This window comes from Centropristis striata, chromosome 5 (genome assembly GCF_030273125.1).
Source record: "Centropristis striata isolate RG_2023a ecotype Rhode Island chromosome 5, C.striata_1.0, whole genome shotgun sequence".
Lineage (NCBI taxonomy): Eukaryota > Metazoa > Chordata > Actinopteri > Perciformes > Serranidae > Centropristis > Centropristis striata.
In genome coordinates, this window is record NC_081521.1 from 13819737 (window position 1) to 14108094 (window position 288358).

At 38.2% G+C, this 288358-nt stretch overlaps 5 protein-coding genes and 4 non-coding genes across 15 annotated transcripts; 1 reads left to right on the forward strand and 8 right to left on the reverse strand.

Moving 5' to 3' along the window:
- Positions 1–2453: 2453 nt before the first annotated feature.
- On the reverse strand, positions 2454–177608 carry prkcz (protein kinase C, zeta). Of its 2 annotated transcripts, XM_059333243.1 has the most exons (18): positions 177307–177608; positions 162690–162811; positions 161369–161458; positions 160744–160794; positions 96829–96914; positions 80000–80131; positions 73312–73402; positions 69432–69487; positions 68946–69140; positions 53288–53385; positions 49001–49087; positions 43519–43654; positions 43255–43342; positions 41940–42059; positions 33178–33257; positions 31150–31239; positions 17349–17464; positions 2454–3089 (listed from the first exon to the last, which is right to left on the reverse strand). In XM_059333243.1, the coding sequence occupies exons 1-18, from the start codon at positions 177381–177383 to the stop codon at positions 3002–3004; spliced, it is 1803 nt and encodes a 600-aa protein (XP_059189226.1). In that variant the 5' UTR covers positions 177384–177608; the 3' UTR covers positions 2454–3001. The 2 variants fall into 2 exon arrangements, with proteins under 2 accessions (XP_059189226.1, XP_059189227.1); XM_059333244.1 differs by lacking the exons at positions 160744–160794; positions 161369–161458; positions 162690–162811; positions 177307–177608 and adding an exon at positions 114388–114439.
- Positions 177609–180925: 3317 nt separating this feature from the next.
- On the reverse strand, positions 180926–185993 carry LOC131971345 (tumor necrosis factor receptor superfamily member 5-like). Its single transcript, XM_059332756.1, has 9 exons — positions 185865–185993; positions 184098–184191; positions 183089–183214; positions 182616–182771; positions 181917–182004; positions 181632–181831; positions 181498–181526; positions 181325–181373; positions 180926–181226 (listed from the first exon to the last, which is right to left on the reverse strand). Exons 1-9 carry the CDS (start codon positions 185901–185903, stop codon positions 181219–181221), a joined length of 789 nt encoding a protein of 262 aa, XP_059188739.1. The 5' UTR covers positions 185904–185993; the 3' UTR covers positions 180926–181218.
- A 5623-nt stretch (positions 185994–191616) lies between these two features.
- Positions 191617–236780, reverse strand: LOC131971344 (tumor necrosis factor receptor superfamily member 14-like). Of its 5 annotated transcripts, none has more exons than XM_059332750.1 (11): positions 236206–236696; positions 230411–230570; positions 227029–227138; positions 223678–223803; positions 222891–223046; positions 220481–220568; positions 220208–220395; positions 220070–220098; positions 219897–219945; positions 219731–219805; positions 218087–219622 (listed from the first exon to the last, which is right to left on the reverse strand). In XM_059332750.1, the coding sequence occupies exons 2-10, from the start codon at positions 230464–230466 to the stop codon at positions 219768–219770; spliced, it is 840 nt and encodes a 279-aa protein (XP_059188733.1). In that variant the 5' UTR covers positions 230467–230570; positions 236206–236696; the 3' UTR covers positions 218087–219622; positions 219731–219767. The 5 variants fall into 5 exon arrangements, with proteins under 5 accessions (XP_059188736.1, XP_059188738.1, XP_059188737.1 ...); XM_059332751.1 differs by having other exon boundaries at positions 218087–219626; XM_059332753.1 differs by lacking the exons at positions 218087–219622; positions 219731–219805; positions 219897–219945; positions 220070–220098; positions 220208–220395 and adding exons at positions 191617–191919; positions 192019–192067; positions 192192–192217; positions 192327–192529 and having other exon boundaries at positions 236206–236780.
- trnag-ucc (transfer RNA glycine (anticodon UCC)) lies at positions 234030–234100 on the forward strand. The gene has a single exon. It is a non-coding gene; the product is annotated as a tRNA-Gly (tRNA).
- Positions 236781–249475: 12695 nt separating the features above from the next.
- dnase1l1 (deoxyribonuclease I-like 1) lies at positions 249476–259634 on the reverse strand. The gene is made up of 9 exons (XM_059334096.1): positions 259431–259634; positions 254748–254906; positions 254036–254124; positions 253820–253909; positions 253618–253730; positions 253393–253505; positions 251991–252148; positions 249858–249954; positions 249476–249731 (listed from the first exon to the last, which is right to left on the reverse strand). Exons 2-9 carry the CDS (start codon positions 254895–254897, stop codon positions 249603–249605), a joined length of 939 nt encoding a protein of 312 aa, XP_059190079.1. The 5' UTR covers positions 254898–254906; positions 259431–259634; the 3' UTR covers positions 249476–249602.
- Positions 259635–264726: 5092 nt separating this feature from the next.
- Positions 264727–270860, reverse strand: rpl10 (ribosomal protein L10). 2 transcript variants are annotated; one of them, XM_059333850.1, is made up of 7 exons: positions 270841–270860; positions 270686–270717; positions 269168–269226; positions 267545–267652; positions 266041–266179; positions 265285–265447; positions 264727–264941 (listed from the first exon to the last, which is right to left on the reverse strand). In XM_059333850.1, exons 2-7 carry the CDS (start codon positions 270706–270708, stop codon positions 264786–264788), a joined length of 648 nt encoding a protein of 215 aa, XP_059189833.1. In that variant the 5' UTR covers positions 270709–270717; positions 270841–270860; the 3' UTR covers positions 264727–264785. The 2 variants fall into 2 exon arrangements, with proteins under 2 accessions (XP_059189833.1, XP_059189832.1); XM_059333849.1 differs by lacking the exon at positions 270841–270860 and having other exon boundaries at positions 270686–270808.
- On the reverse strand, positions 265035–265167 carry LOC131972420 (small nucleolar RNA SNORA70). The gene has a single exon (XR_009394478.1). It is a non-coding gene; the product is annotated as a small nucleolar RNA SNORA70 (small nucleolar RNA).
- LOC131972419 (small nucleolar RNA SNORA70) lies at positions 266681–266813 on the reverse strand. Its single transcript, XR_009394477.1, has one exon. It is a non-coding gene; the product is annotated as a small nucleolar RNA SNORA70 (small nucleolar RNA).
- Positions 267934–268066, reverse strand: LOC131972418 (small nucleolar RNA SNORA70). The gene has a single exon (XR_009394476.1). It is a non-coding gene; the product is annotated as a small nucleolar RNA SNORA70 (small nucleolar RNA).
- Positions 270861–288358: the final 17498 nt, after the last annotated feature.

A 288358-nucleotide genomic window follows, 5' to 3' on the forward strand; every position in this document is an offset into this window, starting at 1 on the left:
ATTTCTAATTGGGTTTTATTCACAATCAAGTCCGGCCTAGAGGTTAGAGAACCAGCTTGTAACCGGAGGGTCGCCGGTTTGAATGTGGGACTAATAAAGGAATCTTAATCTTATCATAATCTTCCAATTTCTTTGAGTTATTATATTAGGTTTAAGGTATTAAGTCTTTAAATATGCCTCAAAATGACAAATGCCCACCACAACTCAGTTACATGGTTGGAGGACTACGTGGAACACCTACTTCAATTTGAAGTGAAGAAAATACCAAACAAATGTTTGAAGTACCAGCATTAAAGTAAGCAGAGAAGCTTTGCTGTCCTCTCCATGTGATGGAACAATGTAAAGAAGAAAGAACGACTCAAGTGAAATTTAGAGGGATTCCTGTCTGCATATCTGTCAGTTACATGTCCTGTCTGTGCTTTTAAGACAAAATAATCTTGATGCTATTAATAATCAACACCCCCCTGACAAAAGGCTGCCGGTCCTTTGCTGGTACACTCCAGTCAGTGAGTTTCCAGTGGCCCTCTGTGGCCCTCTGTGGCCCTCTGTGGCCCTCAGTGGCCCTCTGTGGCCCTCAGTGGCCCTCTGTGGCCCTGACGGCTCAGCTGTCCATCACACCACTACACAACAGCTCTGAGCATTTCTAATGGAGCTCTAAAGACCTTCTTTTATAATTAAAACACTATTAAGAATACCTTTAAACAGGATGTTGGACTGCAAAAAGCAGCGCTTAGTTTAGTAATTCCATTGGAGTTTTATAACCGAAGGAACTGCCGCTGTGACTGCACCATGTAAAGCCAGCCCTGGTGCAGAGACGGAAATGCACAATGAGCTCAAGATGGAAATGGAGACACATTTCCACAAGACAGCACACCCAACCGGTCACATGATATTTTCGCCCGGCTGCAGATGGTCACGCAGTGGCAGCTGGTGTAGAAGACTCTGAGCTCGGCCAGCAAGCCTGCACACATTATGCACTGCTTAGTTATTCAGCTGACGTCTTGATATAACGTGTTTCTAAAAGCTGCCAGACTGTGATTGGCAGCAAGTAAACACCTTTATACTGCACTACAAAGACTAACTACAGTAACTATGCAGAGAGTTAAACTGAGGAAAACTGCTTTAATGTTTTTTCTTTATTGTTTTACTATTTATTCTGTTTGTTTTGAGACATGTATATGGTGAAACCAAAGAGGAATTTCCACTCAGTGGATAATAAAGTTTTCGTATCGTAAAGTTTTTTAACGTTTTTTAACTGGCCAGCCAAATGGGTTATATGTAGGTAAGTGATATGACACTTATTTCTACATGTATTGATGATGTCATTTTTATGCTAAAAAATCATGACGATTTATTTGACCTTTGACCCCAAAAATGTAGTTACTGCACTCTGGTTTTGCTGTAAAAGGTTCTAATAGTAATGATAAACAGAGTGCAGTAACTACAATGTTGTTGTCTTCTTTCAGCTTTTATATTTTGTTTTCAATGAATGAACATTTTCAAATTGATTTTGTTATCAGTGTATTTAAAAAATGTGTGTATTTTAAACTTAATATTATAAAGTAAAGGTATATTTTAGTCTTAATATAATTTAATCTCACTTTTTTACTTAATGATTATCTAGATAATAATTTACCTATTCCCTAAATTTTGAGCTGGATTTTGTCTTTACTGCCATTTTTATGTCATTATTTCTCTGAATTAAAGCAAAATTGAAATCTAAAACTTTGTCACAAGATAAAACAGACATCAAAGGAATTTTAGTTATAGCTCAATTTTGACAAAAAGTGTAGTTACTGCAGTTAGGCTTGGTAGGGCAGTGTCTGGGTGTCATTGCAGATACAGGACTGTAAGGGTGCTGTGACATTTCTAAATGCACATTTGGAAAACGTCTAAACATCAAGCTTCTCTTGTGAACCTATAGACCAGTCATCTGTTCCACACTGATTATTTAATTTGATTAATTAAAAATAAAAAAGATTCAGTCGTGTGTCAGGACTGAAGCTGGCTACTGTGCTCCAAAAATATTGATTCCACTAAAAATTTGAATGGTCTGGCCCAACCCTGTTAGAGTGCTGCTGTGGTTTCAGCCGCTCTGTACCGACTGAAGCCAGGATGGGTGAAGAAATATTCATTAAGAGATAAGTGCAATCAGAGACATGGTAATTAATACGATCTTTGAGGCACTTCTTAAATAAAAAGTTGTCTCCCAGTAAGCACCCCACCCCCCGCTGTTGGTGAAAATCCTAACAGATAACAAACTGAAATGTCTGTGGTTACGATGAAAATGTGCCACTTGCATCAATAAAAAGGCATCGTCAATTCTGGATTCACTACCTACATTATAATACACAATAAATTCTTTTTTTTCCTTTGTCATTGTACATTCTTGTTTTGTGTGAGGCGTCGCGACCCCCCCCCCCCCCCCCCCGCCGCCCCCCCTCCCCATAAGATAGAAAAAACTGAACGAAAAAAAAAAAGTGCATGTAAAATTTCAAGTTCTTCATCAGAACTGTCATATTAATCCAGGGATGTGAGACGGGCTGAGATGTGTTCATGATGGCAGGCACACGATGAAACAACTCTCTGTTGAAAAAAGACAAAGCGGGCCGTGCTCTGACATGAGGATGGACATTCAGAGAGGAGAAAAGGAATGAAGCGGAAGGAGAAAAAGAAAAGAAAAGGGGAAGACAACATAACGTCAGGGAATGTTCTTGAAGTCCAGTGTCTTTGTTTTCCTCGCAGATCCCAAGAAAAGAAGAGTTTGGTATTCTAACAAAACAATCTGAATGGTCCAGGAGGGAAACATTTCCGTTCTCCAGTTTGCTTTGCCTCGTGGACAAGGTCCAGAGAGTGAGTTCATCCTCCCTGTTGTCCTTTACTCTTCCTCCTACTCCTCCTCCTCCTCCTCGCCTCTCAGAGTTGGCTTGCGAGTGTTTTTTGGCTGAGACGCCAGCTTGGACAGACAGTAGGTGGGCGAAGGAGGAAGCCGGTCTCCCCTTCATACAGACTCTTCTGTGGATAGCAGCAGGGGGTTGATGTATTCAAATCCCTCAAATTCTGACTGGTCTATTCTCTTGATGACGTCCCTGGGGAGAGGGTGACAGAAAGAAGAATTAGAGGTGTTGTTTTATCACAATATCATCCACAGCAAACCTGGATCAAGTTCTGAACAAAAGTGCTTTGACAGCACGGACACAAAGAGTCTCCCGACTGCTTAACTCCATGTTTTTGAATCCAACTGGCACAGCTAGTGAGTGATGAGCCTCTTGGTACAGATCTCACTGTCTCATCCCTGAGCCACGACTTCATCACTAGTTCTGAGTGAGTTTGGAATGTTTAACCTTCTTATGAACTCATTTTTTTGTTTGTTTTCATAGTCTGAATGACTGTGGTCAACACAATGTTTTTCTGATCTTTTCTTTACGTTTGATCACACATTTCACAAGTTCAGACATGCGGCACCCCGAGCTAGTACTGATCATACAAACCCAATTTTAGATTTTCTTACAACTCATTCAGCTGATTACCGATACCGATATTTTTTCCCACACAACTAATACCCACAATCAGGGCAAATTTGGCCAATTTCCCAGTTGACATAATAAGTAAAGATAACCTGTGTTCACTGGGAACATGTGAAAAGTGCAACTGTACAGCAACTAAACCCAAATCGAATAAAACTACATGTACCTTACAGACTGCTGCTTAAATTCAAATTTAACGTGAAACAGGAGCCCAATATGTGACGACTCAATCTGCGATGTGCAAACAAAATCACAAAAAGTACAAAAAATATAAGCTTCAGTCTCTAATCAGAACATAAATAAATAGGTAAGCTCAGACTACACTGCACAATTCTATGAGCTACAAACAAGGTGCAACAGAGACGTGATATGCACCACATTATATAATCACTTTATTATATCGGCGGATATCGGCGTGTTGGCCAATATCAGCCGATACCATGCCAATAATATCGTGCATCCCTAGTTTATGTAAAATGTAGACAGATTCATTCATTTCCAGACTGCATTACCTTGCCTTCACTCATTTATACATTAAGGGCATTTTTCCAACAGATTACAACTAAATATAAGATTCCCAAAAGTCTTTTTACATTTTTTTTTTAGATAGATTAGATTAGATTACATACCCGTAGTTTTGTAAAGAATATTAGCCCCCATTTTCCCTCCCAACCAGCGACCCCATCTATTGATATTCTATTATTACCACCCAGATATCCAGTCCTCTCTCTCTCAGAAGTAGCCAACTGTCAACTATCAAAGCACAGAACAGGACCTAGGTGAAGATCTCAGTCAGGACCTCTGGGAGGATATTTGGACTTCAATCCTCATTTTATAGTCAAGGTTCGTACACTTTTTGAGTGGTCAAATTCAAGCACTTTTCAAGGACTTTCAAGGTCCATTTTCAAGCTTTTCCAGGACCTTACAACAGTTGTAAGTTGCATGTTTTAGATGAGTACTTACATGCTAAAAGGGGTAATTTCACTCAACCATACCAACAGCGATGGTTTTACACTTTTAACAACCAAAAGTACAGTTTGCTAATCTCAATATTCAATTTATTATTTTTTTCATTGAACATGTGATTATCTATAGTCAGATTGCACGAGAAATACAGAAAGAATTTCAAGCACTTTATCCAAAATCCAAGCACTTTTCAAACCTTGAAATGCAACATTAAAATTCAGTCATTTTCAAGTTTTTCAAGCACCCGTACGAACCCTGTATATGTGCTAAAAATGGCCTGATCCAGTGTAAGATAACACACCGGACTCACTGGACAAAACTTTCTAAAACATATCCTCATGTAAACAAGCTCCCACTTCTCTCATTCATATGTTTATGGCCTTCTCTCCAGAATTACTGGTCTTTGGATTAACGGCAAAGGTCAAAGCAGACTTTGTAGCCTTCCTGACGTTACTGGAGAGACGATTCATTCTACTTTGTTGGAAGTCACCTTTTCCTCCCTCATACGAGTCCTGGAACAGAGACGCTCTTCATTTTAGTAGGCTAGAAAAGATTAAGAAACACACTACACGGTTCCTAGGAACATTTCAGTACCCCAGTGAAGCCGACTGCCCTTTTTTCAAATCCAAATGCATTACCAAAGACTTGTTCCACTGCCATTCCCAATTTCATATTGCTCCTATGATTTCTTCATTAATAGGACTGTAGCACTACTAAAGTCACCCTCGTTTGGTAATCCATGGTCAAGATAGTTGTGAGTGTTTACATTTTATACAATTACACATTGTTGTGAGAAAATATTATAAAACAAAGTATGCATTTAATCCAATAGTGTGTGTGTTAATAAGACAAAAAGCAGCAATGATCATTCTTGACTTGTGTTGAGCCAAATGAGAGCTTTAACCTGAGATAAGGAGCGATCACTTTGATGAGCTGACTAAAGACGGAAGTGATGTCAGAGTAAAGTAAGGTCAAATCTTGATATGTGTTGAAAGACTTGTCTCTCTGTCTTTCTCTCTCTGTGACTCATCTGTTTTTTTTTTGTTTTCTTGTGATCCTTTATACAAAGTTTAGCTATGTGTGTATCTGTGATTTGTGATTTTGGGCTATGTAAATAAAATTTACTTGACTTGACTATGCTGATTTCCTATTTTGTGCGGAAATAACCACATTTGTAAGGAAAACTGTCATAAAAAAAATTGCTAATAAAAAGAAAAATATAAAAATGAAGAAAAGAGATTAAAAAAAGAAAAAGTAAAACTGTTTTTTAGGACAGAAGTTGGCAGCAATGACAGTCAGTCTGCTTTTAGGAAATAAGACTGATGTTGGGCTTACTGTTCTTCCATTTAACATTTGATAAAAAAATCAGACTTTTTGTTGGCACTCGCTCCTGCTTTTCTGCAAAGTCTACAACCTGAAAAGCCCCTGGTTGCTCAATAGGTTTCCTGATATTTTCTCTCAGAATAAATTGTTAAAAGCCTGTAAAATGGCACCTCTTCTGTCATGATGATGTCAAGTGAAACAGAAAGAACATGGTGGAGAATAATCAGTGGAGGAACTCGAACTGCTTCTTTGTTTCTGCTTCCATTAACAACGGCATAATTGCAGGTAAATGGAGCGGAACCCCATAACTAGTGGGCTCAGAGTGGCTGGGTAAAAATAAATGTACTCCCTTAGCAACACTGCTGGCTGTTCTCCTGCAGCAACAGGCTGTTTACTCGTGTGTGTGTGTGTGTGTGTGTGTGTGTGTGTGTGTGTGTGTGTGTGGTGATGGTGAAAGCGGCTGAGAGGCTTTCTCCCTTCAGACGCTGGGCAGGCAGCTTTGAAGTTAAAACAATAGGTGTGTTCACTGGCCTGTCCCCTGGTGTACCAGGTGGGTAGGGGTCTCCCTCAAGAGTGGAACAGGTTGCAGATCCCACCCACATAGAGTACAAGTGAATGAAATGCTTATTTCTTTCAGTTTGCAGACCAGAATACTGATGAAGCAACTCGTTTTTTCTCCATCTAATCTCATGTAAAGTCCTCTCACTGTAGGAGTGGGTCAACCGCCAATACAGAAATTTGATTTAGAAAATGGTCTTTTTCTATTTTGGAGTTTCTGAGGGAACAGTGAGACAGAGAGAAAAACCACAATGCGGGACACACAAAAAGAGAAAGGAGAGGGTTTGGGAGTTGACCAAAACAAACAGTGTGTTCAACCAATGTAAATGTTGCCTTTTTTCCAGGCTTGGATGAATTGAAAGCATTACCAGATGCAGAATGAAGAGGAGAGAACGAGAAAGGGACAGCAGAGAGGAGGGAGTCAAAGACGCATTCACATATCCAGACAGCACTTTATCTGTTTTTTTAAAACAAATAGTACCATTTTGTACCAGTATTAAATCAACTTCCTAATACCTGAACAGCTATTGGCAATCTAAAAAATGATTGTAACCATCGGATACCTGTGAATACTTCTGTGTGACTAATGACGACTTTGTTGCTGAAAGTTTCCTACTCCCACAGTGAGAGTTTTCATTTGTGCTCAGACTGAATATGATGTGTTTTTTTCTATTGTTGTTTTCATTTATGCTACCTCAGTATTTTATTCTATTGTATTTTATTTAATACTGGACTGCTGTGACAACCGAATTTCCCTTCAGGGATGAATAAAGTAATCTAATAAAGTAATCTATCTAAATTTTAAGTTGATGATAAGCTGTGAGTGGACACATTGAAGTGAGGTAAAGTGAAGATGCTTAAAACATTTACACAGGAAAAATAATTGTATGACTAACAATTGTATTAATGGTGCATTAGCTTTTTAGCTTTTTGTGGTTAATACAAACTGACTGCACAAATACTCAAGCAGTGAAGTTTGTACTGAACAAAATTTGCTTTGTGCTCAATCAGCATCATTCATCACATCATGCCATTACCGTCTGGAATTCAGTGACGTACTGCTACACTACACCAGGCAACAGGAGTACTTTCAGTGAGACTATCAGGAGGACTGCTACACAGTTTTTTGGTGGGCAAGAAAAATGAATGTGGAGCCACCAGTGTGGGGGGAAACTATCAAAAAATTAGTAAAAGAAAGAAAGTATCATGTTACTTAGATTACTTTAGATTTGTTTTAATGAGGAAAGTAATGCATTAGTTTTGCTATTCAAGTTATCTGTTATTTAAATGGTTTTGAATATCCATAATTCTGTTACCATCATTTCCTATTTTTTATTGCACCATGAAACACACTTACATTGTTTTTATTGCAGTTAAATTGCAAAACAGAAATAAAAAATACAACCCTGTTAAATTACATGTTTACTTGTGATCAAACATGAGTTGTAAAGGGTATATTGTGTCTGTCATAATGTGATTAGCTTGCACAGTTGCAGATTACTGGTCTGCAGTGGTGGTAGTCAGTACATTTAGAGGTAGATGAGGTCTACAGTTGCTGTACGCCCTCTGGACATTAAAACGTGAGGAATCACAAAAGGGATTTTATTTTTTTATTGATTTTTACCAAGATGAGACACATGGCGGAGTTAAGTCTGAAAGAAAACTAAAACTGCACCAATATGGAAACATTTTGGTTCTGAAGCTGTTAGAAACACTAACTCGCCCATAAACACTAAAGACGAATAAGCAAACCAGCTTAAAACTGTATTACTGCCACCAAATGGACTGGAGTCTCATTGGCTCTCTCAGTCCCATTATGTTCCACTCAAGAGCGGCTGCTGAGTATGACACCTGGTGGTAAAATTCAGTATAGCGGTCTGATCCGGTGTTTGGCTTAGTATTGAACCAGTTTTAATATTTTTACATTGGCCCAACCCTAGTAGCTTGTCAATATATGCATGTAATCTGAAATGGTGAGTACAACATAACGCATCATTTTGAGGGGCGGAAGTTTGTTACATTGAACATTTTTCAATTCTAACTGTCACCTCACTAATTTCAAAACATCTCACCAAAGAACTGCAGTTGAAAATTAGCCGGCTGGCTAACACTGGTACAGAAATGTTGATTAATGTGTGTTCTGTAAATAAAAACAGTGTAGGGCCTCACTCCTTAGGTGTAAAGGCAATGCATAATTTACATCAACATCAAACCAGATCTTTAGAGCCTGTACATTGACAGAAGCTGGAGTCTACAGAGAAACTTCTGCTTAATGAGATAAGATGAGATTCAACTTTTTTGTCATTGAACAGAGTAACAAGTACTAGGACAACGAAATGAACCATCATCCCGTCCAAACGTATACAACACACACAAACAATAAGACAGAGTGAACAGGACAGGAAGACAGGGAGGAAGAGAGAGAAATACAGCGTGAGGAGAGGAAAGGAGGAAAAAAAAGGAAAACCAACCTCAGCACATAAGCATAATACACTTTACAACATGAAAAGACTTATGATATGCCACAGGGGAGGGGCCATTTGTGGCGCTGTTCACAGACACGCCTGTCTCGTTGGGGGTACGAAGCTCTGGAGGCGTGGGTTGGGGGGTGGATGGGGGGGTGTATGCGTATCTGTATATGTGGAAGTTCGAGTGTGTAAGCCTGAGACCCGCCTTTGTCCAACACCTAATATGACTGATGTTAATACTGGAAAAGAAAGACATTAGGTAAGAAAGAATATGACTTAAGACTCAAACTACAGTAGGCCTGAAAACAGCCACTATGGACCTAGGCTACAGAAAAAGAAAGGACTCTCTGGGACCTGGCTCAGGCTGCCATTTTCTAAGACAGGGTGCTGGCATAGAGAAACTAAAGCCTCCTCCACCCCCCCTCACCATGCTGGCAAAGGCCCCCAGCAAATCTGGCTTCTAATGTCGCAATGTAAATCTCTAACATGGAGGGTTTACCCTTCTCTCTCCCTGCATGGTTCTCACTTCTCTTTCTTCTCGTGCCAAGCCCATCACGAGTGGGAGAGAGGGGAGACCGGAGAGCTTTTTGCATCACCCCCTCCTAGAGCAGGAGTGGGCGACATCAGCCCCTCTCCTTGGTAACAGAGGGAAGAGAAGGGGTGGGGAGATAAAGTGCGAGATGCAGGGAGGAGGCATGCGTCTTCTTTTGATGTGCCGTGGTGTTTGATGCCAGGTTGATATCTCCACTACTGAACTGGCAGTGTGCTCTCCACCCTGCTCTCCCACTCCTCTCCCTCCTCCTCTCACTCTACCACTCCAACCTCCACCACAATTGCCTCCCTAAAAAAGTCTGTCACGGGCTCCCATCGTCAAAAGCTGTCACAAATGAGCTGGGATGAGCTTCAGAGCTGTCTCGTTGCACACCCTTAATGAGCTACGAGGTTCACCCACTCTGGAGCTGGTTTGAAGTTCAGCAGCGAGTGAATAAAGGTGTATGGCGCCTTCAAACCGAGGGAGAGCCCTTAGCTACCCAAAGACATCTGTCATGGGTACACAGCATGATGGGCATTTAATAAGCCTCCAATTAACACAGGGAGCTCTTGTTGCTCTGTGCCCTGTCATTCCACTATAATGTAGTTATTGCTGTTTATGTTCAAAAGTCCCAAGATTCACAAGCAGGAAAAAGCCACAATAGTGTCTATGCAGTACAACCTTTATAATATGGTGATGATAATACCAATCACATCATTTATTTTGGAGATACAATCCTAATTCTGCTTCATCTTACATCGTCAAGTCAAGAATGATAGGAGGTGTAGACCATTGTCACACAACAGAAACCGTATTTCCTCAATTTAAAGCTGGGCCCCTATTAATGACCGGCCTCATTTAGTAACCGGGTGTAAAAACAATTTTTAGTAAATAAAAGCCGGCCTCTTTTATAAGCCGGGTGTCTTACCGGTGATATGTCAAAGTCTGTTCCACGTCGATATGTGCCCCCCTTACCTTAACCTGCACCAACCTGACCCCTGACCCCAACCAGTCCTCCTTTAAGTTGTTAACATGAGCCCAAGTTTACCTTAACCCCAAACAGTTCTCTCTACAAGGCCTAACCTTAAACTTAAATCCTAACTCCAACCGTGGAGGTGATGCTACGGAGAACACCATTCAGGAAACATCATTTGACGGTAACAGATTTCAACACAACACCTGTATTTTGAAGTTTGGCCACACGAGTTAGTACTGTAGGTAAATATGGTTGTTTCTCCTGCTGTACTAGTCATTCTCTGTAAAGTCCAGTCGTTTACACACGTTCTTCTGGGCTTTTTAGTAGTTTAGACATTTTAAATCCTGCTTCAAATGAACATTCAGCGTGCTGTTCATTGTTTGTTTACATCCGAGTACTTCCAATATGGCCGTCATCCGGGTAACTGGCTACAATGCGTTGTGTAAAACACTCTAAAAAGTGCCGGTCAGAGCTGCTCTGATTTTCTTTTTCTAATAAAAGCCTCCTTTAAATAATAGCCTGCACCTATTATTAGCCGGGTCCCAAACTGATTTTTTTATGTTACAATAAGGTGTCAGTGCCAGAATTACGGTGCAAAAACAAGATCTATTGTTCTCCTATGGAGAGAACAAAGTCAATGTTGTTAAATGTTGCAGCATCTTCACGTGCTGCCTGGATATTAAGGCTTCATTCTGCCTCAAACTAAGTGCCAAACAGTGTCTTAACCGCCCTTTTTGATATCAAAAGGTTCATCAATTTTTTTATATTTACAGCCTTTATGCAGTGACTGATCAGGTGAGTTAAAGTGCGGACGTTCTCCAAATGTTACTCTTTTTGTGTATGATCAAGTGCAACACTGAAAGCCTTCAGGGAAAGACAAAATTATAGTTTCCTCCTTATCCCCAGCTGCACGATTCAATGTGTTGAAACTAAAAGTCAAAAGGCACACAGCTGTTAGCCAGAGATCAGGGAGGTAGTGTTCTGGAGCCAAACCAGTGTGGACATCATGTCATTTGACTTTTAGTGTGTTAGTTTCAAGCATATTGGTTCCTTCACTCAAAGGCCTTGGGATTATCCATGTGTCGTATAAAAGATTAATGCCACAATTATCATGGCCAAAAATACCACGGTAAATGGTATGATCACATCTTACACCAATACATCCAATGCTTGGGAATATAAGCACATCCTGTAGCCCATATTTTTCTTCAGTTTTACATTTTTAAGGATGCACCACTGTGAATTTAGGATCCTTTTTAAAGTCTTAGTACAGGTTCATAGCAAGGTTATCATAGTTAACGAAAATTGATGAAATAACTAAAATTCAAATTGAAAAAACATTTTCATTAACTGAAGTAAAAAACAACAACAAGAGCTTTTTTAAAAAACAATAACTAACTGAAACTGTATTTTATGGTTACAAACCTAACTAAAACTAACCAGAATTATAGTGAAAATGTCCTTCGTTTTCGTCTTTGGCAACTTTTTTCATACATAATCCAGTGTTTCTATTAGAGAGAGGATTCTGTTAGTGAACCTGCAGGAACACATGGTAAATATGTTTACTGAGACTCCAACCAAAACTCAAAACACCAGGAACTGTAAGAGTTAATAACCTTATTGGGGCTAACATGGATAAACCAAAGGAAATAAAAGCAAAATTTATCATGACCTCTTTCAATCTCTCACCCAACACATAGCCCATTACAAAAAACTAAAACTAACACTAAAACTAATAAAAACTGAACTAAAACTTGCAAACTCACTCTAAAAACTGAATTTGAAAACAAAAATTCACAACGAAATTGAAAGTAAGACTAATAAAACATCCAAAAATATTTATAACCTTGGTTCATACTGTCATACTGCGATAGCTCTGAAAAACACGCCCAGAGGCTGTGAGGCGGACTAGTGAGAGGGTCCGGAGTGATGACGTTTAATATCCTGATATCTCTTCTCTCATTTAGCTACTTGTTAGCAACCGCCTTTGAAGGACACGTAAAAATAAGTCATTTTACTTCATTTTTGAATGGGTGGGGTCGAGGGAATGAATATATTTAACTCAACATTTATGTTTTTGTTGGTCAATGAAAAGGAATATTTCCAATTCCCACGCTTAACTTCCCATGGGAAGTTTCTGGAAATTTATCAGAAAAATTGTTCCAGCCCTTTGCAATCCTAAGCAGCAACCTAGTGAACTGTGACCTGCCATCACTGGATCAAAGGTTCATATAGTTTTACTGTACTTGTTGTAAAAAAACATTTTTTTAAAGTAAATTCACCTCAAATTACACAATCATTTCTTGTATTAGACATTTCATTTAAAAAAATTTGAAAAAATTTTGTTCAGGTAACCCTGACTGTGATTTTACTGTGCAGCCTTTGAGGATTGTAAAGGGAAAGTCAGCTCAAGAGGCTTTCTTAATGTCCTCATATTTCAACTGTCATTTAACAAAAGCATGCGTTGGTTATATAAATCTTTCAAAGGATTCCTGTACAGAATGACCCTGAATATATCTATGATAGATATCATGTCATTTTACTTTTCAGTCTTATTTACAGAGAAATGTTTGTATGACAGTTCAACGTGATTATTTGATGATGTTTTAACTCTTGATCTTCCTTTTATATAAACAGTGCAATAAAATAACTTCAACTTTTATTATCCAATTAAATTAAAAAGACAAGCGACTTTTGTATAAGGACGAGTGAAAGATAAATCTACATGTTATAAAGTTAAGGGTGAGTCCTGAGGCGTGTGGTGTATTTAATTACAGTTCAGCTACTGCTTTTGATCAGCGTGGCTGTCGAGAAATGGTTAAAAACCAGACCAATAAAAGCTTTGTAGGAAAAAAATATGATTGTTGGAGCCCGAAAAATCAATCCAGCATGGATTTAAATGAAGATGTTGTCTAACATAAGCCTGGTAATATCTATCGGCAGGGCCTGCCAAAGCCTTATGGAATAGTGACGGCAGGAGGAAAACAGGCCATGCTTGTGTTTTCCTGCTCTGTGTCTGTTGCTGTGCCAGATCTCTGCAGCCTTTTCTCCCCAAAGTTAAATCTTAAACAAGCACTCCTGTCAGATCCTGAAGGCCTAATGTTGGCATTAATCAAAACAATGTCCTGATGGATAAAGACGTCAATGTTGGGAACTCGCAGGGGGGGATGTTTTTCTTTATTGGATGCAGAAGTCTACTGGAACAACACACACCCACTGGAAATAAATGTGAAATCTTTTTCAACCTCTATCTGACCGTGACAGGTTCTACTGAGCACTTTAGTAGCTGTACATCTTCACAGCTGGACTCATTCACACCAACAATTACAACCCTGGTGGCCTTTGTCCAACAACTTGGCTTCACTATGAAGCTCTATTTTAATTAAGTGTGACACCTTTCAAAAGGGAAACACAAAACTGTATTTGCAAGGTAGAACATAGAATAAATACAGCAGACAGTATATCACAAACAGACGTCTGAGATTGAATCAATCATCCTTTTTATAATTTTTGTTATATTTCCAGTGGGAGTTACTTTTTGTTCCCTACTGACAGTGTTATATGATTGTGGCGTGGCATTAGATCATTCAATGTCAACAGCTCTTGCAGTTGTATTAACACTATTGTGTTCATTTGTCTTAGTGGGGGGCCGACATTGTTGATCTGTGAGCTCAGCACTCAGCACATTACCACATGTGATTTGAATAATGGGCTAACGTCTTAAGGCTACAGTGAGTTCTGACTGTTCACCACAACAACCATGACACGAAGACAGCTGACACTAGCTAGTTCTCTCCTCTCTATACCATGGGACGAACACAGCACTGAATGTTTGATAACATGAATGAATAGCATGCTAGGCTAAACTTTCTGAGTGGAATATTAATGTGGAAGTGCCCTAAAACTGGTGACTCCACTGGTTCGGAAAAAAAAACCCCCATCTGATTGTATAGAAGTCTATGCAAAAATTACCCGTTTTCTCATTTGATTTATTAACTCAGTAAACATTCATATGACAAGTTTATGGTCTTAATTGCTAGTTCCCGGCTGGCAGCAACCTCCGTGTCTGAGCAGAGAGGCAAACCAGGAAGTGCCTTAAGCTGCATCCTACCAAAAAATTCCAGCAGGGGGTGCAGACGGATGCAGAAGTATTTGGGTCCATTCATTTCAATACAAAATGAGAAAACTTCTCACTCGATTTATTAACTCAGAATTTTTTCTTAGGACAACACTATGGTCTCAATCGCTAGTAAAAAAAATCAATTTGATGTTAATAGTGTAAAAAAAAAAGGTCCCATTTAGAAGAAAATAGAAGATTAAGAATCATATGATTTGGGGCATGGCTACCTTTGATTGACAGGTCACTGACAAGGCTAGCGTCATCAGGAGAGAAGCAGAACAATGTGTATCCATGGCAACGTGTCAATAAAGTTATATACACATAACAAAAGGAAATATACCGGTTTGGTCTCATAACTTTGACCCTTTCACTGTATTTTCACTTAATGACAGTTTATTTGAACATTTTGTTCAGTAAAAATGTCTTGTTCAGCGTTTGGTTGGACTAACAGACACTCCAAGGAGTCGCTGCTCAGTTTTCTGAGGTAAGTAACGTACATTTTGATTTTGTTTTTTGCTAGCCAAAACTAACATCCCAGTTAATGCTCCAGCTAATGCTAACATGAATTAGCAGCAGCTTCTCTCAGTCAGGTTGAGGTGTAGAGAGGCTGTAGTCAGTGATCAGATCCCTCTCCTCCTCCACAGTCCAGATATGGTCTGCTCCCCGTATCGGAAACAAGATGGCGACACAAGATGGCAACGAGTGTAACGCTGAACTCGAGGCTTCCAACGGGCCACAAACCAATGGGTGACGTCACAAAGACGACATCCATTATTTATATACCGTCTGTGGGTCTGACTTATAGTGAAATAGATATAAAGCAGGCTATGCTTTAAAATTGTCCTGATCTGTTCTGTGCATGTACTGGTTCACCATGTTGTTGGTGACGTAGACCAAGATGGTAACAGCTAAAATACCAAACTCGAGGCTTGAAAACCTGAGTCCACAATCCAATAGGTGACATCACGGTAACTATGTGCACTATTTAGATACAGTCTATGTGGAATACAAAGTTAACAGCATGATGCTTTTCAAAGATGTTGGTAGGTATAAAGGCACAGACATCAGCCCACCATAGAAGTAAATAGTGTGTCTCCTAACAACTCTGGTTTTTGAATCGACACTCAAGCAATGTCATGTAGTGGCAAAGACACGATTTCCACACATAAAAAAATAATAATTTGAATGTAAAACATGTCAGTAATAACCAACTATGCAAATGGCTGTAGTCTAATTAAGGTTTCTTCTCCTTACACAAAAGTGAGCCTCATTAAAAGCTGAAAAGGCGTCATGTTAAATGTGTGATGCTTTTCACATTTTCCAGCTACTTACTGATTTGACATTTCACTTCACCATCAGCATCACAGAGACTTAAAACCTGCTTGACTGAGGTATTGAGGTAATAATGTATTTCTGTCAAAGTTATCATAATGTAGTGACTTGAAAAGTCATATCTATCTATAAAGCAAGAAGCTTCTGTGTTTGTGTGTCTAGGGCATATCTCTCTGACCGTTAGTCTGACTGACCTCAGATTTCGTATGCGGCTTGCGCATATTTTTCAAAATATCATTATTTACGTAGGACGTGTTGCGGCATTGCACTGTTTCCGATCGGACGCCTTTTAAGGGAGCTCCGCCCCCTTTTAGGGGAACTCCGCCCAATTGTGTGATAGGCCTACACCTGGTCAGTAACACAATTCACTCTGGATTTACACCCTGACTCATCTCATCTGGAAGTCTATTTAGCCTACCTATCTTTAGGAGATTTAAAGTGCGCTACAAGGTTCGATTTTCCAATAATTTTCAAATATTTTCCAGCGTATATCAATGTTCAATGTGTATGTGCTGGATGGTGTGGTACCTTATGAAAAGTAAGTGTTTTATGGAGTGTGGCATGTAATGTACGAATACATACTTCAATGTTCAAGGTTTGTACACTTTAGCAGTGGTCAAATTCAAACCTTTTTCAAGGACTTTTAGGTCCATTTTCAAGCTTTTCCAGTATCTTACACTTGTTGTAAATTGCATGTTTTAGATGAGTACTTACACACTAAAAGGGGAATATTTCACTGAACCATACCAACAGCGATGGTATTACACTTTTAGGAGGAACAATCTTCCTTTCAGATAGGCTACTCATTATTTTTTTACATTGGACATGTGATTATCTATAGTCTATAGATGGATATAGTCAGATTGCAAGAGAAATACAGTAAGAATTCCAAGCATTTACAAGCACTTTATCCAAAATCCAAGCACTTTTTAAACCTTGAAAATACAACATTTAAATTCAAGCATTTTCAAGGATTTCAAGCACCCGTACGAACCCTGAATGTTCAACGTGTATGTGCTGGATGATGTGCATACCTTATGAAAAGTAAGGGTCTTCATGTAATGTGCAAATTCTGTTATTCGCGATTAGCATGCTAAGCAGAGATTTAGCTTTATTCACTTCTTATGTTGCATTACTATGTAATTCAGGGATGACATTCATGTTGCTTAGTGTAATGCCCATAATCATTTGATATGAGATGCTTACATGCAGTATAGTATATCAGCTTCGGGGTTCATGTTAATGTACTTTTAGTGCAACATACTGCGTAATGTGCTATCTCACCATTAGCATGCTAAGTGGAGATTTAAGCCCTTTCTTCTGCATCAGTTTGATCCATTAAAAACAGTAAAAACAAAACTTTATTAACTGACAGCTAAGCATTATACGGACGGAAAGATCCTTCCTACAGGCACTGCACTAGTAACAAATAAAAAACAACCATGATGACAGCAAATACTTTTTACATGACAGACACATATTTGAAAAGTCCTCCAAATGATTCACATAAGTTAAACATTAACAGAGTTGGAGAGGTAGTACTTACTCATCATCTGGTGTTAGCTGCACTGGTTCATTAGTAAACTGCGTGTCAAAGTTTTCGAGGCCGTAGTCATCAGTGATTTGAGGTTTGAAGGGCGGCGTCATCTCTTTCTTATCCAGCTGAGGAAAAACAAACACATAAATTGTTTTCCTCAATAATGTTGAGTCGAAACCATGGGGAAAAAACACCCAAAGTTCATGACATACATCATATTGTGTAACATTTCTACAATTGCAGGCCATTGATTTGCTGTCTGGAGAAGTGCACATTTCCTGTTTTGATCAAAATAGCACAAAACAGAAGCATAACTCCAATGATCATGACCTAAATGATATGAAGCGTCATTTAAGGGGGTAGATTCAATGTGTCAAAACCATCAAACCTCTTTATCTCACACAAAGAAGTATTTGCAACTTTGCTTTGTCAAACTAAAGGTCATATAAGCTGTACCTCCTTTACAGCCCAGCGAACCCTCTTACCTTACATCATGTTTGGAATATAGGTTTGAAAGTTCATGTCAGACCAAAAAGACCAAAACCAACAAGGTATTGACCCTCCCCCTCCCTGTTAATGCTACACATGTCAAGCTTTTTATTCTAGCAGTACATGTATACCGTAACAACTTCGGGTCACAGGGGGCTGGATAATTCTAGCTGTCATTGGGTGAGAGGCGGGGTACACCCTGGACAGGTCTCCAGACTATCACAGGGCTGACACATAGAGACAGACAATCGTTCACTCTCTCATTCACTCATACGACAATTTAGAGACCCCAATTCAATCCAACCCAACATGGAGAGAACATGCACACTCTCCTGTTGCGAGACGAGTGCCAATCATTACACCACAGCGCTCCCGTTTCTACTCAGATTTCATTATTTTTGAATGATGGTTCTGTGGTTTTGAGACAGCCTGTCCTCCTGTCAAAAAGTCAATATAGGTTGTGTGTACAGGCAGCGAAAAACGAGTTATATTTACAAACTTCACCGTCATCTTGCTGACGTAATAGTGATTGACAGCCAAGCAAAGTTTGTGAGGTTGGGATGGTGGATGGGTCAAACAAGCCATTGATTTTCACCCGAAAGAGTGGGGTTTGCGTCCTGTGTGAAAACAAAAGTGAACCATTTTTAACGTAAGTTCCATCAATCATGTTTTTGAACGTAACTTTTCTCCATAAATTGCGGCAATCACGTGACCCTTGTAACTACTTAATTATCGCAATTTACGTTCATTTATTTACTGTTTAAACTTGCCTTACCAGAAGTTTTTTGCCCTAAACCTAGATCAGTGGTTTTGCAACATAAATCCACAGAAACCACAGAAATATGATGATATCATACTAAAAGGTGCAGGCTAAAGCTATAGGTTACTTTGTTCTAACATAACCCTGCTTGTATGTTTACTATAGAAAAGCTACTTTGGGAAGCAATAGAAGTTAGATGTTTAAACACATTCTGATATGATGTAACATACAGTTCAGGTGCTTGTTTTCAGCAGAGCTTCTGCTCTCCTCAACACGCACAGTTGTTAATAGTTAAAGAGTGGGGAACCAACAGAGGAACTGATTTTACTGTTGGAGTTCCCTGAATGAAACATGTCTAGCAGAGAACAGCAGGTCAATGAATTATACTAATTACACTTGTTAGTAGGGGTTAGCACTTTCACAGCAAAAGGGTTGCAGGTTCGAATCTGGCTCGGAGGTAAGCATCACACCCTGCTGCTGCTGCTAATTCAAAGTAAAGAACATGGAAATTCCCAGGGAGCCAACTGCTCACTGACACTAACCACCTTTCAGTACTGATGCTCTTTGGCCTTGAAGGTAACGCTAAGCTACTATCAAAGGCGGTAAGCTAGCTAGCCAGGCATGCTAATGTGATCAATTTATGTCGCAAACAATTACAGTTTATTCCATTCTCTAAAATCATTAGGGTTGGGCTGTGTGATGATGTCATCATCCAGTCATCAACTGCTTAGTGCAACATTATGATTTAAAAGCCTCATCCCCGATCCACACGTGCTGGTGGTGATATTTATTAAGTGCTTAAAAAGTAACAATTCTGATATATTTAATGGAGCAGAGACTGATTTTGCAGATATAACTGAAGGTGCATACTATGGCTGTGACATCAATGAAACTAAAGTAGAAGAGAATTTGTTCAAATTAATAAAAGCATTTAAGAACACACTTATTTTTACAGTCTATGCAATGCGCTCACTTCTTGAAATACAATGCATCAGTCTGACTAGAGCCCCATAGACACATTTCAGCATGTTGATAAACAAAAGTTTGACAGGTCTGCTGTGTCTAGACATGAAGGCTATGTCCAGTATCATCTACGAGCCACGCTGTTGCACTGGTTGACATGTCTCTTCATTACCATCAGTGTTTTTTACATGTGGATTCATTCTGTTATAGTAGCCATGTGTCTGTGGCCCGGCATTCAGGGAAAAAAATGCTGTATTAAGTTACTGCCAATGCAAACCGAACATTACTGCAGAAGCTTCACACTACAAGCATTTACCTGGTGAAGCACCTGTTGGCTTCTATTAAATCACAGGAAATCACTTTGTTTGTCAGTGAGCTTGACACTGATTGTGCTTGATCAATGGTAATTTTCAGCAATTTTTGCATGCGGATCTCTTTAATATATTGCAGCAATATTACGTCTTCAGCAGGAACCAGTGGCTGCTTGAGAGGTCAAACACACACTCTCTGAAAGAAAAATCTGTGATTGTAAACTGTACGGGGTTTGACATGACTATATTCCAGTGAAAAGACCATGTTGAATGTTAAATGTTTAGCTTGATGTTTTCTTTATTTTTCATAACTGACTCAGGTATAGTATATATGGTACATCAGGCAGTTTTGAACACTGTGGCTCTTTTCCATATGCTCAGATCTGCTACAGTAAAAAACAGGCACCTTGTTGGTAGATATCTAAGTAGAGCTGAAGACAGGACTGTAAAAGGGAGAGAAAAACAACAGAATGGAGAGGGTTGAGGCAGCAGAGTAATTGTGGACGAGTGATTCAGCCAGTAGAATTTTTGTCTGGTTTGTTTCCATGGTTTCACATCGGTCCCTCATCCTGTTAAAATGTGCACTGAGGACATTTTCTGAGAACACAATGGAGGCACATCACAGGTGCACAGGTTTAGTCCCATGTTTTATTTTTTTCCTCAATCTAAGAATATACACATATTTAAAAAATCTGGCATGAAGTTGGCTATGGGGAAGCTTTAAATAGAGATAAATCAATATGGATTCTAAAGGCTGATATTTAGCTTTCAGTCGTTTCATTTGAATGTCAGGAAGTAAATTGAGTTGTAATCGAATAACAGTATGTGTGCATTCTGAAATTCTCCCAAAATGACTCATTCCAGTGAAACAACTTTAAGGGCACCACTTACTACTTAATGGTGAGTGAGAGGTGAGATACTTCCCCTTCTAATGTGTGTGTGTACTCCAGCCTGTCCACAAATAGGATGTTTGTGTGTCCACATGTTAAATCTATTGTCTTTCTCTAAGCAAGCTTCTCAGTACCGTATAACCTGGTCTCATCAGTGTGCACTGCAAAAACCAACTGACAAAAAATAAGAAATAATTAACTAGAATCAAGCAAATACATGCTCGAAGCAAGTACAATGATCTGCCAGTGCAGTAAGTAATTTTTTCTTTGTAAGAATTATTTAAATAAGTAAAAAAATATCTAGGCACTGGAAAAAACAACAATGTCTTGAAATAAATCCAAATATACTTATTTTGAGCAATTGTGGCTTGAATAGCCCGACTGTAGTAACATAAAAATAAGCCAACAATACTTGAAACTAGCACGTTTTGGTGGTAGAAAATGCTATTAAAATAGCATTCAAACTACATGCAACTAAAACTCTCAATTGGAACCGATATTTTAGCTAAAAACTCATCATGTTCAACAGGTGAATAGCTTGAAAAACATGAAAAAGCTCATAATGTCAATCCTAAAAACAAGTCTTTAAACAATAAGATAATTAAATAAGCACATAATACTAATAATTAACTAACCAACCACATAAAGCTATGGTCAGTAGGTAAATTATACTCAAACAATATAATTAAGATACTATAACTACATATAAGAACACAACTTTACATTTTCAAATTCAAGCAATGCATACGGCAAAATCCAACTTTGCGTGCAACACTATTTCAGTGACAAAATCTGTCCACAGACAGACAGACAGACAGACAGACAGACAGACAGACAGACAGACAGACAGACACCTGTACTCAAAACTACTTCTGTGGTAGTTCCTGCTTCAGTATGTGTCTCCATACCATTTTGCCCTAATGAGGCACACAGACTCACAAGCTGAAAACAATACCAGCCACACACTGTTGCAGCCAGTAGAATTTCACGGTGCAAACATAAAAAACTGTAAAAAATTGGGTCATCTTGTGGTAATTTCACAAAGCACTTTGCAATTAAAGTAATATTTTTATTACTGATTTTAAGATGGGATAATATACTGACAGACAGACTAATGATAAAAGGTAAAATCCCACCGGGTAATGGAGGGAGCTGAGCTGCTCAGATGGCCTAATATGAAATGTCTGTGCAGGAAGTGCTGCGCTTTATTGGCAGAAAAACAGCAAACTGTAAGCCACTGAAATGAATTGATGAATGAAAACAGTATTCTATTAGAGAGAAAGAAAGCGCATGACGACATGTCTGTTGCACTGAGGGGGTTGGGCCTGTGGAAATGTATGAATGCTGAATGTATCAAGACAACAGGTAAACATGGAAGAAGTGCTGACGCTGCATTTACGGCTAATTACAACAGGAGGGGAAGAGGAAGCCAACACCAAACGTACTAAACATCAACTAACCATAGTGATGGCACATCAGGAAGTCATTGTGGAAATCTCTGATAAATAACCTGTTTGCTTGTTTAGGTGTGAATACTGATGGCAAATCTATTAAACTAGTTCCTATAGAGCTCCTGGTCCTCCTGCTGTTTTTTGCTGCAGTTTGGGTGCTTCATTAGTGTTATTGGTTCAAAGTGCTTCGTGGGAACAGCTTCAAACAAACCACCAATACAAAACAACTCACTTTCTTTCTTTCTTTCTTTCTTTCTGCCTCTTGCTATTGCTCCCTCACCATCAAATTTGCCTATCTTCCCCCAATCTCTCTCTCTCTTTGCTCATTTCTTCTTCTTTTAAAAAAAAAACATTATTTCTTTTTCGCTTTTTCAGCGCCTACCTACACTCCTCTGTCAGTTTCTCCCCCTCACATCCTGTCTCCATCTCTCTCCATTTGTCTGTGTCTTACTCATTGTCAAATTCTTTCATCTTTTCACATCCGTCTCCTCCTACTTTCCCCAGTCCCTCTGATGTGTTGTTGGGCAGGCTGAAGCTCTGTGTGGTGGTAATGAAGCACACTGAAGGCCAGGAACGAGCCCGGCACCTTCCCACTCACACATATACATACATACACACACATGCGCACACACGTCGATACACACACACACACACACGGAAAGTGCCCCTGAGGCCAGAGGGGCACATGAAAGAGGTAACTGAGCACCAGGGATATACAGGCGATCTATGGTTTCTCAGATCACAGCACCTGTCAGAATGTTTGGGTATGTGAGTGTGTGTGTGTGTGTGTGTGTGTGTGTGTGTGTGTGTGTGTGTGTGTGAGTGTGAGTGTGAATTCCAGTTGCATCGATGCTTTCAGGACAGGAATGGACAATGTGACAATCAGACTGATCGGAGGCAGATGTTAATGTGACTGCAGACTTACCACAGTCAACAGATGTGAAGCCATGCGTCACACACACACACACACACACACACACACACACACTGCATTACAGAATCACACACTCTGAGTGGAGCTCTTCGTCTGTCCACCCTCGTCGCAGCACTGTAGAAGCACATCTCCATAAAGGAGATTAATATCAGAGAGGCTCTAAGTGCCTTCACTTCAAAATATCAGCATCTAGTACAGGTCTGCTGTGAGACAGTGAACGTCGCACAAAGAAACATGCTGATGTTTATGTACGTGGCTCACTTCAATAGACAAAGGGACATTTTGATCTACAAACCAAATCATTTAATATAAAAGCAGGCCATCAGATTAGATAGAACGTTTTTCCTCGGATGTTTGAATTTTTTGTACCTGGTGTTGGTACCGGGGATTCTGGGTAAGGACAACAGCCCTGGGACACCACTTCAAGCCTACTATGGCTGTGACTCTTTCTAGGAATTCCATTTCATTAACAGAGCTGTTTTAGTTGAGGACTGAACTCCTATCCCAAGTCCCAAAAAAATATCTGAGAATTTATGGACAGCCCAGTCGTCAGCCAAAAATGTTGGCATTGGACGTTTTTTGCCAACCACGCAGATGTAGATCTGCAATGTATTTGACAGCTGTTGCTGGAAGTTATGTGGAGTAAACATTATTTATACCTAACCTTAAACTAGTGATTTTGATGCCTAACCGTAACCAAATTCTTTTTAGTTTTTCAGTGTTTAAAACTGTAGCAGGTTGTGTATGGACCCAATGTAGCACACAGGATACCAGGAACGGTTGGTAACGACTTTTAACGTTAGTTTGATACAGTCCAGTGCAGGCGAAATGCACAATGAACAGGTTGAATGCAACAGCAAAGTCTCTCAGTCAAGTCTCTGCTTATACAGCAGGCTAAATAACTCCAAGTCAGGGACATAAGGCTGGTAAGTTTACCGGGAGTCAGATGAGACAGGTAGATCAGAGGCAGGCAGGGTCTGCAACAGGAAATCAGTCTGAGGTAAAGCGTTGGAAAGTCTAGCATTGAATAGCAAATAACAATCTGCCATTGAGTGTTTGAGAGGCAGGAGTCTTTAGGTGGCTTGCTTAGTGATCAGAGGCAGCTGAGTGGGCAGGTGAGTGGAGTTTTGCTGATGAGGTGGAAGTGGCTGGCTGGTACAGTGGAAAATTACTGGGAGAGTGAGAACTGCTGGGATGAGTAGGAGGGTGTGGAGCTGAACTGTGACAAAAACAGCAGCCGTCACATGTGTCGACAATCTGTTGAGGTCGTCATGTGTTTGCAGCATGGTTTAAGCAATTGTAGTGATGTGTCACAAAGAGAATGGGTTGCATCGGTCCACTGTTCATATATTCAACATCTTTTTTTTGGTTAAAATGCAGATATTTATCCGTGGTTTATAGAATCACAGGAACTGCTGTATTCACCTCTGGTGTATGTTATCTGGCGATATGGTATCAACTGAAGAATTGCTGCAACAACTTATGAGACATAATAGCCTTCATATCATAATGTTCTAAACCCTTATACACTGTATTTTTTTTAAATTAATTAATATTACAGATTAATGACAAGTTGACACACAGTGCTAAGATGCATCTCAAATTAATCTTCAGGTTCTAGCTTTCAGATGATGTACACCACTTTTATGTCTACAGTTTACCTGCTATCATCCCCTAAAGACCCCCTCTCCCCCACACCCAACTCTCTTTGAAAGGGGACGAAACTTTAAGGGGTAATACCTATTTTGTGCTGGAAATGATCATGCAACTGACTATTGCATCTTCTCGTATTCCTGCCTCACTCAGAAGCAAGTTTCCCTGCTAGAACAGGTTCAGCACTTTGCTGCCAGGCTTTTAATGGGCCTGAACAAGAGATACATTCCACCTGTCCACGCAGCTTTACACTAGCTTCCTCCACATTTTAAAATCAATTTAAAACTGTTATTAGTCACTATTAAAGCACACTTTGGACTGGGCCTGGAGTACATAATGGATCTCTGAACATCCTAAGAGCTTGGACATCATCTATACAGCTATTCCTCTTGTCTCTGACAGCCATGATGGAGCTAGGACATGATGCAGCTATGTCCGGTAAACATTAGGGCTTAGACTATGTACTGTAAGTAAGTAAAGCTGCAAAGCCCAAACCAGTCACGTGACACTACTTACCGATTACATTGAACCATATTGAGAGGTAAACCAGGCAGCAAACACTATCGAAGCTATTTTGACCCAAAACTCATGATATTGGCTGTACTAAAAACCAGTTGTGTTTTAAAAATTTTGTTTTTTCTTATGTTAATATGGAACAAAACAGCAAGTTAAAGTAAACTATGCACTGGTTCAAAGGTAAGACAAAGATGCATTCACAACATCCTACATGTGATCTCAGTGTCAATGAAAAACTCACAATAATGAAATCCAGTTGTACCCTCTTCCAAATTATACATTTCTCCTCAATGCTTATCAACGATGACAGTTCTCTGGCAGCGAAGAACTGTGGATTTGGCGAGGGCATAAAAGAGGACGGCAGGTAAATGATATTCAAATGTGTCATCTCTTCAGAGAGAAAACTCAGCGCTCCCTCAGGAACTGTCTGATGAATATTAATATGTGGTAACAACAGTAGCGGCGTGCCAGGCCTGTCAGGTCTGGAGACAGGTTTCTAGTTTGAGGGCAGAGAGCGTCGCTTCTCCTCCTCTCACAGCTTTGTCAACTTGTTTTCCCTGTGTGCTACATGGGAGCTTTGTCGCTGGGCTCAGGATTCCTCTCTGCTTTGATATCTTTCCCCAGTTTGCCTTTGGTGTGTACTTCACAGGCACTGTGGCAGCACTCATTAACACACTCTTGACAATTGTTTTCTTCCTCTTTCATTCCACTGTAGTACCTGCCACCCCACCTAATTGTCCCATGAGGGACATGGCAACAATGAGGATAGAGAAACAGGCCTAATTCATCTTTAATTAGCATTTGCGCTAATGTCTAATGAAGTAGCATATTAATAGTGCTTTCATAGAGTCATTGCAAACCGGAAACAAGTGCACTTGCAGCGATGTAGAACTCAGATATTAAAAGCTCCATTTTGGATGATTTTTTAACAGATTAAAATACGAGCACGGCTGTAAATGACCATATTTTTAACCCTTTATAGGGCACTCCTGGAAATTGAAAATGTCAACCCTGAAGTGTTATTGGAGGATATTACAAGACTTTTTGCAAAATGTTTCATTTTTATATTACAAATCGAGGTCAATTGAGTCATTATTATTATTATATTTATTATAGTCTCTTTCCCACAGCAACCCTAAATAGACAATAACACATCATCTGCATCCATCACCACTTTATCTTTTACCTTTAAACTATTTATTATATTTTTAGACTACTTATTACATATGTCTGAATGTCTTTTTTAAAGCACCTTATATATGAGAAGCACACATAAATTTAGTTGTATACTTTTTTAATACAATGACAATAAAGAAAAGCTTGAATCTTGTTGATTTACTGATTGGTCAGATGACACAGTGTCACTATGTGTGATGTAGAAATCCATGTGGTTCTATGAGGAGACCTGTTATAGATGTTAAGTCAAGTAAAAAAATAAAAAATAAAAGAATGTCCGCTTAAGTTACCAAATATGGTTCTTTGCCTGATAAAGGGTTAATATTGATGTTTGTCTATACAATGATAAAAACGAAAAGAGCATTTACATATATTTAACATTGATTTATGATAATTACCCAATAAATTGAATAAAGTCTTGAGAAGATATACACTTTCTCTGTTAAGAATAAATCACATTCTCACAATCATTCCATGGAAAGATGTAAAAAAAATATTTTATTCCAACTTTATGGGCAACTGTGTATATGAGGCTACCTGTTCTGCTTCATTTGTGGGCAAGTTTCACTTATAGAAATATTACTTAGGAGTAAAAAGACTATAATTCACATCACAGGGACTACAGTCCTGTCAGAAATCAGAAGACTAAAAAGGCTATGATGCCCCTATACCACAGTCATTCATTTGCCTTCATTTATTAAGAATTGGGAGTTGTGGGCAGTGGATATTTAGGGGGGGATAGCAGGTCAACAGTAGATGCCACATAGAAGATTCATCTGAGATGCAGCTCAGCACTGTGTGTCAAGTTGTTCTGGTCATAATTCTCTAATAAAAAAATGACATAATTCAAAAATAACAATTAAACTAATTAAAGTGTACAAGGCTTGAAACAATTATTTATGGCTTTCTGCAATTTTGGAATTGATACCATTTGTTCAACATATATGCTGCTGAATTAGGCCAATTCTTAAATATCAAGAATGGATAAAAATGGTCAAAACCCTCCAATAATTAATAATACACCAATACTTTTGGAACACTGTAGAAAAATTCATGCTGTGATTTTGGTTTCAACATTTAAGATTTAAGTATTTTTGCGATTGCATGGCGAGCACTTCTGTTGTGTAAACTGCTGAGAACCCCCCCTTATACATCCCTACATCCATCTATCCTCTGAATGCTCTAGGTCTCTAGTTTGTTGTTGTAAAGTTTCATGAGCGTGATATCAGGGCTTCCAGTTTCATGTGATATCAGTGCTCTTCATATAGCCTAAAAATTCTGCCAGCTACAGCCTCTGAAAGGTTAATAAAACAACAAAAAACAAAGTCAGAACTAATAGTAATACCAGACTTATATTAAAATATACTAGACAAAAGCTGCTTAACTGTTTCTGCTGTTTTGTTAATTCTGGCAGAAGTTTAATGCTAAAACCCATTCAACAAACTGGTCGAACTATGAGACATTTACAAGCAACTACTAAAATGTATAACTTCATGGCAAAATATGTCAAAAACATCAATAAATTGTTGAGCCTACATGCAAACCACACTGATAATGCATTTTTATGATTATATTAACACTACAAAATCATTCTGATTAAGGCATTATGGGTCTTTGGCCCTCCATGTGTACATGAATACTATACTGCCCTATACAAAGTCTAACTGCAGTAACTATGCAAGGGGTAAAACTGAGAATAACTGATTTAAAGTTTTTTTACTAGCCAGACAAACAAGTTATAGGTTGGTTAGTGATATGACATGTCTTCTACATGTATTGATGATGTCATTTTTATGCTCAAAAATCATGACGATTTATTTGACCTTTGACCCCAAAAATGTAGTTACTGCACTTTGGTTTTGCTGTAAAAAGTTCTAATAGTAATGCAGAAACAGAGTGCAGTAACTATAATGTTGTTGTCTTCTTTCAGCTTTTATATTTTGTTTCCAGTGAATAAACATTTTCAAATTGATTTTGTTAGAAGTGTATTTAAAATGGTTTAACAGCTCTATGTATGTGTATTTTAGACTTAATATCAAAAAGTAATGTTATATTTTAGTCTTAAAGTAATTTTATCTCACTTTTTTTCCCATTTAATCACTATCTAGATAATAATTTCCCTATCAAATAAACTTATAATTTCTACTATTCTTGTCTCCACTATTCAACACAATGAAGAAATACAAGGCTGCACTGCTTTTGTTTCATGATTAAATTCGTATATATATATCCAAAGCAGAACGTGTTAAGGGAAATTACTGCGGTCTGATTTGGTTTTGAGTTAGATTTTGTAGTTACTGCAATTTTTATAGAATTATTTCTCTGAAATAAAGCAAAACTGAAATCCAAAACTTTGTCACAAGATAAAACAGACATCAAGGAGTTCATTTTTCGGTCCTGAAAAAAAATGTAGTTACTGCAGTTAAGCTTTGTAGCGCAGTGTAGCCATGGAACCCTCCTGACTTTAGCTCACCAAAGAAGAGAAAATTCTACACCAGCCAATATTGGTGAATGTGTCGAGTGTTCTTAATTCAGCCGTGTGTGCCATTTAAGAGCAAATCTCTCTTGTTTTCACTGGCCATTACCAATTTATCACACCACAATGCCCTACACAGCCCTACACTGCTAAAACCCTACTGCTGGAATACAGATGTAGACGTCCTTAATATTGTATGACTTCTATCTATGTTTCAAATTATTTTTGTGCATCAGAGCTACGCCAACAATCACACAACTGCAACCTCAACACACACACACACACACACACACACACACACACACACACACATGCAGTGCTAATGTTTCAGTTGGTGGTGTGTGCATGCTCGTGTGATTAAGAATTCACTTTTATTTGAGGGGGAAGGCTTCTCACTGTACAGAGCTGCACTAGTCTACGCACAATGTCTATTACTATATCATCCATTTTTTAACACACACACACACACACACACACACACACACACACTCAGATGTTCAGAATAAATAGAGGGATGCTCTCTGTGTTATTTGAGCTCTTGATATACAGTTTACAGTAGATCTATACTATGAAGTTTGACAAAGGCAAATGACAATATGAAATGACAGCTGTGCCCTGTTTCAGAGCTGATTGGCATTAAATGTAGGCGTGCAGTGTTTATTCTGTGTTTGTTGTTACATTAGTTGTGACAAACCCCAGATCAGCTGTCAGCAGCTGTCTGTCAGGAAGCAACACACACCGTGATCTCACCAATGAACTATACTCTAAGTGGAATATGTATCATCTTCCACCTCATAGCTTCTCTGTTTGAAATGAGTGACAATATTATAGAAGTCACAGCCCCATTCTTTTCTTTGTTTCCATTTAGGGCATTATTGTTTTATTCCTTGTCTATAAGTTTGATGCATTCCACTTAGTTCCATTTCCCTTCACACAGAAACCCCCCCCCCCCAAAAAAACAAATGCGTCACCAAAAGCCAAAACAACAACAAAATATATAGCACACAATTCCCGATCATTCCCTAAGCTTTCATGTATCTTTTGGCCATACTACTCGTTGCTACGCACTAAAACGAGGTCGGCAAAAGTCTGTCAGAAGATGAGGAATAAGAATAAGTATGACATTCACACCATTAGTTCATTTGTCACAGTATTGTTATTGGTAGTGTATGTGTAGCTGAAGGCGCATAGTAGACCATCTACTATAGTCGTGTTTCCATCAGCGAATTTAAATGCGCATTTTGAAGAGAAAAAGATGAAACACCAAAATTCGATGAAACTTTCAACAGTTTTTACGCTCGCATGAGGTGATTTTTTTATTTTATTAAATAGTTAATGCTCTAAATTGCAAAAGATTATTGCAAATAAGTTCTGATGTAGTGAACTTTGAACTGATGACTGATCAGCTGTTTCCACTCCGCCGTAAAACCCAAAAGACAAAGAAGAAGAAGAAGAAGCTGATTCCGCTGTCTTTGTCTGCTGGTGCCTCCCTACACTGGCACATTACACTGCCATCTTCTGACCCAAGTATGTTTACGCAGCTTTGTTTATTCGCTCTAAACCAGTTGATGGAAACGTCCCAAATTTGCATTTTCTTTAAATTTTCAAATTGTGTTTCAAATTCGCTTTGACCTTAATGGAAACACGGCTTCTGTCATCTATCTATAAAAGCAAGAAGCATCTGTGTGTGTGTGTGTGTGTCTAGTTCATATCTCTCTGACCGTTAGTCAGACTGACCTCAGATTTCATATGTGGCTTGCGCATGACACGAAGGTGTGCATCCTCAATTTTGAAGATTTTTGAATTAATTTTTCAAAATATCATTATTTACGTAGGACGTGTTGCAGCATTGCACTGGTTTTTTTTGATTGGACGCCTTTTAGGGGAGCTCCGCCCATTTTAGTGGCGCTCCGCCTCATTGTGTGATAGGCCTACACCTGGTCAGTAACACAATTCACTCTGGATTTCCACCCTGACTCATCTCATCTGGAAGTCTATTTAGCCTACCTATCTTTAGGAGTTTTAAAGTGGCTACAAGGTTCGATTTTACCAATAATATTCAAATAGTTTCCAGCGAATATCAATGTTCAATGTGTATGTGCTGGATGGTGTGGTACCTTATAAAAAGTACAGGGAAATACTGTACTTTGTCTGAAAAAAACTGTGTTAATTGTGTTCTCTCTGCTCTTACCTGGTCCCAGTCTATACTGCGGAAAAAAGTGTGTGACTTGATATCTGTGAAGCCCGTCTGGACCTGGCAACCCAGCCGCTCCTTGGGATCCTGTTGGGAACAAGACAGCTGGTCAGGAACATAAACAGGAGCAACTGTATTTCATGCAATGTGAGATTATTCCTTATAATTTAGCATCTACATGTGGACAATGCAGGCGTTCTGGCGGGCTGATTCTACTTTATGTGGACACTAATAAAGTCCAGGGGGAACTAGTTCAAACATAGTATTTGTCGTAATAATGTTGGCCACGCATGTTTTTTTATCATGCCCTGCATGTGTATGTGCACATATAACCCCCCTGTAACTGCTCAGCTTGGACTGTGCTCTTTTCATTACAACAATTATGGTGATGACTTACAGAGGTAAAGTGCATGTGAAAGGCTGTTTGCATGAACAGAAGCAGCCTCATGCGTCACAGCTGCTCTAATGACACACATGCAAAACCTTGTTGCAAAAAACATGAAACCAGGGGCGAAATGCATAAACACTGCTGCAAATTTACACAGAGAAAAATGATGTTTGTGTAAAGTCTGCAGTCATGCATTTAAAAAGATGAATATCTTTCACTAGTGCTTTCATGTCTTTCTTTACCACATGTTGCTTTTTCTGCTTTACAAAATGTGCATTTTCATAATTTAAATGTTTCATATAACTGTCTTGCCCAGAGGAAGAAGATGCATGAATGTAGCGCTTTTATTCAGTGTTTTAGTTTGATCAGTTCCTTGCTGCTTTTGATCTCTTTCTGGGATTTGTTGACAATAAGACAAAAAAAGAGAATCCTCTCAATTATCAATAAACGCAGAATTCTGAGAATGAAGTCAGAACTCAAATATTTTTTCTAGGGCCCGGACTCGATTAAAAAAATTTATCTATCTAATTAATTAGAGGCTTTGTAATTAATTAATCGAAATTAATCGCATTTTAATATACGCATATAAATATTTGACCTGAGAACAGTGAGAAGTCATTTTTTTTCACATGGATTTTTAGTATACCATTGAATAATGACTGAATGCATAAGATTAAGCAACAAAAATATTGTTTATTTTTGTTCAAGTCCAACAGACCAGTGCAATTTTTGCCATTAAGTGTAGCAATAGCATATTTAGAAATATAGTACATTTCATAAATTCAGGTAGCCTATAGGTAGGTAGACCTTCTGTAAACTAGAATACTTTTTTAAGTAAAACACAATCCACGCTAGCTACCACACTAGCCGCTAGCTGCTATATGTTTAGCATTGAGGTGATACTTGAGGCTGGATGTGCTGCGGTGATATGGGAATTCCTTGTTGCATAGCAACACAACCATGCTCTTATCGACGCTTCCATTCGTTGGTTTTTAGTAACTAAATGTCCCATCATCCACGGGGCCAACCAAAGCGTCTCATCAGCTTCTTCCTTCATGTTCACTGTGGTTTGTTGTTGTCTGAACTCATCAACGCTAGTTGGTGCTCCAGTATAATCGGTCCGCCTGAAACTCATCCAGTGAGAAACGTTCCGCGGTGCAAAAATAAGTGCGATTAAAATGCGTCAATTTTTTTAACGCTTTCATTTTTGTGTAATTAATTAATCTTAATTAACGAGTTAAAGTCCCGGCCCTAATTTTTTCACGTGTGGCCCTAATCCTCTTCGGTAGTTTTAATACACCAAATAGATTATCTGTTCTTTTTTAACCTGATGATAAACCTAAATAATGAAAAGTACTCTATGAATAAAGAGTTTTGTTGTTGTTATTATTATTATTATAAGTAGCAGTAGTAGTAGTAGTAGTATAACCATCTTACTATGAAAATGAAGGCATCATTAAAATTTCACGCCAGTGTACTGCAGGGAGAACAATATAGAGTGAGGCAGGGTGAGCCAGATAAAGAGGCCTTCCCTGGCTGTCCATCACACAGAGCCAGATCTTGGCCATGATCCCACACATGGTGCTTTGACTGAGCAGCAGTGTGCACAGACTGAGAGAGCGAGGGCTGATTCTCACCTTGTTTAGAAAGCCCTTGAGCACGCTGGCAGCTTTCACTGACAGAGACCTTGGGATGCGAATGGGCTTTTCAAGAATAACTGTTGGCAAAAAGAGAAGGACAGCAACAAAAAGAGAGAGAGAGAGAGGGAGAGAGAAGGAAAAGGACAATCGTGAGTAGGGAGGAGGATGATTCACAGTCCAACCTGCCTGTGGGTGACCATGTCTGCTGAGTGGGAGTCAAAGGAAGGGAGGAGATACAGAGGACACTGTTCTGTTCTTTCTCTCACTTTTGATGGTCTACGCAGCCTTGAGACTCCCACAGCTTAACAATGTCATACTAAAGAGAACCCTCTGAAAACTGTTTTTTGTTGTTGTTGTTGGGGTTTTTATTTATTTTATTTATTTTTACCTCAAAACCTAAATAGAAAGATGTAGTACTGCCTCAAATATAACTGCTTCACGCTGCGGTGACCAGACTTTTTTTCGCATCCAATCACAGCTCAAGGTTATGAGATCAGTGTGTGTTTTCAAACAGACGTGGTCAAAATCTAATGTTTCAGAGGAAGAGAAGTGGTTGCTGTCTTTGGCACACAGACAACAGAACAGACATATAGCTGTAGTATAGATGAAACACATCATTTGTAATAAATCCACTCTCTTGGGATGAGAAAATAGGATTTGTCAGTTCAGCTGCTAAACAAATTATCACGTGTTCTTTAAATCCAGTAACAGTGCAGTAATTGCACCAATGTTTTACCCATTCAGAAAGCAATTATATTACAAACACATGCCAAAAAATACTGTAATGGTGGAATTCTAACACTGTTAACTGTTAACTTAATGTAAGTGATGCATTAAAATACATTAAATCATGAATATGTTTGTTATATATAAACAAAATGTAAAAGTTTTGAAAATAAAGTATCGCTACAAAAAAGTTTCCTGAGTTGTATATTCTGTGTACATAATCTATAGAGTACATTTTAATCTAATTGTATCGTTAGAAAACCAAATCATAACATAACAGTCACAATAAATCTAAACAGTAATTCATTTCCAACTTTCCCCATTTCCCTTCTGGTGACATTCAAACCTCCCGTCTATTCCAATGGACAGGTTTTATTCCTGAGTAAAAGCTTTAAACCTTATAATACATGCTACAATGACATGTATAAGTATAATCACATCTCATGTTTACTTCAAACACTGAATAAAAATACATTATGTACTTTAACAATATTAATAATAGTTTACAGTGTGTCTTGTACTGAATAAGGGGGCCTGGCTCTATTGCCGTCCACTTTAGATGATGTGGAACCAGGCGGCAACTCCAGGTCTGAGCAGGGAGCCAAACCAGGAAGTGCCTTAAGCTGCATTCTACCAAAGCTTCCAGCAGGGGGCGCTAAGTTTGGCTGCAAAAACATTTAGTTTGATTAATTTCAATGCAAAATGAGAAAACTTCTCACTTGATTTATTACCTCATCATTTTTTTTACAATAACACTATGGTCTCAATCACTAGTAAAAAATCTTCTTCAAGACAATTTGATGTCAATAGTTCTAATAATGGCCCATTTAGAAGAAAATAGAAGATAAAGAATCATGATTTGGGGCGTGGCTACCTTTGAATGACAGGTCACTAACAAGGCGAGCCATCATCAGGAGAGAAGCAGAACAATGCGTATCCACGGCAACGTGTCAATAAAGTTATATATAATGTTATATAGATATAAAAAAGGACGTTTAGCGGTTTGGTCTCATAACTTTGACCCTTTGACTGTATTTTCACTTAATGACAGTTTATTTGAACGTTTTGTTCAGTAAAAATGTCTTGTTCAGCGTTTGGTTGGACTAACAGACACTCCAAGGAGTCGCTGTTCAGTTTTCTGAGGTAAGTAACCAACATTTTGTTTTTGTTTTTTGCTAGCCAAAACTAACATCCCAGTTAATGCTCCAGTTAATGCGAACATGAATTAGCAGCAGCTTCTCTCAGTCAGGTTGAGGTGTAGAGAGGCTGTAGTCAGTGATCAGATCCCTCTCCTCCTCCACAGTCCAGATATGGTCTGCTCCCCGTATCGGAAACAAGATGGCGATGAGTGTAACAATAAACGTGATGCTTCCAACTGGCCACAAACCAATGGGTGACGTCACGGTCACTACGTCCATAATTTATATTCAGTCTATGTGTGGAACACTTATAGTTGAATACATTTGTGGGTTTGGTTGGAGTCAGATGACAGTAACCATAGACCTCGATATCCTAGAAGAGCTACATCTATATCATTATCTTTTTAATTGGGTCATGTCACATGAAATTGGACAAGGTACAGTTTGAGTGAAATACAGTGCAATCAGCTCCTTCAAACAAGCACAAGCCTCCTCATTGTGCTCATGAGTGACTCATACTCATCAAGACAGGGAAATCATTGTCATCATGTACAGTACAGTACAACTAATATTTGTAAAAGCATAAACATGAAAAAAGCAGAATTCTCATAATTCTTCTTGTTTTATTTCATTGTGCTCCCTCACTTCTGAAATAAAACCTGAACCCTGCTTGGGCCCTTTCTAGTGTAAGTTTTCTTTTTATCTGGTTAAAAATATGAGTAGCACGATACATTGCAGATATAACACTTAAAAACAGAAAAGAAAAGAAAAGAAAAGCGTGGTCATGTTCAACAATTTCCTCTCTGGTACTCTACATCTTCACAGTCCAATAAATATTAGAAACTGATAAAAGAAAAAAAAAAAAGAAATAGTGAGATAAGAAGGCAGACTGTGATTCAGCTAATATACTGGTGTTACTTTTTGGCCAGTTTTAGTTTCTGACTGATATACAGATATACTTTTTTCATCAGACTTCGACATATTGTTTGAAAGCTCTTAAGGCCCTTAAACCATTTTAAACTATATTTCAGTCTCAAATTGTTTCATAGATGTTTTAACATAAATACCACCTCGTGGCTGGTTCCCTGGCTGGATCAAATGTTTGCCAGCTGTCTGTCTGTCTAAAGCTCTGGGCTTTGCATGTGAAGCACTGATAGCCAAAGCAAGACCTGGCACAGAGTCTAGCTAGGTGGCATATGGCTGGGTGGCTCCTATAGTGAAAGGGTTGGTTTCCGTTGGCAAGAATTCATCTCGGAACCTGCTGCTCTACCAGTAAGACCGCCAGGAGGATGGTACTGGTGGCAGATGCTAGCCATGGTGCCACGCAATGCTTATGACAGCCACAGCAGAGACATAATGCGTCACACGAGGCCACTGTGGTATGGAGGAATTTCTGTTATAGAAGAGTGTGTGGGAGGCTGAGTGAGAGAGGGAGGGAGGAGGAGGTACAGGGGCGTGCTATGTAAGGGGACCATATGGCTCCAGGAACACAAATGCAAATAGGACAGATATTATAGAGGTTCCTCTACCCCAAGGGTGTGATCACACCCACAGTTTGCTTTCTTTGGTCCAAGTTGACTTTGTTGCAATTTTGTATTTATGTTGTGTAGCTCGGCACTGCAGTATTACTCACTGATCAGGAAATACCTCCTTATTGGGCTGAGTTCTGGTACTTTAACTGGCCATCCCACTCAATTTAAGATTTGAGATTGGTGACTGTACTGTGCCAGTGATCAAAAATGTTGGAGCCATTGCATAAAAGCATTGGAGGTAATTTGCAACAGTCCATTGCAAAGCTTATTTCTTGTATGGTTTTCTAAAGACTACACATGAGTGCCTCGGTAGGCAGCTTGGAAACCCACAAAAGAAAAGATTCAACTTGAAATACCTACTAATGAAAAAGAAAAACCACCGATGTGCCCACATGACCCTCATTCATGTTTGCTTGCATTCAGTCTGGAGGAATAGTATGTTCCAGGTACATGCGCACAGGTGTCATAGTGTCCTATAGTGGACTGAGGACTGAAGCTCTTTCTGAGCCTCTCATGCTGGCCTAGGGCTCCACCTCAACAAGGAGAAAAGAGTGTATAGTCTGGGTGGTTGAGAGCCTTAATGATTCTGCTAGACTTATTCCTGCAATGCTAGGTGTTAACCCTCTGAAATCTTTGGCTATTATGTGTGTTAAAAAAAATCTGTTAAAGCAGGGGTGTCAAACTCTGGCCCGCAGGCCAAATTTGGCCCGCAGTGTAATGTTATTTGGTCCGTGAGGCAATACCAAATTATTATCTTATTATTGTACTATAAAAGCTGACCCGCCGGTATTATACGGCGCATTTACAGCTAATACTACAAATCCCACAATGCCCTGCTGTTGTTTTGGCACGTCAATCAGGACAGGACCCAGAAACGCTCCTCTGTGACAGTCGTCATAGCAACCTCAAGCTAGAGCTGTCTCCGAGCTACCCCTTCCCAAAAATGGCGAAAAGAAAGGCAGAATTTATTAACCTGTTGAAAAAGTTTATTTTGATATTTAAATCAGAAGGATGCAAATAGAAAAGAGGCATACGATTTATTTTTTATTGAATAAATTGATGACATTGATGTGTTTTTTATTTGAAATTTGATTTTGCATGTCTGCACTATTTAGTTATATATTGTATGTTTATAAGCGCTGCTGGTTCCATATTTAATGTTAAAGCAAAACATGTTTGGTATATATTAAAAGGTTTATTTGTTCAATGTTAGCCCGCGATTTTATTCAAGTTTTAAATTTTGGCCCATTGTGTATTTGAGTTTGACACCCCTGTGTTAAAGCATGCCATGTTGGTATCAGTTTTTTCAGCGTTACCTCACCTATATGTCCTAATAATTAATGTTTAACTTTGACTTATTTGATCAAAATTTTGAACCCAAAAGAAATAAAGGAAAACATAAAATCTGATCTTGAAAATTATGATTCACACACAGAAATGTACATGTTGCAAATATGAAGACAGGTTGCCAGTATTACATATAACAGGTAAAATGAGGATAATATCTATTTCAATATTTTTATACTACATATATTTGACATTATCTCCGGTTTTACTTGGCCGAATATCATCATCAAAAAAAAATCTGGCATGGAGTTTCAAGCCAGAACTTTAGAGGGAAGCTGATGTAGAGGCTCTATGTTGCTTTATTTTTATGTCTTCACGTCAAGAAGAAGTAATGTGCAGGTGGTTTCATGGACTCTAGAGGGTTAATATGAAGGCAGAATAGCACACCACCTATTGTATATTCAGCCTAGAGAACCCTTTCTTTCAGGGCCTTCCAGTACTTTTGGGTGCAGCGCCCAGGTCAGGCCCTCATCAAGACCTGGTCTCATATTTGTATTGGGGTATAGTTGAAATCTTACACTGTATGTAAAGTTGGATGCCCGGCAGCTCAACAAAAAGTGAAGCCCAAACATCCAGATCGCCCCCTGGTGGCTGGCTGCAGTATATGTCATAGATTCTCTCCCTTCCATGGAAGTGGATGGTTTGATACACATATAATACATTTTCCCAAGGAGAGTTTCTGTCACTTGAGGTAGTTCTTATCATGCTGAGCCCAACATTTTCATTTAAAGCTCCCTGTCTCATTCCTGATAATTGTGCTACTATAATGCATAAAATTTGCATGGGACTGGGACTGGTGGTTCTATTAACAGATATTTCTGCAGATAGAGCTCCATGATCACTGTGGGGCTGTGTCCTGCTGCAGACACTCTACTGTCATTTTATTATTACTGCTACTATGACTATTACCATTAGTCCACTTACTACTATTATTACTATTACTACCACTGCCATTTGACTTTAACTACCAGCACATTTACCTCCATTAGTCACAGACTTCATTGTGGGGTTAGTGCTATTACTGTTGTCATTGTTCATCTTGTTATTCTGTGTCTCCCCCCCAACCCTCCCATCTATCCTCCCTCCCTCTCCCCTCTCCACTTTCCCTCCTCTGTTGCTCTCCCTGAGGTTTCTTCTTTTTTCCTGTTAAAAGGGTTTTTTGAGGAGTTTCTCCTTGTCTGCTGTGAGGGTCTAAGGACAGAGGGAGTTGTACCCTGTACAGCCTGTAAAGTCCTTTGAGGTAAATCTGGGCTATATAAATTAAATGAAATTGAATTGAATAGTCTTTTTAAACTAGTTGAGTGGGTGCTTATTAAAAAAACTGACTCACACATTACTAATAGGGGGGAAAGTATCCTAAGGAAAGACCTGGTGAGCTATAAGTGGTATAGTCAAGGTACATACACTTTTTCAGTGGTCAAATTTAAGCACTTTTCAAGGACTTTCAAGGTCCATTTTCAAGCTTTTCCAGGACCTTACAACCATTGTAAGTTGCATGTTTTACATGAGTACTTGCATGCTAAAAGGGGTAATTTCACTCAACCATACCAACAGCGATGGTATTACACTTTTAACAACCAAAAGTGCAGTTCGTTAATCTCAATATTCAATTTATAATTTTTTTCATTGAACATGTTATTATCTATATTTAGATTGCACGAGAAATACAGTAAGAAGTTCAAGCATTTTCAAGCACTTTATCCAAAATCCAAGCACTTTTCAAACCTTGAAAATACAACATTAAAATTTAAGCATTTTCAAGGATTTCAAGCATCCGTATGAACCCTGTATAGTAATTTATATCCAAAATAAATACGTATAAGAAGTTTAAAAGTAAACAACAATATCAGCGTCCATCAAGATGTTTCACTGTGGACATAGCCATATGCCAATCCAGAGACTCTGCCCAGCCCCCTCATTGTGGTTATTTGGCACAACTGTTTCACACATGCACCCTAAATCTCATCTGTAATGGCAGATTCTCCACAGTTGATGAGGGGTAGGGAAGAATGCAGCATGTGCATTACATGAGATATTAACCCTTGTGTCACCCACAGATTCACTCATTTAACACATTAAGAAAACCAGCTTATTTTTGGCCACCATGCCTTTCTGAACTCCACCAATGGGAGTTTCAGCAGCCCCAGGGTGGAATTTTCTCATCATATAATGAAGCATGTAATCTGTCTGCTACATTTGAAACCCACAAATCACGTAAGGTGATAAGGTTTATGAACAAAAAAGTATGAGTATATGTGTCAACACATCAGGCTTTCATGTTCATACCACTAATATCACTAATGTAAATACAACAATACGTTTAAAACGAAAAAAAAAAGCCAAAAGATGTCACAGACTAAAATAAAACAAGAGTGGGTTTAGAGACTACAGCAAACTAACACTAATTAACATTTGAGAGAAATAAAATTAGCCCTGTTTCTGAGATCCCTCCGTTTTAATGAAGCATACCAAAATCATCTAAGCCTGGATTTACACAGACATAAATCCTTTACAGCCCAGAGCTGATTGTTATTCCATTACATGGAATCTGTTTTCCCCACTCTCACAATATCAGTTATGCGTCACAAAGGGTTAAATTAACATGTTTTTGTTTGATTGGCACCAAGCAGCCTATCATGTGCTCTCAATATTCATATTTGATTTCCCACTATTCCTCTATAGTCCTAATCCCTTCAACCATAGAAGCTGGGTACATCCCTGCTGATGGAACGGGGACAGATATAGTCGACTATCAATAGAGGATAAAAGAAATACTGTCAGTGTGACTTTCTTTAATAAAAAGCACTCTTATTTAAGGTAAAATTTCCTCTAAATATTTATTTAGCTAATGACTATCCTGAGAACAGCGGTCACGGAAAACTTCCATAGTTCACAATTCCAATTTTAATTTGATTTTCTTCTTCTTGTCTCTTGTGGTTGGTGGATCCACTACTGATCCTCAGTGAAATGTCTCCACTGGGGATGTAACAATAATAGACTGTTAATCCACAGTACATATATGTTACGATAATATGTGAAGATTTAAATCGACAAAATGAAAAATGAAGTCTTTTTTTAAAACAGCGGATGGTGCTTGTTCCAAGTGATACGTCACTCACTTCAGCAACTGTATCAACGCAAAAAAACAACAACCTGGCAACCGCAGGATGCTCCGTGCTGTTTAACAGTGGAAGCATTGCTTGTAATTCCTCCAGACTCAATGCATTCCCCAGTTCTCCATCTCCCTAGACACTGGTGCTATGGAAACTCCTCTTGCAGTGTGTCTCTTACAGGTATAAGGTTTAGATTTATTAGGTTTATTTATTTGCACAGCAAAAATGACATAAAATGACAAAGATAAGTGCAGGGAGAGGCAGAAAACCCAGATGGGATTATTTAAAGCCTCCACCTAAAATTCATAGTTATAAGAAAGTGATAAACCGATAACAGAAAAAAAACATATGTATAACAACAACAATAAGTTATAATGACAATAACAAAATACAAAAATATGAACATGATATAAAAGTGTATTTGTGTGTGAATTTGAATTTTAAAACAGCAGTTAAATGGGCTTTTAGACATCTTTTGACTTTTGACCAGATGGGAAAAGGTATTCCATAATTTGGTGCCCCTAAATTTAACAGTAAATTGACCTCATCATGTCAGAAATCTTGGAGGATGAAGATCTAAAGATTGATGCGTTGGATAAGAGTGAACCTGAGAATTAAATTTAAAATAAGTTAGCTTTTCTACGTTAACTTAAAGTGCTCTGGAAAGTTTTCATGATATGAATATACCTTATAAAAAAACACATATTTGAGAGATATTGATGTCATGAACAGTAAGTATCTGAAGTTTCTGAAAAAGAAGTACAGATGAGTCATGGGACTCAGATTGGGTTGCCATCTTAACAAAACGCTTCTGAAGAACCTAAATTTAATAAGCCTAATAAGCCTAATAAGCCTAATAAGCCTTAATAAACCAGATGTACTGATAAATTCCTATGGCTCACCTTGAAAGAGGTACTCCTCTGTGTTCATGTCAGGATTGTCAGTGATAATGTCGAATGGGGACCTCCCAGCCATCATCTCAAACATCAGCACGCCCAGAGCCCACCAGTCCACACTGAAGCCTAGGAGGACACAGAGCAATGAGACAAGTTATTCCTTTAAACATATGTGTGTGATGAAAAGACTCAAAGTGCTTCTATCTTACCAGTATAAATCACAAACTAATGCTACCTACACATCAGAAGACTTTGAAAAGATTTGAAAAAGAATCCCGGAAAACTATCAGCTCACACCTGCTCACATCTAAAGACAAGAGTTTAGAGTTTTACTATTTGCAAGACTACAACTAGATTCTTTTAGCTTTTTTTACTACCATGCAATTTTTCCCCATCATGCTCTTAGTAAAAACTTCCAAAATGGAGGAGAAGCAGCTTTTGGCTCCAGCTGCTCTAATGTGTGCAGTGGTTTGTGTTGAAAAAAAAAAAAAGAAAAGAGGAGAAGACGCCACAAAATGCCCCTCACAAAGCTGAAAAAGGGTTTCTGTTTTTCTGACATGAAAAGTTGACTATTTTACAGTAAAAAAAGATATAAGGAAGAATAATGGAAAGGAAAATTTAGAAATGAATTAATTTATGTCCTATTTAATTATAATTTGTTTAATTGAATACTTATATTTATCAGCTCTATCAACTTTCATTTAGTTAATCATGCATTAATTTTTACTTATTTATCTATACTTTTTTTATATATATATATATATATTTTAACTGGGTCTCCATACTGTTCTCTTTACTAAAAAACAGCGCCCCCAATTATCTCGCTTGTGGCTGTAAATGTATGACATCACTATATTTTTTATTTAGCACTGAGCTTATCATAATCAATTTTTTGCAATCATATCAAACGTTGATCAAAAAATTGATTATGATATCCAAACCCAAGACTAGGAAAAGACTGATATGAAACAGAGCAGATTACTACCTTAAACTTAACGATGGAGATGTCGGAGCGCTGTGACTCCAGTAAAACTCCTAGATTTACTAAAGACTTTCAGTTTTTAGTCTGGGACTGGGGAAATCTTTCGGTGTAAGCACGGCATTAGTCTGGTTTGGTCAGCGAAAAAGTTTCTCTTTGTACACGCTCTTCCACTTGGGCTACAGACATTGCCTGGTGCAGTTTAGGTGGTATGGTGCATGATCTTACTCCATATTTCATTGCCTTTTCATTCAATTTTTAAAAAATCCACCAGCTATAAAAAACAAAACAAAAACCAATGTGTTGGGAACTGATCCAGCCCAGTGTGACTCCTCTACTCACCGTAGTCCTCTCCTCTGAGGATCTCAGGTGCTATGTAGTTGGGTGTTCCACAGAAGGTACTAGTGGTGTCACCTGGTCTGATGCCCTCCTGACGGGGTTGCAGTGATAACAGATAGGGGGGATGATGAACAAGAACATGAGTGGTGGAGAAAAAAAACAAAGACAGAAGCCCTGTTAGTACTTCCAGTCAATACAGATCAACTGCATTATTAATAACGCTACGCCAGCACTCCACAACAACAAAAAAAAGCATTCGTGGCTTGCCTTGCACATGCCGTAGTCTGTGAGCTTGATGTGTCCCTCGTGATCCAAGAGAACATTGTCTAGCTTCAGGTCTCGGTAGATGATGCCCTTTTCATGCAGAAAGTTCAGAGCAATACAGATTTCAGCAGCATAAAATCTGTGAAGGAGAAGAGAGAAACATAGGGAATGATGTGTTGACCTGCACTGTAATAAATTATCCTGTAGTCATTTCATTTTACTTAATATATTTGATAAAATCTATTAAATATAAATGCGTCCTTGATTTTGAGGCAGTTGTTTAAGTAACTTTAATATAAAAATGTTTGTGATAGAATCTACTTATTTTGATCACATTAAATATAATCTTTATGTGTATGTAATTATAAATCAATAGAATTTTGAATGAATCCAACACAATAGAATTAGTCCATTTTTAAATGACAGGCACTTCCTGTTAAGTTGTTATTAACTCAACTTGTAACGTAATTAGATTTAATTAATAATATTGCGTGCAATCTGTTGCCTCAATTTTATTGAGTAGCTATTGTTTATCTTTTTTTACAGTGTGTCTTCTCATTCCACCATCAGGACAAAGATTTCCTCTTGTACACCAGTTAACTCCAACACCTCTAGCCATGAGTTGGGCTATGTGTGTTGGTAGTTGGTCCTAACTGTTTAATAGCAGCACTGTTTGTACCACCAGGTCACTTTCATGATTGATTTATTTGCATTATCTCTGTTTTATACTATACTGTGTATATCTCTGCATATATTTAAATATATTTATTCATGGATGTACATAACACTACATGCAACAACTTATTTAACCTATTAACACGCTAAAATATATTTTTCTCCAATGTGGAATCTATCTATAAGTCTGTGTGTGTGTGTGTGTGTGTGTGCGTCTAGTTCATATCTCTCTGACCGTTAGTCAGACTGACCTCAGATTTTGTATTTGGCTTGTGCATGGCACGAAAGTGTGCATCCTCGATTTTGAAGATTTTTTTATTCTTTTTTTCATAATATCATCATTATTTTTGTAGGACGTGTTGTGGCATTGCACTGTTTCTGATCGGACGGAATCTGAATAATATATATTAATAATGATGCCAACAGAAATGTATGTATATAATGTGTATAGAATGTATGTATATGTCTTGTTTTTTATATTCTTATTCTTATTCTATTCTTATATCTATGTGTCTGTATCTTGAGTTGCTGTGACAACTAAATTTCCCCACTGCTGGATGAGAAATGTCATATCTTATCTTATCTTATCTTAAATGACCATGACACAGTTAAACTGCTCATTAATAAAGACATGGAGAAGAACAGGGATTGGACTGTGAAACAAATTTGAAAATCCATACTTAATATGAGTATTTTTCAATTAACTGCTATTCTCCAGAAGTGGTGGGAGTGTGGCGAGAAGGAAAAGGAGCTTTGCACTCGAGATGAAAAAAAATATTTAAGGTGGTGTTGTCATGTTTGAAAAAAGCCAGTGCATGTGTGTAACAGAGACATGTCTGAATTCCAGAGAGTCGTGACGTAAAAGCAGCCGACTTTGTCCACTTTGTTTCAATGAGTAGAAAACCTCTTATTTTCCTGCAACAGGGTCTTACTGTCCGCCCCGGCCGGTCCACCCAGCTGAACCGGGTCTGTCCTCGGTGGGCTGGAGACTACCAGGGGCCCCGCTGAAGTCTGAGGTAAACTGCACAATTTGGTCTGATTATGTCCAACTCAAGCACCAAGGCAGGCATTAAGAACCAATATATCAAATTAGCCAATGTTCTCACTGATGGCCTCATTTACTTACTTAATTATGTCTACAAAGGGCTTATTGAGAAGATAGTAGCTGAGCACGTTCATGCCCCCCCAGAGGACGAACCCTTTCCTTTCTGAGCACTGCAGTACTTTCCTCTAGTGCCACCCTCAGACACAAGCACGGACCACAAAATGTCAAAATATCCTATGATCTACTGATCAACAGTAATCTGCTGAGCACATACATGCTACAAAAGTAATCAACCACCTATTAATTGGCTTTTATTCTACTAAAACATGCTCACGACAAACTTGTTATCCCCACGACTGGCGACTAGGGTTGTCACAATACTAAAATGTTCAAGTACTCAGGAAAATATTCAATACTCAATACCATTTTCAATACCACAAGGATAAAAAGAAAGACCCCAAAATTTAACAGAAATATTTTTACTAACAAGAAAAATGCAACATGTAAAAAATGAACAGAACCACAGGTTAAATATTTAGAATAAAAAACAGTTGTGTATCGATACTTTTGAAAATGAGTGTCGTATCCGGATACTTTTTTGAGTATCGATACTTTTGACAACCCTACTGGCGACAGCTTCTATCAGGAGCTTATGTGGCTTCAGTGTTTAATACAAGTCACTGTGCTTCTAAATCTTGATCCTGTAATGGCTGGAATACTTTGTAACAAATACAGGAACACAGAAATATAAAATACCCATGCAGCACATTTGGTGATGTCAAACTAATCTCTGAGTTTTGAGGTTAAAATAAACAGCTTTCATAAGTAGATCCATGTTACTAAGATTATTCTCCTTACATAGGAACAAAGACATATTTATAGCCACCATAACCCTCTAGTTTTTAACCATGATTGGATGTACTTGGTGTGCGTCTTTGGTGAGTCAGTAGCATTTCCTCTCCATGTGTAGGCAGTGTGTATTCTGTCTCTATGAGATAAGCCTTCATTAACAGTGACGAGCCTCTCTCTGTCTGCCTGCTGTAAATCCATGATTGTCAAACACTGAAGGGAAAGACTGCAGAAGAGAAATGTTTGACAGAGAAATCACAAATCCCACATCGATCCCCCACGTTTTCACTGTGACAGCCTCCATTGTGCACCGCTGTTTCATTGCTGGCATCAGACTGATAGAAGCTGCGTCCTATCAGCAGCACCATCCATCGCCCACTGGCCCGCCTCCCCCACGGCGCGGGGGAATGCAGCAGGGCTCTCTCTTAGAGCGCTGCTCATGAATATGTACAATCATTATGAGTGATTAACATGCTGCTTTGCATATGTACAGCCACTGTCTCCAGAATACAGATTGCAGGGGCCGATAGGGGCCCAACGGTGCCTCTCTAAATTACCCAGCCTTTGATCCGGCATTTATCAGAGCCGCAGTTGGAATGCCCCGCAAGTACACAGGCACAATGAATTATGGGTGCTCATTATATTTCTCAGAGGTGGAAAAATAAGTGTTAAGTTGGATTTAGCCAGCATTGCCACGCTGCTGAAGCATCCCGTTAAGCATATGTTAGTAAGGAGTACTTAGAAGAAGTGAGTTGTTGAGGTGCCCCCTTCAACCAAACACACACACACTTCAGCTGCTCTTCAACACACAGAATACTTTTATCTGGTTTATGTACTACGTATTTCCTCAAATAGTTGCCGGGGCTTCTATTAATAAAAAATCAGTTTGGGACCCGGCTAATAATAGGGGCAGGCTATCATTTGAAGGAGGCTTTTATTTAAAAAAAGAAAATCAAATTGAGGAAATACGGTAACTTAAACTTCACACACCCTCCACATAAAAACGATGTAAAATAGAAAGAACGTTCAATCAGCACAACACGAACCTGGTCTCACAAAAATCCGTGAAATAGTGAAAAATCCGTGGCTATTCCATGGATTTTGAGTTAAGCGAAATCCATGGAATAGCCACGGAATCGCTCAAATTTCCGTTCCAAGTTAAAGACAGTCATATCCCGTGGGCATCCCATTGATATTTTTTCCTATTGGTTTGTTCCAAGTCACGTGACTTTCAAGGTTCCTGCGGTCAGAACAAAAAACATGGCGGACAGTTCTCTCATTTTTTGTGAAAAAAATAATATTTTGACTTTGTTTCTGCATAAAAATGGATTTTGATCACATTTCTAGCGAGAAATATATGTTTTATTTTCTAAATATTCACTCAGTGAATGTACATAATCACTTTGTATGTTGGAATAGCCACGGGATATGACTGTCATTAACTTGTATTGTAGCGAAATCCGTGTCAGTTTCACGGAAATTTGAGCGATTCCGTGGCTATTCCACGGATTTTGAGTTAAGCGAAATCCGTGGCTATTTCACAGATTTCTGTGAGACCATGTTGCACAACACAAATAAGTTGGCAATGACATAGATGTGTTTCCTTGGTAGCTTGCTCACTATGCCGTGTCAGCATAAACCAAAATCCGATCCTAAATTCATCCATCATCCTCTGATCAGACGACGTATCCCTGGAGGCCTGAAGGCTGCAACTCACCTTGTTCCTGATATTTTTGGTATCACACTACAGCATTTGAGAGAGGCCACGTGAAAGTAACACACAAGGGTAGGTACTGAGGTAGACAAGCTACTAGGGCTGGGTGTTGCAAAAAAAAAAAAAAAAAAGTTAAATATCTTTTGTTATTTTTTTTTTTTTTGAGACACTGAATTTTACGTCTTCGTTAAATGTAAGCCATAATCATTATAATTAGAAGAAATTAAATAAATTAAGACATGAAATGTTTCATTCTGTGTGTAATTGATCGACATAATGTGTTATTTACACTTTTTGAATGAAACCCTCTGGAGTCACCAATCACGCCAACATTATCAAATCATATGACTTCTTTATGATGTCATGGCGTAAAAACCAAGCAGTGTGTTTCCCTGCCATCAACTTCCCTCTAAAATACTGGCTTTAAACTCCATGCCAGCTTTTGTTTGATGATGATAGGCCAAGTAAAACCGGAGATAAGGTCAAATATATTTAGTACAAAAATATAGAGCGTTGATGTTCTCCTCATTTTACATCTTATATGCAACTTGTGTCCACATTTGCAACATTTTGTTGAGTTTCTTTGGGTTCAAAATGTTGACACAGTAAGTCAAAGTGAAAAAATAATTATCAGGTCATAAAGGTGAGGTTGTGCTGATAGAAAAAAAAGACACCAACATGACGTGGTAAACATTGTTTTAAGTGTTATATACAGGCAGAATGAAAAGGATTCAAAAACGGGCCAAACAGCCCCAGACTCCAGAGGGTTAATAACTAACATAAACAAACTTTTCTATGATATTCTAATTCATTGAGATGCAACTGTAGACCAACAGGCCAGATTAGAGATCGATAATGGTAAATAAAATGGAATAATGATTTTGAATCTCAGGATTGATTTTTTATTCCCAGCCTGGATTTAAAATAAATTAAAAGTAAAATAAAATGTTGTATTTATAATCCAGGAGTATTTATAATCCAGGAGTTATTAATGAATGTAAATAAATGATGATGAATATAACATGTGCTGTTGTGCTGTGTAGTGTGGACCTATTTATCTGCACTGCACTATAGTCAATGTTTCTTTTTCAAAGCCACGATCATAAGCATTACATCTATAGGTGCTTCAGCGAGGAGTACGTCTCGATATAACGGAACACAGCCCTTCAAACTAGTATATGAAACATAAACTGGGTGTTTACCTTGCATGTTCCTCAGGGAGTTTCCTTTGTCGTTGCATATGAAACATCAAGTCCCCGCCGTTCACATATTCAATCACCAGAAATAATCTGGAAAACAGAGCATGATGACACAATCAGTACATCCCTGATGTTGTTTAACAGGCTCTTTGGGAAGGAAATCAGATATATAACAGAGTACATATGCTACATCCCTGAGCACGGACAGGTTTAGTGTTTAGATCTAATCAAATAGAGCTCAGCTGGGCTTTTTATGCAAGTACAAACTGAGGGTAAATCAGTACATTTAGTCAGGGGCCTTTTTTTCAGTTGGTTGAGAAGCTAAGTTTTGTTGATATTCCGGACAGATTCACTGGAAAAGAGGTGTGTCTAAAAACCAGATCAAAACAGTAAATCTGAGGGAAATGATCGTGCTGCATGGAGAGATAATTTACCTTGCACTGAAAAAAGAAAATAGTTGAACCAACTTAACTGAATTGTTTCATTTGGTAACACCTAAATGAATTAAGTTCTTTCAAATTAATTTAATAAGTTAGATTAACACAATTGATTTTCAATTAATTTGAAAGAATTTAATTCATTTAGGTGTTACCAAATGAAACAATTCAATTAAGTTGGTTCAACTATTTTCTTTTTTCAGTGTGACAAGATTTCTTAAATTAAGATTATTAAATCTAGAAATAAGCATGTTGAACGCTTAAAATTAGAAAATAACTCTTAAAACAAGATAAATTAAAGCTGCCAGCAGCGATGAACTGGCCCGAGCAGAGTGACCTGATGATTATTTGTTTCTTACCAAAATAAAAAAAACTTTAGATTTAGAAGTGTTAGATCATTTATCTTGACACAAACCTGTTCTCCTGGCTGAAAGTCTGTCGTTTCTTTCTTAGTTTCCCACTTCTCAGTTTGTTGGGGGTTGTGATTGAATAATGGGAGATTGGGGGTTTAAACTACGTTAATCATGAATGAATTCTTAACAGGCAGACCGTGGGCTGTGAAGTCATTTGGACGGACTACAAGGGATATTGCCACTGTACTTGGAAAATACTACGGGAAGTGTGCTTTTAAAAAGCACATTTTCCGTAGCAGATACTGGTTTCTAGTATTTGTCTCTTTAAGAACATATTCATCTGACATACACAGAGTGACACATTTCCCACTATGAATGTTATCAGAGACATTTTAACGCAGAAACCATATTAGAATATTGCATCTCCCACTGAGAATGAAGGTGAAAGTTTTCACGGGGAAGTCATTGACAGTCATGTGATGTAGACGCAGCCCACAGAAAAGAATATTTAAAAAAAATTGAAGCATGTCATAATTTTAGAGCCATTATTGTGAAACTTGGACAAATGTAATTATTACACATTATTATGCGAGGCTTGGTTGTAATACAATTTACAGAATAACAATACAAAAATCCACATTTTATCTTGCAGAATGTTGATATTGTCATTTTTGTGATATAGAGTCATGGAAAAAAATATTAGACCACCCTTTTCCTTCAATTTCTTGTTCATTTTAACTTGTTCATTGGTGTAACTAAAGGTACATTTTTTTTGACAAATATAATGATAACAACAGAAATAGCTGATAAGAGTTTAATTTAAGAGCTGATATCTAGACATTTTCCATGGTTTTCTTGATAATTACCAAAATCATTATCAAGAAAACCATGGAAAATGTCTAGAAAACAAGGGCGGTCTAATAACTTTTTCCATGATTGTATTGTACCTGGAGAGCTTTCTATGAAACTGGACCCTGGGATCAACTAGCATGGATTGATAATAAACACACCAGTCTTATCCTTCCATGAGGAACAGACCATCATCACAGAGTTACCCCGAAATTCCACTGAATGCGTAACGGCTGCAGATCCGTTGGCGGAGCTGTGATGCAGTCATTATAATCACTGTGTGAGATTCCACCGGCTCCAGATCCGCTGCGTAGTGAGTCCGTCAGCCCTCCAACACTTGCTCAGAGCTTCTGTTTTTGACAGACGACGGAGCACGGCGCATCCATTCAGCACAGAGCAGATCGTTCGGGACAGGAAGGTGTGCACAGACACATCTGGTATACAGTACAGGCCAAAAGTTTGGACACACACCTTCTCATTCAATACGTTTTTCTTTATTTTCATGACTACTTACATTGTAGATTCTCACTGAAGGCATCAAAACTATGAATGAACACATATGGAATTATGTACTTAACAAAAAAAGTGTGAAATAACTGAAAAAATGTCTTGTGTTTTAGATTCCTCAAAGTAACCACCCTTTGCTTACTAGAATATAAGACATGTTTTCAGTTATTTCACACTTTTTTGTTAAGTACATAATTCTACATGTGTTCATTAATAGTTTTGATGAATCTACAATGTCAATAGTCATGAAAATAAAGGAAACGCATTGAATGAGAAGGTGTGTCCAAACTTTTGGCCTGTACTGTATTTTCAAAATAAAATACCTCGGGTTCACGGCGGATCGTATTTCACAACTTGAAGACGTGATGATGGGCGGGGACAGACCTGAAGTCAACAGGTTAGAGGATTTCACTGTCTTCTCACCCCACTGACACCATGGATTACATTACATTACATTACATGTCATTTAGCTGGTGCTTTTGTCCAAAATGACTTACAATAAGAGCATTCAACCTGATGGTACTAGACTTAGACCACAGGAATCAAGTAAGCCTGTTTACCCAAAGTCCGCACCGTACTCGGTAAACAGGCTTTTATGTACCGGGCTCCCTCATCCTGGAATCTGCTCCAGAGCAGTCTCAATCTGCAGGATCTTATTACGCTCACATCCTTTAAAAAACTCTTGAGAGATCTGGAAGCAGACTCGTATCGCCTTTGCACTTGTTTTTTATGATGTCATGATCTTGTACTGTCCATGCCTATCTTACTATGTTGTCTGGCTTGCTTGTATTTTACTGTAGGTCCATGTTTTATTGTCTGTTCTTGTCATAATGCACTGTCTGTCTTATTGTTGTAACTTTTAACCCTGCTGCTGTCTTGGCCAGGCTTCCCCTGAAAAAGAGGTCTTTGTGTCTCAGTGGGACCGACCTGGTTAAATAAAGGTTAAATAAAAATAAAAAAAGTACAGAACTTTAAGTGCCAACTGTAATTGCTACAGGAGTGCTATATGTTAAAGAAGAGAAGAAGAGAAAAGAAGAAAAGCTTTTTTTTTTATTTTTTATATACACTACCGGTCAAAAGTTTTAGAACGCCCCAATTTTTCCAGTTTTTTATTGAAATTCAAGCAGTTCAAGTCAAATGAACAGCTTGAAAGGGTACAAAGGTAAGTGGTGAACTGCCAGAGGTAAATAAAAAAGGTAAGGTTAACCAGAACTGAAAAATAATGTACATTTCAGAATTATATAAGTAGGCCTTTTTCAGGGAACAAGAAATGGGTTAACAACTTAACTCTATGGAGTCTCGGGCTATTTTGTCCATTTTTTTATTCTTTTCATGTCTTTGTCAGTCATTTTGTGTCTTTTTTTGGTAATTTTGTGTCTTTTTTTAGTCCTTTAGTCCAACATAAAATGTGATTTTGAATCTTTTTTTTTTACTTTCAAAACACTATCATGCTCAATCAAGAATTTTAAATGTTGCAAATGTGCATTAATTTCACAGTACACTGAGACATTAAACTGCATAATTTTCAATTAAATTCTGGAAAAGTTGGTGTGTTCTAAAACTTTTGACCAGTAGTGTATATATATATATATGTTAGGTGGCCATGACTTAACCGAGGTATTGTTGAAGAGGTAGGCCTTCAGCCTGCAGTGGAAGATGTTCAGGCTGTCTGAGGTCCTGATGTCAGTGGGGAGCTTGTTCCAACATTTGGTAGCCAAGACAGAGAAAAGTCTGGAGGAGGTTTTGAGGCGATGTTGATACTGTAGGTCCAAAATCATACAATTATCTCCACAAAAAAGGCAGATCTACAGGACAGGACCGAGTCCATCTTCTACTCCTCTGAATGGACTCAAAAACCCTTTAAATGCTTTGTGGTTCTCTTCTGGTTATATCACTTGATAACGCGTGAATTTGCGAGATCTCGTGCGTCCTCGGGACTCCGCTGTCCGCAACAGACAATCACAGATGGATCCGGTGTGTGTTGACGGACTGTGGAGATACACAGCTGTTGTGGACGGATCCGTTTCATAGTCGTATCGCATCCAGTGGAATCCCGGGGTTAAACTTCATACAGCTGAAGAGTCCTGTCAGACCGCTGAGCTGAAATGTATTGAGTACGAGTGTCAGCCTGATCATGATCTTACCGACTTTCTGTCTGGAAACAGGAGTGGAGGCCTACTAAGAACGGATTGGTGGACGCCTGCTCAAACACATGCTTCTCTGTCTGCACCCAGTCGATATCCTGGAGAGAGGAGAGCAGAAGGACGGAGACAGAGAGGGCATGAATGAAAGATAATGTATTAACAATCAATTTGTCTGATCAATAGACTTTCTCTGTGGCTAAACAGACAGCGGGAGACACCATGCCACAGATACTAATGTAATCAGCCTTGAGAACAATCCTGACACTCAGGGTTAATGCTGTTTCCTCTTTCTGTTCAAATAACTGGTTCAACATTGACACAAATAAAGGCTTAACATAGCATTGTAAAAATGAAATCAAGACATAGGGCTGGGCAATATATCAATACATAAACCAGAATTATAGTCCAGTTAAAATGTGTTATGGAAAATGTGTTTTTTCAAAGCCTTGTAACAAGATATGATCGTTTTAATTTGATATTACAAAAATATTTATTCAAGTGTAAAAGTAGGATGGGACGAGGCAGGCATGGCATTCTGTAAAAATGAAAAAAAAAGGGGTCTAATCATCTAACACTATTCCTATAAGTAACATGTTTTATGGTCATTTTTTATGTATAGTTTTATTATATTTGAATTTTACCTTAATATGTTCATATTTGTAACCTAAGTTTTACATTTTTCAGGTCTTAAACAGTTCATTGAGCATATTTGTGTTTTTTATTGTCATGAATAGTAAAATTTTATTTCAGATTTCATGATTTTTTATGTATTTTTGGGCTCAATGTGTTAATAAAGTGGGTAAAAAGTGAAAAAATAATAGTCAGATCATGTTGAAGTTGTGCTGAAAAAATACCAAATACCAAACATGAGTAGAGTAAATATTATGTGGTATATAAAGGGTAACTAGGCTCAGACCCCAGAGGGTTAAACCACATCGCATATATTGATATAGTGCAAATTTGCAATGTGATCCTTGCTCCAGGCAAGCTGAGGCTTTTATTTAAGATATTTTGTTTATTTAAATGTGCACTTCATTGAGCTTTGATTTTTTTTTTAAAGGTACTCCTGTACTCTTGTAATTTTCTGAGACACTGAGTTTTGTGTTTTCATTATCTCTAATCCAGAATCATCAAAATTACAAGAAAAACAGGCTTAAAATATTTCACTTTACGTGTAATGAATCTATATAATATACGAGTTTCACTTTCTGAAATTATTGACAAAAAATATTGAACTTTTTCATGAGATTCTAATTTTTTGAGATGTACCTGTAAACACACACACACACACACACACACACACACACACACACACACACACACATACACACACACTCACAAGGTGAAAACAATAAGAATCATAAAAATCATCATAAAAATGTATTTTAGAACCAAAAGTAAAGGTCATCTTGTGTGTGTGTGTGTGTGTGTGTGTGTGTTTCATCATGGTCTCATGTTGTTCCAGAGACACCTACTGTAGTGGAAACTATGTTTTACCACAGAAGTGCTTTACTTTACTTTCCCAGGTGTTTATATGTGTCTGTGGACAGATGCAGTGCAGTCACAAAACTTTACAGGTGTAGCTGAGATCAAAATGAAGGACGAGTTTGATGATGAGTGTGGTCTGAACAAGGGTGCTGGAAGTCTGGGGGCAGGACTCAGTGAAGAGGCCAGCTGAACAGCTGACAGCACTGCTTAAAATGCAGAAATGTGAAATGAAGTGCAGAAGAAGCTGCAGAAGACCCAGCTGACCAGCTGTTGACTCTTTGGCATAAGCTCAAGAGAGTAGTAGCTCTGATTGTCAAGAGGAAGGAAGCCAAGATGTGGCCTAGACTTCTGCTGTCTGGTTAGAAGCAAAATTTAAGATCTGACATCTAGACCATTTCCATGGTTTTATTGATAATTATTTTGGTTATTACCAAGAAAACCATGGAAAATGTCTAGATACCAGATCTTAAATTAAACTCTTAACAGCTATTTTTGTTGTTATAATTATTGTTGTGACTTGATTTAGATAAAAACAAAACCTAAGCCACAATGAGGGGCTGGTACCGGGAACGTAATTGACGCGTCGTCATGCGGCGGCTCCTTGTAGTCATTCAAAACATCTGCGATCTTGCGCTCAAGACGTATTTATTTACATGTATCACTACAGCTTTGCTATACACACATTTACATAAGTAACTGGCATAAAACAAACAAAAGGGCTTAAAGGTTAGCCGGTAGTTAAAGGACGGTCAAAAACTGTGTGCTTCTCCCGGTAAGCAACACACCTGAGGAGTAATTACCTCTTCCTCTACTTATGCATTCACACATGCCGTTGTCCAATACGCCACCCACTGTGACAATTGGGAAATGACCCCAATACGTATAAATGGCTCTAACAATTATATTTGTCCAAAAATGTGTTTAGTTGTACCGGCCATTAAAATTGAAGACAAGAACACAAGAAATTGAAGAAAACAATGGTCTAATCATTTTTTCCATGACTGTATGTGGCAAGCAGGAGAGTGAAGTTGAAAATGTTTGTTTTCAAAGGTCAAACGCTGACAAATAGGGTTTAAAGAAGGGATTTTGGAAGTGATTTATTTACTTTCAATAAATGTTTTACTTTTGGACTTCCAAACGGAGTAATTGAAATAGTTTGGACCACTTGAGTCCGAAACAACAGCCATCACTGGAATCTTATTCTATAAGTTAAGAGGAAAAAAATAGCAGCAGAAAAAAAGAAAGTAGAGTTACCTTTAACCATTGTCAGTCAGTAAAGCAAACCTACATTCAGTCAGCCATGTTCATCCAGCAGTAATAGAGCTGATGTTCAGCCTGAGGCAGGGATGTTTTAACCTTAACATCAACTTGCTGATGGTTCATGTTTTATGTGATTTACAGATGAATGTGTCCACATTTTGAGTTCCTACTGCTGTGCTCTACAAAAACATGGTTAATTTATGACCCCACAATAGAGACCCCATATTGTGCACTGTATACCAAATTCCTTCTGGTCAACTCATTATTACTGGAGGAATTTATAATTATGCAGAATATGCCATGACAACACATCTTGTATGGGTCATTTCAGCTCCTTTAGCAGTTTGTAGCGTGTCTGTGAGAGCTCTTACAAGCATCCTTTGATGTCAAGCAATATACTACCGAGAGATGAATTATTAAACTAATGTGCATGAAAAGAGCCATGAATAAATTCATGTCCAATCACAACATTAGGGCTCGATGGTTTCCCTAAATCCTCTTTATTAGGGCAAAATGTCAAATGCAATAAAACATTTTTTAAATGGATTGAAACATTGGATTTTAGTGTAGATTAGGTTATGTGGAAAAAAATGATTACATTATTTTTTATTTATGTATATAAGTTAATGGGAGCATGAAGCCTGAAACATGATTTATGATGTCCTGGATAAGTGATCCTCACTCTAGCTGTATGTACCCACTGGTTTCTGTTTTTTTTTTAAGAGTAATAGGTTGAGCAATAGCGCCATCTGGTGGGTTTAAACCAGTGGTTCTCAAACTTTTTGAGTCGCGACCCCCAATTTAACATGCATGTTGTCCGCGACCCCCGCTCACTGAACAGAATCACACACGCACAGTTCAGATCACCCAAAAAAGAAACAAAATGACCAAAAAAGACACAAATTGACCACAAAACTATCAAAAAAGCCACAAAATGAACAAAAGAGACACAAAATGACCAGGAAAGACACAAAATGACCCAAAAAAGAAACAAAATTACCAAAAAGACACAAAATGACAAAAAAAAGACACAAAATTACCAAAAAAGACACAAATTGACCACAAAATGATAAAAAAAAAAAGAAATTAAGTGACCAAAAAGACTAAAGCACATTAACACATGAACACTTTAACACAGTGGAGACAGAGCTGACTTCCAAAATGATTTGGAGACCGAATCATCTCGCGACCCCAATTGGGGTCCCGACCCCAAGGTTGAGAATAGCTGGTTTATACAACACAAACACAGCACAGCAGGACTAATCTCTAACTGTACAGGCTATGTGGACTTGCCTTGCCTTCATATTCCACTAGTTAACTATGAAGAAGTACTGCAGCCTTCAGATCGTTTTATAGAGACTGTATGATTTGGAACAGTGATTAACCCTGTGACCCAAAACAGTTTCAGTTTTTTTTGCTCCTGTCACATTTTACTCACTTTGGCCTTGTTATTCCTGCAGCTCTGTGGAAACAGCACAATTGTGAAAGAAAATCAAAAGTGTTGCTTTTCTATGATAATTTAGTTTTCAAAAATTGGAATGAAATAAAATCTATATACAGGTGCATCTCAATACATTAGAATATGATGGAAAAGTCCATTTCTAGTAGTTCAAGTCAAACAGCCCCAACCAAGTATTGAGTCATATAGATGGACATAGTTTTTAGAGGCCAACATTTACATATTAAATATACTTTTTAAATTTGATCTTTTGTAATATTGAAATTTATATTATTATATTTAGAAGAAATGAAATAAATTAAGACATGAAATGTTTCATTCTGTGTGTAATGGATCTATATAATGTGTTATTCCCACTTTCTGAATTTAATTACTGACATAAATAAACTTTTCTGTGATATTCTAATTTATAGAGATGCACCTGTAAAAAAAAAGATTTTTCTAAGCGCCCACACGTTGCCAACATTGTTAAAAGCAGGGCGCCACATGCTAAACATATTGATCTATTTACATTTAATAACCTGTGGTTATCAAACATAATAACTAGTCTGCTCTCTGCTTTGTGCAAACAGCAGATCTGTCCAGTTTTCACTGAATTATTGTGGCATGACTGTCTCAGTGAAAGCGATCAGGACCTCCAAGTTGTGTTGAGGAGCACACAGTTGAATGTTTCTGACTATTGTAAATGTTTACTTAAATGAGACATGTAGAATAGAGTGGTTTTGATGAAATAGCACAATTTGAAGCTTCTATTTGATTCCATTATTAAACAGTTTCTGTCTACGATAAATGGTGTATTTTGGGTGATTTTTTTTTAAAGAAAATACTTTTGGCATTCAGAGGGAAAAAAATGGCAAGATACATTTTATTCATATAGGCAAACTTTTTTGTTGTTGCTCTTAAGTGTGTAATAATCAAACATGATGGCATGACACAGAATTTAAGTGCTGTTTTTAATGATTTATAGCATGACTACTGAGGATGAAACACTCAATGATTAAAAAAAAGTCTAACTAAAAGTTGTGCATTTTAGTTCACAGACTATTCTTTATGAATGATTATCAACTGCTTAGCTGTGAATCCTGTCAGAGCAACAACTGTAATATCAGAGTAAGAAGAAGACACCTAGTATCAGCCTCCTGGAGCTTTGTTGTTGTTTTTGTTTGTTGCTCTCCCTGTCCTCACTCCAACTCTGTACTCTACACACAGACCTGAGACTGATATCAGTTTATAAGTGAAAAATGTGTATTTTTGCTGTGCATAAAATGAGCTTTTATGAGGCTGAGTATGTATTTTATGTGTGTGTGAGTCAGTGGGAATAAGGAAACATTTTGTAGTCATTTCATTTTACTTAATATATTTGATACAATGTATTAAATATAAATGCGTCCTTTATTTTGAGGCAGTTGTTTAAATAACTTTAATATAAAAATGTTTGAGATAGAATCTACTTATTTTGATCACATTAAATAGAATCTTTATGTGTATGAAATTCTAAATCAGGAGAATTTTGAATGAATCCAACACAATATAATTAGTCCTTTGAAATTGACAGGCACTTCCTGTTAAGTTGTTATTAACTCAACTTGTAACGTAGTTAGATTTAATTAATAATATTGCGTGCAATCTGTTGCCTCAATTTTATTGAGTAGCTATTGTTTATCTTTTTTACAGTGTATGCTCTGCCAGTTACACTCCCATTAACAGTAAATCTGAGTGATATGTATGTCTTCATATTTCCTGCCTTTGGAGAATTATACAGACTTTTCCTATATGAAGTTAATTTGTCCTGTTCATCCGATGACTCATCACTGCAAAAAAAGAAGATAGTGAACCCAGATTTCATATTCTCTTGTTCCTGCTTCCTCCGCAGCCTTTCCTATTCATAAGCTCTCCACCACTTCACGTCCCATTCTCCTTTTTCTGCTCACTCCTTTCAGAAGCTCCTATCACTCTCTGATTCAGTCTTCAACACTTCCTTTTCCTCATTCCTGCTTTCACTCCCTCCGTCTTTCACTGTTCTCCACTTCTCCTTTCTGACTCGTATCCATCACATTCTCCTTCCTCACTGATTACTACTCTTAGACCTGTTAGTTCTCAGCCCTGCTCCATCCTGCCAGCTGATCAGGGACAGACTGACAGTGGGAATGCAAGGCCAAAGCAATTATAGACAAAGTATTGAGAATCCAGAACTAGCAGACCTCTAAGTCTACGTTTACACGAGGACGGTCTGAACAGAAGACGCAAAAGTGGCGTTGCATCTTCACTTTTTATTCCTCGTTTAGACGAGCATTTTCAGGAGGAAATCTGCGTGCATACGGTGACGCAAAAGTGTGTGAAATTCGATTGTATGCATGCCAGGCGGCATCACTTAAAGCCATAAGAGCATCTTTGGGCATGCAGAAGTTTTCACGCCACACATTTTCATCAGCTACTCCTTCCACAAAGTTATCCACCATCCACTAGATCTCCCAGGTCTCGTTCACAGCCGTCTGGCTCGCCTCAGACGAATTGCTGCATCCAAAATGTGATAGAGGTAATTACAGATCCTTCTCTGTTCACTAATACTATCTGTACATATCCTGTGGTGGAAAGACTCCTGTAAGTTTATTAGAGCTGCCAGAGCAGCTTGAAGGTCAGACGCATGGAAATAATCCCACGTTTGTTTATTTTCCTGTACTGGAGCATGTATGTGACGTAAACACATACGTGACATGAGCAGATCTGAGCAGAGTTCTGAGTCTTGTCAGTGTAGACGACACGCTACGGCGGAGCGTATTTAACTTTTCCACTTTGGAAGGTGGTTTCAGATTTTTGCGTTTTTAAGCCCCAAAAACGCCGTCACCGTCTAAACGAAAGGCACTTCCGATAAAATATTTTGTCGTTTTTACCTGCAAGCGTCCTCGTGTAAATGGGGCCTAAGTCTCACAACAAGTTCTGAAAATGCCACACAAAAGTATTTTACATTGCTCTTCTCATCCATAAAACACTGACCCACAGTTCAGCTGATATTCTTCCTCAGAACAGTGTAAACAAAACAAACAATAGCTACTCAATAAAATTGAGGTAACAGATTGCACGCAATATTATTTATTAAATCTAACTACGTTACAAGTTGAGTTAATAACAACTTATCAGGAAGTGTTAAGTGTCGATTAAAAACGGACTAATTCTATTGTGTTGGATTAATTCAAAATTCACTTGATTTAGAATTACAGACACATAAAGATTATATTTAATGTGGTCAAAAAAGTTACTTAAACAACTGCCTCAAAATCAAGGACGCATTTATATTTAATACATTTGATCAAATATTTTAAGTAAAATGAAATGACTACAGAATAATTTATTACAGTGAAGCCTTCCAGACCTCTTGTGTCCTCCTTGATTCCCACCTGACACCATAATACGCATCAGCTGCTCTCATGGCATTATGTCATTTGATGTCCACAGCACAAACCAGAGGTAGTGGCATTAGTCGAGCCACTCCAGGGAGTGGATGTGATTAAATTGTTTCCTTTGTGGAGCAGTGACGCATGATAAAGCTGTGAAATAGGACAGAGGTGTATCCGGATGTTGCCTACAAGTTTTGGCGTGCATCATAGGTGACACGAATTATCCACAATAATGACCCATACAGTAATGTCACCTCATCTTTAATCTATTTTCTTTCTTGGGTGAAAAGAGTAGGAGCAACTTGCATTACAAAAAGTGACAGTTTGATGTATAGAGACTGTATCCCAAATAAGACAAATCTGCAATGCAGCACTTTCCGGTGTTTTCACTGTCATTTCCAATAGGATCGCCACCACTAGTGGAGGTATAATTGATTTATACATATTTAACAATCTACATGTGAAATTTAATTTATGTACATGGAGACTTACATGTCTCATTACAATACGAATTAACTCTGATGAGAGAAAGCAGTAAGAACTCTCGGGCGACACTCAGGCGACGATCTTAAAAGTACATCTTTATTTTTACTGTACTGTATTTTATTGTGAAGGACAGAAGTATGGTCCGGATGTGTTGATAACGCTGTTTTTTATTTGGCTTACCCAGAAACATGCAATTTTTCCCCGAAAAACTCAGCAGCCCCCGTTGTTTTATTGTTTTAAAGCGAGGAGATCCAAGTGTCCGATTTGGGATACAGTTAGCACACGGCTAAATCACCAATTTTAGAGTCCTTTAGCTGACTCTGGTAAACCCGAGCCTAACGTACACGGTTAAAACAATATTTGGTTCGAAAGATAAGACGGTAGACTTTAGTTTCACACTATTTAATTAATTGGAAGCATAACATGATCATTTTTATAAGTAATTAATGTGAAATTTTGATAGAATCTTAGCCAAGCGGTGTCCGATTTGGGATACAGTTACGTTAGATGTGCAAAATTAAACTGAGAATTAAACAGTTCAGACACTTTAGGACACAATGCACCAGGATGCAAAGACAACCTATTTGTTTAAGATATATTTTACACGTTTAAAAAATGGTTTATATTTCTTGTCTTTCTTGATGTTGTTATTCTAGTCTCAGGGGTGATTCAGACCTGTCAGTAACATGTGTCCTGGGTGATGTGATCACAAGTGGACAGCATTAAGTGTGTTAGAATGCACCTCCACTTACGATCTGATCTCACTTCCCTGCTCTTTATACAAATAAACACATAGTAGACCTAAGCACACTATGTTTAATATTACAGTGGACGTTGTAATGTAAGATTATAGTCATGTCTGTAGTAAAAGCCAATTTATTTGTGAATTTGAGGACACTGTATGAACCTAAAACTATAAGGTTATTGTCTACGGCAGATTTGGGCATTAGGCGGCCCGGGGGCCACATCCGGCCCGATGGCTGTCTTTGTCCGGCCCGCGTGAGGTTACCCCGGAATTAGAAATCAATAAAACCACAGTGCTTTTATTTTGAAGGCGATTTACATATGTGCGTGCATGCATAAGCACCTGCACAGATTTATCTTGTTAAAAACACTTTGCTTTTTGCACAGGGTAAATAAATTGTTTGTTTACTGCATAACATACATGCTCTATATTGTTTTTGTGGTTTGAATGTATATTGTGTTTAAAATAAAAAACATTTTTACAATTTTTTACTGCTATATTTGACTAACTCATCATTAACATAGTCTTTTCATAATATATATTCTTACCACTAACAGCTCTAAAACCATATAATTTACTGCATTTTATAAAGACATGAAATTCATATCGAGCAGAAATTAGTTCAGAGTATTAGTCCGGACTCTGCAACCTTTACAGTATCTCATGTGGCCCCTTGGGAAAATTAATTGCCCTCCCCTGGTCTAAGGGCTGCTTTTGTGGTGCAGAGAGATCATGAGCAGGGCTGAGATTAGTTCTGTGCAGAGTACCAGAATAAAAATCACTGACACATAACCACCAGTACGATAATAAAAATGTAAATATGGCAGGGAGTTGTAGAGGGCTTGTCTGCCTATCACTTACAGAAGCGAATTAATATCACATGACTGAAAGCCTGACGTCAGTAGAGAAGGCAGTCCTGGAGACCGCCTCTAAATGTGTCTTAGTGATGAGATCTCAAATGCGTCCTCAATGGATCCTGAGTGCTTTTACAGCATAACTTAGAGCTCAGCCAGGACGCATGTTAATAACAGGTCTGATCAGGGTCTTAATGCATTCACTCCCGCAGAAAGAACAGACTACTCACTCACTTCACCTCCATGTAAAGGGGTTTAGATCATCTGGAAACAAACAGTGGGTTTGTTTACAACCCAACAAATAATAGTCTGGTTCATTACATACCGTCGTTGTGCACTTCATGTGTTTTTATGCACACTGTTCATTGCACATTTGTTTCATAGCACCAAACATTTTTATACTGTATATTCATATTTATTCTGCACTGGAATTCTACTCCTTAATACATACTCCTTCTTTAGACACTTTATTTTTTACTGTATTTTTATTGTATTTTTATCTATCTATCTATCTCTCTATCTATCTCTCTATCTCTCTATCTATCTATCTACTTTCAGTGTAAATTAAACACAACATAAATCGTTACGGTAAGGACGTGTTAGACCTGCCTTCAAAATAAATCAAACACATGTAGCTTACAAAATAAGAGCACATGGATGTGTTAGCAGAGTCCACCACATAATTTGCAAGAAGACTGTCAAAATAAGATGCCTTAAATAAAACAGAACCCTTATTCTCCTTGACAATAATTCATAAAAAATATGCAATGATTAAGATGGAATAGTGGCATTAGAATGTGCGAGAGGCACCAAATTTAGACTTTTAGGGCAAAAATGGCTCCCGGACCCCCCTACTTTGTTTGGGTCCCCCATCATAGTCTCAGAAAATCTTGACAGACAAGAAAATGCCCAGCAGTATGTTCAGGGTAATAAAGGAGGAGAGATGTTTTTGGGTCCTTCATTGAGTCAGCTTCAAGTCAGTAAATGTGTTTGGCTGCACTGAGAATTTCATCTACAAACTTCTTTTATGTCAATATGTTGGTTGTTGTTTACACTACAGTTCATTTAATTTTTTAAAACATATTTGGGTTAAGGCATGGAGTGGAAAAATAATTTATTGAGTTGAAATCATTTGCTGACAGCTTCGTCCCCCTCAGTTCAAAAATCCTTATATTATAATATTACATGGCAAAATGTTTTTAGAAACCTGTAATAAACTTTAGGTCATATTCCTTCAACACCTTACATTACATTAACGTTAAAACTGGTGTGAGCAGCTTTCTGTACCAAAGCACATTTGGATTAGATAAAAAAAATCTTTAAACTAGAGAATGCTGTTAACGTCATCTAAACATTATTCCTGAGTATTTGTATTTCTACTGGTCAGACATCACCAGCATGGAAACTCAATTCTGCATAAAAAAGCTCATTGGTCAACCAATAAATTACAACATATAAAATAAGAATTTGTAAAATATACACCTGCATTACTTAGCGATCTGATTTCAGGGATTATGTTTTGAGACGGAAGAGAGCTGTGGGATAATTGAATAATAAGCATGTAAATGAATAAACAGACTCTTCAGCATTACACTGTTGATGACATAAACAAAGCACACTGAGTGGTAATTGAGTGAAGTGGCTTCCACTTCTCCACGTTTGTAATTTTGCGGATGACTCATGAGTGCACACACAGTAACCACTTGCATTTATTGGTCTATTGTCAGTAGAGAGCCCACATAAAATCAAGGTTAGCTGTGGAGACACCTTTTCTTTTCACTTAAAGGTGCAGTGTGTAATATCCACTGTATGCCCATGGCTGAAGTGAAAAGTTTGTTTTCAGCTGAGACGGCGCCTTCATAAGGGTGTGTTCTGGCGAGGTGGAGCACCTCAGGGCTTTACCTTTTGTTACATCATAGATGCTTGTTTCTCACGCGTTTACTGTACACTACAATCAGACCCTGGAGACCACGCAGGGAGCAAAAGGATAGGAGAGCACAGCATAAGCTTTGGCCATGTAAACTCTACCGATACCTGATACACCACCTATGATGTGGGGAGATTTCAGCCACAAGGTCTAATAATGCTGTGAAAGTACAAAGTGACATTCCCCTTCCCCTTCCCCATTCTATAATCTGTGCAGAGCCTAAGGTTGGATTCTTGGATTTGAACAGACTGTGCACACTGCAAAAAAAGAAAAGTTGGGTGAATTCAAAATTTCAAGGCAACAAACTTTGATAAAATTTTAAGTTGGACAATTAAACTAAATATTTTAAGTTTTGTTTTTGAGTTTGCTCAACTCTGAATTCAGATTTTTGTCAAGTTGTCCCAACTTGTTGCAACCACAATTTTGAGTTAGCATTGATGGCTACTCTTGTAGCTGTAACAAGCAGCGCAGCTAGCATCAGTTAGCCGCTAGCATCAGTTAGCCGCTAGCTTTCGCTAATGACCGAATTTCACCGCTTTCCCGCATTTCACAACAAAGAAATAAGAGTTAGCAGAACTATTGTCCCTTGTTGTGAACCCCAACTTAAAGATATAAGTAACAACAACTCACAAACTTGTTTTTGAGCAGACAACTGGCTTCCTTTGTTGTGCTAACTGACATTATTGCCCTAAATGTGAATAATTTATATTTACAAGTTTTACCAACTTAAATCACTGTTTTAGGCAAAAAAATACAAGTCGGCTTTTTGGCAGTGCAATGGAAGATGTGGAGAAATCTGTAGTGCAAAAGGATGCGTTTGGCTGTTTAAATCGGAGGGGTTTTACACTTCTTAAGACTAGGCCCATATTGGTAGGAGTCAAGGTTATTATAGTTAATGAAAACTAACAAAATAACGAAAACTAGAATTGAAAAAGCTTTTTCGTTAACTGAAATAAAAATAAAAACATGAGTTTTAAAAAAAAAAAACGATAACTAACTGAAACTGTATTGTGTAGTTAAAAAAACTTAACTAACTAAAATTATAGTGAAAATGTCCTTCGTTTTCCTCTTTTTGGTTGATGTGAAATCTATTTCATCTATCTGGTTTTGTGACTTAATAAACTTATTGGGGCTGAGATAGAGAAGCCAAAGGAAGTAAAGGCAACATTTATTGTGACCTTATTGAATCTGGCACCCAACATATACCCCATTACAAAAAAACTCAAACTAACACTAAAACTAATAAAAACTAAACTAAAACTAAGCATTTTCCAAAAAATAAAAATGAATTAAAACCAGCAAACTCACTCCTAAAACGAATTAAAACTAACTGAATTTGAAAACAAAAAAACACAACAAAATTAAAACTAAAACTAATGAAAAATCCAACACTATTATAACCTTGGTATGGACTACAGTGCAGACTGTAGACTGTAGCAGGTCTGTTATAACATCAGGTTTATGAAATGTGTGTAGAGGTGAACATTCAGTAACTTTTAGACTTTTTGCTTTGAGGATCAGTCAGATAGGATTTAAACTGAAACCTCAGTCAATCCTAAGCATTGTAGTTTCATCAGTAAGCTGTTGTGGATCAGAAGCCTTTTGAAGTTACCTTTTTCACTGTCCATCCTCACCTCATCAAAAAGCCGAATGAAACATGCATCAGTGGAATAGGCCTTTCTGAAACCAGACTGAGGTTCATAAAATGACCTGTGTTTCAGAAGGTTAAATACCCATCTCTCAAAAACCTTGCAAATATCTCCAAGGGTGGACAGGGTGGTAGTTCCCTCCTTTAGTTCTACTATCATTTTTGTAAAGCGGTAATACTCTGGCCTTTTTCAACTCATTCAGAAACTGTGTGTTAAGCTTTGAGCTGTGACTGCAGCACTATCCCTGATAAACTTTAGAGGGAGGTCATCCAGGTCAGTTGCCTTATTTGGGCTCATTGAAGACAACAAAGTGACCACTTTGTTGTCTGTTGTCACAAACAGATCAAACCTACCCTTAGCGTCATGGTAAAATATTTTATTGAAAGAAGGGCCGACGTGCCCTGAGCCTAAGGGTAACTTTGAGACCAAATATGAATCCACAGCTGTAAAGAAAGTGTTGAAGTGATGAGCCACCTTTGTAATGTCATGGCAAAGGACACAATCAATATTTAGCTTATAATTATGAGGATTTGGCCTTGGTTTTTAGCAGATAAGCCCATCTCTTTCAACACCTTCCACAATTTGTGGGACTGGTTCAAATTGTCATTAACAGCATTTTTTGCCTTTATTTCCTTTGTCTGATCCATCTCAGCCCCAATAAGTTTATTAAGTCATAAAACCAGATAGATGAAATAGGTTTCATATCAGCCAAAAAGGTTTACGTATGAAAAAAGATGACATTTTCACTATAATTTTAGTTGGTTTTAGTTAGTTTTGTAACCTCACAGTACAGTTTCAGTTAGTTATTGTTTTTTTAAAAGCTTTTGTTTTTATTTTTATTACAGGTAACGAAAATGTTTTTTCAATTATAGTTTTCGTTACTTCGTTAGTCTTCGTTAACTATAATAACCTTGGTTCATACACTCCACCGATAAACCACAGGCCTTCACGTCTAACGTTACACTCCATACCAAATAATCAGACTCTAAGACTCTGTTGTGAGAAGAGGCAACATTGCAAGTTAGGAAAGTTTGCTATGCAATTTAGAGGACAAAGGAGATGAAATCCTGCCTCCTATTAGTTTGAAGCATGTGGTCAGGTATTACACAGTACGTCCGTAAATGAAAATTAAAATCTAAGCCCTCCTGAGAACTGCCATTCTGAGAAAGGGCCTGTAGAACCAGATAATGTAATAAATTCCCGATAATGTAATAAAAATCTGCATTTGAGTCCACTGAAAATGTAATAAAACCTGATAATGTAATAACTTCCCGATGATGTAATAAAGTGCATTTCCCAATAATGTAATACACTTTTTTTTACCAATAATGTAATAAAGTATAACACCAAGCACCTTTAGATTTCAAGAAGCTGTTGAATGCATTCGTGTGCCATGGATACCTCGTTGGTGAAAAATGGATGAACGGGTCAAAAGTTAATAAAGATTCAACTTTGACCTGTTGGTGGCGCTAGAGCTCTTGAGCTAGAGTTGATACACAGTATCACCACTTGAACCCAAGTAATGGCTGGTCTGCTGTTAAATTATTACAATATTGGGGAATTATTACATTATCAGGACTTGGGAAATGAAGGCTAACCTGATAATGTAATAAGTTCCCGATAATGTAATAACTTCCCGATAATGTAATAAAAATCTGCACTTGAGTCCATTGAAAATGTAATAAAACCTGATAATGTAATAACTTCCAGATATTGTAATAAAGTGCATTTCCCAATAATGTAATACACTTTTTACCAATAATGTAATAAAGTATAACACCAAGCACCTTTAGATTTCAAGAAGCTGTTGAATGCATTCGTGTGTCATGGATACCTCGTTGGTGAAAAATGGATGAACGGGTCAAAAGTTAATAAACATTCAACTTTGACCTGTTGGTGGCGCTAGAGCTCTTGAGCTAGAGTTGCCTACACAGTATCACCACTTGAACCCAAGTAATGGGTGGTCTGCTGTTAAATTATTACAATATTGGGGAATTATTACATTATCAGGACTTGGGAAATGAAGGCTAACCTGATAATGTAATAACCTCCAATTAATGTTATACTTTATTACATTATTGGTAAAAAGTGTATTACATTATTGGGAAATGCACTTTATTACATTATCGGGAAGTTATTACATGATCAGGTTTTATTACATTTTCAATGGACTCAAGTGCAGATTTTTATTACATTATCGGGAATTTATTACATTATCGGGAATTTATTACATTATCAGGTTCTACAGGGCTCATTCATGCATCTTTGTTCACTTTGTTATCCACAGTGTTGTTGCAGGGTTGTTGATCTACAAGTCAGTCTCAACTATCTTTAGCCACGCTGGCTGCTCATGGCGATGCACCTGTCTTCCCTCCATGTGTGCTTCGTGTCTCACCTCATCATCATGGACCAGCTCCTTCTTCACCACTTTCATGGCATACACCTGCTTGTTTTTCTTTAGCCGAACCAGCAGGACCTTGGCGTAGCTGCCGCGCCCAATAACTCGGATCAGTTCAAAGTCCCCCAGCCCGAGAGCCAGGTCCTGGGACAGCTTAATGCCATCGATGCCATCCACTACTGCTTTGATGTCCTACAGAGGGCAGAGGTCAGAAAGGTGTGAGTGTACTGATACAGTCACAAGAAATGTGTTAAAAGTCTAAGTTTGAAAGTATTGTATGTTCAAGTTCAGGTAGAAGAAGCAGTTCTTTATTATTCATTATGAACAGAGAATGATTTGTCTCCTTTTCCTAAATGTGTTATGTGTGTTAAGTATTACAGCTTCTGACTGCAGTCTAAAGAACATTGGGTTATTTTACAACCTATAAGAGCAAAAAATATGAATGACAAAGTCAAGTCTGTGGTGATGGAGAGCCCGTCTCACCTCTGTATCTGCATCTTCTGTTTTATCCACTGTACAGTTGTGTGGTAAAAATGGTACTGCAAAAAACAGACACAGAAAGTCACTGAATGATGATCATTTGGAGACATTTATAATGTGACACAATTGAATCTGCACTGAATTTTTTTTTTAAAGATTTAAAGATTTTTGGCCCTGTAATTATTATTTCAATCATCTATATAAATTCTACAAAGAAATATGAATTCAGTGCTTTTACTTTAGAATATCAGTTTTTCATCTAGTGCATTACTTAGTGATTGTTTGTTATAATGTGTCCTCAGTTTTGTATGTAAATTGAATCATTCGTTCCAAGTAATATTCTCTATACCAGTTCATTGGCTTAATTAGTTGATATTTCCAAGTAAAATGTAATTGAGGGACATCAGTGAATCTGCAATTTACTTGTGTATTTTCATTATAAAAAAAGTGGTTCTATTAAATAAATATTACTTAGAAACACTCTGAGCTTGCAAATACATTCTGTGTGGAAAAACGTAGCTTTTTTTAAGTAAATGTCACTCTGAATTTTTTCAGTGTGTGCTGATGACTGACTGACTGCTTTAACGTGTTGTTCTTTTATGGCCAGTAGAGGGCGGTAGAGTACACAGTATTAAGTCCAGCTATCCAAAGGGAAAACCAAACTCTGTCAATCCACAGAACACCTGATATCAGGGACCCCAAACAGACTGTCCACAGTCTCCCTTTAATAGGATTTACATCTCGGTCCTATGGGATCCCATCAGTGAGCAGGGCTGTGGTTAGATAACAGTTAAGAGTTACAGAGTTACATAAGTGATGAAAATGAATGTGAAGTGAAGCTACCAGGGTCTAAAGTCAGTCCTTGAAACAAAGTAGCCTTTCCATTATTCAGTTGTCTCAGGATTACATCATGTGTATGTTCTGTATAGTTTATGTAATATTCAAGCGTCTTCATTTGTAACACTAAGGGAAAATGTTCACCCCTTTGTAGATCAATCCAAGGCTCCACAGCCCCCACCCACTCAGGGCCAAGTTTCACAAAGACATTATTGAGTGTTCTGTATATTAGGCCAGACTTCATTTTGCTCATAGATCTGTCTAATGCAAGTCTCTCAAAAATAAAGACTGACCTACTATCAGGCTGAAAAGGCTAGCCAGCCTAGCCCCAGGCTAACTTTACAAAGCTCAGGGCCTCATTCACCCACCATCCTGATGAAGACATTTCTGCTGACTACACACTTATGCAGGTTTTATGAAGACTCTGACTTTCACCAGTTTTCTTATTAGATATTTGATCTTAGGTAAGAACAAAATCTATGCACACGAAAGAGCACACTTATATACATTTGAGTGGTGACATGCTTGTGCAAAATCAAAATGTGCATTTATTAAATTATACACTTATAGTATTTACAAGTATTATACGGGTATAATATGAATTAATTCAATATCTTTAACCGCTTATTCACTCATTTTTACTTCTTCACTTTTTCCTATTTTTTTTTACTGCTTTTATCTTTTATTTTCTGTGTATCTGAGAATGTCTTGTGGTTGTTCATGCTCTTTTAGTCTTTTATTGTTTTTCCTTTGATTTAAGAAATGTTTTTAGCCTTAAGGCATCATTCTCTGTATAATTAACTGTTCTCTATCAAAGCGATTTGTAAACTGCTGTGTTTAAAAGGTGCTATATTAAACTTATTATTATTATTATTCAAACTCAGGGGGGGCTGTAACTGATCCCAGCTGACATTGTGTGAGAGGCGGGTTCAACCTGGACAGGTCTCCAGAATTTATTAAAGAAATATTTTCAATATTTTTATGGTCTTTTAAATTAAAGAAGCACTACTACTACTAGTACTCCCTGCAGAAGTATTTCCACTTCCAAACTGCTGAAGTTTATTTTCTCTCTCCTTCTTTTCAATTTCCCTGTGTGATTGTGCACATGGCACTGCAGTCTCATATTGTTTTTTGGAGATTGACGCGTCGTTTATCTGCTGATTAAGTTCAACTGGAACCTGTTATCAACTTCTGAGGAGAATGGGATTCAACATATAAGGATCAAGGGTGTGATCAACACCTTCATGAATCTGATGTTTCTTGTAAACTTTCTTAAGAAGTAACAAAAAAACAAGATATTTGTTACCGTGTTTGCAGTATCATCCAATATCAATGCAAAGTGAAAATAGCAATACATATGATCATTTTTCAGATATGCCTTTATTTTGAAATTCCACTTTCATATACTGCCATTTAAAATAATAGATTGCTTTGAATTTAAATACCTAAGAGAGCTTAAAACCCAGTTGTCAAATCAGGTGCTTTTTGTGAGTGGATATGAATGTATATGACTCTGATTTGAATCGAATGGAAATCGTATCATAGAAGGCCGCGCACATTTAATTTAATTTTCCAGAGAATCGCTAAAGTAACCTGATGAAACTTGTGATATAATAGCCACCTATTGTTACACTGGATTTTCAGAGTAAAATGCCCTGCTTCTGTTAAATTCTATGGTTGCTCTATGTAATCTTTATACCACACTGTTTTTGCAGTTAGTATACAAGAAATTAACATCCTTAACTATTTTATGCAGGTGTTGATGTTGGTTCTTTATCAAATGGTGACATAAGTGTATGCCACAGATAATTAAACTTAACAAACAGACAACAAAATGTTTTCCCAAAAAATGCAATAGTGATTTTTCAAACAGCTTTTTTAAAAATGTATCTTTACCACCGGCCACAATGACTTAGTTTTGGTCCAGCTCCTTTATTTCACTGTGCACTGCTTTGTTAGAGCATCATGGTTATTAAAAGCACACTCAAAAACCAAGTGCTTTGCTCTGTGTAATGTACTTCACTCATTTTTCCAGTGTGAACACACACCATACTAAAAACCTGCTTAGAGTGAATATGGAGTATTGTTTCTGGACAGCAATAGTAACCCGCCACCCCCAACTGTGTAAAGTTGGAAAACTTCTCGTCTATTGTCAGACTCAGCTCTGTTCTGGCATATTGATGTCAAAATATAAGGATAAAGACCTTCAAATGAGACTTGTCTACATACACAAATCATTTATACAAGTACTGTCAAGTGTCCTTCAAATGAATGTAGCTCAAACTCACAAAATCTTTTCTACAAAAGGGTATAAAACAATAATAATTGGATTTTTAATTAGTTTTAGTTTTGTTGTGATTTTTTGTTTACAAATTCAGTTAGTTTTAATGAGTTTTTAGAGTGAGTTTGCTAGTTTTAATTAGTTTTTATTTTTGGGAAAATGCTTAGTTTTAGTTTAGTTTTTATTAGTTTTAGTTGTTTTGTAATGGTGTATTTGTTGGGTGCCAGATTCAAAAAAGTCATAATAAATGTTTAAATGTTTTCCTTAGTCTGATCCATCTCAGCCCCAATAAGATTATTAAGTCATAAAACCGTATAGATGAAATAGATTTCATATCAACCAAAAAGGTTTAAGTATGAAAAAAGTTGACAAAGACGAAAACTAAGGACATTTTCACTTTAATTTTAGTTAGTTTTAGTAAGTTTTGTAACCACATAATACAGTTTCAGTTAGTTATTTTTTTACAAACTCTCTCTATATTTATATATATCTCTCTATACTTCTATCTATATTTCCGTTAACGAAAATGTTTGTTCAACTCTAGTTTTCGTTATTTCGTTAGTTTTCGTTAACTATAATAACCTTGATAACTACATGAACCATTTCCTCTGAACTAGATTCAGAGTTGTATCTGTGTATCTACTGTATGTTTTCAAGTCTGAAGAAGTGAGGCTAATATTGAGCATTATATATTTTTGACATGAAAAAAACTGGATGCAGTAACACGGCAGAATTCTACTTGTTTAAAAAAGACGAAGGCCTTACTTCCATCTGTGTCCTCTGTGTCATCTGGTGGAAGGTCCACTTCTTCACTCTTGGCATCTGAAGGGGGCTCCTGTGATGGCATGACTGGATCCTGAAGGATGAAATTGAAAACTCCACCTAAATATCCCCTGACATATTCCCCGAAATATCCATTGAAATATCCACTCATAGTTTTACACTCCTGGGAGAGTGTGTGATGAATCATGTTTACAAGGAAAAGTCTGTTTTTAGAGCGATGAACAGACATGCTGCTGCTCCAAGACTCTAATGACAACACCAGGGTTTCACCAGAAAAGGCATCTAATCATTTCATCTTATCATCTTATCAAACCTCTGAGTCACTCGTCTGGCACTGAGGATATCAGCTTAACGCTGTGATCAAGAGGGGGAGTACACTGCTACAGGGAACAGTTAGCCCAGCACCAGCTACATTGATTTTAGTCAGGATTTTGGTCTCCAGGGGCTGAATCTGTAAGTCTTGGAGTTTGGTCAGATGCTTGCCTTGTGGTCAAATGAATTGATGAGTGCAAAATATTGGTTTTCTGTCACTAAACTTGATGTCATATGTCAGAAAGGAAGGAAAAAACATGAAAAAGAATTGCAGGAATAAAAAAAGTGAGTGTAGAAAAATATATTTATCTGTGAGTTGTGCTTTAAATGCATTTATTTAGTGATCTTTCATGATTATGTCTGTGCTACTACAGCATCATTGAATATTTCTTAGATATTCATTCATTAAAATGAATGATGGGGATCACAGGGGGCATTGAGGAAAAGTTTGGGGTAAAATCAAATGATCATATAATTAATAATTAATTTGAAAAAAAGTGCTATTACTCTTCTCACAAAAACACTTTGGACATATTCCAAAAGTAAAATGAGCAACACACAGTAAAGCATGGACATTAAATGTAACTCATGTGCACAGAAAGTGACATAAATCTATTTTCTTTCATGGAGATGTTTTCAAACAGTCAGCCTGACATTTAAAAAGTAAGATCAGAGCGGTGATTCTATCTCTACTTATGAAAACAAGCTTTCTACTATAGGACAGGTTGAGTGGTAATGTCTTCTTCAAGCTCAGGCCCAGAAGTTTGAGGATTCTGCTCAGTATCTTAGTTGTGACTGAGGCTTCAGATGTTGATACTGGAAACTGTTGCAGCCACTCCCCCAGTTTGGGGGTCAAAGTCCCCAGTGCTCCTATTACCACGTGGGTCTCATCAGTTTTGACCTTCCACATCACTTCCAGCTGTTCCTTCAACCCTTGGTACTTCTCAATAGTTTTGTGTTCCTTCTTCAGGTTGTTGCTGTCAGCTGGTATCACCACAGCTACTGTTATAGCCCTCTTCTGCTGTTTGTCCACCACCACTATGTCTGGTTGGTTAGCCAGTAACTGTTTGTCAATTTGGAATCCAAAAGTCCCACCAGACCTTAGCCCTGCTCTCTTGCTGGACCCTGTGCAGGTATTAAGCTGTGGCTGACTTCCTTGCAGCCTCCTCATGATTGCATTTTGCCTGTGGGATCGCATGGTATTTGCAGCTGTCCTGAACCTTCTCGGGCAGCTGTGGCTCAGCTGGTAGAGCGGGTTGCCCCCCAACTGAAGGGTTGGTGGTTTGATCCCTGACCATGGCAGCCTACATGTCGAAGTATCCTTGAGCAAGATACTGAACCACAAATTGCTCCCGATGCTGCGTTTATCGGTGTGTGAATGAATTTCCAATGGTGGCAGGTGGGACCGTTTAGGGTAGCCTCTGCCACCAGTATGAATGTGTGTGAACGGGTGAATGAGCACAGTCTGTAGTGTAAAGCGCTTTGAGTGGTCGCAAAGCGACTAGAAAAGCGCTATATAAGGGCAGGTCCATTCTTATGCTGCCCTCTGGTAGCTCCACCCCTTTGGTTGTGATCATCTTTCCTTTTGATACCATCTGACCACACTTGTCTATTCTGAATGACATGCCTATGTCGTTGCTGTACATCCTGGTGGTGTGGATCAGTGATTTCTCACTCATTCCTGGCATACAGCTTGATGTCATCCATGTAGAGCAGGTGGCTGATTGTTACCCCATTTTAGAATTAGTATCCAATCTACTCTCCAGGATTGTCTTCCACAGTCCCATTTAGTACTTGTCTTAGTGTCTTGTTGATGTAAAACTGTTCTAGGCATTCCAGTATCCATGTGTGTGACAGTGAGTCACATGCTTTCCTGTAGTCCAGGGATTCCCAAAGTGTGGTGTGTGTACCCCTGGGGGTCCGTGAGCTGCCGCTAGGGGGTGCGTGAGATGAAAAATTTAATGGCGGTCTGATAATTACACAATTACATTTTTTTTCCCCACACACAATAAAGACGTGTAAATAAACATTTCCTTTGTAAAATGTAAAATCAAAAACTGTAATATTAATAAATAAATGCAGGCTATTCAAAATGCACTTAATTTATCTTCATCCATTTTTCCAACCTGTGTTATGATTACGGGGTTGTTTAGCTCCACGCTCATTTAAACTTGCTGCAATTTTTATTAAACGTGGCTCAAAATATTGTAACATTTTCCCAACTGATCTGCTTTCTGCCTCTGATCCTGAGCCTGTCATCATCCTCTTTGCTCTTAAAAGTGGAAGCTTGCGCATAACTTTGTTGAATTATATTCAAACTGTGTTACAGATGAATTCAAATGCGAGAGCGCATTGTTGTGATTGTGATTATCTTATTATATGTGTGTTCTGGTCATTTGAGCATGATTAAACATGCTGCCTTTAATATGGCTATAAAAAAGCTTATTGCATTTTGGTGTTTTTGAAGGTGTGGGGGATTGGGGGTGCGTCAACCCTGTTGGGACATAGAAGGGGGTGCACGGCTAAAAAAGTTTGGGAACCGCTGCTGTTGTCTATCCAGGCGGTGCACAGGTTGTTTTTTCTCTTCTTACAGTCTTGATTGAGTGCTCTGTTGACCAGTAGCTGGTGTTTGGCTCCTCTGGTGTTACTGCCAATTCCTTTCTGTGCTGCTCATGTATTGACTCATGTGCATACTCATCGTATTATGCCTGACAGGATCTTCCATGCTGTGCAGAGACAGCTTATTGACCGATATGTGCATGGGATGGTTCCCCTCTGGGGGTCCTTCATTATTTGGCCTGTCCTGTCCTAGGTTAACCATTCTGGTTCCATCCCTTAGCAGCTGGTTCATCTGTGCTGCTAGGCTTTCATGAAATGTGGTTAGTTTCTTTAGACGGTTTGTGTGGATCATGTTGGGGCCCGGTGCTGTCCAGCCTTTCATCTCTGTCACTCTTTCTTTAATGTCTGCCATTGAGATGGTTATTGGTTCCTGTTCTGGGAGATTTCTGTGGTCAGCTCTCAGGTCCACTATTTGATGCTTTTTTTTCCTCCCATTTGTTCTTCCAGCATTCTTCCGTCTCAGCTCTTGGTGGGTCTGACCTGGTATTACTTACCTGCCATTGAGAGTACACTCATTCTTTAGAGCATCTCTTCAGTCGAGTGGCCAGAGCTGTTAACCTTTGAATGGCAGTCTTGAGTGCGTACATGAGTATAGACAGCTTGTTGTATTTGCTGGGTGCCCTTTTCTTCATCGTGTTGGCTTTCTGCAACTCAGCTAGCTGGCTAACCTTTTTCTAAGCTGCCCTGTCTCTTCCATGGAGGGTTTTGTGCCTTTTGAACTGCTTCTATCTTGTACTTAAGCATCTCTAGGACTACTGTTGCTGTACTGTAAATCAGCCTGTTGTTCTCTGTGATGGTCACAGTCAAGATCGTGGGTAGTGCAGCATTCACATCTTCAAGCAGATCTTCTAAAGCAGGGATTCCCAAAGTGTGGTGTGTGTACCCCTGGGGGTCCGTGAGCTGCTAGGGGGTGCGCGAGATGAAAAATGTAATGGCAGTCTGATAATTACACAATTACATTCTTTCCCCCCACACAAAGACGTGTAAATAAACATTTCCTGAGTAAAATGTAAAATCAAAAACTGTAATATTGATTAATTATTAAATGCAGGCTATTCAAAATGCACTTCATCTTAAAATGAAGCGTAGAAGAAGTTATCTTCTTCCATTTTTCCAACCTGTGTTATGATGACGGGTTGTGTACCCTCCATGCTCATTTAAACTTGCTGTAATTGTTATTAAACGCGGTAAAAAATATTATAACATTTTCCCAACTTATGTGCTTTCTGCCTCTGATCCTGAGCCTGTCATCATCCTCTTTGCTCTGAAAAGTGGAAACTTGCGCAAAACTTTGTTGCATTATATTGAAACTGTGTTACAGATGAATTCAAATGCGAGAGCGCATTGTTGTGTTCGTGATTATTTTATTATATGTGTGTTCTGGTCATTTGAGCATGATTAAACATGCCCCCTTTAATACGGCTATAAAAAAGATTATTGCATTTTGTTGTTTTTGAAGGTGTGGGGGATTGGGGGTCTGACAACCTGGTTGGGACATAGAAGGGGGTGCGTGGCTAAAAAAGTTTGGGAACCGCTGTTCTGTACTTTACAATTTAGCCTCAGAAGTCTCTAGTCAGGGGTTCCAGGTTTTTTTCTTGGTACCCAATCTCGGATGGTGGGGCTGATGGTGGTATCCCCTGCTGACCTGTCGTGCTGAGTCACCCTTGCTGTAGCATGGTTGTAGTATTTCATTGATCTCTAGGTGTGACAGTAGTTGGTGCTCACAGACATTGGACCACTGAGTTAACAGCTGTTTCTTTGTTAGTCTTGATGATGAGTTTCAAAATAACCATAGGTCCCACCTACTCTGCATATATCCCTCTCTCTGGGATTGCTTGGATAGTAAACACTCCAACAGTTCTGTGTTTTCTGCCCTTGTCCATAAATATAGAAGATTTTGGCCATATTGTCCAATCTTTACACCCACATTAAAATTTCCCAGAATTATGCTTTAAATTTAAAGACTTGTTTGCAGTAAAGCACAGAGTGTCCTTTACTGATCATTAGCATGTGCAGTATAAGTATACAAGATGTGTTTAATCTGTGCTATTATCACATAAAACTGTACTGGTGAGAAGGGGTGTGACGAGATCTCGCGAGATTAAAGTCGACGATATTTGTGAGTTATCAAACTTCTATTTGTGACCTGTGTGGGCAGTAAAAGGAAAAGAAGAGGAGGAGGAGGAGGGGAAGCAGCAAGCAGCCAGAATGAGGTCGCAGAGGCTCCTTAAGAAGAGTAAGAACGAATGGAAGAGGCACAGTCCTCCTGCAGCAGTCTCTTACAGCTGCAGAGCCAGAGTCTGCAAATTGCTAACAGGCTAACAGTTAGCTCTGTAGCAGTGCAGTGTGTATGTGCTGCTGCTGCTGGAGGTGTTCACTTAGCGATCTCTGTCTGTTTACAACAAGCACTGGACACTGTTCATAGTTAGTGATGCCGGTTAATTAAAGATCGCTAAAGTTAATTAAAGATGCTATGTTTATGATAATTAGCCATGCTGCTTTGTTTTTTTTTTTAAGATATTTTTTTGGGCATTTTTTAGCTTTATTTGACAGGAGAGATTGAGAGTGAAAGGGGGAGACAGAGGGGAAGACATGCGGGAAAGGGCTCCGAGCCGGATTCAAACCCGGGCCGCCCGCTTACGAGGACTGGGCCTCTGTGGTATGCGCTCTACCAGGTGTGCCACTGGGAACGCCCATGCTGCTTTGTTTTGATCAGCTGCTGATGTTGTGCAGTTAGCGACGGCGGCCACAGTTGCGTCTCCCGTGTTTATGTGATCACGGATCACGGTCGAAACTGTTGCTAAGCGACTACCAAACGCCACCTCCGGTGTCTCATTAATCCCTCTGGGGGATTTTATTTTTTTCAATCTAATTTTAACTTTCATACATTTTAGTTTTAGTTTCACTTTGTGGAAGAAGAACTTTATTAAAAGCTCATGCCTACATCATGCATGTAAAGAGTTATAATAAAACATTTCAAAATGCATGTGCAACTTGGTTAAATAAAAGTCTGTTGGTCCAGTCATATATTTTATCATTGTAGTTTTCTTAAAATCTCGTCTCGTCTCGTTCTCGTGAACCCAATATCGTGTCTCGTCTCGTGAGCTGAGACAACATGGTCTCACAGGAATCCATGAAATAGCCACGGATTTGCTTAACTCAAAATCCGTGGAATAGCCGGAATCACTCAAATTTCTGTGAAACTGACACGGATTTTGCTACAATGCAAGTTAATGACAGTCATATCCCGTGGCTATTCCAACATACAAAGTGATTATGTACATTCACTGAGTGAATATTTAGAAAATAAAACATATATTCCTCGCTAGAAATGTGATCAAAATCCATTTTTATGCAGAAACAAATATTGATTTTTTCACTAAAAATGAGAGAACTGTCCGCCATGTTTTTGTTCTGACCGCCGGAACCTTGAAAGTCACGTGACTTGGAACACGAATAGCCACGGGTCATTAACTTGCATTGTAGCGAAATCCATGTCAGTTTCACGGAAATTTGAGTGATTCCATGGCCATTCCACGGATTTTGAGTTAAGCAAATCCGTGGCTATTTCATGGATTCCTGTGAGACCAGGTTCGCTGAGAGTAACATACCCCTACTGGTGAGGGAATATAATCTTCATGTGGAGCCCATGGAAGCTTGACTGAGAGATTGTGATGGTGTGAGATATGACAGGCTGGTAGTGCACTGTTTACTACTCAGGACATGATGAAATACTCACCATAAGCCTTTGGCAGGTCTGAGGGATGAGTCTGTGACAGCGCTTATGGACCAGCAGTTTGCAGTTGATACACTTGTAGCCCTGCCTGCCCAGCCCCCATATCCTTTCACTACAGTGGCCACAGTAGGCTTTCTGTAAGACACACACAGGACAGGACACACTGGAGGTTAGTCTTTAACTTACACACTTACTGATATAATCACTATTGATTTTTTCATCAAGGGTTAATTTCTAGTAACGACTGACAAATACAAGAATGATGGGCATACATTAACACGCTGCCCTACAAAGCCTAACTGCAGTAACTACATTTTTGGTAGAATTTAAGTTATAACTAAAAATGAACTCCTTGATGTCTGTTTTATCTTGTAACCACATTTTAGATTTAAATTTTGCTTTATTTCAGAAAAATAATGATATAAAAATTGCAGTAACTACAAAATCCAACTCAAAACCAAAGCAGACCACAGTAAGTTCACTGACCACAGTCTGCTTTGGATATATATATGAATTTAAACATAAAACCAAAGCAGACGGTCTGCTTTGACTGTGATACAGTGTAGACTTGTATTTCTTCATTGTGTTGAATAGTGGAGACAAGAATAATAGACATTCTAAGTTTATTTGCTTGGGAAATTAATATTTGGATAGTGATTAAGCAAATAAGTGAGATAAAATTATATTAAGACTAAAATATAACATTACTTTGTAATATTAAGTCTAAAATACACAAATCTTTGAATAGAGTTGTTAAACACTTTTAAATACACTTCTAACAAAATCAATTTGAAAATGTTTATTCACTGAAAACAAAATATAAAAGCTGAAAGAAGACGACAACATTACTATTAGAACCTTTTACAGCAATGTAAAACCAGAGTGCAGTAACTACATTTTTGGGGTCAAAGGTCAAATAAATCATCCTTTTTGAGTGTAAAAAATTCAATACATGTAGAAATTAGTGTGTCATATCACTGACCTACCTATAACCCATTTAGCTGGCTAGTTAAAAAAAAAAATTAAAATTCCACATCATAATTTATTTTCTCTCCATGGAATTGTATCGCGATGGACGTATATAGCGAGATATCTTGATACAGAATTATTTGGTCAAAATGGATAATACTAAGCACATACAACTCAAACTTTTTGAAATTCTGATGGGAACTATTTTAAGGGAATGTCATTTGAAGATTGAGGTTTTGCTTTTACTTCACATTACCACCCAGTTCTTGTCTTCAGTTCCTCATCTTTAAGCTTCCCTACCCAGAATACAACAGTACATACAGCTCAGGAGGAGAACAATGTGTAAAGAAGGTCTACTAGGAACCCAAATATTCATATAAATAAATTGCTGTTGTTTCTGAAAGCAGTGTGCAAGATTTTCATTCATCTGTTCACTAAGCTTTAATGTTCAACTCCTGTGTGCCTACACCCAAGAGTGCTGCTAACCAAAATACCCCAGTATAGTAAAATCAAACTGTTGTCTTAATCTAATTGCTCTGTATTTTCTATACATGCATGTAAACATAGTCAATGTAAACATAGCAGGGTTGTTTTTCTCTACAAGTCCACCTGAAACTGTTATGTTCAGTTTTCACCAAAGTTCTTAATTAACTAAGAGAATACTTGTCAATGATTTAATTCACACAGAAGTATACAAAACCAAAACTTGTGGTTATTTCATATAAACTATTAATTTGTTAAATTACCAAAACACATGCAATATTTTGATAGATATCAATATAAAGATAATAAATTAATGAATGTGAGTCAATATGAGGAGCAATGATTTGAAGTAGTATGGTCCTACACTGTAAAAAATGTTTGTAGAAATTACAGTAAAACACTGTCAAATTGCATTAGAAATAGGTCGTAAATTTAAACATTGTACATCACCGTAGTAGATACTTTTAATTACTGTAAATCAAAGAATAGCATAAAACTTTAAATTCTACTGTCATAAACTATAAAAACACACAGTTTTGCTGTAAAAATATTTATAACATAATATTTATTTAATTTATAACATTTTCATGTCAAATTAATGGAGAAATACCATGATGAAACAATTATCCAAAAAGTAATGGGATTATCCAGTATAAATTACAGCTTTTGCTGATACTTACATTTACATACGCTCACTGTAATTTTTACGGTGAAGTTCTGGCAACCGCAGCTGCCGGAATTTTACCGTAAATTAAACAGATTTTTTTTTACAGTGTACCCTACCTCCTATATACAGTATGTGTTTATTGTTTGGTGGCACCCTCGTGTGGCCCTAGTAATTATGACAAGACCACAGGAGTAGGTTAGGCAACGTAGTATAAACATCCATAATCTGTAACCTCTGCGGTTGAAAAATTAAGCCAATATGGAAGTGCAATTCCACAAGTGGCCACTTGAGGCTGGCTCTAAAAGGGAGTCAATCCTCACAAATGACATTAAAATACCCACATTTACAGCAGAATTTGCTTATTTCTCCTTCATGACAACCGTGAAAGGGGGTGAAATTTTATATAACTCACATGTTTGATTTATATTCACCTATTCGGGGTTGGATTAGGGTGAGGGGTTAGACCTAAATAACTTTAGGTTAGCTTGTGTTGTAGCCACACACTAAACAGACACATTTTCAGAAAGTTTCAGAAAGATGTTACCTTTTAAATGAAGCTTTGGCCAAACAGTTCTTCTGTTATGTTTGTTTTTTAGGCCCGACCCTGCCCATAACCCCACTGAGGCAGGTGTGTTTTAAGATGCTGTGGGTCTGACTGGGCTGTCCCTTACTTTACTTACTATTTTTACTATTTTATCTGTAATTACCGCAAAATTAAATGGTTCTTTCAAGGGACTTAATATTAGGAATTTGGAGAGCTATAAAATTAAGCTTTTTACAAACACATCTTTCAAATCTAATATGGAGGCCTTCCAAAGATGGTGCTACTTTTATATGATGGTTGAATTTGTGTGGATTGCATCATTAAATAAACTGTACAAGCTACACTGACATGAAAATACATATCTTAACATTATAGTTTTTTTTTTATTTTTGTACCCCAGCCCTATCTTTTATATACTGTATATGGTGTATACAGTGACTTACTGAGGTTCACACTCTGTTACATAATATGTTCTCTAGAGTGTTCTTTGATGGGTTCTTCCTTTGTGCTTAGTTTTTAGCTTGTCCCTCACATTGCTATATTAGTACCAAAGGATGTTCAGTGTCCCTGAACATCAATAAATCTGTCACCATAGTGTCTCGCTGGAGACTAGCATTCATTCACAGGGTGTGTATGCTGAGTAAATAACAAAGAGTCCCAGTCAGTGCTCTGTTGCCATGGTAATGCTTCAGTAAGACTTCAAAGGCTTCCTCCAGTCTTTCTAATCTAACTCTACATAGAGGTTAAGGCGTACATTTATAAATTAATCACAAGCTTTTGTCCTGTTCCTCTTCCTGCACACACACACAACTTGGAAGTAATCAGCAGTGTTTACAGCTAAAAAGAACTCTGAGGATGCCTGTCACTCCATCAGGCTTTGGACAGGGTAGAAACCCCCCGGGGGGAGTTTTAAACCAAGGTACAGGACATATTGTAGCCTGATAATGGTGGTCATTTTGAGATCACAGAAATCATCAGTCAGGAGCCATTGTCTATTGAACTTTAATATCTGTTCAATATACTTGCTAATCCATCTAACGAAAAAAGTAATCAAATGACCACCCAAGCAGCCAACCAAAAAACACTGCCATCCCTGGAGCAATGACATTAGCAAGGCTAAAAATCTAGGAACAACTAATGGAGCCACTGGGATCCGCCTTGAAATAATAGATGTAACCTCAAAACACACACTACACTGCAGCAGCAGACGACCACACCAGGTTCCACTTTATTAGGTACACCTTGCTAGCTAATAAAGTGGCATATATATATATATATATATATTAGTGGTCGACGATACGGTTTTTTAATGCCGATGCGGACACCGATTATTTTGACATCAGTCATAACCAATATGTGCTGCCGATTTTTTTGGGCCGATTCTTGAAGCCGATATTGCCTTTTCTCCCTCCATTTATTTGATAAAAATGACACAATGATGACAAGTGTTACACAAGTCTCAATTTAAACAAAAAAGGAACATTTATTAACAAAACAAACAAAACATATTAACAGTTAGATAGCAAACAATGTGTATGTTGTTCTAGGCCTGGAGGTGTTGGCGCCTCAGATGATCCACATATTTGATGTTTTTCTTTTTTCTGGTATCAGCAGCAGCTCACCAGAGAATGGCAGATGTTGCACCGAGCCTTGCCTGCTGTTGGCTCAGTCAAATGGGCTAATTGATCGGTGAACGCACGCACGTATCGGCCAATGCCGATACAAATAAAAAACGCAAATATCGCCCCGATATATATCAGCTGGCTGATATATCGGTCTATCTCTAATATATATATACAAGGCTCACTGGATACTTTTTTCTTGTTCAGACCATTCTCTGTAAATACTGTTTACTGTAGAGCTGGCAGTGTGTGAAAATTCCAGTAGATCAGCAGTTTGTGATCTGTTTCCGACCAGCCCGTCTGGCACCAACAACCATGCCACGTTCAGAGTAACTTAAATCTCCTTTCTTCCTCATTCTGAGGCTCACTTTGAACTTATGAATACCTAATTACAGTGAGTTGCTGCTATGTGATTGGCTGATTAGATATTTGCATTAACAAGCAGGTGAACAGGTGAACCTAATGAAGTGTATTCATCTATATATTTAGAAAAATGATTAGGTAGAATTGATGATTATGTAGGCAAAAAAACAGTCAACTTAGTTAACCATGATTTGCTTTTTGTTGCTTTTGTTAACTCACCAACTAGCCAACATGTTAATGGTAACTTGTTAATGCTAGACACTGATAACTGCTACTATATGTTGGTTGCTGTATGGCATGACTCTAGATACATTTATACTTACTGTACACTGCCTCTTACAGAAAATAATACAGTTATATGAGCTCTTTTAAAACAGCCAAGCTGTACAATGTCGCATTATCACAGATTTATTTTCATTTTTACCTAAAAGGCTGAACTGTGTCTTAAAACTTAAGCTGAAATTTCCCCAGTTGGTAAGCTAGTTTAAAGTCCAGACAACCAAATGACACTGTTCTCTAGATTTAAGAAAAGGAAGCACCTGGGGTTCTAATTTACTGGGGCACAGCCGGTGTTTCATTCAACAGACTGTACCTCCAACTAATAACACAGACAGATACGTAGTTCAGCAAAAATATAATCATTTATAAAGGATTTCTTGATGTGCTCCTGCCTTAACAAGAAGATAGACAAAATGCTCAAAAAAATCGATCCTTCTTCCATGCCAGAACACACAGTAATTACCTCAAATCAAGACAGAAAAAGATTATATACCATCAGTACAATTTTAAACCCCAAGAAAAGGTTCAACCGTTGAACAGTTAAATACATCAAACTGATGTCGCTGGCCATATGACAGAGCAGCTGATTGTGTCAGTGATGTTCTTGACCTAGCTGGACATCTGCCCACTGCTCAGGGCTGCAAGAGATGTAAATGTAATCCCAGTGTCTGCTCTACTCTGGGATTACATTTACAGGATTTACCACATATTCATATCAAGAGTTGTCTACTAGACATCACATGTAGTGCAGCAATATTCCAGCATCACCAGAGCCAGACCTTGCTAAAAAAAAAGACCACATTTTAAGGACATGCACCAAGGTGAACAGTCCATCAGCCGAGATAAACAGCCACAACATAACATAATTCAGTCATTGTGCTTTGGAGTAAACTGTCAAGCTTTACTATGGCACTCATCAGACTGAAACAAGCACAGATGAGGAGTGCATCCTGCTTCTAGATGTGTTTGTCAAGCGCTGATTGTGGAGGTCCAGACTCCCGCAGCTTCCTGCAGATTGGGAATAAAGGGATGAGTAGATGGGAAAAGCTTTCATCGATTGACAGCCTTCCCTTCAGCCCAGCAGACGGCTTTACACATCGTATGAGTGCCTGGAAACTCCAATGGCCTCATATGCTGGAAAATGAATTCTGTCTGATTCACCTCTGACAAAGAAAAGTCATCAGAACAAACTGACCAATGATGTTTGCAGCAATCTGTGAAGTGAAATCAGGCCATGACAGCAACAAAAGAGAATGCAGCTTCCAATTACAGACAAGACAGGCAGCAGGGTGCTAAGGTAAGAGGGCTCCAACACTAATCATTAACTGGTATAGTATATGGTCAAAATTACACAGATTTCACACTCATTACCAGCAAATAGTTAGCCTGGCTAACACCAGACTAATCACAAATGAGATTAGTCTGGAAACCAGCCTTTCATTTCTCCGTAGAGGAGGCGTGGTTTACGATCCTCCGGAGCCGTTTATTGGACGCTACGAATGTCTATCAAAAGCCTCTGTAGGTAGCTCTTAGCCAATCGTATCAGTTATACCAGATGACGCATGTAGAAATTGATGTTTACATAGCCAGACTAGCCCATTGCTACTTTGAGACTAAAATGCTCAATTCTGCTTCTGCAATGTTTTTCTGCAGCATGTTCTGACTCTGGCTGCTCACAGTCTACCGGCAGTGTTGGTGTTTGTGTGTGTGTGTGTGTCTGTGGGAGAGTGTTGCTTGCTGTTTTGCTTCTCCAGTTCTCGCTTTCTGCAAGATTATTTATTTTTACGTCTTATTCCCCCTCATGTCATTCAGCCTCACACATCCACTGATTTTATGGTCAATAGATGAGCTGCTGGGGGTCTCTGGGAGCTCCGCTGTCCCCCGGCTCGTAGCCAGATCACCGGCGTTACAGCAGCGAGCGGTAGCGGGACTAGTTGGTAGATCAGGCTTTTTCCAAATCCTGTCAGAAGCCAGGCCTTTTTGGTGGTGAAACAGGAGTGTAAAGTCAAATGTTGTTCTTCTTTTAAAATCAACTTTTTACTATTTAAAACGCCGTCTACAGCTAAAGAGAGTTTCGCGTCTGCTGCAGCCATGTTGGATCTGTAAGAAAACTACAAAACTACAAGCTTCTGTCTACAATAGTACGCGTCATCGTCTTGCCGTCCCTCCCCGTTCTGTGATTGGATCCCTAAAACAGGGCTAAGAAACGGCCGTCGTTGCCAGACTGCCTGCAGCTTCGAAATGAAATTTGAGCGCGCAAGTCAGTATGGGTATACCCAGGCTAGCAAATAGTAGCCAGACAGCCAAATATTGTACACTACCAAAATGATCTGGCCCCTGAAAAGGAAATCTGAAATTTGTCTCTCTGTCACATGCACTATTTCATTGGCTCCTACATTGCTATTTCCCCTCTGACTTTCCCTCCTTTCCCCACCAACCATCTCCTCACCTGATTTAAGAAGGCTAGGAACTATCCAGTCAACTCTCTGTCAACTACACTCACAGATAAGCAAAATGAATGCTTTTACATCCTTTTTACAATAATTAGTTGCACTTTTTGTCACATTGAACAATGACTTTTTGACAGCAAGTCGAGATCAACTCACCACTTTGTGAATTCTCCTCCTGTCAACTTCGAGGTTTTCAAATGTAAACACCAGTGACGAAGATGACCACCAATTACAATCTATCAAGACCATCACTACATCCATCTGCACCACAGGGGCCCCAGAGGCAAGTGTTGAGAAATAACACACCAGCACCAATCCCAGCCCACATGTTTCAATAGAACTTGGCTAAATAATGGAAAACCAGAGAGTAGAGAACAGAAAAAGGAGGAGGTGTGTGCTTTATGGTAAATGATATACAATCTGAAGGAGCTGATGGGATTGAAATAGACTGGAGTTGTACCATGTACGATATCATGTGACAATAAAAGTGATTGATTGAGCCAGCTTCCCTCGTCTGCTCTGCAGGTTTACATTACCCTCCCACTCCCTCACCTAGCATCTCATTCCCTCAGCAGCCTCTCACTTCATATCCTGCCCAGTTCAATGAATAATACGATTTAGACTAAGCTAGCATCTGCTAGCCTGCCACAGTGATGATCGGTGCTAAATGCCCACAACAGCATGCTACCATGCTTACAATGACATGTTGATTTTGGCAGGTAATATTTACCATCTTCACCATCATAGCGCAGCGTGTAAGCATGCCAACATTTGTCAACTAGTATTAAACACAAACTATACAAACTTTAGAGCACCGCGTCAGTAGATAGCCTCAGTGGTCCTGTCCCTCAAACCACCAAAACATTTCCACTAAAACTTTCTGAAATGCGAAATATTATTCTTTAATGCCATCTTAGACATTATTTACCTCAAAGTTTATTCATTTTCATTTATTTATAGAGCACATTTTAAAAAAACCTCAGTTGACCAAAGTGCTGTACAGTTATTAAAATAGAATAAAATCATACACAAATAGTTATAAATAAAAACAATGAAAACAATAACGTACTAAAAACAGTAAAACAATAAAATAGTAATAAAAACTCAATGCAAAAACAGAGTTAGAGATAAAAAAGAAAAATAAAAGGGCAAAAAAGTAAAAGAAAGCCAAAGATTCTTGCCTAGCTGGGACTGAACGCCAAGGAGAATAAATAGGTTTTTAAAAACCTCACCAAAGTAAAGTGTAAAAAAAAGTGAAACACATGGTCTTTTTTAAAAGAATGATGCCATAATGCGTCCCCCCCCCCCCCCCCCCCCCCAAAAGCTAAACACAACAACGCCTCAACAACATTTTTCGAATCTTTATACCCCCCATACCCCCCAGAGAATTTTTTTTTTCAATAAAAAGCCCAAATTTCGGTGGCTCTCACACATTCTAATAACACTATTCCATCATGTACACTGATCTTAATGATTTTATATTTTATGAATTATTGTAAAGAGAATAAGGGTTCTTCTATGTTTATTTAAGGCATCTTATTTTGATGCCTTATTTTCTACACATTTCTGATTAATTATCAGGATCTAGGTTTGACTTCAGGCAGGAAATCATCTGCAGGGAAAAGACATGATTCACATGTAGGGATCAGCAGTAAATACAGTACATCTCATAGTGTACATCTGAGGCTGATAGGAATGGGAAAGTGGTAGCCTAATGATGGTGTTTTCAGATTCATCATCTGGTTACTATGACTATAACACATTTTGTGCCAAATCATTGAATCATTTTCAAACAATAGCATAAATCCAACAACCATTCAGGCCTGTGTCTCACATGACAACTGTGATGGCCTCCCATTGACAGTGCTGAACACCCCCCAAACCTAATGGCAGTAGCTTTATGTGGTTAAAAGCATTTGATTGCACTCCCGGCTGTGACCCCTGCTGGGACCCCTGCTGGGGATGGAAAGGTAAAAGCTGTTTTCCAGCAATGAAATGAAAAGGAAACAAGTCTCTCTCCCACTCACTAGTGTCATGGTGATGACAAGAGGGCAAAAGAAGGGCAAGAACATACCTCACCCAAGGGTGCACAATGCTTCGAATTTGTTTTTGCTTTTTATGATTCAACTTTTATTGAGTTTTATATTTTTTACAAGACCAAACTAACAACCAATTAAGAAAAAAAAAGAAAGAAAAAATGGTCAGAATTAAGAAACACAATCTTATGATAATAAAACATAAAAGTAAAAACAATAAAATAAAAATAAGTACATAAGAAGTCCAAGACAGGTAAAATGAATCCATGCTCAATATGTTGAACTTTCTAAACAGGAGACAACCACCACACTATTGCATGTCTATTCATTGTCCCATGTGAAATTCACTGTCTACAAATAGTCTTCCAGTAAACATTTTCCTGTAATGAACCCAGTCTGCCTCCATCTTCATTTCCATGCCAGTCCCCCAAGAACAGCCCATAATGATCAGTGTATGCAGATACATTTTAGCTACCCTGTAACAAATTTGTTATTTTAATGATTCTTTAATTTTTTTAAACCGAGTTTGGGTCCAGATGGGCAAAATTTTACTGCCAACAACCTGAAAAAAGACTAATGGGACTGAGACTATCACATCTAAAGGTAAATATGTGACTTGAGCATTACTGGAGTCTAACGTTTGTGTGCGTCCACCAGTCGTGAAGTGGAGGGTAGACACTGGTACATGGGATGCAGGTTTACAGTATATCCCCCTATAAGATAAAAAGCCATTGGAATATAGAATAGGAGAGTATACCCACTTCCTCCTTGTTAACCTTCCCACAGGGTTCGTACACTTTTTGAGTGGTCAAATTCAAGCACTTTTCAAGGATTTTCAAGGTCCATTTTCAAGCTTTTCCAGGACCTTACAACCATTGTAAGTTGCATGTTTTAGATGAGTACTTACATGCTAAAAGGTGTAATTTCACTCAACCATACAGACAGCGATGGTATTACACTTTTAACAACCAAAAATACAGTTTGCTAATCTCAATATTCAATTTATTATTTTTTTCATTGAACATGTGATTATCTATAGTCAGATTGCAAGAGAAATACAGTAAGAATTTCAAGCATTTTCAAGCACTTTATCCAAAATCAAAGCACTTTTCAAACCTTGAAAATACAAGATTAAAATTTAAGCATTTTCAAGGATTTCAAGCACCCGTATGAACCCTGTTCCCATCTAGCTAGCAGCACATCTACCTCGACTACCACTACACCACTCTGCCCTGCAAAGCAAAATGGCAGTAACTACGCAGAGTGCAGAACTGAGAAAAATGACTTTAAAGTTATCCTGTAATCCAGCCGTTTAGTTACTGTACAAACGACTACCATTTTTCTCCAAAACGACACACATTTGAGATATGATGTTTTGTCACATAACAAAGGATGCCTTGAAAGTCATGAAAATGATAATAACTCATTTTTGACCAAAAATGCAGTTACTGCCTTTTTGCTTTGTAGGGCAGCACTGGTATCCACCGTAATACAGCTATCATTCTCATAACACATCTGTTGTCAGTGGTAGCTATAAACATATTCCCTCTCAGCTCTCAGCAGGATGCCTGAACCAGCATGACTTGATGTTAGCATGAGAAGCCAGTGTCAGTTATCCCCCTAATGTAGCCCTGTGGATAGAAACAGTCAGCACTGGCGACTGAATTCTGCTTCATCACATGGGAAACAGGAGCTAAAGAGACCACATTATGTCTAATGAGAGGGATCCACAAAGCAGCTTTCTCTTCTGCAACATCAGGGGGAGCTGTAGAGGAGGGAGGAGAGGGATGCAGACAGACGTGTAGAGACTAGGAGGAAGGAGAGGGATGGAGTGAGGGAAGGGAGGAGAAACCTGACCTACTTCTCCTTGGCTTATTTATATGCCGAGGACAACATTGTGAACCAACCAGAAGCCTGGAAACTGGCATAGCAACAACAGTCAGAGAAATCCTGTCTGAAAACCAACTCAAACAACATGCTGGACACAGAGCGCAGTCTCTGGGGTCAGAGTCCTGAACACTGTACACCAAAACATCCACCATGACCTCCTTCAAGTAACCTCTGTGCAAACGACCTCAAATGAGAGAGAAAAAAACTGAAAAGAGGAATAGAATGGAGATTCCTATACAAAACAACATAGCACAGGGGGCAGAATTACGGCCATTTTTATGTGTACCATTGCCATGGTTGTGTTATTAAACTTCCCTTTAAACTGCAACTTGGTCTCACAGGAATCTGTGAAATAGCCACGGATTCGCTTAACTCAAAATCCATGGAATAGCCACGGAAACACTAATTTCCGTGAAACTGACACGGATTTCGCTACAATGCAAGTTAATGACAGTCATATCCCGTGGCTATTCCAACATGCAAAGTGATTATGTACATTCACTGAGTGAATATTTAGAAAAAAATATATATATTTCTCGCTAGAAATGTGATCAAAATCCATTTTTATGCAGAAACTAAGTCAAAATATTGATTTTTTCACTAAAAATGAGAGAACTGTCCGCCATGTTTTTTGTTCTGATCGCAGGGACCTTGAAAGTCACGTGACTTGGAACAAACCAATAGGAAAAAATATCCATGGAATAGCCACGGGATATGACTGTCATTAACTTGCATTGTAGCGAAATCCGTGTCAGTTTCACGGAAATTTGAGTGATTCCGTGGCTATTCCACGGATTTTGAGTTAAGCAAATCCGTGGCTATTTCACGGATTCCTGTGAGACCAGGTTCTAAACTGACTTGCCGCAAGTCACAGACTGACTGAGGTGATGTTTAACGTTTAGCCATGTGATTTTGCCATTTTGTGGGCAACGTGCTACAGGAATAGTTAATGGTAGTGTCTATGATGTGGATATTAATACTTAGTATGCTGTTGTCTAGTGGTCCACCGATATGGATTTTTTAAGGCCGATGCCGATACCGATTATTTTGACATCAGTCATATTGCCTTTTCTCCCTCCATTTACATGATAAAAATGACACAGTGATAACAAATGTTACACAAGTCTCAATTTAAACAAAAAAGAAACATTTATGAACAAAACAAACAAAACATATTAACAGTTGGATATCAAACAATGTGTATGTCGTTCTAGGCCTGGAGGTGGTGGCGCCTCAGATGATCCACATATTTGATGTGGCATCGAGCCTTGCCTGCTGTTGGCTCAGTCAAATGGGATAATTGATCGGCGAACGCACGCACGTATCGACCAATGCCGATACAAGCAAAAAACGCAAATATCGGCCGGCCGATATATCGGTCTACCTCTACTTTTGTCCCTATAATACAAACAAGTGATAGGATATAATAAACAGTGACAGTGCAGAGTAAGTCATTTTGATCACTGTTTTAGCTGGAAGTACTAATGCACAATGTGGCCCTCCTATGTCTTGTATTGGATAAGCCAAGCTCCACAGTGCATATACAAACAGCTAAAAGGTAAACAGCAAATGGACTCCACTTATATAGCGCTTTCCTAGTCTTTGCGACCACTCAAAGCGCTTTACACTACAGACAGTGCTCATTCACCCGGTCAATTTGTCAAGTCAGCAATATGCCGGTGCCCTGAGCTTATCCACCCGCTGGTCTAGACATTAAGACGATAGCACCTTCAACACTATGATATGATCTGGCTAAAGCTAATGCGCTTCATCAAAGGGGAGACCACAACATAGTGGTGAAGTAGTAGAACCTGATCTTCCCTTTCAGAGAAATGCATTAGGGACTTTAGGGCTGATTGAAACAGCATTAACGTTTTTCTTCTAGCTTCCAGGGAGGCCACTGTGCATTACACACTAAGAACACTTTAACCCTTTGAACTCTGCAGTAGAAATCCTCGGCTAGCACCTTCATTGGTATTTTTGCGATATAATTTCTTGGAGTATCTTCAAATGCTTCATATCCCTAAAATGTGTACAACCTAGACTAAAAAGTTATGTGAATAAACCATAATATTGGCTATTTATCTCAATATCTCTTTGACATTTCTACCAACCTGTTTCTCTCCTGAGCCAAACACTATAGCACTATAACGCAATTTAGACATGATATGAAAGACAGATGTTTAAGCTTTCTGCTGAAAAATAATAATTGCTAAAGCTATTATGGTTATAACCTTTGATTTAAAGAGAATCATGCAAACAACAATCCCTCATAGCCATGTAATGATGTCATCACGAAAAAATGTATGCTCTCTTATGGATTTGATTTGATTGATTGATTTTGATAGGATAACTACAGAGTGAGCAGCAGGAGCTCTTCATCTTCATCACTGAAATTATGAAAGCACATACGCATTCAAATACCTGTGTGTGTGTGTGTGTGTGTGTGTGTGTGTGTGTGTGTGTGTGCAGTGTGGAGCTGAGAGCTGAGATGAGACAACTGCTAAACAAGCCATAAGTAGGACACCATGAATTATGCACCAATATCAAGATAGCTTAGCTGAAGCGGTGACTTGATTACCTGTCATATATAATTTATATGACAAGCTGCAGTACCTTATGACACACTGTACTATCTACTCAGAAACAGAGAGACACTCATACTCTGCTCAGATTTAAAAGCATGGACACATATGTTACACAAACAGTTATGAGGAGCTTATTAAATAAAGCACTGACTGCTTCCTGAACAGGAAGTGATCATCATGAGCCAGAAAAGAATAATGATATTGGACCCTTCTGGGACACTGTCCAGTCACCATGACATCACCCATTTGTTTATAAGCTACATTGTTCAGAGGTCTTGAGTTAGGCAATTTGGCTGTTGTCTTCTTGTGTTTATTTTGTTTTTGAACCAAAAATAACCATAATTGGTAGAGAGGGACTCAGAGCTGATGGCTGGGCGATATAGAAAATATTTTGATATATTTTTAAATGTGATATCGAATGAGACCATATCGCAAATATAGATAGTTAAAAAAATGTATTTCTTTATATATAAATGCTGCCCTTACTAGTGTTTTTCATACTTAGTTCTTTTGTTATGTTAGTTATTCTTTTCTCATATCAATATATTTATTTCAGAAAAAGATTGGCCTATTTTACTTCATAGGCTATTTTTATTTAAGATATTTTTTTAATTTAAATGTGCCCTTTATGGAGCTTTGATTAAAAAAAAATGATACTCCTGTTGTTATACAGTATTTATGTTCACGGTTTCAATAAAATTATTTGTGACATGTCATATTTGGCTTTGACTTTGACTGAACATTTGCTCTCACTTTGCGATAAAAATATCAGGATATATATCGTATATCGATATTCAGCCTAAATATATCGGGATATGACTTTTGGCCCATATCGCCCAGCCCTACTGCTACATCACCATGACGCCAACCTATACCGACAACCTGACTGGATCTGGCTAGTGACTACGGTGAGCAAAGTTAATGCTAACAAAGTTAGCTTCAATAATTCGAGGCAAACAAAAAACAAGTACAGTTTGTTTTTCCTTTCAGAGGCTGTAACAGGCTCGATTCTAAGGCTATAGAGAAGATACTGATATCATCCCCTGCAGGACACTTTAACAGCACTGGAGTGCTCCTTCAGCGACACACTGCTTCACCCAAAGTGTGTGAAGGAGCGATATAACAGGTCCTTTCTGCCTGCAGCAGTCAGACTTCACAACCAGCACTGCTCCCAGTAGACCACATACTGTCAATAACTGCACTATCATGTACACAATATGCAATATCAGTACCTTCAGTACTTTAATCTGGTGTACTTTCATTCCACTGTGCAATAGAAATGTTTTTCTCTGTGTAATGGTGCAATTTCAACTGTAGAGTCTGTCTATATTGTATATATTATTCCTAATTTATATATATATATATATATATATATTACCATTACTATTACTATTGTTATTTTATTGCTGCTCCTTTCTATTTTTGCTCTAAACGTTTGATGCTGTAACTGACACTGAAAATGTCCCTGTTGTGGTACTAATAAAGGAATATCTTATCTAGAAAATGAGAAGATCTGAGGTACCAACCATATCATGATATCATGTCAGAAAGGTGGTAAAATAAAGCGCCAAAGTAATCATGCAAAAATCATATATATATATATATATATATATATATATATATAGTAGCCGTGCCCTAAAGCACACCCTGCTTTATTTAAAAATGTAATTATCTACCGTAATTCACAAAATTAACACCATTAACGTCAAGAAGACTTGAAACTTGTGATTTAGACAATTTGAAGAAATGGGATTTATTAAAGTAATGTATCAAGTGAGACGTAGTGAGAAGTCCTAGGTTATTTTGACTTCTTTTTGCACCTGCTTGTTGCCACCTGCTGGTCACTAGAAAGAATGCAGGTTTAAGCCATGTCCAACTCTTTTATAAAGCCTTTATGTCCAATACCAACATTTTCACATTTCAGTATATCTGCACATGCCAACAACTATAGTGTGGTAATGTTAATGTAGAAATAAAATAAGTTGTTTAAACAAGTTGTCAATTGGTTATAGTTATGTTGAATAAAACTGAGAACATTAGGTGTATAGGGTGTGGCTAAATCCTGCATTAGCACATAGAATTGGCATTGGACATATTCAACTGTGAGATGCAGAAAAGTCCAATATGGACAGAATCCCTAGAACAGGGCTGCTTCTACAAACCACAGTAAATACAAAATAAACCAAATTTTTAACATTTTTGACCAATAACCTCAATTTACTATCTTTTTCTATCTACATCTCATAGTCTTCACCACAGGTAGAAGTTTATGATGAAGTGAGTTGATGTTAAAAATCCCATAAAAAGCAAGTATGTGAATATTCAGTAAGGATTTACCGTGAAATAATTTTCTTGCCCAAATGTACTTTCCTTTTGGTTTTAAACATTCTACATTTTTTAATTGGTTCAACTCAGTCCGGTGTTGTGCTCATCATAGCTCTGTAGACTGCATTATGAGTGGACATGTCATCTTCCTTTGTTAAAGCTTGAATCAATTCCAACCATAAACAAGTGTTGATGAGATCACTGCAGATTATTCAGATTTTTTGAGAAATAACTGCTCCTACAAAATGATGGCACAGATGGCACAGTCAGACTAATGCTACTATTTCTTCTTTTACTCATTTGTCACTCCCCGACATTTTTAGGAAAATACAGAGGTGAGAAAGTCCAGTTGTTAATATGAATACTAAAATTGGTCACGCTGCATCCCAGTAAGCATTAAAACACATTCTGGTGATACACCAAACTTCCCCTAATAAGACAGCAAGCACATGACTTTATAACTTCTTGTCTTCAAGCAACACCAAGTTAGTCATAATCCCTGTATTCCCCGGTGAAAACGGGCTCAATTAACTGAACTGACAGAAGCATTGTTCAGGCATTACTGCATGAAGTCTCCAGTCGGGAGTACGTATCAGCCGAATGTAAAGACACTCACCCTGTTAAAGCGCTTGGCCTGGAAGAGGTGTCCGTTGACTCGGTAGAGTTTCCTCCATCTTCTGGCCCCACGGCGGTAGATCGATTCTAGGAGAGAGAGGAAACAGTTGTAGAGTATGCGCATGATGAGGGACTAATGAGGATGAATGTGTGCTGAAACCAGAGGGAGAAAGATGGAGAGGTGGAGTGATACGAAAAGAGTGAACGCTGAGGGGAAAGGTCCAGCAGCTCTTCCTTCATGACAAGTCTGAGTTCAAGTGAGGGGAAGACACACACCAGCTTTCTCTAGGACGTATACGCATGCTCACACACACACACACACACACACACACACACACACACACACACACACACACACACACGCATCCACTCTCTTCTTTCACCCTTTTCCTTTCATCTTCTTCCTTCCCTCCCTGCATCTTCCTTTCCTCAGGGCCTCTATCACTCTTTTTGTTTTACTCCTGGTGATGAATTATAAGTGCTCCAAAATACCTTTTATTCAGATAAAACCTTGAAGGTGTAGCTATTTATAATAGGAGCATGTAGTCAGCTATTAATAAAACTGCAGGGCACTAATGTGCACCAAGCAGTGTGCTGAAACTTCTGTTGTCATATCAAACAATGATTTAAAATCATTAAAAAAAATATTATCTTTGCAGAGATTAATTATTTGTTATTATGATTTGCTGGAACAAACCTCTCAGACACATTATTATTCCTTATTAGGGATGGGGTTGTGATCGTTCATTGTGGTTCTATTTTATAATTTTTCAAATCCAAACAGTTATTACCTGCCGTTTTATCATTTAAACCTGATTATTATCCGCTATAAGAAAAATAGCGAAACTCTAAGAAATGATTCAAGGAGCCTGTAGATGTAAATGTGACAGTAATATATAGGTATGCATACTAAATAAAAATGCTTAATATCATCATGATGTGTATTTGAATTGACTACATCAAAATTAATTAGTAGAACTCCAACAGGAATGTTTGTGTAAAATATCCATATATGAATTAAGTTTACTTCTTCAAAATAAATTAATATTTGACTCACAGATTACATGGTTTAAATATTTGTAATAATAAGTGTACAATAAGTGTAAAATAAGTCAGTACAACACATTTTTGTAAGTAAATCTTAAGCAAATTATCAGTGATATCCTACAAATGTTTTCAATTATATTTAGTCAGTTTGTTTAGTGATTTCTACTCAGGTTTTCCATATGGTTAACATAATATTTCAGTTACATTTACTCAATGTATGTGGTAATTGAGCCAAGTCAATTCATTCAGACGTACTTGAAAATATTAATTAAATGTATCCAATACTCATGTTTTGTTTAACTGATTTGAGAGCTTTCAAATCAACTCTATATTTTTAAGTGTAAAAATGTTGCACTGATTGAATTAATTAATATGCAGTATTGTTTTTTTTTTGTGTATATTCTATATATACACCATTAATATATTTGTATAACATTGTATAATATTAACATTAGTTGTTGGGAGAGTGGGTAACTTTTAAATGCACAGATCTTTATATGATAAATGGCAACATACTTGCAGCATAATTTGACTTCATTGCATTTTCATCTGTTGGATCTTAATTTTGAGTAGCGCTTATTTGTATTTAAGTATTTTGAGGGAGAAAGTCAGGGTGAATGGATGGTTCAACAAATAATGTGACACTTGAGACTGCTGTTAGCTTCATCTTTAAGCCACCAGTCAACACTGGGGGTCTTTAAACTTGTTATGTTTTAAACATAATTTTCCTCATTCTTTCCCAAGTAGCTTTTGTGCCTAAACTAGTGCTGGGCGATCAAACCAAATTCTTCTATCCTGAAATAGGTAATGTCATATCTCAAAAACAATCATCACACAGACGCCATCTCCCGGTCTGAGCAGTGAAGCAAACCCGGAAGTGCCTTAATCCTGCAATCTTTGGGCAGTTGCAACTGAACTCCGGTCCTATCTATCCCAATACAAAATTAATCTTGTGGTCTCAATCGCTAGTTTCAAGTCTTCTTCAAGACAATATGATGCTAAATGTGTAAATAATGATCCCATTTAGAAGAAAATAGATGATAAAGGAGCTTATGATTTGGGGCGTGGCTACCTTGACTGGTCCATAAAACGGTGAGCTGTCAATCTGGAGAGAAGCTTAGCAGAACATAGCATGTTTTCTGGTAATTCAATAAATACATAGTTTATGTGAAATAACCACATGGTGAAGCCTATTTTTACACACACGTTGTTAGCAACAAGGTGTAAAAAAACAAAAAAAAACATGCCAGGCCACAGTCCAATCTAAACATCCAGCACCAATGTCAAGGGAACACAGTTACAAGTTGTATAACCATTAAACATTATGTCTGTTGTTCATATTACTTAGTGATGGTCCCATCAACTCTCGGTGTGCAGATAATCACTCAACGAGTAATTACTATAGGAAATTATTATAGCCAACCATTATATTTCTATTAGCAGCAGGACATTTTGATTTCAGGGTGTTACATCAGGCCGCGCTTAAAATAACAATTTAATTTGCTGCACTACCAGCAGTCGTGGAAATGAAGAGGAGCTGAGTAACGCGCTATCACAAACATGACACACATTAATGGATTTGCTGATGTGTCACCATTCGGGCATCATGCAGTTATTGTCCACCACTGATATGATGCATATGACACAGCATGATAAGATATTTACTATGGAACTGCTTAACACGTTTTTTATGAGAATATCTTATCCTTATCTGATTCACATGAGAAACTTGTCCCCAGACAACACTAGCTTTATTTGAATTATTATACTGTGTGGCAAAGAAAGGTTTAGCTATCCAATTCCAAAAGGCTGGCTCAGAAAAAGTGGCAAAACTGGATATTTCAGGTTGATACACATGGGAAACATTTATCCCGACAGACTGAGTATTCCCTGCTCAAATCTGAAACCATCCTCATCAACCTCAAACACTCTCATCCAACAGAAAAAAGGAATACCTAAAACTTTAAAGGGTCCACCATATTTTGTACTAGATGTCAATCCTTCTTGTTGGCTGAAGCTAAAACTGAGTTTTGCTGAACATGACTCTGTTATACACTGTTGAAATAAGCTACTGTAAAGAATATCTCTGGCTATTTTCTGTTTTCTTTTTAACAATAACTCCCCAAAAAAAGCTGATATATCTTCTTTCTCTGTGCTTTAGAAAAAAAAGTGAACACACACTGTCGATTATATACCCATTTTTGACCAAGACAGTCAGAGGGTTCGCCTAATCTCAAACCAGTTCCTCGCTTTAAACAGCCAAAGAACCGGCCAGGAAAACTGGTTCTAGAGTGGTCCAGGTCTTTGCTGGTCTCGAACCACAAACGTCTTATGTTAGGGTCTTGGGAGGGTGTATCAATAATTCTATTTCATTTGTTTAACTGCACTGTGCTCAACATCAGGTGCTAGGTAGCTAGTTAGACTTAGCAGGCTAGCGTTAGCTTACAAAAAAGGCTAACATTAACATCTTAAGACCAGTGTTACTGCATTGCAAAAAAGGTGTGTCTAAAAACAAGATAAAAACACTAAATCTGATGAAAATTATCTTGCTGCATGGAAAGATAATTTCACTTCACAAAATGTATTAAATTAAGATTAGTAGATTATTATTAGAAATAAGCATGTTGAACACTTAAAATAAGAAATTAACTCTTAAAACAAGATACATTTTCTAACACTTCTAAATCTAAGGTTTTTTTTTATCTTGGTAAGAAACAAATAATTTGCAGTGCACAGCAATCAAGATGAGCAGCACAAATGTGTTGTACCTGCCGGGTTGGGATGCCAATGTAAACTCATCCACCACTGAAAATATGAAAGTATATATTTGTGAGCTGTTTTTAAAGAGTAAAGTCTTCAGTAGAGACCAGTGGGCTTGAAACGGAGAGTCACAAATATCCTACTCAGATAAAGTTTGAAAACCTGAAAGTAATGGTCAAAACCAACAAAGCAGAGGTAGAGATATTGTGATTTTTACAGTTTAAGGTTAATTTATTGTTACTGTTTATTGTATATATTGTATCATATAATAATTAAACTGTCTGGTAAACACCCATTTCATTCAAAGCCAAAACTGAGATAATCCTGGTACACAATAGTAACAAGTAGGGTTGTCAAAAGTATCAATACTCAAAAAAGTATAGATACTAAAATGTTGAGAGAAAAGTCGACTTATCAAGCTTGCCTAATATTGCGCAAAGCATACGAAATATTTTTCTAATTGTTATTGTTTATTGTATTTATTTATTTTTTGCACTACCTCAGACCTGAAGCTTGTTATCATAGCTGCAGTTTCTTTTTGCACAACTATTTTTTATTATAAATATTTAACCTGTGGTTCTGTTAATTTTTACGTTGCATTTTTCTTCTTGTTAAAAATATTTCTGTTAAATTTTGGTTTCTTTGTTTTTATCCTTGTGGTATCGAAAATGGTATCGAGAATCGAATATTTTCCTGAGTATCGGTATCGAGTTGAAAATCTTAGTATCATGACAACTCTAGTAACAAGTAAACCTCACCGTGTAAGGCATATAGAGTGCCCCTTTAAAAGGCATAGGGAAGTGGACTTTATAACCCATTATGCAGTATTAACTGTTAAAAACCTGCTGCAAAATAAATCAATAAATGATCAGCCAATTTACATGCGTTGTTTTATGTAGAAGCCACAAAAAAGATCACCACTGCAAGTAGTGAAGTGGTTGGCTGATCCGCATCAGGCGTTGCCCTCCTGACTCACTAAATATTCACCAGCTGCTCTCAGTGCCTCCCCGTCTGCACTGGTTTTTCAGTCTGGTTGGTTGCTCCAGTGATGGGTGCGGCTGTGATATCCTCCTCCACCCACTCATTTTTTGCCTCTGTTGCTATGGTAGCCACAATCCACCATATACCTGCTGTTAGTTAGCTATTATGATGATACATTCTGCAAGTACAACTATGTCCTAACAACAAATTCCCCCTTCTCCTGTTATGAAAAAGGATCATGACGTTGTGCGGAAACAAATCAGATTTGCTGTTCATATCTTGAGCAATTGGTGCAGAGCTGTGTTTAAAATTGCATGCCCTGGGGCAAACTCTTGTCTGTGATGTTAAAGCTAAGAATCTGTTCTTTATCACCGTCCTTCAGCGTTTTCCAAATGTACTACACAGTGTCATTATGCCAGCCAAAAGATGTATAAGTCGGATTTTGTTGGCAAGCAGTATTGACAAGCACTGAGTCTTGTCCCAGCCAAAGATTTAAGTTGTGCTCAAGTCTGTATGCAAATAAGCCGTCACAGAGAGGGATTTAAACACAGTGCCAGACATTTGGTACACGGGGTTCTAGATGAGGATTTACAGGCAACACTACAGCAAAACTGACTCAGAATAAAAGGATATGACACCAAAGTTCTAATGTCACAAGTAGCATTACAATGGAGGCTTCTGCAAGTCTTGCGTGTACACTCAACAGCTGCCTTTCAGCATTGTGACTGTGAGTGTTTTTGTGATTCTAGTATCTGTGTATCTGTGTGTCTGAGCCAGGGCAGCAGAGATCAGAGAGAAAGACACAAAGAGGCGGTGCTCTTTGGGGTCTCTTCTGTGGATTCCCTCTAATCCTGTTAACCGGAGGCCTTTAAAGGAAAGTGCCGGCTGCCTTGAAGAATCACTGCGCTGTGTTTCCATAGTTACCCAGTATTTCTTCCCCCGTGCCTGTATTCGTGGGTGAGTGATGGATTTGGGGCGGGGGGGCACAGTGTGCCTCTGAGACATTGTGTGTAAGGAAGGTGAACCTACACATTATGTTTGATTCCTCAGTGCCCACATCAGATGCTAAATACAGTGTATGTGATTAAATAATTATTTGAAACAGATGTTTGAACTAAGTGGTAAATTGCAGAGCGTAGCTTTGTCTTTAATCAGAGTGTTGATGAACATATGAGTGGTTAATCAGAAGAAGTTTAACCCATAAGAACCCAGAGCCAGTTATCCTTAAAGGATGTGTTCTATAAGTGGACCACATAGAACACATTTCTGATGTTTTAAAAAAAATTTTTACCCCTAAATGTCAAAGATCTGTGATGAGACATAAACATTACAATGGGCGTTTATGGTCTTTATGTTTATATTTCTTATTTTAAAATAGAAAAAAAACTAGACACATTTCCTGCTTACAGAGACACAAATTTACCCTTTTATTTTGCATCTCCATAACATTTATCAAAATTGTGACTTTAATTTGTGCAAGAAATATGGTCAGTACAAGTTAAATGCAATACAGGAAAAACTATTAACGGATTAGAATTGTTAAATGGGTTTAAACTTAGCCTTGTCACAAAAAATAAGCTTTTTAAAATTAGCTACTTTTTTCCAGTCCAACAGTTTCCAGTCACAGCCACATTTTGGAGAAGTTACTTCTTGTCAAAGTCACATGACCACCACACCAGGGTGCTGAGTATACGTCACTTAGGGATTTAATGAGTTAATGTGAAGCATAAAGCTGAATATGGGAGATTATAGAAGATGTAAAGTGTTTGTTACATTGGTGTCACCATGGGTTCTTATGGGTTAAATATATGGCTAAAAGTTTTCCTCTTAAAAGTGTGTTTAGCTGCATACAGACCACATTCATCAACCTCTGGGTTTAAATAGTGAATATTCCATCAATAATCTTGGCAGTCCATTTAAAATAATAATGTCTCGAAGCATATTTTGATGACATTGTTGTATGATACAGCATGGTTGGTGTAAACCATTTCATAAAGAAAACTTTAGCAGCTCAGGGCTGAAACACATTCAACTGTGGAGTATCTACAGTGGCAATAGTTTTATCAAACACCAGTCCAGGGTCAATTACTATTGACTATCATCAAACTAATGACTCCATGCGTAAAATTATTTAGTGATATATTATATTATATAAGAGTAAGTGAGAGTAAGTAGTAAATAGTCAGTAGGTAAATTGTGGAAGAACATGGTGGTAAAAACGTGTATTTTTCCATGTCGCTTCTAATGAACGATGAGATTCTTCTTGAACACATTGAACATTTTCCACCAAAGTAAAAACATGTATCAAAAATATTTTTGGACACTTGTGTGTTTGTGTTTTGATCATGGCTGTTGTCACTGGTCTGAAGTGGGTGTGGCTCAATCAGGGAAAAAGTGATGTAATTTCTATGCACTAGACAGTTTCTTAACATTTTAAACAAAATCCGATGGTTTTGGGATTGCTGTCTTAACTTCTCATGGTTAGTAAGTGAGATAGGACTTCAGAAAACACAGTGGAGCAACAGCAGCAGAGGACATGGCCCCAAACCACCACTGACCCAGGACCAGCACATTACACTCTTTCACAATATTCTAATTTTCTGAGACACTGAGTTTTGTGTTTTCATTATCTCTAAGCCAGAATCATCAAAATTACAAGAAATACAGGCTTGAAATATTTCACTCTACGTGTAAAGAATCTATAAAATATATGAGTTTCACTTGCTGAAATAAGTGACAAAGAATATTACTTTTTCACAATATTCTATTTTTTTTAGATGTACCTGTAAGTTATTCTTCAAGATTTGAAACCAGTTTTGAAAGATTTTAAGAAATTAAAGTCTCAATTGTTTTAAAGACCGCAGGTCTGGCTATGGCATTGTTCTATCAGGACCTGTGACCAATTTCTGATAAATCAATGACAATAAATAATAATCTTCACAGAGTTCCATGGCTATAGAGAGCCTATCCAGTAAATAGTCCAGGCCAACCAAACTGATTGTTCATCTAAGAGCTGAGAAAGATGACAGCATGGAGCATAAAGTACCTGACCTGCTACTTCCTGCTGTGAGACTGTTGGGACCGACTTACAGCTGAGAGCCCGCCTTCTCCGCTATGAACATCATTAAAACCAAGTCCTGTTACAGGTTCACCACTGAGCACCTTTGAGAATGGTATTAAATCCATTTAAGATAATATTCAACACTCGAGGCGGGGCAGACACTGGCCCATGTCTCTCTCGAGGAATGGAAGAAATGGAGAAATGTAAAGACATAAATGGGGCAGATAAAGCTCTCTTAGCACTTTTTCTACAAGTGGCACCTTTGATTTATTTTATTCTAATCTTATAATAAGATTCTGTTATATTGTATTTTGCTTGACATGTAGGCCTGAAGTTCATTATTCTAGAACTAATGAAGTGTCATACATGTCCAATGTGTCTGTATGTAAAAAGTATACTACCTGACTTTTAACATTGATTTGATAAAGTACATGTAGGCTACAGGAGGAAATTCAGTCAGATGAGGTTTCAGACCTTTGCTGGGAAGAATTATTGTCACTATTTTAATAGAATAGCCCTGTTTTAAAGGCTCAAACTGGGAGTTGCAGCTTCACATGTCCATTTTGTCTACTGGAGGCTGGTAGGGTCCCAATTATATTGAGTCTTATTGGGGTTTGTATGGTCCTGCTTTACTGCCATGGGTCTTGTGTCCTGTGTGTCAATACTGGATGTAAAATACAGATGTGAAGTGTAGGAAATCGCTTCTCTTTTGGACTGGAGTGGTTTATTTATTTGTGGATGGTGCTGATTTTTATTTATTTTTTGGTCCTTTTAGTTGTCGGATTTTGGATCAGGTCTGATTTATCTCATGTTGATTCAATGAGCTCGACTACTTGGATTCCTTTTTAATAAAGTCTCTTTTGAAAATAATAATAATAATTGAATTACCACTAGCGGTCTTCTATTCAAAGAAGTGGGGATTTGGACTAATGTCAATGAATTTCTGAAGGACACTGTTTTCTTTAAAACTGGAGTTAAAGCAGGCTTCACATTTATCACAAAGGAGTGTAGCTTCGAAGAAAAAAAACACGTTTTAAACAACAACAGCCTGACTTCACTCATAGCCTCGGGTGTACCAGGGGCACATCTTCAAATGAGGTTAGCGTGTGTGAAGTATGAACTCACACACCAAATTAGATTCAAGCGAGGAAGAGTGTTGCTGTAGTGGCAAATACATGCAGAGAACAGACAAATGAACCAAGAGTGGTTTCATGATGGCAGATAATCACTACAGTCACTTTCTGCTGTCTCATCATCATGATACTGTAAATATTGTCACATTACTGACCCAAAAATAGGTCAATGTAAACCACAACTAAAGATAAACACACCAGTGGGATTCCCCAGTCTCATCTATTGTTTCATGTTTTACCCATAATAATCAGATTATCAGTCCCACCACAGATAATGACACTCTCCTGAACCCCCCTCTGGTTATAGCAGATGTTATTTCTTCCTGCATCCAATTAAAAAACAATTTCAGGATCGGGGGGGTGGGGGATGAGTTCTTGTTTACATCTTGCTAGGACCGTCCTCCCAGCCTGAAAGCCATGCGAAGTTGCCAAACAGAGACCCAGCTGCCTCAGACATGTGCCTGCAACACACCGCTTGCTCTTGACTAGCAGGCCTTCAAAGAGCTGACCTATTACAACATCTCCCTCTGGAGAACAATGAGTGTTGCATTGCCCCATTTTTTTCTGCCAAGGTGCCAGAAAGAGAGTTAGAAAGACGCAGACAAAAGGAGCCAGAGCAGACAAGTCAAACGCTTTCTCAGATGGTGAATCAAAACACAATACTACACCTCCGGATGCAAAGGCTAACGCACACAGTCCTGCCATGTTGTCCGTGGAAGGGATAAAGAAGAGTAGACAGCCTGCTGGTGTTGTACTGTAGCTCCTGTGGAGAGTCATGTAGCAGGAGAACAGGGTGGTACTACCATATCTCTCTAGGACAGGACATGTACCAGGGCTTGACTCATTTCCAGACATTGTTCCTCTCATTCGCAGGAAAGTAGCAGCGTACAGTAGCTAACACCCGCCCCTCCCTTAAATGTCCTTCAAAAAAAGGAAAAAAAACAGGGACTACACTGCACTGTATGCTTTCAGTGAGTTATGAGGAATCAGTGTGTTACTTCACTTATTCATCAATAAAGGCTTGTAGAACCTGATAATGTAATAAGTTCCCAATAATGTAATTACCCTGATAATGTAATAAAAATCTGCACTTAAGGGGTGTTCCCGGTGGCACACCTGGTAGAGCGCATACCACAGAGGCCCGGTCCTCGTAAGCGGGCGGCCCGGGTTCGAATCCGGCTCGGAGCCCTTTCCCGCATGTCTTCCCCTCTGTCTCCCCCTTTCACTCTCAATATCTATACTGTCAATAAAAGCTACAAAATGCCCAAAAAAATATCTTCTAAAAAATCTGCACTTGAGTCCATTGAAAATGTAATAAAATCTGATAATGTAATAACTTCCCGATAATGTAATAAAGTGCATTTCCCAATAATGTAATACACTTTTTACCGATAATGTAATAAAGTATAACATTAATGGGAGGTTATTACATTATCAGGTTAGCCTTTATTTCGCAAGTCCTGATAATGTAATAAATTCCTAATAATGTAATTAAAATCTGCACTTGAGTCCATTGAAAATGTAATAAAACCTGATAATGTAATAACTTCCCGATAATGTAATAAAGTGCATTTCCCAATTATGTAATACACTTTTTTACCAATAATGTAATAAAGTATAACATTAATGGAGGTTATTACATTATCAGGTTAGCCTTCATTCCCCAATATTGAAATAATTTAACAGCAGACCAGCCATTACTTGGGTTCAAGTGGTGATACTGTGTAGGCAACTCTAGCTCAAGAGCTCTAGCGCCACCAACAGGTCAAACTTGAATGTTTATTCACTTTTGACCCGTTCATCCATTTTTCACCAAAGAGGTATCCATGACAACACGAATGCATTCAACAGCTTCTTGAAATCTAAAGGTGCTTGGTGTTATACTTTATTACATTATTGGTAAAAAAGTGTATTACATTATTGGGAAATGCACTTTATTACATTATCGGGGTGATTACATTATCCGGAATTTATTACATTATCAGGTTTTATTACATTTTCAATGGACTCAAGTGCAGATTTTTATTACATTATCAGGGTTATTACATTATCGGGAAGTTATTACATTATCAGGAATTTATTACATTATCAGGTTCTACAAGGCTCTACCCATGTTCCTGAATATGGAATATGTGAATATGGAACTTGTCAACTTTTATAAAGTGCCAAGTTACTTCCTGGAGCTGAGAGGGATCAATGAATGAGCCCTGAGGCATTTTTAGACACAATTAGACCTCTGTGATAGGGGGTGCTCCATTGTGCCATGATTGACTTTCTTAGTTTGACTTCTAATTAAAGCACTTATTCAATTGTTCCTTTAATCAGCGTGTTCCAGATAAAGAAGGAGAGAACGGACATTGCAAAGTGCATGAAATTACAAAAGGCTTCCATTTTCAAATTTTGTATCGCTGTAATTTGATCCGGATTAGAGGAGCCATGTGTTATAAGGACCGTAGGGGTTCTGTGGAAAGGAGAGGGCACACATGGACGTACAGTCAGAGAGTGTGGCTCCCTGGGACTCTACACAACTCACTGCTTATCAGTCAGCTGCTCTAGGTGACACCAACAGACTTATCATCGTGTTACCACCGCATCCATTTCCCAGAACTGAGAACTGAGAGCTGAGGCATGGCCGTTCCTATGCTTAATTTTGCCTCACAAGTTGTTGCAGGAGATACATTTTTGGCCACACAGATTTAGTGTCATATTTTATCACTCAAGATAGAATAAAAAAATCCTCCAAAATACCACATTAGGACACCAAGACCTTTAGGAACACGAGGAATTTTTACACAGGAAGATTTACTGATCTGTGTGTTTCAGACTTCCTGCCACCCATGTCAGTGAACTAATGGAAAACTGAACTCAAGTTGTGGTGGAAGTGCTCCTGTGGTTTAGAAATCTTTTATTATAGGTAACGAAAACGAAACGAAATAACGAAAACTAAAATTGAAAAAAAAACATTTTTGTTAACTGAAATAAATATAAAAATGAGAGTTTAAAAAAATATATAATTAACTGAAACTGTATTGTATGGTTACAAAACTAACTAAAATTATAGTGAAAATGTCTTTTCCATGCATAATGAAGATGGATAAGACAAAGGAAATAAAGGCAAAATTTACTGTGACCTCTTTTAATCCCATTACAAAAAGACTAAAACTAACACTAAAACAAATAAAAACTACACACAAAAAAATACTAAACTTAAACTACCAAACTCACTCTAAAAACTAATTAAAACTAAAACTAGTGGAAAAATGTGTGTGTGTGTGTGTGTGTGTGTGTGTGTGTGTGTGTGTGTGTGTGTGTGTGTGTGTGTGTGTGTGTGTGTACTGACAGGCCTGTGTTAGGGTCACTGATTGACCATGTCCTAAATGACTTTAGCGTTTTAGTTTAACAGCCTCGTGTTGCTGAAGTTGCCAAAGGCAGAAAGCAACTATTTCCATTTCTGCACATTTTCTCTAAACACACACACATACACACTAAATTAAAGTTCTGCATTGATTTGGGAAAGCCAATCTCATCAGTGCTGTTATATAATCAGCTGGAGCCCGTGCCTCCTATCATGTGTGCATGAAACGTGCACACACACTCAGAAAGGAAACAGACATGAAAACAAGAGGACCTTTATCAGCCTCAAACCACCAGGCGACTTTCTATAGGTCTGTTTTATTTGCTACAAAATTTAACCCAGGAAACAATCACAACCACACCACTGATCGTTTACATGATAATTCAAACCTCGTAACAACTATTAACCCTTTATCAGGCAAAGAACTATATTTGGTAACTTCAGGTAATATTTCGAGAAAAAAGTTGCAAATTTGCTAGATTAAAGTGGCAAATCTTCAAGAAAAAAAGTCGCAGATTTAAGAGATTTAAAGTGGCAAATCTGCGCGAAAAAAGTTGTGGATTTACGTGAAAAAAGTGGGAAAAAGCAGCCCCCCCCCCAGATTCAACACTTTAAATCTCATAAATCTGCACGTTTTTTTCTCTTGATTTGCCACTTTAATCTTGTAAACTTTTTTCTCAAAATATTATTTTCGTATGGTTTTTTTTACACATTCTGGCGGTATTTAATATCCTCCAATATTCTCTAGGGTTGAAATTTGCAAGTATTTCAATGAGTGTCCTATTAAGGGTTAAAGTGGTGAATCTGGGAGAAAAAAAGTTGCTTTTTTCCCACTTTTTTCTCGTAAAACTGCGACTTTTTTCGAGCAAATTTGCCACTTTAAATCTCTGACATTTTTTCTTGTAGATTTGCCACTTTAATCTAGTAAATTTGCAGCTTTTTTCTCGAAATATTACCTGAAGTTACCAAATACAGTTATTTGTCTGATAAAGGGTTAAACATTGCTTTTGAGATAAATAATGTACGCCTGATTCTACCACTGTGAGACATGTTGAAACATTTAGTTGAAATGTGACAAAGCTTCCACAAAAGCCACCATGTTTGATGTCCCTGCCAGACAGAGTTAAACTTTTTTTTTACCGAGCTGAATGTGGTGACTTACCTCTTCTGTCTCATGTCACACTGACCACTGGTTTATAATACTGTCCAGTACTGTCAGTGATGTTATATAAAGACTCTCTTGTGCATATTTTTGAAATGCAACTTAGTTATTTTCATTATTGATTATTTATTGACCTTTGCTCAATAATCACTTTGACAGTAAAATGTCATAAAGAATAAAAAAACAACCGTTCCATGGTCTAAAATCCCAAAGAGATGCCTCCAGGTAATCCATTCAGGATTACATGAATTACTCTGTAAAACATATTTTTACTTGTCTTTGATTCATTTACTGTTGATACACCATATTGCTTCAGCACTAATGTTTACATGTAAGAGTCAGAAAAGCTCATATTATATTATATTATATTATATTATATTATATTATATTATTGTATTGTCATTTACCTAGAAACATACTAAAACGTAAAAAGTATGAAACCCCTTTTTAGTTCTATCAGAAGCCAACTACAACAACATGTTTTTTTTTTTCTAAAACCTGGCCCTGATTCCAGTGTATCGTCTTGATTTTAAACCTATTCCATTTCTTTGGCCTCAACATAAAACCAGTTTCTCATTTGGGCTTCACTTGCTCACAATTTGATAAATATATATCCATATTATATAAATATAAATATGTAATGCAATTACTTTGACTGATATTGCCGATAGGATGTTTTAGAATATTGGAAGAATGATAGTTTTTCCATATTTTTCAAATTTTCATTGAAAAAAAATACATTAAAATCACTTGCCTTGCTTAAACAAAGGCACTACTCCACACTGTGATTGTAATTTGATTTATTGTGCAGCCCTATTGCTCATTGTATCTATTGTAAAGCCAAAATAATGAGTGAATTGATGAATTGAAATGAATAATGAACTATTTTGATAAGACATTTGTCATTAAAGTCATTGGCAGCATTCCAGCCTGGAGGGGATCAGCGCTGTATGTCTGCAGTTTAACCCTCAAACTACTGGAACAATCAGCTTGTTGTTGTTTTTACATTTGTAACTGAATGCTCAATGACCTCTAGTAGTATATAATTCCAGAAACAGCTGAGTCGTCACTCCTCCAGCCTGTAGTGGCCACGTGTGATCACGGCTACTTCAGTTACAAGACATTTCTATTGATTTCTTGCTCGAGATGTGCCAGTGTAAACCACGGAGCCACTACTTTCTGGAACCTGGCCTCACAGGAATCCGTGAAATAGCCACAGATTTGCTTAACTCAAAATCCGTGGAATAGCCACGGATTTAGCTACAATGCAAGTTAATGACAGTCATATCCCGTGGCTGTGATTGTAATTTGATTTATGAACAGAAAAGACACAAAATAACCAAAAACCCCCACAAAATGACCAGAAAAAAGACACAAAATTGACCAAAAAAAGACAGAAAATGACCAACAAAGACAGAAAATGACCAGAAAAGACACAAAATTGACCAAAAAAGACACAAAATGACCAAAAAAGACACAAAATGACCAGAAAAAGACACAGAATGACCAAAAAAAGACACAAAATGACCAAAAAATGCACAAATTGACCACAAAATAATAACAAAAAACACAAAATGACCAAAAAAGACACAAAATGACCAGAAAGACTGAAACACATGAACACTTTAACACAGTGGAGACAGAGCAGACTTCCAAAATGATTTGGTGACCCCCCAGAAATCATCTTGCGACCCCAATTGGGGTCGGGACCCCAAGGTTGAGAATAGCTGCGATATGGCACAGCCCTATTTTAAAATACTTGTTTTCTGATGAGAGTTCTGATTGATCAGCGCTATGCTCTGCAGGAGATTCTCAACACCTGACTGAGATCAGTAAATATAATCTCTTTGGGAAGGAAACGTCTCACTGAAGGTCTTCTCAACAGATCTACTCACCGGCCACTGTATTAGGTGAAGTGAGTACCTAATAAAGTGTTTATTTGAGTTACTGTTGCCTTCATATCCAACCACTCTGGTCATTCTCTGACCTCTGGCACCAACAAGGCATTTTCACTCATTGGATACTTTCTCTTTTTCTGACCATTCTCTGTAAACCCTAGAGCTGGTTGTTAGATCAGCAGTTTGTAAAACACTCCAACACCAACAACCATGCCACGTTCACAGTCTCTTAAATCTCCTTTCTTCCTCATTCTGATGCTCGCTTTGACCCTCAGCAGCTCGTCTTCACCATGTCTACATATTTAAATGCATTGAGTTGCTGCCATGTGATTGGCTGATTAGATATTTGTTTCATCGAGCAGTTGAGCAGGTGTACCTAATAAAGTGGTCTGTGAGTGTATATGGTAACATAAAACTTTGGTCATGTGGTTAAAAGTGAGCAAATTCTGGCAAACTAGCAGAGTTAGATGCAGTTGGAAAGCGAGTAAAGTGACCTTAACATTTTGATCCCATTGCTCTGGGATACTGCAATGGTTATTCTTCACTATTTTCTGACATATTATTCTGCCCTACTAAGCCTAGTTGCAGTAACTACATAAAGGGTTAAACTGCTTTAAGTTTTTTAACATTTTTTACTGGCCAGCCAAATGGGTTATATTTAGGTAAATGATATGACACTTATTTCTACATGTATTTATGATGTCATTTTTATGCTCAAAAATCATAATTTATTTGACCTTTGACCCCAAAAATGTAGCTACTGCACTGGTTTTGCTGTAAGTAGTAATGATAAACAGAGTGCAGTAACTATAATGTTGTTGTCTTCTTTCAGCTTTTATATTTTGTTTTCAGTGAATAAACATTTTAAATTGATTTTGTTATCAGTGTATTTAAAAGAGTTCGAAGAGTTGTGTATTTTAGACTTAATATTATAAAGTAATGTTATATTTTAGTCTTAATATAAATGTTATCTCACATTTTTTTACTTCATCACTATCTAGATAATAATTTCCCTATCAAATAAACTTATAATTTATATTATTCGTGTCTTCACTATTCAACACAATGAAGAAATACAAGGCTGCACTGTATCACAGTCAAATCAGACTACAGGTCTGATTTGGTTTTGAGTTGGATTCTTTAATTACTGCAATTTTTGTATCATTATTTCCCTGAAATTAAGCAAAATTGAAATCTAAAACATTGTCACAAGATAAAACAGACATTATGGAGTTCATTTTTAGTTATAACTCAATTTCGACCAAAAATATAGTTAGACTTTGTAGGGCAGTATAGACTTAACAAATAAAAATACCCCAACGGATTACTCAACAATGGAAATAATCATTATGTGTAGTATTATATTGTCTGTGTCTGGTTCTAATTAGCAAGTATTTAATCAATTGTATGTTTAATTTAAAAACAATAGGTCCTAAATTTATCAAGTGCATTGAGGGCTTTATCTCAGAATGGCCTCTTTAATTGGATTTTCATACAGTCCACTCTATTGTTTTGATTCAAATGAGTCATTTGCAGCAATGGATAACATGAAGAGTGGAGTATGTCCGAGCCAAGTCTGCTTCAGACTGCTGGGAATGCTTAACAAAAGCCACACAATCTTCAAATCAACAGACAGACACTAATATTGTTACTAGCCACTGCTCCACAGAGACAGATAGAGTGTTTATACGGGTTACATAGATCCATATCAGCAGCTCCCATGGTACTGAGAAGAACCAAGAGGCACCAGCTGTCAGGGCTGACAGGATGCAGCCTCACATGCTCCAAGCAAGGAAAAACTGAGGATATTCAATTTAGATGCAGCTGCTGACGCGAGGATGAAAGACACACTGTGTTTAACAGATACTCTGGAGTCTGACTGACCTTGTGGAAAACAGATCTAGTTCACACTCTGATTGCATTTAAAATATAGGATTCAGGCAACAAGGCAGTGTAGCATTTTCACTGTATTTGCACGATTTACATAAAAAAGAAAAGCGTGTTTCATCAGAGTAACCTAATTCCATCGCTGGATCAATACTAATGATTTCATCTCTGCTCACCCCAACTCAACTCAGTTCCCATGCAAGCTCTCCTGAAAGCTGAAAGCTGCACACACCTCAGGTGACCTGACACACACAATCATCCATGCCCTAGCCCTACCTTTGACTCGAAGGTAGAAAAGCAGCGTGAGCAGCATCCCTCCTGCTGAATGTTACCGCTCCTTCGCCTTCACACCCTGGATCTCATGGTGGTCTCCTGCACCTCCTCCGTTGCTCCTCTCCTCATCCTGCCTTCCTCCTCCTCCTCCTCCTTCTCTCACAGAACAGCTACGATCGTGTCTCTGTGTCTCTCTCTCTTCCCTCCGCATTTGCTTAAGCTCCCTTCACGCTGCTTCTCTTCATCTATTTGTCACACCACACACACACTTGGCGTAGAACACATCTAACGAGCTACATGCAAACATGCACACGTTCTTTGTGTGCTCGTGCATCGGATGTTCCTCACTTCCTCAACAGGGATCGGACCACATGACCGCGGCTTTTCTCAGGAACCTGCTGTCTGCTCCACATTGTTATTGCACAATTTCACCCACAAGATGGCAGACATTGCCCTGAATCCAACAGCAGCATCCTGTGCACACAACACATTATAACCTAAATTTAAACCTTGTGGACTATTTTTAGTGGCTGCGCTGTGCCTATTGGAACCCATTCTGGATGACAGCTACAGTTTCCTCGAGACCTGTCTCCGGATGCATTTTATAGCACTCGTTTCATGGGAATACTGAGAACTCTGTGTGCTCCTGTATATAACCTACAGACAGTCTATACTGCTATGCTGCCCTATATAAGCCAGAGCCGCTGTAGTGTGCTGAATTCATTTGGGTTCTAGTTTATATCATCCACAGCAAATACCAAACACAGTGCCAAAAAGCTCCTGAAGTCATTCTGTTGCATTTAAATCCCTCAAAGTTTTTCTGTAAATGTCAGCCGGTGGTGTGTTACACGTCTTGTGTGTTTTCTTTCAGTTATTGCAGGTCGGTATTTTGATACCAGACATAATATTGCAAATTACTGGATTACAACCAAGATAACTAATAATAAAATAACAAGAAAAGTGATTTTTGTGGTGGACACACATGATGGCTAAGACCACCAACACAGATTATGGGATTTAGTTTTAAATCAGTTTAACCTCTTCAAATCTGCACAGAGGCCAGCTTCCACGAACAACTTTGTGTCTTTCAGAGGCTGCAGCAGGCTCAGTTTTACGCTAATGTCCTGGTAACCCTCTGGGCTTTGATTTGGCTACATTTCGGCGAGCAGAAAAATGGCACGCCCATTGTCAAAGGGGTCCCTTGACATCTGACCTCAAGATGTTGGAATGAATATTGGATCTATGGGACAACTCTGCTGAGATCTTTTCTATTTGCTCTGGCAGATGAGTCTGGTCACTCCCATTGAGAATGATTTCTGCCGACTGTGCTGGGCCAGACCACTCTGTGGTTAGACAGGATGACTGAAGTCCAGCACAACTCACAACACTCAGATTCAAGTCAAACTGTCAAACTAGCACCACTGATCAAATATGAATCAATTACTTGGACATGCATACCACAAATACACAAAAGAGAGCAGTAGCATTCTGTAGTCTCATAGCACGTTGGGTAATCTTAATGAATTGGAAATCTAATAACTGCCCACCCTTCACGAGATGGATTGAGGAGGTGCTATCCTTACTTCAGATAGAAAAGATCAGATATACACTGAAAGGTTCCTGTGACACATAGAGTGTAGACTACCTTCATTGAATATGTGAGGAAGTTGAATCTTTAACAGATCATGTTATCAAAGCACTCTTTTTCTAGCCATCTGTCTGACTAGCCCATTGGAATACCTCTGCAGAACTGGATCTTGTGTTTTATTTTAATTTATTTTATTTTTTGTACTCTTGGTCCCATGGGAGGGTATAAGGGGAGGGAGAAAGGGAGGGTACTAATATGGGAATATATTTTGAGCTTGTATGTTTGTATATGTATGTGTGTATGTGGGTCATTGACGTGATCTAACCCAGTATCAGTTGGTGTAACCAGTAATTTTCTTCCCATAAAAATCTGATTATATGCAGGAAAATAAATGTGAACCAAAATGAGAAAAAAAAAATACAATCCACGTTCACATTGCAACACTATGGTATATAACACATTTTACATAATTTGTCAAAACTTTAGAAAAAAATGGTTGCATTTAGAATTTGTTCTGCTCAATATTGACGGAAATGTGTAAATGTAGAAATGGTATAAAAAATAAAAAAAAATAATTTGATGTTCTTCTAAAATTAAGTAATTATATGTATAAGTCCACTAATTTATAAAAATAATATAAAATACAATGTAGGTGGATTAAGTATTTAATATTTATCTTTTTTTTCGTGGTTACACCATTTGACATCTTGCCAATCCTTATTTGTCACTGACCCATGTATGTATGTATGTATGTATGCTCATTTCTGTATAACTAAAAATGCCTAAAATAAAGTTATATAAAATATATATATATATATATATATATATATATATATATATATATATATATATATATATATATATGAATCAATTATGTGACTGTATTGCCTATTTCTCACCTCAAGTGTTGGACTGTATGCCTGTAGCGCTGTATGCCAGCGCTACAGTAAAGCTTGTTGGTTGGCGTCATGTTTCATTGGTCTGATTGGTTGTAGGTCTATTCAAAGGCATATCAAAAATGACCTAAGAGGTTCCAGACTAATATGCATTTGGTATTAGTCTGGCGATGCCAGCCTATATGTCTTGGTATCTTCATGTCATATTTTGGAGGGATTTAGAACAATTTTACCGTGTTAATAATAGTTTTCACCCAGTGTCCATCATAGACTTCCACCATAATGTTCTAATCCATTACGTACTGCAGATTTTGAATTTTTAAATTGGCACCTAAACACAAAACTTGACAGACAGTGATGAGCTGCATCTCAAATTATTCTTCAGGTTTCCTGCTTCACCAAATGTGGTTAAGCTTCACAGCAGTGTGTGCATAGTTTGTCCAACAGAGAGCACTGGAAACTCAAAATATCCTGCTAATTTTTTTTAATTTTATTTTTTTACAGTATTTTGGTCACAATTATTAATAGGTTTTGTTATATATTATTGAAGAAAAAAAAGATTTCTATATAGCCAAAATAGCATTAATATATTTTATATTAATATATTTTTATTCTCAACTATCTATATGAGTATTTGCCTAAAATAATCCAGTATATATGGTCTATACAAAATAAGAAACCGAAACCAGATGACGCTCCGAAACAAGAGTTCATGCCTTAGATGAATGGATGATTAAACCCCATAAATTCCACCATGAAACTTTGATTATTTTGGGACAGGCACACCCAGAGCTCTCCCTCTCTCAGCCAAACACAGACTTGGACACATTTATGTCTATCTCTGCCTGCCAGTATTGCAACATCAAGGAGGTTGTGCAAACATTTTCTGCATTCCTTCACAGTGAGAGTGGAAGGCTATTCTCCAGGCTGGACCCATAGCTTTATCAAGGCAACCTTCAAGACATTTTACTTCTTATCAGCAGTGCCAGGAGCAAGCCATGTAGTGCAGCTACTCATTCACTCTGAATCAACACTGTGCAGGACGCTAGAAAACACAAGTACACAGATTTAAAGGTTCTCCACTGGAAGACATGAATGTCTTGAAATGAAGATAACATGCTCTCTTTACTCTCTGTGGTCATTGACACTCACTTACAGTAAATAATAATAACTAATATTCATTAAAACTTTTCTGTGAAGTACACTGTTGCTCATAAAGTTGGAAAAAATATATCTTTTTTATCTCTTTCCATGAAATGATTGTGACAATGATTTATTCTTGACCATGAACAGAGGATTGTGTCTCAAAACAAAATTATTCCAACTTTATGGACAACCGTGTATACATTTAGATGTTTGATAATATTTATATTTTCAGCAGGTTTTAAAATGTTACTTTTTCATAATGACAACTTGAAAGATTTTAGTGCTGTCAAAATAAACATGTTAACTTTTGTAAATAATTTCAAATATCTAACACATTTTAAAAAATTTTGCATAATTAATGCAAAATAAAACCTTTAACAGGCTGAGGGGCGATTGTGGCCGCTTATATCACCATGATTTGCACATCACGCGTACCTGGGCTGAGTTTGTGCTTTTTAATAGATCTTAAAAGAGTTGCAGTGCACTATTAGCGTTGGTGTGGTGGGTATATTGGACATTTCTGGGGTTGATTTGTGCAGAAAGGGGCTAATTTTTCCACCAAATATATGCATATTACCTCATTTAAATACATGCAAATAGAACCGGAGCACCAAGATGCTATTTTCTTGGCAGCACAGTTAGAGGCGCAATTTAGCCTTTATGGGTGCTTTGAGAATTATATAAATAGGTTTTTGCCTTATTTGCACACGTTTAGCAGCCGCAAAAGCCTCACAATCCTTTTGTGAATTCACCCCTGAGTTTTAATAGAAACAGTTAAACTGCAGATGTTTTAGGAGAAACTAGAAGAGCTAAGGAATCCATTGCTTCCAACCATGTAGTGATGTCTTGTCGAGAAGGGTCTAAATCAAGCTCAAAATGAGGCTAAATTTTGTAGAAGAAAACCTCAACTGAAAGGGGGTGCATCTCATTTCAAGTAATCTGATTGAAAATGGCTTCTATGGTTCTCTGGATACCCACAAGATTCCCCTTCACAGACAAATGTCCATTATTACAAGCTTTGGTCTCGACGCAAATCTCAACGAAAGACAAGAAACGCAAAAAGTGATTAATCACAGTTAATGACAGCACACTGCAAAAAAGGTGTTTAGACTAAAAACAAGATAAAAACACTGAGTCTGAGGGAAATGATCTTGCTGCATGGACAGATAATTTCACTTGACAAGATTTCTTAAATTAAGATTGTTAAATCTAGAAATAAGCATGTTGAACGCTTAAAATAATAAAAAATAACTCTTAAAACAAGATAAATTACCTAACACTTCTAAATATTGGTAAGAAACAAATAATTGTCAGTGCACTCTGCCCGGGCCAGTTCATCGCTGCTTGCAGCTTTAATTTATCTTGATTTAACAGTGAAATTATCTGTCCATGCAGCAAGAAAGTTTCCCTCAGATTTAGTTTTTACTTGTTTTTAGACACACCTGTTTGCAGTACAAAGAGCCCTAAAGATTTCATTATATGTAATGCTCAATTATAGTATCATGACCACCATCAATTATTTTCAAACTTCACCAGCTCTGTCACAGAGCACTGATGGTTGGCTGGTTGGTGAACTATTGGAGCGTAGCAAGTGATGGACTGGAGCTGCACAATATATATTTTCTATTGTATTGCACCATCAATACATCAGCAAAGACTTGAGGAAGACAGAGGATTTTTTGAGTGAGTTACAGTTTCAGTAGTATGAACGTAACTATCACTCTTTTTTCTTATTGTCTTTCAGTTCAATCTGTTTAATAAAAGAATATTGGAAATAATTTCCTGTACATTTTTTAATGTAATAAGCCATTTGTCGTATTTTAGCAGGACACTGAAAACAGCAGAAATATGTATTTATCTATCGCAAGGAATATCATTATTGTGATATCAAACAATGTTATTGCATACTGCATATTTTCCTCACATTCTGCGTACGCATGAGCACTGCTCAGTCACAATAACTCGACTTATGTCACTGCTATGTTACTAACCTCACGGTTTATCCAAAACAACTATTTGTACCATGGACTCCTGCCTACCAGCCCTCTTTTGGTGCTATTTATACTCCAGCACAGCAGGATTATTCATCATATTTTCCTGCCAATGCCAAGACAGATGATATTGATATTGATCAACTGCAAACATTTGCAAGTGAAAGTCTATTATATTTCAACTTCAAGGTCCACCGCACACGCACGACCAAAAAGAGCTTTTGTATCAGCATCTACGGAGTTAAATTGTGGAACAAGTTAAGTGTGGAAGTACAGAAAAGCCAAAACATAAGACAGTTTAAAAACAAATATAAAGACATCTTCTTTACAAAGTACAGAAATTTAGAAAAGCCTCTGTAACATGGACATATGTAGACTGTAGTTTTGTTAGTTTTGTTAGTTGTTAGTTTGTTAGTTTTGTAGTTATGTTTATAATATTTATATTTATATAGTAATTTACAATATACATGTATAGGTATTTACAATGTAATATAAAGTGTTTATATATATATATATATATATATATATATATAATTGTTTATAATATTTGTATGTGACTATATTGATTATTCATATATATATATGTATATAGATATAGAGACCTGTTAAGGGGTAGGACTCGATAAGTTTTTTTACTTCTTCCTACTCCCTTTCGAGCTTGCAGAAAGTGTCTGTTTTCTCAATTTTTTTTTGCTTTTTTGTTTTGTTTTTTATTTATTCATCTATTAATATTTAAACTTGTTCTGTTTTTTTTTTACTTGCTTGCATGTTCGAAATAAAGACAATCAATCAATCAATCAATCAAAACTTTATGTGAACAATTTGCCCAGGTTTTTGACCTGATGTTTTTAAGTCACATAACATTCTTGTTATTGTGTTTGTTGGTTTTCTATCATGTCGCATCATTTCCCATTGATCACAAATTTAACATTCAACCAGGTCTCATCATCAGTTGAACAGGAATGGTCTCTCTGCACAACCTTTCATGCAACAACAAATCTTGAAGTGCTGTGTTGAATATAGGAGGAATCGCCATAAGAAGATGCTACAATTTTCCTTTGAAAATCAAACACACACACACGACAAAGGTCTTCTTATCAGCATCAGCTGCACACAGAACACATTTTCCTTTAAAAAATGCACTCAAGATTTGGAGAAATTAATGCTTTTTTTTGTGGGAAGCAAACCAACTTGTATGTAAACAATCTATCATATGCATAAACACATACCTTCACTGGATGTCAAATAGCTTCTACTGAAATGTAACAATGATGCTGTAAGGTTCACGCTCAGCCAGCTGAACCAGAATGAGACTGCACACACACAACCGCCTACAGTGCAACACACAATATAATAATGTGTGTCTAAATCCTAATGACCTGAGTAAATCTCAGCTTTCCTGCTCATGATAAGTAGTGTTTCAGCCCCTTTGTCTGTGATGGTCTTAACCTTGCAGGCCATTGTACTGTCAGTCTATCTGGTGTGGTATTATATAAGATTGCTTTGTGCAAAAGGGTTTGACTCCAGAAGATCAAAAACGACAAAATACCAAAGTGCAGTGAGCAGAGGAATGCAGCGTAAAAGACCAATGTGACAATATGGGTAAAAGGGAAACAGTCATGGAAGGGAGAAAATAAAGGGTGTTGGAAAAAAAGAAAGAAGGAGAGTGATGGAAGGGGGGTGGGGGGTCAAAACAGGAGAGAGTGGAGAATTAGATAAAGGGGAAAAGCCAGTGGGAGGCTTCTGAAATGAGGCCAACAGCTCTGCCACAGACAGTTAGCAGCACTCAAATACAAGCCGGCTGGATTTAGCAACCTAGCTCAGAGAGTCAGACCCTGTCTCTCTGCTAGGCACGTAGCTCACTGAGGCTAGCTTCAGCAACACCATTGTTGTATAGCTTGTTTGTGCCAGCTGAAGTGGTTGCCCAGTGGGAGCATTATGCAAGGGACCAGCCTTTTGTGGATTAGCCTTCTGAACAGATGTGCTCCAGGCTAACGCTATTCATTGCAGGGGTTCAATAGTGGGACATGCAAACCACTCCAAATCCAGCCCCGCAACAGAATGAGATCAGCAGCAGAGAGGAGGAAAGTGGCTTCAAGGATGTGCTGGATATAATACTTTAAAATAAACACTATGACTTCTATTGCTTCCATTTTTTAACCCATTGATGCACAACATGGGTCTAAAGTGACCCGACTAAGTTTTTATATTCTACATCTTTGCAATAAATCCATTTAATCTTTCAGGTTTTCCTGAAATAACTTGTTTTTGATCATCATAATTTTTTTTCCCCCCATTTCTTACTTTTTTAATAAAAACCCTTTTTTTAGGTATCACTACGCTTCTAATGTACAAGGTCATTTTTTACCCATGTTGTGCATTAGAAGGTGTTTATATATTGTCAACAATAAAAAAAACCTGACAAAGAAGACACAAATATTAACTTTCCTATTTCATTCCATCCAATGGAAATTATTATTTGGTGGCTCTAATAAGTCTCAAATGGTAAAATATGTGATTTTCCAATGTAATCTGGTGATTCTAACAACTCTTTAAAGATAAACCTTTAAAATAAGACAAACATAGTTACACATATACTCAAATTGTTAATTTAGTGTATCACTTTTTACACTTTTAATGTAAAAGGTCATTTTTGACCCATGTTGTGCATCAAAGGGTTAAACTGTCTCGATCAATACACAAGTGATTGTTATTTAGCTTATAGACTCCCAAGGTACAACCATTTTATTACTGTTAGTTTCTGTCTATCTAAGCATGAGTATTTATTCAGGGTGATTTTAATATTTAAACATGTTGTCAAGGAGCTAAACATTTTAAAAGTCTTAAATTGTAAGCCTTAAATCCAGAACACAAACATGTCTCCCATTTTTATTTCTTTTTCTGCAGTCAAATTCTGTAATTGTTATATTCCCATTACAACACTTCCACAAAATCCGAATGAATTATTAACCAGTCGCTCTCTTTCTATTCCTAACCAGTGCTCTAATAAAAACCAGAAAGCTGGAATCAAACACCCTCCGGATGATGAACACACTGAATCCCTGAAACGACCAAACTTTGAATGCAAATGAAAGCTATGCAAGCAGTTTTTCACCACACTCGAAGAATATGACTACCAGACAGAAGTAAAAAGAAGCAAGATCAGCACTTTTTTCAGACATAATATTGAAAAAATAGTCATTACTCCGAAGTCTTATTTAAGGGACTCAGCTCTGCTTAGTACAGGTCCTGAACCTGAACCTTCACAATCCTCTTTCATTTGCCCAGTTTGACATCTCAGCATCAGGTCAATCAATTTCTCAAAGGAGATCCTCGACCTGTGGTTTCGACAGGATTCCAACCACAGGTTTTTAAAAGGTGTAATTGCCACCCTTGGACCTTTTTTTATTGATTATTTATTGATCTTTTGTACTTCTGGCAACTTTCCTAATTGTTTTGAACATCTATTTTAAGGTCTGTAATACTTTAGCTGAGGCATATATACAGATATGCAATATGTTTTATGTTAAGACTGATTCATTTTTTGTAAATACTAGTGCAGTGCCTGTAGGAAGTATGTATTCGTACATTACATGCCAAACTACAACGTCTGCTCCATAAAACACTTGCTTTTCATAAGGTACCACACCATCCAGCACATACACATTGAACATTGATATTTGCTGGAAACTGTTTGAATATTATTTGAAAATTAAACCTTGTAGCGCACTTTAAAACTCCTAAAGATAGGTAGGCTAAATAGACTTCCAGATGAGATGAGTCAGGGTGTAAATCCAGAGTGAATTGTGTTACTGACCAGGTGTAGGCCTATCACACAATGGGGCGGAGCTCCCCTAAAAGGCGTCCGATCAGAAACAGTGCAATGCTGCAACACGTCCTACTGAATAATGATATTTTCAAAAATCTTCAAAATCGAGGATGCACACCTTCATGCCATGCGCAAACCACATACGAAATCTGAGGTCAGTCTGACTAACAGTCAGAGAGATATGAACTAGACACACACACACACACACACACACACACACACAGAAGCGTCTTGCTTTTATAGATAGATAAACTCTAAATTCCTAATTTGATACTTTGTTTATTTGTGTTTTACACAGCATTCCAGCCTCTACATAATCAAGGCTGTATAGATTTATAGTATAGTGTTTTATTTTATTGTTTTGGGTACAAGGAACCTTGTTTCCTTCGGTATAATGGTCTAGTTGGTTTCCTTAGGTCGCTGATAATAATGGGATTTTTAACTTTGAATGGAAATTAGGCCAGACAGCTTTAAAAAGCATCAAAATAGGGGTTCTTTATCCAAAAAAAACACCCCCTGAGGCCCCACAAGGCTGAGCCCTGAACTTCTTAAAATTGTAGCAGTGCCCCTCCAACCTGCTCCCACTTGACTGACCTTTGTTTATTCACGTCATCTGATACATATTATAAATATGACCGCACAAATATATTTGAGAAATGACAATATGGAGTTATATAATATCCAAATTGCAGCATGTTTAATATTTGTTAACTGCGCCAACAACACTAGTGCTAGCTTGGTTAGCATGGGACACAGCAGACCCCTAAAATGTCTTTAAAGTCAGACTTATGTGAGTAGGTAACATGTTTCCTCTCTATTCCTCTCTGAGTCGTTCTCCTCAGAAGAAAAATCCTTCTTTGAATTTTACATGAAACATTCAACACACTGTAATCTCATAAGCTTTTCCCTGAGAGACCTCCACTACACGGGCAACCCCATCAGAGGGGTCAGAGAAAGAACTCTATATAAAAATAAATATCAATAAAATTAACTGCAATCCATAAAGCCAACCACAGCTGAGGGATTCAGCAGAGGGATTGTCTTTACATAAAATGGCCCAGTTCTTAAAACTCGGATCATTTATTTCCCGCAAACTCGGGAGAAAGAGGTTAGTCAAGGAGGCAAAGGTTAGAGACAGCTGTGATCGTCAGTTCTTTAGTAAAACATTTCTTCATCTGAGGGTGATATGACCCAAATTCAGATCGGATGAAACAACTGCCTTGGTACTTAAAGGTTTAGTTCCAACCCAGTTAGTAAAAACAGGCAAACAGGAGAAAGCACTGCTGCTGAAAGACTGCTGGCTTTGTTGAGGCTGGGCTTTTCCACAAATCATAAAAATAGATAATAAATAAAAAGCTGAAGTCAGATTCTAAAGTAATGTGAAGTAATATAAAGTTTGGAGGAATACAATTAAAATCAGTAAGCAAAATGCAACCCAACACAATAGTAATTCTAAGTCTTGGCATTTATTGGAAGAGTCTTACACTGCACATTCTGTTAATTGTATGTTTAATAAAGTTGGCTCCAGTGGAAACATTATCTCAGTAAAGAGGTGCAAGTACCTGCACGGCTTCATTCAGTTTTACATTAACACAAACACTGTCACCCAGAGAACTGAATACCAAATCATGAACAAAGCTGTTCTTTGAGAAAAATCAATCAAGCATACATGAAGAGGTGCTCATTTCTGTTGCGGTGCCAAGGGAGTACAACTTATTATGTGTAAGACAGCAGCAGGCAGAGATGTTATAATGACCCAGTCAGAGGCAGAGGCCAGCGTTTTTCTGTTAGTCCCTTCACATTTTACCCTTGTTTTAGAGAGAAGGTTGATTTGAGATGCTGCCCAGGACTGTGCATCATCAGTCAGAAATCTGTTACAAGTGTTGCCAACTCTTTACCAATGACAGTAGCTGACACTAGCGCCGCAAAGTCGCCAGATGACGTAATTCATGACATCATGACGCATGTGCAGTTTATTTATATGCCTGACTGTGTCCAGCCTATGCAGATCTCGATGACAGAAACTACTATATCTGTGACTGTTAAATAAAATACTTCTCAACTCATTTGGTTGATATTCTTCATTTATGTGTAAATGAAAGCAATTTTAACAACTTGCTGAGTTAGATTAGAAAATTTCTTTACAAAATATCTCTAAGGCAGAAGAGCTTTAGTGCTATATTACGAACCTGGTCTCACAGGAATCTGTGAAATAGCCACGGATTTGCTTAACTCAAAATCCGTGGAATAGCCACGGAATCACTCAAATTTCCGTGAAACTGACACGGATTTCGCTACAATGCAAGTTAATGACAGTCATATCTCGTGGCTATTCCATGGATATTTTTTCCTATTGGTTGTTCCAAGTCACGTGACTTTCAAAGTCCCGGCGGTCAGAACAAAAAAACATGGCGGACAGTTCTCTCATTTTTAGTGAAAAAAACAATATTTGGACTTGGTTTCTGCATAAAAATGGATTTTGATCACATTTCTAGTGAGAAATATATGTTTTATTTTCTAAATATTCACTCAGTGAATGTACATAATCAGTTTGTATGTTGGAATAGCCACGGGATATGACTGTCATTAACTTGCATTGTAGCGAAATCCGTGTCAGTTTCACGGAAATTTAAGTGATTCCGTGGCTATTCCACGGATTTTGAGTTAAGCAAATCCGTGGCTATTTCACGGATTCCTGTGAGACCAAGTTGAATAAAATACTTCTCAACTCATTTGGTTGATATTCTTAATTTATGTGTAAATGAAAGCAATTTTAACAACTTGCTGACTTAGATTAGAAAATTTCTTTACAAAATATCCCAAAGGCAGAAGAGTTATAGTGCTATATTACACTGCCTTCAATCTGGCCCCTGCTTAGAAAAAGAGAGCGAGGGAGTCGTGCCGTGATCAGGCAGGAAGATGTTGCTAGCCGTGACTGCTAGCGTAAAAGTAGCTAAATTTGTTGCAAGTGGCTTTTTTTGTGATTCATTTTTTTATTGTTTTTTCCATTTAGTTTAAAACAAACAAACAAGCAGGTGTGGCAAACATCAATTGGGCATTAATAGCAACAACAACAAAGAAGATAAAATGGTAGTGTAGCATAACAAACAATAAATAAATAAATAATAATAATGGCAATACTACCAACCAAACATATCAACAATATTGAGTGTTGAAAAATAAGAAGATTGCAAGTTGCTTTTTATTAATAAAGTCGCCAAGTTGGCAACAGTGTCTGTGACGAAAATCTGTTAATAATTCATTATTTGAAAAAATAATAACAGGCATTCCGATACTCGCTTGTGTCTCCTATATTGTTGCAGAATTATTTGGGTTGATACCAGATTTGGTGCAAAATTTTACCATTTAATACCCCTCAAGAATTGATCAAATATAGTCAAAAGTTCCTCGAAAATACCACATTTAGACACCGAGACCTTGAGGAACACCATAGAAGAATCCATACTGTGAATTTGGATTTGAAAAGGTATTTTGGAGATTTTGCTGAAATAATTACATTTTTCATCAGTTGAATGGCAAACACTGTTGACAAACTGTTATTGTTAATAAATTAAATTATGTTTGGCTTTCCTAAACTGTGATTATCATAGAGGTAACAACAGGTCATTTTATACAGTGAGGCCAAGTTTCACTGTAATGAAATGCTAATATGGGGACTGACATCATCACACATAAATTACATCGGGCTCATTGAATCCAAATGACTCAGCTTTCCAGTCATACCCATGTTATGCAATTTAAATACTGTTTATGGACCCCAGTATGCAGAAATATTCCAATCCAATAGGCCAAAATAACACATTTGTAGTACACAAGAACAACGGTTTCATTCTGATACACTGTAAAAAATGTCAGTAACAATGAAACACCGTAAATGTATCTATCAGCCAAAACTGTATATTTTTTACATTTTGTTAAAAAATAATTACTCCACTGTAAAATATACTGGCACCGTGTTTGTATACTGTAACATATATACAATCATCATTTTTGCATTTATTTTTTGTAAAAAAAAAAAAAATACTGTACTAAACAACATATCTCCAACAGAAATATACTGTAATATTTAATGGTAAAATCTTTAATTCACGCCGCATTTATAAAGTATTTTCTTGTCAATTTTATGGCGGAACAACGTTTCTTTTGATGGAAAAACGTTTTATTTTTTACAGTAAAATATGGACTAAAATGGCAATCTTAAACAGTGCTAAAATAATTTAACTGTAATATTACAAAAAGTCGCACCATATTTATTAAGGTAAAGTTCTGGCAACCACAGCTGCCGTTTTTTACCATAAAAACAACAGGGTTTTTTACAGTGTACCTTGACGTGAAAGGTTTAAGGGACCCCTTGCCATGTCAGTTTTTCCCTTGTTATATTGAGTCTAACTTTGGAGCATCATCTCACCTTAAAAGCCTTAGAACTGAGCCCACTACAGCTTCAGTAGGAAAAAGACAGCCTGCTGGTGGATCGTGCAGACACTAAGTGGTCCTCTGATAATCTAATGAACCCAAAAGAACATACAATATGATCAATACAGTTTATTTATCAGATAGTCAATAGTATACACTGTGTACTTACAGGATATAAAAATATATGAGGCAGTTATCGTTTGGATTCTGCTCTACCATTAAAGAGCCACCACAGAATGCTTGGAAAGGCCCAGGAGTGTTATTTGTGCAGGAACCTGCCAGAAAACAGTCTGGCATCTCTTAGTTTAGCGACTGTCTAACACGTCCTCTGGGCACTAAATAATGTTTTCACTGGCCGCAGTACAAAACTGCTAGAATATATTGTGGAGCTGATATGTTTTCAAACGAATATCCATCACCCTTGATGATTCGGATAGGTGGCGACAATATTCACTGTGACGAGTCAGTATGTCTACTCTAGCAAACAGTCTCCAGCAAACAGAATCAACACAGTTCTCAAGATATTTGTTGGATCATATTTTCTATTTAAAAAAACTCTGACTGATTGATGACTGGCTGATCTGTAGAGCCATTTTAGCTTGTTTTTTGTTTGTTTTGCCAGCCTTCACAATCACTGTATGGTTGAGTCTAATCCCTCTCATCAGCCCCATACACTGCAAAAAAGCCAACTTGTATTTTTTGGCCTAAAACAGTGGTTTAAGTTGGTAAAACTTGGAAATATAAATTATTGACATTTAGGGCAATAATGTAAGTTAGCACAACAAAGGAAGCCAGTTGTCTGCTCAAAAACAAGTTTGTGAGTTGTTGTTACTTATATCTTTAATTTGGGGTTCACAACAAGGGACAATAGTTCTGCTAACTCTTATTTCTTTGTTGTGATGCAGGAAAGCGGTGAAATTCAGTCATTAGCAAAAGCTAGCGGCTAACTGATGCTAGCGGCGCTGCTTGTTACAACTACAAGAGTAGCCATTAGCGTATCAATGCTAACTCAAAATTGTAGTCGCAACATTAGCTGACATTTCATAGCGGCGTTACAATCGTGCCAATTCAGAACATTGCAGAATTTAGCAGAAGTAAGGATTAAAAGTTATTACTTATAAAATTTAGTTAGTACAACTTACAGTTGAGTTGACAAAAATCTGAATTCAGAGTTGAGCAAACTCAAAAACAAAACTTAAAACATTTAGTTTAATTGTCCAACTTAAAATTTCATCGAAGTTTGTTGCCATGAAATTTTGAGTTCACCAAACTTTTCTTTTTTTGCAGTGTAGGTTGTTGTAAATCTGCCAGCACCAAATGACTACAAAGTTAGCTCATAGCTGGCAGACTTGAGATATGACATCGAACTGGATTACTGAAATATCTGAGAGGCTCATCAGCGACCTGACTGCTCCTACCTATGACCGAGTCAAGTGAGCTCCACTTGGATTTTGATGTTTGTGTATTTGTAGTATAGTAAAAAAAAAAAAAGGGGGGGGGACCATATCTCTGCAACTATTTTCTCATATTTATATACCAAGTAAAATGACATTATACAGTTATGAAAAAAAAATGATTAGACCACCCTTGTTTTCTCTAACTTATTGTTCATTTTAATGCCTGGTACAACTTAAGGTACATTTGTTTGGACACATATAATGATAACAACAAAAATAGCTTGATAAGAGTTTAATTTAAGAGCTGATATCTAGACATTTTCCATGTTTTTTTATAATGATTTTGGTTATCAAGAAAACCATGGAAAATGTCTAGATACTAGCTTTTTTTGTTGTTATCATTATATTTCTCCAAACAAATGTACCTTTAGTTGTACCAGGCATTAAAATGAACAAGAAATTGAAGAAAACAATGGTGTAATGTTTTTTCCCATGACTGTATGAAATCTAATTGTAGAAAAAAGAGTCATCTAAAAAGGTTGCTCCAGAGTTAAAATATAATAATAATAAGATAGATATATTTTCCCTGTCATAAAAACATGTCCTTCATAGATTAGCTGACAATTCCAATACATTTAAATGTACTAGTTAGAAGGATACGTGCAACAACAGAAGATTTACTTTACTTTATTGTATGTTATTGTAAATAAATGCCAATATTATTGGACGGTGTAGGACGGAGCCTGGACTGCCTTGGCTGACAACGTAAATGTCCTTCATAATGGACTTAATGTCTTTTTAAAGCCTTTTCGTAAAAACTGGTCTTTGATGTTGAACATCTTCCTGGCTTAACAAAAACAACTTTACTATTCCTTGTAGGTGAACATGTTCCAGATGGTTCAAACTGGCTCTCAGGGACATTTTCAGTAAGTCAGTAAGAATATAGTAGCAGTCATAAGGAATTCGCTGGCCCTTTTTTATTCAGCTTGAAAAACTGCCTAGGAGAGAACTGATGAAGACGTGATGAAGTAGACTCAGAGTGACATGAGGGAAATCCAGCAGATAAAAAGTTGGAGAGGATGAGGTGGCAGCGGAGGAGACACTGCAAGTCCCTGTAATGCATCAATGATGGTCAAAGAGGGACACGTTTGCTTTGATTTGGCAGCCATGAATATGAAAGGTAAAGGGAACTGTGTCCATTACTTCTCATCTTAATGTCCATCAAAGTATCATCTTAATATTGTACTGGTTACCTGCCAGCTTCAGTTACTTTTAAGGTGATTTAAGATTTAACATGAAAAACTATATATTATTAAATATTAGGGCCGGGACTTTAACACGTTAATTAAGATTTATTAATTACACAGAAATTAACGTGTAAAAAAATTGCCGCATTTTAATCACACTTATTTTTGCACCGCGGAACGTTTCTCACTGGATGAGTTTCAGGCGGACCGATTATACTGGAGCACCAACTAGCGTTGATGAGTTCAGACAACAACAAACCACAGTGAACATGAAGGAAGAAGCTGATGAGACGCTTTGGTTGGCCCCGTGGATGATGGGACATTTAGTTACTAAAAACCAACAGATGGAAGCGTCCATAAGAGCATGGTCAATTGAGGTCAATCACTGGCACTTTTATTTTATTTTAAATGGTACACTTTATGTTGAACTATGTATTATGTTGTTGGTGCAACTGGCACTTTATGTTGAACTCTTTATTGTTTTGGCCAAGGTTATTGAGAGAGTTGGACTGAAATTAATTTGATTTTTTTAAACCAGCTGTTGGTAAATCAACAAAGTCTGTTATGGCCTCTAAAGCAACAGAGAGATATTTTCTAATAGTCAGGGTTTCCAATGTTCTGAATGTACTTGAAAGTATTGTGTTTTACTTAAAAAACTAAAGAATTCTAGTGTACAGAAGGTCTACCTACCTATAGGCTACCTGAATTTATGAAATGTACTATATTTCTAAATATGCTATTGCTACACTTAATGGCAAAAATTGCACTGGTCTGTTGGACTTGAACAAAAATAAACAATATTTTTGTTGCTTAAGCTTATGTATCCAGTCATTATTCAATGGTATACTTAAAATCCATATTAAAAAAATTACTTCTCACTGTTCTCAGGTCAAATATTTATATGCGATTAAAATGCGATTAATTTCGATTAATTAATCACAAAGCCTCTAATTAATTAGATTAATCTTTTTAATCGAGTCCCGGCCCTATTAAATATATTTGCAATATACCAATCTGATTGGGACCATTCTGCATAACAAGTACTTTTACTTTAACAGTTTTTTAAGTACATGTTTTAAGTACATGTGGATACGTTACTTGAGTTAGTTTTGGAGTAATTCTGCTGTGTGGTATGAGTACTTTTACTTAGGTAAGGGATCTGAATACTTCTTTCACCAAAGCCAATGTGTTGGTCAAGGGGAAATATTGGCCAGTAGGTAGAAGTAGACCTAAAAAAAAAAGAGTTATCCTCAATAGGATTAGTGGTGTGTCGTTCTTCAACGTTTCTTTCACTTTAAACTAGTCTATTATATGACTAGAGAGTAATGAGTAGTCTCAGTGAGTGATTCGTTCCCTCGTCACAAAGCAGCTGCATTAGCTCAGTCAGGACAGGAAATAGAAATGATTCGTTTGAGTCTCTCATTTATTTGCACCACACTAGTTGAAATGAACGAAAAAATTAATGAAATTACTTAAAACTTCCCAAACACTAAGTGGGATATGAATATGCAGAGAAAATAACAGCTAACAGCTCAGAGCAATCACTCCTGGGAAATCAGGGATTCCTCTGTAGGAAAGATGTCCTGCTGCCGCCTTTTTATGGTTGGCTGTGATGGCTACAGTTGAGAGCATTATGTAACCAATGCACAAAAAAAGAGTAGCTAGATAAACATGGAGATGGTGTTGGAAAAAATAAGAGATGGTCGTTTTTTACAGATAATTTCTTGATTGCACCATTTATGTGCTTCTGTGTGTGCTCCAATGAGAACCATTGTCCCCTGTTCTTTACAAAGACCTCTCTAGTTAGGAGAAACCCAAAAACCCAAACTAGCTAACATTAGCAGGCTCAGTCTACACTTAATGATTGAGATTATTCTGTGATATACTAAAAAGAGGAAGGTAGGAAGCAGTAGTAAATGCTACAAGAAGTCAAATCACTTAAAGCTGCAGTCCTTAAAGAAAATGGATCAAATGGATAGGGTGCAACCCCGTAAAGCTTTTTAGCCTCTTTTAGCTCATTTTTAGCTCTTGTGCTATGTTTCTAGCTGAGCTTTCTTTACAAACTTGGACCAGCTTCATGAAAAAAATCCCTAAGCATAAAGAAAGCAAATGTGTCAATTTCCACAATGTTGAACTATTCCTTCACATTATATATTTATATATATATATATATATATATATATATATATATATATATAATACCCACGTTTAAAAATTCTACATAAAAAGAGCAATAGTCCTGGTAAAGTAAAAACAACAAAATGACAATAATAGTAATATTCATAACCGTTTGAGTGCATGAGGCTGTAGAGTCTATATATATATATATATATATACATTATCATATCTTTAAGCACTAATAACATGAGAATATTGGAGAAGTGCTGGTGTTTTCATGCCTACGTGAGAAATCCAGCACATTACAATCCCATTACATTTGGCATAATTTCAACAGAAATTATGAATGGGGGATTAAGCCAGATTGGATAGGGAAACTATAATCTCAAGGTAGTATTTCAGCCTCATAACATCACATGCCGTTGTTTCATAGTCTTCACTGTGTGTTTTCCTCTCTTCTACACACATGAACGCACTGCAGTCACTAAAGAATACGACTCATCTACATGGCAACTGGTTCATGAAAGCCATTACACAGTGGAAAGTCAATTGAGTGGCATGGCATCAGAGAAGTGAAACAGTGTGTAAGAGAGTGGGAGTGTGTGCTGGGCTGATGGGGAGGCAGGGCACAGTTCAGCTCAGTACCCATCAATACCTCAAACTATGACAGTTGGCAAGATCATGTGCATTTCAACACCAGATATACAACATTTAAACATGTCTGGTCTGTGTGGCATGATTTAATAGACATTTGCTATTTTTTCTAATTCTAATAAAATGATCATCTATAACAGTGAGCGGCACAAATTTTAACCTGTTTTAGCTAGAATATTCCCCAGAAAAAGTCATTTCTACAATGCCCATGTTTGCTTCATGTTTGAAGGGGTTAGACTTGACAATATAGCTTGTGAGAGTACACTGCAAAAAAGGTGTTTAGTCTAAAAACAAGATAAAAACACTAAATCTGAGGGATATTATCTTGCTGCATGGACAGATAATTTCACTTGACAAGATTTCTTAAATTAAGATTTCTTAAATCTAGAAATAAGCATGTTGAACGCTTAAAATAAGAAATTAACTCTTAAAACAAGATTAATTATCTAACTCTTCTAAATCTAAGTTTTGTTTATCTTGGAAAGAACCAAACAACTTGTTCAGCAGCCAACAGATGGTGGATGTCAGAGACTTTCACCCAGGAGGACGGGGTTCCTGTCCCGTGTGAAAACAAAAGTAAATTACTTTTTACGTAAGGTAAGTTTTTTTACGTAACTTACTCTCGTAACTTCTTCACTCCTAGCATTTACATACATTCATTTAATGTTTAAACTGTATTTTATAACGCCTTACCAGGAAGCTTTTTGTCCAAAACCTAGATTTGTGGTTTTGTAGCATGAATTTACAGAAAGTGCAGCCTTTTTTACAACCAGGAACCGCACATGTATGACGTGTGCTATTTTTAGAACATTCTGTGGTACCGGGAGTTGCTCATTTTAACAAACGCTCATACACTGTAAACAATTAGTTAAATTAACAGTAGAATGCTGGCAGCAGGGTTGCCAGCATTCTACTGTTAATTCTACAGTTCCCTTACTGTTATCTACTTTAAAAACCACATAGTGAATTAAAGAAAAATGTTGCATTTCATTGATTTTAGAAAAACTAAAACACAGTATAGTGCTGAAGCTAGTTGAAATAGTGTTGCAGTATACAATGCACTCATTTTTTGTAAATAGAGCATATTACTGTCTGAAAGCCAATTACTACGAATTAAGCGCTGTCTTCACTGTAACCTCAGTCATTTTAATATATCATATACTGAATGAGCTAGTTAAGTTAAATACAGCCATTAAAAATGTGGACAAGAAGAGACTTAGTAAATATCATATATTTTATGGGAAATAGCAAGCTACCTACAATTATTGCCCAGAATACATTGTTTTAATGCCTTTTTAATGGAAAACAGTATGTAACTGTCACAATTTGGCTGTTTTCTTACAGCAATCTGTAACAGTGTATGTATCATTATGGGTGGTGTTGACAAATGATCTATTGTGTCATTTAGGTTGGAGATCGTGTTGTTTAAACCAGAGAATCAATAACCAAAATCCACCCAGTGAGGATGATGGTGAGATGAGGTTAATAGCTTCTGAAGAAGTTAGTTGATGGACCTGGAGTTCAGACTATGTTGTTAGACTCTACCGTTTATGCTTACCCTTTTTATTGTGCTTCAACAGTAACATGTAACATTGCTCAACTGCAATTTTAGAATTTTATTATTTATATATATATATTTCAAGCAAAATAATCCTTTTTAGCACAAAGTGGTGTCCATGCTATGTCCATGGCCTTTGTTATGACAATTTCAAAGCTCATTATATTCAAATTCTACACTCAAATTTGAAAGTTTAAGTAGAATGGTGGAGGGTGATTTCAGTCAGCTGGAGAATATAAGACCCTGAGTAAAGGAGTTATCAACAGTCTTAAACTGCATTTGCATTCCAACAATCCATAAATTATTCTAAAAGTGCAAGTCAGTAAAAAACAGTCATTGGTACTAAGAAAAAAAGTTTTCCTCATAGACTTCATAAGCATTATTTGTATCAATAATTGTGGCATGTACTGATATGGTGGCACTGTATCTTAATCAGCCCAGTACACCAGGACGAGTGCAGCTAAGCAGGAGCGCCACATTGATTGGTAACATCGCTGCCACCACAAATCACAAATAAAAACATTCTGTGAGCAATCATATGCAACACAAAAGCAGATGATCATTATTCGCCCCTTTTCCCCCACCGTTCAATGATAAATACAGGTTTATATCAGTCTGCTTGTGTTTATTAGCAGCTCTCTGCCCCTCCTGATCAGGTCTATACTGCAGTGCCACCGCTACGTTAGTTATGATGTTATTAGAGACCATTTCTGCCGAATGCCAAACACATCAAACACATATTGTTATTTATCGTATCAACCTATGTATATGATGTCTGATATGGAAACTTTTTTCAAACAATATAGTGCAGAACATGATGGTGTCAGCTATTTATTTATTTATTTATTTGTTTATTTATTTGTGTTTATTCTGTATTTAAATGAACTAGGGTTGTCAAAAGTATCGATACTCAAAAAAGTATCGATACTAAAACGTTGTATCCGGATACAATACTCATTTTCAAAAGTATCGAGTATCTGAAGCTTGTTATCATAGTTGCAGTTTCTTTTTGCCCAACAGTTTTTTATGATAAATATTAAACCTGTGGTTCTGTCAATGTTTACATGTTGCATTTTTATTGTTAATAAAAATATTTCTGTTAAATTTTAGGGTCTTTGTTTTTATCCTGGTGGTATCAAAAATGGCATCGAGTATCGAATATTTTCCTGAGTATCAGTATCGAGTTGAAAATTTTAGTATGGTGACAACCCTAAAATGAACATAAACATACGGTAAAATGTATTAGCTCTTTATTTATTTATTTCTATTTATTCTTTTTTTTCCCTCAGTTATCATTTTTAGAATTTGTTGACAATATAATACATTGTATGTATATATCATAATAATCTATAATAACGTTAAGTATTATTTACAGTAATTTGTTTAAAAAGCCTTTTGGGGACCTTTACACTGTCATATCGATGCAAAATCGATAAACAGTCCACATGAAATCCACAAATTTGAGGTCTACTTACTTGTTTTTACAGAAATTCTTAAATAGTTAATATTTTGTGTGTTTCAGGGAAATGGCCCATTAAAAGGCAGCTTTTAGTCGGACATATAGTCTGCACACAAACCCAGTGTTGTCTCAGGAGAGTGACTCTGTTGCCCTCAATGCATCATTCTGGCCAGTATAGAAACCACAGTGTGTTGAAGCTGGAACAATGGCGCTTTGCTGTGCCACAGTAACCAATCCACTGACAAAGCTACCATTTACAGCTTCAGAGCTATGTTAGCTCTGGGTTGGAAGCCATGCTGCTGCAGAAATAAACACCCAAGTCCAGATGACTTAAGAGTTAACCACAGGGGTAGAGGACTCTGAGGAAGGCATAAGGGTTAAAAACTCAAACCAAATTTACTACCCTCTCTTACTAAAACTGTTCACCATAAATAAACCATACCCATCACCATACATGAATGTTTTTTTCTGATTTTTTCCCCCGTAAATCTCTTAAACAACTTCAGACTTGCTTTAAACTATCAAACATTAAATACTTTTCAGAATTTTAACCCTTTATATGCCAGTTTGTATATTTGAATTATTCCAACATTTCTTCCAAAAAAAAAACAACACAAAAAATGTATAATTTTCCATATAATAAATAGTAGGGAGATGGGGTTTTGATGGTGATTAGAGTCTTGGATATGTCAAAGATTAGCAAAAAAAAATGCTAATTCATTTTTTGTGTTCTTTTGAAAGAAATTATGGAATAATTCAAATATATAAACTGGCATATAAAGGGTTAAAATTCTGGAAATGAATGAATGTTTGGTAGATTGAACATGTCCGAAGTTGTTTAAGAGATCTATGAAAACAATATCTGAAAAAATATTGATGTATGGTGATTTAAAACAGTTGTTGTGCGCTTGGCCTTTTTTGGCCACGAAGGTCACGAGAGGGTACACTGTAAAAAATTATTAGGGTGGTTTAACTTAAAAACTAAGTGGAAGTAAATTGTAGAAAGAAGTTATTATGACTAATTGATCAGATCCTTTTTTACAGTGTAGTAAATGCATCAATACAGTAAAAAAGACATTTAAGGGTAATTGACAATGGATTTAATATATATATATATATTAAAAAGAAAAGTTCCTGCAAAAATTCATGCCTCAAGCTGTAACACAGCCAAAATGATCAACAAATGAAAAAAATGTCTAAGGAGGGCAAAAGAGTTAAAGCTGCTATTGATACTCATACAGACGATAAATCTGTAATGTCAAAGTTGCCATATCTTTGAAATTGGTTGTTTTGCATGCAACAATTGTTACGTGCCAGATTCAGTCCTTTTCAAGGTGTTTGATGCTATACACCAGGGGTGGCCAACCTGTGGCTCCAGAGCCTCATGTGGCTCTTTAGGCCACCTGCAGGGGCTCCCCGTGGCTGAGACAAAAAAATGATATATTTTTTTTTACATTAAAATTTTCAATTATCAATGGTGTAGACCAAAAACTATTTGTATTCTTCAATTGTAAAATTGTATGGCCTTTTTACAGCATATTAAAAAAGTTTGGACATTTAAGTCAACTAAAATGTGCTTCATAGCTTACGCCCGGCGCTTTAACCTTAAAGTTTTGCCAACTTTGAGTTTAGTTTTGAGTACCCCGAGGTAGACTAGTTTTTTAAATCATATTAATAAATGCTCAATATGACTATTAATAACATTGGTAGGCTAATTTAGACTTATTAGGCTGTTTAATCTTCATTTTAAGCTCAATATAAGGTTTGCGGCTCCATTCGGTGATTTTCTCCCTTTTTTTGCCAACAGTGGCTCTTTAGTTAGTAAAGGTTGCCCCCCCCTGCTATACACACTCCAGACATGCTAATGCAACTTAATGTTTTTAGCAAAAAGCATCAGTCATCTGTAAATCAGATACGTCTGAGCAGAGCCGGCTAGCCTCCGCATTCAGATCAATGCTAGAAAGCTTCCCAGCTGCTGGGTTATCAGCAGCAGTGGGAGCATGTGGGTGTGCTGCAGTGCAGCAGGGAGGCCTGACACATTACAAAACCTCTGTTGCTATTTCTGGAGCTCGAGGTGCTTATAAGTCAAGAGGTGTGTTGAGTATTATGGGTGTGGAGACTGGATGCTTATCCAGCTGCTCTCATTAGTAATAACCACACATGACATCTTACATACGACACTGTCATTGCCTATAAATGAGCAGCTGACTGGTTAGAAACAATTAGGCAAGGTGAGGGAAATATTGTGTGACATATCTGCTGAGCTCTGAGAGGTATCTCCTGCTGCTGACATAGCTTGTAGCTGTGAGTCGACATGGATGATTCATTTTTCCATATCACATGATGTTGAAGTAAAGTAACACTAGTCAGTTTTGCGTGCTGAATCTCAGAACAGCTGTTTTTTTGTCCTTTTTTTTTAATCCTTTTTTTTGTTATTTATCCCGATTGGTGCTCTCTATAAAGGCCTCTAAATGGCTTCTGGCAGGATTACTAGTAATGTGTCAGAAGGAAGAATTGTTAGATTAAATATCAAACCTGCACATTCTGCATAAGAATGAGCCATGTGCTTCTGTTTGTTTGGGCTCGACATTAAGGCCTAAGAGTCATAAAAGTCAGAAATAAATCATACAAAAAAAAAAAAAAGGTGCCTAGCTAGCATTAGCAGCTGTTATATTGACTAGATAATGATAACTTCGGCAACCTAAGAATCTGTGACCCACATTGATTCAGTCGCATTGACCCAAAAAGCAGCAGGCAGCACAGAGCTGCCGACGTGACACAAAGTTAACAGAGTACGTCTGGAAGAGAACTGGATTGCTCAGCTAGCTGAGAGGCTAGCTGAGCTGCAGAGGCTAGCTGAGCTGCAGAGGCTAGCTGCAGCTATGTGATGGCTGTCAGTTTTATGACAATTCAATTTTTTCCTTAGCATTCTGTTTAGAACATTAATGTTTGGCTTTCTGAAATCCATTTCCATGTTCGATATGTCCCATAAGTTGCTTCAGTAATTTTGGGGTTGATACCATTTGTTACACAAATATGCTGCTGAATTTAAAAAAAAATGGATAAAAAAATGTAAAAACAACAACAAAAACATCAAAAAAAACAACAACAAAAAAACAAGACCTTTGGAACATCATAGAAAAATCCATGCTGTGGTTTGGTTTCAATACTTTCGACATTTTGTAGATTTCTGATTTTTCAGCATTGGATAACGAGCACTTCTGCTGTGTTAACTGCTGAGAAACCCTCTTATTGTCAAAACACATTTTCTTAATGCTCTGGATCTGTAGTTTATGGTTGCAAAGTTTCACGAAAATGTGAAAATAATGCATCACAAAAACGATGTGGTTTTTGCTTTAAATTGTACGTTTCTATCATAAAGCCGACATGTATGTAATACGGCTACTGTATTAGGCTATATTATTTTGGATTCTAATAAAATAGTTTGGATTAACAAGTTACGTCTCTCTTCTCTGCTTCAAAACAATGGCAGCATGGTGACAGAGAAACATGTCCTGTAGGCATCCATAGTCCATAGGCTAACAGTACACCACACAGGTGCTATAACGCTCAAAGTTCAAACATAATCAAAGTGATATAGGCAGCTGCGAGGTTATTAACTGTTGCTTGGTGACTCCTTCATCTGGCTTGTGTGATGAGCTAACAGATGACTCCGGGAACGTTACTGTACGGTAGTTGCGTTGGTGTTAAAATCATTCAATTTTCCTCCATTTTTCATTGCACTCTACATACAGTAGCTAGTCCTATCCTATGGCATGCAATAGTTACAACGTGACATAGTTGATTTACATATATCTTGACTGAAATCATCCACATGTTTTGTTATTTTACAGTTTACAGTTTTTGGGATAGGTTTATTTTATAAATAATAACGTTGTTTATTTGTATTGAATAAGAGTGGATTTATGTTTCTGTAAAACAACACATTCATGGCATGATAGTGTCTTGATAGGGTAAACCTCACAGTGAATGTGTCAATAAATAAATAAAAAATAATAAATCATGTCCACTGTTTCTTAATTACATAAATTGTGATCAATCAGGCATGGTTTTAAAGAAGCCTCATTCTCCTTTATAATAACTCCCTACATGTTAACAATCAGCTGGGCAAACTCATTCAAATATGCCATCATTAGGATCAGTGTATATGACGGAGTAGTGGCATTAGACATTAGAATGTGGGCTATTATGGCAAAAATGTTCTCCCTCCTTTCCTCCACTGGCTGCTGCTTCATGTCCTAGTGGACCCTGTGACTTTAATACCATATCAATCATCTTTAAATGAGTCTGCAAACTTTTACTAATAAAATGAATAACTTACTTTTCCCAGTACATAAATAATACTACACAATTATTGTTTCAAATCGGCCCAATGATCTGTAACATCCTTTTTTTGTTGTTGAACCAAAACATTTGTTTTACTTCTAGGTAAAGTCGTACTAGCATGTGAACTATGACACCCAAAAAGGTACTGATGTCCATGCTGTCTGCCATTTCCCCCGTTTGCGTTCCTTTTTCATGAAGTAGAGACTCTGGTGAATTCCCTGCTAATCCATATAGAGCACATGTTTGAAGAAAAGTATTGATATTTGGCATCAGTGTATTGATAATGTGTCACAAGTGGAAGCAATATGATAAATTCCCATATCAATATTTTGTTGCACCCCTAGTAACAATCTAACACAATAAATACCCATTAGATGGGACTAGATTTTCACAGAAATAAAATGGGTGAGTGAGCTGGGGTTGATGAGGTAACCCTCTTGAGACTGGAAGATAATTTTAGTATTTCAGCCCAGATATTAACATAATACGAGCATTATCTGTGAACCTCTCCACTGGTTTCCCTTTCGCTCACCATATATAAAAGACCATCTAAAAGTATGTTATAAACCTAAATTAGACATTTCTCCAGTGGTGATGTAACACTAAGGGTCGGTTTAGAATATCTTGTTGAAACGGTGCAAAGTAAAAAGTTGAAACATAGACAAGTACCAGCTTCATGACCCAACAGCACTTAGCCTAAATAACATCTCTAATAGAACAATCCACCTCAACACTAGATGATTATTGTTTTCCATAATATCCTGCCTCTTTGTGAGGAATCTCATTGGACAGAAGCCTGGAAGCATAAATTCTTGACTGGAATGATCCGGCCTATTAACATTCTCCCGCTTTGTCTTTCAGCCGTGGCCCAGTGTGTCCCAGACTACAGTAAGTCATCACCGGCTTCCACACTGACAGTTGAGTCTTGTGATGCGTGAAGGACCTGCCTGCTGAATCTTTCTCTCTCTCTTTCTCTCTCTCACACAGCACACAGACTACTTTCCTTCATTCTCCCTACAGAGCTTAACAGTGCGCCATGCACTCAATAACACCAATCCCTGCTTACCTAGCGATGCAAAATACAGACTTACACACGCTGCAAATACTTTAAGACAACTATCACATAAATACCACAGACTGCAGTCTGTTACACACATGCACATATATAGTCTAGATAGAATACATACACACACACACACACGCACACACACACACACACACACACACATTATGTAGAGAAATAGACAGCCAGATGTACATAGATTGACTAATTGACTATTCACTCAAAAAAGTCACCAAAGTTTCCATTACATAAATGGTTATTAGATATAAATATATAAAAACTACAAAATATATTTTCTTTTATCTTTTTCAAATTGAAGATAAATATTTCTCGGAGGTAGGGTAAACTGTGTATAAATAACAATGCATATGTTTTAGGATGATCAGCATCATCATTCTCTGGCAGCAGCTGAGATCTCTGCACACTCACAACGTCCTCTGTTGGCTGTTAGCAAACTAATATTAGCTATATGTTAGCAAGCTCATGTTAGCTATATGATAGCAAGCTCATGTTAGCTATATGATAGCAAGCTCATGTTAGCTATATGTTAGCAAGTTAATATTAGCTATATGTTAGCTAGCTAATGTTTAATAATATCCACATTTGTTTAGTTTTTCAGTTTGTCAGATTTTAAAAACCTAGTAGTTCGCTGCTACCTAAGTTTCCTCAAAGTAGATTTTTCATTATATTTCATTCAACAATTTGTTCTCTGCCGCAGATAGAGAGCAACTTTTCACATTATTTGTTAGTTTTTTGCAGAACATTATGACATCACAGTGAAGGTTACTTTTGATGATATGGGATATAAAATGTCATCACTTCATCATTTTATCCTATTAGACATTTGGAATTTTGCCATAATTAGTGAATTAATTATTGAGTTTGGGGCTCCTGAGGGGAATGGCAGGAGGCGTAGTGATATGGCACGAAGAACAGAGTAGAGCACGGCCAGTTCAACCAGAGAGAGACCCTCATGCTCATGCACTGTTGACCGAAACATTTGGAAGTCATTTTCAGTTCAGAACATTTTAAGAAAAATGTTGGTGTTTCCTCAAAGACTTTTTTTCAGCAGTGAGGGGAAATTCCAGGGCCACCTCGACTCCCCTCTGGCCACTAGCCTGCTGTGACCCCTGGCATGAGGTCTGTGCTGGCTCAATCCGAGTTGCTACAACCATGGTTGCCATGGGAATGCAGCCATCAAGGCTTTTGTTCCAGTTGCTCATCCTTAAAGTGGGAGAGAGGATGAGCGTTCAGTGCAGCAGACAGCTCCACAGACTCATGTGATTGAAACTTGAGACATTTTATGTCTCAAGTTAAGTTAAGTTGTTAAGTTCAAAAGCGGCAAGCCACCACTGCAAAATGTATAATGGTAGAACAGCATGAGCTCAATGAGCAACATTCACTGTAAAGAAGAATATAATACATCTACACCAGGGATGGGCAACTGGAGGACCAGGGGCACCCTCACTTGAAGTGGCCCTCAGTACAACTACATGCATTTGAGCATGAAATCTTAAAAGTGCTGTGTAAAAATGCACAAAATGACTTCTTGCAATTAATGTTAGTCTGCTGTTTTTGCACTGAAAACAAATGAAATCACAGTAAGTGGTTATTTTTTATTTGCTTCAAACCTTTTGTATTCCTATTTATACTCTTATACATGCATTTGAGCATGAAATATGTTAAGTTACTGCACTGTAAACATATTTAAATTGCAGTTTCATCATATCTGGTTAGGTGCACGGTCCTATACGTGGCCCTTTGTTGGTGTTGAAGAAAAATTGTGGCCCCCTCCAACATTTAAGTTGCCCATCCCTGATCTACACTATAAACCTACTGACATGACCTGGTAGTGAAGTTGAAACAGGGCCTCCAGCTGTGTACTGCCAGATAAGGTGGACAACTTTTACAACAACAGAGAGCAAACTTCCAAAGGAACAAGACCAGGTCAAAACCTGCTAAAAGACTAGAGCCTGTCAAGGTTCGGTGGTGTCTATAATGTGAGTTCCTGGATATTGAATGTTCATGTGTAGTGGTCCTAGTAATATCTGTTACTAAAGTGTACTGAAGAAGCATATCACATGACATGCTGCAGCTAGGTTTGAGATAATAACTGAGGACTGCTTAAACTTTATGATGGTAACATCATGGTATCTGTTGTTCTGGATTACACATCTTAAGTGTTATTGTGTCATTAATAATCACTTTGTTAAACAGATCAGATCTATGATAGCGAAGAACATGACTTCAACTTCAAATACTGTTGTGAGGAACTGCAGCATTTATTCATAGTAAAACTGAACTACATTTACTGGCTGGCCCCAAAAGACACGGTAAGTGAAACTTAAGTTCCACTGGCATCCTTTCCTTGTGCTACTTTCAAATGGTTCTGTTTTAGACATGGTTTTTCCTTCCTTCATAGTGTGTACTCAGTTGGGAGTAAAACACATAGATGAGCATGTTTTTCTTTTTTCCTGTGAATTAGTTTTTTTCCCCTCCTGAGCCTCATGGGCCCTCGCATGGTGAATTGTGCATTAATATGGCAGTGGCATAATTAGCTGTTTTTAGTTCATCTACTTATGTTGAGGTTCTTACTCCTTTATTCCACTATATCCCTCCACCTGTTTTACCCTTTGTTCCACTAATTAGTTGTTTATTTATTAATCAATGAGTGATTTCCATAGACTGTATGTAAAGATGAATGACAAGACTAGTGAGGCTAAAACATCTGGATCAACCCCCTGTTGATGGGCAAAACGTGAAGTCCCTGTAAGCCTATGCATTGAAATGTCGATGGCCTGCGTGTTAATAACCAGCTGACGTCACACCAGTTAATTTTGAAGGAGCAATGGCCAATGGGAAAGCTCCTCTCAGCATCATCACTCACTTTGACCAATAGTATTACTTCACTCAGTCGCTCAATCACTCAGTCACAGACATGTTCAAAGTCTGGCTGCAGAAAAAGTCAGTTCTAGCCAAAAAGGGATTGGAGCATGACTGACTGACTGAGTGAACCTGAGTGATTGAACGGTTAAAGGCCAACAAGATCTACAATAGGCTGCCTGCACCTATAAGATATTATTGTATTCGGGCCTACTTGCTCTAGAAGTACACTGACTAGGATTCTTCTTGTGGGGATTGGTGTGGATCAGAGAGAACATCTGACCAGACAGTTGTGGTACATCAGTGATGCTATGGACACTATGAATAAAACCAACTGTCAGTAGTCTGCTTGTCCAACACTACAGCAAGGCATCTAGTATCTGTTAAGTTGTTGTTGTTGAGTTGTAAATAATGGCAGTTGCGAGTTGTGTTTTTTTGTGCTTGTTCCAAGTGTTTTGGGCTTGTTCTGCTCCCAAACCCAGGAGAGACCTCAATCGCTATTATCATAACCAACAAGTCCAACTCAGTGCTGTTAAGTGAGACCAACTAAAACTTGTATAATTCATTCATTTGATTTGTTCACCTGCAATGTGATTTATACAGGTTGGCAGGCTACTGCTAGCGGGCTACTGCTAGTGGGCTAGAGGGCTAGCGCAAGCTTTCAAGAAAATCCAACATTAGCATCATACGTTCAGTGTTAATAAGAATGTAATCGCCGTCCAACTGTGACGTAATGACGTGGCTCTCTAGCCTGTGGAAGGTTATATTATTCAGTACACCAGTGATACTGGAATTTGTTAACTGCGATATACAGTTATTGTAAAATAAAGAGATAATTTTGGCAGAAAAAAACATTTACCATTGTGCTACTGAGCACACAGACTGCCCTGCCTCTTAAAGAAGCCATGACACTCTTATAGTGGACGCATTATAACACAGACTTTTTGTGCAATTTAAGTAATACTGCAAACGTTTGACAGGCAGTAGGAATTGCCAAAAAATCTCAGCAACAGCTGTTTATATATTATTTAAAATTCATAATAATATAATATTTATCTTAGCGTAATTTCTGTTAACAGAGCCCGAGAGTCTATTTAATTTGTTTTGATTGTAGTTTATATATTTATGTTTTATTTATCTAGTAATAGATAGTAATCTTTATTTTCCACATTTCAATTCCAACGTTTAATATTCTTGAGATTTAGGGTTAGAAAATAAAGTATTTACTGTGGAAAAGGATGTACTCAACGATACTATCGTTTATTGTCATAGTTTCTGGGAAAATATATCATCCGAAAATATTTGTTATCGTGACAGGCCTACATGGGACGAAGTCCAACGTGTGTTCAACCCATCCACGCCCCTCCCACCTACCCTGAGCGCATTCATATATAGGCTCCTATGGCCAGAGGGTGGGGGCCGTCTAAAGCATGAATACAGGTCGTACTTTGCTGCCTTTACAAATGACCTATGGGGTTGTTTTTGAGGGAAGACCAGTCTCGGCGTAACTATTAAATGGCCCCATTAGTGCAAGGTACACAGGCAATTGTTCTTAACAGTAACCATGTGTATTCGGATAGATTTATTTTCAGTTGTCACATTTGTTACTCGTGTCTTGTAATGTTGACAGCTGTGATGAATAACTTACCATAAACAGTGAATAGCATCACAGAGGAAACGATTGGTCTTTGGTTAAGCACTGCCTGCGGTAGCGCAGATCACACTCTAGCTGCTGAATAATGGACGGGTACCATTAAAAAGGCCAGAGGTGTTGAGCTAGGAAGCGTTGTGACATCATTCCCCAAAACAAGGCAGCTGTTCTTGCCTACAAGCTGCTGTAGTTTGCACTGTGTTGTTATTGGAGGCCGGTTGTATTTTCATCCTCAGGGTCTTGGCAGCGGTTTCAGTGCAGTGATTAATTCCTGCTAGTGCATTACATAACACTATTGTTACAGATGCAGTTGATGTACTGGTCCCACTTTATGTGTTGCATGCAACATTAAATTAATGCTGCACTGCTGCTCTGATGTGATGCAGTTTGTTAGATGTTGTCAATAAGACACCATTAACCTCGATTGATTCTAATCTGTTTTAATGTGTCATTGTTGAAAGATGAACCAAGAACCAAGAGCCAAAAACTGAAAATGGTCACATCTTTCATTAAATATCAGAAAGAGGAACAGCTAGTGGTAACTCTAAACCAGGTGTCTGTTTTCACCTAGACTAAATTAGGGCTGGGCGATATGGACCAAAAGTCATATCCCGATATATTTAGGCTGAATATTGATATATGATATATATCCCGATATTTTTAGTGAGCAAATGTTCAGTCAAAGTCAGAGTCAAATATGACATTTCACAAGTAGTTGTATTGAAACGGTTTATTTAAGTGAACATAAATATTGTATAATAACAGGGGTACCTTGTTTTAAAATCAAAGCACCATAAAGGCCAATGTTTTTCTGAAATAAATATTTATATTTATATGAGAAAAGAATAACGAACATTACAAAAATAACTAAATATGAAAAACCCTAGTAAGGGCAGCATTTATATAAAGAAATAAAAATGTTTTAACTATATAGATATATGCGATATGGTATAATTCGATATCATATTTAAAAATATATCAATAGATTTTTTATATCGACATATCGCCCAGCCCTAGACTAAATCAAACTTAATTTTATGTCTAGCTTCGAAATTGAAGGTGTACTTTAATGTTAAGTTCAAGTTTAGATATTTAGGTTTTTATAATTATTTGAGGTGACTGCTCATAACTGTCAATGGACACCAGTTGACAGGTTACCCGCTATGCAGTGAATGTCTTTAACTCCAGACTGTAGAAAAAGATGGACATAGAGTCAGTGACGTCCCCTATTGGTTTTATAATGCCATTTGGCTCAAGGTTGTGAAGCTAAACAAGTGCTGAGTTGGGGCAAGCAAACAGGAAGTTAAGGGTCTTGTGTTGGACCACTGAACATTTACTGGCTGGTTCTATTGCTTGGATTGCAGAGGCATTACAATGAGAATGCTTTGTTTTTTGGTAATAGTTTGGTATGCACAGCTAATCTAGAAGAGGCAACCTACTTAACTCCACACAGCTGGTGCGTCACCGATGGCAGGTGGGAGCTTAAGAAGCACAGCCTTTCTTTTGCCTTCTCTCTCGACTTCTAAAAAAATAGTTTATGCTGCACCATAGACCCATACTGGATCTGTGTGGGTGACCACCAAAACAAGAAAAGGTTAAGTCCGAATAAACAGCGTGAGTGTGCAACCCAAGACAGCATCAAAAGCCACCTGTCTGCATGAACGGAGAGTGCAGGGACGATGCAAGGAGGAAGGTGTTTTGATGTTACTTATTCCTTCAAGGTACAATGATTTGTCTTTCTTCTGAAGCTGTATTTTCCATAAGGTCATCTGCCAGGCTTATTGACAACATGCATCTTATTTATGTAGCTGTCACCATCCTTCCTGTGGGTTATGATGACACTGTACACTGGGAACATGACGACATCAGTAGAGCAAAACCAAATGGGTCTTAACAAAATTGATAATGCATTTTTCTATGAATTCTGACATTATAACGGTGTTATACCTCACAAAAGACATTTTGAGTTCTCCCAACTTTGAGTCATGAATGTGCCGTTTCCAGAAAGAAAGTGGATAAAACGTGACCGGAGAAAACACGTGTCCTTATAATGCTTGGGGTTCAGACGGTTAAAGAAAGAATGTTCAAAATCGATGCAGCAGAGACTCAGACATTCTGTCTTTTAGTTTCTACTATGGGACAAGCTTGAAAAAAATGTCCTTCACATTGCACAGTCCTAGTTTACAATAACCCAGATGACTTAATCAGGGTTGTTTTTTCAAACATGACAAAGCAAATTTAATTGGCATGTAGTTACCACACCATTTCTAATTTTGTTTACATGAAACCTAGAATTCCTGGTGTTCTTCACAAATAAATATTTGTAAAAGTAACTGATACTTCATCACTTTCCTTTAAAATGTTGAATTTTGAGAACAGAATTTGGCCGTAATTTCCCAGCACCCAGGAGAACAACGTTCATGTCCATGTGAAAACAAAATGATGTGATTCAAACATTACTTAACTTCAGTGCATCACATTTTTACTGAACTATGTCACTTCCTGTAGTCACATTGTCCTCGTAACTACTTCACTTCCAGCATTTACATGCATCTTATATAACACCTAACCAGGAAGTTTTCTGCCCTAAACCTAGATCAGTGGTTCTGTAGTCTAAATTCAACCAGACTGCAGCTTTTTTTTCTACAACAGCGAACCTTACGTTTATGTATAATGCTGTGTGTGCTATTTTCAGAACGTACCAGCACCAATATGGGTCGTTTTGACAAATGCTCATATGGGTCGTTTTAGGTGGTATTGACAGACGACCTATTCTGTTGTTTAGGTTTAGGTTGTTGTCGTCTTCTCTCTAGTTGGTGAGAAAGCTTTGCCTTCTGGGCCATGTGGAACTCTTTCCACAGAGGTTATTAAGTATTAAGTAGGGGTGGGCGATATGGCCCTAAAAGAATATCATGATATTGCAGACTATTTTTGCGATAACGATATTCTTGACGATATTAGGAAATACTTAAAAAGATAGAAAATATGATTTTTTTTGTAGTCTGTATAAATAATTACAAATCTAAAATGTAGTTTGAAGTGCAAATCTCAACAGTTGCCAAATACAAAAAAATGTACTCTTTAATCTTGAGTATGAGCAAATAATAAAAATAACCATTTAGGGGTTCCGGGGGCATATTTTAATGAAATTTTGTAAAGGAGAATAAAGGTTATTGTATGTTTTATTTAAGGCATCTTATTTTGACAATCTTCTTGTAAATTCTGTGGTGGATTTTCTTAACACACTGCGCTCTTATTTTGAAAGCTGCATGTGTTTAGCGACAGGGAGTAAGTAGCTTTTTGTGAACGTTGCCAATATCATGATATGCATTTTTTTTAACCATAACATTTTTTTACCGATATTATCGTGAACGATACGATATGGCACACCCCTAGTATTAAGCAACAAAAGCCAACAGTGAAAAATACAGAGCCATTTTGGCCTTTGCTGTTGGACATCTTTTCCACTAACAAGAGCTGATGTATGTGGTGTCTAATGGTACTAGGCAGGTACGAAGGCAGGGACTAATTAAACGTGAGAAAAACACATGCAGCCTCATCTATAGGTTAGTGACTCATGCTGGATCATGAGATGTTGCTGTGCCACAGTGAGCCAGACATTGCAGGCAGCAGTCCAGTGAGTCTGGTGCTCTCCAGTTAACCAGTTTAACAACTTACAGACTGCCTGGAGCCCTATAATGTAGTCCCAATGGGCCCTCTAACGCATACAGAAGAAAACCTAGAGAAGAGCTGCAACCTCTGATATGCAGTGATACACATCCACTAACAAGAGGAAATGGGAACAAATGTATCATTAGGTAGCATTACATATCAAGGACTGCACTGCAGACGGAGCTGTTTAACAGAGCATTAGCCATAGAGGGCTATAAATAGGTCAGTGTCCAGTCAGCAAAACGGACACACAATAAAGTATCTTCAAACCAGTCACACACACACACACACAGCCACAATCCTACACAGGCTCATAAATAGTTGGAAACAACGTAGGGATCAATAAAGGGTGACTCAGATTGCACAGAGCATGGCGGCTACAGCTCAAAACAGCCCCTAATGCCCTGAAACCGCATCTAACCTCTGAGATGAAATACTCCAGCTCTGTACTCAACTACCAGCACTGCAAAGAGCAAATCAAGGACAGAGCCTAAATGTAAAAGTGCATTGTCACTTTAGGCAAAAAAAAACAAAAAACATTCAGAGCAAAAGGGGCTGAGCCATTCCCACCAGCCCAGCATCAGAGGAATGGACTGTAACATTTAACAAATAGTGTCATCTAGACAATGAATCGCAGGAAAGCCTCAGTCTGGCGTTCCATTAATCTCATCACATTTTTCCCAGTTTGGCAAAACTAGCTTGGACCCAGAAATCACCACACACACTTTGATTCTTTCAAATGTTCAACAGGATACAGGAAATGGCCACAAAAATGCTAACCAGCGTGGAGTAGTTGGATGCAGCTAGCAGGATCAGGTTTTTGCAAGTTGACTTATAGAAATAACAATTCAACTCTTAAATTGGCATATTTCTTCAGTCGATGTGAGAAATATTGCGCTAACTGCTTGTAACTGTTGCTTTAGTGTCAACTGAAAATTAGGACTACCACCTCTCACTCGACTCATTTGGTTGTTTTGGTCTGAGCTGATCAAAGTTTTCTTTGGCTCATTTGTAATTTTGTTATGCTTTTTTCATGCTGAATGACTTATTTCCATGGCAGTTATTACACATTCTGGTAATAACAGGATATAAAGTGGTGCGTTTGCATGATTCTTTGTAGAGAAACTCTAAAAGGATTGGGAACATTGTCAAAAAACTTTAATAAAACAGAATAAGATAATTTCTCACCCTAATATGTCTTAATTTTGACACATATATTCAATTGAAAGTTTTACAAAGACAACATATTATATATATTTTTGATTTATTTTATATCTGAATTTGCTGCACTCTAATTTTAATCTATGTTTGGCACAGTTTCTTTTAAATTGATAAGTGAATTTCTTACTATAGATGTAAACTTCAGTAACTGTTGCTGTTGACAGTCTTTCATCCATTTAATTGTAGCTAAACGGTTCGTTTTTAAGACGAAAAAAGTAAAAATGACATGAAGACAAGAAACGCTTTTCCTTTTAGTCCGGCTCTCCAGCTGCGCTCATCTCTTTGGTGAGGTTGTCTGAAGTGTGCCGGACAGAGAGGTTCTGAGTGAGGAGCACACTGGAGTTTGAAATAAAGATAAAATGAATAATACATCTTGAAGAAGTGCAACGTTGTGTTGTAGCTTTTGTTCAGCAGTCAGAAGTCAGAGCTAGCTTGTCTGCCATGGCTAGCTTGACTTTCAGCTCATCCTTCTTGTTCTTAATGTGGTTCAGTATAGTGATGGTGCTTATAATCTAAGTTGAGGATTAGCATTGAAACAATTTACATATTATTTCATCGCCCTTATCGAGGAAATGGTCCGACACTGAGCTTCATTTAAGTGTATGAAAGGTAGGAATACTGGAAATAATAGTTCACATGTTCTAATTTAACTGAACCTATTGATGTTTGACTGAAGTTTCTATGTTGAAAAATGTGAAACTTCTAGCATTTACACCCAATGACCCCCAGTTTGGGTGTTTGAAATTCAGTATTAACCCCTATTAACTGCTACACAATACACTGAGGAACATGCTGAGCAAACGCAAGTTCTGCCCAGAATCTTTTGGCCATACACCGTTAGCAACATGTTAGCGAAGCAAGCAGATTAGCATGTGTGAGTCACCCTATGGGGAGCCCAAATCAAACGGTGTAGCTAGAAGAACCGCTTTTGGTTTCCTGCTACTACAGCACAAATGGAGAGAAACTTGCGTAACATTGAATGAATGGAAAACACATCCAACGTGCTAACACACATTCACCAACTTCACCCAGATGTGCTTATGATCACCAGGACAAGTAAAAAACAACTTGGGGACCTCCTCACAGAAATCAGCCAACATGACCCAGATGTCAGACTGAAAGAAGGAAATAAAATGCAGGTGCTGTTCAGTCTGACAATCATTATAATGACTGATAACTAAATAACGACTATATCCTCAGAGACAGCTACAGTAAGAAGCTAAAAGAGGCAAATCATAGCTGCAGCAAAAGTAATTGGCCTAAGAAATCGTCAGTCCACCTATACAAATAGGGGCTTTAATAATGAACTCAATAAACTGGAAACTACCACGAACCATCCATAGGACACTCGTGCAGTTTAGAATAACACTTCAATAGAGTTGTGGGAACTGCTAGAAAGAGTCAAAATTGAAGCAACAGAGGAGAAAGTATCCTAGTTCTTTGTCCCTAGTACGTGTCAAAATGACTAGATCCTACATTTCCCATAATGCAACATCACAGTGTCTTGATGAAGCCTCCCAGCCTGGTAAACTTCTTCCCCACAGTTTGTAACACAAGCTCGCTGTTAAAATGAATTGTTCCCAAACCCAAGTTAAAAAGTGATCCTGATGACATCATTTTTCAGATTATTATCATTTTTATGATAACCTACCATAAAAAAAGTAAATAGATGGGATGTCAAATTTTAATTGCAACACATATATAACTGTGTTCGACTTAATTTTCTCTCTCTCTTAGATAAGGAGGGAGGAAACAACACATAGTTGTTTTTCTTTTAGTACTCTTTGTTCTCTTAGCCTCTCCTCTTTAGAAATGAGAACCACTACCAGGTAAGCAATCCTCTGGAATCCCTGAACACACACACACACACACACACACACACACACACACACACACACACACACAGACACACACACACACACACACACACACACAGATTTATATTCATATCCTGGCTGACAAAGATGGAGAGACATTTTTGTTTGTCTGCTTTGTATGCAATTTAGAGTGCATCAAGAGGTATTTGAAGGTCAATATTAACATTGCAATCTTTGGATTAAAGCTAACATCTCCAATATTGTGTCATCAGTTTCAATTGTTCAACCATCTTCATAGTACAAACATGAGTTCTCAGAAATGCGTTCTTGTTCGGATGAATAACCTGACAAATAGAGTTTATTTAGGATAACGGATGGCAATAAAACCAGTGTAACTATTCTAATGGGCAATCAACCTGCATCATAACTATTATATCGAAGGGGGATGTCACTCAATACAACACATCTGAATTTAAGAGCAGCAATAGCTTCGTGTAATGGCTAAATCATACACCTCCTGAACAATACAACCATTACACAGAAATATGCACAGCAACACCATGTCTCACTTGTTAGCAGGTGCAGCCTCTGAGTGGACTGCCAAACAGACAGCCTTCCAAGGCTACAATACAGTGAAGGAAGCCAGCCAGAAACAGGCACCAGCCATGCTAGCACAGCTAGCAGGTTGCATGCACACAATACCTGCCTGCAATGCGTGACACGACACGAATCAATCAAAAACATTCTAGTCATGAATGCAGACAGATCTTCCACATGCACACACACACACAAGAAGAATCCAAGCAAGGGCACACTTGTCAAAATCCATTGTCTCGGGATTTGGCGTGGAAACACAAACAGATTGATGAAAAGATGGATGGGTGGGTGGGTGGATGGTAGGATGGATGGATGGAAGGATGGATGGATGGATAGATGAATGCATAGATGGATGGATGGATGGATGGAAGAATGCAGAGGTAGATAGCTCACCGGTTTGCCTTCTTCCTTTCTCTCCACCTCTTTCAGCACATTATCCAGGCTAAGTGTGCGTGTGTGTATGTGTGTACATGTGTGTGTGTATGTGTATGTGTGTATGTGTGGTGAGCCGGCAAGGATGCACACTGCTACATCCCCTCCTCTTCCTCTCTCTGATGATCCCTCCCTCTTTCTCTCTCCTCCCTGGGATTTATTTAATTATTTCCTCTCTCCCTCTCTCATTCACTCACTCCGTCTTCGTCTCTCTCTCTCTCTCTCTCTCTCTCTCTCTCTCTCTCTCTCCTAACAGCTGATGAGTCTCCTTGCTTTTGTCAAGGCTGTTTAATTCTCTCCCTGTCTGTTTCTCCTTTCTTCTTCCAGGACTTGCTATGCTCGATGAAGTCGTATCACTGTTTTTTTGGCGTGGCAGGCGGAGCCAAAAATAGAAAGTAAAGGAAAAAAACGGAGTGTCTGCCTTGTATATTAAGAGCTGATATCTGCACCGTACAATGCTCTCCTCTCTCTCTCCCTGTCTTTCACTTTCACAGTGTCCCTCGCCCGCCTCTGTGTCTTGTGTGATGCAGCAGCGCTGTAGGCTCCTCCCTGGAGAGACAGCGGTGCCACACAGCTGAGAGAAAGAGAGGGGGATGCTGGGAAAATGTGGTGGCAGTGGGAGGGGGAAGAGGAGGGTGGGGCTGTGGTGGGATGGGCGGTCCTTGGTGGTGGTGGGGGGCAGGGTGTTCTGCTGGAGAATCCGGTGCAAGGCAGGGCAGGCTGCACTGAGCGCATCATCCAGGATTTCAAAACCTCCTCCCACCCTCCATCACTCCCTCTCCACACAGAGGGGGGGTCTGTTCGCTCTTCACACAGACACACACACACACACACACACGCATGCACGCACACACACACACGCATACATGCACACACGCACTCAAGGCTGACAAAAAAAAAAGCCAGAAGCCCGCTGCTGGAGCCTTGTCTATTGTTGTCAGCTCTACCTTTGATCAGGCCTTCAAGGACCTCTGTCAGTTTAAAACGTAGACTTTACATCAATATGAAACCTTGTTCGTATGAATTTACTATAAACATATGTGACCACCAGCAAGGCCTCAATACTGGCGCCATCCGTCATTCTGAAAATTTTTTTTTAATGTAAGAGCTTTACTTGTACTACTGAATTACTGTTTACAAATTGTATAGTGTTGCTGTTTTTTATATACTGTGTAGAGATACTTTTTTATTTAAATCTGTTAAATAGTAGTCAAATGTTTATGTTTACCCTTTGTTGTTTTTGTTTTTATCTGTATGTCTGTATGTAAGTTTCTTTTTGTGTGTACACACTGACACCTCCAGCACCCATTGGTTCGGTTTCCAGCCGAGTCTGAAGCAGTTGGGATGAGAGTCAGCACCTCCAAGTCTGAGGCCATGGTTCTCTGCTGGAAAACGATGGACTGCCTGAGTTCAAGTATCTGGGGGTCTTGTTCACGCGTGAGGGTAGAACGGAGCGTGAGATGGACAGGCGGTTTGGTGCGGCGTCAGCAGTGATGCTACAAATTATAAATGCATGTTTCGTTCCAACCCTCACCTATGGTCATGAGCTTTGGGTAGTGACCGAAAGAACAAGATCACGGATACAAGCGGCCGAAATGAGTTTCCTCCGTAGGGTGGCTGGGCTCAGCCTTAGAGATAAGGGGAGGAGCTCAGACATCCGGAGGGAGCTCGGAGTAGAGCTGCTGCTCCTTCTCCTCTAAAGGACTCAGCTGAGGTGGTTTGGGCATCTGGTAAGGATCCTCCCGGGCACCTCCCGTTAGAGGAGTTCCAGGTCCAACTGGTAGGAGGCCCCGGGGAAGACCAGAACACGGTGGAGGGATTATATCTCTCTCCTGACCTGGGAACGCCTCGGGGTCCCCCAGGAGGAGCTGGACGTTGTGGCTGGGGAGAGGGACGTCTGGAATGCCCTGCTTAGCCTGCTGCCCCCGCAACCTAGCCCCGGATAAGCAGACGAGAATGGATGGATGGATGGACACTGACTTGACCATTGAAGCTGATTCCGATTATGCTTTAAAGCATCTGAGATAAGAAATTGTGCTCTGAGTTGTTTTTTAATTGTCCTGGTGATCATCAGCACATCTGGGGAAAGTTTTAATGTCATTTTTAATGTTTCTTTACAAAAGTGGAGAAATGCCGACACACCATCATTGCCTAATAAGCAAGTTTCTCTCTATTACTGTTGTAGTAGCAGGAAACCAAAAGCGGTTCTTCTAGCTACACCATTTGATTTGGGCTTGCCATAGTGTGAACATTTTTTCCATATCCACAATACAAGTGGGTTTTGAGTCTTACGATTTAATTTTAAATTTAAACTGGGTTTTTTTCAGTACTGAAAGGATTTTCAAATTCTTCTTTAAAAATATAGGCTGCATTGTATCAAGTGTCATGTTAACACCATCATTTTTTTCCGGAAGTGCTACATAACTGGGAGCAAATTGTTAAAAAAAAAAAAAACCTCTTGATGGCAAAAAAGGGCTACTTTACAAGTTATACAAGTATCGCGAGGTTTACGAGGTGTACGTGAATGCACCATGAAGTCCCTTTGGTATGGTATTCTCACTTTACCATTAGTTTCTTCCATACGGTAACTCACAGAGAAAATGGTCTCACACCACTGAAGCAGGAGGATTATCCAGTTTTGTTTCCCCATCATCTCTGAATCCAGCAGTGGTCCTGCTGTATAGAAAAATGCAGCTGCAGCTACTGGTAAGCTAAGCTGTGTCGCCTTGAAGAGACAACCTGCTTAAAACCGGAAATCTGGTCACCGTAGATCTACACAAATCAAAAGTGACACATTAGCATCCCTGATTCCTAATGCTCATTGGACACATATCCACACACATCCCCTTAACTTTTATGACATATTTCACATTAGCTTATAGGCCCCATTTATCTCTGCTTGCTGTTTTGATTTGGTGCGCGCCAAACTAAATACTATCAACCTGTCTGGGCCGTCAGAGGTCCAAACACACTGCTGCATTATGCCGTTCCGCAGCCGAGCTAACATTAGCTTTTAAAGTTGTTTTAATCACACTAAACTGTGACTAACTGTTTTGAATACATTCCTGTTGCTAAACAAATGCAGCTTTCAAAATAAGAGCACAGCGTGTTACAGAATCCACCACCGAATTTACAAGAAGACTGTCAAAATGAGATGCCTTAAATCAAATATACAAGAACCTTTATTCTCCTTTAAAATAGTTCTTAAAATATGCAATCATTAAGATCAGTGTATATGATGGAATAGTGGCATTAGAATGTGTGAGAGGCACCAGATTTGGGCTTTTATGGGAAAAAAATTCTCAGAGGGGGCATGCCCTCAGACACCCCTTGCCAGCTATTTTTCCACACTGGCTAGCCACTCCACATCCCCGTGGAAAGCATGTTGACGGCAATTAAAAATGTCACAGTAGCATAACAATGAAGATTCTATAATACGGTATCTCCTGACGGTGAAAAATGTTATGTGATGTGTTTGCTCTCATTTAGCTCTCAGAGTGCACAAGAGGACAATTCAAAACCTCACCAATGAAAAGCATATTGCAATAATAATGGCAAGATTCCTCATGTGGAAACTGGAAATTATGTTACTATTTTGTTTTTGTGATTTGGGTGAACTGACCTTTTAATGTGTTAATATCTTCATAAAGCATTAGCTACTGCATGTTATCAGGAGACATCGGTGCAGAGTTAGCCTTGAAAAACACAGACACACAGTGTGTCACTCTTATTCTTTGTTCCCTTCACCTCCTCTCTGAAGCAGCTCTATCCTTTCCTCCTCATGTTCATCAACAGCAAGCAAACAAGGTTTCAATTGGAGAAAACACAGCAGTAAGCCACAGTTATTACTGGTACATGCACAATACTATACATCACATACAGAGCACAACAAGCAAAGCTTTACACAACACATAGACACAAGTGTGTATGTGAGAGAGAGCGAGCAAGAGAGAGAGAGAGAGAGACTGTACATGTGGGTATCCTTCATTACCTACCGACAGAATGACACTCTGCTCTTCACACAGTCAACCAGGGGTCTGCCTCAGCACAAAAGCACAGGGCTCCCGTCCCATCAAACACACACACACACACTGTCCACAAGCTACTGAAACATGCTGTCACAGCAAACTGACAGGGAGGGAGTGCAGCAAACAACATGGGAGTACATGAGAGAGACACAGGGCAGAGCAGCAGTGACTACAGTGTCACATTTATACAACAATAACTGAACTGATGTTACAGTTTAAGAACAATATATATATATATAATATATATATATATATATATATAATATAACATATAGAGTACTTTCTGAGTACTTTTTGGAAATCGGCTGAGTGTTTCGGCTCCGTCCACTAGTTTGTTCCCCCTGGGCCACTGTACAGGTACTGTTGTATCGGCTTAGTTCCAATGTGACAACAGGCCGACGCAGCTAGCAGTGTTGCCAACTTAGCCACTTTGTCGCTATATTTAGACTATTTAGACCCCTCTCGTTCCTACTCTTAAGGAGTAGCAGACACCGTCCCTAAGAACTCACAAGGCCCAGTCTTCCCGCAGCAGTCTCTCCCAGCTGCAGTCAGAGCAGAAGGTGTTAACCCCTCAGCATCCAGTTTGCACCCGTCTGCAAATGAATTATGCATGCGTGAAATTGCTGCTCAGTAGCGGCTCAGAAAGTACCTACCTGAGGCAGGTACTTTCTGAGCCGCTAACCAGTAAAGTTGGGCGGATCCTCTCTCCCAAACCACACCCATAGCGGCTCACTAGAGGGAAAAGTACCTGGTGGAAACGCGCCTATTTAGACTAAATGTCACACAAAGTGGGGAAAAAGTTTCTTTGGTGAAATGGGCTATACGTATATGGGGCCTGATGGCTGGTTAACAACAACATGTTAGCAGTTTCATGTCCCATGTGCTGGAACAGATAAATAGTTTTAGAGATTGGAGGGACTAACTAATAATTATTTAAATTATTGTTATTAAAGGTATTTTATTTAAGGCCAGATGGAATAGTGGCATTAGAATGTGTGAGAGGCACCAAACTTGGGCTTTTATGGGAAAAAAATATTTACTGAGATTAGCATGATAACCAGCTAGCCCCAGCCTGTCGTGTCTTGTAATATCACTTGTACCTCTAGAGGCGATAGTGAGTCACTGTAGCGTCCAGTCTGCCCAAAGAGCTACAGCTACACTCTTAGCTCTGCAGCAGTTAGCAGCTTTAATTAAGATCTAAAACTGAAGAGATCGTTACAGTGGTTAAGTCCATGGAATGTTTCGCTCAATCCTGGTGGAGATTACCCACGCAGCAGAGTACGGCAGAGCTGGCAAAGAGGAGGCCCCCGGATGCAAGAGGAAGCAGAAGAAAGGCGAGCCAGGTCCAGGCTTGGCTCAGAGTTGGCCTGCATAAATCATACACATCGTCTTTCTCATACACACCTACTTTCTGTCAACAAGTTGGACAACACGGGTCTGCAAATTACCAGCCATTGTACAGATAGCTAGTTATTGTGATATCAGAGGGTAGCATGCATGAAAACAACTTAAATTTAACTGGTAAATGGACTGCACTTAAATAGCGATTTTCTAGTCTTTGCGACCACTTGAATCGATTTACAATACAGACAGCGCTCATTCACCCATTCAAACACACATACTGGTGGCCAAGGCTATGCTATATGGTGCCACCTGCCACCATCAGGAATTCCCAAGAATTCTTCGACATGTAGGCTGCCATGGTCAGGGATCGAACCACCAACCTTCCAATCAATGGGCGACCGCTCTACCAACTGAGGCACAGCCTCATCTCACCACAAGTCACAAATCCCACCCCCGATTCCACATCACATCCACCTGTGACGCCACTTGCTGCTGTTGCTGCTGTTAACCTAAGCAAAAGCATTTCTTAAGATTAATAAATGTCTAAATTTGAAAAAGAGAGATGAAAGACTTCTAGACTTCTATTGCTGTCCTCAAATCTGCTCGCCCTCTGTTTTACCAGTTGGAATATTATAAACTCTCAATTTCCCAGACTTCGCTTGGCTGGAATACACTTCTGGCTGCAAAACTGCATGATCTTACTTTGTGACCAGTGTTAACTCTGAATCATGGCTGACTCAGCGTTGCTACTGAGGCGAAAGAATTTACAATTGAGTCTTGTAGCTGAGGGTCTAACATCTATCGGATAAGTCCAAAGAAATCCAAAGAGCTCTCGCCCAGCTCCATTTTGCACTTACACCAAAGCCATGTGCCAGGTACATGGATGCTTAACCTAGTTTAACAGTGCCGGTTAAACAGCATGAGATCATTGGTATATTGGTAGTCCTCAAGGGGGATAGAGAGTGGAAGCAGAGCTGATTTACTCACTGTCCTCTCCAGGGCAGGGCAAGCCAGGCCGCTCTGGGATACTGGGGAAGACTGCAGAAGACAGAAAATTAAAAGAAACTGACAATTTGTTTTTGATTGGGTTTTTTTGTGCTCCTGTCACCATGCACAAGCATCAGAAATATATGCACAGTTCATTAAATTGAAAACCCTAACCCATATGCAATCCATATCCATAAACACCATGAAATTATACGAACTGAAAAATCTGTACACATGAAAAAACATTGGGGCGTTCCCGGTGGCACACCTGGTAGAGCGCGTACTACATAGGCCCAGTCCTCGTGAGCGGGCGGCCCGGGTTCGAATCCGGCTCGGAGCCCTTTCCCGCATGTCTTCCCCTCTGTCTCCCCCTTTCACTCTCAATATCTCTCTCTCTCTCAATAAAGCTACAAAATGCCCCAAAAAAATATCTTAAAAAAAAACAAAAAAACATGAATAAACGGTTGCGTTAAGTGCCTTGTCATTCCTTAAATGTTTCTTGCTGAGGTTCAGTATGTACCCTGGGTTTCAAGTCTCTTTAATTTTTCCATTGTGGAAAAGAGTTAAATATTCATTACAGTTTATTATTGATTAATAATTAACTTATTAGTAAGGGCTAACTCACCGTGTAGCTGTAGTCCAGACCTCTTGGTTCGATTGTAAATACGAAATGCCTCCTCCAGCTCCATCTGGGACGAGATAGTACAAGGGTCCCCTACACACACACACACACACACACACACACACACACACACACACAAAACTTCAATATAAATACATACATACATATATACATACATATTATTATTATGTGATTCTATTTCTGAAAAGGTGTGGAGACCTAACTTTGAACAGACTGTGTGGGCTAAATATAAGAAGCCTAATCTTCTTTACAATAAGTCTCTGGATTGGCAAACCAGTTAAAAATGCAGTGGAAAAAAATAATTAATGTATCCGCTCTTTGATTCAGACTCTCCACAAAACTGCATTGGTTCTTGGACAAATTAATGACACCGTTAACAACACATGACGCATCTCTGACTATGATAAAGTTGTACATGTGTACATGTGACATGTTAGTGTTTGTGAAGGTAGAAGAAAATTGTTATCAACACTGTAACTTTAATCCAAAGCAGGTTATTTTCTAGTGTCTGAAGTAAATGGAGAAAGTAACAGGAGATGTGCAGGCATGTTATAGTTTTTATTTTACAGTACAAGTATTCTGCAAGCATGCACGCCTCCTTCAGTTTTTTTTTATATTGACTACCTCACTTCTGAAAAATATAGTCACTTGTGTATATTCAAACATGAGATCATTTGGTGATGTAGACCTGCCAGGTTGTATTCAAAGCATCTATGGTTTGCTAGTTACCCAAAAATAGCTCATAAAAAATATATTTTTTTGATCAGACAAATAAATGCTTGTTGTTGTTTTTTTTAATTTGTTGGATTTTCTGAGAAGACACAGTGTTAAGTTGCCTTCAGATGATAAGACATTTTCTCTTCACTCACTGAAAGATAGGGTGCAGTGCAGGTATACGTCATCATATGAATCACAGCTCCTGTCACTGTCCGTCTGGCAACTAACATAAGCAGCAAAGCTTACTTTAGCATCAGATAGCTAAGTTCTTAAATTACTGTATGTGCTGATATCTTACCATGCATTACTTTTCCGGCTTTTCCTATTTCCTTAGCACAGAGGTGGTATTTTTTTTAATGTGGTGTTGTACGGTTCAGGGAACTTTAAACATCATGAATAGTTTTTCTGCCAAAAGAAAGCAATAAGCCTCTTGATTTAACTGCAGGTATTCTCAACACATAAGACACTATTGGTCATGGAATCACATTGTAGAGTGTGGACAGCTGAATTGACGGCAGCAGGTGCGTTGGAAACAAGACAGAGCATGCAGAGTGATGTACAGTATTTGACAGTGAGGCACACCCACCTTCATCATCGATCCACTTGAGTGTGATGGGCTGCTGCTTGGCAACGCTGCACATGGTTCTCACCTCCTCGCACAATTCCACAAAGGTTACCGTGGCTGCCAAGTCTGCAATCAACATGTCTCTGAATGCACACACACACACACACACACACACACACACACACACACACACACACACACACACAGAAAATGTCAAGACTGAGTCACTTTGTCTAAGTGGACCAGAGATCAAGAGATCCCTCAGGGGGGATCAAAGAAGTCAAGTACAAAATGAAGAATTTATTCATTATCAGTGAAGTTAAAGGGATAGTTCAGGATTCTGGACATTAAGTTGTATGAAATACTGGATGCAAAGCTATTAGTTTACTTTCTGAGCTTCGGTGTCGGAGTTCTGGACGGTTCTGAACAAAGAACAGATAGTTCCTGCAAGCTGGCAGGGTCACGAACCTACAAGGTTTTACTTCACTTTTAACTATGTGTAAACTAAAATGTCACCCTTTCCACCACACAACAAAGGTCCTCATGCATATCAGAAACCAACTTCACTCGGCACGATTTTTTTTTCTTAAAAAAGGCCAGTAAATACAATGACAGCCAGCTACAGCACATAGTAATATCACTTTGAGTAGTCATTGTATTTACTGGCCTTTAAAAAAAAAAAAAAAAAAAAAGTGGAGTAAAATTTTGTATTTTCGTGGCCCTGCCAGCTTGCTGAAACGACCTATTCTACTATCAGAACAGGCCAGAATTTCAAAACCGTTGCTCGGAAAGTAAGCTAATAAAGTTGCATCCACTGGCAAGCATTTCATATAATTGGCAGGCCGGGCTCAAGGCAGGACTCAGACGCAGAGCAGGCGTACTTTAAATCTCTTTATTCAGAAAGCAATCAGAGAAATCCTCAACAGAGTGAAAGGAAACAAGGTGTGATAAAAACCACAAAAGCTAAGCTGAGATATCTTACTAAATAAAAGTCGTTCCAAAAGGAGGATAAGCCTAACCCAACTACACTAATCAATAAACAAACAAATCCTAATCTATGAAAACGGGGAATATTATCTAACCTGACAAAAGGGTAAACTAACAAAAGTATCTCTAATAAACAAAAGGCGTTTCAAAAGGGAGGGACCAAACCTGATAGGGAAAAATACAAAACGCTCAGTAAACCTGGAGAAGGGACTAAGGAAATAAAAAAAAAACTGAACAGAAAATCACTTCAACCGCTGGAAAACAAAACAGCTACCTAGAAAAACTATGAAACTAAATACTAATGCGACGCTATTAAATTACGAAGAAAAATCACTCTTGCGAGGAAAACTCAAAAGGCGAGGCAAGGCAAGGCAAGCTGTGGCTATGGCATAAACTAGAGCACGGGCTGGTATGGTGACGGGGTCAAACACACTCGCACAAGACGAGGGAAAACACAGACTATTTGAACACATGGAGGGAAGGGAGCACCAGGTGAACACAATCGGGAATTAGGGGAGACAATCAGACAGATGACACACGGGGAAGGGCAAGTGATCTGAAAGGAGAGGAGTTACTATTTCAAAATAAAACAGGAAATAAGGTTGTCAAAAGTATCGATACTCAAAAAAGTATCGAAACTAAAACGTTGTATCTGGATACGATACTCATTCTCAAAAGTATCGATACATAGCCAAGGAATGAACACTTAAGTTAAGTTATTGTTATTTTTTTTATCAAGCTTGTCTAATATTGTGCCAAGCATACAACCTCAAAATATTGTTCTAATGGTTATTGTTTATTGTATTTATTTATTTATTGCACTACCTCAGACCTGAAGCTTGTTGTCATAGTTGCAATTTCTTTTTGCACAACTGTTTTTGATTATAAATATTTAACCTGTGGTTCTGTTCATTTTTACATGTTGCATTTTTCTTTATTTTCAATATTTCTGTTAAATTTTGAGGTCTTTATTTTTATCCTTGTGGTATCAAAAATGGTATTGAGTATCGAATATTTTCCTGGGTATCGGTATCGAGTTGAAAATTTTAGTATCGTGACAACCCTAGCAGGAAATAACGAGACCAGAACACAAAATAAGACACAACCTCACCGCGTGTGACCATAATTTAATGTCCAAAATCCTGAACTATCTCTTTAAAATAATCCTACCTTATGGACTGATGTTGTATGGCAAAATCTGAAGGTTATTTTTTAGGTTAATTAGTTAAGCTGTTATGTTGCAAGAAATTCAGTACTACTTGGCTGGCAAGCAGGTTTCACAGAGTAAAAGATAGAGGAAAGTGTTGGCTGGGTTTGTAGCAGAGTTAATGACACACTGAGTGCAGAACAAAGTGAATCACTGGGCACGTCTGTTGTGTGTGTTAGCTCGGGTCAGTCTCAGCTGTTGCACTAATGTTAAATGCCACATACAGAATACATTATGCAGGTGTTAAATGGTGTCACTCAGAATCTGAACAAATGGACAAAATTAGAGAAGGAACTTCACTTTGACATTTGAAGTGAAGACCAGTTTACTAGTCATAAGGGGTACGACTAAGGCTGCGAAGACAGATGATAATTAACATGAAAAGTGTAATCTTCTGCTTCAAATGAGTAGTTTGAAAAAACAATCTTAACACTTTGCAACATCAGATGATGAAAACTGAACAGTGGTCCAAATTTCACCTTAACATTATTTTGTATAAAGCTGTCTGTTTCTCTGGAGACTACACATAAAACGGAATGATTTTCGGACATGAGGGGTCCAATAGAAGATGTTATTAAGTGTATTAAGTATAAGTATTAAGTGGCCTTATGGGGGGTTTAGGATCAAGTATTTTTGGAGAATGAGCCACACCTAAGACTAACAGTGAGCACACCTTAATGTTCTGTATTTGAATCAGTCCAAGTTCCCCAACAATAAGGAAATCACTCACTCTAGTAATTGAATACAACATGGCCTTCACACTGCTTGATTTGATCTTGTGCTAGATATGACAGTATGAAGACAATATGGCTTGCCAAAATTATTATTAACTATTAAAAAAGATCTGATGCAGAGCAGCTACTGTAGTCGTGGTCTTATGTGTATATATACGTATGTGTGAAATGTGTTAATTGTGTAGCAGATGGAATATTTCTCATCCAGATGGAAATACTTTCAGAACATCCAAATGTGTTATGAGAACCTGGATTTTTTAAAGATTCCCAGGTACTGATATGACATGAGATACACAATCTGGGTCCAGGATATTGTAGTAATACTACTTTAGAAACACTAACAGAGTAGAACTATTGATAAAGCAGTAGTGTAGAAACAGCATTTCTTGAGCGCTCAATATAACTTGAGATTTTTAAATACTTGAGTTTCACAATGATATAGATCTTTTTTTTCCTCATTATCTGACTTATAGAAAAACATTTTGCTACAAAAGAAGAACCCAGTGTTCTCAAATGTTAAATGGTGTTTAAACAAAAGAACTTTGCCTGACTCTGTATTGTTGTTTGATTGACATCTGTAACTGGTGAAAGAAGTAAACAAGAGTGTGAATCTGACCAGACGTTTGATGCAAACTTCAGGAACCTGACAGTTTCTCATGGTCAGTGCTGTGGATATGACATATGACGTTTTGGAACCAAAACACTGTCGTGGTTCGACACTCAGTACAATATAAGACGGAGAAATGATCTCGCTAAAGTTGCTTTGATTGATGGGCCACCAATCGTTACATCCAGATAGTCATTCTTAATAGTTTGATCAGTGGTTTCTTTACATACTAATCAGATGACGCACAAGACATTTTCTCCTGCTGTCCAGGATGTCAAACTAGGGTTCAGTACTGTCCACATATGAACTGATATCAGTACCTGGAATTCGGTATCAGTTGCCTAGGTTTAGGTAGGTTTGGTATTTATGTGTAAAATCCTTCACATCACTTGGCGATAGAGACAGTGCTACTCCTTCAGGGAAACTCTGATGATTTTACCGCTAGGTGAGGTTCCCGCTAGTTGAGGTTACCGCTAGGTGAGGTTAACACTAGGTGAGGTTAACGCTAGGTGAGGTTACCACTAGGTGAGGTTAACGCTAGGTGAGGTTAACACTAGGTGAGGTTAACGCTAGGTGAGGTTACCACTAGGTGAGGTTAACGCTAGGTGAGGTTCCTGCTAGTTGAGGTTACCGCTAGGTGAGGTTAACGCTAGGTGAGGTTAACACTAGGTGAGGTTAACGCTAGGTGAGGTTACCACTAGGTGAGGTTAACGCTAGGTGAGGTTACCACTAGGTGAGGTTAACGCTAGGTGAGGTTCCCGCTAGTTGAGGTTACCGCTAGGTGAGGTTAACACTAGGTGAGGTTAACGCTAGGTGAGGTTACCACTAGGTGAGGTTAACGCTAGGTGAGGTTCCCGCTAGTTGAGGTTACCGCTAGGTGAGGTTAACACTAGGTGAGGTTAACGCTAGGTGAGGTTACCACTAGGTGAGGTTAACGCTAGGTGAGGTTCCTGCTAGTTGAGGTTACCGCTAGGTGAGGTTAACGCTAGGTGAGGTTCCCGCTAGTTGAGGTTACCGCTAGGTGAGGTTAACGCTAGGTGAGGTTACCGCTAGGTGAGGTTCCCGCTAGGTGAGGTTACCGCTAGGTGAGGTTCCCGCTTGTTGAGGTTACAGCTAGGTGAGGTTACCGCTAGGTGAGGTTACCGCTAGGTGAGGTTACCACTAGGTGAGGTTACCTGTGTATACTGCAGGAGGGATGTTACACATGTCCTTATTCTCGCGATATAGCCTTTATTTTTAAACTTTTCTATAGTGATTTTTCAATTTAAATAAATTAATAAACGTTTAATGTGGCCTGTATTTAGTTGTTTTTGTCCCACTAATTAATTAAATGCTGACTCATCTATATTAAACATATTAGATTTATTACATCCCTTAAAATCAAGAGGGCTTCGCGACCCCCCCTGGATCTTTGGCGCCCCCCTGGGGGGGTCGGGCCCCACCTGTTGGGAATCACTGCTCTATGCCACAGTGTCGAGAGCAGGGGAAGCTCTGTTAAATAAATGGCAGTAATGTTGCATGGTGTAGGACAGAGGGAGATTTCCATTTGGCATATAATAATGCCAATAAATAAATAAATGCTACATGATGAATAGACGGCTCCCAATAGACCCTGGGACTGGTAACTGGCCGATACTTCTTCTGCTCATCTGTCTCAAAAATCCTGATTGGAGCACTCTTAGATTGTTGTCCAATTATGAGAACTTGGAGGTTGAGCATAAAATCAATTTATGGGTGATTCTCATGAAGCCAGTGAAGTCTGTGAAGATTATAAGGACATACTTTATTAAACTAAATATATTTCACTTTTATATGAATGAACAATATAGCCATAATGAGGCACAATTCATTGTTTTGTGCTAAAATAATATTTTCTATATTTTTAAACACATTTTTGATTCACAAATTCATTACCATAATGCGTCTAGATAAAAATGTCATGGTTTCCCTACACTTATATACAATAAATATCCAATACACATTATAAAAATAAATATACATTTGTTTAAAAATGTATAATTTAACAGAATATAATCAAATATAATGGTTTTTAACAATGTATAAAGTATAAAGTATCTGAATTAAAATTGACGAGAAAATATGGTTAGATGTTACGGTAATGATAGAATTGTTTGAATTAAAATGTGTATATTTTAATAAAACACATTTTGGTGATACCAGCTACACTTGAGCATATTTAAGTGCTTGCGAAAGAAAAAAAAAAACTTTTCTTTGTTTTTTATTTATTTAAAAATGTGTTACGGGAATGAATTTTGCTCACAGTGTCTCTAAAAATGTCAGAAAACACCTTAAAAATTTTAAATAAATGAAAAATTCATATTAAACAGTGATTTTAGCTTGTAGGCTATATGTTATAAAGGGTCAAAGAAAATATGTATTCAATGCTCTTGGATTTTTGCTATGAGCTGTACCATGTTCATGAGAATCACCCTTATATACAGACTGTCCTTTGGTTATTAAAGGAATGACACATTATAGTAAAGCATTGGAAAGTAGAAGTAAAACACTGTAAAGACAACAAGCTTTGCTAAGAAAGTTTTGCTAGTAAACATGATTAACAGGAACTTATTTGAATACTGAAGCTAAACTAGACAGTTGGGACACATGTTATGAACCCAGTAGCCATAAATGATTTGTTTATATGTTTTTATGTCCTGAAATGAAAAGTAAAGCACAACGTGGCTGAATTACATTGCTGGCCTCTAAATACCTGCACTGCAAAAAAGCCAACTTGTATTTTTTGGCCTAAAACAGTGATTTAAGTTGGTAAAACTTGGAAATATAAATTATTGACATTTAGGGCAATAATGTAAGTTAGCACAACAAAGGAAGCCAGTTGTCTGCTCAAAAACAAGTAAGTGAGTTGTTGTTACTTATATCTTTAAGTTGGGGTTCAAAACAAGGGACAATAGTTCTGCTAACTCTTATTTCTTTGTTGTGAAATGCGGGAAAGCGGTGAAATTCGGTCATTAGCGAAAGCTAGCGGCTAACTGATGCTAGCGGCTAACTGATGCGAGCGGCTAACTGATGCTAGCGGCTAACTGATGCTAGAGGCGCTCCTTGTTACAGCTACAAGAGTAGCCATTAGCGTATCAATGCTAACTCAAAATTGTGGTTGCAACATTAGCTGACATTTCATAGCGGCGTTAGCCTGGCTAACACCAGACCAAATCTCATTGGAGATTAGGTCTGGACTCCTTCAATGCTTTTCTCCGTAGAGGAGGTGCGGTTTACGATCCTCCGGAGCCGTTTATTGGACGCTTAGAATGTCTATCAAAGCGTCTGTAGGTAGCTCTTAGCCAATCAGATCAGTTATACCAGATGACGTAGTAGAGCAACAGAGATGGATGTTTGTTGTGTGTGTGTCTGTGAGAGAGTGTTGCTTGCTGCTTTGCTTCTCCAGTTCTCGCTTTCTGCAAGATTATTTATTTTCACGCTTTATTCCCCCTCATGTCATTCTGCCACACACATCCACTGATTTTATGGGCAACAAACAAGCTGCTGCGGGTCTCTGGGGGCTCCGCTGTCCCCCGGCTGGTAGCGAGATCACCGGTGGTGACCGGCGGTCTTGGCCGAGACCGCTAATAGCCCCGCTACCGGTGATCTCGTTACCAGCCGGGGGACAGCGGAGCCGCCGAGAGACCTTTCGCCTTTCAACTTTCGCTCTAAACTATTTAAAACACCATCTACAGCTACAGAGAGTTTCGCGTCTGCAGCAGCCATGTTGGATCCGGAAAGCTTCCAAGTGCCGAGTAGTACGCGTCATCGTCTTGCCGTCCCTCCCCGCTCTGTGATTGGATCCCTAAAACAGGGCTAAGATCTCCGTCTAGTTTCCAGACCGTCTGGAGGTTCGAAATTAAATTCGAGCGCGCAAGGCAGTCTGGGTATACCCAGGCTATAGCGGCGTTACAATCGTGCCAATTCAACACATTGCAGAAGTAAGGATTAAATTATTATAACTTATTATGTAAAATTATAAGTTAGTACAACTTACAGTTGAGTTGACAAAAATCTGAATTCAGAGTTGAGCAAACTCAAAAACAAAACTTAAAATATTTAGTTTAATTGTCCAACTTAAAATTTTATCGAAGTTTGTTGCCTTGAAATTTTGAGTTCACCCAACTTTTCTTTTTTTGCAGTGTGTATCAGTGGACGACTGTTTTAAATAAGGGTGTGCGTGTTCAGTTTCAACACCAACCCTCACTGCTGCTTCTGGCTGAATATTATAATGTGGGTAGTTCATATTTACATATCAGTGCAGCTGCTGAGGTTTGAGTGAGGCTGCTAAGGACACTAGCCAAAAATACAGCCAGGTATGTGTAAGTGTTTCTCACTGTAAACGAATATCACCACCTGAAACATGCTTGGAATATATAACCTGTGCTGGAGCCACAGTGACTGCGCCCATGTGAGTGTGTCTGACAGGAGTGTGTGTGGCCAAGTGTTTATGGCAAGTGTTTGTTGGACTCTGACAAGGTGGAGCAGAGACAGCTTGCTTCCCAGCAGGCATTGCTCCACACAGTCAACACCCACACAAGTAAATGTGGAATGATGTCACACACACACACACACACACACACACATGCAGAGTAGGGTTATGCCTATATATGGGTTATATTGATCCAGTATTTGCCTTGTAATCAAATCAGATCTGGTTGGGTTGGCTTCTTGACATATAATACTATTCCGATGAAAACCTTAATGATCTCATTGCAACAGAAATGTTTTATTGTTTTGACATGTGCTCCATGGGAAGAAAGCAACAGTGTTCCTATGTTTAATCAAATAAACCAAAAGACTGGGAGTCTTGATCAATCAACAGAGATACAGATCGAAACACATATACAGCAGGTTATTTGCATGACTTTAACAGCTGTCTATGCAAATTTCACTAGGCGAGAAAATTACACTTCCCTAGGCGAGAAAAAAAAAAAGACACCTGACACATGAAAAAATGTAAGGACGCCAAAAACGCTACTAAAACAATTCCAGTGGGGACTGTATGAATACCTGTCGAAGACAAATGGACACATGGAAAACTCTGAGTGTGTAACTTACACACACACACACACACACACACACACACAAATAGCTGACCTTTGCACCCTCAGGGTTGGGTCATGTAAGAGCATAAATCTCCCTGTCGATATGTTGATCTTTGATCCCTCTAATCGTTTCCTCTAAATGTTTTACGTTTAACATCATTCTGGGAAAATCCATTAAACTGTAGGAGGTCATTAATCAACAGAATTTGTGGTAAAACGTCTATGAATTAATCCCAGTCATTAGTCTGTTCCAAACATTCAGAGGAAAAACAGCTTTGTCGAGGTTTTAACAGGTTATGAGTAGGGGTGGGACAGAATATTGATACAGGAGCGTATCATATCGTTCCCTCAGTGACACATTATTGAAACACTGACAAACAATATTTCTATTTTTTTATCAAAATATGCAGTCCAGGAATTTAACTCACCAGTTACGGGCTATTTTACATTGGAATGATGGCACATGCACAAGTTGCAGTCTGTGTGTGTGTGTGTGTGTGTTTGTTAAAACTAAGACCTTTTGCTGTTAATTGTTTCCACTCAGTTGTCATATTCTGGGAAACTGACACTTAAGTGCAGTAAAAAAATAAATACATATTTCCTGTCTTTTTAACACTATTTTTCTTCTTCAGTCACACAGATATCCTATTGTAAACTATTGCCTTGCCATGTATGGAGTATCGCAGAATGGTATCATGATACCATTATTGTGGGCATTGTATCGTGACAGAATTGTTTCATGGGTTACTTTGTGATTCGTTATGAGAATATCTCAGATATGATGATGGAGCCCCTGCTGATATTTATCCGATAACCTATTGATCGGTATCGATGGGAGATGACACTGCCCTCAGCAGACTTATTAAAATGAGCATTTTGTATTTTTCATGTCGATACACATGGTAAGCTCTAGGGCTGGGTGATATATTGATATAAAAAATATATCGATATATTTTTAAATGTGATATGGAATTAGACCATATCGCATATATCGATATATTTCTTTTTTTTTCTTTTATGTATAAATGCTTCCCTTACTAGGGTTTGTCATATTTAGTTATTTTGTAATGTTCATTATTCTTTTCTCATATAAATATATTTTTTTCAGAAAAAGATCCTATTTTATTTTATAGGTTATTTTTATTTAAGATATTTTTTTTATTTAAATGTGCACTTTATGGAGCTTTGATTTTTTTTTTTTTTAAATGGTACTCCTGTTGTTATACAGTATTTATGTTCACTTAAATAAACGGTTTCAATAAAACTACTGATAATAAAACTAATAATACTACTGCTAATGACTGAACATTTGCTCTCACTTTGTGATAAAAATATCGGGATATATATCATATATCGATATTCAGCCTAAGTATATCGGAATATGACTTTTGGTCCATATCACCCAGCCCTAGTAAGCTCTGTGTGCAACAGATCATCTGTTTAGTGTGTAATTATAGTGGTTTAATATGTCATAGGTATACTGCAAGATTCCCAGGAAAGCACTGATAAACTTCAGGGATTGATAGTCGGCCCCATGTCTGATACTATATAACAACTAGGCACAATAGCTTCATAATAATGGTTTTATTGGAAAGCTCTTGTTGTAGATGGTAAATGGACTGCACTTGTAAGGTGCTTTTCTAGTCTTAACGGCCACTCAAAGCATTTTAAACACTACAGACAGCGTTCATTCACCCATTCATACAAGATTCTTTCTTTAGAAGTAGGGAAAAGGGGAAAACAAACCAAAAAAATCTAACAAAATCATACCAAAATAAACTACTAAAGAAATGGAGAATAAAATAAAATGGATGGATTAACAAATAAAATTTTACTGGCCCTGCTGCTGTCCTATCCTGTCCAAATTTCGCCCTGAAACCTCAGCTGAGAAGCCCCTACCTACACACACACACACACACACACACACACACACACACCTACTTAGACACATAGTAATTATACTCAGGTACATCCTGTCCATTACATAAGCATATCTGTATTTCTATCCTTTCTTTTGATTTGCTGTTTCTGTCTCTTTCCTCATCATGTCTTATATGTGTCTTCCTGTTTATTAATAATAATAATAATAATAATAATAATAATAATAATAATAATAATGTTTAAGAGAAACTTATTGGGCTGCTGGTAAAAAAAAAAATTTTTTTATAGTGTGTGAAGCTCAAATGACTAGAAAAAAAACATCTTGTGGTGAAAACACTGTAGTCTTATGTAGTCTGTCGAATATTTTTTAATTTAATGTGACTGATGATCAGAGAATTTTTTTTCTCTCTGCTATAAGGAACAAATAGTTTTTGGAAAGTGGAAACATAAAATATGTGTGGAAATCTATCTGCTAGGTGTAAGAAATAGCTCAATCTGCTCCCAACATGTGTTTAAAGTGGGTCTGACACAAAAATTAGACATGACATATGCCATATGAATACTATCATCATCTCTTCAGAAGATACTGATGGCAACTCGTAGCCCCACCGCTAATTTGTGTGTAGCACACAGCATCACAAATGTGTCATCAAATATCTGCTCAGATCTATAATCTTGTTCACTTATTGTTAGGTCAGATACATTCTGATTTAAATCTATTATTTGCCAATGAAAGTTAAGACTGTACTTTTTTTAAACGTATAAAGTTATTGTACAACTCCATGCGTTTAGACATTTCTTTTGTTCAAAGAAAAAAAAGGCGGCAATCTCCGTGTCTGAGCATGGAGGCCAACCAGGAAGTGCCTTAAGCCTGAAATCTACCGAAAATTCCAGCAGGGGGCGTTAAGTTTGGCTGCAAAAAAAATCTGCCCATTCGTTTCAGTGTAAAATTTGAAAACTTGATTTATTACCTCAGAAAATGTTTTCAGGACAACAATATGGTCTCAATCACTAGTAAAAAATCATCTTCAAGACAATTTGATGTCAATAGTTCTAATAATGGCCCCATTTAGAAGAAAATAGAAGATAAAGAATCGTATGATTTGGGGTGTGGCTACAGGTCACTGACAAGGCGAGCCGTCACAGGAGTGAAGCAGAGCAATGCGTATCCACGGCAACGTGTCAATAAAGTTATATATAACGTTGTATAGATAGAAAAGAGGACGTTTACCGATTTGGTCTCATAACTTTGACCCTTTCACTGTATTTTCACTTAATGACAGTTTATTTGAACGTTTTGTTCAGTAAAAACGTCTTGTTCAGCGTTTGGTTGGACTAACAGACACTCCAAGGAGTCGCTGCTCAGTTTTCTGAGGTAAGAAAGATACATTTTGTTTTTGTTTTTTTGCTAGCCAAAACTAACATCCCAGTTAATGCTCCAGCTAATGCTAACATGAATTAGCAGCAGCTTCTCTCAGTCAGGTTGAGGTGTAGAGAGGCTGTAGTCAGTGATCAGATCCCTCTCCTCCTCCACAGTCCAGATATGGTCTGCTCCCCGTATCGGAAACAAGATGGCGACGAGTATAACGCTGAACTCGATGCTTCCAACGGGCCACAAACCAATGGGTGACATCACGGTGACTACGTCCATTATTTATATACAGTCTATGGTTAAAACAGATTAAACATCTTCTTCAAAGTAAGAAAAAAATGGTTTTGGCATTGCTACTGAAACTCACAACTAACTAACTTACTCACTGACTCACCATACTTGTGAAATACTAATGTGAGTTGTTATATGAACTTTTGATATAGTGACCAAGTTCCACCTCTCGCCCTGTGCCGTCTGCTCAGAATATAAAGCTACCGTCCTTAAAGGTTTGGTGACGATAGCAGCCTGTGATGAACAACAACAAAACTATTTCTATCTGCTGTCTAACCTTCACTCCCCGAAGAATAAAAGACAGCACAATGCAATACACTGTTACTTTTGAGCTATGAGGTCATTTAAGCGTGCTTACAGGATTAATAAACAATTGACAAGGTAGCTTTTTATTCTCAGGCTTTAATATTTCAGTCTGTTGAACCTTTTGGGTCTCTTAATCATCAGATGGATGAGTATGCCAGGCTCACTGTGGAATTACTCCACTACAAGTAAAAGTCCTGCACTCACAGCTTCATTAAGTTCAAGTACAAACAAATCAGCATCAAAAGTAAAAAATACTCGTTATGCCCCACACGGATTGACATATACAGTCATGGAAAAAATTATTAGACCATTGTTTTCTTCAATTTCTTGTTCATTTTAATGCCTGGTACAACTAAAGGTAGGACAAATATAATAATAACAACATGAATAGCTGATGAGAGTTTAATTTAAAAGCTGATATCTAGACATTTTCCATGGTTTTCTTGATAGTAACCAAAATCATTATAAAAAAAAAACATGTTAAATGTCTAGATATCAGCTCTTAAATTAAACTCTTATCAGCTATTTTGTTGTTATCATTATATTTTTCCAAACAAATGTACCTTTAGTTGTACCAGGCATTAGATGAACAGAGAATTAGAGAAAACAAGGGTGGTCTCATTTTTTTTTCATTACTGCATAATGCTCAGTATAATGTCATTTTTACTTGGTATATAAATATGAGAAAATAGTTGCTGAGATATGGTCCCTATTTTGGCTTTTTCTGCTTTTTTTTTTTTTACTACAAATACACAAACATCAAAATCCAAATGGTCTAATATTATTTTACATGACTGTATATTCCAAATATATTATTGGATTATTATTATTGATGCAATTATGTAAACAGCTATTTTACTGTTGTCCAGGTAGGGCTCATTTTGATAACTTAATACGCGGATACGTGGTTTATTTTATTTTTAATTAAATGTGTTTTTAACCTTCTGAAATCTTGGGCTATTATGTCCGTTAAAAAATCTGTTAAAAAATCTTTACCATGCCATGTTGGTATCAGTTTTATCAGCGTTACCTCACCTATATGTCCTGATCATTCATTTGTAACTTTGACTTACTTGATCAAAATTTTGAACCCAAAAGAAACAAAGGAAAAACATAAAATCTGATCTTAAAAATTATGTTTCACACACAGAAATGTAGGCTACATGTTGCAAAAATGAACACAGGTTGCAAATAAAACATATAACAGGTAAAATGAGGATAATATCTAGTTCTATATTTTTTATACTAAATATATTTGACATTATCTCCGGTTTTACTTACCGAATATCATCCAAAAAAAAAAATCTGGTATGGAGTTTCAAGCCAGAACTTTAGAGGGAAGTTAATCACAAGGCTCAATGTTGCTTCATTTATATGTCTTCACGTTATGAAGAAGTAATGTGCAGGTTGTTTCATGGACTCCAGAGGGTTAATGTTAAACCTTTAGCTGGAATGTAACTTCTTATTATTTTGATGATACCCAGGTGTTAGGTAGAGCAGCTATTCTCAACCTTGGGGTCCCGGCCCCAATTGGAGTCGCGAGATGATTTCTGGGGGTCGCCAAATCATTTTGGAAGTCAGCTCTGTCTTCACAGTGTTAAAGTGTTCACGTGTTTTAGTCTTTTTGGTCATTTATTGTCCTTTTTTGGTCATTTTGTGTCTTTTTTTGGTCATTTTGTGTCTTTTTTGTCATTTTGTAGTTTTTTTTTTGTCATTTTGTCTTTTTTTGTCATTTTGTCTTTTTCTTGGTAATTTCGTGTCTTTTTTGTCATTTTGTGTCTTTTTTAGTCATTTTGTGTCTTTTTTTAGTCATTTTGTGTCTTTTTTTGGTCATTTTGTGTCAATTTGATTTTTTTGGGGGGGTAATTTTGTGTCTTTTTTGTCATTTTGTGTCTTTTTTAGTCATTTTGTGTCTTTTTTTAGTCATTTTGTGTCTTTTTTTGGTCATTTTGTGTCAATTTGATTCTTTTTTGGGTAATTTTGTGTCTTTTTCTGACAAATGCCAAAGTAGCAAGTTATAACTTTACAAGGTAGAGCAGCAGCAGTCTCTCTGGCGGACCTAGCATGATGTGACCGACCCCTACATACCACCAGATATGTGGAAGTCTCCACTCCACAGGTGTTTCCCTGGTCACTGTCGCCAGCAGCAGCCTAAAGTCTCTTTACTAGCTCAGGTGAGCTACTTACCCACAGTAGTGTGCTTTAATTTTCACCAACTCCGAGTCCAGGTCCATTATGGAACCGTTTGAAGCCAGCATATGCATTGTACAGTTTGGTGTAACGTTCCTCCCAACGAGCCCAACGGTAACTGGACAGGCCGGAACCAGCTTTATCACCCGCTCCCGTCGGAAGATTACAGTTTAACGTCACATAACACAGCCAAGAGCAACGTTTTGTTAAATACTCTCGAAGGGAAACTTGTCGAGCTGTTATGAAGTTTCTTTGGTTAAGTCAACGGTAGAGGCTTCTGTGGTGGAGGAGTTGTCAAAGTGTCCCGTCTAACTTTACCGTTTCTGTTTTAATCTTTCAAAATAAAACGCATACTGACAAATATAGGCTGTTAGTATGGGTTTTGTGAGCCGGGATTTGCGTGGCGCTTTTATTTTGAAAGTAAAACCTCGTAACCTTGATAGCGTAAGATCAAAGTGTAGCTAACTTGACAAGGTGTCTTAAAGCTCACTATGGTTACCGGAATCCAAATTCACCTGTCCCATGGTTTCTTCTGGGGCTTGTCAACAAAAGAAGTCTAAAATATTAATATAAGGAGCAATACACGGTACATGGTGGTCCAGAGTAATTAACGAGTTTATTGGACGTTAATACACATTCTTATTGCCCCATAAGTGGGTAAATAAACTGAAATAAAATAACAGACTACCATATGGTATTTTCCTCTCAACATACTAGTGGCCAGTCTACTCACGAATAAATACTTAAAAATTCTTCACAACATGTTATTTTGTCTTCTTAATATATTTTATGATTAACTGATAATATTCTGTAAATAATTTTGAACAGCGTTTTATGTTCTTATGTTTTATTAAGAGCATTAATGAAGAAAAGTTTTCACATGTGCTGCAAGAGATTTTTCACAATAAGAACCACAGAACAAACTCAGTCTTGGCCCAAACATAACAGAATACACATTATCTATTTCACTGATACAAGGTGGTTATTAAGACCTTCACGACAATGATGCAGTTGTCAAGCGCCACCTGCTGGTTGATTCATAAACAACTTCAGAAGAGCATTCCTGTCATTGATCACATGAACTATATCCTTGGTAGAGGTTACAGACTGTTTTATTGCATGAAGTGTGTTCAGTTTATTTTAAATTATTAGTATGTTAACCAACTCAAAAAAAAACATTATTAATCTTTCTAGTAAAATAAAATACTGGCAATAAAATTATGCTAATATTTCATTACATTTAAGTATAATTTAAAAATCTGATTGCTAGAGTGTTACATAATTATCAAAAGAGTAAATGGTCATTCTTCACATGCAGTGAAAACATTAAACATATCACAGCCAACTCTTCCCTTTAAACTTTATTTCCTGCCGTCTGCCTTGTCCCCCAAACATCTGAACAAGGACTTTGATTCAATGTTGAATAAATACAACATATAGTAAGCATTAGGTGTTAAAAGTATTTAAAATATTTCAATTGAGACCAATTTATAATGACTTCATGACAATGATCACTGTTTTGTTCCTACAGTTCATTCATCAATGTCATTTTCCCATTTCGAAAGTGGGATTTACAATCAATAAAGTGAGTGAGTTAAACATGTATTAGGTGTGTTACATGATAGCATGTTACACTGACTTCAGCCACTAGAGGTCAGGATCGAGTTTTAAATGATATGATGATTCTCATTGAGTGATGTTCAAACCAAGTTTTTATATCTGAACCTGTGGAACAGTTTCACTTAGCTGGCTGTAATTCCTGAAAATACTTTACTGGTACAAAGTACAGAAAACTATAGAAAACATTAACAAATAATGCAACATTTAAGAATAAAGCAATTTTTGTCTTAACAATGCAAGAGTGTTGCAAAATGAATAATTATTAATAATATAATTATAACAGAAGTTGAGCTGAGCACCCTTATCTTAATTTCCTGTATTCTGATTAATTTTATGCACTATTTTGTGTTTATTTTTCATGGCCAATTTATGGTGCAAATGTAAAGGTTAACATGAAAGCCAATTAGCAGGTGACAAATCTAACATAGATGTGAAGGAATATAATGTAGTAAGTCTTTCAGGCTTTATTGTTTTCAATTCAAAACACATGTAGCATGATTTACTCTCCCTCCTCCTCCTTTGTGTCTTTTGTTTGGGGAAGTAACCTCTTGTACACATGGAACTTATTCACGTCAATTATGAATTATTTCATTTTCATTCATTTATAAACCCCTTGAATTTGATAGCTCGGGTGTTTTAAAACTTGCACATTCAAAACACATGGCACACGTCTGGTTAAATATACAAATCAGCACAATCATGGCGTGGAAGTGAAGTGAAAAGAACTCAAAAATCACCTTTGAGCAGTATAACAGTCATACTGACAAATCATGAAAAAAAATTGAATTGGAATACAATTGAATTGATGTGTAGAAACATTTCTCCAAGTGCCAACAATTCCATGGGTATTTAGAAAAATGTATGTACACATATTGAACTATTCACATTTTTACAACCTCTCCCACCATGAGTTAGTGCAGTTGGTTCATTGTGTCTGCTGATGACGACTGAGTTGATCACTTGCTGCAGCAGCTTCCAGGCTTCCTCCCCATGGGACCCTAGGAGCCAGAGACAGACCCTCTACCAGTGAACCATGACTTGGTCAAACATCTGTAGAGGTCTTGGGCTCAACACAGGAAGGCCACTGCTCCTTCTGCACCTTCTGCATTGAACAAGCTGAATGGTTGCTGAGCATGTCCTGGATGGTGTGACTAAGGAGGCTCCAACCTTTTCACACTGGCCTTGGGCTTCAACCACAGGCAGCACAGGTGTCCATCACCCTAATTAGAAGTCCTGCACCACTGACAGGTTGATGGTGAAAGATTACCATCTTCTCTTCTTGTTTTTGTGCTGGTGGTGAAAGCATATCAGTCAGCAGCCATGGCCTCTGAACTGGCAACCCTCAATATACTCCTGCTGGTGGATTTGGTGTCTTGTAGGGAACCTCTAGTCCATGAACCAAGCCCACCTCCTGAAACTGGTGACAGTTGTCAAGCCAGGGTCTTCATAGTTCCTTGGTACAGCTGACCATGGTCCAGTCTGGGTTGGCAGTCTTAACCCTTGTGCCCTCCTCAGGCATTTTTGTACAATTTTGTCTTTAATTTCATTTTTATTATTATTTGGTTATCATTTTGGCTGTGTTACAGCTTGAGGCTGTAAAGTGAAATTTGAATTGTTACAAGAACAATTTATTTAAATCCAATGTCTTTTACTCTTACATGTCTTTTGTGCTCTATTGATGCATTTTGCACCCTCTGGACACCTTTGTGGCACACACACACACACACACACACACACACACACACACACACACACACACACACACACACACACACAAAAATTTGGTTTTATGTAATTTTATCCACGGAGTTGTCCAGATGGAGTATCTGGCACTACGTAAAAAAATACTAATGCGATTAAATCAATTGTGTTGCTAATCTTTGACATATCAATGCTTTAATCTCCAAAACCCCATCTCCCTACTATTTATTGTATGGGAAAAAATGTGTGTGTGTGTGTGTGTGTGTGTGTGTGTGTGTGTGTGTGTGTGTGTGTGTGTGTGTGTTTTTGAAGAAATTATGAAATAATTCAAAAATATACATTGGCACATAAATGGTTAAAATCCTGGAAATGATTGAATATTTGGTAGTTTCACAAGTCTGAAGTTGTTTCAGAGATTTATGAAAATCTTTGTACATTTTTGCCACAAAGGTGTCGAGTGGGTTCTAAATTTGAGGAGGGCTTAAAGGGTTAAAAGCCACATTTGCTCCTGTTGAGGTGTTCAGGCCTGCAGCAGAGTTCCAGTTAGCCTGCATTAAATGAGGCCCAGAAGCTTGTGACTCGGGACCTTCAGGGATCTTTACCAAGAAAACATATACATTGAGTTGAACCAGAAACATTTTGTATAGTTGGAGAGAAATGAACATTGAACATGAAGAATGACCTCGTGTCTTACCTGCAGAGGGTTCATCTGTTGAATTCATCGGTAAACTTTCATCATCATTCTGATAGAGTATAGACAAAAGTGACAAAAATTAATTATTAGAATAATAATTATTATTTCCACTTGCCACTGTACAAACAGTAAAATGTACTGAGCAATAACAGTGAAGAGAGTTTAATACATACCTGTTTGGTGTTTTGGTCTTTCCTATTTCCTGTAATTAAGAAATTAAAGAAACCTGAATCAACAACTTGATGACAGAGAATATCATTATGTATGAAAACACAAGAACATTTTATTGTCTAATTGCCAGTCATACCTGAGTCTGGACTTCCTTCCTGGTTTCTGTGTTTCTTAAAAAAGATAATCGCTCCGATCACTATTAATAGTACAACAACAGCAACAGCAGCAACAACTCCGCCGATGACAGCTCTGATGTTAAGTGAACTTTTTTCTCCACATTCAGCATCTATTGAAGTATTTCCTGCTTTTATCAGCTGAAGATTGATGGATTCACATCTGGAATGACAGAGGGCATATTTTAAGGATTATTTGTAGGACACCATGAAGACTACAGATGTTTCCATGTTTCAGCTTCACTTACTGTTTGTGTGGCTGACAAGTAAAAAATGTCCCATCTGAAAATGTTCCATCACTGCAGTCAGAGCACTCAGTGTCCCTCAATGCTGTTCCTGTACACATTGATAGAAATAATTAGTTCAATGTCACAAACATCTGTTTGTTTAAGGCACAAAAAAGGTCTGGGCACCAAAGTAAAATTCCTTTTTCTGTCAAGACGGAAATACAAAAAAAACAAGCTCTCAACATCAAAAACATTTTTTAAAAAAAAATCAGCCAACAATTCATTCAAGTCTGAAAATTGCTTCCTAAAACTATCAGCCCTCTCTTTCACATATCCTGTCCAATGGACAAAGGACTTTTGTTTACAATGCAACAATAAAATGCAACAATGTTCCAACTTCACTACTGATTTGCACCAAGTCCACCAGACTTTCTATCAGAAAGGGACCCAAGACTACTTTTCGATGTACAGTTTCCATCACAAAACCAACAGCAACAATAACAATAACAGGCTATAAACCAGCTGATATATTTCTGCATCCGTCACATGCCGACTGCTACTGTAAGTCATACACTGATTATGGATAGCGACCTCATACAACTCTACTTAAAAATCCAAACTATCCCTTTAAGGTAATTTTCCCTGAATTTTGGTGTTCTCAGGTGAAACTCTAACGGAACCTTTTTACTGTAATCTTTTAGTCAGCACAAGAAAACTCACCATTTCTGCTGATGTATTGTCCTGGTAGACAGTGTGCGTGTTTGTGTGCTGCCACACAGCTGTCCTCTGTAGAGTCTGAACAGTAGAATCCCTCCAGTGGTTCACAAGCTGTATTTGATGTTCCTGTACATGGCCTCTTTATTTTTAAACCAGAACCTGTCAAAACATATCGAGAATGTGTCAATGTCTTCCTGTTTACTGATGTGAAAGAGGCTGTTATGACACAAATGATATATATTTGTATTTTTTATAGTATTTCAGAACACGTGAGGTCTTCATGTCTGCTTTCAGTCTGTAATTCTTCTGTGCAGTGAACTGATCAAAATGAGTCTCTGCATTGTTGCAGTGACATTGTTAAATAATCTGCAACATTTTTCTCAGTTCTTAAACAGCATTTACAGTGGGACTTGCAGTAATAAGTCTACTTATTGTCTTTAACAATATCTACTAAGAATAAGGAAATATTATCACACCTGCATAACACTTTGCACAGTGAAAACAGTGTTTAAGTCCAGCAGGACGATCCGTGAAGGTTTCATTGAGGCACGGCTCGCAGGAAGTACTTGTGAACTTTGTGCAATCTTTAACAACTCGATTTCCTGTTGAAAAGCAAACCAACAATTTAAATGCATGCAATATAATGTATTATTGGAGTTTACATGTTCTCCAGGTGCTCCAGGTTCCTCCCACAGTCCAAACACATGCAGTTTAGGTTTAAATGGTGACTCTAAATTACCCGTATGAGTTAATGAGAGAGTGAATGATTGTCTGTTGTAAATTCCTGCTTGTTTTACTGTTGGAATAAAAGTCCAGTCAGATACAGGCCCTTCACTGATACTGTTGTGTCTAGTCAACTTTGTTCATTTTATTCATATTCATGTTTAGTGTTTCATGCTTTATGTCATGCCTTAGTTTAGTTTCATGTTTATCCTTTGTTGTCTTGAGCACTTTGTGTTTAGTTTAAATTCTCATTCATGTCTAGTCTCGTCATGCACTTCCTGTTTTATTTTGTACTTACCTTCCCTTTCGTTTCAGACCCTGACTTCCTCCCTTTGTGTGATTTCCCGCCACTGTGATTGTCTACCCTGCCCCTGATTGGTTTCTCATGTTTTCTCCCGTCCTTATGTAAAAATAGTCCTTGTCTCCCTTTGTCTTGTTGCCAGTTCGTCTTGTTCAGTATGTTTGTCTTGTCAACGCCCCAGCCAGGTTTTTCATGTAGTCAGGTTTGATTTAAGTTTGTGTTAGATTATTGATCCTCCACCCACTACTGCCTGTGAGTCGTGCAATTGAGTCCACCAGTTTTGTGTCTGAAGTCGTAACAGATACATTTCACTTGTGAGCATAAACAGCATCATACACAGCAGTCAGACTGACTCCACTCATCTGCACTCATGGTCGACTCTGGTAAGCATCATTAGCTCCTTGCAGTATGACAAGACTTCATATGTATCCAAGGTGAAATGTTTCTATATTGGATCTTACCAGCTGGACATAAAGGACAGCAATACGTATCTATCGGATACTCCGATGGACCACATGTGAGGGTATGTCCTCTGGAGACATTCATCACAAGTATCTGTGAAGAGAAACAGAGTCTGTCTCAGTGAAGCCTGGTTGAATGAAAACATACTGCAAATCAAAAGAATGCAGCAGCGAGGCTTTAATGCATCACATCATATCCCCTCATGCTGGCTTCTCCCCACTGGCTCCCTGTGTAGCAATGGGATGTTGTTACACTAGATTATGAACTTTTAATTTGATGATTTTAGGATAAAGCGGAGAACTTTTATTTTGAAGGTGTAATCTTGGAATATTTGATTTTGCATTTGTAAGGGGTAACTTCCTGTTTTTATATTTTATTTTTACAAGGGATTGCAATGTTCATGTGTGGCCAAAATATTTTCGGTATCATTTCGATATACACAGAGGCAATTACATATAAGTTTTAGTTAGTATTTTGCCCTGGTAAAAAGTTAAATAAATGGATTCTCCCGTTGTGGACGGAAGTTATTTTCCCGCGTTGTGTTCGCTCTCTGTGTTTTGGGACTCTGAGAGCGAAGGTATGTATTTTTCTGCTCCGCTATTTTATTTATTTTACTTTACTTTAATACTGTGTATATAGTATCTGTGCCTTATCATCGTTGTTATTGCGAGAAGTGAGGTTTAATGATGTCTTGTGTTGCAATTTTCATATATTCTGTAATTTATTTTCATGCCATACACTGTAAACAACTGTTGAAGTAGAGTGAAGGTGCATTGTCAAAAAGATGCCATTCCTCGTGTGGTGAAAGAGTTTTGCTGTTGATTTATAGGTGGTGACAATAGGAGGTGATCTGTATTGCTCACTACTGTAATGTATTGCAGGTATGTGCATTTGCATTATATTTATTTAATTTTGGTCCGAAAATTGCACACTGTTATGAAGATGTCAATGCTGTTTTGAATGAAATGTGTTATTGTTATTTTAAATATTATATATCTTTTACTCTCTGTGTTTTGGGACTCTGAGAGCGAAGGTGGTGACAATAGGAGGTGATCTGTATTGCTCACTACTGTAATGTATTGCAGAATGGGGACCATGAGAGAAAAGAGGAGCTAATAAACAATCTTCAATGATCCCGTCGTTGTGGTGTCCTTAAATACCAACCAAGAAAATCAACACAACGCAGAGTGACACCCACTACACCTGTACCATTTAGTATTAATTTTAAGAATTCACTGATCTCTTTTAAAGCACATCTGGCTCAAAGCTACATAGTAGAAATGTTGGTCACAAATGAGCCAAATTTTAAAGTGCCTTCCCCATCAGGAGCGCTCTGCTGTGGAACCTCCTGCCTGAGGACAGAAAGCTGCACAATCACTTTTCTCTGTGATGTTGTCTCATTTTTATCATACATTGGCATGTTTTGCCTATATTTATTACTGACATGTTTTAAGTGATTAATTTGTCTTTTGTTGACTATGTTTTTGCATCTTTGTTGTATTAATTTCTCTTTAATTTGTTTTGCTTTCATTCAGCTTCTTGTTGTTACATTGCCTTGTGACTTCTGTTTTCACTTTGCTTTGCTTTTCTGCCAAAGCACTTAAAGTAAATGCTGTTTTTGTATTTTCTTTTCTTGAAACTGACATTTCTGTAAAGGTGTGTAGAGAGATAGAGCATCATAAAGAACAATGTGTTACAAAGAAAGAAATGTTGGAGAGGAGACGTGATTTATGCAAATTTAAGGTTGCTGTAATAAATTATTTTACCAGAAATGGTGCAACCATCCAAGGTTTTGTAAACATCATTTTAAAGATCAGGATCAGTTTCCATGGGCTGAAGACGTCACTTCACTGAGATTTGGGATGGAGAGATGTAGAATCCAGAACAGGGACACCGTCTGAAACCAGAAATAAAACATCCATGAGAACCACTGAACTATTTATTTCCATCTTTCTGAACTGACCTTACACCTTAAACTTGATGTCAATCAGAAAACTGTTAACACTGCTAGATTTGTGTTGAAGAAACTTGATTTTTAGTCACGTTTCAACTGTCCACATGTGACCTGTTGCATGCAAAAGTATTTTCATTGAAGTTCATTGAAAAAAAATAAATGCATTCATTCAATCAGGCCCATGAGGGACTGCAGGTCTGCTGTTGATAAAACACTTCAAAGCTTCAAAAGAGGAACTACAGGCTTGTGACCTGGTAAAACAATAGTGTGTGGTGTGAGATTGGGGCTCTGCAGCATGTTTCAGATGCTGTTTTTTTTTTTCAGTGTTCACATAGTTTCTTTTATATAACTGCAGCCACATTCACAGAGATCAGATGATTCAGTGACCAAAGGGGAATTATATTAAAGTGGTGGCAGCACATATTTTGGCCATTTTCCCTCAAAAATGTAAATTGCAGATATTTTATAATGTGTATACACACACACACACACACACACACACACACACACACACACACATTGTATTCAGCTCTAAACACTTAGGCAGGACACGTCAAACCAAAGTGCGATACATTTTTTCCGCATATAAAAACTTTATTTACAGTAACACTTTAATTAGATGGAGTAATGGCGTCCAAATGTATCCATTTTACTTTACGTTTATAATTAGCTATTGGGCTTCACTTTCACTTTCACTTTACTTAGGCCCAACAAACATCCAGAACCTTCTTCATCCGGCAGGTTATTATAGAGAAGATATTCAGCGGCAGACTGTCGTCACATCTACTGGTATTAAAATTAATATATGTCTATGCGTCACCGTCTAAATATTACATGACAAGTATTACGACTCACCTTCCTGCTGTCCGTTTGTCACAATAGCTTACTTTGTTGCTGTCCGTCACCTGTTTCATTCCCTGGCAAAAACGCCCACTTGATTCACTGCCCTCCCCTCCCACAATCACTCATTGTGAGCCATTATTCGCTTCTCCGTAGTCAAGCCAGCCGTCCCTATATAATGTAGTGCGCGTCGTTTTGTGATATTTACGGTAAATTCACTGAAACTGCTCCAAGCGAGCTGACATGAAGGATAAACACTTTACTGTCGTTCTTTATCACCCTTTTCAGTATAAAACTCTTACCAGCGAGAGTAGATGAAGTATTGACGTTACATCAACACACCACGTGACATAATCAAATTGTGTCGTGCCTAAAATGTATTTGTTGTGTCCACGTGCGGTTTTCAGTTTTCAGAATAAAGTGTTACACATCCATGCCCAAATATCAGATAGAAATGGAAATACGATTAATTGCATGATATTCACAGAACTGTTCACTTTATTTTGTAAAACGCCTTTAGATATAGACTGTACAGTAAAATACTACATTGTATTTAAAAAAATAAATTAAATTAAACTTTCTGTTTCCAGTCAATAATTCCACTGCAGGTTCATTCTACGGCACCCAAGGGATATTCCAGGCGGCAATCTCCGTGCCTGAGCATGGAAGCCACCAGGAAGTGCATAAAGCCTGCAATTCACCGAAAATTCCAATAGGGGGTGCTAAGTTTGGCTGCAAAAGAAATCTGCCCATTCATTTCAGTGCTAAATTTGAAAACTTCTCACTTGATTTATTACCTCAGAAAAAATTTTCAGGGACAACATTATGGTCTCAATCGCTAGTAAAAAATCTTCTTCAAGACAATTTGATGTCAATAGTTCTAATAATGGCCCCATTTAGAAGAAAATAGAAGATAAAGAATCATATGATTTGGGGCGTTTCTAGCTTTGATTGACAGGTCACTGACAAGGCGAGCCGTCACCAGGAGAGAAGTAGAGCGTATCCACGGCAACGTGTCAATAAAGTTATATATAACGTTATATAGATAGAAAAGAGGACGTTTAGCGGTTTGGTCTCATAACTTTGACCCTTTCACACTATATTTTCACTTAATGACAGTTTATTTGAAAGTTTTGTTCAGTAAAATGTCTTGTTCAGCGTGTGGTTGGACTAACAGACACTCCAAGGAGTCGCTGCTCAGTTTTCTGAGGTAAGAAAGATACATTTTGTTTTGGTTTTTTTGCTAGCCAAAACTAACATCCCAGTTAATGCTCCAGTTAATGCTAACGTGAATTAGCAGCGGCTTCTCTCAGTCGGGTTGCCGGTGTAGAGAGGCTGTAGTCAGTGTCGTCAGATCCCTCGCGCTCTGCCACAGTCCAATTATGGTCTGCTCCGCGTATCGGAAACATGATGGCGACGCAAGATGGCGACGAGTGTAACGCTGAACTCGAGGCTTCCAACGGGCAGTCCACAAACCAATGGGTGACGTCACGGTGACTACGTCCATTATTTATATACAGTCTATGGGATATTCTTACAAAATTACAGCACTTTTCACAGTGGAAATGCATAATAAAATGCACTTGAATATTTACTGTACAGTAAAATATTACATTTTTTAAAAAATATTTAAATTAAACTGTCTGATTCCAGTCACTGATTCCACTGCAGGTTCATTCTACAGGACTTCAGATATATTCTCACAAATTTACAGGACTTTTCACTGTAGAAATTCATTTAAAAAAATGCACTTGAACATTTACTGTAAAGTATTCAAGTGCATTTTATAATGAATGATCCACCAACACGCAGGAAGATTTCTGAAAAAGGGAGATTTGACTGTTTTTTTAGATCGCTCTAACAAAGCTATTTTTTCATTTTTCTTAAAAAAAAAACATGGAGACGTTCAGGAAGAACTCAGGACGCTTAAAACACACATGCGTGCGCACACACACACACACACACACAAATGCGCGCGTGAGCGCACACACTCCTCCAGATACACGTTTCACACACACACAATTTGAGGTTAAAGGGCATAGTTTGAAATCTCTGAAGAATCTCATCATAGTGTACACACACCGGCAGTAGCCCCCGTGGCCCTTTCAGAATTTCCCCAGAGGAAATTTTCTAGTTTGAAATTATTAGTATGTTAACAAACTCTAAAAAATATTCATCTTTCTAGTAAAAAAATAATAATTTGAGGAATAAAATGATGCTAACATTTCATTACATTTAAGTATAATTTGAAATAAATAAATCAGATTGTTCGAGTGTTATATAATTATTAAGAGTAAATGGTAATTTTTCATATGCAGTGAAAACATTAGGTGTTTTAAGTATTTAAAATATTTCTATTGAGGCCAAGTTACAATGACTTCATGACAGAGGTTTAGGAGGGTCTATACTGACAATACTCACTGTTTTGTTCCTTTTCACAGGTGGGATTTTCAATCAATAAAGTCAACATATATAAGTGAGTGAGTTAAAACATGTATTAGGTGTGTTACATGATAGCATGTTACACTGACTTCAGCCACTAGAGGTCAGGATCGAGTTTTAAATTATATGATTATTCGTATTGAGTGATGTTCAAACCAAATTTTAAATCTGAACCTGTGGAACAGTTTCACTTAGCTGGCTGTAATTCCTGAAAAACTTTATTGGTCCAAAGTATAGAAAACTATAGAAAATATTAACAAATAATGCAACATTTAAGAAAAAAGAGGTGTTTGTCTTAACAATGCAAGAGTGTTTGCAAAATGAATAATTATATTAATAATAATATAAAACAGAAGTTGAGCTGAGCACCCTAATCTTAATTTCCTGTATTCTGATTAATTTTATGCACTGTTTTGTGTTTTTTTTCATGGTTTTCTGGTGTTTTAAAACTTGCACATTCAAAACACATGGCACACATCTGGTTAAATATACAAATCAGCACAATAATGGCTGGAAGTGAAAAGAACTCAAAAATCACATTTGAGCAGTATAACAGTCATACTGACAAATCATGAAAACTGTTTTTAATTGGAATCCAATTGGATTGATGTATAGAAACATTTTTCGAAGTGCCAACAATTCCATGGGTATTTAGAAAAATGTATGTACACATATTATACATTTTGAACTATTCACATTTTTACAACCTCTCCTACCATGCGTTAGTGCAGTTGTTTTTTTTTGGGCTTTTTTTTTTTGCTTTATTGAAAGGGGGTGATAGAGGGGAAGACATACGGCAAAGGGAGCTCAGACCGGATTCGAACCCGGCTCCGCCGCAGCAAGGACTCAGCCTTAATGGTAAGCGCTCTACGAGTGTGAGCCACCAGGACGCCCCATGAGTTAGTGCAGTTGGTTCATTGTGTCTGCTGATGACGACTGAGTTGATCACTTGCTGCAGCAGCTTCCAGGCTTCCTCCCCATGGGCCCCTAGGAGCCAGAGACAGACCCTCTACCAGTGAACCATGACTTGGTCAAACATCTGTAGAGGTCTTGGGCTCAACACAGGAAGGCCACTGCTCCTTCTGCACCTTCTGCATTGAACAAGCTGAATGGTTGCTGAGCATGTCCTGGATGGTGTGACCAAGGAGGGTCCAACCTTTTCACACTGGCCTTGGGCTTCAACCACAGGCAGCACAGGTGTCCATCACCCTAATTAGAAGTCCTGCACCACTGACAGGTTGATGGTGAAAGATTACCATCTTCTCTTCTTGTTTTTGTGCTGGTGGTGAAAGCGTATCAGTCAGCAGCCATGGCCTCTGAACTGGCAACCGTCAATATACTCCTGCTGGTGGATTTGGTGTCTTGTAGGGAACCTCTAGTCCATGAACCAAGCCCACCTCCTGAAACTGGTGACAGTTGTCAAGCCAGGGTCTTCATAGTTCCTTGGTACAACTGACCATGGTCCAGTCTGGGTTGGCAGTCTTAACCCTTGTGCCCTCCTCAGGCATTTTTGTACAATTTTCTCTTTAATTTCATTTTTATTATTATTTGGTTATCATTTTGGCTGTGTTACAGCTTGACGCTGTAAAGTGAAATTTGAATTGTTACAAGAACAATTTATTTAAATCCAATGTCTTTCTCTCTTACATGTCTTTTATGCTCTATTGATGCATTTTGCACCCTCTGGACACCTTTGTGGCAAAAATGTACACGCACAAAAAAAACTGCTATTAAATCACCATACATCAATATTCTTTCTGCTTTTATTTCATATATCTCTTAAACAACTTCAGACTTAAATTATTCCATAATTTATTTCCAAAAGTTCTACACGCACAAATTTTCTACACAAAAAATGAATTATTTTCCATATAATAGATAGTAGAGGGATGGAACTTTGGTGGCGATTAGAGTCTTTGATAGGTCAAAGATTAGCCACACACACACACACACACACACACACACACACACACACACACACTCACACACGGTGGAATACAGTAATAATGTCAAATGTCAATACTTTTCCTCAAAATGAAATGCTGACCTCACAGAATGCATGGTGTTATACCATGATGGCAGTGAGATTTTAAAAATGTGGTTTAATTGGAATTCAATGAGCCATTTTTGTCCACAAAGGTGTCCAGATGGAGTATCTGGCACTGCATAAAAATACAATCAAATAAATTGTGTTGCTAATCTTTGTTAAATCTTATTTATCAAGACTCTAATCTCCACCAAAGCCCCATCCCCCTACTATTTATTATGTGGAAAATAAAACATTTTTGTGTGTTTTGGAAGAAATTATGAAATAATTCAAAAATATACATTGGCACATAAATGGTTAAAATCCTGGAAATTATTGAATATTTGGTAGTTTCACAAGTCTGAAGTTGTTTCAGAGATTTATGAAAATCTTTGTACATTTTTGCCACAAAGGTGTCCACTGGGTGCAAAATTTGAGGAGGGCTTAAAGGGTTAAAAGCCACAATTGCTCCTGTTGAGGTGTTCAGGCCTGCAGCAGAGTTCCAGTTAGCCTGCATTAAATGAGGCCCAGAAGCTTGTGACTCGGGACCTTCAGGGATCTTTACCAAGAAAACATATACATTGAGTTGAACCAGAAACATTTTGTATAGTTGGGAGTGAAATGAACATTGAACATGAAGAATGACCTCGTGTCTTACCTGCAGAGGGTTCATCTGTTGAATTCATCGGTAAACTTTCATCATCATTCTGATAGAGTATAGACAAAAGTGACAAAAATTAATTATTAGAATAATAATTATTATTTCCACTTGGCACTGTACACATAGTAAAATGTAGTGAGCAATAACAGTGAAGAGAGTTTAATACATACCTGTTTGGTGTTGTCTTTACTATTTCCTGTAATTAAGAAATTAAAGAAACCTGAATCAACAACTTGATGATTTGACAGACAATATCATTATGTATGAAAAATACAAGAACATTAATGTCTAATTGCCAGTCATACCTGAGTCTGGACTTCCTTTCTGGTTTCTGAGATACCGCTTGACAAAGATAATCCTTCCAATCACTGATAATAGTACAACAACAGCAACAGCAGCAACAACTCCGCCGATGACAGCTCCGATGTTAAGTGAACTTTTTTCTCCACATTCAGCATCTATTGAAGTACTTCCTGCTTTTATCAGCTGAAGATTGATGGATTCACATCTGGAATGACAGAGGGCATATTTTAAGGATTATTTGTAGGACACCATGAAGACTACAGATGTTTCCATGTTTCTGCTTCACTTACTGTTTGTGTGCCTGACAAGTAAAAAATGTCCCATCTGAAAATGTTCCATCACTGCAGTCAGAGCACTCAGTGTCCGTCAATGCTGTTCCTGTACACATTGATAGAAATATTTAGTTCAATGTCACAAACATCTGTTTGTTTTAAGGCACAAAAAACATCTTCCACAAGCTTTTATATTAACAAGGTGGGATTTTAATTCACCGAGAATAAGGAATCACACCAGTTTTCCAGAAAAAAACAAAATACTGTTTGTTTGAACACAAATACTATCCATGTCATCCTCCATACAAATATTTAAACCAGGAAATGTGTGCAAATATCTTAATGCCAGGTAACAACTAGATTGTCAAGAAATTATATAAATTGCATTTCAACACAAATGTTGTCTTTTTTTAATCAATGTAACATCTGGTTTGTCTGGACAATGGCCATAATGACATTTGACAATGACAATGACAAACAATTAGAATGATTTATGAAGAGAAAATTATCAATAAATCAATAACATGACATAACATGTTCACACTCAAAACATTTGCTTCAAGTGGCAACCTTCACAGCTTTTACCAATAGCAAAGAGGTGTGAGTGGTTGGCTGTCATTGGCTGTAGATGTCTGAATAAGCAAAGATCTTATTCCCAACGCTTCACATACAGACACTTGATCAGGAGCCCTTGGCCACATTAATACACCAGTACCCTTTAGATTCCTTTTTGGACATGTAGGGTAGTCAGATAGATTTTTTTAATTTCATGAGACAAAACAAAACTACTTGGTTAAGTTCAGGCAAAGATCATGGTCTTGGTTAAAAAAGTACAACTGTGACAGTTTCAGACGGAACTTGAACTGTGCTCTCCTGAGTGAGTCACATCACATCACGTCAGAGGTTTGGTCAAAGTCCTGTTTGTTCAACCATCCATCAGCTCAGACCTCCATGGACTCGTCACCATACCTCCTTAGGCAGCCCTGCATATCATGCAGGGAAGATGGAGATATCACTCTTTAGTCTCACATAGACCTCGCTGTGCTGAGAAATACTGTCTGAAACAGGCGGCTAGTAGCAGGTTTATCTCTCCAGTCTACATGCAGAGAGTAAGGGGGCATTCACACCTGAGCTGTTTGGTCCGTGTGAAACAAACTCTGGTGTGTTTTGTTGGATAGTCCGTTTGGGTTTTGCTTGTCTGAATGCTCAAATGAACTCCAGTGAGGACCAAAGAACTGAACTCTGGTTGGCCAAAAAAATGGGGTTCCAGTTCACTTCCTAGTGCACCAGAGTTGGGTTCACTGTAGGTGCAAACACAGTCCGAACCAAAGGAGGGAAGCCAACCAAAACACAGCACACTCTGGGTTTAATTTGGGTAAATTTGACAATCAACATCAGTCAACGTAGTTACAGGTAGTAACATACTTGCTTGTGGCTACATACAAAAACGAAGAAGTCTTTAAATTATTTAGCGACAGAATGGTGGATAATGGATTTAATCGCACAGCGGATCAATGCCACATAAAAGTGAAAAAACTATGAACAATACAATGAAGTCCGTGACTTGCCTCGAAAAAGTGTCCACTCGTTCCTTCATATATTCTGTCCAATAGACAAAGGAAATTTGTTCACAATGCAACAATAAACAATGTTCCAACTTCACCACCATTTTCCCACTGCAGAACCAACAACTACAACAACTCAAACAGGCAAAAAAAACAGCTAATTCATTTTTGCGTCCATCACATGTCGATCGTAATAGACTAAGAATAAGTACTCCATACAACCCAACTTATAAAAAATCCAAACTATCCCTTTAAGGTCATTTGCCTGAACGTTGCCGTTCTCAAGTAAGATTAAGTAAAAACGGAACCTTTCTACTATAATCTTTTAGTCAGAACAAGAAAAGTCACCTTTTCTGCTGATGTATTGTCCTGGTAGACAGTGTGTGTGTTTCTTTGCTTCCACACAGCCGCCCTCTGTAGAGTCTGAACAGTAGAATCCCTCCAGTGGTTCACAAGCTGTATCTGATGTATCTGTACATGACCTCTTTATTTTTAAACCAAAACCTGTCAACACAAGGACATAGGCTTTATATATATGTGGACATACTAAACGTTTACTTTGTCTAATATACTAGAGAACAACATGGAAAAATACATCAGATTTAAAGGCAATCTTTAGTTTTTATGACATCTTCAGAACATGTGAAGACTAGTAGTAATGGTAGTGTGGATCTAACAGTAAAAATGGAGTAAAAACAAACCCTCACAGAAACACAGAATAGCTAAGAATATCTAAGCTAATACTTTGGCCCTCATTTATCAAACGAGCGTACGACAGAAAGTGGCCGTGAGCGGAGGGTACGATCAGATCTCACTTCATGTCTCAGCTGGTGTATGCAAATTTGAGTCAGGGTGAAGTCCACACGTCTGAGTCGGAGAATTGATCTTAGACTATTGTATCAATGCCTGGAGCTGATAAAACTCTGCTGAGTTCTTTTTTAATGGTGGCAAACCTTTTTTTAACTTATTATCCAGGTATACACCTAGATACTTAGAACTTGGCACCACCTCCATGTCCACCCCACAGGGATTCACTGGCTGAAGGGGGGGCTTGAAACTACTGAAATCTATGATCATTTCCTTAGTCTTTGAGGTGTTCAGGAGGAGATAGTTCTTGTGACTCCAGTCACTGAAAGCTTTTATCAGCTCCAGATATTCAGATTCCTGTCCATTCCTGATACACGCCACAATAGCAGTGTCGTCCGAGTACTTCTGGATGTGGCAGGACTCAGAGTTGTATTTGAAACAGTGTAAACAGGAATGGAGCCAGAACAGTGCCTTGTGGAGCCCCTGTGTACAGTGTGAACAGGAGTGGAGCCAGAACAGTGCCTTGTGGACCCCCTGTGCTGCTCATTAATGTCCCAGAAACACAGTTCCCCAACCTGACATACTGTGGTCTTCCTGTCAGGTAATCTGTGATCCAGGACATAAAGGAAAGATCCACTCCCATTTCTGTGAGCTTGTTTTTGAATATGTTGGGTTGGATGGTGTTGAATGCGCTTGAAAAATCAGAGAACATGTTTCTCACATAAGCACCAGTTTCCTCCAGATGAGCAAGGGCACGGTGAAGCATGTAGAGGACAGCATCGTTCACTCCCATGTGTTGTTTGTATGCAAACTGCAGGGGGTCGAGTTTGTCTTTGACTTCAGCTCTCAGTAGGCGTAGAATCAGCCACTCCAATGTCTTCATGATGTGAGAAGTGAGGGCTACTGGTCTGTAGTCATTAAGTCCAGCTGGACATTTTATTTTTGGCACCAGCACAGCACAGGAAATCTTCCACAGTGCCACACGCCCCAACTGCAGAATGAGGTTGAAGATCGTGTGGAGAGGTTGACACAGTTGCGCTGTCAAATGCGGCTGACAAATGCTGGAAAAACATGATGCTGGACTCTTGGTAGTTCACGGTCCCGCTGCGTCTTGTGGCGTCCAGCAGTTGTGAAACCTGATTAGGACGGGTCGCGGTCGCTGGTTCGGTCCCGGCTTTGGAGCTAGGGTGCGGTGAGCCATTTCAATTTTGACGTGGCCAGCTTTCGTCTCCAGCCCGAGCAGGTCGGGTATCCAACTCTCGAAAAACTTTGTTGGGTTACTTCACTCCGCATCTTCCGGTGAACCAATAGCCCGAACATTTTTTCTCCTGCCTCTGTTCTTGAGGTCATCGATATGCTCGGCCATGCTTTGTATTTGCTTATCAAGCACCTGAACCCGCGTCTCCACCGACTCGGTGATGTGTTCAGCCGCAGCTACCCTGTTCTCTGCCCCGGTGGTTCTCTCCTCGATCTTTTTCAGCTGCTCGCCGTGGGCCTGTATAGTTTGGGATAGTGGCCCCAGCTTTTCATCAATCACCCTGGTTATGTTTGCTGTTATGTCTTGAATAGTTTGGCGAAAAGCTGGGTCAAGGACATCCTTGGTGTTAGCTAGCAGCAGGTGTGGCTCTTCCTCCACTGGGGGAAAGTCAGGCAAGCTAGCAGTATCTTCTGGTCTGCTCGTCTTGGTCGATTTTCTACTTTCTTTTGGTTGCATTTTGTCTTGGCGTCTCAGAAAATACTCATCAATACTCATATTAAAATGCACGACATGAAAATTGTTGCAAATGTTAAATTGGGCGGAGTTATGCAGAAAATATCAGTGCGGTGGTGCGGAGCTCAGAAAAAGTCAACTACTCTCTACGCCGCCATCTTGCTGCCCCCCGGTTCACTTTTCTAACAAAGGTGACTTAAAAAAAGAAAAGCAAAAAAAAAAATCCTCTTTTTGGCCAAATTGCGTCCTACAGTGTCGTAAACTCTCGGGGCGAGGCATCCGAATCGGATATAAATTATATATATATATTAGGGCATAATATTCAAATGATGCCTTTTTCCAGCCACCATTTATCTTTCCATCGACATCCAACACATTCTTACGCTGTGATTGGTGAGATACGAACATTTGACAAATCACACGTGAACCCTATCGTAAGACGATATATATATGCTGGATCTGCGCTGGTTTCTACGTTCGTTTGATAAATTAGGGCCTTTGACCTCATAAAGACAGAACTTGTCAAGTCAATAGTTGAACATGTTCCTGTTTACTGATGTGAAAAGAGGCTGTTATGACATAAATGACTAGTATTTCAGAACACTTGAGGTCTTCATGTCTGCTTGCAGTCTGTAATTCTTCTGTGCAGTGAACTGATCAAAATGAGTCTCTGCATTGTTGCAGTGACATTGTTAAATAATCTGCAACAGTTTTCTCAGTTCTTAAACAGCGTTTACAGTGGGACTTGCAGTAATAAGTCTACTTATTATCTTTAAATCTACAGTAGGTTTAGTAATACACTTCTACTTATAATTAAGGAATATTAACAGACCTGCATCACACTTTGCACAGGGTAAACAGTTTTTAAGTCCAGTAGGCCGATCCATGAAGGTTTCATTGAGGCAAGGCTTACAGGAAGTACTTCTGAACTCTGTGCAATCTTTAACAACTCGATTTCCTGTTGAAAAGAAAACCATCAATTTAATTACATTCAACATAATGTATTATTGGAGTTTACATGTTCTCCATGTGTCAGTGTGGGTTCTCTCTGGTCCTCACACACATGGTCAACTCTGGAAAGCATTGTTAGCACCTTGCAGTATGACAAGACTTCATATGTATCCGAAGTAAAATATTGCTTTATTGGATCTTACCAGCGGGACATAAAGGACAGCATTCTCTCCCTATCTGATACTCTGTTTGATGACATGGCAGGGTATGTCCTCTGGAGACATTCATCACAAGTATCTGTGAAGAGAAACAGAGTCTGTCTCAGTGAAGCCTGGTTGAAATAAAAACATACTGCAAATCAAATACAGGAAAGAAGCTATTAAAATTAACTCTAGAAATTGTATTTATTATTATTATTATTATTATTATTATTATTTTAATGAACAAAAAGAAATGAAATGCATTCAGTTTCAAAGGGTTCACATACTTTTAGTAAGTTGTCCAGTCCTGCTTCCTCTAAATAAGAACATCACCCTAATCAAACTGAAACTCCCTCCTCTCTGACATAAACCAGGAGTCACTCTCTTTCCTCCAACTAGTTCAAAATGCAGCAGTGAGGTTTTTTTACACATCATTTCACTCTAATCCTGGCTTCTCTCCACTGGCTCCCTGTACCATTTAGTATTGATTTTAAGAATTCACTGATCTCTTTTAAAGCATGTCTAGCTCAAAGATACAAAGCTACAAAGCTGCACAATTAGTCTTCTCTGTGATGTTGTCTCCTTTTTTATTCCTTTATGTACTTGCATGTATTACTGACATGTCTTAATTGATTCATTTGTCTTCTCTTCACTATCCTTTTGTATCTTTATGGTTGAACTACATTTACTTTCATTATGTCTTGCTTGTGTTCAGCCAAACTATTTGGCTTCTTGTTGTTACATTGCCTTCTGACTTCTGCTTTCACTTGGCTCTGCTTTTCTGTCAAAGCACTTTGTAAATGCTGTTTTTGTATTTTCTTTTCTTGAAACATTTCTGTAAATGTGTGTGGTAGAGAAGGAAGGAAAAAAGAAAGAAATGATGAAGAGGAGGAGACATGATTTATGCAAATTAAAGGTTGCTGGAATAAATTATTTTACCAGAAATGGTGCAACAATCCAAGGTTTTGTTAACATCATTTTAAAGATCAGGATCAGTTTTCATGGGCTGAAGACGTCACTTCACTGAGATTTAGGATGTAGAGATGTAGAATCCAGAACAGGGACACCATCTAAAACCAGAAATAAAACATCCATGAGAACCACTGAACTATTTATTTCCATCTTTCTGAACTGACCTTACACCTTAAACTTGATGTCAATCAGAAAACTGTTATCACTGCTAGATTTGTGTTGAAGAAACTTGATTTTTAGTCACGTTTGAACTGTCCACATGTGACCTGTTGCATGCAAAAGCATTTTCATTCAACTTTGAAGTAAAAACAATTAAATTAGGCCCATGATCAGGAAATGCAGGATTGTTGTTGTTAAAACACTTCAATATATCTCAGAGGAGCTTCAAATGAGGAACTACAGGCTTGTGACCTGGTAAAAAAAAGAAGTGGTGTTAGTTTTGGGCAATTTGCAACATGTTTCACATGCTATAAGTAGTTTTCAGTTCTCAATAAACTGATCACATTGTTTCTGTTATGTAACTGTAGCCACGCCCACAGCGATCAAATGATCCAGTAACCAAAGGGTAAACAAATATTATATTAAAGTGGCAGCACCTATCAGCACATATTTTTGGCCATTTTTGCTCAACAATGTGAATTTCAGATATTTTATAATGTGCATGTAGAATAATGTATCCAGCTCTAAACACTTATTAAGGACACGTCAAACCAAACTTCGATAGATCAAACAGAGATAACAAAACTGACTTTATTAGACTCGACAAAGTGAATTTTACACTTGTTATTCATTTTTTCCGCATTTAAAACTTAATTTGCAGTAACACTTTAGTTAGATAGAGTAATGGCGTCGAAATGTAGGGTATTCGTTTTACTTTACGTTGTTGTTTTTTTTACTTCAGTTTCGCTTTCACGTTATTTCGGACCAACAAACAATCAGAACCTTCTTCCACAGAGCAGGTTATTATAGAGTAGAGATTCAGCGGCAGACTGCCGTCACATCAACATTAATATGCGTCACCATCTAAATATAACATGACCATTATTTCGACTCACCTTGTTGCTGTCTGGCACAGCGCCTCTGATATCCTGCTGCAGAATGTTATTCAACACTCACACACCCTCTTTCAAAATAAAAGCGCCAATCCACACATGATCAGCAGAGAGCGTCAGAAACAATAGGATGGTTTCCAGCCAGGTGATCATGGTGTGGCCCATTGCTGTGGCCGGCCTCATAAATCCATGGTGATCCATGGCTGCATCCCATTAACACTATTTCTCATCCATGCGTCCCTCACTTGCGCCGTTCACTTGCGTCTTAGTCCCGCCCACCGGGGATGCATGGAGAGACGCAAGTGAGGGGAGCGAGGAGAGGAGAAACGATTTAAGAGACATGAGACGTCCTTCCCTCCGAAGCGTCACATGAAGCGACGTCCGTTTCTAATGACGGCGGCAGCGGATCACAACTGGATCAGCTGTCAGTCGCTTTAACAGCTGGAGACATGCACTAATAATAATAATAATAATAATAATAATAATAAGTAAGTGTTAAATAATAACTGTTAAATAATAAGTGTTTTCTCTGTTTAACAAACACCTGCACATGAATAACAACCTCCATTGTGTATTTATACTGTGAACTGTGTCCAGCTCAGGGTCACGGGAATGCCTTTATATTATTTATTAATTATTATTTGCTGCTGTATTAGGACAACTATTAGGGCCAAGTATGAAAAAAAAATACGGACCCGGGGGAGGGGGGTAATACTGGTCCATGCCTCACTGGATCCGTCCGGTGCCACACACATACACACACAGACACACAGACAGACAGACACACACACACACACACACACACACACACACACACACACACACACTTCAAAAAGATGAATAAAGATTCCATAAACCCGGCTCCATGGCACGCGTAAAGACGCATCACATGAGGATGACCGTGAGGAATGAAGGCTGGGAACAATAAACCTGCTGCTGTGAAAAAAGTTTAGACGAACGTTACACTGTAACTGTCAACAAGAAGCAGAGGAGGTCTGAAAGAGATCGCTCCGTGTGAACGCGAGGAGGAGGGGAGCGTCAGTCGGATCATTCTGATAAAACACCTTAAACAGAGCGAGTGATGGAGAAGATTCCTTTCTCCCGCAGGTAGAAAGGAATGAAATGTGGTGATGTCATAAGATCACCTCATGTTATCTGTTTTTAATCATGCCATGGTGGCTGGGTCCTTCTCCCCTGGGTTCCTATTTATTCATTTATTTATTTCATATATGGCCCTAATACGCCGTCGTAGTAGACGATCCTGGTGATAAATTAATTATTTAATATCCCAGAACATGATTGTGTCCGCTGAACACCGGCCAATATTTTATTAGGTTAGATGATGAAGGTAAAATGTAAATTATGTCACTCAGTAATGATCAGCCTCGCGTGGTACTGATGAAAATGACAAACAATGTAAAAGTGTTTCTTGCTGACAGACAGACTCTGAGACTCTCTACTGTTTGTTTTTTTACTTTAATAATATGCATAATAAATCTGTACAGTGGAAAAAACAGATCACGAAAAGGAAAAAAAGGAAAAAGGAAAAAAACTTCTAGAGCGATCTTTCTCTTAATTTATTATAAATGTAGAAATATGTTTGTGGTGTTTTTGTTGTTCAGAGCCACATTAAAACAGATTTTAACTACATGGTGAATCATATAAATAAAATATAAAACTTGTGGTGACACACTTTAGTTTAATCTGTGATCTGTCTTCACTCCGGTATCAAACTACAGCGATGTTGCGATGTATAACATCAGTCCCATCAGCTGCTGCGTCTATTCAACGAGTCAGGGGGCGGGGCCACCGCTAAAAGACTTCCGCATAGGATTCACTCGTGTATCCTCGCTTGTGCCTCCTCCGATATGCCTCCTCTATCCTCTATCCTCTATCCTCCGATCACAAATAAGAGCTTTGGGACGGTCTTAAAGATGGCGCCCGCGAAAGAACTTCCGGTTCAAGCGAGGATAGAGGATAGAGGAGGCGAAAATTAAGGGAATTGAGAAGCAGCCCATGATTGTCCGTTACCTGTTGAGCCTTCCACCAGGTCCAGTCCAGACTTTACTGCGCATGTGTTGTCACCAAGGACGTGACGTCCTTTGCCCCTGTGTCTTATCCTACGGCTGCATCTCATTACCACTATTTCGCATCTATGGGTGCGTCCCATGTCGTCTATTTCGCATCCCTGCATCCCTCACTTGCGCCATTCACTTGCGTCTTAGTCCCGCCCACCGGGGATGCATGGAGAGACGAAGTGATGAAGTGAGGGAAGCGAGGAGAGGAGAAACGATTTAAGAGACATGAGACGTCCTTCCCTCCGAAGCGTCAGGTGAAGCGACGTCCGTTTCTAATGACGGCGGCAGCGGATCACAGCTGGATCAGTTGTCAGTCGCTTTAACAGCTGGAGACATGCACTTATAATAATAATAATAATAATAAGTGTTTTCTCTGTTTAACAAACACCTGCACATGAATAACAACCTCCATTGTGTATTTATACTGTGAACTGTGTCCAGCTCAGGGGCACGGGAATGCCTTTATATAATTTATTAATTATTATTTGCTTCTGTATATATTAGGACGACTATTAGGGCCAAGTATGAAAAAAAAATACGGACCCAGGGGAGGGGGGTAATACTGGTCCATGCCTCACTGGGTCCGTCCGGTGCCACACACATACACACTCAGACACAGACACACACACACACACACTTCAAAAAGATGAATACAGATTCCATAAACCCGGCTCCATGGCACGCGTAATGAGGATGACCGTGAGGAATGAAGGCTGGGAACAATAAACCTGCTGCTGTGAAATAAGTTCAGACGAACGTTACACTGTAACTGTCAACAAGAAGCAGAGGAGGTCTGAAAGAGATCGCTCCGTGTGAACGCGAGGAGGAGGGAAGCGTCAGTCGGATCACTCTGATAAAACACCAAAACAGAGCGAGTGATGGAGAAGAAGAAACATCCCGCAGGTAGAAAGGAATGAAATGTGGTGATGTCGTAACATCACCTCATGTTATCTGTTTTTAATCATGCCATGGTGGCTGCGTCCCTCTCTCCTGGGTTCCTATTTATTTATTCATTTATTTTTTTCGTATATTGCCCTAATACGCCGTCGTAGTAGACGATCCTGGTGATAAATTAATTATTTAATATCCCAGTACATGATTGTGTCCGCTTAACACCGGCCAATATTTTATTACTGATGACTGATGAAAATGACAAACAATGTAAAAGTGTTTCTTGCTGACGGACAGACTCTCATACTCTCTACTGTTTGTTTTTTTACTTTAATAAAGCACTTGTAAAGCACTTTGAGTTGCATTTATATGTATGAAAAGCGCTATATAAATAAAGTTTGATTGATTGATTGATTGATTGATTGATTGATTGATTGATTGATTGATTGATTGATAATAATATCCATAATAAATCTGTATGGTGGAAAAAACAGATCACGAAAAGGAAAAAAAAACTTCTAGAGCAATCTTTCTCTTAATTTATTATAAATGTAGAAATATGTTTGGGGTGTTTTTGTTGTTCAGAGCCACATTAAAACAGATTTTAACTACATGGTGAATCATATAAATGAAATATAAAACTTGTGGTGACACACTTTAGTTTAATCTGTGATCTGTCTTCACTCCGGTATCAAACTACAGCGATGTTGCGATGTATAACATCAGTCCGATCAGCTGCTGCGTCTATTCAACGAGTCAGGGGGCGGGGCCACCGCTAAAAGACTTCCGCATAGGATTCTCTCGTGTATCCTCGCTTGTGCCTCCTCCGATATGCCTCCTGTTGGGATTCTACCACAGGTGAATTTTGGGTTCATTTGTGGACTTTAACATTTGTGGACTAAATGAGACATTTTCTTGAGCCCACTCACAAAATGGTGAGTCACCTCCATTTTGTCTGATCTCAAGAACTTCAGTTCCCAGAATGCACTGCATTTATGACACCTTCCGGGTGTCATGTCATTGGTCAAGGCACCTTTGACCCCACAGGAGGTCCACTGGCCTGCTATAAAGCAGACAGCTCTCTCTCCATCGCTCTCTCTCCACCGTTCCTGCTTGGAAGGATCTCCAGGAGGGGATCCAGAGGCCTGGATCCACCAGCCCCCCTCCTCCCTCACTCCCTGCTGAGATCCTCTGCAGCTGAGGTGAGGCTCCAACAACCAGAATCTCCTTGTCCACAAGGATCCTGAACAACTGTAACTCTGACCTTCTCTGCACACCAAAGTTGCATTTAATGAACACAAAGTTCATTGCATCTGTCAGAGAAAGCTCTAATTCAACAAAAAGGACAACCAGCAACCAGCAACTTGACTCAACTTCCTTCTTCCACTCTTCTACTGAAAAGGCTTCCCCCCCTTTTTCACCGGACTCGTGAGTAATGTAACTGGGCTTAGATAAGAAATCAGCAAGGACTTTAGCAACTAGGATTTGACCTGTGATTAATGATTTGGTTTATATGTGTGTTTTAAGTATATTTATGTGACATTCGTGTTACCATCAAAGTTGTATGTTAATCTTGCTTTATACAGACAGTCAGTCTTACTGCAACTAACTATACTAACCTTTGACCTGCTCACACACTGATTAAATTAACTGGAGCTGAACACAGCTCATTGTGTGAGGAGTGGTAAACCCCCTCACACACACACACACACACACACACACACACGTTTCCTTCTCTTTTGTAATGTATTCTCTATTTTATAGATGTGTGCTTTTATTTGCTTTACTTGTTTAGAATAAATACCTTTTGATTACGAATGCTGTCTATTTAATGTCGTACATTATGAACGATATTCTAACCTCTGCTGTGTCAAGAATTCACGATTCCTTCAACCACTATTAAATATTAATATGGTAATTTGATTATAATTATATTCATAATTAATAATCAGTGTTCCAAATTGATAATTTAATAACTTTATGAGACTGATTTAGGTGAATTGGCTATATTTTCTCTGTTTACAGAGTGGTGCCCCATTTTACGAGCTGACTTAGAGTAAATCAAGTCATATCATTTCTTATAATTAATAATTGTTTATGATAATTATTAATAATTGTTATAGCCATCTAACCACACTTTTGAACCGTGAGATCCACACAAGTATGCTCAGGTTCACCCCTGCATATTTGGTATCCTTATGGAAGGGATAGCATTTATGATAACGCCCTTTTATTAATATATTCGACGCCCTGTGCAAGGTCATCATTTATTCATAAAAGAGCCATCCTTAATTCCCAACATTTTTGGTGATCCTTGATGAAGGCAACTGGTATCTGTAACCAGATACCCCAACATAGCTGACGCCCCGGTGCGTAATTACAACACTCCTCTATCCTCTATCCTCTATCCTCCGATCACAAATAAGAGCTTTGGGACGGTCTTAAAGATGGCGCCCGCGAAAGAACTTCCGGTTCAAGCGAGGATAGAGGAGGCGAAAATTAAGGGAGATGAGACGCAGCCCTCCACTCCCTGACAGAAACGCTCTACTTAGGCACAAAGTGATTCAAAGCACTTTGTAAATGCTGTTTTTGTATTTTCTTTTCTTGAAACTGACATTTCTGTAAATGTGTGTGGAGGAGAAGGAAAATCATAAAGAATGTGTTGCAAAGAAAGAAATGTTGGAGAGGAGGAGATGTGATTTATGCAAATTAAATGTTGCTGTAATAAATTATTTTACCAGAAATGGTGCAACCATCCAAGGTTTTGTAAACATCATTTTAAAGATCAGGATCAGTTTTCATGGGCTGGAGACGTCATCTGACTGAGATTTAGGATGGAGACATGTAGAATCCAGAACAGAGACACCATCTGAAACCAGAAATAAAACATCCATGAGAACCACTGAACTATTTATTTCCATCTTTCTGAACTGACCTTACACCTTAAACTTTATATCAATCAGAAAACTGTTAACACTGCTAGATTTGTGCTGAAGGAACTTGATTTTTAGTCACGTTTCAACTGTCCACATGTGACCTCGGCTCTCCATATGCATGAAACTTTTCTGAGCTGAAATCTCTGTTGGCCTTTGATGGAGAAAAACTCTTACAGAATCATCATGAACCTACTGATTTATTTGAAGCATCATCCATCCATCTCACATTCACCATGAAAACTATAAATAAATTAAAGAAATATAGATTACATCAAATACGCTTAAGATAACATTTTACAAAATAAAAAACAGTTCAATGAAACATAATACATCGTTGGCTGCGTGCTACATGAAGGGAATTATATTTTATTTTCCATTGTCTTCTCCGTCATTGACTTCAAGTCTCTCTGCACCATTGTTCATGCTTCCCCGTACTTTGACCCCCACGCACAAAGCAGCCAAACCAGACTTAGGTGTGTTATATCACCTTCAAAATAAAAGCATAACGGCACATACATAGCATATATCATGAGTTGGTATGGCTCAATTCATTGAATTTACATATCAGTATCCATTTATCATGCTCAATGATGAATAAATCCATCTTGCAGGGAATCATAATACAATTTCATAGACAGTATATTCAGGTCAGAAATATACAATAATAAATCAGTGTTAAAGTACAGATCAGGAGGAATATTTAGACATCAGTGTCAGTTAAAATAAAAGAGGGATAGTGTTTAAGTGTATAAGAGAGGGAGAGGAGGGTGAGTACAGGACACTGGTAGACAGATTTGTAGAGTGGTCCGAACAGAATCACCTGAAACTGAACGTCAACATGACCAGAGAGATGGTGATTGACTTCAGGAGGAAGAAGATGCTTCAACAGCCACAACAGATCAGGGGGGAGGTGGTGGAGGAGGTGGAGGACTACAAATACCTCGGAGTGGTGATCGGCAACAGACTGGACTGGAAATCTAACACAGAGGCTGTGTACAAGAAGGGGCTCTTTTTATTTAATTGTCATTGTCTATGTGTGTAATGCTGCTGCTACACTGTAATTTCCCAGCTTGGGATAAATAAAGTCTATCTATCTATCTATCTATCTATCTATCTATCTATCTATCTAGTTTAAATAATGTCATACATGTTACATATTTCAGTATCTTTTATTTTTGTTTTTATTTATATATATACAATAATAAATTAGTGTTAAAGTACAGCTCAGGAGAACTATTTAGACATTAGTGTCAGTTAAAATCAAAGAGGGATAATGTTTAGTTTAAACAATGTTATACATGTTACATATTTCAGTATCTTTTATTTATTTATTTTATTTTTTCTGCCACCAATTACTAAGCTTTCATGAATGTGTATCCCAACATCCAATACTTTAAACCTTTATTTTATTTTATTTTTGTACATTTCCCAGGTTTTATTCTGAAGGTGCACAGAAACAACTTCCTCTGAATTTAAAAAAAAATGTCAGAAACCCCCTGGACATGTGCCAGCTCCACTTAACTTTCACTTTTGAATTCTTAGTTTATCAGTTGTTACCTCAGAGTTCCTTGTTCCTCATTGATGCACATTAATATTTTGTTAACTTCTTATAAAAGTGGACTACACCACTGAATGGTGTTTTTACCAGTGATATAGTGACATTGTGACATTGAAAACTGTGGAGGGGGCCTCTCCTTCTGCTATGTCTGCAGTCTATTTTACAAGAGTCCTGCTTTCTGGGCTTAGTGCCACACAATTAAAAATTAACCGGCTGGAGTTTATATCAGAATGATACTGATGACCAGGCCTTTGCTCTCACAATACAGAGGAGGAAAGTTCACGCTGTACGAGACTAACATTTACCTTAACCCATTGAGGCCTAAAACGCCTGTAAAACCTCTTGGCGATTTTAAAATAAGCCCCTAAAACCTGAAGTTTTTCTAGAAATTCAACAGAAGTGACAACACTTCTACTAAATAATAGATTTTTCAGCCTCTGTAGCAGATAGAAATGAAATTCAAAAAGTATTTGAGAGCTTATACAAATACTACAAAACAACGTATCCGCTTTCCAGGCTTCGATGGGTTAAACTTCATTAATTGTTTTAGCTGCCTATCCTTAACCATATCACAGTTACCAGGTTCAGATATTAGAGAAGAAAGCAAATATACGGGGAATATTCTGACTTAACCGCTAAAAGGCTGATTTAGTTACCCACAGTTGATTGTATTAGAGTAGAATTTACTGAGATTCCTGTAAGCAAGAGAAGTTCTATTATGAGGAAGCGAATGATTTCGTTGTGAGTAGCCTGGCAACAGATAAGCCTGCTGTTGTCATTTCTCACTGTGTGCTGGATAGATAGTGAAGCTGCAACCAGATGGAACCAGTTATTTAAGCTATTTAAGCTCCCGCATGTCTTCCCCTCTGTCTCTTTCACTCTCAATATCTCTCCTGTCAATGAAGCTACAAAAAAGCCCCCAAAAAAATAAAAATAAAAATTGGTCTTCGTAATATTTAAATTGTTTTGTGACTCTGAATTTTAGGTCTTCATTAAATGTAAGCCATAATCATTATAATTAGAAGAAATTAAACAATTAAGACATGAAATGTTTCATTCTGTGTGTAATGGATCTATATACTGTTTTATTTCCACTTTTTGGATAGAATTACTGACATAAATACATTTTTCTAGGATATTCTAATTTATTGAGATGCACCTGTATATCTGTAAAAGTGTGATTTTGGGATATCATGCTCTTCAATCCAAGATAAGAGCAAATGGTCAAATACCCAGTGTTGGGGAAGCTACTTTGAAAGCAAAGCTTTCTACCAGCTACCAGTTACTAAAACTGGAAGAAGATGATCTACAGTCAAGCTACTCGAGGGAGAAATGTAGTTTGGCGTGTTTGCGCGCATGTCCAGTACACTATCTCTGTGTCCATGTGTCTTTTTTCTGATCTCCAGATAAATCTTCTCATTTAAGGAGTTAATTGGGTCCATACAAAAGTTGAAATATATTTCTCTAATTAAATAAAAATAATAATATTCTCATTTGAGAGCATTAACACGTCCAGCTAGCAAAACTGAGGTACGATGCATCATAAAAAATATTCAGCCACTAACAGAGATCCAGATGTTCAATCAGGCGAGACAGATAAGACCAAACATGCAAGTCAACTGAGGACAAATTGAGGCGTGTCCTGTCACCACCACACAGACACATACCTCACTCACTTTGACTTTACTTTTGAGTTTGTACAACAGAAAACATTTACTTGTTTTAGTTTGCTTGAGTTAAACATCACCCAACTCTTATTTTATAACTCTTATAAAAACATTATAGCCACTTGGAACTTTCAGAATTTTGGATTTTTTTCAAATTAACTTTATTTTTAGTTATCTTTATTTTGTCCCTAATTGAATGTACAGTGTGTTATTCTGGAGTCTAAATCCCAAACAGTCAGATGGTGAACCATCACGGTACACTGATCCAAACTGACCCTCAGTCACACACAGGACTTTTAAACAAATCAGATGTTTTATTGCTGCAGAGTGTATGCTCAGCACTGTCACCTACGGTAATAAATAGGTTGAATCCTAATTTTTAATTATAGCTGCATCATTTTAATTTGGATGGGAGAGAACAGCCTCTACCTTGTTACTGTGTTCAAATTAGAAACAAGTCTTTCAAAATAAATTTGCTAAAGAACTGAACTCAATATTATCAGTTCTGAATGTGAGATTGATGTGATTTAATTAGACCTGACTTGAAATTGAATAACTACATAGTGATAGTGAGATGGTGTGGAGGAGTCAGGTTTAAAGTCAACATGAAGTCAACTCTAAAAGAAAACAAAAAGCAGGACTTTTAACCCTGGGGTATTAGTTTGGACTAGCACAGAGTACCTAATAAACCTCTCTAGTCCACATTATACCACCTGGTGTTTTTCATAAATAAGGTCATTTGGTTTCTGAGTGTGTGAGGAAGTTGTAGTCGAGTCACCAATTGTCGAGTCTGAGTCAGTCTCAAGTCCTCAGTGTTCAAGTCAGCAGGAAGAGTCCGAGTCGAGTCCTCATGACCTGATGAATGGACTGAGCATTTCTATTACTGACTAGAGTACATCATGAGGTTTTGTTGAAGTGATTTTATTATTACTGAACTAGTTAATGTAATCTTAATGTTGCTTATTGTTTCTGTACGGACCTTTTAGAGTGTGACTCTGGTTGAGGACTGCTGGCTCTGTTAGCATGTATCTCATATTGTGTGAGCTATGTTCATAAAACAGCATAAGCAGTTAGAAATGCTTTATCCATCCGTTCTGTATAGTTAGTGTAAAGACAGAACAGAATATTTGTACATATTATATAAAATGAATAGTGTATTATTGCAAGGTTAAGTGATGAGATTGAAGCAGGTTTTGTTTAATATATTATACAGTCTATGTTTAATATTGATACTTACCTGTTGGATTCAGATAATTGCAGATATTAGGGTGAAACATTTTGTAGCAGAATGGACACTATGTGGAATGATATGTTATATTGAATATTTGTATTGTTGTCGTTAAAAAATACACAAAAAAAATTAACTTCCTGTCTTGATTGAATATTGCTAACAGCCTTATCTGCCTCCTGTTGGAGACTGCTATCCTCTGATTCTAGTCCAGGATAAATGTTTCCTTCACTAACTAATAATAAGTTAGTGAGTCTCCTCCACTACCAGCAGTGTTAGACGCCCTGTGCTCCACCGAGGATTAAGAGCTGGATACGCTGCTGCCACTATGTCTTGCTGCCAGCCTAAAAGCATTTTAAAGGCTGAACATTCTCTACTTGACATTTACATCTAAACACAAACAAAGAATCAGTGACATAGGGGTGAATAAGGGACTGCTTTATTTTTCAGTCTGCATACTCCACCTTGCACTGTGAGGGAGCTCTCAGACACATTTTAATTGTTTTTAATCTTGATGTTGTTAAGTGACTGTTAGATGTTATTACTATCCAGGACCAACAGATGGCGCTAGTGTGCTGTACCTGTGGTGGTAGGAACCAGAATGTAGAGTGCTCCAGTGGAAAGCTGTAACGTGTAGAAGTTTCCCCATAGACAAATTAAGATTTATTATGTCTATGAGTTTCCCCTGCAGGAACAGTCAGCTCAACTGAAGGTGAAGTGTCTGACTCTTATTTATGATATGCAAAGATATCACACTTAATAGTATTGTACTGTACAAGAGTTGGTCAGTATCGAGGTATTAGTGTAACCTGTGAGGTTGAAAGACACGAAACTCTCCAATATGAATCATTGTGTTCACTGGTTTAATGACCTGTGCTCCTAAACTCTTAATACTATTGTTCTAAAAAAAAAAAGACCAGACAGGTCCCAGTTGTCTATCCATCCCCTTGGATAAATGTCTCTATTAATCGTCATAGAAGAAAGTATAGATATAAATCCAAACTCCATGTTCACTAGCTCCACTGGAAAGAGCTTTTTTTACCACAATAAGTCAATACCACCAGATATCAGCTGTTTCTCCTCGTCACCGTCACCAGGAAGGAAAACTTGTGGAGCTGTTATGAAGTTTCGTTGGTTAAGTCAACGGTAGAGGCTTCTGTGGTGGAGGAGTAGTCAGAGTGTCCCGTCTAACTTTACCGTTTCTGGTTTTACGTTTCAAAATAAAACACATACTAACAAAGACATGCTGTTAGTATGGGTTTTGTGAGCCGGGATTAGCGTGGCGCTTTTATTTTGAAAGTGTCGACAAATATGAAGGAGCAATAGACGGTACATAGTGGTCCAGAGTAATTAACGAGTTTATTGGACGTTAATACACATTCTTAATTGCCCCATAAGTGGATAAATAAACTAATTTGAAATGTAAATAAAATAACAGACTACCATATGGTATTTTCCTCTCTTCATACAAGTGGCCAGTCTACTCACGAATAAATATTGAAAATAAACCTTCTTCATAACATGCTATGTTGTCTCCTTAATATATATTATGATTAATCTATACGATTCTGTAAATATTTTTTGAACAGCGTTCTTATGTTTTATTAAGAGCATTAATGAAGAAAAGTTTTCACATGTGCTGCAAGAAATTTTTCACAATAAGAGCCACAGAACAAACTCAGTCTTGGCCCAAACATAACAGAATAAACATTATCTATTTCACTGATACAAGGTGGTTATCAAGACCTTCACGACAATGATGCAGTTGTCAAGCGCCACCTGCTGGTTGATTCATAAACTACTTCAGAAGAGAATTCCTGTCATTTATCACATGAACAATAACCTTGGATATATATATATATATATATATATATATATATATATATATATATATATATATATATATATATATATATGTATATATATATGTATATATATAAAATACTTGCAATACAATTATGCTAATATTTCATTAAATTTAAGTTGAATTTAAATTCCAGATTGTTAGTGTTATATAATTTTCAAAATAATAAATGGTCATTCTTCACATGCATTGAAAACATTAAACATATCACTGCCAACTCTTCCCTTTAAACTTTATTTCCTGCAGTCTGCCTTGTCCCCCAAAAATCTGAACAAGAACTTCGATTTAATGTTGAATAAATACAACATATAGTAAGCATTAGGTGTTTAAAGTATTTAAAATATTTCAATTGAGGCCATGTTATAATGACTTCATGACAGAGGTTTAGGAGGGTCTATACTGACAATACTCACGGTTTTGTTCCTACAGTTCATTCATCACTGTCATTTTCCCATTTCACAGGTGGGATTTTAAACTGATGTACATCAAACAGTGATAACACAACAGACTTTATTAGACTCGACAAAGTGAATTTAACACTCGTTATTCATTTTTTCCGCATTTAAAACGTAGGCTAATTTACAGTAACACTTTAGTTAGATGGAGTAATGGCGTCGAAATATATTCATTTGACTTTTTACGTTTTTTTTAACTTTACTTTCACTTTATTAAGGACCAACAAACAATCGGAACCTTCTTCATCCTGCAGGTTATTAAAGAGTAGAGATTCACCGGCAGACTGCCGTCACATCAACATGAATATGCGTCACCATCTAACATGACAAGTATTGCGACTCACCTTGTTGCTGTCTGGCACAGCGCCTCTGATATCCTGCTGCATAATATTATTCAACACTCACAATCTTTCAAAATAATCCACAAATGAGCAGAGAGCGTCAGAAACAATAGGATGGTTTCCAGCCAGGTGCTCATGGTGTGGCCCATAGCTGTGGCCGGCCTCTTAAATCTAAGGTGATGTCCGTACAGGTCCGGTCCAGACTTTACTGCGCATATTTTGTCCTTTGCCCCTGTGTCTTATCCTACATCTACACCCCCTGCACCATTGTTCATGCGTTCCCAGTACACTGCTTTGATCCCTCGCTCACAAAGCAGCCAAACCAGACTTAGGTGTGTTATATCACCTTCAAAATAAAAGCATAACGTATACAAAATAAAATAACTTTCCAAGAAACATATACAACTTAAATTCATTTTAACATTCTTAAAGAAAAGTAAATAAAAGCTGTTGCAATAAATTGGCAACAATTACATACACTGTAGTTTATTATGACAGTCACACATACACACCATCCTGCTTCCAAAAATCCTCTCCAGAGCACTCATTTACTCTATGACCTGATAACAGCACATACATAGCATATATCATGAGTTGGTATGGCTCAATTAATTTAATTTACATATCAGTATCCATTTATCATGCTCAATGATGAATAAATCCATCTTGCAGGGAATTATAATACAATTTCATAGACAGTATATTCAGGTCAGAAATACACAATATACAATCATAAATCAGTGTTAAAGTACAGATCAGGAGGAATATTTAGACATTAGTGTTTAGTTTAAACAATGTTATACATGTTACATATTTCAGTATCTTTTATTTTTTTTCCCAAGATCCATTACTTTAAACCTTTATTTTATTTTATTTTTGTACATTTCCCAGGTTTTATTCTGAAAGTGCACAGAAACAACTTCCTCTGAATTAAAAAAAAGAAGTCAGAAACACCCTGGACATGTGCTAGCTCCATTTAACTTTCACTTTTGAATTCTTACAGTCTATCAGTTGTTACCTCAGAATTCCTTGTTCCTCGTTGATGCACATTAGTATTTTGTCAACTTCTTATAAAAGTGGACTACACCACTGAATGGTGTTTTTACCAGTGATATACTGACATTGAATAAGGGACTGCTTTATTTTTCAGTACTTTACTTTACCTCTGGTCCTCTGGTAAAGCTGTCAGAGTTATAATTTGGGCGTACGACGCAAAGATGCGCCACCAAAACCACCAACAGCCTCATTGGGTCCCATATTAAAAACGCAGGAAGATTTTGGAAAAAGTGAGATATAACTGTTTTTTTAGATCGCTCTAACAAAGCGATTTTTTCATTTTTCTTAAAAAAAAAACATATGTAGAGGTTCAGTAAGAACTCAGGACGCTCAAAGTGAAGTCGGATAAATGATAGGTATTATGGTTTTGCCAAAAATGCTTTCTGTTCGTGGCCAGAAATTTCACTCTGCCCACCTCTGGCTGCTTTCACTCTGCCAGAAGATTCCACAGCTGTTAATTCCGTTGATTGCTCTGCAATTAAAAATTGCAATTGCTCTGCAATTAAAGGCTGTTGTAATAAATTGTTTTACCAGAAATGGTGCAACCATCCAAGGTTTTGTTAACATCATTTTAAAGATCAGGATCAGTTTCCATGGGCTGGAGACGTCATCTGACTGAGATTTAGGATGGAGAGATGTAGAATCCAGAACAGGGACACCGTCTAAAACCAGAAATAAAACATTCATGAGAACCACTGAACTATTTATTTCCATCTTTCTGAACTGACCTTACACCTTAAACTTGATGTCAATCAGAAAACTGTTAACACTGTTAGATTTGTGTTGAAGAAACTTGATTTTTAGTCACGTTTGAACTGTCCACATGTGACCTGTTGCATGCAAAAGCATTTTCACTGAACTTTGAAGTAAAATCAATTAAATTAGGCCCATGATCAAGAAATGCAGGTCTGTTGATAAAACACTTCAATATATCTCAGAGGAAGCTCTCAGAGGAGCTTCAAATGAGGGACTACAGGCTTGTGACCTTTTAAAAGAAGAAGTGGTGATTTGGACTCTTTGCAACATGTTTCACATGCTGTATGTTGTTTTCAGTTCTCAACTGATCACATAGTTTATTTTACATAACTGTAGCCACACCGACAAATGATCCAGTGACCAAACGGAAAACAAATATTATACTAAAGTGGTGGCAGCACATATTTTTGGCCATTTGGCTCAAAAATATGATTGACAGACATTTTATGATGTGCATGTAAAATAATGTATCCAGCTCTAAACACTTATTAAGGACACGTCAAACCAAACTGCGATAGATCAAACACTGATATTAATTTAATACTCGTCACTTAGATAGAGTAATGGCGTCCATTTGCATCTTAACTTTCGCTTTCACATTATTTAGGACCAACAAACAATCAGAACCTTCTTCCACAGAGCAGGTTATTATAGAGAAGAGATTCAGCGGCAGACTGCCGTCACATCAACATTAATGTAGGCTGGATTCGGGTAATGTGGGACACTTAAGGTTTGGCTGGTTTATTTCCTGCTTAAAGTAAATATAGTCATCAAAACCTTTACTATTGGTCTACCATGGGTGTCATTTGACTGAAATTACATTAAAAAAAAAAAAAAATGTAGAAAAATGTAACAAAGTCAAAATTGCAAAAAGTGTCCCACATTACCTGAATTCACCCGATGCTTCACCATCTAAATATTACATCAATGGTATGGCGACTCACCTTGTTGCTGTCTGGCACAATGTCCCTGATCTCCTGCTGCAGGATGTTATGATATAGTTCGCGGGAATAAAATGCCCCTCATACTGTGTGCGTATATGTGTGTTCAGTACACTATCTCTGTGTCCATGTGTTTTTTCCCCCGAAATGAAGTTATCAGTGGTGAGTGGGTGGAGGGTGTGTGTGTGTGTGTGTGTGTGTGTGTGTTTACTGGGTTCCACATTCGTTTTTGTTTTGTTTTTCAAGATTTTACTTTAATTGCTCTTTCTTCATGTGTGTTTTCCCACAGGTCCCACTTAGCAATAGAATAAAAAGTTATTCAGACAGAAAAAATACAAAAATAAGGTGTATTTTGCTTAAAAATAGCAAAATTATCTGCCAGTGGAACAAGAAAATTTGTATTGTCAAGAATTTACAAAACAAGTAAAAATATCTAATCTCAATTAACCCAAAAATACCTTAGATTTAGTGTATAACTAACTAATTTAGTGTCTAACTAATAACAAGGGCATTTTTCTTGATTCTAATGAAATAGGCCTACACGTGACCTATTTTCTCAATATGCTGAAACAAATTCTTGATTTAATAATCAGTAAATACTAGAGCCATCATCTTGACATAATGATATGCATAGGCATTATATTGTCTTGAAACCTGCAGAGTCAGACTAAAAACTAGTGTACTTTTCTTGATATAGCTACAAATGTTTCCATCTGGCTGCTTGTTTTAAGGATGTGAAGAGGTAAAATTATGTTAAAGTTCTGATGTCTTAGTGATGCTTGAAATAAGAAATTATTACTTTGAAATATCAGTTTTATACTTGTAAGTGTTGCTGAAACAGCTTTGTAACTTTTGATATTCTAGTTTCCAGCATGTATTTACTCAGTATAGGTGATAAAATCTCAGTAACAAGCTGTAATATCTTATTTAGATAATTAAGGACCAAAACACTTAAAACAAGTGAAACAGTCGAACGTAAAAGATGCTTAATAAGAAGAACTATCTCATCAGAAAAAAATAAGCATATATCCCCTCGATCTAAGATATTTAATCTTACTTAGATTTCAGTTTTTGCAGTGTATAAAATGTTTCTCTATTCACAAACCCACCTGCAGCAAAAAGTGTATAGCAAAGATAAAAATACAATAAAAGCGCTTTATCTGACAGATTTGTAAACAAATCTGGCGTTTTCTGTAGGTCAAATGGTCAAGTCAATATTTTTTAAGTTGTGGTCAGAAAATACAAGTCAGGTGTGTGGTTGTAGCCGTCTGATGGGGGCCGTGCTGAGACAAGCCTTCACAACGGTCCACAGTAGAGAAGAAATGCTGAAAGTTTAATAATAATAAGAAAAACATTCCTGGCCTTTTATAGCCCAATTTATAGTTCATAGTTTTGTCATTGATCACATGAACTATATCCTTGGTAGAGGTGACAGACTCTGTTTTATTGCATGAAGTGTGTTCAGTTCATTTCAAATTATTAGTATGTTAACCAACTCCAAAAAAGCATTATTCATCTCTCTAGTAAAAATAATAACACTGGCAATAAAACGATGCTAATATTTTATTACCATTAAGCATCATTTAAAATTCAGATTGATAAGAGTGTTATATAATTATCCAAAGTGTAAATTTCACATGCAGTGAAAACATTAAACATACCACAGCCAACTCTTCCCTTTAAACTTTATTTTCTGCAGTCTGCCTTGTCCCCCAGAAATCTGAACAAGGACTTTGATTTAATGTTGAATACAATAATTTTATTTTATTATTAAAATATATAATTTTGGTCCAAAGTGGGGATTGACCGAAAAAGTTTGCGAACCACTGGTCTATACTGACAATACTCACTGTACCGCTAGTTTTTTCTACAGTTCATACGTCACAATCATTTTCATGAGACATACATGCGAGTTAAAACATGTATTAGGTGTGTTACATGATGGCATGTTACACTGACTTCAGCCACTAGAGGTCAGGATCGAGTTTTAAATGATATGATGATTTTGACTTTACTGGTGCAAAGTTTTGAAAAGTATAGAAAATATAAATGCTACATTTAAGAATATTCTAGAATATTATCTCTCCCTCCTCCTCCTTTGTGTCTTTTGTTTGGGGAAGTAAACTCTTGTGCACGTGGAATTTATTCACATCAATTATGAATTATTTCATTTTAATTAATTTACAAACTCCTTGAATTTAATAGCTCATGTGTTTTAAAACTTGCACATTCAAACACATGGCACATGTCTGGTTAAATATAAAAATTAACCCTTTGAATCCATAGTCATTTCAGGGCTTTTTTTGTTGTTGCTCTTTTTACATTTTACTCACTGTGGTTTTGTTTTTCACTGCAATATAAAAGTCCTGCAGCTCTATGGAATCAGCACAATCATAGCTAGAAGAGGGGACAACTCAAAAATCTCTTATGTGCAGTATAAAACAGTTATATTGACAAATCATTAAAAATATGTTTTTTTTATTGGAATACAATATAACTTATATATACATTTTTCCAAGCGCCAACAATTCCATAGATTTTTTTTTTTTAATGTGTGTACACATATTATACATATTGAACTATTTACATTTTTACAACCTCTCCTACCATGAGTTAGTGCAGTTGGTTCATTGTGTCTGCTGATGACGACTGAGTTGATCACTTGCTGCAGCAGCTTCCAGGCTTCCTCCCCATGGGACCCTAGGAGCCAGAGACAGACCCTCTACCAGTGAACCATGACTTGGTCAAACATCTGTAGAGGTCTTGGGCTCAACACAGGAAGGCCACTGCTCCTTCTGCACCTTCTGCATTGAACAAGCTGAATGGTTGCTGAGCATGTCCTGGATGGTGTGACTAAGGAGGCTCCAACCTTTTCACACTGGCCTTGGGCTTCAACCACAGGCAGCACAGGTGTCCATCACCCTAATTAGAAGTCCTGCACCACTGACAGGTTGATGGTGAAAGATTACCATCTTCTCTTCTTGTTTTTGTGCTGGTGGTGAAAGCGTATCAGTCAGCAGCCATGGCCTCTGAACTGGCAACCGTCAATATACTCCTGCTGGTGGATTTGGTGTCTTGTAGGGAACCTCTAGTCCATGAACCAAGCCCACCTCCTGAAACTGGTCACAGTTGTCAAGCCAGGGTCTTCATAGTTCCTTGGTACAGCTGACCATGGTCCAGTCTGGGTTGGCAGTCTTAACCCTTGTGCCCTCCTCTGGCATTTTTGTACAATTTTCTCTTTTAGTTTATTATTATTATTTTTTTGATTTGTTGATCATTTTGGCTGTGTTACAGCTTGAGGCTGTAAAGTGAAATTTGAATTGAAACACATTTTTTAAATCCAATGTCTTTTACTCTTACATGTCTTTTATGATCTATTGATGCATTTTGCACCCTCTGGACACCTTTGTGGCAAAAATGTACACGCACAAAAAAACTGCTATTAAATCACCATACAGAGAGATGGAGCTTGGATATGTCAAAGATCACACACACACACACACGATATAACTGGTTGAATTTGGTGGAATACAGTGAAAATGTCAAATATCACAACCTCTCTTTAAAATGAAATGCTGACATCACAGATGTGATGTTTTTGGAAGAAATTATGAAATAATTCAAATACATGAACTGGCATATGAAGGGTTAAAATCCTGAAACTTATTACTAACTAAGTTGTTTCACAGATTTATGAAAATCTTTGTACATTTTTGCCACAAAGGTGTCCAGTGGGTTCTAAATTTGAGGAGGGCTTAAAGGGTTAAAAGCCACAATTGCCCCTGTTGAGGTGTTGAGGCCTGCAGCAGAGTTCCAGTTAGCCTGCATTAAATGAGGCCCAGAAGCTTGTGACTCGGGACCTTTGGAGAGGCGTGGCAGTCTTCAACAGCCCCACTCTGCAGAACAGGGCTCCAGCTGGAGTTCAGGGAACGTGGGGCAGGTTTTCCCCACAGCAGCAGCAGGGCCACCAGTGCTTCTGCTGCTACACTGACAGCTTCTGTCTCCAGAGGAAGAGAGAGAAAGGTTTTATTTCAGCTGCTTCATCCTCCCCAAACAGAGCAGGGGGCTCTGTCCAATCCTGGATTTAAGATGCTAGAAGACATACCTCAAACCCTTTCAAATGCACAGTTGTAGGTTTTGTTTCAAGCCAATTCAGCAGTTGAAAGTTTGGGTTTAGTATCTGGACCAAGGAAAAAAAAAAAAATATATATACATTAAGTTTAACCAAAAACATATTGTATAGTTGCATGAAGAATGACCTCGTGTCTTACCTGCAGAGGGTTCATCTGTTGAATTCATCTGTAAACTTCCATAATCACTCTGATAGAGTATTGACAAAAGTGACAAAAATTAATTATTACAATAATAATTATTATTTCTAATTGCCACTGTACAAACATAAAAATGGACTGAGGAATAACAGTGAAGAGAGTTTAATACATACCTGTTTGGTGTTTTGGTCTTTACTATTTCCTGTAATAAAGAAATGACCAAAGAAACCTTAATCAACAACTTGATGATTTGACAATATCATCATGTATGAAAACACAAGAACATTTTATTGTCTAGTTGCCAGTCATACCTGAGTCCTGACATCGTTGGTTTCTGATATACCGCCTGACAAAGATAAGCACTACGATCACTATTAATAGTAATACAAAAACAACAGCGCCGATCACTATTCCTAACTCAACTGGACTTAGTACTCCACATTCATTATCTGTTGAAGTACTTCCTGCTTTTATCAGATGAAGATTGATGGATTCACATCTGGAATGACAGAGGACATATTTTAAGGATTATTTGTAGGACACCATGAAGACTACAGATGTTTCCATGTTTCAGCTTCACTTACTGTTTGTGTGGCTGACAAGTAAAAAATGTCCCATCTGAAAATGTTCCATCACTGCAGTCAGAGCACTCAGTGTCCCTCAATGCTGTTCCTGTACACATTGATAGAAATATTTAGTTCAATGTCACAAACATCTGTTTGTTTTAAGGCACAAAAAACATCTTCCACAAGCTTTTATATTTCAGGAAAGTGACTGATGGAACTCTTTGATGAGATGTTCTAGTGCAGCGCAAGGTGGGATTTTAATTCACTGAGAATAAGACATCACAAAAATGATCCACGTCAGTCCTTCAGGCAAATATTTAAACCAGGAAATCCATCCCGATGTGTAAATGCCAGTACACAACTAGACTGTCAAGAAATTATATTAATTGCATTTCAACACTTTAATACAAATGTTGTCTTTTTACTAATGTAACATCCAGTTTGTCTGGGCAATGGCCATAATGACATGAAACAATTGGAATGATTTATGAAGAGAAAACTAAAGCTGAATCAAATGGTCCTGATAGAAAGAGCAAGATGCTTCTGCTTTTTTTTGTTGAAAGTATTTTGTTTTGTTTTGTTTTGGAGATATTACTCTTTAGTTGGTCTCACATAGCCAGACCTCGCTGTGTTAACGCTGGAGAAAGGTCTGGCTGCACCTATTATCATCCCATAAGAACTCTCTGGCTGCTTTGCAGTTATTAAAACCAGTCACAATCATCTTTGGCAGAGCTGAGCTCCAGATACAGTGACAGCTCTCTTGCTGAATACATAGTAGTGAAAGCAGAAGGAGAATACTGTCTGAAACAGGCAGCCAGTGGCAGGTTTATCTCTCCAGTCTCTCTATAACATACATTTTCTCTAGCAAAACCAACAACCACAACATCTCAAACAGGCTATAAATTAATTTTGTGCTGTCACATGTTGACCACCATCTACTGTAGGTAATAGACTCACTATGGATAAGTAATTCATACAAGCAAACTTTAAAAAATCCAAACTATCCCTTAATTTTCCCTGAATTTTGGCGTTGTCATGTAAAACTCTGATGGAACCTATCTACTAAGTCATACACTGATTATGGATAGCTACCTCTAGCCTGGCTAACACTGAAACCAGCCGTTCATTTCTCCGTAGAGGAGGTGTGGTTTACGATCCTCCGGAGCCGTTTATTGGGCGCTTAGAATGTCTATCAAAAGCGTCTGTAGGTAGCTCTTAGCCAATCAGATCAGTTATACCAGATAACGTATGTAGAGCAACAGAAATGGATGTTTGTTGTGTGTGTGTCTGTGAGAGAGTGTTGCTTTCTGCTTTGCTTCTCCAGTTCTCGCTTTCTGCAAGATTATTTATTTTCATGCTTTATTCCCCCTCATGTCATTTAGCCACACACATCCACTGATTTTATGGGCAATAAACAAGCTGCTGCGGGTCTCTGGGGGCTCCGCTGTCCCCCGGCTCGTAGCCAGATCACTGGCGTTACGGTAGCGTCAGTGATTAGCGCCGCTAGCGGCTAATAGCCCCGCTACCAGTGATCTCGCTACGAGCCGGGGGACAGCGGAGCTGCCGAGAGACCTTTCGCCTTTCAACTTTCGCTCTAAACTATTTAAAACACCATCTACAGCTAAAGAGAGTTTTGCGTCTGCAGCATGTTGGATCCGGAAAACTACAAGCTTCCGTCTGCCGGGTAGTACGCGTCATCGTCTAGCCATCCCTCCCCGCTCTGTGATTGGATCCCTAAAACAGGGTTAAGAAACCTCCCTGGTTGCCAGACTGGATGGAGGTTCGAAATGAAATTCGAGCGCGCAAGGCAGTATGGGTACACCCAGGCTAAGCTACCTCATACAATTCAACTTAAAAATCCCAGGAAATTTTTCCTGAATCTTGGTGTTTTCGGAACCTTTTTACTATAATCTTTTAGGCACCGTTTACATGATGACGGTATGACCAGAAGACGCAAAAGTGGCGTCGCGTCTTCACTTTTTATTCCGCGTTTAGATGAGCGTTTTCAGGAGGAAATCTGCGTGCATACGGAGAGGCTAAAGTGTGTGGAATTCAACTGGGTATGCATGCCAGGCGGTTCGGTGGCGCTGTGATAAACTATCACACAACGCTGCCATGTCCGCGCGCATGCGTAGAATCCGCCATGTTTGTTTATTTCCCTGTACTGGCACATGTATGTGACATAAACGCGTACATGACGTGAGCAGATCTGAGCAGAGTTTTGCGTCTTGGCCTTGTAGACGGATACACTACGGCGGAGCGGATTTAACTTTTCCACTTTGGAGGGTGGTTTCAGATTTTTCCGTTTTTAAGCCCCAAAAACGCCGTCACCGTCTAAACGAAAGGCACTTCCGATAAGATATTTTGTCGTTTTTACCCGCAAGCGTCCCGGTGTAAACGGGGCCTTAGTCGGCACAAGAAAACTCACCATTTCTGCTGATGTATTGTCCTGGTAGACAGTATGTGTGTTTGTGTGCTGCCACACAGCCGTCCTCTGTCGAGTCGAAACAGTAGAATCCCTCCAGTGGTTCACAAGCTGTATCTGATGTTCCTGTACATGGTCTCTTTATTTTTAAACCAGAACCTGTCAAAACATATAGAGAACATTTTTTTCATCTGATTTAAAGGCAATCTTTTGCTTATATGACATCTTAAGAAAATGTGAAGCATAAGTAGTTATTGTGGTGGGAATCCACCACTCAGTTCACATGTGATTATATGTCCATTTCTTGTGGCGGGATATAGAAGAGATGGTGAGTAGTAATGGCTTCTACAAGGACAGGTCAGCTCTATCTTTAATGCAAGTCCCACTGATAAAAAAAAATGGTTAATGCTGTTTAAAATGTAGGAAAACATAGAATACTAGAGTATACGCTGATATTTACAACTAATACCTTGACTTCATAAAGACATGATTCGAATCAATAGTTGAATATCTTCCTGTTTACTGATGTGAAAAGAGGCTGTTAAGACACAAATCATAACACGTGAGGTCTTCATGTCTGCTTTCAGTCTGTGATTCTTCTGTGCAGAGAATTCATCAAAATGAGTCTCTGCATTGTTGCAGTGACATTGTTAAATAATCTGCAACAGTTTTCTCAGTTCTTAAACAGCATTTACAGTGGGACTTGCAGTAATTAATCTACTTGTTATCTCTAAATCTACAGTAGGTTTAGTAATACGTTTCTACTAATAATTAGTAAATATTAACAGACCTGCATCACACTTTGCACAGCCAAAACACTCCTGAAGTCCAGCAGGATGATCCATGAAGGTTTCATTGAGGCACGGCACACAGGAAGTACTTCTGAACTCTGTGCAATCTTTAACAACTCGATTTCCTGTTGAAAAGAAAAAAACAACAATTTAATTTGATGCAATATAATGTATTATTGGAGTTTACATGTTCTCCATGTGTCAGTGTGGGTTCTCTCTGGTCCTCCAGCTTCCTCCCACAGTCCAAACACATGCAGCTTAGGTTTAGGGTTAGTAATTATTGGATCTTACCAGCGGGACATAAAGGACAGCATTCTCTCCCTATCTGATACTCTGTTTGATGACATGTGAGGGTATATCCTCTGGAGAAACAGGAAACAGAGTCTGTCTGTAAATTGTATTTAGGGCCCAAGCATCGAAGATGCGAGGACCTCTTGAAATTGCTCCGTTTATTATTATTCAGGCAATTGAATGGCCTTTTTGGAGGCTTCATCATATTCAAAAACTTACCAAACTTGTAACTTGTGAAATTGTATGTATTCTAGTGTTTGCAGTAATGGGCGTGACAAAATGACTCACTAGCGCCCCCTAGAACGTCAAGACAATTCAGCCCTTCGCACAGGAATGCCAGACACGCAAAGTCACGCCCTCTTTCATAACCCGTGACCTGTTCACAAGGAATCCCACATACTCACCTTACTGAGTGGAAGTAGAGGAACTTGGTTGGAGGACCACACCCAGCAGGTGAGGAGTGGCAATGTTCACCCGGTAAAATCTGGTGAAGGTGCTTGGCGACGCCCATGAGGCCGCAGCACATATGGTGTCCAGGGGCACTCCTCTCAGAGCCACCCATGACGTGGAGATGCCCCGTCAGAGTGGCACCTCACCCGGGTGGCAGGGTTTGACCACCTGCGAGAGTTATGACGTCTACGATCCAGTGAGACAAGTGCTGCTTAGACAGTGCGTGACCCTTCTTCGGACCACCGTGACACACAAAAAGCTGGTCTGACTTGCGTAAACTTGCCATACCCTCAATGTATGCCTTCAAAGACAGCAGAGGACATAACAGCTCAGGAGTATCGTCTCCTTCCCCTTAAGGTGAGACAAACGTTGCCAGCAGGATAGGCCGATTAAGATGTGAGCTTGTCAGAACCTAAGGCAGGAATGCCATATTCGGCCACCTCAGACATGAACTACTGATTAATAAGGCATGAAGCTCCCCAACACGCTTCGCTGAAGTGATGGCATGGAGGAATGCGGTCTTTGCTGATAACCACTTCAAAGGGAGGCAAGCAAAGGGCCCCCAGTACCAAGGGCAGGTCCCACCCCGGAGCCCTCAGTGCCTGTGCTACCATCAACTCGATCATGTTGAGTTGAAATTGCGGCAACGTACACCCTCAGAGTAGAGGGATGGCTGCCGCTATCCAGGAGAGATTGCAAGAACTGGAGAATAACAGGTAGAGAGCATCGCCCAGGGTCCTCACTCCTGTCTGAACACCAAGCCAAGAACAGATGCCACCTGTTCTCATGCTGTGACCGGGTCGACGGTGCCATGGCGTCGGCTCGTATTGTCGATGTCCCATTGTCAAGGAAGGATGCTCAAACGGCTGGATTTGAAGGACACTACTTCATCGACATCCGCCAAAGGACTGTCCCAATGTCCAGGATCCTCCGGAGGACAGAGTCCTTCTTCTGCCCAAATTCCAAAGATGCATGTGTGTATCCTCCGTGCGCTCAGACTACCCATAATGCCTTGCGCACACCGGCCTACCGGGAGATTTAAAAATGGCGAGCGTAGAAACAGCGACGCCGGCGGCGTAATATGCATTTAAATATATAAGTATTTTCAGTTTACACTGAATGTTGTCACATAACTTACAAAACGTGTGTTCAAAGTCAAGCAAAACATAAACATAAACAAATGCCAGTTAATTAATGCCATCTCAGTCGCTAGTTATTGTTAATTCATTTATCTGCGTCAGATGATGATGTACTATGTGCAAAGTATATATAGCTACGCCATTCAGAAAGTTATACATTTCTTTATTGTGTCAACAGGGACCGACAGTCCGCTATTATCCGTTATTGTTATTTAGAAATAACTGTTATTGTACTGTACTGTAAAATAAAAAAATCACAGAACATATTTACATTGTGAATTATGCGCCGCTGCTTTTATGAAACTAAGTGGCGGCCAAATTTAGCCAGGATCAGTGAAATATTCAGGTTTAATCCACTTTGTGGCTTTTACTTGCTAAATCGTGGAGATTCAACCTCGCCTCCGGAGGACCCGACTCCGAAGGAAGGATCCTACCAAGGAAGGATCCTTGACTTTGGGATTCAGCTTCTTACTAGCGGTGGGTTGGGCCCTGCAGAGGATGAACCCAGAGCTGCAGACGGCAAGGGTCGGGATGCCAGATCCTGCCTCTTAGCTGAGAGAGGAGGTCCTTCCTGTCAGGGAGACACCATGGCGTGCTGCGACAGAGGCTGTGCAGCAGAGGAAACCACGTCCTCTTCCGGCCAAAAAGGGGCCACTTGAAGCAGTGTGTGGCCCTGTTGGAGAACCCTCTGAATTGCTGCTGCAATCAGAGGGACTGGTGGGGAGGCATAGAGGAGGCCGCTTTTTTGCTCTTTTTAGCTTCGGCTTTAGCTGCTTCAGTTAGGTATTTTTAGCATATTTCATTTATCCTTTATTTATTTTCTCGAGGAATCGCTGAGGGCAACCCCTCATTTGCAATGATGTCGAGAGTACAGAGAAAACACGAAGCAGTACAGACAAAACACATGCAAAAACATTAAAAACAGTTACAGTGAAAGGCAGAGTTATTGGTTATCATAGTTTTGAACTGGCCCAGAGTTATAATTGTGTTGAGTTTGAGTGAATGTTGTAAGATGTTCCAGGTAGATGTAGCAGAAAAACTGAAAGCAGTTTTTCCAAATTCAGTATTAGTCTGGGGAACATTGAGCATTAAGCATTAATCACTAGAGCGTGTAGGATAGTTACTATGTGACAAGTTTAATAAAGTGCTGAGGTATGGTGGCATGTCGCCTATATGCTGACACTACAACTGTAGTATACAGTACAGGCCAAAAGTTTGGACACACCTTCTCATTCAATGTGTTTTTCTTTATTTTCATGACTATTTACATTGTAGATTCTCACTGAAGGCATCAAAACTATGAATGAACACATATGGAATTATGTACTTAACAAAAAAATGTGTGAAATAACTGAAAATATGTCTTGTATTTTAGATTCCTCAAAGTAGCCACCCTTTGCTTACTAGAATATAAGACATGTTTTCAGTTATTTCACACTTTTTTGTTCAAACTTTTAGCCTGTACTGTACCTGCGACGGGAGAAGAACGAAGGAACAGATCCTCTGATAAAACCGGAAGACATAACTTATCCGGGGTCATCAGGGGGTCACAGGTGACTTTGTTGGTATAACTACTCGACCTGTACATGAACAAGACGAAGTCATTCAGTGCTTATGCACTAGAGACTGCCCCTGGCGGTCAGGAAGGATGAAATACAACACTTAATTATGTCCCAGAGGAAGCTTTCAGAGGAGCTTTAAATGAGGAACTACATGCCTCTTCTTAACATGAAGTATCCGCTACACATGAATTCAGTTAAAAATTTATCCTTGACAAAACCAGAGTTGACATTTTTATAATTGCACTGAAGATTTATTTTTTTCATGTCATAGTAAGAAAAACAGGACAAATTGAACGTTTCTGCATTGAAAACTTGAATAAATGGGTTGTATTTTTCAATAATTGTGTATGCCTTCCTTTAATATGATGGAAATATTAAGGTTTTTGCAAAGAAACTAGTCGTTTAAAAAGTCCACCATGAGTTTTTTAAAAGTCCACTGTGGAATTTGAATTTTTTTTACCATGGAATCCTGGGGGGCCTGGTCAAACTAAACTGAAGTCATTAAATATGTAATAACTATGCTATAAAAGGTTGTAGTAGTACTTAAATCCCTCACACATAAATTAGCTCCTCTTTGTTATACTAGAATAATTATTTTTGGGAAAACATGCTTTTATGTCATTGATGGGAAGTATTTTCTAACGAAGATTGTGGTAGTATACAACTAAAATGTTTGATGTAACAGTTTATGTGAACAGCTTTTGTTGTGATGTGCATAACTAGTCATGTTATAACAACAAAAAAATGTGGTTTAGGTTTAGAGACTAGGAAGTTTTGTATTGCCGTCAATTGTTTCATTAGGATTACATGCATTTAGATGCAACTGCATACGAAGTTAAAAAATGTAGAGACGATTTAAGCCAAAAGCAGTTTCTTTTCTCATGCACTTATTGTTCATTTTCCATCCATCCATCCATTCTCGTCCGCTTATCCGGGACCGGGTCGCGGGGGCAGCAGGCTAAGCAGGGCATTCCAGGCGCCCCTCTCCCCAGCCACAACGTCCAGCTCCTCCTGGGGGACCCCGAGGCGTTCCCAGGCCAGGCGGGAGATATAATCCCTCCACCGTGTTCTGGGTCTTCCCCGGGGCCTCCTACCAGTTGGACGTGCCCGGAACACCTCTAACGGGAGGCGCCCGGGAGGATCCTTACCAGATGCCCAAACCACCTCAACTGGCTCCTTTCGACGCGAAGGAGCAGCGGCTCTACTCCGAGCTCCCTCCGGATGTCTGAGCTCCTCACCCTATCTCTAAGGCTGAGCCCAGCCACCCTACGGAGGAAGCTCATTTCGGCCGCTTGTACCCGCGATCTCATTCTTTCGGTCACTACCCAAAGCTCATGACCATAGGTGAGGGTTGGAACGTAGATGGACCGGTAAATCGAGAGCTTTGCCTTCAGGCTCAGCTCCTTCTTCACCACAACGGTCCGGTACAACGCCCGCATCACTGCTGACGCCGCACCAAACCGCCTGTCCATCTCACGTTCCATTCTACCCTCACTCGTGAACAAGACCCCGAGATACTTGAACTCCTTCGCTTGAGGCAATACCTCTCTCCCCACCCAGAGGGGGCAGTCCACCGTTTTCCGGCAGAGGATCATTTTTAGGACAATGTAATACCCCAAATTGAATATACAGATTTTCCCAAAATAATTGTTGTAGTACAACCAAGAGAGCCTATTATGTATGAGGTGATTTTAGTACTACAACAACCTTTAATAGCATACTTATTACATATTTTATGACATATTACATATTACATATGACATAATATTTTATGAAATATTAATATATTACATAAATATTCACACAAATTACATAAAAGCATGTTTTCCCAAAAGTAATTGTTGTAGTATAACCAAGAGGAGCTCAATTATGTGTGTGGGGATTTAAGTACTTCTACAACCTTTTACAGCATATTAATTATATTTTAACCACCTGGGATACACTGCAAAAAAAAGCCAACTTTCATTTTTTGCCTAAAACAGTGATTTAAGTTGGTAAAACTTGGAAATATTCTCCCTTAATTACACTTAATGAATATGGTCTGTTCTTACATAAGAAAACACAAAACCACAAGTGTTAATAGACTCCAAATAACTCTAAATTAAGTCTTTGTTACTTAGAATATGTTCCCCATACTAAAGTGACATCTTGATCATTACTAATTCACTAATAGTTGGACACTTATTAGCCAACACATGTTCCCTTATCTAAAGTTGCCTCCTTTTCACACTTAGTTAATATGTTATAGCACATAACTACTGCAATGAACAAGTGATGGGTTACACCTTTGAATAAATGGATCTATCTTTGCTGGTTGAATGACAGCACAAGTACAAATACCTCATTTATTATCAAGGCTGACAACAAATAGTACCTGAATAAAACAAAAAATAGCACAATATAAAATACTGTACAATATTTAGTAAAAAAAAAAAAAAGCACAATGAAAAAATATAAAAGCTGCACAGCTCAATATAAACTTTATAGCTCTTTATCAGCAAAACTACCTTTGTTAAAGATTACAACAAATGTAATGAACTGACTGACAAACAATGTACTGTCACAGCCTTTTCACAGCCTGAACTTGCTCTATAATATAACAGAATTTTAACCGAACAAAGAAGCTCACTTGCATTTTAATATTTCATCAACAAGGGGAGGAGTTTGCTTTTGGCCTTCAAGACTTTTTTATATCTGCTGATAACCTCAGCTGGCCCTTTCACTGAAAAACATATAAAATATAAACAAAAGAACACCAGAAATGAGATCAAACAATGGCTTATGGTCAGCTGAAATTGCTCAAACTGGTCACTTCTCTTTTGATAAAAGTATGAAGCATATTCTAGGAATGGGACAATCTGATCACCTCCTGATATGATTCCACACACAATGTGCGGTTCAGAATTCAAAACAAAAACGATACTCTATAAGATCTGTTTAGAAGGTAAGTCTTACAGTTCAGAATTATGTTTACTTCTGAGAGACATATTTCTAGCAATACATTTGATGTTGAATAATAATAATGTGAATGCTGCAAAACATGGAGCTTAATTCTTGATGAAAGCCACATTTTTTACTTTAGACATTCAATTTTTATTCATCATCAAATTTCTAGTATATTCAGAATCTAGAACTGATGATGTGTTTTCAGATTTATTTTCATAATTACTTCAGAACATATATTTAACAGCTTTTCCAACACTTTTATTACTTAAACTTGTTTTTTTTAATTACTTTTCATGAACACTTGTTGCTAACAGGGCAGGTGGTTCAAGTTATGCCATTCTTACCTCTCACATGAGCTTTTCCAGGCACAGCCACAGTTGCTTGTTGTGTCTTCTTCCATCTTTGGATGACAACAACACTGTCCCAGGACTCACTGATGTCTGGAGAAGATTGGGGAATGATATCATCTTCATCCTTGTCGTCGTCCTCCAAAGTTTGGTTGAGCTTTGATCAAATAGGGGATAGATGAGACAAAGATCAGATTGTTATGAAGATATATCACACATTTCATCACATTTACATGACATTGTCAGGGCTTGAAGCAGAAAAAAAATCCTGTGCCTGAAATTTTTTTATGCATGGGGGGAGGGGGGGGGGGGGGGGAGGATAAGAACTCATGATGTCATCATGTGATGTCACCAGGATTCTGGTTCTTTTGATGAGGATAAGAACTCATGATGTCATCACACGATGTCACCAGATTCTGGTTCTTTAATGCTTTGATGAGGATAAGAACTCATGATGTCATCACACGATGTCACCAGATTCTGTTTCTAAATCTGTGTATACCAGACAGAATTTTCAGTCCAAACACAGTTCGATTCAATCCAAAATTTGGTTCAGAGAGAATTAGAGGATTTCTTTTTTACTTTATTGTTGTTCCAAAGTACACTGTAGAAGAAAATAAAACGGGTTACTTTGACAATGCCAGGCAGGGAGAAAAAACAAAGACAGGGGGGGACCGGTTGTAATCGACCAGGCAACAATGCTGGAGAACATGGAGTCTTACTCCAGGGAGGTTGAACCCCCAATGAAATCCTACCACAGCCCCCTGGAAATCAAAAACAACTCGAAGTTGCGATTGGAGAGACATACGTGGAAAGAGTTGGCTCAGCTTCGAGCAGAGAAAGACAAGAATAGTCATCTCATGGCTTTACTGAAGGACGCTGAGAAAGACAAGTCTTCTCTCATGGCACAGCTGGAAAAATCCAAGGCCACTCATCTTGCCCAGCTGGAGACGCAAGCTGAAGAACACGAGGAGAGGAGAGAACAAGTGGAGGCTCTCTGCACTCTGCTTCAGTCTGCAAAGCAGCAGAAGCAGGCCGTGGAAAAAAACAACTCGGAGTTGCGATTGGAGAAGAATTTGTGGAAAAAGAGGGCTCAGCTTACATCTGCAGCTGGGCAAGATGTGTGGCCTCAGTTGGAGCTTTGGTCTTCAAAGCAGCAGCAGCAGGCTGTGGAAAAAAACAACTCGGTGTTGCGATTGGAGAGCAATTGGTGGAAAAAGAGGGCTCAGTTTGCATCTGCAGCTAGGCAAGATGTGTGGCCTCAGTTGGAGCTTCGGTCTGCAAAGCAGCAGCAGCAGGCTGTGGAAAAAAACAGATTGGAGTTGCAATTGGAGAGCGATCCGTTGAATAAGATGGCTCAGCTTCAAGCCGAGAAAGACCAGAATAGTCATCTCATGGCTTCACTGAAGGAGGCAGAACAAGACAAGTCTACTCTCATGGCACAGCTGAAAAAATCCAAGGCCACTCATCTTGCCCAGCTGGAGATGCAAGCTGAAGAACACGAGAAGACGAGAGCCTCACTTATGTCTCAGCTAGATGAGCAAAAACAAGACAACAACGCACTTGTGGCTGCGCTTAAAGAGGTCAAAAAGCAGCTGATGATTGGACATATCGAGTGGCAGGAGGACAAGTCTTCCCTCCTGGCACAGCTGGAATTATCCCAGGCCAACCATCTCGCCCAGATAGAGATGCAGACCAAGGAAAACAAGAACACCATGGCTGAAATGAAGAAAAAGCTTGAAGATCAGCTCCGGTCTGCAAAGCAACTGAAAGCAGAGAAGGAGGCCCTCCAAAACGAATTGGAGGCAAAGAACAACGAGCTCCGTGCTGAAAAGAGGCCGATTGCTGTGGCAAAAACCAACATGGAGATAGAATTGAAGAACAATCTGCTGTATGAGAAGGCTCAGCTGCAAGCTGAGAAAGACAACAAAAGTCATCTCATTGCTTCACTGAATGACGCTAGGCAAGACAGGTCTTCCCTCTTAGCACAACTGGATGAGGAAAGAAGGGAAAAGTACATCATTGTGGCTGCTCTTAACGAGGTTGGGAAGCGGCTGGAAGTTGGACATCTTCAGTGGCAGGAGGACAAGACTTCCCTTCTGGCACATCAGGCCCAGGTGACTGAACTCACCTGGGCTCACACACTCAAGGATGCTGATATTGCATTGCTCACCAGCAGGAAGGAGAATATGCTGAATGTGCTCAACCACACCAGCAGTGAGCTCCAGCGCAGAGAAGCAGAATCTCTGGAAAACAAGAGAGCTTGGGAGACTAAATTCAGGACGATGGAGGAAGAGCTAAAGAGCTCAAAGGTGTGGGCTGAAAACTGCCAGAACCTTGAGGCTCTGCAGGTTCAACACCAAGAGAAGCTGAACCAGGTCATGGAGCAAGTCCGCCAGAGGGACACTGACCTGAAGTACCTGGAGAAGAGGTTCAGTGACCAACTGGCCGAGACGAAGAGCTGGCAGGACATCGCTCTCGACCAATACAGTAAGAGGAAAGGCTTCTTGTTTGGCAAGAAGAAGATCGATGACAGAAATGCGGAGCTGGAGAGAATGAAGAGGAAAATGCAGAAGGAGCTGAAAAAGGAGAAGGAGGAGAAGAATAGGATTGTCCATGGCAATAAGGTGGATGAGGAGGCTGCTGCCTGTCAGTAGCTCTCTCTTCCTCCACTCCTCTCCCCCTCTCTGACAATCTCATGTTGGGTTTTCACCTGGTGCTCAGGGTTTCCCATAAATATATAGGCTAATTCAACAGTCTGAATTGGCCCAATGTATATTTTAATAAAAAAAAAACTCCTCTCCCACTCTCTCACAATCTAATGTTGGGTTTTCACCTGGTGCTCAGGGTTTCCCATAAATATAAAGGCTAATTTAACACTCTGAATTGGCCCAATGTATATTTTAATTAAAAAAAACTCCTCTCCCCCTCTCCATCATCTGCTTCACCACATGCTTCTCATGTAGGGTTTTCTCCTGGATCGCTCAGGTTTTCCTGTAAATATATAGTATATATTTCGAAAAAACGACTATCTCATGTGGGGTTTTCTCCTGGATCGCTCAAGTTTTCCTGTAAATATATTGTATATATTTCGAAAAAACAATCAAAATGAGTCAGTGACGATCTCATGTAGGGTTTTCTCCTGGTTGCTCAGGTTTCTCCCATAATTTAACACCACTAAAATTATAAAATAAACAAAAATAAACCAATCTAGCCTCTGATGAGACACGCTGGTGCAGCATCAGTGCCGGTCCCAAGCCCGGGTTAATAGAGAGGGTACAATATACACTGTTTTGTAATCAATATGTGACCCTCATCACTGATGGGCTCATGATTTTTACACTCTGGCGATGATGTCACACACATCAAAATTTGTGTTCTGTAGAGAAAAGTAATAGCACACCAATCCCGATCAAACCGCACGTTTTCATATTTAATTTGTCCTGCAACTCTTCAAGTTGTAGGACTAGTAGCTGGACGAAATTGCGTCCGAAAGAGGAAGAAGAGCGCTGGTCCCTATTTCTGGGGGGGGGGGGGGGGGGGGGGGGGCATCTTGTTTGGATGGTGAAAAAGCTCTCCATTGAGTCTTAATCAGTGTTCAGTGTACAGCTCATATGCGTTGGTGGTGTAGTGGGAAACATAGCTGCTTTCCAAGCAGTTGACCAGGTTCAATTCCTGGCCAGCGCTAATTTCTCATGTCACAGAGTTCAGGCTTGTAAACAGGACTGAAGGACATTGAGCAGACACATTTCACCAAATCATAGAAATCACAAATTTAGTAACTTTTATTGCTGAACAGGACACTATGCTCTGGAGCAACGTGGGGTTTCTCTCTGTCTTCCCCTGTCGCTCCCGTCAAACACACAGAGCTGCAGGTGATGCATTCAGGTGAGCTCTGAAATACAATTAACTGACGAGAACCACCGATGATGCATTTAAAGGCATCTGTAAACGACAGTACTATAAGACTAACCAGGGTTACATATGGAATTTATAAGGTGGTAGTACCACAAGAAATAAATTATTGACATTTAGGGCAATAATGTAAGTTAGCACAACAAAGGAAGCCAGTTGTCTGCTCAAAAACAAGTTTGTGAGTTGTTGTTACTTATATCTTTAAGTTGGGGTTCACAACAAGGGACAATAGTTCTGCTAACTCTTATTTCTTTGTTGTGAAAAGCGGGAAAGCGGTGAAATTCTGTCATTAGCAAAAGCTAGCGGCCTACTGATGCTAGCGGCTAACTGATGCTCAGTGTTCAGATAGACATGTTGTTTCTCTGAAACCAATATTCCTTTGATTACTTATTGACACACGAACAAGACATCTGTGAATATCTTTCTAACTTTAAGCTCGCTAAAGTTAGAAAGATTTGTTGTTCCCATGTAAATGAGTCATCAGAGGAATATTGTTTTCAGATAAACTCATGTTTATCAGAACAGAGTTAGGTAGACTGCGAACTATAACCTCATTTTCAAGATTAAGTTGTCCTCGAGTCATATTTTTTTTACTGTTGAATATCAGTTTTAAATGCACTTGAATATTTACTGTGCATTTTATTATGGAATATGAAATTAGTGAAAAGTCCTGTAAATTTGTGAGAAGATACCTGAGGTCCTCTAGAATTAATCTGAAGTGAAATTAGTGACCAGAAACAGATTGTTTAATTTGAAATAATTTTTAATATAATGTAATATTTTACTGTACAGTAAATATTCATGTGCATTTTATTATGAATTTTAATATCAAGTAATATTTTACTGTACAGTCTATATCTAAAGGTGTTTTATAAATAAAAAAAATCCACAGTGAACAGTTCTGTGATTATCATACAATCAATCGTATTTCCACATTTAAATGGTATTTGGGCCTGGTTGTGTAACACTTTAATCTGAAAACTGAAAACCGCACGTGGACACAACAAATACATTTTCGGCGCGACGCAATTTGATTATTTCACGTGGTGTGTTCATGCAAAGTTAATACTTCATCTCCTCTCTGCTGGTAAGAGTTTAATACTGAAAATTTGAGAAAGAATGACAGTAAAGTGTTTATCCTTCATGTCAGCTCGCTTATAGAATAGAACTTTATTGTCTTTGTACAAGACAACGAAATTTTGTTTGGAGCAGTCCTCCTCCAGTTGCACAGCTCAAAATATTGATATTTATATCAATGTGAGAAAAATATTTAAAACAAAACACAACATTATCAGTATCAGCAATATATGTATAAATAAAATATATATCTAAGTATTGGAGCTTGGAGCAGTTTTAATGAATTTACCAAATATCACAACACGGGCGCACTACATTATATTATTATTATTATTATTATTATTATTATTATTATTATTATTATTATATAGGGGCGGCTGGCTTGACTAGGGAGAAGAGACCGCAGTACTCCTCCCTCCTCCACTGGTTACCGGTGGCTGCGCGGATTCATTTCAAGACTCTATAGGTGTACTCCGCTGCTATTATCTCAGGCCCAGCTTACATCAGGACCACAGACTGTATTAGATCAGGACCATGTTAAACCCTCCACCCCTGCCCGTCCTCTCCGCTCTGCATCAGACAAACAGCTGGAGACTCCCACCCTGCGGGTCAACAAGCCTAAAAACCTCTTCCAGACTTTTCTCTGCTCTGGCTCCCAAATAGTGGATGAAGACTGAATGCTGAAGACCTACCTCTTCAACAATACCTTGGTTAAAGTCATCATAGTCGCTATTGTTAGAAAAATAGCTTGAGGAAACCTTAAAAATTAAATTATCTGACACCAACACCAAAATCCTCACCTATTTCTCTGCGCAGATCGTTGATGGGGAATGATATAAAAATAAATAAAAAAAACCCTCTTCTCTTCTATTTCTTCTCTCTTTTTATTTTTCTTTAGCATATAGCACTCCTGTAGCGTTTACAGATGGTTCTTAAAGGTATGTACCTACTTGATGCCTGTGTCAGTGGTGTTGTCTTCGTGATACGCATACTCCGCATACCCACTGGAAAAGCTCAGTGACTTGCGCATACTTTTTGCATTTTTGGACCTCTGAGGCTTCCGTTGCCTGTGACTACAATAGCAACAAATGTATTTTGCTGGCTTTCTCAATTCTCGGCACAAAGGAGAAAACCAGACACCAGACAACACTTTTCCAGTGTTTTTCGAAGCGTGCCATGGAACCCACAGCCGCTTCAGGTGACGATGCGGCTCCAGCTGGAGACAAAACAAAACCGGCAGATGAGGATGTTTCTCCAGATAACCGCTGTCTCCCATATTTATATACAGTCTATGGTTTCTCCGTGCTTTATTCGTAAACAGCCAGACTACTGTGGGCCGTGGCTGACACCAAGACAAGCAAATTAAATTCTATCATAGTCATGAACTGACCAACTTTTAGCTCGGCTCTCTCTTGCCGGTGTTACATCCCTACTGGTTTCCACACCAACTGGTTCCGTACGCGTGCGTGCGTCAACATCCGCAGCTGATTAATAAATGTGAACCGTGCATGGTTCAGAGGACAGTAGCCTATACTATTGTATGATGATACTTTTTCCCTCTTTTTTATGCTTGATAATAAGTATTCATTAATACAGGACTTTTATTTTGACGGGACTTTTATTTTCCCGCTTCCGATGTGTCCGACGTCATATCAATAGGCCTAAATGAGAAACGAAAAAAGGGAAAAATGAATTTGCAAAAAACAAATAACGGCCATTATTTCATTTAGGTTTTTTGGTTATTTGTTCTTTTGATGCTGATAGCAAAATCCGTTTTTTCGTTTTTGGTTTAAAACAAAAAAAGGAAAAGGCACTGTTTTCGTTTTTTCCTATTTTCGTTTGAACAGAAAAAGGAATACTATGGCACCCGGACCTCTCCCTCTCTCTCTCTCTCTGCCCGTGTCTCGACCGAGTAGTCAGGCGGCTTAGCTAAATAAAGGGGACATGCCGGACAAAAGCACCAATTTTTTTCCACATGCTCTCTATCACCATAGGTTTCAATTTTTGGTAGGAGCCACTTCATCAAGATTGCGGATCGGAGATGGCAGCCATATAAAGTCTATGAGAAATGCTATATCTTCCAAGCCACTTAGAAGGTCAATCTTGGTGTCAAAATTTACATTTTCTGGGTCAAGAAATCATTTAAAGCTATTGAGACATCACTAGATGATTATTTGATCAAATAGATATGTTCATTTTCACCCAGACTGGTAGGTCTTCAAGTGCTGCAGCAGGAATCCTGCTGAAAATGTTTGGAATCTATGTTCACGGGAGAGTGAGGATTAGCTGCCATGTACACTGCTCAAAAAAATCGAGGGAACGCTTTCATCTCATGTCAGATCTTGATCAACACATTATTTACAGTGAGTCATCTAGTGATATTCTCAATAGCTTTAAATTATTCTTTGACCCAGAAAATGTAGATTTTGACACCAAGATTGACCTTCTAAGTGGCTTGGAAGATAGATTGTTTCTCATAGACTTTATATGGCTGCCATCTCCGATCCGCAATCTTGATGAAGTGGCTCCTACCAAAAATTGAAACATTACATTACATTACATGTCATTTAGCAGACGCTTTTGTCCAAAGCGACTTACAATAAGTGCATTCAACCTGATGGTACTAGACATAGACCACAGGAATCAAGTAAGTACATAACTTTAAGAGCTAAGTGTCATTGCTACAGGAGTGCTATATGGTGACCATGGCTTAACCGAGGTATTGTTGGAAGAGATAGGTCTTCAGCCTGCGGCGGAAGATGTACAGGCTGTCTGAGGTCCTGATGTCGGTGGGGAGCTCGTTCCACCATTTGGGAGCCAAGATAGAGAAAAGTCTGGAAGAGGTTTTGAGGCGAGTTGACCCACGGAGGGTGGGAGTCGCCAGCTGTTTGGCTGATGCAGAGCGGAGAGGACGGGCAGGGGTGTAGAGTTTGACAAGGCCCTGGATGTAAGTAGGACCTGAACCATTAGCAGGAGAGTACACCAGAGCTAGAGTCTTGAAGCGTATCCGAGCAGCCACAGGTAGCCAGTGCAGGGAGCGGAGGAGGGGTGTTGTGTGTGAAAATTTGGGAAGATTGAAGACCAATCGAGCAGCTGCATTCTGGATGAGCTGCAGAGGTCGGATGGCTTTGGCAGGCAGACCTGCCATGAGGGAGTTGCAGTAGTCCAGGCGTGAGATGACCAGTGCCTGGACCAGGACCTGAGCTGCCTTCTGAGCGAGAAACGGACGGATTCTCCTGATGTTATGCAGCAAGAATCTGCAAGATCTGGTGGTGGCGGTGATGTTTGTGGAGAGGGACAGTTGGTTGTCAAGAGTCACGCCAAGGTTCTTGGCGGTTTCTGTGGAGACAACCACTGTGTTCTGGACAGTGATGTGGAGGTCAGTGGTGGGGGAGCCCTTCCCTGGGAGGTAGAGTAGCTCAGTCTTGCCCAGGTTGAGTTTGAGGTGGTGCGAGGACATCCACTGGGAGATGTCGGCCAGACATGCAGAGATACGTGCTGCTGCCTGTGTTTCAGACTGGGGAAATGAGAAGATTAGCTGGGTGTCGTCGGCATAGCTATGATAGGAGAAGCCATGCGAGTGGATGAGGGAGCCAAGGGAGTTGGTGTAAATCGAGAAGAGGAGCGGACCAAGGACCGAGCCTTGAGGGACCCCGGTGGTGAGTAGACAGGGTTCTGAAACAGAACCCCTCCAAGTTACACGGAAGGTGCGGTCCTTGAGGTAGGATTTGAGCAGAGACAGGGCAGAGCCAGATACTCCCAGGTGGTGAAGGGTGGAGATGAGGATCTGGTGATCCACAGGGTCAAAAGCTGCAGAAAGGTCCAGTAGAACCACCACAGATGAGAGAGAGGCTGCCTTCGCCTTGTGAAGCTGTTCAGTCACAGCGAGAAGGGCAGTCTCTGTTGAGTGGCCCTTCTTAAAACCAGACTGGTGAGGGTCAAGGAGGTTACCTATGGTAACCATAGGAAACCTATGGTGATAGAGAGTATGTGGAAAGATTTTGGTGCTTTTGTCCGGCGTGTCCCCTTTCTTCTCAAATCTGGTCCTAAGCCGCCTGACTAGAGGCCATTTCATATTAACCACTTTATGAGCCCCATATGAAACATATGAACCAACCAGTTGTTTTAGATCAAGCCAAAACAAAATGTTACCTGGACACTTAGAACTTATAGATATATGCATCGAGTTTTTATTTATTTATTTACTTATTTTCTGCCAAGCGACTTATCTGTAAATCAGCTCATTAATTTTAACAAAATAAAAGTGAAAATTTGTATTTTCTTTATTGGAAGCTATTTAAGTCTAAATAAATAAATACATAAATAAAGTACGATATTTACTCTACTGGCAGGAAGAGGAGTAGAAGTATATTGGGAAGTGTATGCATACTGATTTTAATATTTTGGCTTTATTATTCTTTTTTGCTGTTATTATTAAATGGGTTTATTTTCCATTGCATGTTATTTATTCTACTATGTTTTTATTTTTATCTTATTTTTTTTTAAAAGTCAAGTGTGTTTAATTTACATTCTCTCTTTGTTTTTAAGTTCATCAAGCTATGTGTATTTAGGTCATGTAATCATGGCCGGGAGTAACAGAGTACAAGTAACAAGATACAGAATACATTGTTGGAATTCTTAATACAATTATTGTCTTTTAAAATATTTAATATATCTTACAAAATACATTTTGCGGCATGTTATCAGTATTCTGTCGTGATATAGCCTATGTGTTAAAAGTTGCATGTCATTTAGTTCTGCATTTGTGGTAAGAAAGGTTCTGTAGCCTACAAAAACGTTATAATTATTATTATAAAGTTTTAAGAAATGGAAATACTCATGTAGCCTACCTCATAATCTCATTAAATTACAGTATTCTAATACATAGACTTAGTTAAACTGCACAATATACCAACTTCAATCGTTTCCCTGTTAGATAAACTGATTTGTAATGTAGATTCTGATCAATAGAGGTCGCTGTTTCATCACTTAATAATACTTCATGTGTTACCGTCACATTTCTAATAACCACAGCTATTGACCCCCTGAAGAAAAAATAGTATATTAAATGTATGTATTATTATTTCTTTGGCTTGAATTTTGATCTTCGTTGATGCAAATGGAGCTGATGTGATGCAAGAAATATTTCAGATTTGATCAGACTATCATCATCATCATCATCATCAAACATAAAACAGTTTAAAAACAAATATAAAGACATCTTCTTTACAAAGTACAGACATTTAGAAAAGCCTCTGTAACATGGACATATGTAGACTGTAATTTTGTAATATACATGGTAATTGTATTTATGTTTATAATATTTAGTAATTTACAATATACATGTATAGGTATTCACAATGTAATATAAATTGTTTATAGTATATGTATATATATAATTATTTATAATATTTGTATGTGACTATATCGATTATTCATATATGTATATACTGACCCGTTAAGGGGTAGGACTAGATAAGTGTTTTTACTTCTTCCTACCCCCTTTCGAGCATGCAGAAAGTGTCTGGTTTTTTTTTCAATTTTTTGTTTTTTTTTGTTTTGTTTTTTATTTATTCATCTATTAATATTTAAACTTGTTATTTTATTGTCTCCATGTTCGAAATAAAGACAATCAATCAATCAATCAATCAACATCATCATCATCATCAATGTACAGAAAAGAGAGTCCTGACTGTGTGAAGAGTAATAAATGAGTCACACATGTTCTGGTATCCGTTATTAGTGGAATGGAATATACACCTCTGTGTTTTAATGCTGTTTTCTCCTTCATTCATTCAGCGCTCACGCTCTCGAAAGACGACACATCACCGTCACTTCACTGGATTCAAAAGAAAAACATCTGAAGTCTGTTTATCATCTGGACATCATCATCCAAACTAACAATTAATCCTGAATGAAAATCGTTTAATCTCCCTAGTGAGAGGAGGAACAATGTGCATTTTTAGTGGATCTGAAAATGAGGACAGATGTTCCCCAGATACAGAATAAAAAACACTTCAGATGAAAAGCCATTTAAAATGATAATGAAATTTAATTCACAGAATATACATGACTCCTTGTAAACTTTACAGTATGATAATGAAAGATAATCCGAACTGTACACTATGTATTACAGGCACAATGGGCACCTTTCTCCACATGATTTGGGAATGCCCAGGGGTTGCAAAATTTTTGGAAAATGGTGCAGAGTGAACTGTCATTGCTAATGTGCGTTGCTATTCCCCTGTCCCCATCTGTTTTTATTTTAAATTATCTCTCTCAACTGAAATTTACGAAATCCTCAAAGCGCATATTTCTGGCTGGCCTAACCGCAGCTAAAAAGATGATCGCAACAAGGTGGAAACCGCCACATATACTAACTCGGTAACACTTTACAATAACCATCGTTTATAAACGGTAAACAGATAGTTTATTAATGTTTAATCATCATTTATAGACTGTTAATAGACCATTTAGAATGGTAAATACATAATTTATTAATGTTTAACTAACTTAATCATGTATAAATGGCAAATAGATGTATATTCATTTATAAACATGTCTATTAATGTAAGTTTATAGTTACTTTACCATTAACAAACAATTAAATTATAATTAATTGTTTATAAATGGTTTTAGTTGCACCCATTTTAATATTTTTAACTCTATATTAAGTATGTTAATGATTTTGAAATGATTCATATACCTTTAAGAAATTGGTTGAAAACATTTAACGATTAAATATGTAAAGCACTTTGTAAATGGTTAATAATTGGTTTATATACCATCTATAAACATTATTTAGTTGGTTATTGTAAAGTGTTACCACTAACTCTTTTCCTGTTATGTCAAATAAAAAATCATGACTATGATCAATACTTTATTAGTTATGATTAATATGATCTTAGCTTCATGTGCTTACAGACTAATTTCCAGTTGCAGATCCCGTCTCATATTTTAAAAATCATAAAATGAAAGTAAACAGCTTCTTCCCCCCGAAACATAAACAATAAGTCACATGATGCAAAGATAATCAATTATAATTCTGATTACAGAACAATCATATTCATAAATTAGCAAGAATATTAAATCCATGGATTCAAAATGAAAAAAAAACTTGTGAGGTGAATTAGTTATTTCTGACGATTCATAAAACTCATGAACAGAAGGAACATCGGATAAAATAAGTGAAAATAATCATTTGTTGCACTTAGTCTTTGGATGTTTTCTCTCCAAATATTCTACAGATGTTTCCTGTTTTTCAGAGCGACAGTAAAGATAAAAGTTGTAAGGAATCATTAGATACGACAGAGGAAACATGAAGCAGCAGAAACAGTCATTAGTCCATAGAACGACAACTCCCAGCTGCTTCCTCCAAGCCCCAAAACATGTACAGTCCCAGTTTGACATACATTTTAAAAATAAATTACAAGAACAAGTAACTTAATTTCCTTTTCTGCGATTTGCTAAATTTGAAGAAAAAATAAATATTACTACACTATTGAAGCATGTAGTAATAATACATCTTATTTTTTTTAATTTCTCTTTTTTTTAAATTTAATCTTCTTTTCCATTTGGAAACTAAGATTGTGGTTTCATACAATAGTATTGGAGGTAAGATGTGTGATGTAGCAGTTTAAGTGACCAGCGTTTTTTGTGATGCACATGACTAGTCATGTTATAACAACACAATGACATAAGGTTTAGAGACGAAGAAGTTTTGTATCACTGTATAAATGCAGATTTTCCCAAAGTAAGTGTTGTAGCCTAGTATAACCAAGAGGGGCTAAGTGTGAGCAGATTTTAGTGCTACTACAAGCTTCAATAGTGTAGTTATTGAATATTTTCTTCTTCTGAATATTTGTTCCTTCCACACATCATCTCTCGTGTGCCTGTGTGTGCACAAGCCAAGCTAAAAACAAGTAACCCGTCCGGGCCGGTCAGAGGTGCTCCAAACACACTGTTGCATTATACCATTCATTAGCCGCGAGCTAACATTAGCTAACAATTGTTTTAATCACAAAAAGCTACTATTGCTTCCTGTTGCTAAACACATGCAGCTTTCAAAACTAGAGTGCAATGTGTTAACAGAATCCACCACAGAACTTACAAGAATACAGTCACAATAAGATTCCTGAAATAAAACATAAAACAAACCTTATTCTCCTTTAAACAATTCATTAAAATATGCAATGATCAAGATCAGTGTATATGATGGAATAGTGGCATTATAGTGTGTGAGAGGCACCAAATTTCGTCTTTTATGGGGAAAAAATTCTACAGAGGGGCACCTGCAGCTATGTTACATACAGTAACTCTACTGTACCTGTAACTATGTTACACACAGTGGGCCTCATTCATGAAACGTTAGTAGATTTGTGCGTAGATTTGCACATAAAAGCCTACGCTACTAAAAACCTACTCCGGATTCATGAACGCCGCGGGAAACTCAGATCTGATCGTAAACACGTGTGTATGATCATGAATGCCAATCCATCGTAAGGTGGCAGCGCGCTCCCGATAATCAGCAATTAGCATGAACCCCGCCCATGAATTGCTAATGACCACCATATAAGGAGGTGTGTAGAGGCATCCTGTCGACCTGTCAGTCATGGCACAAAGAAAAAAAGAATGAGAAAGAAAAAATAATTTTTCCGAAGCGGAGATTGAAGTTATTTTGGGAGAAGTGGAGTCCAAAAATTTTTTTTATTTTCATCTGTTAGTAGTGGTGTGACAGGGACAGGCAAAGCGAAAGCGTGGAGGGAGGTGACGGACGCAGTAAATGTGGTTTCTATAGTGCAAAGAACTACGTCCGAGGTTAAACGTAAATGGTTTGACATTAAACTTGACGCAAAGAAACGCATTAGCGCACACAAAAAAAGTACATCTGCCACAGGAGGAGGACGCTCAGAGTCCAAATACCCCGTTGGTGCGCTCTACAACGGCCCGAGTAGCCGCGTGCGCCTCATTGTATGCTCCTGTGGTGTCTGCGGGCTGGCCAGTGGGGTCAGTGACGGCGTCAGTGGGTAACCCCTATCCCCTATGGATATAGAAAGGTAAGTCCATATATAACACACACATGTGATTATGCAGGCTATATTCTTACCAATGAGCCAGCTGTCTCTCACAGCTCCATCCTCCAAACGCGTGCCAACTGCGCAATTACGCAGGATGAATGCGTCATGCGTCCCACCGGGCCACCGTGCCACAACGTTTAACAACACACACTTTGCGTCACAGATCAGTTGCACATTCACGGAATGAAAGTTTTTCCGGTTAATGTAAGCAAATGCATCACCGGATGGAGCCTTGATGCGTACGTGTGTGCAGTCTATGGCACCGATAACACCTGGCATGTTTGCAACTGCGCTGAACCCCTGCATTACTTCTGTCTGCCGTTGTGCGCCGTATGGAAATTGGATATACTCTGGCATTAATTTAATGATACCTCTGAGAACTGCAGGCAGGATGCGTCAATTTACATAGATAATTCACAATTATGAGTTTAATCTGAATCTTAATCCCGCCGATTGCCAACTAATTTAACTAAATATGTTATATTTTTAATCGTTTGTCATGTTTATATCACATGTTTCAAAGGCATCTGCGTATTGTGTACATAACAGAACGCATTATGAATTAAAATTGTAATTTCCAACAGTGACGAGCATTATTTATATGCGTTCTTAAATTTACACAAGCACTACGTGTGGTCAGCAGCATGTGTAGATTTTGTTAGTAGCTACGAAAAGCTACTAAAATATTGATGAATGCGGAGATGCACGTAAATTTCCGTCTGCGAACGGTTTACACACAAATTCGTTCTGCTCACGTTTCATGAATGAGGCCCAGTAACTCTACTGTAGCTGTAACTATGTTACACACAGTAACTCTAATTTACCTGCAGCTATGTTACATACAGTAACTCTACTGCACCTGTAACTATGTTACACACAGTAACTCTACTGTAGCTGTAACTATGTTACACACAGTAACTCTAATTTACCTGCAGCTATGTTACATACAGCAACTCTACTGTAAAATCCAGGAGAGAATAGTGTTTAGTTTAAACAATGTTCTGGTTTTATTGTCAGTCCACTATGTGAGGCCTCTACAGTTACACACGCTTGTTGGCTTGTTGGCTTGTTGGAATAACTTATACTTATTAAATAACATTACACAAAGTTTGAGTCAAGTGTTGAAGTTGTAGCTGTCTGATGAGGACCATTGCAAGACAAGCCTTCACAACGGTCAGCATGAAAGGAAAAGGGGGTGGGGGCAGACTGACATAATTACAGTAGAAAAGCAATGGTAAAATAACAATCATAATGTATTTTTTAAATCCTTTATTTTTATAGCCCATTTTATAGTGTGTAGTTTCAATAGTTTAACGACACAACAATGTCAAATCACAACACAGATATAAATGTAAATCAACTTGTGGAGTGTGAAGAGAAGAAAAGAAACAGGGAAGAAAAGCAGTTAATCTGATCTAATTTAAATGTACCCGGCATTTTAATAGGATCAAACACTACAGGACTTCTCATTTAATAAGTTGATTGGTTCCATACAAAAGTTGAAATATACTTTTATAATTCCATAAAAACAATAATACTGTCATTTGAGAGCATTAACACATCCAGCTAGCCAAATAAATAAATAAATTGGAAGGCAGATAATCATTTCAAATCTGCTTTCATACGTTCTGGCTCTGTATTTATAAGAGTGCTTTATACATACATACATATAAACATAATCAGTCAGCCATTAACAGAGATCCTCCACCTGATAACACACTGAGGAGAACATGTGCAAACAGGCAAACGTTCCAGTAGAGCAGACAGAAATGCAAGTCAGCTGAGGACAACGTCACACAAACACTTTGAAACCCAGTTTTACCTTTGAATTTGTCCAACCATGAATATTTACTTATTTCAATTGCTTTAGTACAATATAAATTATACAATAGCATAATATTAGTATTCTTTAAATAACAGGTTGAATCATTATTTTCACCATAGCTTCATCATTTTAATTTGGATGAGAGAGAATGGCCTCCAGAGGAATTTGCTAAATAATTATTAATTAATAACTCATAATTATCCGTTCTGAGTGTGAGATTGACGTGATTTAATTAGACCTGTCTTGAAATAGACAAACCACATATTGATAGTGAGATGGTGTGGAGGAGTCAGGTTTAAAGTCAACATGAAGTCAACTCTGAAAGTTGTTTTTCTGCGTTAAACAATCAAAGAAACAAGAAAACAGGACTTATGACTTGAAATGAATCAGAGCTTGAGACTTAAGTTACCTATGGATAGGTTTGTTCATATTCATATTTTTCTATAAATGCTAAAAATGGTTAAAAAAAAGGTAAAAAAGGTTTTTACAATGCATCATTCATCAAAAAAAGAAAAGTTGGGTGAACTCAAAATTTGGCAACAAAGGCAAGGCAAGGCAACAAACTTCGATAAAATTTTAAGTTGGACAATTAAACTAAATATTTTAAGTTTTGTTTTTGAGTTTGTTCAACTCTGAATTTCTCTGGCACGATTCTAACGCCGCTATGAAATGTCAGCTAATGTTGTGACCATAATTTTGAGTTAGCATTGATACGCTAATGGCTACTCTTGTAGCTGTAACAAACAACGCCGCTAGCATCAGTTAGCCACTAGCGTCAGTTAGCCGCTAGCTTTCGCTAATGACCGAATTTCACAACAAAGAAATAAGAGTTAGCAGAACTATTGTCCCTTGTTGTGAACCCCAACTTAAAGATATAAGTAACAACAACTCACAAACTTGTTTTTGAGCATACAACTGGCTTCCTTTGTTGTGCTAACTTACATTATTGCCCTAAATGTCAATAATTTATATTTCCAAGTTTTACCAAATTAAATCACTGTTTTAGGCCAAAAAATACAAGTTGGCTTTTTTGCAGTGTATACCCCAGGGTTTATTCTGGACTAGCCTACTTTATCCTCAGGTATAGTTTGGTGAGGGGTTAATATGGGCTGCTACACAGGGACTTTCACAATTTTTCATGTTATATTTAAAAGTTAATTTAGGGAGGAAAGAAGGGGAACAGAGTATGAGGAAGAAAAGCTCTTTTCTCCAAACTGAGGTTCAGCTAGGCCTCTTCCTCATTCCTTGTGTTCCTGTTTGTTGGTCCTCTCTGGACTGATTGTCTCTCCACTGCTGTTGCTTATTAACCTGCACACATGAGACCGATCCACTAATCTGTCTGCTGCATGACATGATGCTCCAGCTCTTCACTCTACTGTTTGCTAGTTCATCAGTTCACCTTAGTGGAATAACTTGTCAGCTTCATCTTTAACCTTTTTGGATTTCTGCTTGTGAGGTTGCCTCATTCTATTTTTGCCTGTCTGAGGGTTGATCTCCTGCCTGAGCTCTGTTAGCCCACTTCACCTTCATTCTGCTCTCCCTGATGACTCTACATCAGCCCATTTGAGTCCCTGCTTGCTCGTGTTTATTTAAGGCCATTGGAAACTTTCCTCTGCCTTTGTTTGTGTTCTGTTGCCTTAACATCTCAATACTAAAATAGACATAAATAGACAGCAAATATGAAACAAAAACAGAAAATGCAGAGGAGAAAAAGAGGAAGAAAGTACAAGCAAAAGAGAATCACCCACTTTATATTTTTCTCTATGAATTATGCCTTTACATTCATGTGCTCCATGTTATTATTTCAGTGCTTCAAGTTGTACTTAATTTGCTCTCTCAGCTTAATGATTTATGACCTACTTTGTTCATTTTCTTTTACTGATAATTTTGTCCACTTGACATTCTTGTTATGACTCACTTAGATTTTGTCCTTAGACACGTTGATATACTTCTGCTTTATTGTTACATTTTCTTTGATATCCCTTTAATGTGTTTTACAGAATAACAAATTGTTCTAAAACTTGACGATGACGCAAGTGTCACAAGATCTTTAACCAGGACGAATCCCTGATGAGTAATTCTGGTGATGAGTGGGTCAAACATGGGGACGTGGGTCGGCCTATAGGTTGGGCACTATTGATTGATTGATGATTTTATTTGACCATTCTTGATATAAAAAATATGAAACAGCAACCTGTGTCATACATAATATAAATGTATAAAAAATAGTCAGGGATGACACAATAAAGCCCTAAGGCTTATTTCCATTGTGGTCCCTACACAGTCTGTGGTGGGAGATTACAGTTTTTCTCAGTCGCTTTGGTGCATTTCTCACATCACTATTTACATTTGCACAGCAGTTAATGCATTTCTCAAAACAATTAGTACAAACTCCAAAACCTAGTTGATAACCTGTAAAAGTGTGTCACATGCTCAAAATGGATCATAGCTCATTAGCTCATAGCTCATTCCTCAACAGCAAGTATTCATGTCAATGAAAGTGTCAGGGACATCAAGATGAAAAGTCCTGACACCATGTTAATGAACAAGATAGTCAAATGTCTCTGTCATGTTTACACATAAAGTTACACATTACTGTATTTAGTGAGGTAACTGAGTACAACACACTGAATATGTATGTTTCATATTTTTATTGCATATGCTCTTTGCAAATCTAATTTGTTCACAGCATTGTGCAAAAGAGAAAAAAAAACGACTGAGCGACTGAGAAAAACTGTAATAGAAGATAACACTGGTTTGGATGGGTGGGTAAAAAATAGTGACAAGGCAGTGTTCCATATAAATCATTAATTAGGCTTTCTACAGAAACACTGTGCACAATCATATGTCTTCCGTGTAATCTTTCCCTCTTTTTTCTCTCTTAAACACCACCACATCGCTCTCCTGTCTACCTTGGATCAGTTTGAGGGCGAGTACCAGTAATAACTGGTTAATACTTCCCTGACTGGAGGAGAAAATTAACTACATTAAGTGAAAAGATTACTAATTTCAGGAAACAATTTATCAGCCTTTCAACATCTACCAGCATCTGTATGTTTTTTTCTACAGTGCGATCAATCAAAGATTCTTGAACCATACGAAGGCAGATATTATTGTACAAAATGGTGAAAAACATAATAGTAATTATCAGCAGTTGAGTAATTTTCGTTGTTTTTTGATATTTGGCAGTTTGGACTCCACACATTGCAGAATCACAAAATTCTCATTGGTTAGTGAAGTGAGCCTCCCTGAGATTGTCCATGATAGCAAAAATCCACATGGGTTTATCATTATGCTACGTTGTTAACATCTGGAAGGCAAGGTGGCCGAGGACAAACAAGAAAAGGAACTTTGATATTTTCTCACTAAAGGCCTTGTTCTTCAGCAGGACCTGCACGGGGTAATGGTCACTGACCTCCAGCGCCTGGACAGAAAACACACAAGACACAGTTTACCACTTAGCACACATCTTTAGAGAACACAAGCTGGGTTTAAGTTTGTTATGTTTAAATCCACACACACACACACACACACATGCCTAGCTTGTTACCTGTTCCTCTGTGAGTCGATATTCCATTTGGAAATTGAATGGGCCGGCGGAAGAAGGAACAACAGCTCTGGCAAACGTTTCCCCATTCACAACGATCCTGTTGTATCACACAGAGTGGACAGAATTTTAATACTCATACTCATACTAATATTAATTTTACTCATGTTTTCTCACTCAAGATCAAGCGGCAACCTCCGGGTCTGAGCAGTTAGTCAAACCAGGAAGTGCCTTAAGCTGCATTCTACCGAAAATTCCAGCAGGGGGGCGCTGACGGCGGCTGCAGAAGCATTTGGGTCCATTCATTTCAATACAAAATGAGAAAACTTCTCACTTGCTTTATTACCGCTGAATTTTTTTTAGGACAACACTATGGTCTCAGTCACTAGTAAAAAATCTTCTTCAAGACAATTTCATGTTAATAGTTCAAATAATGGCCCCATTTTGAAGAAAATAGAAGATAAAGAATCATGATTTGGGGCGGGGCTACCTTTGATTGACAGGTCACTAACAAGAGGAGCCGTCATCAGGAGAGAAGCAGAATAATGCGTATCCACAGCAATGTGTCAATAAAGGTATGACATTATATACATATAAAAAAAGGACGTTTACCGGTTTGGTCTCATAACTTTGACCCTTTCACTGTATTTTCATTATTTGAATATTTTGTTCATTAAAAATGTCTTGTTTAGCGTTTGGTTGCTAACAGACACTCGAAGGAGTCGCTGTTCAGTTTTCTTAGGAACATCCCGGTTAATGCTAACATGAATTAGCAGCAGCTTCTCTCAGTCAGGTTGAGGTGTAGAGAGGCTGTAGTCAGTGATCAGATCCCTCTCCTCCTCCACAGTCCAGATATGGTCTGCTCCGCGTATCGGAAACAAGATGGCGACGAGTGTAACGCTTACCTCGATGCCTCAAACGGGCCACAAATCAATGTGTGACGTCATGGTGACTACGTCCATTACTTATATACAGTCTATGCTCAAGATATGAAGACATGTCAAAGAGTTCAAGGTACAACGAGTAGGATTTGTCCTTGCGGTTTGAAAACACAGCGTTTAAAGCCCAAGTAAATGAGGCTAAGCTGAACTTTTCTCTCATCCCTGCTTCCTGTTAATACCCTGGTTCTGTGAACACCTGGCTGCTTCAGCCCAGTTTCACTTCACGCAGGTCAGAAATAGTTACTGCACACACAGCCACAGTAACAACGCACTGAAGGTTGCAAATGAAAATGCATCGCTCTTTTATTCCTGGGCCAAATCAAAAAATAAATGACAGTGAATGCTTTATAGACTGTAGAAAAACATTGTGAAGGTGTGTTTGCATTGACCAGTTTTTATGTACTTTATTTTCAATTTGTATGAAAAAAACTCTTCTCTCTCACTTGCAATGGAAATTGATTTAGCATAAATGATGAAGTACATGAAGCATGTGACTTAATCTCCTACTAAAGCTTCTGCGCCAAATATTGCTATCGGGTTTTCTACATTGTTTTTTCACGGTCTGAGGTTCGCCCGGTCACCTTCTTCTTCTATGACACTATGGTTTTCTGTCTGGAGAAATAATGCCACCTACTGCTTATCTTAATGAACACACTCCTAATACCTGCTCAAAAGTTTGGGGTCACCCAGAAAATGTCTGTTGTTTTCCATGAAAACAAACTGTTTTATTCATTAAATGAGTTACAGAATGAATCGAAAATATAGAAAAGACATCGCAGAGGACAGAAATATTCATTTTAATCTGTACTAATCTCCAACTTTACCTCTAGATACTCAGCCAGCCTGAGAAAGGATCATTTTATTACAGTTTCCAGCTGTGCTAACATGATGCTCAGGTGTTTTAATGATCAATGAGTCTTCCAACACTATAAACGTGGATTTACACAATGTGCCACTGGAACACAGGACAATAGATATTTAATATGAAAATCAGCTGTTTACCACATTAATAATGTCTAGACTGTTTGTATGTTATTTTGATTTTTTTAAATGTGCTTTTCTTTCAAAAATAAGGACATTTCTAAGTGACCCCAAACTTTTGAGCAGTAGTGTACATCTTTGTTGTTGTTGTTGTTGTTGTTGTTGTTTGTTAAAATATGTGATACATTTGGATGGAAACCTGGCTTGAGTTCACCTGTCGTAGGTGCAGGAGGTGCTCGATCGCACAGTGGTGTCGGTCTTTTCTGGAATGAGCCAAACGAGATTCTTCTCTGTAATCAGGCGCACATTCTTCCTGTTCTTCTTAGCGAGGTAACCACAGTCAGCGTTGAAGTCCCCAAGAAGCATCACATTCTGCTCATACACACACAAACACAACATTATCGTCAGTAAGTCAAAACTAACTGTATCTAAATATAGATGCCTTGCAGTCACGTGACTTCTAACGCTGTCTGTTGTTGTCACCATCATACTGGGTACAGAACGTATCGGGGCACGTATTCACAGTCAAGTTAATGCTAGCACCATTTTATTTTCATGTTATAACGTGATATATATCGTTAGCCCGCTAGCGTTAGCCCGCTAGCCCGTTTAAATCACATTGCAGTTTATTAAATTAAATAAATGAATGATGCACGATTTAGTTGGATTCTCTCAACGGCACCGAATTGGTCTTGGTATCGATCGTCCGCTAACATTAGCATGCTATGATTGTGAAATTATCATTATCTTAAAATAACATGATAATATCACACGCGTGTCCAGACTTGTGTATCGCTTTTAAGTGTCCTCTGGAAACACTTCTGTTGTGTTGTGGTCTTTGCAGCGCCTTTTCTAAATGCTGCTCTTGTGTTGTCAAATTGTTGAAGATGTTTTCTCAGTTTGCTTGTGTTTTGTGTATTTGCATGTGTTTTCTTAAGCTGGAGTGCTGTGAGCTCTCAGGGCCACCGCATTACCAGCTACTGACATAGTCTGAGTCAATGCCTGACTTTTATCAGCATTTATCTATAGATAGAAAACCTGAAAGCCTACAAGAGCACAGACGCATATCGGAAGGTTATTGTTATTAAAGTGACACATATACTAAGCCAACGACTCCTATCTTACTCCATAAAGTCTGTCTTAACTACGGCTAACTGCTAACCTTAACGGAGTAAGACAGCAGTCGTTGGGACAGTTAGACAATTAGAGTACAGCTTGCTATGAAAAGGCATGTCCAGTGAACATGGATTCACTGGTTGAAAGAAAAAAACTTAAAGATATTTGGCCAGTTCAGTTATCGTTTACATGAACGTATTTACTGACACATGATTAGCTCGCAGGCTAACAAGCAAGCTAACTACTTTTAGTCGCCGTACATTCTGCCATCTTAATGGCTGTTAACCATTTCTGGCGTCTGTTTCCCTCTTTAGTCTTTATGTCTTCCTCTTTTTGTTATCACATCCCACTGCGCAACATATCCAAGACATGTTCATGTTTGTCACCAGTAGCAAATATGGAGACAACCAACTGTTAACAAACTTTTCATCATTTTGCTTGAGACATCAGCTGCAAGGCATCTATTGGCTGAAACTTTGTCATTTCAAAAGTGCTTTCACCTCAGTTCTCCACATCCTCTTCACATCTTGCAAAACATCATACAGTGCATCAAGTTCTTTAGTGGTGTTGGTTGGAGTGGTGTGCTGAGGTATGAGGACAAACTCCTTTATGGCTGAATATATAGAGAGGGGTTGGAGGAAAGGAGGATGCAGGGAAATGTCGTGTTTATATGACTGAACATCACCATGCTTTCATCATGTTAGAAGGAGCTCCTGAGTACTGACCAGTCTTTGGGGCTCGGAAGCGGACAACAAAAGGCTCTCGTGAAAAGGCATCAACATCACCTGGTCGGTCATCTGGGTACTGATACTGACCAGTGACTGTCACTGTATCAGTCCTGCACACATTCAGATAAACACAGTTCATGTTACGGACTCAACATTATAGTGAATCACACTGTAAAGAAGCACAAGTGTGTACACCCACCTGTAAACAAACACATACTGCTCCTGGTACGAGGCAGATCTGCCCAGTCTCTCACTGGCCACAGAAGCATACTGGTGTTGTTTGTCATACCTGAATATTGAAAGACACAGAGAAAGACGTGTGTACAGCTGGTGATACTGCTGTTTGTGTGTGTGATGAGTCGTGGTGATTACTGATGTGTTCCTGTATTCGGTGTGTGTGAACTAGAGTAATAACCTGTTAAGTTGGCTGATCAGTTGTGGTAAAGCTTTTTCTTTGCTGTCTCTCACTTCCTGAAGCAAACACACGTCACAGCGGGAGATGATCTGGAACACACATCAGAGCAATGAAAAGTTGAACTGCATTGTAGAATATATATATATATATATATATATATATATATATTACACAATTACATACATTACACTATATGTAAAGAAGTGTTTAACAATGAAGATACATCTCTCTCATGTTATTTATATTATATTTGAAAAATAATTTCTTATTCTTTTTTAACGTCACACCATAGGACAAATTTATGGCGCTGTTCAGTAAAAATGAAGAACTGACAAAGTTATTGACCCCTTATATTTTCTCAAATGTCAGATTTCACACCACATATCCTTATCCATATCCTTATTTTATTCAAAAATGCTTTTTTACTGCCTATTTGTCAACAACCCATATATATATATATATATATATATATATTCACACACACACACACACACACACACACACCTGAAAAAATAGGAATCACCCAATCCTAGTGCATAGTTTTCAACAAAAGGTGATAAAAATGTGGAAAAGTTATTTGTAACCATGGCGAATTTCATTACTGATGAGCATTGATACTCTGTATGAAATGAGTAATTAAGTCATCTTAAGGGGAATGAATAAAAAACATTTACTCAAATATCTCAGCCACAGCCATTTGTCTTTGTCTTACCCTGGTAATAGTATACATGACATCACTCTTCTTGGACTTGGATTCTCCAAAGTGTTGGAGGTTGAAGGCACAGATTCTAAAATCTGAAGCCCCTTGAACATCACACATCCCCACGAGGAAGAAGAGCAGGAGGAGGAAAAAGGACGTCATGGCACAGGGCTGTAAGAGACACAGAGTAACTTTGATCTGATTAAACATTTACAGTTTGTGAACACAAAAAGTCTCTCCGCCCATTCACTGGAAGGAATGCTTCCAGTGGTGGTTCTACACAGTGGCCTCCAGGGGCCACTGCCCCTGTGAAGAAGCCCTTGGCCCCTGCTGTGGCCCCTGTGTCAAATTAATAATAAAATGATCAATTTATAATGATGAACGATGGAACAATTCTTACCTATTTTTTGTTCAAACAATATCTCATTGAATGAATATCTCAGAATGTGACATTGTATAATAGTTTAATTGTGCAATAAAAGCTAAATATAAAGATCATTCTCACTTTACTGCACTTTCAAAATAAAAAAAAAGTAAGTCCAAATATGAGACTTTTAGCTAAAATAAAGGTTTTGAATGCTTAAATATCATTTTTGACGATTTTAATGTGCCCCTCTGATTAAACACTGGCCCTTCCTTGGCCCCCACAGTAAAATTGGTCTAGAACCGCCACTGTTTGCTTCTGCTTTCTGCAGCTGGCCCCGTGGCTCTAGGAAACTTTTATCATATGTCTTGTGAAGATTTAGTTGAGACATATTGCTCTTACACAGTATGTGTCTGGAGTCAGGAGGGAGGTTCTTAGTTCTTAATAGGAACAAAGCCTACACCCACTAAAGAGCAAAATAGTTGTTTAAGCTGTTTTCAATTATACAGTAGAAAATATCACAGGATTTAAATTACAATACTACTTTTATAATTTTATTTTACTAAGCCGTATGGTCTTTTAAATAACATAAACACATTCTGTCAGTTATGTTGATGAGAATCATGCCATTATCCATAATTAGGGCCTCGGGGCAATCGCACCGAGCACTGGTCCCATACAGCAATAGCTGTAGGGACCAGCTTCGCCCCGAGCACTACTGTTATACTGTGGATTTCTTCTTCTTCCTCTTGCGGACGCAATTTCGTCCCACTACTAGTCCTGCAACTCGAAGAGTTGCAGGACTAGTAGCGGGACGAAATTGCAAATTATATATCAAAACGTGCGGTTTGATCTGGATCGTGTGCTATTACTTTTCTCTACGGAATACGGAATACGAACTGCCCAAAATTTTGCATTGAAATGAATTGGACGGCCGAAAGAAAATGAGCAAAAAAGAACATAAATTGAAGATTTTCAGACGTCTACTTCTCCGGCATAATTTCACCTAGAGACTCCATTTAAACTTTAAACAGTAGACACAAGTCTTGTGTATTGGTGTATTAATTTGCATTTCGATAGGTCATATTGTTTTTTATCAATCCCTGTTCAATGACCATGATCATTTTTGGAGAAATTCTGAGATTATAATGGGTGTGTATTGCACGGAATGTTCGTGTCAGAGTGTGTGATGTCATCGCCCAGAGTGTAGAGGGAGAGGTAAAACTGTCAAAAAATAAATTTGAAAACTGCACTCCAGGCCGCAAATTCCACTCTACAGAAATAATTTATACATAGAAATGTAGGAAAATTTGTCTTCTCACTCACAATCCTCTGGTAAAGCTGTCAGAGTTATAGTTTGGGCGTACGATGCAAAGATGCGCCACCAAAACCACCAACAGCCTCATTGGGTCCCATATTAAAAACGCAGGAAGATTTCGGAAAAAGTGAGATTTAACTGTTTTTTTAGATCGCTCTAACAAAGCTATTTTTTCATGTTTCTTAAAAGAAAAACATATGTAGAGGTTCAGGAAGAACTCAGGACGCTCAAAGTGAAGTCGGATCAATGATAGGTATTATGGTTTTGCCAAAAATGCTTTCTGTTCGAGGCCAGAAATTTCACTCTGCCCACCTCTGGCTGCTTTCATTGTGCCAGAAGATTCCACAGCTGTTAATTCTAATAACTTAATGAATTGCATATTTGTCATTGATTTTTCTCACACATATATTTTATGAAATGTATATATTTAGTTTTATTGATTCTTATATCTTACTGTTTTTGTGTTGTCCAAATATTTTGAAAAAAATGTACTTGTGCTTTAGCCATATTGTTTTTTAACTTTCGTGCCAATAAAGCCTTATTGAGAGAGAGAGAGAGAGAGAGAGAGAGAGAGAGAGACAGACAGACAGACAGACAGACAGACAGACAGGTAGGTCAAGGGTAGGGTTAGACCAGGACACTGCTGTGAGAACTCATCTCTCAGGTTCTACCAGGTGAGCTAGCATCTAATAGACTTATCTTATATCCACTACACTGTAAAAAAAAAAAAAAAAAAAAAAAATATAAACAATAGCTACTAAATAAAATTGAGGCAACAGATTGCATGCAATAATATTAATTAAATCTAACTATGTTACAAGTTGAGTTAATAACAACTTAACAGGAAGTGCCTGTCAATTGAAAACTGACTAATTATATTGTTTTGGATTCATTCAAAATTCTCTTGATTTAGAATTACATACACATAAAGATTATATTTAATGTGATCAAAATAAGTAGATTCTATCTCAAACATTTTTATATTAAAGCTACTTAAACAACTGCCTCAAAATCAAGGACGCATTTATATTTAATACATTTTATCAAATATATTAAGTAAAATGAAATGACTACAGAATAATTTATTACAGTGTACTGATGCTACTAAACATGGCAGCTCCTTTGGTTTTCACTTCCTGCAGAAGTAGCTCCATGTTAGAATGATTCAAGTTGCAGATATTAATGAATGAGGCCAAACTCTCTCAGCTAACTCTCAGCACAATGTGAAGAAGCTTGTGAATTCCTTCAAAGCCAACATGTTTAGACAAAACAAATATTTTTGGCCTTTATCCAGTTTTGTCATTTGATACAAGTACAGCTATTCATATCTCCTAAAAATACTCTTCAGCCGTTTGATTAATGTGAAAGGTGTTTTACTCCCCTAAAGTTAGTTTTCACTGCTGACCACAGAACATCCATTTCTTTTTTATATAAACTTAACTACTGTAAACTCATGTTTCATTTACTAAGCTTCATATTTAGCCTCAACACAACTGTCATAAGAAGAGCCAACCCACTGTCTGAAGTGTATCAGCCCACACACACACACACAGTCTAATCCAACCGCAATTATTACAGAAATGATGATGCAAATTTAATTGTATTGCTATAATAATAATAATCCATCTGTATCACAGCAACAAGGCAGCAGCACGTTTATTAAAAGGCCCAATCTATTTTCTTATAGATAAAAAAATCACATTACACTAAAAAGATATGTCTATATTATTAATTATTACTTTTAGTAAACACCTACGTAATTTCAGTGACAGTTGTTAATCAAGTTTATATTCATAAAAAATTATTTTTCACTTTTTAAACCCTTTTTCTGCCTTGCAGTCCAAAAAAATGGCAAAAAGTCTAAAATAACTAAATAAGTTTTGTGTTTTTAGTTGATGAACAAAGAGCCAACCAACTGTCTGAACTGTATCAGCCCACACACACACACACATTACAGTGTACACATTCTTGTACTTCTATCTTTGTGAGGTCTCTCATTGGAACAGTGAATTCCCTTGCAAGGTTAATTTTGTTGTGAATTTTTGTTTTCAAATCCAGTTAGTTTTAGTTAGTTTTTACAGTGAGTTTGCTAGTTTTAGTTTAGTACTTTTTTTTAAAAAATGCTTTAATTTTAGTTTAGTTTTTATTAGTTGTAGTTTTTTGTAATGGGGTATTTGTTGGGTGGGAGATTAAAAGAGGTCACACTAAATTTTGACTTTATTTCCTTTGTCTCATCCATCTTCATTATGTATGAAAAAAGTTGACAAAGACGAAAACGAATTTTCACTATAATTTTAGTTCGTTTTGTAACCACACAATACAGTTTCAGTTAATTATTATTATCATGTAACCTTTAACCCTTAAAACAAAGTCTGAAATCTCAAAAAGATTTAAAGAAGTGAGGACTGGCCGAAATGTCCTCACTTTGCAAAAATGTCCTCACTCTGTTGGTTAAAAACATGTTCCGGTCCTGACTATGTAGGAAGAACAAGAACACACACACACACACACACACAAACACACAAGAAGATACAAGCGATTGTTTCACTCACAGTCACATAAATCCTTTTGTCTGAAGCAGCCGTTAACATAGAAACAGACCTGTGGCAGGTCAAAGGGCAGGAGGGGCTTCAAATGCTGCTCTGCTCATTTCAGGTTATTCAGGGTCAGGGGGAAACCAACATGATACCATGGAAAAAATAAGGGGAAGTTCACCATGTTCAGCTGTAGGTTTCAAATCTACACCAGCAGATGTGACAGGTTTACATGATGCAGTATTAAAATGACCATGACAGGAATACAACTCTTAAAGAAGCCTTTACATACACTCCTATACTTGATAACTGTCAAACAACGACCAGCCGGGGGGATGAGTGTGCTTTCCTTCTGACACACACACACATTAACGTACAGACATCTCAGGTTACAAGTCACACTCGGCAGAGAGACTTTTATCCATGACTCACACTGTAAAAGAATAAAAGTTATTCTAGCTAGAGAAACAGTGACTTACCAGCTTGACAGTTGTGGACTTGTTTGTTTCTTGTCACCTCCTCTCTGGTGAAACTCGAGCTGCTCTAGTCACTGAGTTTCCTGTGGGAGGAACTTCTCACTCCACAACACGTCTAACTGCAGGCTACACTTCTCTAGCAGGCGAGTTAATAAGTTAATAATAATTCAGTTAATACGTCAAAACTTGTGCACTTCTCTGCACCAGTTCTGAGAAATGGGTGTGAAGAAAAAGACTAGAGGAGGTTTGGAGTTTCAGAGCAACAGGGTGGAGTCTGGAGGCGGAGCCAGGAGGGTTGCTTCGTCGTTGCTTTATGTCTGCAGGGGTTGCTCAACAATTTTCAAAATACAAATACAAATATGGCCTGAACTATACTACCCTACAAAGCCTAACTGCAGGAACTACATTTTTGGTCGAAATTGAGTTGTAACTAAAAATTAACTCCTTGATGTCTGTTTTATCTTGTGACAAAGTTTTAGATTTCAATTTTGCTTTATTTCAGAGAAATGATTATATAAAAATTGCAGTAACTACAAAATCTAACTCAAAACCAAAGCAGACCGCGGTCTGATTTGGATGTATTTACGCATTTAAACATAAAACAAAAGCAGTGTTGCCTTGTATTTCTTCATTGTGTTGAATAGTGAAGAATAAATTAATTATAAATAGAAATTATAAGTGTATTTGATAGGGAAATTATTATCTAGATAGTGATTAAGTAAAAAAGTGTGATAAAATTATATTAAGACTAAAATATAACATTACTTTATAATATTAAGTCTAAAATATGCAAATCTTTGAATATACTGTAGTTATTAAACACTTTTTAATACACTTCTAACAAAATCTATTTAAAATGTTTATTCACTGAAAACAAAATATAAAAGCTAAAAGATGACAACAACATTGTAGTTACTGCACTCTGTTTCTGCATTACTATTTTTACTAACTTTTTACAGCAAAACAAGAGTGCGGTAACTTCATTTTGGAGTCCAAATCCAGGATTTCCATCAAGCCAAATAGGAAGAACAGAGAGCAGAGACTTACAGGTTTGCAGCAGCCCTGAAAAAAACACAAGATCTGCTGGGGATTTATTATTATTTGTTTATATTGGGTGTGTATTGGATGGAATGTTCAGAGTTAGGGTGGATGACATCACACTTAAGAGTGGAGAGAAGCTGGGAAATTATCTGAATTTTCTTCAAACAACCTGTCGTCCTTCCCAAAACTTTTACTATTTATAGATCATTTCTAGGACAGATTGTAGAGGAATTTGTGCTCTTCGCAGGCACCCTACTCTTGAATCAGTCAAACTTTCAGATTTGGCTCAGTGGGTGGTTGTGGTCGTTAAGTTTCATGAGCCTTTGATAAAGCTTAAGGTCGCAGTAGCTCATTTTACACATTGAGTTTGAGACTCAAGAAATGCCCTGACTGCAATGAACTGCCTACTACTGATTACAAACATCATCACTGGGCTCACTGAATCCACAGGAGTCTCAGCTTCAATTTCTTCACGAAAAATGTTATGTTCTATAAGAATATTATGGATAGTTTTTAAACTGTTTTTCTCTAAGATTTCTGGATTAGACAAGGGATGTTGGCAAGGATGTGGAGAACAGGAGGCTAATTATATGCATATGCTTTTTACATGCCCAGTATTAACAACATACTGGGAAGGAGTTGAGGAAATATTAAAGTACATTTTTGAGTTTAAAGAACCTTTGCAGGTACAACATTGGTTAGGTATTTATTTAAAAGGGAAGATAAGAGCAAAGGACATTTATTTTTTTTATTTACTGAGAGTAACCGTCCTGAAGCAGGTGACTAAAGCATGGAAACAATCAAATACACCAACATTAAGAGCATGGGTATTAACAGCAGAACAAAGTTTAGAGATGGAAAGACTAACTTTTAGAAATAGGGAACAAATACATATTTGGAATAAGTTATACTGTAAAGAAAGGCTGGTAAAAACAGTGGAAATATTTAATCAAATTAAGGAGATGAACTAAATGGTCCCCTCCCCAACACTAACTCTCACATGCATACACACACACAGATTCATGAACACGCATACATGCACCACCGCTTATTTTGTCATTATATTATCTTTTTTTTGTGTGTCATTAGTTTGTTGTTTATTTCTTTTCTAGGAGATCCTCATTTGGGGAATACCAGTTTGCCTTGTATATATGTTTTTGTTATTTACTTTGTGAATACATACCTTGAAAAAAAAAAAAAGGGGGGGGGGGGGGGGGGGTGCAGGGTACAATATTGTAAAGAAAGCGAAATGACTCATTATGTTTGTGAAAGTAAGAAGCCTTGCAATTAAGTATTTAAAAAAAACATTTCTGGATCAGACACTTGAAGCCCAGAGAAAGCCCTTTGCACACTTGGCCCGAGGCGTGCACAGATCATCGCTGGAGCTCGTGGTTATACTTCTTTCTTCTCTTCAAAGTGAACTTCTGGTGACTACTTTGCTAATGTGTGCCCGGGGTCTCTCCTCTAACACATGCATTAATCAAATCTTTAGCAAAGGGCAAAGTACAGGGGTGGATGACAGAGGAGAGGTTCCTAAAGATGGAAACTGATGTGTTTATGTGTGTCATTGTGTGTGATAAAGACAGACGAGAGGTGAGAGAGAAAGGACAAGTGACAGAAAAAAATAAAGCAAGACCAGAGATCCTAAAGAAATGGACGTTGCCTAAAGTGTTGCATAGAATATAAAAAACAAACTGGCTCTGGCTTTAATCACATTTACTGAAATCAATCTACAGATTTGTTTTTTAAATTTAATTTGAGGTTGAAATGATTCTGGGAACACCTAGTCTTCAGAACGACTCAGAAATCTGAAAATGGAGCAGAAGTAGTCTGATTGAAGTTTATAATTTAAGAAAACAGTATTTGGGCAGGTCAAAGTTTGTTTACAGATTTATGGAAGCATTTAATATTGAGATATTTCAACATTTTATAAAATATTACAGGATTTTTCACAATAAGAGTACTTGAGTGAACTCACTGAATGCGCTCTTCCTATTGTGTCAGATAGTCTACTGCAAGGAAGTTTTATTTAAACTGGCTACCCCAATGATAATACTCTGTTATGGAAATTGTCCTTAAATTATTTGATCTGATCCAATCTTTATTGAATATTTTTTAAATAGACCCATTCTATTAAAATCAATTTGCATACTTTGATGAACAAACTGAGATGATACCTTCCATTCAAAAGTTCACCCCTGACAAATTCTCACCTTTCACTATTGTCCAGTGCAGGGATTCCCTGCTGCTAGGGGGTGCGCGAGATGAAAAATGTAATGGCCGTCTGATAATTACACAATTGCATTTTTTCCCCACAAGTGTAAATAAACATTTCCTTTGTAAAATGTAAAATCAAAAACTAAAATAAATGCAGGCTATTCAAAATGCACTTCATCTTAAAATAAAGCGTAGAAATGACCTTCTTCCATTTTTCCAACCTGTTATGATGGGTTGTTTTAGCTCCACGCTCATTTAAACTGTAATTTTTGTTCAACGCGGCTAAAAAAATATAACATTTTCTCTACTTATCTGCCTCTGATCCTGAGCCTGTCATCATCCTCTTTGCTCTTAAAAGTGGAAAATTGTGCATAACTTTGTTGCATTATATTGAAACTGTTTCAGATTAATTCAAATGCGAGTGTGCATTGTTGTGATGGTGATTATTTAATTATATGTGTGTTCTCATTTGAGCATGATTAAACATGCCCCCTTTAATATGGCTATAAAAAAGCTTATTGCATTTTGTTTTTGAAGGTGTGGGGTACTGGGGGTGCGTCAACATGGTTGGGACATAGAAGGGGGTGCGCGGCTAAAAAAGTTTGGGAACCGCTGGTCCAGTGTATCCAGTTATTTATGTAGGTTTACAATTTCTAACACTCAGAACAAATGAATAAAGTTAACCATTTATTAAAAGAATAGCTCAGCGCTGGACGCTGGACTGCAATGTGATCTTGATGGCACCACAAGACAGTGATTACAAATTTTACATTCCTCTTCTTAGGCTGGGCACACCCCGTCCATTGGGTGGGCTTTTTAACGCAATTGGTCAATTTTTGCGTGATGCTTTTCAGTTGCCACCCTTAACCGTGCATCTGGGGATTTGACATCTCCTTGACCTTTCAAAATGTATGTGTGTTTGTAGTCTGCTGAGGCCTTCACATCCTGTCTTCCCTCCTTATTCTGCTTCTCACCCCAGGTCTGAGCTTAACTCCTACACATACCTTTCCTGACCTTAACCCGGTCATAATTTAGAAACTCAGCCAATCTGAATATATTCTTTATTCCTACAACATTAAGCCCAACAAATTTGGAGTGTAGTAGTATGTAGTAGTGATGGGTTGGATCGTGCCGATGCTTCGGAGCGTGTGTCGAGAAATCCCGGAAGTCTTTGGTGGAGCGCGTATCGACGCTTGTGTTGTTTAGGGCGAGTGACGTCATTGATGACGTTCGAAGCCTCGGTGGTTGAGGAAATGGTTCGACTTGTGCACCCCTGCCTCCTCAGTCCCATGCGAACGAGTTTTTTCGAAAGCTGGAGAGGTTGTCTCCAAAATAGAAACCGACTGAGTCCAAGCACAGTGGAGAAATTGTTTTTAAACTGCAATCAATAAAGTCACAAGCACAATTGATGTCCCATCTCTGCCCTGTGCTTTGAAAACACTGTAACATTTTTAACAAACACCTCATGTCCTATTGGATTTATTTTGTCATTGACTGAAATGATGCTGGTAAAGTAAATAATAATGATTATTATATATTATTATTAATAATTACTAATATACTGCTATTAGCATTACCCACATATTAATCAAAACAGATAAATAAAATCCACACTAAATCAAATTAAGGTGTTTTTATTTCTGTTTGCAGTGATTATTCCCATGCACCAAGAGGCCTCACAAACAGCTCAAAGGTCAATGACAATTTGGACCAGCAGGGGGTTTGTGAGCACATGAAGCCTCAAGATATGAACCTTTTCTCGAACCAGTTGGCTGGAAAGGTTCAAGGCTTCATGAGGCTTCATCTACCCATCACTAGTATGTAGTGGTTTGGAGTGAAGCCAGGTGTACTCTGGCACTGGGAAAATTAAATCCTGACCTCCTACTGTTCCAAGTGAGGGTCAAAGGACAGGAGGAGTGTATGCTGTACAGATTAAGACCCTTGAAGAAAGTTTTTATTTTGTCTTACTAACCAACATTTTATATAGTTATCCAGTTTTTGAATCCAGTGAAATAAAAATCAAAGTCATCACCACAATCACTTTTTTTAATCAAACCCACTTTATTGGTCATCTGTAGCTACAGAGCGGCTACAGCAGCTCTAGTTGGCGTGCAGGGCCTTCCAGCGGGTCAGAGGGCCTCTGCTGGGGATGTACTTCACCCCACAGCCGTCTGAGATCAGACGCTTCTCAGCCATCATGTCATCAAAGTCGCAGGCGTTGAACTTGGTGAAGCCGTACTTCTTGGAAATGTGGATCTGAAGGAGAGTACGAGGACAGGAGTCGATTCAGATTTCAAATAAGTTTAACTACATGACAAAGTGTTATAACACAGGCAAATGCCCAAGTGATTTTGTCTCAGCGGTCCCTTAAAGCACTCAGCACCTCCCAGCTGAGGACATACACAACCACAGAGTTACTGTCTGCAGCCATTGCACACCAGAACCGCACTGCAGCGAGACTGGTCGGCTTAATAAGCTGCAGAGCTGTGCCATGATAGAGGCAGGGATGCATGTTCAGCTCATATTTTCACTTTGCATGAATGTCATGGTACGAGATATTCTACTTGTATAATCTCTCATGGGGAGCATGCTTGTTTACCTTCTGGCGTCCAGGGAACTTGAACTTGGCTCTGCGCAGAGCCTCCACCACGTGCTCCTTGTTCTGGGCCTTGGTACGCACAGACATGATCACTTGACCAATGTGCACGCGGGCCACGGTGCCCTGGGGTTTACCAAAAGCACCTCGCATTCCAGTCTGGAGCCTGAGAATCACAAGACCAGACAGGTATGATCAACTCCATATGATAAATACACTTGATATGATAGAATAATTACCCCAAAAATCTTAAGCCAATGTTCATTTTTCAGTAAGATTGATTTCAATACATTAGAATACGATGGAAAAGTCCATTTCCAGTAGCTCAAGTCAAATAGCCCCAACCAAGTATTGAGTCATATAGATGGAAATACTTTTCAGAGGACAACATTTACATATTAAACACACTTTTTAAAATTGGTCTTTTGTAATACTAATTTTTTTGAGACACTGAATTTTAGGTCTCCATTAAATGTAAGCCATAATCATTATAATTAGAAGAAATTAAATAAATTAAGACATCAAATGTTTAATTCTGTGTGTAATGGATCTATATAATGTGTTTTTTCCACTTTTTAAACTGAATTACTGACATAAATAAACTTTTCTATGATATTCTCATTTATTGAGATGCACCTGTACAGCAATTCTAAACTCCAATTTATCATTTATTTTGGCGGCTCACTGGCCTCTCCATGACGACAACTGTGTCCATCAGAATGTAAAGCAACCATTGACACGCAGACGACAGATTCTCACCTATCAGCTCCAGCGCAGGACAACATTTTGTTGATGCGGATGACGTGGAAGGGATGCAGACGCATGCGGATGTGGAAACCATCCTTACCGCAGGTCTTCACCATGTACTTGTTAGCACAGATACGAGCCGCCTCCAGAGCTACACATTGGAGCACAACCAACAAAACAGACATGAGTGCCTCAACTTCAACCTCAATCAAAAAAAAAAAAAAAAAAAAAAAAAGGATAATTAGTGGAAGATGAGTTCTTATATTTGTGCACCTCCTTTGCACATGTTGACAGGTGCACAAGCATGTTGATGCTGCAGCCACAACTACAGTTTTTCCTCTCAACGCCATTCTCTAAAACCTTCCTGTACCTGCTCCTCTACGATAAAACAGATACAAGTGCCTCCAAGTATCTACATATGTATCCACATAGTCATATAGGTATAGAGAAGCATGCACTAAATCTCCCATAGCAATCTATACATGTAAGCTTGTGCCAATTGGTGAGGCAACACAACGAAGATGGTTTTTCCTTCACTGATATGGGCAATTTGTAACTAATTTCCTATCAGAACTTAGAAATAAATGGAACAAATTTTTATTTTGCCCACTACTGTGCATTTGTGCGTTTCTGTCTATTGACAACAGCACAATTTTGTCTCAGTGGTCCCTTAAAGCACTCAGCACCTCCCAGCTGAGGACATACACAACCACAGAGTTACTGTCTGCAGCCATTGCACACCAGAACCGCACTGCAGCGAGACTGGTCGGCTTAATAAGCTGCAGAATAAAAAAATACATTAAAAAAAAAAAAAACATTCTCTAAAACCGTCCTGCTTCCTTACTACATGAACCATTATCACTTAAGGTAATAGTTAAACACTTGAAAGTAGAGTAGGACAGTGAGATGACCTATGGCTTAATGTAGAGCAAAAAAGCTGCTGTAAAGAAGAATGACAGTTGATTGGGTTGAGCCATCGCCAGGGAAGCAAGAATAAGCGAACATGGATGCACCTGCAGCTAGAAATAAGCCAATATATGTATCGACGCATAACAGCCAAGGCGCTGTAGCCAGTTTCAATGACCAACATAGTGGGAGCTTAGTGTTGCAGCAGCTGCTTCACAAACAGTCGCATACGTTACATATTCAATGCAGCCTGTCAGACTGGTGATCTCCAGTAATCATAATTGGATATCATGACAATAGGAACAATTACCCTGCCCAAAGGACTTTTACATGCATACCTATAAATACATGTATGTGCACAGGTACAACAGAAAGCCCTGTTAAACAAAAGCCTGACATGTATGCAACACATTATATAATGACAAACATTTAACATTTTAGTGCTCCAAATTTCATTTGAATTATTTCTTCCTAAGAAAGCAATGGTTGCTTGCTGCAGCACAGCAGTGGATTTTTTTTTTTTTTTTTTTTTAATTTTGGAGAGAGTCCAGATTTCTAAATTAAACAAATGTACATCTTTGTGTTTGGTCAAGGCTCCTTATCTCCTCACCTTCAGAAGACAGCTGCTCGTACTCATCTGAGACCATGTGGCCACACAGAGGGAACTCATCTACCTTGGCCTTCTTCCTGCCCAAGTCGAAGATCCTGATCTTGGGATCTACACACAAAGAAAAATCAATGAGGAACAGCTCTCAAAAATCATACAGTCAGACGTGTTTCAGGGATTAACTTTCAAATGTCTACTAAAAACATTCATACAACTGATAAATTGATCAACTTTTTTTTTTAAACGGATAAATTTCAAATTTGATGCTTTGTCTTTATTTACATTTTAAATAGCATCCCAACTTTTGGAACCAGGGTTGTACCATGGTGAGTAACATCACACGGAGGAGGAGTGGATCATTAATTATCAGTCATTTGCAGACAACAGTACGATTTTGTCTCAGTGGTCCCTTAAAGCACTCAGCACCTCCCAGCTGAGGACATACACAACCACAGAGTTACTGTCTGCAGCCATTGCACACCAGAACCGCACTACAGCGAGACTGGTCGGCTTAATAAGCTGCAGAGTTAAATTGAAAAAAAAAAAAAAGACTTTTGTGCTATACAATTTATCTGAGGTCAAAATGACACCAAACAAATCTAAGGCCACTATCTTGCTATTGCACAAACAGACAAAACTTTGAAAACTTACGTCAAGAACTTAACCGTTAAGCAGAATGTTGAACTGACATCTAGGCCTGGGCCGATAATCAATAAATCAATTAATCGCACGATAAATTAAATGAACTCAATAATTTTGCCGGCCTCGATATATCGCCATGCGCATGCGTGTTTGTTTTCCTCGTCTGTTGCCTCCAAGCAGGCTGGATGACAAGAGGGTTCACTCTGTGCTCGATCTCAGCACCTGGGCGCTTTTGTTCCATAGCAGAATGAGCGGAGTGAACCCTCCTGTCAGTCATCCAGTCTCTTTGTCTCTGTGGGGAAGGCTGGGCCGCTAGCATTGGCTACACACAGAGTGCAGCAGGTGAGCCTCGTGCGGAGCAACGCGAGGAAAAAAGATGATTGCAAAGCCAAATGCCAAAGCCCCGGTGTGGGAATATGTCGGTTTCAAACCGAATGAAAAAGGTGAGCCCATCAACACACGGACGAGCCTGTATGCCGAATTTGTTCAAAAGTGGTGGCAACAAAAAAAGCCGCCACAACAAACTTGCATGCCCATCTAAAGCAGAACCACCCGACCCAGTTTTCCCAGCTGGGGAAAAAAACTGCAGCTGGAGATGCAGAGCCTTCGTCCCGACAGTCAACACTGGTCGACAAAGTAAATATAAACGATGTGCGCTCACAGAAAGTGGAGTTTGCTACATCGCAAAATAAATGCTGCCCTTTAAAGAAAAAAAAAAAATGTTTGTTTTATTTATTTAGGATATTTAAACGTTCTTAAAATTACAATTACAATGGTAAAAAACACTGAGAAATAAAAGTGTATTGTATTTGAAAGGGTGTGCATTATTATGATATATTATCATGTTGACAATAATATCGTTTATCGGCAATAATTTGTGGGACAATATATCGTCCAGCAAAATTTGTTATCGTCCCAGGCCTACTGACATCTCTACCTGCATTTTCACAACACTGATGTTGAATAAAGGGTAAACCAGCTTACCAGGCACACCCCTGCAGAAGCGGGACTTGGGGTAGGGCTTGTTCTTGCAGTAGCGGTAGCTGTGGAGACAGTTTTAAATATTTAATCATACAAGCACTTGTTTGACTTTACCTTTTATACCATGATGGTTTGAGCTCTACTCAAGATGTAAACAGATAGCTGCATTTTCAGTAATAAGATAAGAGCTGGCCACTGTTTAGTGAACATTACTTAATACTGGAACAGGAGAAAAAGGGGCATTTGCTAGGGACCATTTTCAGCTGCAGATTAATACACATGGTTGTGATCAACCAGTGCAACTGTGGCTTGTGATTGGATAATCGTTTTGGGAAACAAATAGAGCTCTATAGCACAGAGAAATCAGATGTTCAGCCTTTGAATAAACAATACTTGCTAATTAACTGATTCATTGTTGGTTTTTGAAACAGAATATCTACAGCCGTATTACTAAATAATGACGTGCTGTTAGTAAGTCTATTCTAGGATCCAAAAGAGCCATAAAACCAGTCTAGTTACTGCACACTCAAGCAGCACATTTCAAAAATAGCAAGTAAGTTAACCTGTTACTATTCACAAGGTCTAGGATAATCACAGTCCATGAAACTTTACAACCATAAATGAGACCTAGAGCATCCAGAGGATGTGCAGCTTTCCTAGGTTATATTGACAATAAGGGGGTTTCTCAGCAGTTTTAGAACAGAAGTGCTGAAAATACAGAAATCTCAAAAATGTCCAAAGATGTTATATTCTGGAGGGTTTTTAATGACTTTTTTTTATCCAATCACAACATGAATAAAATTGCATTTTTCAGCTCCAAATGTGTGTAACAAATGGTATCAACCCAAGAATTGCTGCAACAACTTATGGGACATAGCTGAACATGGACTGGACTTTAGAAAGCGTCCACTAATGTTATGACCCTTTAAACACCATAATAGGCTTCAATAAACAAATACTGTTGTACTGCTGTTTTGGGGTATTATTAGAAGTATTGAAAGGCGTTTGAGACCGCATATTATAACAATTTAGTCGCTCTTTATTGCACTAATATAGCAGAATCTCTGGTTAAGATGCTATTGACTGCTCACAGCCCTTAAACCGGTTATACTTTGTAACATTGCTCTAGTAATGTTAATTAAATCCTTAACCATGCATCCCATAAAGAGCGTTGTGAACTCACACATGTGTAGTGTGCATTTACATGAAAACCATTAAAGTGGCTAGCTGCCAGCGCTAGCTTCATGCTAGCTGGCGTTAGCTGAAGTAGCTTTTAACAAGCTAACGTTAGCGATTTGTACCATTGAGACTGCATCGGCACATTGTCAATAAAGCAACGTATTAACAGTAATACATTCCACGTAACGGCCACGGGTTTTTCTAATACTACAGTAAAAACAGTTTGAGTTTGTGGACAGGGCTTGTTGGATACCGCTAGCTCAGTGCACATGGTGGACCGGGGCCATTTTCCTCTGAGTGTCACTAATTTGGTCCGTTTCTGAATTGAACGATTGGACTTACCAGCGGGCTGGTCGGCGGCCCATGGTTGCAATCTGTAAAACAAAAAACAACTGCGTGTTATTTAGCTGAATCGAGGCCGATAATTTAGTAAAATAACTTTAAATCTGTCTATTTCACGGAGAGCCGGAGAAAAGTGTCTCCCACCACGCACTCACCTAATGGAGGAAAGGAAGACGAGTCGGCTTCCGCTTCGTCATAAGGACCGGGCTGGACTGTGGAAATATATTTTATGTTTATTAACGCATTGTTTTTGCTTCTGCGTGGAGTTTTAGCAATGTGAAGGCGTACATTGAAACATTAATTTAAATATATCGTTTTAAAAAATAATTTAAAGCCAGTTTAGAAACTTGAACTGGATGCTGGGAAATGTAGTTTTATATGACGACACTGTTGCTGCTTGGTGACGCGTACCGAACACAGTCTATATGATAGATAGATAGATAGATAGATAGATAGATAGATAGATAGATAGATAGATAGATAGATAGATAGAATATAATTACATACACTATTAAGTATAAATACATGTGCAGCATACACACACACTGTACAGTAATAATATGATGCTATGAAGTATAATAGAAATAGGCCTATTAAAAATAATAGAGAATACAGCATTCTCCATGCCCATTGTGTCAACATGCAACACCAGGCCCCTGGAATTGGAAAAACCTAAACCTGGTATTTTGCTTCCTGCCGTGTGTGACATCCCTCCCTGTGTCTAGTTGGCTGTCTTGGTTAAACTCATGATATATTTGGTTGGACCCCAGAAGCTGTTTTTTCTTTTAGCTGGCATCTTGCCTGTCTCTTTTCCTTTTGCATCATTCAACACCTTCACTGCATGTTCTGCTTTATATTCCATTGTTGTAGATTTACGTATCCATAGTTTCTTTTTTTAAAGGATAGATTCACATGTATCACTTATGTCTTTCAATAGCCAGGTGTTTCTTTCTGTGTAGAGGGCTAGTCTACCTTCTAGTAGGTCCACTAGGTTGTTATCAGCACATTTAATAGTCAGTCAGTGTTTTGTTACATTGCACTTTTAGTTTAGTTAAATTTAGGCATCAGAAAAGGCTGCAGTTTTGTTCGCTTTAGGCTACAAAACCACTTTTCTAAGGTTATGTAAAAAAAAAAAAAAAAAAGAATCCTGATTAGGCTTTATAAAAGATGTTTTAAAAATGAAATACACATAATTACCAAAAGTGAAGTTGACACATTCACATTCACTATTTTTTAGCTCTGAGAGCGAAAAAAAAGGTTAATGTGAGAGCTAAAAAAGTGTATGTGAGATGTAAAAAAAAAAAAGTGTACGTGAGAGCTAAAAAAGTGTATGTGGGAGCTAAAAAAAGTGTACGTGAGAGTTAAAAAAGTTTACGTGGGAGCTAAAAAAAAGTGTACAGCGAAAGAAAATATATGTGAGATGTAAAAAAAAAAAAAGGTGAATGTGAGAGCTAAAAAAGTTTACGTGGGAGCTAAAAAAAAGTGTACAGCGAAAGAAAATGTATGTGAGATGTAAAAAAAAAAAAAAGGTGAATGTGAGAGCTAGAAGGAAGTGTATGTGAGAGCTAAAAAAGTTTACGTGGGAGCTAAAAAAAAGTGTACAGCGAAAGAAAATGTATGTGAGATGTAAAAAAAAAAAAAGGTGAATATGAGAGCTAGAAGGAAGTGTATGTGAGAGCTAAAAAAAGTGTATGTGGGAGCTAAAAAAAAGTGTACAGCAAAAGAAAATGTATGTGAGATGTAAAAAAAAAGTGAATGTGGGAGCTAAAAAAGTGTATGTGAGAGCTAAAAAAGTGTATGTGAGAGCTAAAAAAAGTGTATGTGGGAGCTAAAAAAAATTGTACAGCAAAAGAAAATGTATGTGAGATGTAAAAAAAAAGTGAATGTGGGAGCTAAAAAAGTGTATGTGAGAGCTAAAAAAGTGTATGTGAGAGCTAAAAAAGAGAATGAGAGAATTAAAAAAAAGTGTATGTGAGAGCTAAAAAAGTGTATGTGAGAGCTAAAAAAGTGTATGTGAGAGCTAAAAAAGTGAATGAGAGAATTAAAAAAAAGTGTATGTGAGAGCTAAAAAAGTGTATGTGAGAGCTAAAAAAGTGTATGTGGGAGCTAAAAAAGTGTATGCGAGAGCTTAAAAAGTGTATGTGGGAGCTAAAAAAAAGTGTACAGCGAAAGAAAATGTATGTGAGATGTAAAAAAAAAAAGGGAATGTGGGAGCTAAAAAAGTGAATGAGAGAATTAAAAAAAGGTGCATGTGAGAGCTAAAAACTGTGTATGTGAGAGGTGTGTTTTGTCTATGTGAAAAGTAAAAGTGAATATGAGAGGTAAAATTGTGAATGTGTAAGGAACAATTGTGTATGTGAGATAGAAGATATGAATCATGGCCTTGTTAGAAATAATCTGTTATTCTGTCTCTGTTTTCTGTCTCTGTGTATGGGGGTCGCTATCAAATGCATAATTTACTAACTTTGTGTGTGCCCTCTCTTTATTCATTCTTGATTCTATAATCACAAAATTATATTGTATGCTTCATATTTTATGTTTCATATTTTGTGTGGACATTGCAAAATCTGTGTCTCCAATTATATCTCTGTAAGTCATAACAAGGCAGGAGGTTGTGTGTAATGTTTTGGTAACAGATCAGGACACAGATATGGTGTCCTGGGAAGAGGAGATTGCTGTCTTCTCTGCTTGGTGACATGACAGGTCCACGTATGCAATAAACTGACCAATCAACGGTTCGAGAGGGACGCACCTTCTGGAGAGTTCTACCCACATTATCAGTAAACACTGTTAAAACTGGGTTTCAGGGACAGAAGGGGGCCCAACCTCCATGAACTGACCAGCCTAATGAGACAACAGGAGGACAACTAGGACGACCAGTAGAGGTCACTGTGCAGTACAGCGCAGATGCACTGAATTTGGCAGATCAGCTTTTTCTATAAGAGCCACTAATTATTGGAACTCAGTACCAAATGAGATAAGAGACATCAGCACATTCGTTGATTTTAAATCTAAAATAAAATCCACTCAATCATGCACCTCCCAACTATAAACTCAAACATTAGCTCACTATTTTGCAATCTCTTTAGTGTTGTATTTTAACATTGTTTCATGTTGTGTCTTAATACTGTGACTTTACTCTTGCTGTTGTTCTGTGTTGTGTTGTGTTTTAAGAGTGTGAAACTTTGTTGTTGCTGTTTGAAAGCCTTGTTTGTTTGTGTTAGATTTAGGTTTTTTGTTCCTGCCCAGGGACTACAGATGAAATTTAGCTCGTAGCTAATTCTGGTACGACTGAGAGCCATGCACTGTCCCTGTTAAATAAACGAATAAATGAAATGAAAAAATGAAATGTCAGGGACGTGTCGATTGAACCCAGAGACTCTGTAACTGCACATTCCTTGACGTATTGTAATAAAATGTAAAAACTAAGAACTTGGACGTCTCCTGCTCATCATTCCCCATCAAACGATCTGCGCAGAGAAATAGGTGAGAGGTTACTGTTGGAGTCAGATAATTTAATTTTAAAGGTTTTCTCAATGCATTTCTCTAACAGCCTATATGGCCCCTCATAAAATAACATTGTTTACTTTTAGTTCATTAGGGGACACAATGGCCGGTCCATTAATGAAAGTCCTGGGTTTGATTGAGTCTTCCTCAAACACTCCCACCCACCTGAACAGCAACTTGCCCTGCTTTTTACTGTGTTTCCTTGCTTCCTCCTTTGCTTTCACACTGACGTCACTCTAACCTTGGCTTCATTGATCATTACTACGGCCACTAGAGGGCACTGCCACACACACATGTTAATATAGCCGCCCATTGAATGAGCTGATAACAACCTGCTGATCTACTAGAAGGTAGAGTAGGCCTGCTTGGACATACTATCAGCAGGTGATAACAGCTGATAAATACCCATTCAATAGTGCGATAACAACCTGACTGCATGAATCATTCCTCTTGTTCATACTGGCCATTAAAAGATCCTTTTCCTAACATGCTTCTAATGTAAATAGAGGGTAGAAAATTCCATTCAATCTGAAGATAACACCAGGCTTCAAAGCTTTCAGTCTTTTTGTTTCTATTCCCTCATTGTGTGTCCCTTTCTGTGCCGAGCTGCAGGAATGGAACAGGAACACAATGTTTCATACTCATTTTATGAGGGTCCCACTTGATTTGTAACTCAGATTGCTGGAGCATCATACACTGTCGCCCATAAAGTTGGAATAATTTTGTTTTCAGACACAGTTAATTGTGGTTTCATTTTCATTGTCATATATTTGGAAGAGATTGATTAATAGAGTTTTGAGAAGATATACACTTTATCTGTCAAGAATAAATCAACGTCAGAACAATTTCATGGAAAGAGATAAAATATATTTTATTCCAACTTTATGTGCGACTGTGTATAAATTTCAGATAGACATTTGAGTATATTTATTGCACACCTTCATTCACCATCTTTTAATTATTACTTGAGAATGCACTATTTAAATTTGTGAGTAGTGAATTAACATATTTACTGTATGAAAGTGAGAATTAATGTAATAGATATGAATGTAATAACTTATTCGGAATGATTTCTGATGATGTATATAATAATGTCTACAATGTTTAATTGTTAAGTGATTTTTGTTTTGTCTTGTGGACCCCAGGAAGACTAGCTCGTCCCACTTTTGGTGACAGCTAATGGGGATCTTTTTAACAATAAACAATAAACCTGAGTACAGTGGATCTGTCCCCTACATATCAAGAACATTAGGAGTGGATGGTTTCATGGCCAGCGTGAACAGGTGAAGGAGGATAACAGCAAGCAGAAAAGCCTCTTTCAATGCACACATTGGCATCTGACGATTGTTTTGAGACAGAATGTGAACCTGTCTTTTCAGTAAATATTTTGTGTGGACTCAGATGTGACATGTGATGTATATATCAACAACCTGCTGTGAATTATACCCAGTTGGGGAATTGCCTTCTTCATCTACATCCTGTTGGTAGAAATCCTTTGAGATCAGTGCAGATTTTTATTATTATTTATAATAATAATAATAATAACTTTATTTATATAGCACCTTTTAAAAACAGCAGTTTACAAATTGCTTCGACAGAGAGCAGTTAATTACACTGAGAATGATGCCATAATGTTAAAAACAATTCTTACATTAAAAGAAAACAATTAGAGGCAGAGCAGGAACAATCACAAGACATTCTCAGATACACAGAAAATAAAAGGTAAAAGGGGTAAAAAGTGAAGAAGTAAAAGGAGTGGTGAGATAGAAAGCATTACATAAAAGCAAGTCTATAAAAGTGGGTTTTAAGAAGTGATTTAACCCTCTGGAATCCACGAAAGCGCCGGAGCACGACTTCTTCATGACGTAAAAAAAAGACACAAAAATGTCCAAAAAAGACACAGAATGACAAAGAAAGACACAAAATGACCAAAAAAATATACAGCAACAGACACAAAATGACCAAAAAAGACACAACAACAGACACAAAATGACCAAAAAAAGACAAAAAAGACACAAAATGACCAAAAAAGAAAAAAAAAAAAGACACAAAATAACTAAAAAAAAGACACAACAGACCTAAAATGACCAAAAAATACACAAACAGACACGAAAAGACATGAAAAGGATTAAAAAATGGACAAAATAGTCCAAGACTCCATAGGCTTAAAAGAAGTTACTTTTAAATCTACTAATGCACTCTACAAAATGGCCATTAGGTGTCACTGTTGTACCATATATTTAGAGTTCCTGCTTCTTTGTGCCCTACTTTACTAATTCTTAAAAAGGAACAATGAGCTCATATCTAAACTCTTGATAATGCAGAACAAATGTTGCTCCATGGATGGGGAATGTCAGGAATCCTAACCTTGTTCAGACATCCACTCCAGCATCACTCGACATAACAAGGTTAGTTAAACATCCTACAGGCCGAGAGGCTTTGTCAAGGTTATTTATGTTTGTCTAATAAGTCTAGCCGTTATGTTTGGTGGGCTCATACCTCTTTGGATTAAGTTTGTGTCAAAAACTGCTGCTGAGGCTCTCACACCTTTCCTTGTCAGCTGTGAATTCACAGTCAACATCAGGTTTAGACATCTGGAAATTGACCTGCATGAATAAAGCCATGGAGTCTACTAATGGATAAATAATGTCCTTGTGCAAACATAATCATTACACCCCAGCCTTGATTAGTAAGTGGCAACACACTGCCACTCCTTGGAGAGTGACAAAGTGGAAATCTGAGTCAGGAAAGCCTGTGAACTTTAACTGGGATCCCTGTCAGCCTGATGTGAAGGTCAGCTATCAGCTGTAGGACACCTCCCTATCCTGTCTGTCTGTCTCGTCCTCTCCTTTATCTGAGACGTTGCTGTGTCTGAGCTGAACCCACCGAGGGCAAGATGACAGTGTGACGATGGAAAGGGAGAGCAAGGACCAAAAATGGTCCTGCAGCCTGTTTCTGGTGACCGTGACACACACACACACACACACACACACACACACACACACACACAGAGACACAGACACACACACACACACACACACACACACACACACACAGAGACAGACAGACACACACACACACACACACACACACACACACACAGACACAGACACACACACACACACACACACACACACACACACACACAGACACGCACACACACACACACACACACAGACACAGACACACACACACACACACACACACACAAAAATAGCCTAAGTTTCCAGACAGAACCTTAAAGCTAACTATAAAAGAGTTGCTCATCTATCTCACATGCATCCATAGGTTAGGTAGTAGTTAATTAAGTGTTTTGACATAAAATACACTTTATTAGGAGTTAGGAATTAGGAGAAGATCAATATGCCTGCTTCTGTCATGTCTAGGAGACTATCACTTAAGTTAAAAAAAAAAGAAGCTCGCCAATTTCTATCTCCGTCCAATGTGCAATTTTGTTTCTCCAGGAATAAAACATATTATGTTAGCTGAACTAGAAAGTGATTTGTTGGTAGCATATTTATTTACCCTTGGACAGAGCCATGATAGCTGTTGCTGATGTCACAGGGGCAATCTTCCTGACAACAGGTAACCTGTCGAAGCTTATTCCTGAGGAAAACTCTAAACCTGTCATACACAATGTTTTTTATAGTGCAATAACTCCCTGATAGGTATGCAGATCAACATATTATTGACACTAGATGTGCTGATATACAATATTCTATATAGTGGAAGGTTGAGAACAACAAGCACACTGGATCACAATGACAGTGATCCTCATGACTTCTGTTTGCTTTATTCCTTCGCATGCTGCTCTCTTGACAACCAAAATGTGCAAGTATATTATCAGCACTGAATTGCTCATAGTGCCAACCACACCCTCACACAAACACTCACTAACCCCACTGACCAGTGTGACTGATGAGGGCGTGGTGCTATAACACGCTGTGTGTTACTCTGAAAACGGAAGTGTGTCTGCAAGTTGCATGTTTGCTTATGTGTGCATGCTTATGTGTGTGGGTGTGTGTGTGTGTGTGTGTGTGTGTGTGTGTGTGTGTGTGTGTATGCAGGGCCTGTGTGTGTTGTGAGAGGTTCAAGGTTAATTTATAATGACAGGATCTATAGCACCGTTTGTCCTCTTACTTATTCAGAAGAATGAAAAGCAAAGGACAGAGAAAAAGAGAAGAGTCCTGCATAAAGAAATGTATGAGAGAGTGGAGCTTTGTATATATATACTGTATGTATTTGTGTGTGTGTGTGTGTGTGTGTGTGTGTGTGTACAAAAAGTGATTGTCACGTCTTCATTTACTTTGTGCGTGTAATGCACAGTAAATATACTGTGCATGTGTGGTTGTGTGGTTCATATACTATTTGAAACAAAAATAGGAAAAATGATAAAATTGTATTCACATACAGCAAAGTGTTCTCTGTATGGAATTGAGCATCAGGCTCTGGCCAAATTTAGTCCCTGTTTACATTTCAGTCATATTCTCTGAGTATTGTTTCTGCAAACAGTCCAGCTTCTTAGTTACCATACAGCCTGCCTCCACTAGCAGGGAAGTGTGTGTGTTCATGACAAAGCTGTCTTAGTTGTTGTTGTAATACACACCCTACAATATATAGGCCTACTTCTGAAATGAAAGATTCACGGAGCATGTCTACTGGCTGCTGCCCAGTGTCGGTGAGGATCAGCTCCAGCCTCCCATGACCCTGAATGGGTCAGTGGGTTCAGCTAATGACTGTTCTTGCTGTTCTTGCTTTCAAGTCCTAAGTCTAGAGTCAAGTCTTTAGAGAGTTCTTCCTCTGTGCCATAGAGGTCCTCTGTTGTCCAAAAATAATTAGAAATACATCTATGAGACATAGGGTTGCAACACACATTTCCTCCTGTATGAGTCACATGTATAAAATAAAACCCCCAGCTGTTATACTGTTATACTGAGCCTTATTCTTTAAACTTCTCTATATATTTTGCGAGATGTGAGTGAGTATGTGCATGCTGTCTGTGTGTCTGATTTGGATGATATATGCATTTTTCAATGCATTTCATAGCAACTTAAAGGGGATCTGTTCTATCCAGTAACCCCCTTTTTTGACAGTTTTTCTCATTGAAATAACACACCAATGTTAGGATATTTTTTGCAAGGATGGTGATTTTTGAAGCAACCCTCTGACCTCTGACATCAACATGTCTGAATGAAAATGGGCCGCTTTATGATGATAACTTGCATTTCTAAGCAAAAACCACATGTTTTTTTTTCCTGCATTGTAAAACATGTTATTTTGTCCTACTGGGGTGTCTAAACAGTCTGTGAATTGCATAAACTGGATATCACTGGAAAGCTGAACCCAATTTTATTCATATGTGATGATGTTTTTTAAAACTTGATCTTGCTGTTTAAAATGAACTGCTGTGACCTCTAGGGTAATCACAGCTTCATGAAACTTTATAACCACAAACAAGAGACCTAGTATACCTAGGTATACTGATAATAAGAGGGTTTCTCAGCAGTTTAGAGAACAGAAGTGCTCATCCTCCAATTGAAGAAAATGCAGAAATCTCCAAAATGTTGAAAGTTTTTTAAATCATATCACAGCGTGGATTTTTCTTTGTTGTTCGAAAGGTCTTGGTGTATTTTATGAATATTCTGGAGGGCTTTTGACCATTTTTATCCAATCTTGACATTCATAAAAAATGTCTGCTTCCAGCTTTCAGATGGTGTTCACCACTTCAATGTGGCATCTTCCGTTGACCTGCTATCTCCCCCTAAATATCCACTATCCACAACTCCCCATCCATTGTAAAGGTGGGTGAACACTGAGGAGTTAAAACTGGAGAAGCACAGAATTAGATGATCAACAAGTCAGGAGACGGTACACAGCTCTCTCTGTTGGAGCTGTGGTGTGTATCACATTGAGCAACATCTGCATATTTTCGCTGAGTGGGCATATGTGTGCCCATATTGTTGATAAGGAAGTGAAAATATAACGTTGCCACGGAGACCATGACCAAGGAAAACAAATGAGTTTGACTTATTCCTCCCTACCATTTTCTTTCTATTGAAACTACACATCACTTCACTATGGAGTCCACAAGGTTGAAAACACAACAGTTAACATGAAATATCCAGAAAAAGACCACCTGGAAGAAATCTTTTCTTAGTACCCAACCATTTCTGTTGTGACATATCTACTCCCTCTCCCAATTTATTTTTGGTACATTTATGTGTTGCCAAAGTAAAGACAGTCATAGAACAAGAAATCAAGAATCCAGGGGAACAAAAGACATTAAAGATAAGGAGATAAATCACCTACAATGCATTGTATGTATTTCTATATTTATAACTGTTGTATCTGTTAATACTGCAGGAGTTTGATCTCTCTGTCTGTCTCTCTCCCTCTCTGCAGGTCATGTCTCTGCAGGTCTGTGCGTCAGGCTCAACTGCCTCAGTAATGAGATCATATGATGTCATGCAGTTCACGCAGAAGCAGCCTTCCGATCAGTCTGGCTCCATCCTGTGTGTGTGTGTGTGTGTGTGTGTGTGTGTGTGTGAGAGAGAGAGAGAGAGACAGAGAGAGAGAGAAAGAAAGTATAAAGGTTACATAGGGTTTAAGAGGAAAATAAACCAGCTCTGGTACCAATTGTTAATCTAATAAGTATTTGCAACAATGCCATTCTAGGTACCTTATTGGCTGTTCTCTCGCCTTATGTTTCTACTCAGCATTCTCCTCTTTCCATTACATTTTTTTGTCCATAAGAATTACTGCATTACTCCTTCAGATCACCCAGTCTGAGCTGCTGAGCATCCCTCAGTCAAGCACTGCTTAACCAGCAACAAGGTAGAGAATTGCTTTGAGCTAAATGCTAAATGCTAAATGCTTTTCTGTAATTTCCCAGCTTGGGATACATAAAGTCTATCTATCTATCTATCTATCTATCTATCTATCTATCTATCTATCTATCTATCTATCTATCTATCTATCTATCTATCTATCTATCTATCTATCTATCTATCTATCTATCTATCTATCTATCTATCTATCTATCTATCTATCTATCTATCTATCTATCTATCTAACATCAGTGTGCAAACATACTCACATTTAGTATTCTAACATGTTGAATGGCATTAGTTTTGCTTTTTACTTAAATTGTGACCGGATGATGGCACTAAAAAATATGAATGGTCGCCAAGATATGACAATTCATGAGGGAAACATGAATGTCTGAATGTTGTAACCAGTCCAATGTGAGACATTTCAACCTCATTGCCACCTTGTCACATAAGGACACACATGACTTTTTTTAACAGACTGGGTAGGCCTTTATGTCAAACTGTAGCTCCTTTCATACTGCATTTCATGCCGTGACATTTACGGCTCTGTAACGTCTTGCCTCCACTATGAACGCCCCTATGAAGCAGGATGCCGGGATCAAGTGTTCCCACCAATTTTCCGCCTCCAGAGGTAGTCACAGAGGCAGAAAAATTGGTGGGACTGTAGGAAGAGGGACCACTATGAACGGGCCATCCTGGCAAGGCGGAATATTTGTCGCACGTGACGTCTAACACACATCTCCCACTTGGTCCGACAGTCATCCAATCACTGTTCAGCAGCTGCACAACAACTGCGGCCGCCGTCACTAACTGTGTACAGCGTCCGTAGCTTATTGTAAATAAACCGGCATGCTAACTGTGCACAGAGTGTCCGGTGCTTGTTGTAAACAAACGGAGGTCGCTAAGTGAACACATACTGCTGCAGCACATACACACTGTACTGCTACAGAGCTAACTGTGTAGCCTATTAGCACTGTGCTACTGCTCTGTTTCGCATCACTATCCTCTCCTTCTACTATCCTCCCACCTCGTTCCGCGATGCAGGACTGCACTATGAAAGGGCATGTATATCACGCCTTTGCAGGATCACTATGAACACCCTAAGGTGAAAAGCCGGCACAGATCTTACCGGCAATATAGCGGGACATTTGCAGGACCACACTATGAAAGGGCCCTTATGATGCTCCAATGTGGTCGCAGTTTTAAACACATTGTTAATGTTGGGAACTCAAACAAACTACTTGGTTATGTTTAGAAAAACATTATGATTTGGTTTCAAAAAGCTATTTATCAGCTTTTGGCCTTGCACGGGACACAAACAGCTGTCCTCTGTCTCTGGGTGAAAGTCATGTGTTTGTTTGACCTGTCCAAATACCCTCACACCCCATCATTTACCCTATGTGGACTTACTCACCTGACCTAATATTGGTACTGATAGGTTCACATTGGACATAGATGCTAAATGATGCCTTGTGCATCGCTATCAGACACCAATGGTTGACTGTATGTATTTGATGACTTGGGAACAAGACTGTTCTGGACATTTCACTTAAAACCACAACTCAAAAAGTAAAAAGGAAAAGTAAGGGAATTACGAAATGATTACCATGATTGTCATTTCATGGTAATCATATTTTAGTCTGGGCCAAAGTGTTGGACCAACCAACTGACAGGCAGACATAGCCGTCTATAAAGTCAGGCTACTAGCATGGTTAAAATGATGACTGAGGAGAGGCAGAAGGAACAGAAAGGAAAACAAGCAGAGGGGATGATTAGAAAAGGAAGGATAGGGCTGAACTGTTGAGCCAAAGAGACAGATTACATGGGTCAACTAGGAAACATGCAAAAAAATACTTACTTTTAGACCTTGTCCCCTTTCACCCAGCCTTCATTTTCTCTAACTAGAGAACACACACACACACACACACACACACACACACACACAACCATACATTCTTTTCTATGTATGTGCCGCCATTCATCTTGGATGACATCATTTGTTTCCTTTAACATCTGTTTCGAGTGAATTCAATCCAGATGCAGGTGAAGACGACAGCCGTCACCTTATGAGCAAGAGTAGATGACTGACAGAGACAAATACACACTTGTGCACACACATACAGACACAGACACACACATACACACACACACACACACAGATGAGTCACCCAGGTGTGATGTGTTCATGAGTGTCTACATGGTACCTGTGTTTTTCTGCACCAATGATGTAATGCGTATAATTCACACATTGTCACCTGGATGAGCAAGAGGAGCCTCTCTTACACAGTCACACACACAAATACACACAGACACACACACACACACATTCATTGGTAACTGATGAGTCAGTGAGCCAGTAGGGTCATGATGATGTCATTGGAATCAGACAGAGTACTGTCTGTGTGTGTGTGTGTGTGTGTGTGTGTGTGTGTGTGTGTGTGTGTGTGTGTGTGTGTGTGTGTGTGTTTATACAAGTACACTCTAAGCCTATGTATGTGTGTATATGCACACTTGCCAGACGTTTGAATTGATTTGTGTGCGCACATGAAAGCAACAACAGAAATCCGGAAGATGTCGAGAGAAAAATCTAGGGGGAGAGAGGGGTGGATGGAGGGAGGGAGGGAGGGAGAGTGAGAGGGAGATCAGTCATTCATAGCTGCTCTCTCTCCACATTCCTCCTCCCTTATATGGACAAAACTACTGGAGCCCATCTCTCCATCTCTATACCACACACACACAGATGCAGAAGCCACCCAGCTACAAACAGTTTGGGGTTCCTCACCTTCCTCAGGCCCTGACACACATATAGGAAATGTTATCTTGCCCTAGAGTCCAGTCTAGTCCCAGTATGTTGCTGCTCTTGTAATGTGGCCTCCCTATAAAAACCGGCCCACCACTCACACCCTGACTCAAGTCGAAAACACTGATATCCAGGCTCCATCTCTCTGCGTTGTTGCAAACCTTGTTTGTTTGCTTTGCTCTTTTCCTCGCTTGGCCTGTTTGGATCAGCGCTCTCAATCCTCCTCTGTGTTTAGATGAGTTCAGAGGAGTAGAAAGCCCAAGAGAGCTACGCTGGTCATGGGGGAATCCAGCAGTGCTTGCTTAGGGAAAGAGCCAGAGACTTAGAGAAAATAAGAAGGGCAGAAACACAATGAGGGGGTAGTGATGGTGGGGGTGTCCAGGCAGGCTGAAAGAGACAGAAACAGAGTTAGAGGTGGCAAAGACAGACGGACAGAGAAAGAGAGGCAGAGAGAGGACGGGAGAGCTTACCTTAAAAGGCTGTGTTTGTAGATGGAGAAGGCGTCGGATTGTTTAAATGTACTCTTGTATGTGTGCATTCCCAGGTTGTTAAATACCCCCAACCTATATTAACAGAGAGTGGAGGGGCTTAAGAGGCTTTATAGAGCAGAATATAGACAAAACTTAAGACGGTCTGAGAGACCTCTCTGACATCACTGATCACCGTGTGTGTGTGTGTGTGTATGTGTGTTTGTGTGTTGCTAATATAGCCAGTAGCTATTAGCAATAGATTCCTGTAGTCTGATTCATTCAGTTCTGTTAGGTCTCCTTTTAAAGACTGTTGTCGTGATGCTGAACACCCCTGTCTAATTTCAATATTTACTTGCAACACACACACACACACACACACACACACACACACACACACAAAGAGTTGCCAAATAGCTCTTCTACCTTTACTGTAACTCATTCTCAAAAGTGTGTATGTGCTGATTACATGGATACAGACACACACTCATCCTGCCTCTGCTCCATGTTCTCATTACCCAACAGGAACTGAAGATCTGGGAATGGGTCCAGATTTCTCTCTCTCTCTCTCTCTCTCTCTCTCTCTCTCTCTCTCGATTTGTCAGCTCTGCTCTCCTCCAATCTCAGCGATTTTCTTTATATGGCGAGAGAGAGGGAGTTAAAAGAGAAAGAGAGATCTAGACATTGGAGAAAGTCACCAAAGTAGCTGAATGTTCTGCAGTCCATCTATCTTCTCCTCCTCGCCTCCCTGTCCAAACTAGAGTGAATTCAAAGTGTTTGTTTGATCTGCACAGTTTACACTGGCGGGGTCTGTCTCTAAGGACTATGCAGAGATTTAGACAATCAGAAGTTTTATTTACTTTGACAACCAACCTCAAACTACTGTATAATTCAGGGAGGTAAGACCCCCTCAGTGAGGGTTAAAGTAGCATCCTCTTTTTTTTACCATCTAAATTTCACGTCCCTTCTATCCAGCTCCTGGTTAAGACTGCCTTCCTTTGTTTGTCTGCTTGGTTTCAGTAAAGACAATCTTTTATTTCCAAATTAACCACCAAATCACCAAATCAAAACACACTCACACTCTGTGAGTCCTTCTGTTTTCATGAACATCAAAAACAGAAGGAAAGGCAGAGGGTGATCAGAAGTAATAGCCAAGTATTGTCAATGTACAGGAATAAACATCATCTCCAAAGAGTTTGGTGTCTCTCTGAGATGATCAGTATTTTGTTTAACATGGTTTTCCCTCATAAAAAGTACAACAAAAACAAACATTTAAAAGTGCCTGAAAGCACATCTACACTCATTTCCTCATTTACTGTAATGTAATAACCTATTTTTAGTTTCATTTTTTGTATGAAGGGGCACCCTAGAGGGCACCAAATCATTTTTTGCACCTGTAAAGGACAGCCAATAAGGCACTTCCTCTCTTTTTCAACCATGGAGGGGGGGTGGGGGGGGGGGGGGGGGGGGGGGGGGGGGGTGTCAAGTTTGACATATTCCCATAGTAAATTCAAGTACCCAGTATTTAAAAATATTCATTTAGGTTTTGTAGTTGTTTAAATTATCCCATAAAGCATGTTGCCATATTTGGCTTTCTGCATAAGCAGGAAGTTGCTATGTTCGCTATGTTGCAAGAGTCACCATCTGTTCTGATGTGATGTGAATTTCTTATCTAACAGATTTTTCTGGCTAGTTGCTCATTCCTCGTAGTTGTGTCAGCTGGTAATGGAGCTCTCAGGTCTCAGCGATCATCCTTCCAGTGGACACAAAGACGTTTCTTATGCTGCTGGCAGCTGTGTTGGCTTCAGACGATGGCTTGACCAAAGCATGGCACCTGCCTATCTGATGGTTTTTGAGGGTCCCTAGACAAACCAGGGATACATATTTATACTGAAAAGATATGAATTTTAAAAAATGTTTTAATCTGTTTTTTACTACTTACTGTAGATGGAAACACCCCCAAGTTCTGTTCGCTCGTTTGTTTATAAAAATCTGAAAATATGGATCACAGTGTCTATTATCAAAACGGTGATGACTGTTGTAATGTGATATTGAAATGTGATTCTAAATAAAGACAAAATGTAAAAAAAAAAAAAAAAGAAAAGATATGAAATGTGCATCATGCCAGTGTAACTTTGAGAAAAACAACAACTAAATTTGAAAATGTATATATATATTAAATATAATAATTTCCTGAACAGCTTGCCAATATATAGGCCTATATGCATACACACACACACACACACACACACACACACACACATGTATGTATGTGCACATGAGAACTGTATGCTTTATTATCCTTAGTTTCTTTTGTTCAGACAAGAACAAACTTGTCTGAACAAAAGAAACTAAGGATAATATTCAAAAGTAGACAAAATTAATTTGCTGGAAATATGTATACTTTACTTTACTCTTTATTTACTCAACATTCATAAAACCGCATTGGTCTTTAGCTTTTCCTTTAGTTTATGTTATGGTTTCCCTTGGTTTGGTAGTATGCAATGTCCCTAAAGTTACTTGTAAAGATGTTAGATTTTTCTACAATGTCTCTCTCGTCCCCTTGAAGATAAATCATACAAGAAGTCATAGTTGTTTGCGTGGGAGAGGAGGCTGCAGAGTGGAGCAGAAACAGACGACAGGAGGGAGAAGGCAGGGAGATAGAGGGGGATGAAGCAAACTCTATCTATGTGTGTGTGTGTGTGTGTGTGTGTGTGTGTGTGTGTGTGTGTGTGTGTTTGTATTAATAAAAGCCAGATGTTTGCCGTTGTGGTTGTGGGCTTGTCCAGTCGGTCAGTGACATCATCTGTATGCAGTTTGTTGAGGTTACATCACCAGAGGCTTATTTGTTGGTTAAATACAGACACACATACACACTTTTTCATGTAATTGAACGGAAGACAATTGAAGCAGAACAAATCAACTAATATTAAAATTATTTCAAATTCCATGCATACAAATGTGTTGTGTTAATTGATGGTTGTTGAACAACACAGATTGTTAGATGTGCTATTTAACCCCACAAATTATATGTATTTATTATATTCTTATGAGAGCCTGAACTAATGTTAGCATTCCGTGACAACACACTATCACCAGGACAATGTATTAAAGCATTTTTAGAGAGAGTTGCCTTATAGAGAGCAAACTAAATGACACTTTTGGAAAGTGGGATAGACCATGGGGTCTATTGAGAATTAGCCTATGGGATTTTTGCATTGGATTTTGGATCACTGCAGAAAATAAGCTTTGTGGCAAACATATGTGTCTGATGCTGACACGTTTTGTTCAGCAGGATAACCTTCACAAATCAACAACACTTTATTATGTTTGAAGTGTTAATGGAGCCAGCAGAAGTAAAAAGCTAATGTTATGCTATAGTGAACTACACCACGGCCACATGACTTGAACATCTCAGCCGATATCCTACAGACGGTCTCCTCAATTTAACCAGCGGTTTTGACAAACTCGACAACCTGTAGCCTAATAGATTGTTTATTAACATAATTTACAATATACTAAAGAGCACAAAAACATGACTAGAGGCTGTGAGACGGACTAGTGAGAGAGTTCATATACCTGCCGATGACATTTAATGTCTATTGGTGTTGGTATTAGCTAACATATTTTATGTCATACAACAAAACTGGATTTAATATTAGATCTGCAATATCAAGTCCATCTCACCACAATAAACATTGTGGAATAGAAAACATAACTTGGCCATGAATATATATATATAAATATATATATAAATACAGTGTATAACTCTTAGCTGATGGAGTGGAGTCAATGGCACCTTAATTAAATATTTTTTTTAAGATTTGTTGTTTTTTTGTGTGTTAAACAAGCCGTCCAAGACTTTAAAACTGTCTCTCTTGGGCTCAGCTGATTATGTGAGTGGTGAGTGCTTGGATCTTTGTTTCTTCTAGGAATGAGTCATCCTTTTTACACTTATAAACCTTCAATTAAAAGTGTGATATTTATGACAGAGTGGGTACCAAGGTAAGACGGAGTGATAAAAAAGCAGAGGGATGTTTAACTTGTTGCAAATAGTTGAGACTGAGAC

Excerpts from the sequence above, each read along its gene's own strand:
- LOC131971345 (XM_059332756.1), bottom strand. The coding sequence starts at position 185,903 with ATGATGTTTACAAAACCTTGGATGGTTGCACCATTTCTG. Across the intron at positions 182,005-182,615 it reads ACAATACATCAGCAGAAATG|GAACAGCATTGAGGGACACT; the intron begins GTGAGTTTTCTT and ends CAATGTGTACAG. Across the intron at positions 181,527-181,631 it reads GGAAGGAAGTCCAGACTCAG|GAAATAGGAAAGACCAAAAC; the intron begins GTATGACTGGCA and ends TCTTAATTACAG.
- dnase1l1 (XM_059334096.1), bottom strand. The coding sequence starts at position 254,897 with ATGACGTCCTTTTTCCTCCTCCTGCTCTTCTTCCTCGTGGGGATGTGT. Across the intron at positions 253,506-253,617 it reads CTTCCGAGCCCCAAAGACTG|CCATAAAGGAGTTTGTCCTC; the intron begins GTCAGTACTCAG and ends CTATATATTCAG. Across the intron at positions 249,732-249,857 it reads ATCGACTCACAGAGGAACAG|GCGCTGGAGGTCAGTGACCA; the intron begins GTAACAAGCTAG and ends TTTTCTGTCCAG.
- prkcz (XM_059333243.1), bottom strand. The coding sequence starts at position 177,383 with ATGCATATGCTGGCTTCAAACGGTTCCATAATGGACCTGGACTCGGAG. Across the intron at positions 69,141-69,431 it reads CAGAAGATGCAGATACAGAG|GACATCAAAGCAGTAGTGGA; the intron begins GTGAGACGGGCT and ends TGCCCTCTGTAG. Across the intron at positions 42,060-43,254 it reads CCTCAGAGGAGAGGACTACG|GCTTCAGTGTGGACTGGTGG; the intron begins GTGAGTAGAGGA and ends GTGTCCTCCTAG.
- LOC131971344 (XM_059332750.1), bottom strand. The coding sequence starts at position 230,466 with ATGGAAGAAGACACAACAAGCAACTGTGGCTGTGCCTGGAAAAGCTCA. Across the intron at positions 223,804-227,028 it reads TCGTTCTTCTCCCGTCGCAG|GAAATCGAGTTGTTAAAGAT; the intron begins GTACAGTACAGG and ends TCTTTTCAACAG. Across the intron at positions 220,569-222,890 it reads ACAATACATCAGCAGAAATG|GAACAGCATTGAGGGACACT; the intron begins GTGAGTTTTCTT and ends CAATGTGTACAG.
- rpl10 (XM_059333850.1), bottom strand. The coding sequence starts at position 270,708 with ATGGGCCGCCGACCAGCCCGCTG. Across the intron at positions 267,653-269,167 it reads CTTCTGCAGGGGTGTGCCTG|ATCCCAAGATCAGGATCTTC; the intron begins GTAAGCTGGTTT and ends CTTTGTGTGTAG. Across the intron at positions 264,942-265,284 it reads AGTTCCCTGGACGCCAGAAG|ATCCACATTTCCAAGAAGTA; the intron begins GTAAACAAGCAT and ends ACTCTCCTTCAG.